The sequence below is a fragment of the Pseudopipra pipra genome, chromosome 1 (genome assembly GCF_036250125.1).
Source record: "Pseudopipra pipra isolate bDixPip1 chromosome 1, bDixPip1.hap1, whole genome shotgun sequence".
NCBI classification, from domain to species: Eukaryota; Metazoa; Chordata; class Aves; order Passeriformes; family Pipridae; genus Pseudopipra; species Pseudopipra pipra.
In genome coordinates, this window is record NC_087549.1 from 149,217,153 (window position 1) to 149,458,668 (window position 241,516).

At 42.4% G+C, this 241,516-nt stretch overlaps 3 protein-coding genes and 1 long non-coding RNA gene across 5 annotated transcripts; 3 read left to right on the forward strand and 1 right to left on the reverse strand.

The window, feature by feature from the left end:
* Positions 1 to 130,778: 130,778 nt before the first annotated feature.
* On the forward strand, positions 130,779 to 179,544 carry PRKAG2 (protein kinase AMP-activated non-catalytic subunit gamma 2). The gene is made up of 12 exons (XM_064638595.1): positions 130,779 to 130,854; positions 150,007 to 150,116; positions 163,210 to 163,291; positions 164,813 to 164,871; positions 166,961 to 167,006; positions 167,763 to 167,817; positions 169,251 to 169,377; positions 170,085 to 170,250; positions 170,581 to 170,618; positions 173,406 to 173,552; positions 175,561 to 175,654; positions 178,422 to 179,544. Exons 1-12 carry the CDS (start codon positions 130,824 to 130,826, stop codon positions 178,451 to 178,453), a joined length of 987 nt encoding a protein of 328 aa, XP_064494665.1. The 5' UTR covers positions 130,779 to 130,823; the 3' UTR covers positions 178,454 to 179,544.
* Positions 179,545 to 180,872: 1,328 nt separating this feature from the next.
* Positions 180,873 to 186,274, reverse strand: LOC135404069 (uncharacterized). Its single transcript, XR_010425579.1, has 2 exons — positions 183,295 to 186,274; positions 180,873 to 181,269 (listed from the first exon to the last, which is right to left on the reverse strand). It is a non-coding gene; the product is annotated as an uncharacterized LOC135404069 (long non-coding RNA).
* A 122-nt stretch (positions 186,275 to 186,396) lies between these two features.
* On the forward strand, positions 186,397 to 225,179 carry RHEB (Ras homolog, mTORC1 binding). Of its 2 annotated transcripts, XM_064638712.1 has the most exons (8): positions 186,397 to 186,782; positions 204,895 to 204,966; positions 210,041 to 210,108; positions 213,230 to 213,312; positions 217,476 to 217,532; positions 217,633 to 217,680; positions 218,222 to 218,303; positions 224,137 to 225,179. In XM_064638712.1, the coding sequence occupies exons 1-8, from the start codon at positions 186,401 to 186,403 to the stop codon at positions 224,227 to 224,229; spliced, it is 885 nt and encodes a 294-aa protein (XP_064494782.1). In that variant the 5' UTR covers positions 186,397 to 186,400; the 3' UTR covers positions 224,230 to 225,179. The 2 variants fall into 2 exon arrangements, with proteins under 2 accessions (XP_064494782.1, XP_064494790.1); XM_064638720.1 differs by lacking the exon at positions 217,476 to 217,532.
* A 5,094-nt stretch (positions 225,180 to 230,273) lies between these two features.
* Positions 230,274 to 240,633, forward strand: CRYGN (crystallin gamma N). The gene is made up of 5 exons (XM_064638734.1): positions 230,274 to 231,254; positions 232,495 to 232,567; positions 232,925 to 233,173; positions 234,947 to 235,092; positions 240,427 to 240,633. The coding sequence occupies exons 1-5, from the start codon at positions 231,157 to 231,159 to the stop codon at positions 240,560 to 240,562; spliced, it is 702 nt and encodes a 233-aa protein (XP_064494804.1). The 5' UTR covers positions 230,274 to 231,156; the 3' UTR covers positions 240,563 to 240,633.
* Positions 240,634 to 241,516: the final 883 nt, after the last annotated feature.

Genomic DNA, 241,516 nt, shown 5'->3' on the forward strand with positions numbered 1-241,516 from the left:
TTATGAATATGCTTCTGCCTGATGTTAAAACATCTGGCTTTAGCTTCTAGCTGTGCTAAGATTATTTTCAATTTCATATCCTGTGTTTCAATGTCACAAAACAAACAGAGCAATGAGCTGACTTTGTATCTTGACCTTTAGGCTGTTTTTATTTCTGGTGGGGTTGTTTTTTTTTTTTGGTTTACAAGACTAAGTAATTTAAAGTCCGGTCACCTGGGGTATTGTGCTAAGAGATTAACACATATTGACTTGAGTCCTACTGTCTCAGACAGTTGTAACTAGGACTTTCTTCTTCCTAGTCTCTGTCTGCTTCCCTGCATACGGCCATGGTGCAGAAGGCCTCCAAGTCATGTCATGTCAAATAATGCATGGTCTTCAGAGCTCACTGGGGGAGAGAAAAGTCTGGGAACAATGTGAACAGGCACAGCCAGGCACTTCCACTAATTGTTGTTGTGGACGATGGAACACAAAAGCAGAAGGAGGGAGGGGGGAATGGAAATGTGTCTTGGTGTGGAAACGACTGTGTAAAAACAAATATGCCTGGGCTTGCTTATTGGGAACGTACACGTTACACAGGAGAACTCCCACAACAGGAATCCTCTGCTCTAGTCTGCCCCTGCCAGATAATTTTATAAGGTTTCTTTTTTTATTTATTTACCTCTAGAGGCTTTCTTGGCTATTTGGGGTTGTGGACTTCAGCAAACTTGAATAGTAACAGGTAGTGGCAATTTACTGCTGAGCTAGCTTGAAATTTTCTGTTCATCTTCTGTTCTAGTTATCTAATATTGCCTTAATATTGGTCATGGGAAATTTAATGAATTCATTATTAATGTAACATGGTAGTTGCATTTCAAAATATCTCCTGCTGAAGTGGAGTTAAATATCTAAGTAACTCTCTTCCATACTGTGTACTCTAACCCAAAACAGACTGGAGTGCTTTGCAGATCAACCGTATAAAATAAATGAAATAGATATCTGAGGGGAGGTGTATTCATAATTAAAACCCAGAATTTCCTGTCAAGAACTGTTGTGCTGAAATATCTATACTGTATTTTCCTTGAACTCTGGGAAAAAATTAGGTAAAGATAGTGATGAAGGGATGATCATTTTGTAGGATTAACCTGAAAGTGGAACACTTATCCTGTAGGATAGGAACCATATGAAATTATGAGCAACTGAAAATGGAGTTAATAAAGTTAGTGAGATTCGTAAAATGAGTAGATTTATATTTCATTACACAGTGGAACTTTTGGTACACAGGGAAGCTACCAACCCATGCTGGGATACATCATCCTCTGGAGATGAAAATACTCTTTACGTCAAGGAAATAGAAAACAAAAGGGCACTTTCATGTTCTTCTGTGCCTGAAAGATCATCCTACATATGCTGACAAGTAGATACTTCTGCAGTGAAAAGCAACAACCACAGTTGGTAACCAGCACAATGCAACACAGTTGGTAAAAATCCAGATTTTTACTTTGTCCATTTCCTAAATGAATTGCAATTGCTTGACTGAACCGAGAACCATTATGGAGGCAAGAGGAAAGGGAATAGCCAGCAGAAACACCAATTTGTTGATTATATGATGGATCTGTCATTAGTAACTTGATTATACCAATGCAATTGCTTTTTCTCCAAGAGAGATACTTGTTCCTACCAAGGCTGATTGAAAAGCAGTCTAATTATGCCAGAGGATTTAAATGGAAAGAGGAAGATGGAAAACTACTTACCAGTAGAAATAAGATTGCTGATAGCATTACAGAAAAGTGAGAATGCAGAAGGATAGCATGGTTTATCTAAGGAGTTACACTGATCCCTTTTTACTTAAAAATATGTAAACTCAGTGCTGGGAAAGTCATCAGAAGGACAGCCCTAAAGACTGATCATGGGTCAGAGCGAAAATCAAATTCATCCTATAAAATTCATCACAACAGTCCATTGTGGCACTTCTATTTTGATCAGCAGCACTGGCCTCCCAGCAATTACCACTGACAATATTTGTCAGTGTGGTGTGGAAATCTGAGTTCCTGGCACTGGACTGGGAACTTCACGTCACAGTGATGTGAACATCTTTGCTGACTAAGGTTGGTTTTGAGCATGTTGCCAAAAGATCTCAATGTCTTTGTCTTCTCAGTCTTCCAGTTTTCACATCATATTTGCCTTTATTATGTGCTCCTATTTTTGTAATTCCATGATTTCCGAAAGCCACTGTAACTTCCACACAAATAATAATTCCCCCAGCCAAATACATGAGCTGCTATCTCTAGACACAGTTTCGAAAACCCATCACAGTCACAATATAGACAACAAAAATCAGGCTCACAGAGTTCCATGTTGTGTCTTTATGGAAAAGATTTTTAGTTTTGTTTACATCCTTGAGATGTGGGCAAATTTTAGGGAGGAATATCTTGTTTTTCAGAATTTTGGTGACTTCGGCTGCCTAATGGTGGGATACTTAATACTAATGGGTGCCACAAGATTCTTGTTTTATGGAGGATACCCACAATTAGCATTTTAGGGGATTTAAAGAATATTTATTTTTGCTTAAATGGCCTGTTCAGCACAGAGCATGGAGCAGCTGAACCTGGTGGAAGAAGATTTCCAGCTGAGTTGCTCACCCACTGAGTATGATTCTGGTGTTATTTGCCTTAGTGGGAACATTTTCCTTGTCATCACTGGAGCTGCTGTTGACAGTGGGGTTGGAGCTGGAGATGCTATTTCTGCATGGGATGGAAGTGTTAAGATCTGATTATGGTTGTCTGCACATTAGAGGGGTGGGAGAAGGAACCACCTAAAGCTTGTGAGTGTATAAAGTATAAATATGCAAATTGTGGTGCACTGGGAAGTACCCCATCAATGGGTACCAAAATTCCAGTATTGTTTTTTCAATTTTGCAATAATTCACTTTGACAAACAGCCAAGTTTCTTCTGGTTGTCCTGCTGAAGGCTTTCTCTCCTTGCAGACAAATTTTAGAGCACTGCTTACCACAAGTCTTTCCACATGTGACAGGACTGTGCAAAATGCCTGATATAAGAGAGCTGGGATGGCAATGGGAGAGTGAAACCAGGGTAATATCTGGCTAATGCCGTGATTCACCCTCTCTGCTGTTCTGATTGTGTTGTTGCTGTAATTCTGTAGCTTTCTTCCAGCTGCCTAAACAGGCAGGCAGATAAGAGGCTGAACTCAGTGCGAGCCAGAAAACCTAAAATATCTCTTTTAGTATTGGCCAGATACCCAGACCAGAATAAATACATTCAGCCTTTCTCTTTCACATCCCTCTTGTAGAAACAAAATACAAAAAGGCCAAAGAGAATTATGACAGACCATATTTTGTTTAAATAGAGGCCTGGTAACTATATGAGATGAAAAGAGAGTTATAAAGCTAAGTCCTTTATATGGATTTATAACAGTCATTTAAATAAAGGATGTCTTTGTGCTCAGGCTGGGGATTTGTAAATTCAAGCTGTTTTATGCATGTTTGCTTAATATATGAGGGGGTTTAATGTGTACTACATATACTTGGATAGATTTTTTTTTTGTTGGAATCATCATGGTGATTTAGTTAATGTTGTTTTCTTTTCTGAGCATCCTGTCAGAATCTATCACCATCTCATTAATAGAAAAAAAACTTCTTTTATCTGTTCTCCTTTGCACACAAGGCCACTTCCAAGGAAAGCTTGATTTTTCTGAGAACCTTCCCAAAGTTCCAAGAAAGGTTCATTTCCATCTGGTAATTAATTAAAAATAGGCCTTAAAAAGTTAATCCTTTCCTTTCTAGGATATTCTGTGACTCAGGCTTTTCAGCACTGCTGTCCATGAGTGTGACAGTGTGTCATTTTACTGAACTGCCCAGAGAAAGATATGTGACACCAGTGGAGGGACAAGACTTACCTCTGATAGCTGGAGCTGGAGTTCTTGGTCTGGCACATTGGTTGGGCTGCACAGGTTATTGCTTCAGGTTGAAAATTTAATTGTATGTTCTGGCAATAGGCTTAACATTTTCTTGCTCCTGACTTTTTATTGTTGGGAAATTACATCTAAAGCAATTGCGAGTGGTGCAATATATTTCTGCATTTCATGTGTAACTTCAAAGCAGAGCGAGTACAAACATTCATCTCGGTTAAGTCTTTTCCAAATACATGTATTCATTAAGCTGACTGTAGAAATTCAGTCAAACATGAACTCAGCTATCACTGGTAATTCATTAACAGATTAATCTAAAACTTTGTCCAAAGCTTTAGTGTTTCATTTCCTCACCAGTCCAAAAATACACAGTCGATTTGGTGGTTAAAGCCAAGTTTAGCCAGACTTTAAGCAATGGTATAACCTCCTAACCACAGGCTCGCTTTATCTTGGATCCAGCTGTGCTGCTCCTTCCACGTGTCAGGGCGGTGGAGGAAGAGGATATCCTTGAAGTGTGAAACATGGAAGTCTTGACCCTACCACCCTGATGGCTTTGTTCTTCATCTTGAAGGGGGCATGTAGCCCAAACTGAGCGCTCTGGCAGTGGATTACTTGGCTGGGCACAGTGTGTGGAGTAAACTCTGGAACTGGCAACTGATACAAACTTCAGCACCTGAAAAGCTCTGAAGTGCTTTAGAAGTTGTTTTGCTACATATGATTGACATATAGATAGATATGATGTATATCTGGGACAGAGATCACTGGTGCTTAGCAGTCCTAGGAAAATTTATGCAGGAATTCAAGGAAGTTACTTCATCCGGAATACATGATAAGGAGGACTTTGCCAAAAAATGCAAAGTGGGGAACAGAGTTTGGAGTAAAACTTCATTTTCTGAAGGAAACTGTTGTGAGATCCTGAATAGACACAAGTGGTTTACTTCTCTGTGCCTAGAGAAAAACATATTTTTGTTCATTCCATGTAAACTCAAGTGCCTGCCTGCACTGGCCCTGGTTTGGAGGGCTTCTTAGTGAACCCTGTAACATCAGTGCCCTAATTAATCTGGATCTGAAATGTAAAGTATCACCAATCGTTGTACTATCAATTCTTGGATACCTGCAAGATCCTGATATTGCCTAGGCTTATCTTGTTATCCATATGCTGTTCAGTTTATCCTCTGTAGATTACAGCTCTTATCAGATAGATGTACCTTCTAATACCAACCTTCTGTGCACTCAAGCTTTCACTTACACCTTAAACACTGGGAGACCTGCTTTATTTGAACTTGCCAAAGAAGTGGAGTCTTGGAGGATATCCAGGTTTTTATTGATGGGGTATTCAATCCAAGTATTTGTTTTAAAACTCTCCTCAAAAGAAAGCCTGGTGAGAGAGCCAACCTAACATAATAACCCTAATGCACTACTCTCTTCCATCTCTTTCCTTCTGCAAAGTTCTAAATGTTTAGGAAAAATAGATGAGTTAATGATACCCATGTTGCCCTGGGAGTATCATTATTTCTGATATAAAGCTTGGAAATTAAAACTATAAGAAGTAACTTGCCCAAATCTGTAGCAACCTGGAAAGTAGAGCTCAATGGCTCCCTAGTCTTATATATAAGCAAAAAAATTCATCTTGCTTAAAGCTAGACCATTCTAGGTAATTCAGCACTGGTAGATGTCTTGGCCCACTCTCCTCCTGATTCAGCACTGACTCTGCATGGAGCTTTCCATGTGAAAGTTCAGCTATGATGAGGCTTCCTTTGACCTCAGGAGTTCACCTGTGACAAGGTCTGTCCCCAGACTCCTGTGTCAACTAGATGTACTGCCCTCTGTTGTGGATCAAGTCAATTTGTGTCAGTTGAGGCAGAACCAGAGAGCACCATGAGTCTATAAAACATCCCTTCTCTGCCATTCAGTGTTGTTAAGGCTGATGGAAATAAGCCAGCGTTAAATAAGGGGTGGGAAAGTATAGCCCTGCCTTAAACTGAGTACAGCTGCACTTTTGTTGCTCGAGTTATTTGCGAGGGCAAGCAGTGTTTTTGGCATGCTCTTGGCTCCGTAAAAGCCCTGCTGAGGGAGCAACGGAAGTTACTCCCACTATTTTAAAAGGCAGGTCACCAGACTCCCAAAGTTACAGCAGCTGAAGCCTCTGGAGAGTCGTCTGTTCCCTGAGCCCTGGGGAGAGCTGAGGAAGAGCGTTTGCTGCGAGGGACGCCCTCACCGTGGGAACTGCCGTTTGAACCTGGAAAGATGGTGACAAATCAGTTCAGAATTCTCCCAGTGAGGGTCTCATTCTTCTAATTGTGGTGAAAGTAGTCTTCCACGTGGCTGAGACAGGTGAAAGTTGGAACCATGGTGGTGGCTGGTCAAATGCTTGTAATCCTAATGCTGTGTATTTCTATGTTGCCTTTCCCATCCATTTTGAGGAAGTTTTTTCTTCTTTTCTTTTCTCTGCCCTGTTTTCCTTGTAATTTCATTTTTAAAGCTCTTCCTTCCTCTTTTTGAGCTTCTCTTTTAAACCAATTAAAATGAAATCACTTTCAGATTCACAGAAACAATGTTTGCTTGCTTGTTTGTTTTACTGGGCTATTCAGTAGGTTATGGAGATAATTTCTGCTTGTTGACTAGATTGTATAGGTAGGAGCATCTTCATTCCCCTTTGGAGTCATTATACAGCTCTTCATCAAATCTTGGGGTATTTTAGACTCTTAAATAAGAAGATGATAATTTTCCGGAGTAGTATCCCATGTTTGTCACGTATATGGGTGTGCCTACACACACCTCCATATTTCCATGTGTATTATTTGCATATAATCCTTGCACCACATTTGATGTGAGGTTTTTGAGAAGGACCAGAACCATGGCATTAGGGAGCAAGGGCTTCTTATGACAAATTTGGTGTGTTTTGATGCAGATTTAACAAAAGAATATGGTTGTCATACTCTGAACATGGAAAAGGTCATGCTCTGACATGTGGCCACATGTTGTGTACCGGTCTCTTTACAAATTTAGAAAACAGTTCAGAATTAATCTTTCTAAATCATTCTGGATTTTTATGTTGACTCTCACATTCTCCATACAATGACTCCTATCCAGATGTCCACAGCTCTTACTGATCTTCCAGCCATTAGACATCTGGACTGTTTCTCCTCTGCAGATCTGTCAGCTTTTGGGTCCACAATAGGATCAGAACTTCTTAAGCCTAGAAAAAAATGCTAGAATTAATTATTATTTATTTCCATTCTTGCTCTAGAGAATGCATAAAGAGGGAAGGAGCCTTCTTTAACCTGCCATTCATTTCCGCTTCCTGCTCCTGTAGGAAAATCCTTTAGGTAGCCCCATCATATTTTTCCCACAATAAACTTCAGTAATCTGAAAAGTGGTGATGTTTATTGTTCTCATTAGAGTTCTGCTCCAGAATTCCACTTTCTTCCCTTCCTAATTTCCAACCCAAATTTATTCACAATAATTTTCCATTTTCTAATTGCACCCACAAAGTGTCCTTTCTCTCTTCTCCCTTGTTGATGTTTATGCACCTTATGTAACTGTGGAGAAGGATCACATTCACTATCAGCTGTCAACTGTGAAACGAAGCGAGCCAAGCTCCTTTAGTCACGTCCCTCAAGAGAGACTCTGTGTTCCTCTCATCTTCAAAACAGCCTTTTGGTGCACCTGTTCCCAGCTGAATTAACCTTTCCTGAGCAGATGACCAGAACTGTACACATTATTCCAGATGAGTTTTCACAGTGCTTATATATATCTACATAGTATTAAAACTTTTTATCTGCTCTGGAGGCTTCCTGACGCATGTTCTAATCACATGTGCTTTATCCATGGCAACAGGACCATGACAGCTCCTAGTTAACCTTTTGAGACAGGTACACTTCAGTTTGTCTCTAACCAGCTGTTGAATGCTCACAGTTTAGATAGAATTATAACCCCTTAAGTACATAATTTAGGGATTAAGAATTAAACTAAAATCATTAAATTAAATTGATAAAATTAACCTGATTTCTGTTCTTCCAGCGGTTTATGTTAAATTGTCCTTCCTGTGAGATATTTTGATGTTTCTGTTAGGGAGTGAGCCCAGTAGCTTGGTATCATGCCCAAGGTATCTGGCTTAGGTTAAACATTCTGAGATTGCTTACCCAGGTTTCAGGAAATCATTTCATGGAAAGATTGTTGCTACCTTTGCACTAGGGACTTGAAATTCCTTGTTGTCCTCCATCCTGTCCAGAATTCCAGCAAGAGAGCGCAAGAGGCTCCTCCTTCACCTCAGATCTCATAGCTGGCACTGGAGTGGTGTAATGTGGCAGAGAGAAACAGCATGAGGATGTACAGGAGGTAACAAGGGTTTGCTGGGTGCACACTAAGTCTTGGAAGAATTTATTAAGAAATTGAGATCTCTCCCACAGCTGTCTGGCTTAATCTCTAGGCCAGAGTTGGGCAGAGTCTCACAGAGATGGCACAAGACAGACCATGAGACCCTGCCAGATTTCACAGCCATGGCAGCAGTGAAGGATCTTTGTGAGTCAATATTATGGGGCTTTTTATATGGCAAAGAATTTATTTGTCTAACTATGCCTTTTTAATCTTAATTTTAGCTAAAACTTAGCCTGAAAAAAAATTTACATCTTAGGGGGAACATCTTTCAAAGATTGTTAAATTATAGCCCACCAAGACAGGAGTTGTTTGCTAAGTATTTGTGTAGAATTTGCTATAGACTGTGTAGCCCATAGACCTTTTGTTGCAGAACTATGAGTGAAAGTAGAATGCTTTCATGCAGGAAGACAAACTAATTATCTGACCAAATTGTTAAGACAGTATTAAAAGTTTAGTTAGGACTACGTCTGTCATCCTTGCAGCAGTAGTAGCTGTCTAGAGCTTTAAATTTACAGTAGTGATTAGAGCAAGTGGATGGGGTAGATGTTTGGTGGTTTGGCCTAAAACTACATGACCTTTGGAGCTAAACCTGCTTATTTTTGGTCTCCCTCTGTTTAGGGAAACCTGCTTTTCACACTTGCTTTATTGATGGGGTGTATAGGTCTTGAAAGAAACTGAGCTCATGTGAGGTAGCAGTTGCTCAGATTCTACTTCAAGGTCTTCTCCATCTGGCTTGAGAGGCTGATAATGCTTGAAATAATATTTAAACTTTTGTATACTTTTTCTTTCTGCTACATTTTATAAACTTTTCTTGTTCCCTGTTTCCCTAACTCCCCTCCTTATTTTTTTCTAATTTTATTTTTGCCATCTGTTTTCTCTGGTCTCTTTGAAGGATGTGACCCATCCTTTTCCAGTGGTGATATTCAAGGGAAATAAAAGGTTAATACAAGATCTGGGCAAATAATGATTTGTTTCCAGCAGTGCTACCAGCAGAATTGGCTTTCAGCTGCATTGTGTGCTGAAAACTGATGACTTACAATTGGCTAGAGCTGACAGTGGGGCTGGAGCAGCTGTGGTACAGCAGGACAGCAGAAATTTGCAGAAACAACTGGTTTGGTTAAAGCTGAAAAAGGATGTCGTTTTCCTCCCTTCTTGTGTAAGTAGATGCTCTGAAGGTTTTCTTGTGCTGGTAGAAACCTGCTGAGAAGCAGCAAGATTTCAAGAACAAAGGCTGTTTGCATGTATATAAACTTCTGCAGTGAAATGTTTAAATAATTTTATTTGGTAATGCTTATGCTCTGGTAAAGCTTGGGTTTTTTTCTTTTCCTATGGATTTAGTATTTGTGATAAATTTGCTGGATTAACAGCTATTGTAGTCCATTTGTCCAGGGAGGAGGTACTGCCCCTGGCCTGGCATTTCCTTTGGCTCAGTCTAGATCCCCTGGAGAGGATGCTGGTGTCCATTCTGGTGTCTGTCCACTCCCCCACCGCCCTGGGTTGATCTGAGAAGTTCTGCTTTGCTGAAAGCTGTGATAGTTTCTGTGTTTCAGACTCTGGACCATTTGAAATCCAATCAAGTACAAATTCATCTCGTGGCAGCGAAGCTGATTTATGAGAGCACTGTTGGGGAGGGCATTTGCTGTGCCAAGGGAGCTGTGTCTCTGGCTGGTGATTCTGGAGAGAAACCAGCTGCTGCTCTCGCCTGTTATTCCTACCAGCTCCTCTTTCTGCCCTGCTGCTATCAGGACCAATGCAGCTCTTCCAGAGAGATACAACCCTTCCTGTGGGAGCATACATTTTCCTCTGGGAAAATGCATTGGGTTTTTGTTGTGGTTTCCTTTTTTTAAGTATTACCTAGGAAAGTCTTTTCATCTCTGCTGGTGATGTTGCTGCTGCTTCCCCCCGGGCTGCAGCGCTCACCCTGAAGTGCGTCAGTGTGTTGCCATAAATGCTGAGCACTCCGTTGTTCCCTTAATCCCTGCTGACTCCATCGTTTCTGGGCATTATTGGAAAAGTGCTCACCTCGGTAGCAATTACACATGGTCCACTAGGCTCCATGTTCTCGCCTGCATCATCACATGGAGCGGTGTTGGAACTGGGTAGATCTTCCTCCAAAGAGAGAGGAAAACAACGGGGAAGGGAAGGTGTAAGTGCCTCTTCTTATCAGCAAAAAAAAAAAAAAAGAGGATTTGTTTTCGAAGACTAAGCTGCTAATGCTGAATGACATAAAGAAAGAGATAAGAGAGCTGCTAAGGCTTTGAGGAGGGTCGTGGGGACAAAGTATGCTCTGCAAGGAGGATACAAAAGAAGAAGCAAAGCAAAACCAGTACAGTTATGGAAAGAAAAAATTAGCCCCTCCGGGTGGGAGCTTAGCAGAGAAAATGGGCCACAGTCAGCAAGGTTATGATGTCTATGTCAAGGAAGTCAGGGCCAGTAAAGGCTGCTGAGGATCATCCTCCAAGTAACAGACTTAAGATCCATAAGCAACAGAAGAGAAATTGAAAAGGTAAGGGGCTTGATTTTTCTCACCTTCCTCCAAAATAATTTACTGTAGCTGCACTGCTTGGAAGAGTTGCAGCATCAGGGTGGGTTGTTCCCGTACCAACTCCCGTGGCTTCGATTGATTGGTAACAAATAAGCTTCCAAGGCCAAAGGTGAAAAATTCCACTGATGTGATTATATCCTGAAACAGAAAGAAGTCTATGAAATAGCAGAGAATGGTGTCCAAGACAGAGTGTCTCTCTCAAGGGAAGGTATCACAGGACTAATGGATGAGTTTGAGTATTTAGCTGGGAAGCTCAACTTACCTTCAGAACACATTAAAAGCAGGAAAATTTTTTTGCAGTTCGATGAAATCAGGTGAACAACCTGAAATAGAGGTGGCAGAAAATCTGACCTTTACTTTTCTTTAAGTAGCCATGGATTACCCATAGAAAAAAGCTGTGATGAGATACTTTAGTGTTCCTGACAAATCTGAGAACTCCACCAGGGTCAATCAGGATGTCCTGAGTTTTGTCCAGATCTTTGATGTAGTTATGGGTGGGACATGGTGAAAAGAACTGGTGGAAAAAGTAAGGGCAGCTGGCTTTAGGCTTTCTGGAGTTGGTGATGTCTGTTACTAACCCATTTTACCTCGTTTCTTAACTTTACCTAGTAATAGTGGAAATGGGGATCTGACACAGCCCAGCCATACAGAGCCTTGTGTGTTTTGGTATTTCCCCCAAAACGAGTTTATTTTAGTGGGCTGAAATTTTAACATTGGCATGATCTATCCTTACTTCTTGCCATGGATTTTTCTGTATTTACCATCTGAGCTTCTCGTGTGCTGGACAACACAAAGCAGGGCTGCTTCAAAACATAATAGTCGACTTGTTATTAGTAGCTTGTTTGTTTGTCCTCAGGCCTATTTATAAAAACAGCTCCAGGCAGAGAATTCGGCCAGTAGCCCAACCACTAAACAATTACAGATCTTTTCTCGGAGCAGTGTGTTCAGATCTATGCAATAATTCAACAGCCAACCATAGTCCCTGCTCGCATGTGTATGAAAGTAGCTATTTTTGTGTGTGGCCCCAGTTTTTTTCATTTTTAAAAAATAAAAACAGTCTCAAAAGGAATCCCTGTTAATGTTATGAAAATACAAAATTTAGCTTAGAGGTATCACTGCCAGTTCAGTAAAACCAGGCCCCAGTAAAGTATGCAGGACTTAAAAGGAAGTCAAAGTGGTCAAATAGATATGAATAAAAAACTATACATAGGCTGCAAACTCAGAGAAGGAATTCAAGGGACTGGTACTCACGAAGGACCAGGATTTCCAGCTTTTCCCCATGAGGTTGAAGCAAAAAAAAAAAAAAAGGGAAATCCCTCTGTAAGGGAGAAGATTTATTTTATCATCTTATTTTGAAAGCGCAGTGTAATATCTGGTTTTATTGGTGCTATGGTACTTCACAGATTTCAGTTCACAAGTGTGACAGATGGTTGATTGGGTGTGCATGGTTAGTGGTGCAATGCAGATTAGATGCACTTTTTAATTAGTGGATGTAGAAGTACAGGGAGCAAATGGTGGTCCCATGGTGGCCAAAATGGGATAGAAGTAGAAGGAGGCCTAAACATTTGGATCTGGCTCTTGGTTTTGTTCAGACAGCTGTAACAGCGTAGCAGGAGGATTTTGTGAGAATAGCCTGGTAAACAATAGTTAGTAAAGGAGTCTGGTCAGTCTCGTGAAAGGTGGGAATGTTCAGATGAGACTTTGGAGGGAAGCCTGTCCAATGGAGATTTCAGGCTTTGCACAAGGCTGGATCACTTCTCTGTATACAAAGTTCAGAAGTCACGAACCAGGACGTCTCTGCTCAGAGAATGTGGATTTGGTAACCAGATTGGTTGTATTTCAAGGGTTTGAAACATTCTTTCTGCACTTGAAATGCGTGTCTGTGTTTGCTAGAGGTGGCGCAAGGTTTTGGCAGTTTTATGTTTGATTATAATTGAAGCCTTAAGGGAGACCTAGAATTTGGGATTTAACCCCAAAATCGCTATGGAACTTGTTAGATGTTTAGATATTGGGTTTTTAAAAACTGCTATTTTATTATTATTTTACTTTATTCTTCCTTGGAGGGAAAATAAAGCAAATCTGTCTGGCTGCTGCCATGGAGAGGTGTGACAGGGACAATCTGTTCCTCAGATAACTCAGGCCTGGCTTATACAAATACACCCCTGAAACACCCAATCCCTCTATTGATGTATATAGATTGAGGCAAATTCTGAAGTAGCTTAGAAGCCAACTGCTGTGCATAGGGCAAGAGTTGGAAATGCAGAAGCCCTTTGTCTTCCTGTGTACACATGTTCCTGGACTGCAGCTCCAATTCATACAGCAAATTGGAGGGATAGAGAGCATGGATGGGGGAAGCTCAACAGCATCGTCTGCTGCCTCTCCCACACAGCAGCCTAGTAATGGGATTCAGAAAGATTGTATTTCAGGAAGCATCCTGTGTCCCTGTTCACTCCTCGTATTCATGAAAAAAGATTGAAGATGTCATGTTTTGGATGTCATGGCTCAAAATTGAAGTCATCCAGTACTGAAAAGTGTATATAAAGTGTCTTGAACTGGGAGGGGAGGGGGTTGGAAGGAATCCTGTGGCATTTGTAGAGGTTTTTCTCATATGATTCATTTTCTTTGTCACGTGCAAACTAGTATGCAATATTGGACTAAGGAACAGATTCAGACTTTAACAATAAAGAGTTAAGTTCTGCAAAATTAGTGACCTTTCTTCTTTTTTTCTTTTTTTCCTTCCAGGCCCCCCCCCCCCCCCCCCCCTTTTGCCTTGTCTTCTTTAGAGTTTAAAAATGGGGAGCAGCAGAAATGTAGCTCTTGGTCTCAGTTCCTTCTTTTTGCACAGAGCCCTTGTTGGACTGCCCTGATCTCCCTCCCTACAGATTATTCGGCCACTCTTCTTATTAAGGGTTAAGATCTGATGGTGTTGAAACCAACCTCTTGTTTACAATCATTGCAGAACTGTAGTATGGAAATTTCCATCTGCAGCAAGATTAAAAAAAAAAAAATCCCTGCTGATTTTGTGAACATTTGGATCCAAATAAAGAAATAGTGGCTGAATCAAGCATATTAATTCTGATTAGCACATACAGTGTGTTCAGCCAAAGAGGTCTAAGCTAATAGCCCCTCATCCTCCAAAGAAATTAGCTTGCTCTGTTCCTACAGCCAGCAGAAGTTTTTTCAAGTATCAGCATAGGGAACATAATCTCACTTGCAGAGGTACCTAAACTGTTCAACTCTGATAATCTTTGCATTGAGGTCCTCTAAAGTGCAGTGCTTCCTTCTTTAGGGAGATATGATTAAGGTAAAAAATCATTGACTTTGTAACTCTTGCCAGTGGTGGGTTAATTTTTCTTGTTATTTAGCTCTTTCACCTGTTTGGGCAAGGACAAGTACAAGGATGTTGATACTTCTGGAGAGTAGTGTTCGTAGTGCAAGATGCCTGTGATAGATTTAAGTTTATGCTTTGATTATTTTTGGAAGGAAAAAAAAAATCTGTGGATCCTACAGGCATTTTGGAGAAACCAGAAGTCCTTAACTTCTCTAAAAGCAACACCAGTGCTGTCTCTATTTCTCACACTGTATTCCACACATTTCCAGTATTACAAGGGGTGTAGTTTCACATAGAACTTGTGCTGGATTTTCCATATCATTTCTGAGCACACACAAAAAAGCACCCATCTCCCTGCAGCCACAGCTGCCTCTCCTGCTCCTTCCACAGCCCAGTGGGTCAGCAGTCTGGTAGTGTTTGCATTGGGCACAGGAGAGTTCACTGTTTACATTTAAAACTTGCATTGAAGACTCCGATATTTTCTGTTAATCCCAGAATTTAAATTATTGTTACTGTGTTAAATTCCTGACAGAAGCAGATTATAAAAAGCAAACTTCATGACAAAATGCACAGTTGTGGTTTGGGGAGGAGGTTCTTTCCCAAGTTGATGCTTTTCAGTTGTGGACATGTTAAGGTTTGTCACTGGGTCAGTCTGAGAAGGAGCATTTGATACGTTTGTGAAGCTGTGCTGCTGGTCCACGTGCTGCTGAGAGGCAGGAATCGAGTGATCCCTCTCTTGTGGGCTGTGCTCAGAGCTCACTTGAGCTCTCTTGGCCTCTGTCTAATGAGCTCAGTGATCAGGCCGTTTTAAGTGACTGTGTTTTTGCATGAGAGCAAAGCTGAGGGTGTTCCACTTCCTCCTATTTTGCTTCTAGGACAAGTTATAATTAATCTTCTCTTGCCTTTGTAAGCCCTAACCCAAAGCACTGCATAAGCAATAATAATCAAGGTTAATAATTCAGTGCTATAGTGATTTATATTTTCAGAGGCCTCTGTAAGCATTACTCAAGTTAACTGTTGCAACACTTCTGCTGTAAACGAGCTTTGGGCTCATTTTTTTTTAGCTGGAGAAACCTCTTGCTGCAGTGCAGAGCTCTGTTGAAAGACTGAGGGAAACAAGTGGTGGCATTGGGATGGATTCCAGCAATGCCTTTTGCCAGAATAAGGTGGGAAGCCTTGGGTTTACCTGGCAGGGGAGAATGTGTGATAATGCACAACCTCTCTGCTTGCTGGGAAGAGCAAACATCTCCCAGTAGCATCCGAGGGGGCTGTGCTGTGCATGTTTTTAACTGTGCCCTGACAGCTGCAGGTGATTTCCTGCCGGACAGCAGGAGGGTGGCTGCACATCTCTCTGTTGCTGTGTTGATTGTGTGTAGAGGAGTTGGCCTCGTGCTCACCAGCTTGCTGGTGCAGGGCACGCTGGAACAGTCGGGCGGGATTTGCCCCGGGGAAATGAGGAAACACTGTAAAAAATCAGGATCAGAATTCATTTTTAATCTGACTGCCTTTGGGCTGCCAGTCTCCACGTGAAACATCATCTGTGGTACAAGGAGCTCTTCAGTGACTGCTTTTAGGCTGGTTCTTGTTTTCAGTCATGGAGCTGTTCCCCTGGTAGTGTCCTTGTGGTAAAGGCAGGTGGACATTAAAAAGGAGAACGTGGATATGCAGACGAAATGCTCAGTATTTCACAGTCTTCCCACCTTAGCGCTGACGTGGGTCTCTGCCTAGGTCTGCCCTGGTCTCAGGGTGCTTTTCTCAAGGATGTTTTGCAAGCTCCTGTGTGTCAGGATACCACCCTTTTGCCATTATTGAAGATGGAGCAAGGTCTCTCCAGCTTCACCAGTGGTAGCAAAGGCATTGAAATGGGAGGAAGGCTTCTGTATTCCCTGATATGCCAAAATCCATGGCTCGAAAGAACAGAAAAACCCATTTCACAGTTGTTGGTTTTTTTTTCCAGACAGTTCCACTGTTTTTGTTTGCACCCACAGTCTTCTTAATTTGTAGAGAATGAAAAATCTACAGTGGAAGAGAGAATATCTTAAAAATGAGAAAAACCCGCACACAACTCTGGGGGAGATCACAAAAAGTTTTCCAAGCTTTATTGTTGCTGAGAGATGCACTTGTAAGATAAATTTGAGTCTGCACGTGTGGGTTTGCCTGGTAAAACTTGGGCACTTCATGTTAGAGGCAGAATTCTGGCAGTGGTCAAACCAGTGGGATTTTTGCCAGTGATTTTAGTCAGAGCCAGAATTTCACCCTAGATCTATAATCTTGTGTAATCTCTCTTTGAAGTCACATGAATTTTTAACCAATGTCTTATATAACACCAAAACCATTCACTATCCACCCAATATTGTCTTTTTCTGCATAACCAAAGCTGAATGTTCCAAATGTGTTTTCTAAAACTGGAGATGAGACAAAATTAAAAACAGGACATTTTTTCCCCCGTTTCAAAAAATATTGGGTGTTCATAGAATCACTTTGATGCTGTGGGTATAGTTTTCTTTTAAACCCCTGGTCTGACCTCATAGCTAACCATGTTTTAAGCTTGAGGTTTGGGATAAAGATTTATGTAGATCCCTTCCAACCTGAACTGATCTTATGATCCTATTTTGGACCTTAGAGAAATGCCTTTTGGACTTATCTGCTGGTTAAGAAGTTGATAGGCTGCTGAAAACACTGTTTGTCTCTTTAAAATGAATATACTTATCAACCATAGTTCCACTGAAGAATTTTTGAGTTTTGGTTCATATCTCTGCATATTTGGAGCCCCGCAGCCAGTGACTGGCTCTACTGAAACCTGAATTCCATTTCCAGCTTACATGGTCCCAGAATTTCACTCTACCATCACCACAACATCCGGAATTTTTAAGACTGACTGCAAATGTGTTTTGAGCCTGGACTAAAAGAGAGAAGGTGAGATGGAAATACATTCAATACAGTAATAAAATGCTTCCATGTCAGAGAAAGTTAGAGGAATATCAGACAAAATCACTAGTTTGAGGCCAGAACTCCTGTGTTGTTTTGAAAGGTGTAGTTTCTTTCAGAGCACTGTAGACTATGAATATTTGGAGTTTTTCAAGACAAGACTGGCTAAAGCCCTGTGCAACCCAGTTGAAGTTCACTGTTGACTCTGCTTTCAGCAGGAGGTGGATCTAAAGACTTGAAAATTCCTTCCCCTTTGAATTGTTTTATGATCTTGAATCACGCACAAATCTCCTTGCGTTAGTGGATCCTTGTCAAACACAGACTATAAATCATCAGGTGACAGTTCACAGATTGTCTTTCCAGTGCAGATTATTTTTAATTTCTGTACTCACGCAGGACTGAAAGCTGGATTTTTGCTTTGCACTTAAATTCCTCAGCAGATGTTCTACCTGTAATTAATGTATTTGAGGCTTCAGCATCAGTTACAGATCACCAGATCATCAGTGAAGGGATACAACAGGTCAAATACTTGGGGTTAATGGAGAAATTGATGTATAACATTCCTTGGCCTGTACAGAAGTCAAACTATGTGGGAAGAACAGCCTTTGAGGGATTTAGGAATCTGTTGTTGCTTGCATTAAGGTAAAATCCAGGTTCCTCTTGGTGCTAGGCCCTACACAGACATACAGTGAAAGAAAAATTTTGCCCTGAGGAGTTTATATTATCTGTAGTCAAAGCTGAGGAGGGGCTTCAACAGGAAAACACGCAGTAGAAATTACTTATTGAAAGTCAAAAAATATGTCAGTGACAGAGATGACTCGTATTTCAGTGTCCTGTTGAACTGATGACACAGTCTTTCAGGACTGAGGAAATGTAACCTACACCTGGGAAGATTTTATGCTCCCCAACAACAGCATCTTAATTCAGGAGTAAAATTGCTGTTGAGCTGTACAGGTTTAGATACACATCTTTTAATTTAGAAACAGTTAAGGAAAACTTTTTGGCTATATTAATCCATCTGTACTGTCAGTTTAATGAGTTACCTTTTTCAACCTTATAGTAGTACCTTGGTGGTTTGGGTTTTGTTAAAAATAAATGACTGTCAGTTCCTCTTTCTTTGTGGCTTCTTAATTTTTGTGATTTTTATCATAATACATTTTTAACCTTTAATTTCCTTTCAGTTCTTTTCTTAAAAGAAAAACGTCTGCCTTTACAGATCAGTCAGGTTTGAATGAGTTTGCAGGTATCTGACTCAGGCTAAATTTGCTGTAGAGCACATCTTTGTAAAACCATGAGTTTTCTTTGGTGAGGGTTAACTTTCCACTACTTTGAATTGAATGTTTCAGCCTGGGAATTGTTTCAAGTGGCAGATTAAGAGGTTTACAAAGAAGTTTGTCTAAAGTACTTAGGAATGCAGGATTTGCAATAGCAGGTGAATTAATTTGTCAGTTAAGTCTGGTAACTTGCCTCCAGCAATTGTCAGTCTCTACTGGTGAAAATCTGTTCTCTTTTTCTCAGCACCCCTTGTACAATTGGGCTGGTTACTTGTGTAATTCACTGTAGGATAACTGTGGGGGAAAACACGGATTGTGTTTTAAAAGAATAATTACACTGCAAACTTGACCCATATTTTAAAATGTTGAATTTGGTACAGAAAGTTTCAGTCTGTAAACTTGGTTTTTATGTGTCCTCCCCCCCCCAAAAAAAAAAAATGGACAGAAAGCATAACCCAGTTTTCTAATTTGTCTGAATTAACATGTGTTTTTCTATAGAGGTCAATGTAGTTCAGAGCAAAAGAATGCATTAAGGTCAGTTATGTATCCAAGGACCATTTTAAGACAATAATTGGTAAACAAGAGATGACCAGGATTAGAAATCAGTGGATTGAAATTTATTTGGTGGAGATAAGGCCCCATTTCTAAATGAGAAGGTGACCACGTGCTCAGTACCACTTTTGAGAATCCATCATTGGTAACCAGAGTGTTAAAATCTGCATGTGATATTTGGGAATTGGGGGCCAAAGGAAGCATGTTCTACTTTCATGTCTGCTAGCCCACTATCCTCTACCTGCCCAACCTGTCACTGGCCTTTCCTTATTGTCATCCTGAGGAATGTTTTCATCAGGCTGGGACAGAAGGATGGACATGTGTAACAGCATAATCTCTCTGCCTAGCTCCCTAATGCCACCTAAACAGGAAGGTTTGGGGATTTTTTCCCCCCTCCCTCTCTCACTTTGTGTTTTCAGAGAATGCAGGCTGTAATCAGTCATGTGGCTTTGCTTTTGCATCATGACTGTCAGCACCTGAAGGAAAATCTTAAATTGCCAAGCGCTGCTGTAAATTGGACAGGTTGCTGCATGGCTGGTTGGGCATTGTACTATGTCTGTCTTACTCCAGCTAAAAGCAAAAGGAATAAAGAACTGTGTTGAAATGAAAGCTTTACATTTTTGGCTGCTTTAAATTCTCCTTCTTCGATAGGACACTTTTAAAGACAGTGTTTACTGCTTTGATACTAATCAGGCCAATGTTTCTGTACCTTAAAACTCCAAAACTTGCTTAGTTATTAAATGATGTTTCATCTATTTCATATTTCACCCTTGCACTCTCAGCAACTATTTTTTATATAAATATTATCACAGCAAGCCCACTAAGGCAGAACAGGGCTTTTGTCAGTGTTACCCAGACAGCATTTGAAGAAAAATCCCTAAACATCCAAGGACAGTGGTGTAACTTGGTGTTACAGTACAGTGACAACCAGTTCACCTCTCCCAACTCCCTTCTTCTCATGGATTATGGAACTGGCTGGAGAAGGGTGTGTTGGCTGAGGACCATTAATGAGTCAGGAAGCTTTTTGCTCTTGTACCTGTGATTGAGTTTATGGGCACTCTTTGTGCTGTGTTCCCACTGTAAATGAAATGGAAAGTGCTCCTGGGTTTTGCAAGAATACTGAGATGTAGCTAAAGTGTTTGATGAACAGCTTGTGTGGGATTTTAGCCTGGTTGGAGCATTTTGCAATGTAAACATGGAATAAAAAAGTGATGTGATCAGAAAATCTACTTGACCTGTTTGTGAGTTGAACTTTGTACTTTTTCTGAAGCTCTCTTTCCTCCAGGTGATCCTTGGGTTTTGCTGAAGGGAAGGCGTAGTTTCTGCCAAAATAATGCCATGTTTCTGGTGCCAAAGAATAGGGGATTGTGCAGACAAGAGGACTTAAAGCAAAATGTTGACACCTACAGGACCTTGCCCATTCACCAGGGGAGCAGAGCACTGGCTGAACCCCTCTGTCCACCAATCTCAGCTGGAGTTCTGAGTGCACAGGGAAAATGGAGTTTATGTGGTTGCAGGAACAAGAATCTGTCAGTATCTACATGTGCTTCAGGGTTATTTTCTTTGTTACTTATGTTATTTTTTGAAAACTGAAGACTTTACATAGAGTCCTGTTTCATGGAATGTTATTCTGTGCCGTGAGTATCTTGAATACTGAATGAAAGTCAAGAAAATTATTACAAATGTTGTGCTTCTAAGAATATGTTGAAGACTACAGCATGTTAGAAAGCTACTGAGGCCACTTAAGACCAGGACTATTCAAATATACGTTTTTCTTTCCATTTGTCATATTGGGTGAAGGAAACCAGATCTATTGTTACAAAAATTATATTTCATTCCTGCTGTGCATCAGCAGATAGCTCAGAATTGTCTACTGTGGGATAAAACAATTGAAATTGAAACTACAGTGGATTCAGCATTTATGAAATCAAAGCTAAGGTCTTAAGCCCCACTGGTGTGACACCCTCTGGAAGCATTGGCTTCCCATTCTGGGTCTTAGGAGTCCAGCCTTGTGCACTGAAGCAGGACAGGTGTGGCTGGACTGGACTGAGGTCATGGATGGCTGATAGGTCACACAGAGCCAGCAGGATCAAGGAAAAGAGGGAATACCTGCTAAAGCAGGACATGGTGCCCCCACAGCCAACCCTCTCATCCTGGTCCTGCACGCAGCCAGAGGTGTGGGTTGAAGCTCTGCCTCTGCTGAATCCAGATGGGAGGAGGAGATAATGACCTTTCTCATCCAAGACCACCCTTTCCATGAAAATGGAGGGCATGGGATGTTACAGAACTGAGATCCAGCCTCCAAAGCTATCAGACCACCTCGAGCTAAGCTGTTTTTAATAGAAGCTCCTACCAGAAGGGTTTGCCAACTTCCAAAGCAGCAGGTTCTGCAGCATCCCTTGGTTGTCTCTTAAACTTTCTTGTCATACTGACAAGAAATTATCCTTAGTGTCCAACCTAAATCTTATTTCCTGCAAATAAATTGAATGATTTTTGTTCTTGGCTTAGTGACCATGGAGAGTATTTGACCACTGGTGTTTTTGTTTCTCGTCTTCTCCTTCCTAGCCTTGAACCCCCAGTTCTATCAACACATAGACCATATTTGATAATCTTCCTCTGGTTCTCTGAGCTGTTCCATTTTGGGGCACTGTGTTTTGAAGAAGCTCTGGACAAACAAGATCTAAAAGGGGACTCACAAAAGTCTTATGAAGTGGAAAAATTGTCTGACAGCTCTCCTAGTGTACCCGTTGTGACATTTGTCCTTTTTTTTCAGCAGTTTCATGACTCATCCACAAGTAGTTATCTCTTTTAGCAACCTGGATAAGAGCCAGATGTTCCCTCCTTCATATTTAGGTATTTTCTCCCTTCTTTCTCCAGCCCTTTATAGTGTTTCATGTCGTGGATGAGGATCATTTCTCAGTTGGCAAGATCATACTGGCTGCTCTTGCTGTCACTAAGAAAGCTCAGAAACCTCATGCAGTCTAAATAAAATTATTTCATAACTATTTTGATGTTTCTTCTCTAATCTGTTATCCTGGTAATAAATGAAGACACTGCCTACAAGCAGACCAACAGGAATACTGTGCAGGAGTCTTCCAACCTTAGTGGCAAGCCATCACTAGTTACTAGTTCCCCTTTAGAGGGATTTTTGAGAGAGAATCCTCTCACAGCGGTTTTAGTCTATACTTATTTCTCTAATTTGTTTATGAGAGTGCCCTGTGTGGCAATGTAAAAAGCTTTACAGAATTCAAGGCATCTCATATCTACTGTTCCTTCTTGACTCAGAGACTGTTTACTGCTTCAGATTATCATGGCTGGGCTTCGCGAACGAAGATTTGGGAAGGCTCTATCCACATTTGCTACAGGCGCGCTGGTGGCTTATGAGGCCAATCCGTGACAGACATATCCGATTGCAAAAGGCACAGCAGAAAGACTCCTTAGATGGTGTATTCTGCAATACACGGTTCTTTCTGCGTTGCCTTTTTTCCTCGAGGGTGATCCTGCGTGCTTTCTCAAAGGCATCAGCTGCGTTATAGATGGTGTGTCTCCAGGCCTCCCGATTTGAGGCCAGAGTAGACCAGTTATGGTGATCAATATGGCCAAGGTTGAGATGTTGTTTCAGGGAGTCCTTGTATCTTTTCTTCGGGGCTCCTCTCATGCGGCAGCCAGTGGCAAGTTCACCGTAAAGCAAGATCTTAGGGAGGCGGTGGTCCTTCATCCTGGAGACATGACCTGCCCAACGCAGCTGTGTTCTCATCAGCATGGCCTCAATACTTGTGATAGCTGCTTGCTCTAGAACAGATGTGTTGGTGATCAACGCTGCCTCCGTGCTTCAGATTATATTACATTAGATTTTGATTTATTCGTAACCTACCTCTGTAAGATATTTATCTTACTGTCTTATGGAACTAATACATTGGTCCCCCAAAAGAATCTTAAATTACAGAACAGGTTTGTGCCTCCTGCTCTGTAATTCCCTCATTTGGATAATCAAATATACCAATCAGAGAGAAGAAAACTTCAATGCAGTCTTATTTTTTTAAGATATATTTTAAAACATATTTTTGGATGCATTTGTTTACTGCCTGTATGAAAATTGAGAAAAATGAGTTAAAGATTTTCTCTGCAGACCTCGGTGGTCACACAGGTGACAGGATGGCTGTTATTTGAGTGGGCAGAAAGTGTTTCTTGTGCTGGTGAAGAGCATTGTTTCCTTTGGCAACAGGGACGTTGGAGAAGCCTCTATACACTTTTTTTTTTACTTTTTCTGTGCTTTAAAATGACTGAGCTTGGTATTATTTTATTATTTTGTATTATTATTGCCAATCTGAGACTGTTCAGTCATGTAACACACTGTACATCTCTAGAAATATTCCTAATTTGTGTCCGTTCTAACACCTCACAGCATCTGTGTGTAAACCATGTTTTCTTGACTAGCTTTATTTTTTAATTCTTAAGTAATACATATATGTCATTTGTAGGCTTTCATTAAGTCCAGGTAAAAAGAGCAAGGGTCTTGAAAAGACCCTGTTATTTGTGACCCAGAGGGTCTGGGATGTGGAAAGAAACCTAGAGAGAGACTGGTGAACAGTGGGGAGGAGAGCAGCCTTGTGCTGAGCAGGTGGACAAAGTGGGGTTTGTGGAACCAAAATGTCACAGTGGAGTCCTTCCCTGGGTTGATTCAAGCTATTTTTGGTTAAAAAAAACCAAGCACAATGCTTGTGTGTGAGATATGAACTGCTGAGCTCTCCTGCCTCTGAAAGTGGTGTCCTGCTAATGAATAAGAAAGATGCCATTTCCCAGAACCTCCTAGTGAGTTTTTGCCACGTTGAACAAAGAAATAAGGAGCATGTTTACATCTGCATCCCTCTGGGCAGTTCTTAGGCTTCCTTACAGTTTTGTTTGAAGCCCTTAATTCTGTAACAGTCCCTAATCCTTTACCTTCCCAATTATCCAGGCGTGACCATTTTCACTCACAGAGGCAGTCCTGTTAGTGAGGCTGAACACAGAATATTTGCATTTCTCAAAAAAAAAAAAAGATGCCACAGAAAGAAGAATTCCAGTACAAATAAACTTCCCTGGGAAAGCAGCATCAGCGTAGGCAGCAAAGAAGTTGTTGAAGTGGAACAGCGCGGCAAACCCGGCGTTGATTGGGTTTAAGGCTGTAATCGCTCTCCCTTGCACATGAGTCTCATATCTGTTGTTAACTTTAATGAGACCTGTGTGCCAAGCCTGCAAGGAGAATTGGTCCTTAATTCTTCTCGCTGCCAAGCTGTTTCATCAGGAAGTATTCCCGTCCCTTTCTGTTGAAATTTCGTTTGACAGCATGGACACGGGCACAGACCTTGGGGTGAGGAATTCTCCTCAGATCTGGTAGCTGTGGTGAGAAAAGGGCTGGGGTAGGTCCAAGGCATGTGCTGACTAGTGCCAGACTAAAGATCAAAAGCTTCTTACCTCCTGCTCACTCCTGCAGTGACTCTGGGTGAATGACTTTCTCTGTTTTTCTTCCTTAGTTTCTGAAAGGGAGAAGAATTTGTCCTTATCTCCTTGATAGAGCTATAGGGAGGATGAATTAGGACGTGTTTGTAGAACTCCAGGCATGAGAAGTTTTATTTGAGTGTTATTGTGAATGCTACTCCTTGTTAAACCCGTCAGCATTGCTCTGAACTTTGGCGTTTCACTTTGGCCCACAAATATTGTATGTGATTCCATAAAAGTGAGTACCAGGTGAGCAGCTTCACCACATTTTGCAGTGACTTAATGAGTAAATTTATTGTACTGATCTTACAGACCCAGAGTAATTGAAAAACAACCCATAAATCAGTCACAGCCTGGAAAATTCCAATTTGTGACCACTTTCTGTCTCCAACTGAATGACATTTTTAATTTGTTGCTCTTCATTTTCACGCAAATTTGCTCTGCTTGTTTCAAAGACTGCTTCAGCTTGTTGGCAGCTCAGGAATGGGAGCAGACCTGGTGCTCCTTGGCAGCAGGTGAATAATGCCTTGGCCTTTGAAGTGCTGTCCAGATTCACGTTTCCCTGGCAGCCAGCAGTTCAACCAGGCCTCTTTGCTGCAGAACCTTTCTGGGGGCAATTCCTAACTTATTTTCAAGCTTCTGAATAGCATTTTGGCTTAAGAATTTCTTTCTGCTCCCAGCACCCTGAGGGTTTGTCTGCCGGGCTGCCGTGGCTCCAGAATTTAGACCTTTTTGGCAGGAAGATGGCATTTTTTAGGAACTGCTCAAAATCCTTACAACCCTGTAGGACAAACAAAGAGAACCCAATTACCATTTTAAGGTGTTGTGGTAGTAGAGGAAGGTAGGATGTTTTTCCTGGAATTGTTTTTAGTTGCTGTAATTGATGTGTTTCTTTAGTTTTATGTAATACTTATTTTTGGTCAAAAATATTCACAGATATCAGCAGAGAAACATGACCTCTGGAGGTTGCTGTTGGCAATGTAATGCAGACTCTGGATTGATATTGGTATCAATATATGACATTTGTTAGCAAACAGCACTGAGGGTCATCAGTCACAGGGAGGTCTGCTGTGGGTTGTTTTGGTCTGGCTTGGCTCTTTTCACTAGCAAAGCTCAAGAGCCTTGTCATTTGGGATAACATTGAACTGTGTTCTCTAAACTAACCCTTCACTCTTTCAGCTGAGACTACAATTCCTGTGAGTTGAGCTGGTAAGAGCTCTTGGGCAAAAATATTTATTTGGTTTTTCACTAATTACAATGCTCTGAGATCTCCTAAGTGAAGCATACTGAGTTATATATGGACTGCCAATCATGTTTTCCAGGACTCATGCTGCATTCCTACTTGGAAAAATAAATTATAGATTGTCACTTCTTTTTGTAGCTCTTACAAGAAATGTCCTCAGTCAATAGCAAAAATCTCAATTGCTCAACCTCTGGCCGGTAATGATGCCTGTAAAGCTTTACGTGGGTGTCTGAAGTGTTTGTCTCAGCTTGGCTTGTTTTTGTGGATATGGAGGATAAGATTGGGATTTTGCCTTGTTTTTCTCATATATAACTTCACTGGGGTGTTGGGCTTAAACAACCATGAAGCAGCAAGGAAATTCTGAGAGCATTTCTGTAACAGCTACTGGCACCTACATATTGCAGATGATAAATGTGGTCATTTCAGAGTGGTTTTGCTCTGCTGGTTTACACTGGAATAAACAGGGGATGGGGATACGTTTTTGTGAGGACCAATTCAACTGGTTGTGTTAGTTTTTCATCAGGATACAGGATGAATCTCTAGAATGACTGGGAGATATCCTAGAGTTGCTGTAGCATTCACTGGACTCCCCAGCAAGACTCTGAAGGTTAATAATTTTCTCCCCTCACATTCCTCTAGAAGGTGTTTGAGCTTGAGGTTTTAGCAAAGGTGATGAGAAAGACGGAGATTTAACAGGGTAATCCGAACTTTCAGCCCCTGGAGGACTAAACACAAAATTTACTTCATAGGCTTGATCTACACTGAGACTGAGAAAAGGTGTAATCATGCTGGAGTGTGTGCATTTTAGGATGTGTTTGGGATGAATTGCATCCTATACGTGAAACTACAGTGTGAGCCTGAATGAGGGGGAACAGATATCTAATGAGTACTAAAGTTAAAGAGTGTGTTCTTTGTGTGTGTTAGTTGGCAGAACAAAATTATGAAAGGATGGAAACAAGAGGGAGCGAAAGAAATGACAGTGAGAAATGCAGGCAAATGTGTTACTACCAAAATCAGCCAGCTGAATTGATTGCAGTGTATCAATAGATTAGCTAAATAAAATGAAGTAACCCCTAAAGTTACAAGATATAGTAAACTGTAGTGCATCATAACCAGAGGAAGCCAGTTTATGTGCCCACTATTGGTTAAGGCAAGAATGCCATCACTGAGATCAAACTTCGTTTCATATTTGAAAAAACCTCTGTATGATGCTGCTTGGAGACATCTCCTTTTCCACTGGGGGGAAAATAAATGTGCTTGCTCATGGGGTAGTCAAGAAGATATGTTCCCAAAGTAACAAAAAAATCCCTTAAGTAACTGAGAAATACTGAAAAACAACAACAAAAAAAATCTGTAATATTCCTTTTAAGAGTCTGTAAGAGCCATGGGGGATTTGTAAGAAAATTGAAATATTGGGGGGGGGGGGGGGGGGGGGGAAGAGAGAGAAGAGAAATCAAAGCAAATTTATTCCTGATTTGTCTTGGGGTCCCACGCTTCTCACTGCTGTTGGCAGTTTTCATATCTCATCTTATTCCTTCAGTGAAAACAACAAGTCAAAATGTTTTGGTCTGAAGAAACAGCATCAGAGTATCAAAATGAGTTCAAATATATTAGATGTTAGGGCTGTTTTGGGATGATGCACGGGCATTATCCTAGGGATACTGTGGATTTTTTTTCCCTACCAAGGGCATCTGTACGTTCCCACTTAGGAGACCTGGGGTGGAGCTATGAACCTATTATTGAATTTTTGTACAGCTACAAAATCGGGCTTAAAAGGCAGAGGTTGCTGAGATGGCTTTGATTCAGCCTTTCTGCCTGTTTGATAGAAATGCTGATCCCCTGAGTGTGGAGAAAGTAATTTTGGTGCTCATTGTGTGAGCATGACATGTCTGATAGGTGAGGCAGTGCACAGGTACTGCTGTTTGGTGTGATGGGCTGCCTGTAGTGCCTCTGGGAAAGTCCACATAGCACATCCCTACTGAAAAAGATACAAAGGGGGAAAATTTCAGTTTCCATTCCCTTTCATGATTGGTCTCATAGGCTCTTGGTTGTTGTTTTTTTTCTGAAGTAGATGGGTAAGCGATAAATCATCTGCATCTTTTTTCTTTTTTTAGGCTCGCTGACATTTGATTTCCTTCCTCTTTCTCTTTGAAGGTCTGAACTCTTCTTTTGTAGTTGTTTGTTGAACTGTTGGCCCAAGCTCTGGTACAGTTTTCAAACCTTTGCAGCTCTGTGGTTACAGAACTTATTCTAAGATCTCAGGAACTGTGAACTCAGGCCAGAAAGTAAACAGCTATAACAGCAGTACAAAGAGCAGGGCTTTCTTTATTCTTTTGCACACACAGATTGGCCAAATATCCGCATCAGGTTTGGGGCCTGACTTGCTTGAGCTTATATTTGAGACTTGAAACAAAAACTGCTCATGATTAACATAGTGCAAAACATTTATGTGTTTCCAGTTGTTGTCTTCAGTAACCTTTTTACAGTGCTTTGAGCTTCCACTTTGGTCTTCACAAGTTAGACAAAGACTTTTCAGTGAGTCTGAATTCCTCAAGCAGAGAGAAACAGGAGGCAGAGAGATCAAGCTAGACTGGTCTTGCTCTCAGTGGTTCTCTCTTGGCTTTCTGAAACCATTTGTTTGAGCATATTTGTCTTTAGTGGTTGGGAAAACCAGCTCTGGGGTTGCTTTAGTTGGCAAAGGTACCTATCACTAGAGAATGTGCTGTGCATTGTGTATGTGTGGTGCTGGTTTATGGACCATTACAAATCAAAGAGGATTTGTATGAATTTCATTAGATGCTTCTGGCAATCCCAGTCCAAATTCATGTATAAGGCCTTTATATAAGCATATCCAAGTGTTGAAAGAATATTGGTAAGATTACAAAGTCAGAGCTTCAAAAGCTAGGAAAGTGTGAGTGCAAGTAGCTTGTCCAACTTAAATTCCTTTCTTTTCTACAGATCCATTAGGATGCCCATTTATAAGCCTGTAACATACCACTGGAGCTGTGCTAAGGTCTTCCTTCCCCTGCCAGGCCTTCAGCTTTCCTTATTGGCACATATTCTGACGTTGGGCTACCAGCTTCTGTCCTCTCTTTGGAAAGGATATGTTGACCACAAGAGTAACATATTTTCTGCCAGAGTGTTCTCCTGTGGGGTGTAGGCCATGTGTAGATGCTGTGGCAGGTGTCAGTACTGTGTCTTGGCCTGTGTTGTCTCTGATGGCAATAAGGACCTCTGTTCAGGCCACTGAATGCCACCCTTCATATCTATTTGCTGTCCTATGAATTTAAACACAAGGTCATATGTAGGCACTTGTGATGAGACATCTGAGCTTGGGTGTCTTAATCTTAGTTGACTCCTGCCCATAATGTCAGCTGACCTAGTCCTGTTGCTTCTTCAGGAGGAATTGATTCTGTTTAATATTTTGGAGATGGACAAGAAATGAACAGTCTCTTCTGCCCATTCCCAACAAAGCTTCTTCACTTCCCATCCTGCACCCTCAGCCACTCAGCTCTGTCTCTGCCTCATGGCTGCTTCTTAATGCCAGTTTGCATTCTGTGGATGTCTGAACTCAATTTCAGTCTCCTTGTCCAGCAAGTATTCAGTCCTCTACCTCTCAATCTCTTGCTCCTTTTGAGACATTTCCAGACACCACAGCTGCTTATTAGCTAGTCTGGCCACACTATCTCCCATATTCCCTCTCCTTTTCTTTCAAGGATGTCAGTTCTTCAGTCCCACTGCTGCCAAGGCTGCCAGTGTGTCAAAGTCCCTGTATAGCTGAATTGAGGTGCATTTTTTTAAGGAGAACAGAAATGTTTGCCTGATGCAGTCTGCCCTGCCAAATCAAAAGTCTTAGACCAAAATTAAGGAGAAGCTAGAAACCCCCCACTAAAATTCCCCAGAAAATAGTTTCTTATACTGAAATGACATGTTTTGTGCAATGTTTTTTAGGAGCAGCTTAAATATTTTGGCTGAAGTTCCTGTTTGGGGCAGACAGGGCTTTGGAAAATTTCTGTTCTTTCTCATTACAGTTTGGCAAGGCTTAAAGGCAACTTAAACCAGGTTGTTAAAATAGCAATTGCAAAATACTAGATTCAGATGCAACCCCTGTTTTGAGCATGTAGCCATAGCTGAAGCCATACATCAAGTTTATGACTTTACAACCAGTTTTGCAAAGTATTAAAGGCGCTGACTTGCTTTGCAGCTTTCTGTGTAACTGCAACAGAAACTGCCTCTTAGTGATTCTCATAAATTGAAGAAATTTAGCAGTGGGGTAAGACTGCTATGGACTGCTCTGTATTGTCCTGTTGCCTCATTTCCTCGATGAAAAAAAAAAAAAAAGACATGAAATTGGCCAGAGCTCACTTTAAGTTGCTAGATGTTTGCGGTTACATCTGGAGGAACAAGCTGATCTGGTGGTTGCTTAGAACAACAAAATTGTCTTAAAAAGATCTGTGTGCAGTGGCAATGGTTGCCATGAGCATGTTGTTGCGGGCGCGTGTGTGTTTGGGAGAGATGGAAACTTCAAGATACATCCCTGAAGTGCTGTGTTTGCTTTTTGTTCCACGTGAGTGGCTCCAGTTGCTTCTAAGAGGTACTTGTCTCTCAGCATTGGTACTGGCCATCTCCAGACGTTTCACTGATGGCACCCTCTACACAGGGACACACAATAGCCCACAGCACATGCCACAACTTCCAATGGCAGGGCTAAGACTCTATTAAAACCACAAGCCACCCCCATAATGTGCTACAGGAAAGGGGCTGGAGTAATTAAGAGTGCTACCATCTTTTTATTTTGAAATTTACTTTCTCAGCAGGAAGAATTTGTTAGATAATTTTCCGAGGTGGCCTTGGAAACAGGGCCATAAAAAGATGAAAATCAAACAAACAAAGGACTTTCACACTGGGACAGGAAGGAAGGAAGAAGAGGAAATCCTTTCTGTCCCCAGCACCTCCAGTTGTTTTAATCTCAAGTGTCTGAATCACCTCTTCTTCTCCCAGTGATCCAATAATCAGGATCCATGCAGGAATTTATGTTTGTCCTTTCTGTACATGAACCTCAAACTCTAGCACTAAGTTATATAAACCTCTTTATTTTTGTGAAACTGAAGTGAGAAATGAACTCAGAAAGGTTAACCATGTCATAAACTAGTGGATGTTGCTGGTTTCTGTTTTCTCTGGATGGCTCTGAATCACTTGTCTGGACAAGCCGTGGCTTGGAAGACCACAACTAAAATTATCACAGACAGATTAAGTAAAGTCAAGGACATTTTGGGGGATGCTGGCTGGACTGGCTTTCAGCTGGGATGTAATCTAGTGTCTGACATGATACCAGTCATTGTTGACTGAAGTAGATGTTGGACTTGGCCCTGGGGAAAGAAATTCCACCTTGGAAATGCACTGCTAATGTCTCTGTGGGGGTGGGAAATAATGACAGAGCTCAGTGTTCCTGTAGACGGCCATATAGCACCGTACTGCACTCCTGTCAGTGTTAGGAGTTATCCTGGATCACTCTTTGGACAGGATGCCTGTTAGGAATAAGTTTGTACAGAAGAAAGGGGAATGGTTATTATTCTTGCCTAAAAATAAGCACAGTATTGAGCTTCATCTTACATTTAAATATAATTCCAGTCAGTGGCCACTTCCTTCTGTGACCTTGAAATCTAGCATTTGAAATGGTGTTCTCCAGGCAGTTGTAGGGGTTTCATTATCTTCTTCCAGATCCTTTCTGCTTCCCTTCCTCCTGCCCTAGAGAAAACAAACCAAAATAGCTCCGTATCTACTGATGCTTGAGATGTTGCCAGTGAATTACACAAAAGTCTGACTTAAAAGCCTGGCTTCCAACAGCAATGAAAGACTACGTTGCAAAGTTCAAGTTAGAGATATTTCTCTTATTTCTTTCTCAGAAATAATGTCTGCTGATAAAATTTCAGTGGAAATCTGTACTGATGCTCCTAAGAGAGGTAATCAGACTCTTAACACCAAGGAATGAATTCTGTAGGGAAAACCTTGCGTAACAAAGCGTTAGCTGAGGTGGAAGCCAGTTTATTACACATGCCTGTGTGCTGTCAGAGTTTCAGCAGGAGGTCCCCAAGGGCCTCCTGCAACTTGTTAAACGGGCATATTTCAGGAAAATTAGAGTGGAAAGCTGGGGGACTGGTAAATCTGTTTTCAAAAGCTACTTTGCAATTGAGAGAGGCAGCAGTTCTGGAGAAACAAATATCTTGAGCTGTACGTGGATGGAAATGTTTATCCTGTTTCAGGACATTGTAACTGGTATATTATGCCACACTAGTAATGTTTTCATTTCAAGTGCTAGGAGGGGGTAACCCAGGAGTGTTTTGGAGCTGCAATTCCTCCTTTTTATTTCTTCCAAAATAGCCAACCACTTGTGCATTCTTAAAAAATTGCTGCCAATAATACATACAAATAGTAATTGGCATAACCTAAAGTAAATAAAATTCTCTTTTCAGAATGTATTACTGGACTGTAGGAGAAGATTGTCTTTGGCAGGAGCACTGCAGAGGTATCCAACAACAAGGACAAGGCTGAAAGACTTTCTGGAGTTGTTTGCATAGCCCTCAACCACTGGTGTTTGTTGATCAAGATCTAAAGCTGCTGCTTGTCATACTTACTGCTGGTGTTGTACCCAACTGTTCCCTCAGATTTCTTGATCCTTCCTTACTTAATGCCATAAAATTATCTTTATATCATAATCACACTAAATGATACTATGATACTTGTTACTGTAAGATGTTCTGTTAAAAGGTGGTGCATCTGAATAGTGTATAGTCTAAAGAAACAACTGAGAACAGCCAGCAAGGGAGAAATGAGAGAGATGAGGAAAAAGATCCTATCTACAGAAAAGTTATGAGAACAGCCATTAGAGATTTTTCCTTTTTATGATAAATACAAATAAAGAAGAGTTGTTTCTGGTTCTAAACTGATACTCCTGCATTTTGCAAAAATGGCTGCACAGCTTGGTGTGGAAAAGTGATTCTTCTTGGTAAACCAGTGGAAGTGTTATTAGATCTTCTATTAGGTCTATTAGGTCTCATTAAACCCAACAGAGTGAAGCACAGTTTTGCTCAGGACCATGAGGGGAGTCAACTCAGAGACTGGGACTGGGACCCACATCCACCACCAACTGCCTACTCCCACTGGAAAACATGTATAGGCTCATAAATGCTAGAAAGAGAAGGAAAAGAAGTTTTATCAAACATGTAAGAATGTGCTTTGAATTACTGAATGTTGCCAAGAAACAAGATTTGGTCTCCAACCTTCAGAACAGATGATCCTGCTGTTTATGGGCCGTGTTCCTCCTCGGGAGCTGCTCTGGTGCTGACAGCCCCAGGGAGGTGGTTGGGCACTTGCAGGGGGATTTCTGCAACCTCAACGAGCTTTTAGACATATGTTACAAGCACTGTAACACAGTGATTAAAACAGACAATATAAAAGTGGTATTTTGAAAGTATGGAAACGGTCTTTCCAGGAGGTTTTCAAGATGCAGTTGGACGGGGTGCTGGATAATCTCATCTGGGCTGCCCCTCCTGTGAAAGACTGGACTGGATCATGGTTTGAGGTCTTTTCCAGCTTAGGCTGTTCTATGACTTGGGGAAAGTTGGATCAAATTGGTTAGTCTTTTAAATTGTTATTACATGGTTAGTAGCAGTCTGCAGTATTTTTGCAGCACAATTCAGAAAATCCCCCCAAAACAGGTTTTGGGGCTTGCGGTGCTGCCCCCCCATTGAGACTGGGGCATTTGGGGCAGGTTTGGAAGCCCAGGTATCTGCAGAAGAGGCCTTCAGTATGAGGAATCAAACAGGTGATGTTTTGTGTGTAGGTTGTAGCTGTTGCTGCTATTTTGTTTGTGGATTTGGGTCAATATCATGTCAAATGTACAGAGTTAAAAAAAAAAAAAAAATTGATTTTTCTTCCAGTTTTAAGAAATGCTGAAAGTATGTTTAAAAATAATAAACAAACCTAGTCAAGATTTGATTGAGAGGAGAGACCTGTCAGCCTTTGGGGCTTGCCACTGGGAATAGGATATGGATACCCTGCCAGCCTCAACCACAAAGCCATCTTTCATCTCTTGAAATATGGGCGTGACAGGGAGTATGGGCCATGGGAGGTGGGAAAGACTTAAAAATATTCACCTGCAACAGTAGTTTTTATGTATGTATCTGTATTTATATATGTGTGTGTGTGTATATTTTCAGATAAGCATACGTATATTTATACACATTATTACTCCTATTAACCAGGATCAGAGTAGGAGTAAAATTAATTCAGTGACACTTCACACCCTTTTCTTTTTAGGGTGTAAAGGTTACAGCCTTTAAAAGATTTCCCCTTTTAAATTATTTCATGAACCTTTTAAGTGGAAAAAAACCTTTCTATATACATGCCTGAGTGATTGTTTTGTGTGCCATGCTGTCTCACCTTTTAAAAACCCAAAACAAACAAGCAAAAAATCAAACCAAAACCAGAACACTAAAGAAACAGACATAAGTGTTTCTTCTCACAGGATCATTTGTACTTGTATTCGATTTTTAAAGTTTTGTTTGTTGTTTATTTGTTGCATTCTTTAAAATCAAATCGCATTCACTTTTCTTTAGGCAAACTTTGTTTCTTAAAGTGCTGTTGCTTGTGGTCAGAGACTTTGAGAGCACACTTTTCTTTCCCGTGTGGGTAGATTATTTTAAATTATTATTGACATGGCAAAATTAGGAAGCAAAACTTGAATCTGAGTGTGCTTTTACCTGTTTGGTTTTTTTTCATTGTTTGTTTTACTTTTTGTAAATAAGTCCCTGTGGTGGTAATCAAACATTTAATCTTGAAATAACTGCCCTCTCACTGGGTGCATCCTATATCCAGAATTGCTATTTGGAAGCCTCTGCCTGTTAAATAAACATTGAATTTTTATCATAGGTTGCATCTATCCCAGAGCTCATTACCACAGAGCGTCCACTGTGCTGGTGGATGCCACAATAAAACACTGGAGCTTTGCCTCCAAGTATCCTGCATCCTTTTGAGGAGGGAACAGGGCTCTGGTAAGAGGATCCCTGAGCTCCAGCATCAGCGCAGGGGAGATGGTGCCTCGACCACCAGCCCTGCTCCACATGTGTGCTCTGACCTCAACCCATGCTGGGCAACCTTCCCCAAGAGCTGGGCAACCACAGGTGGTGTGGCAGCAGATGAAACAGGCTGGCTCTCGGTGAAATGGTCCATCTGTGTTTCAAACATCCCTGTGATCATCTGTAGTTACAGTCTGACTGCTCTTTCCGATAGGAACCAGCACAATACTGTGGATGTAACTATTCCCAGAGTGTTCATTTGAGTCTGCAAATGCAGTGTGGCTTCTACCTGTTCAGCCCCCCACCACTGCATGGCTCTAAATGAAATTGAGTGGATAAACTAATTTGTTTTTTTTTCATTAAGCTGGCAAATTCTTTATGGTGAATTTGTAACTCTTTGTCAGGTTTCTGCTCTCTAATATATGCATTTAAAAGTATTTCTTTTCTGGCAATGCTGACCTACTTTAAATGCTATAGCCTGCTGTTACCTCCATTATTTTTTTTCAGCAGCCAGTTGATACCAGCAGAAATCTTTGTACTTCAGCTTCTAAACTTTGATGACATTAAAAGAGTTCATTCCTGTAAGTAGGCAGCCACTTTATCCTCTTGCTCCAATTCAGAGTTAATGGTTACTATTTATTGCATACCTACAAAAGGTAAAACCTACATAGAGCAAAGTTGCTACGTGCACACAGAGCCTCAGAAAACCCAGAATCCCCGACATGGAGAACATCCCGTCCCTGGCCAGGCTGTGCAGAGATGTGAGGACGTGGATAATTTACCCGGGCCCTGCAGGCACGAGGACAACTCAGATGAAACAACTCCCCATCCAGCACGACAGTCCTAAGCTGAGGGACCTGAGTCAGGAGGTTCAAAGAAAACAAAACATGCTGTGAGCGTGCAAGAGCATCTTAATTTCTGGATAGTTGTGCTGTGATGTTATTGTAGCGGGATGTTTTCTTTTGGGTAAATAATTAGTGCTCTCCAGTGAGCTGGAGATGTGCTGTAGCATTTTATGCACTCAACCACAATCTCTAAGCCACTCTTAAAATATTATAAACAATTCAGGTGTGGCTGGGGGTTTTTTTGTGGAGCTGATTACCATCACCTTTTTCTCCTTGCTGCCTTATTTTTCTACCCCATTCCCCTGGCTTTTTTGGCACTGACTCTGCCCCCCCCCACTGCTGCCCCAGCCCTCAGGAGCAGTGCATGTTGCCAAGGGAGGGAGCACAAAGCAGCCCAAAGGGAGAGAGTTCAAGGAGGCACCAGCAGGGCTGAGGCACCTCCGTTCATCCATGTTGCCATTGCCGTGTCCTTGTGGAAGTGCTGGTCCTTTGAGGTCCCACTCAGGGACCAGTGAAGCTGAAAAGTCACGTTGCAGAGTTTACATTTTCATAGATCCCAATAAAGAGTCTTGGGTTTGCACACAGATATACAAGGATTTTATGCTGAAGCCTGTGGTGGAGTTCTTACTCATAACCCACCAGATCCTATTCCCTGTGGTATTCTCCCATCTCTAGATGCTGCAGTGACATCCTTTTGTTGTCCTGTGGGACTATTTCTGGCCCACGAAGGGTGTTTCTCATCCAAGCCCTTAAGGGTATGCTGGAAGGGGGGTAACACCCATCTTGTGTCTTTCAGGATTTTGAAAACTGAGTGCCTTTGGTAGAGAAGGAAAGTGATGAGGGCTCTGAGCTGGCCCACAGGGTATAATTCAGGTCATCCTGACTCACCAATCACTACCCTTGAGTTTTTCACAGTTCTGATTCAGAATCTCCCAAAGCATCACTGACACCAGTGTCTCAGCCCCTCTGGCAAGGCTGAGTGAGGGACCAGTGAGTCATCCCTGAATCTCTGACTTTAATTTTGCTCTCTAGTTTATTCATCCTCAGAGAGCAGGACACCCCTGAGGGGCTTCAGCCCCACTGCAGAGGATTACAGTCCAAAGTGTCAGTCCCTCCTAGCCCAACCCTTATAACACTCCCCGTTGCTCAGAAACCTCCACTGACCCCAGACACAGTACAGCTCTGCACTGGCACCTCTACAGCAACGTCTCCAGCCTCCTCCTCCCCACTGGGGTACAGGAAGGAGCCTCCATCTGCAGCTCCACACAGGGGCACCAGGTGGGAAAGGTGGTGGGGTCCATGTGAGGCAGGGCACAAGGCTGCTGTGCAGCCTCCAACACTGCCATTGTATGAGCACCTCATCATTTCAATATCAGTTGCATTTGGGTATATATGTAACTACAAAGGGAAAAAACCCTCTGCTTGAGTCCTGCTGAAGATCTAGATGAGAATGCAGCTATCCTGGGTTTGGTACCCAGGCTGGCTGAGGCATCCCTGGTGCAGTGTGATCCCTCTTCATTGCAGAGGCTGGCGGGGTGCTCCCTCCCCCGGGAGAGATGGGGGCTTGCTCACTGGGGTTTGACATTTCCCACATGGATGCTCTCCTTCTGGCTTGTCAACAGTGAGTCAGGAATCCCAGCCACTTGGCTCATTGCTTGGTAGATCATGCTGAAAAATTGCAAATTAAAAACTGTGACTGCTCGGGATTAAAAAAGGAATAAACTGTGGATTTTGTTGGTCATGGGATATTTTTCTCTGCTCCTCCCTCATTCCATTTTGTACTATCTCCATCACCCTGCTTTCCAGTTTTGCCTGATTTGGAGGGGTGGACTCCACAGTTCATCCCTACTTCTAATTCTTGGACCTTAATACTTTCTTTTTTTTTTTTCTACTCCCTTTTCCAACTCTTGCAGATCACAGCTGACCTTTGCCAAATATCAGCTCTTGAGAGGCTCCTTTGTGTGTCCTACTAAGAATGGTGTGTTTATGGTGCAGTTCAGGATTTTTTTTTCCTGTTTCATCTTTCCCTTGGGCTCTGCTGGTCCCCCAACTGCTGCTGTGGCTCTTCCTGCCCTCCAGGGAGTTTTTCTCTCATCTAAGCATTCCCTCAAGTGCCTTGGCTTCTTGGTTAGAGGCTACTGTGGTGCCCATCTGTATTGGTTGCTGCTCCTTGTGCTCAGTGAGAGGCAACCAGGAATATGATGATGGTGTTGGTTGTAAAAATATGAAAAATCCCTCTTAATTACACCCTGAACAAAAGCCCTAGCCTGCCACGCAGAGCTCTGGCTCACCATGTGCTTCAGTAATTCCTGTATGCCACAGTGTTCCTAAGTTGTATCTTCACAGACAGAAGCTCCATTGATTTCAAGGGACTCCTTGCCTGGTAAGAACAAGGAAACTGTAATGGAAGCAGGCCCTATGAACTCATCTAATTTATGTAATACTCACAAAACCCCCAGGTCTTTGTGGAAAATTATGGAAATAAATAATACCAACCAATAGCCAGGCATTTTCAGTCTCCTCTGGGAAATTGTTGCTGTACTGCCAGTTAGAAATTTATACTTTAGGCCAGTACTTGGACCAAAAAGATGAAATAGAGTTGGTGTTTTGGAACAGCTCAAGGAAATTGTGCAGGAATTATGTGCAACCAAATCTTAAGGTCTGGATCTGAATTTTTGAAAACCAGAAACATAAAACTCTTCAAATGGAAAAATAAGATAGAACTGGTACAGCAATGAGTGTTTCAGTTGGGCAACTAATTCTGTAGCTTTATGCTGGTGAAAGTGTGATAGTCGTGAATCTGCTTTCCTTGGAGTTTGGACTTTGGAGCATAAGTGAGTGTGTGATTCACTGTCAAAGGCACAAGCAGATTTTGGTGATTTTTTTTTCCCCTCCAGCATTACTGCCTGGTGAAGTGTGAGAATCATAGTCAGTCCAAATATGTGACTGATCAAGAAGTGCTCTAAAGAGAATTTTTTTAAAAGATATTTATTTATGAAATGAATAATGACTGCTGAGCTTGAAATGCAAGGACTTAAGAATTGGGAAAAAAAATCTGAAAACAGCTGAAAAATCTATTGTCATGGAAAGTTGATTATATAAAGCATTTTCTGGAAGCTTCTGAATAGTCCTTAATATATAAGGAAGCAAGGAAATGGCTGGAATTCTGGATCCCTATTCATACAGACTCCTAGAACTTGTCGATAAGGCAGGGTTGAAAGCACAATTAAACAACTTTATTTGGGTGCTTTCCCGTGTTGCACCATCTCGTGCACAATGATGTACACTAACCCACTGCTGCTCTTGGTCGCTGAGCCTTGGCATCTCCGACAGAGCATGTGCACTTGGAATCCCAGTTTGGAACAAAGTATTTATTCAGAAATCAGTTGGTTTTTCTCAGATCTTTACTAATTGCCTACACAGCCACATATGAGCCCAGGTATTCAATCTGGCAATATTTAATAAAGAATACATAAATATTTACACAAATGTCATTTGGACACCTCAGGCCTGTAGATTCAAGAACAACTTGGGCTTCTTTGGCAGGAGACATCAACATAAATGTGAGTAGTCATTAAATAATGGCAAGAAATGATAGCAATAAAACCTCCCTGCCTATTTTTCATCCTAGAAAGGTGAAAGAAAATGGCAAATTATTCAATGTTTTTCATGGTTGTCAGAAACTGGACAGTATCCAAAAATTAGTTCAGCAAATATTTATGAAATGGTATCTAAACCACTAACTGTTCTGCTTATCTGAGATGTAGTTGTGCAATCTGTTTCATACTCTTTATCCAAAGGTGGGGGAGGAAAAGGCATGTTTTTGAGGTAGAATTTGTGCCAAATCAGACTTTGAGACCAGAAAGAGTTTTGAAGATCAATTTTTTAAAAAACCCACCTCAATAGGTCTGGGTGATTTTTGAAATTGCCTACATCAAACTGAGCCCTCTGAGTAATTTGAAGCGACAATTTAGGGATATGGGACATTTTCCTGGCTGTTAATGCCCCTTTTTATTTGATCTGACCTCTGATCAGAATAATCCTTAAGAGTTAACTCTACAGAGAAGCAATTGACCTGAACAGTGCTTTGCAATCTGGTTTGGAGGAGAACCTTTTTTGTTCCAATACAAATCCAATCTTCCATTCTACCCTCTCTAGATCAGCCACAAATGCCTTCCTTTCTACTACAGCTCAACTAGGAGAGACCCAAATGTATTTTGCTTGCTCCAGCTGGTTGACTAGTTTCCCTGATAGCCCTGAAACAGAATTTAAGAGGAAGCTTGTTCATTTTCCTAAACTACTTGTATATTCTAAATGAATAAAATATTCATTTAGCTGTGAGCAAAAACCTTCTAAACACTAAATATTTTTTGTCATTTCTGTGTTTAAAAGGGCTGCCACTGAGCTTGTCTTAAAATGGTTCAAGAAATAGGTGCCATTTGTGAGTGAACAGAATCTACCATTTTCAGCTTTCTCGCTCCCAAGGGACTTGTCTTGTCAGAGGCACTTAGTGCTCCGAGGGAAGGGAGAGCAGCGGCTGTTTCCTGGGATGTGCTGCCTGCCTGGCACACCAGGGGTGTCAGATGGACCTCATCTCTCTTTCTGCTGAAGAAAATGCACTGCCCAGTGATATTTATTATTTGATGTAGACAGAATTAATGGCAGTGTTGGCTGCACCCAGTTTCAAAAGGGTCCAGCATCCTGCAGTAAATGGGATAAAGAGACAGAGAGTGATGTGTAAGCCAATGTTTTAGAAACTGGGATCCATTAATTAAAGTAAACCCTCCATCCTGAAGAGTGTTTCAATAGATCATCACAAATGGTATTCTGAGATGACCAATAAAGGGTTGGCAATGCTCCATGGCTCAGGATCTGGCCACCTGTTTCTCCAGAGAGTTGTCAGTTCATTACAGGAGTATTTTGATGCCTTCTGTTAAAGTTTTGGAAGGTGCAGAGATGACCTTCCCATCTTTTGCTGCCTTTTCCTTTGTTCTGTCAGAGGTGTCCTCATCTGTGACAGCCTTAGATAGCATCTTGGCCAAGGACGTGTCCCTGTGGTCTGGGGAGTGATTTCTTTGCCAATAAAGGACACTGTGAGGTTGGTTGGGGGAGTAATCAAAGCTGAATATGGTTATAAAGACGGATTTCTCTTCTTGATGAAGAAGAAAACCCAGATCCCTTCCATCCCTCAGCTCCTACTGGGAAAGTTTGCATTGCTCTGCCAGCACTTGCTCACGTGATGCCCTCTCAAAATGTCTATTATCTTTTTTTTTTGATGGTGATACTTTTGTTAGCTACACTTTGTGCTCAGACACTGTTATCTTCCCAGTGAGGTCTTTATAATAAATGAAAAAGTCAGTCAAGTCGTCCCCCTGTTCCTGCTGCAGATGGGAAAACTTAAGCCCAGAGAAATAGTGTGACTTTTGTACAGCTACAAAGTGGAGTTGTGGTTAAGAGGGGAACAGTGCTGTAATGGTGCAGCAGAGACTCCAGCTCTTGAAAATGCATCTGCTGCTCTGTGCTGCCTTCCCCCATGTATTTGATACTGATGCAGACGCAGCCTCAGTTATCTGAAACTTCCGCTGTTGAAAACAGGACCTTTTTCTCCCTTCAGATCACATCCAGAACGTCTGCGGTTATTTGAACCCTCCGATATCCCCTGTGTACCCTCAACATCTCACTAATGCACCCAAAACGGCGCTTAATTACCTGTCGGTGCCGCTGCCCCCGCCAGAGTTGATGTGGCAGGTTGCTGCAGTCGGGTAATCGAATCCTGCGATGCCTGAAGCATTTTTGGCACGGAGCCCGCAGCCAGGGAGAAACCCGCCGCCTGCCTTCTCCCGCCTTACCTACCGCTCCTGCCATCCCCTCGCAGAGCCGCGATGGGAGGCAGGAACACACCCAGCCCTGGTCCCCATCTGTTGCAGCACCGGCTCCAGTAGCAGAGCCCGAGATGTTTAAATGCGCCTGCCTTTAGGGAAAAGCTTTGAATGCAGTTCTTCGATGGACGTTTCCAGCCAGACTGCAGGATTTTTCAGAGCTGTAAGTCAGAACGGGGCTCGATTGTCTCTGGTTTTCTCTGGATTTGATTATTTTTATTATGATTTTCAAAATGTATTTATCGTGGAGGGGGAAATAGATTTTGCATTCATTTAGGTGGATGCCCGAGTACACTGCAGGACTCTGCCAAGAGGCAGGAATTCTTCAGGCTGTGTAAGAAATGCGTGGTACTTGGATATTTTGGTTTTTTTCATCATGTTTTGTCTCTTTTGCATGCATGGCTGGCACAGGGCTGTTGTCCTGTTTTTAGAGTATTTCATTACAATAGATACTCCAAGGCTGAACAAAATGTTCTTTTATCTACTTAAAGAATGCAGCTTGGGTTTGGGGTTGGGGTTTATTTCCCTTGCATAACTTTTCCTTAATGTTTTGGAAAGAGAAATTATCATTTGGGGGGGAGACGTTCATTTAATTTCAGCCTAAAACCATCTGGTCTCTGCATCCTGCAATGCCTGATTTCTCCTACTGCTCATCTCAGAGCAGCCTGAACTGCTGAGCAACTAATTGCTGTGACTAGTCACTTCAATCCCCAAATCACAGGGTTTGCTTATTGATTTTAATGTGATATTTGATATTTGATGATGTTTGCCAGGATAAAGCTGTGTATTACAGGCTTTGTGTGTCCCTCTTGCATTTTTCCCTCTTCACTGCCAGAATTAATGCTGAGCACATGCAATTTGCACCGCAGTTAATGGACCTGTGAGATAATGAACGTCCAAAAAGGATGAAGCTGGTTCTTTCCTGGGGATCGGAGCCTGAAGGGTTTAGAGATGCTCCGTTAGTGGGGTGATGGGAGGGGTTTGGTGAATAGCAACTGAAATTCAATCCAGCATAAGATGCAGGGGATTTTGCCAGCATCCTGTGTGTGTTTTGCTTGTTGGTCGCTGTGTTATAGGTGCGGTTACAGGCTGCAGGAGGGATGCGGGTTCTGCCTTTGGGGAAGAGATTTCACCCTCAGCTCCATCCCTCACATGGGCTGAAGAGTCGTGAGTTCGGGAGAGGCTGGAAGGCAGAGGCGGGGCTGACTTTGAGCAGCCCTGGGAGGTGTGAGAAAACTGAAGTTGCTGCAGTTGGGAGTCTGGGGGGCAGGATTATCTGTTGGAAGAGTGAATGATGGGCAGGAGGATGAAACGGATCCTGCTGACATGGGGCCAACCCTCATTTCAAAGGGGGGCAGTGGGAAACCCAGCAAAAGACTCTATTGCATTTCAATTTAATCCATTTTTATTACTGGGAGTGGAATACAAGTATATTTATTTTTTGAAAATGCCCTAGTTTGAAATAAACAAAAAGCCCCCAATCCCCCCCAAAATTCACCCCATCAATATGTACAAGGATGTTTGACACTCATTAACATGAAATTAAAAGAATTAAAAGCAAAATTGCTGCAAACCTTTAAAAGCAAAACACAGAGTTGATGGAAATCACCTGTAACTACTTTGCTTCAGGCAGCAAAGAGCCACTGGTTTTCCATCAGGAAGAGAAAATCCTCCTGTCATTTCAGCTTGTTTGGCCACCCAAGTAGGTCCAGTGACAAGCTGATTTTAAGAAACGTTTAATCATCTCAAATTTAAAATAAATGGTAGTTAGAAACTGTAAGAACTTGTTACCATGTTTGTATGCACGTTATACAATTATATATGTTGCCATACGCATTTTCCTATATGAAAGCATGTTTTATACGTGTGTAAAAAAACTGATGCCCTGTGAGTTTAGCTGTAGCACATCTCCACCTGGGAGGACATAGTCACCAGTGAAGTCTGTTTCTGTTTCTCACTGTAGGTGCCAGTGCCTCTGCTCTTAGAACTGATATATATTTTGACAAAGTTGTCCTTTTGCTCTGATGTAAGAGACATTTTTCTATTAGGTATTTAATGACTTCTAGTGCCTGATTGCAGTTCTAAGTCCAATTTCCATTCCTAATAGAGCTCAAAATAAATGTTAATAAAACTTGGATTTAAATGCATACTAATAGTTGTACAGATGTTCAATACATATAGATAGAAATTAACGTTCTTGATGAGAAAAAAAACCTTGTAATCTTTTAGGGCCGTATTACTTCCGTGAACTTAATTTTTGGTAGTAAGGAAAAAATAAAAAAATGTTCCTCTCAATCAAAATTTCCTGCTTGTGGATTTAATTCATCTCGAGGGGAAAAAAAAAATTGGATTGGTCATTTTTTTGCTTAATTCTGTTTCCAGCTTGGGTGCTCGTTATTTTTTTGGGAGGCTTTTGGTGATGCTCCTTGGCAAGGTGAGTGTCTGTGCCAAGCTGAGAGCTGTGGGCAGCGGCTCTCCCTGAGCCTTGGCTTGGTAATTCCAGTGTGAGCTTTATTTTTTGGTGACAAATGGGTTTGGACTGTCTGCCACAAGGCTTGAAGCAACAGCCAGTTATGAAATGGTCTCTCCTGCGCCAGGCTCGTACTCTGCCCATCTGTCACCGTGTCCGGGGTGTCCTGCTCACTTGGAAATGCTTCCCACACTCTCCAAGCAAGATCAAATGCTGCTCAACACATTTTGATGCCCAAACTGTCAGCCAAATCAAATGCAGATTTGCCTGTTTCAGCCCACCAGTGTCTGCTGGGCTTCAAAACCACTTCATAGGGCAGAAGTTACATTTGGCAACCTGTATATGTAGGTAACGAGGTTGAGTTTCCAGCTGGATTTCCCTGAGCCTGTGTTTGCTTGTCCTTTCTCCACATCATGTTCAGAAAGGCCCATTGTAACACGGTGCTTAAATGGGCTTGTGAAGATTAAGATGGCTAAAATCAGAAGACTCTCACTAAAGGAGTCAGAAATTAGTATGGCGCATTTGAAAGCTTTTTTTCCCCTGCACTGGATCTAAACTAGGAACAATTTCTGGGGGAAAAAAATAAATAGTAGATATTAATGAAAGCCATAGTCCTTGAAAGAAGCCTGAAGTTTACTTGGGGAAATATCTTCCTTAAAATTTTAGTATTGCCTGTACAGTAATTAGAAAAAACCTTGGTGTGTGTTATTTCTGTGCTTCCCTTTCCACATGAGGATTATTTCCAAACTGACCCACTGCAAAAACTTATTTTCAGTGATGGCTATTTCAAGTGAGAGTGAGTAATCCCTTTGTTATGTTCTTCTGTACGTCTCATTGTTCACAAGATTTTCCAGATGGGTAAATATTTTATCCATCTTTCATCAGAGGTGGTCACTGGTGTCTTCCAATACCTTTTTCCAAGCAGAATTATGGTGCTTTTTGGAGCACATCCCTTGAAACAGCCTTAACAAGAGTGACCAGGGCTCGGTGTGAGGAGGTCTGGAAGTGTGAGATACACTATCCCTTGGACATTTCCCTCAGATTATGCCAATTCTCTTCACAAATGCGTTTTCTCAGAGGTTGCAGAGCTGGCTTATTTTCTTAAAACTCAAATTCTAGTTGTTTCAGCTGGACACAGTGGTTCCTTCATTTCACTCCTGTCAAAGAGTTAACCCTGTTTTCTACACAGCAGCAAAGAAAATACCATTTTAGTAACCCTCGGGAACGCCAGCAGAGCTCAGGGCCTCGCTGTGCTCCCCACCGCACGGATACCTGTGCTGTGCCTAGACCGCAAAGCAACGACGTGAGCGAAGCTGGGCTGGGATTAGCCCGGCTGAGTCCTGCCAGCCGTACAACTCCGAGGGAGCGGAGCTGCGGGAGTATTTACTCAGCCTCCTGCGGGGATGCCGCAGCCTCCGCTCCGCCGGGTGTTGTCATGGCTACGCCGCTCCCGCCGCTCCCCGGAGCCGGGAGAACGTGAGCTGGTGTAAACCACGCTGGCAGCTGCAGTCTGCCCCGTAGTAAGAGGCGTTCCCTTGTTTGGACAGTTCGCTCTCCGAACGGGGGGGGGGGGGAGGGGGGGGAAGGAAAATGAGTTATTTTATTCCCACTTTATAGGCAGTAAAGAGGGAGAGGTAAGATGCGGGGTTCGTTTATCCTGTGTTGGATCCTCCGAAGTTTAAGGAAGTTGTTCAGCCTCTCCCATACCCTGGAAATGAGATTAGCTCAGCTGGTTAGAGGATGGTGCTCATAACACCAGGGTCTGGGGGTTTGATCCCCATGTGGGCCATTCACTTAAGAGTTGGTCTCAATGATCCCTGTGGGTCCCTTCCAACTCAGAATATTCTGTGAAATCTGTGAGATGGGACCAAATTGCCCACTGGAGATGCTGGTTTTTCCCTTCTCTCTGGACTGGACATGAATTGTGGGGTAGATGACTAGTGTTTCAGGTGGCTGAACTTAGGTGAACAATATGTTATCCTTAATGCCTTCCCAGAGCTAATCTCAAAAGCTGGAGCAGGCAATTAAAGTCTCATCACTTAAATCCACTCGTGAAGCTATTCTGGACTGGATATGCAGTTTGCAAAGTGCCTTGGACTCCCACAGGATGAACTATGTGTTGTGATTTATTAGTATTGCAAGGCACTGCTAACTGATAATCTAGTAATGGTTCCACATCTCTACATTTCTTAGCTCAAAGCCAAGGGTGGTATTTAAAGGATACGCAAGCTGGATTTGGGTAGAATACTGTACTATGAGTGTGATAAAGTTTTCTAGGTTATCTGTGAGAATTTGAGCTTTCTTCTGCCCTTCAGGGCTTTTTATGTTGCCAGCTTCAGCAAAATGCCTCTTTAAATAAGGAGTTCAGAGGGTGATGAATGAAGACATCCATTCTCTTAGGAAAAGAAAAAAAGTTGTCTAGCCTATGAAATAAAACATATTGTATATATTGGTCTCTTTTTACACATGTTTCTTAAAGTGTAAGAAAAACTACAGCAAATTGACTATCAACTGCATAGATGTGAAATTGTTCTCTTAGGCTGCAGAGAGATGCAGGAAAATGTGTCAGGAAAGCATCAAGAGGAGAATCTTTTCTCACTGTGGACTCCATGTGTTATCTCCTTTGACCTCCCATTCAGGTCTTCATCACACCAAGCACAGAGCCATCCTGTTCATCCTTTCCTTGCCTAATTTCCTGTTTGCTTCCACTTTTTTTTTTCCCCTTTCTTTTTTACTTGAGGGACTACTTGATCAGAGCAGGTCCCCCACTTGCCTGGCTTTCCATCTCTAAGCTTTCTTCTAATTGTTAAAATTATTCATGGTTATTAACTGACAAGAATGTAAAGAGGAGGCAACAGGCAGCTGTCTTCCTAAATGCAGTGAACTGGAAAAAATAGTTGTAGTTCAAGTATTTATGGCAGAGATTTTCTGCCTGGTGAGAATGTTACATTTTTTTCTTCATATACATGCAAGGGAGAACCCTGTGAGTTCTTCTCAGATAAGGCCATCAGCTGGGGTTTTTCAGCTCTGATTTTGTTTTGTTTTCCTCTTCCTTGAGGAAATGATTTTTGAAGATATTTGGCTTACAGAGCGTGGGGAAAACCATAAATAAATACAAACCACAGTGACTTTTAAAGTAGCTCAAGTGTAGAGAGGATTTAGTAAGCCTCAGCATGATCCTGGTTTTGAATCCCCTTCAGATTGCTCCTGTGCTGCAGCATCTCAAATGTTTTCATTACATTATGGCAAAATCATCTTTTGTTTCCTGTGGTTCTGCGTTTTGCTGTGGCTGAAGTTGTGTTTTATAGCAAACGAGAGCTTTTCCCTCCAAACACATTGGGATCCTGTGTCTCGTTTATGTAAGGCAATCTTATAAGTATTGGAAAGCAATTTGGTTGGCACCGAGTCTGTGCCATCTGAAGGGGAATATTTGCAGGCTCCTGCAGTCCTTGCCTTGGTTGTTTCTTAATTCCCTCATCACTCATCTGACCACATTTTCCAGGACTGAGGTAGGTTATCTTCTGCTTTTACCTTGTGTTTCTTAGCTTTGGGTGCTTCTGGAATGAAATGCCTCACCAGAGAAAGGTTGTCTTTGGCTGAGCACCTTGGGATAGCACTTCATGATGGATCGGGGTTGTGTCACAGGGAACATTAAGAATTTTGGTTTCCTCCCTGACTTGCTTTCTCTGCTGTTCCCTCACTTTCTCTCTCCTTTTTTTTTTTTTTTTTAAATGGCATTTTGTTATTTGCACGTTTCTGGGTTGTCCATCTGCTGTTGTAGTAAACATGCTGCCAGTCAGTGTGCTGTGTGGTTCATGGTGTGAAGGAGCTGACAAACCAGGCTGTGCAAGTGTGTGTGGGGTTCCTATTCTGGCTTTGTCAGAGAGCCTCTCATGATGGTCTGTGACTTACTGGTGAGGTGGACAGCATCATCACAGCATTTCCATACAGCCCTGAGCTCTCTGGACAATCGAAATAGGATGGGGTTCCAGGCAAAAGGGGTTGCATCCCACCCCAGGCTGCCTGTGCTCAGCTCATCTGCAAAGGCTGAATCACCAACAAGACATGGTGGTGGTTCCTGGCAGGAGAGCACAAGGCTTGAGAGAAAACTTCATTTTTTCTGTGAACAGCGTAGGAATGTGTTCTGGTGATTTAAGTCTGAGACTGAGAACAATGCAAAAAACAATCCGTGGTCTCTTGGCATTTTTTGTTGATGGATCTTGTCTACAGCCTCAGAAGGAAAAAAGGTGAATTTGCTGTAGACTGCTAGAGATTAATACCTGTCAGGATCAGTCAGGAAGTTCAGAATTGAAGAAAGGTGTGCTGGAGGCTGCTGGTATCCCACAATCAGGATAACTCAGGAAGAACAGCTCAGAAGACAGCTGTTTTCAAGGAAATATCAAGGACTTACTGATTTCAGGGCTCTCTTTATCCCCTTCCCCTTGAAATTCTTAGTTTTAGCAAGTTCTGAACAAGTGATGGCAATCCAAGCTGGGTGACCTGTGGGTGAGAACAAGGGAGAAGTGGCTTCAGTAGCTCTTTAGGACCTTGTCTGGTTTTTGTCACAGTTGAAAGAAATGTCTTTAAATTGCATTAACTCTGGTTTTCTTATGCAAAGTTTTCACATGTGAGGTGTTTATATAGGACACTGAATAATCACCTGATGGATGGGGATTTTCACACCTCAGTTAGATTTTGGGCAGCCATTGCTCCCTAACTTTTTAGATTAACACCTCTTTGGAACTGAATATTTCCCATTTTTTCCAGGTGCTTCATTTTGGGGTGATTTACCCTCTCTTATTTCAAATCTGATGCTGTATCTACCTTGACACCAAAGTGCACACAGCTGGTCCTGCACAGTCACCCAGTAAGTCCTGGCCTGTGCTGTCTCTGGCATCTTCATGCTGCAGACAAAATCATAGAGTCATTATGGTTGGAAATGACCTCTAAGGTCATTGAGTCCACCTTTAACCTGACATCTTCACCATTCCTCCTTGTCCTGTTTTTTGGGAGAAGATACCAACCCCCATCTACAACCTCCTTTCAGGTTGTAAGAGGGATAAGGTTCCCACCTGAGCCTCCTTTTTCCCAGGCTAAACACCCCCAGCTCCCTCAGCCAACTCTCATCAACCTTGTGCTCCAGACCCTTCACTGGCTTCATTGCCCTTCTCTGGACACTCTCCAGCACCTCAATGTCTTTCTTGCTATGGGGGGCCCAAAACTAAACACAGGATTCTCAGTATGGCCTCATCAGCCCAGTCTCCCTGTCTCATTTCTACCATCTCAAACTCTCCAGACCCACTCGATTGTTCTTTTATACTATAAATACCCTTAAAGTACTAGCAAACAAATAAACTGGAACAGCCTTGTGCAGTGCAAAGCTGGCTTGCTCAAATCTAACCAGCCTTGTACATCTGTTACTGCCCACTCCCATTGAGTCATACCGAGTCTTAGTCACCAGCATCCTCAGTCTCACAGTACGACTTATATCTCTTGTCTCCAAAACACATGCTGCAGTCTGCATGGCATGGGGGAGTGAGGAGAGCAAAGCAGTGAGCAGCCTACTCCTGAAGGAATAAAGCAGCGTAGCAAGCCTTATTATACTCTACTATGACTGGTACATCAAAACAAAAGGACAGAAATTCCTGTGTATGTCAGTTTTGAATCTTTTCTTGTGCAATAATTGAGTGATTTGTTATAAATCCCCCAAGGCTTAGAGATAGCATTGCTACCAAAGAAAAGGACAAATTTCTATTCAAGCAGAGCTACCAAGCTATGCCCTCTATTCCACAGAGATCAAACTTTGGATTCTGCTCACAGGCTATTAGCATATGTAGCATATTTGCTATTCAGAGTTTTACATAGGCTCGTAATAGGTACGAATCCAAGGCTGATCTAAAAAAAATCTGCTGGTGTGCAGAGTGCAATGAAGGAAACTGTTCACAGCCAATGTTAATAAAAATCCTGACCTTCTTCGTCCTTGGTAGGATAGTTGAAGTGCTCATAGCTCAGTAACATTAGCAGAGAAGGAGACTCAGAGAGCCCTGTTAAGGTGTGGTGCTGAGGAGTGCAGTTTTTAGCAATTTTTTTGTCAGCACTCAGCTTAATTTCTCTGTATGTTGTTTTCTTCATTTATTTTATTAAAGTAGCTGTCTCCCCTTATTGAAAAGCCGTCTTAGTAAAGTGTCACCTTCTGCTTGAGTTATGTTGTAAAAAGAAACTGTAATGTCTGGCAGGCATTTCACATCCTTAAATTTGGTGCAATCCTAGCACATATATAGAACTGAGTGAAGCAGAAAAATAACATCTCAGAGGTGACACCATCAGGAGTCAGGACTGCATGATGCTACCCACGCTGGGACTCTGAAATTGCTTATAGCTGAGGTACCCAGCCTTTCACCAGAGATGGGCTCTGGGGCTACCAGGAGGCTCTTCTGACCTGAGTCACCACGGAAACATGGTGCAAGAGTTGACAATATTCACAGGGACCCACCGCCATGGGCACAGATTTCACATCACCCTGTTGTTCATGGTCATGCCTTGTGTTTGAATGGACATTTCCAAAGGATGGCAGCAGGGAGCTGGTTGTGAAATACTCTTTTGATACCCAGCCACTGTTGAGCAGGGCCACAGGAAGGTCCTACTTCCACCCAAAATACATTGGAAATCGGTCTCTGTCCTGGCAGTCACAGTGTGCCCCAGAGTACCTTGCTGGCCCCTTGGCTTCAGATGTTGTGTAGAAAATTTATCAGCCTGGCTGCCAAAGTAGCGTTGTAGCAAAACAATAGTAAAACAGGAATCTTGTTTATCCTGTGTTTTTTACTGAATTCAAGGCTTTAGTGGTCTGTTATTTAAGTCTGCAACCTCTGCAACAGAATTGCTGGAAGCTCTTTTCTGACACCAAGGTCTCCAACTGCAGCAGCCTCCAGACCAGAGTGTCTGGGCAAGCCTTTTTGGCAGGAATTCTCCCTGTAAGAATTCCAGGGAATTCTCCCTGTAAGTAAGGAAAGGAACAGTGAAACTGACTGGAAAAGGTGAAAAATGGCTTGGCTACCAGATCTTGTTCCTGTTGCTATTTGGCTATGCTGTGCCAGCCAGTGTATTTACTTTCTGCATCCTCAGATGTGGTTTTCCTTCCTATTTTCCAAAACAGTTCTGAGAAAAGCTTCTTTGTTTTCCCAGGGTATCAAAGAACAAGAATTTTATTTTCCCTTCTTTTCACACCATCCCAACTATTCTGATACAAGGGATGTCAAAGGAAAAAGATCTGGATTTAAGAAGGATCACCCTCTAGATGTACAGGTGACCCATGCTAGAATCACCCTAGAGTTAGTCTCACCTTTGGTGGAGAAATTAGTGTGGAGGATCTGCAACCTTTCAGATATCTGCTGTTCCTCCAGAGGAAATAGGGAAAGAAGTGGTAGAGAAGGTGAGTGCAAATGCAGACAGAATAATCCTGACTTGCACTGGGAAATCACCTGTTGAATAGGTGTTGTGGGTGATTTCCTTCTCCAGGAGGGAGCCTGACTGGCTGCAGGAGCACTGAGCCCTGGTTCTGCTGTGTCACAGCTCTGCTGTCCTCCAGAAAAATCTTTGCTATCCCTGGGGCCATATTCTTCAGCAAATATAACAGGAGCTGCCATGACAACCTCTTGTAAATAAAAGTGGATTGAAAACAAAATAAATCTGCAGCGGCTTTGTGGCTGTAAAGTGAATCTAAACTGCTCGAGAGGTCATTTTTTGTAGCTGGAGTGGCAGGAGTGGTGTCTGGCTGTCAGGTGGTGCCGAGCGATGAAAGGGCTGACTGGGGAGCACAAGCGTGGCAGGAAAGCTGACAAAACTTTGCAAAACAGACTTTTCATACTGTTAATTTCTGGTTAACAGCACCAAGAGCTGCCTTTGCTCCTTACGAGGGTGATCACAGACTGTGGTCTCTGCAGAAGTTGTCTATCCAAGGATACAGTGCAGGAGTGATGGACACAGGGCGCGATGCCGTTTGTTCTTCAGCCGGGGCTCTGCAGTCTGAAGGATTCTTCCTCATACCAGGACACCACTGGTCGCCTTTGCTGAAAGTTTTAAAGGTCTCTCCAGAACCATGTGGTTGTCCAGGGTGCTTGTTCCAAGTGCAGCACAGCAGAGCTGGAGAGCAAGACAGCTGTCTAAGAACAGTTTCAATTCCCGGTTTAGGGCAGAGGGAGCCTTCAGTGTGTATCTACTGGCGTAAGATCAGAGCAGCCAGATCTGTGACAAGGGCAAGGGCTGCACCACTGGCCTGTCAAGAGTTCTGTGGTGTTTTGCAACACTTTTGGAGCAGTTTCTATTTTTATTTTTTTTACGAGTTACTGTATCATCAACTGCATCATCACGTGCTTCTGGATGACGAGGAACGTACGAAACATTGATATCTGTCTATATTCTGCAGAGATATGTGTAAAGGGAGAATAAGCACCTAATATTTCCTTGCTTCACCAACAGCTTGGAATTGAGACAGCACTATTTAAAGCCTGGCACTTGATATATGTATTTTTTCCTTCTGTAAATGGATACCTTCACATATAGAATCCCGTGAAGAACTGAAAGATGAAAAAATTGTTAGGTAGTAGCTACAATTACAGACTTTATCACAGGACTAAAAGTACAACTATTGTCCAATTTGAAACATTCTGCAGCCCTGTATTAACAAAGAAAGATCTCATGCTTCCCAGAAAGCTCTGGCTCCAGTTATTTCTGCTTACAAATAAGGATCTGTTCTGGATGTGGGGACAGATGAAGTTAGCATACCTCCATGATACCTGAGAGTTACAAATTAGAATAGAGTCATCAGATGGGTTTCATGATACTTTTAGACTTTAGAATGTATATATATATATATATGTATGTGTGATTTTATACTTGGAATTGTGACTGAGAACTGAAATTTAGCTCCTAGAAAAATAGTTGTACCTACCTACCCCCTGCTGGGTTTAAAGGTTTCTGCTCAAAAAAAGAACTTATGGTTTCGTTCCTCTCAGTTCCAGATTTTCTGAACAGCTTTTTTGACCCTGATTACAAGATATATGTCCCCTTAAACCCAGTTTCTTCCATCCAGTCTCCAGCCTTCCCAAACAGCCAGTTTTCTCCCTGGAAGCTACACTAAATAGTAATATAGGGATGCTAATACATGGAGCTCCAAGGAGGTTATTTGCTTGATTTATTCCATGGAAAATGACTTAGCATACATCAGATTCCAGCTTCTGCACTACCGAAGATGGGTAGAGGAAAATGTTGGTAAATCCTTTGGCTAAATTAAAGTAAACACAAGGGGATGTGTTTTTGTGTAACTTTCCATTAGGCTCTTTAACTTCTTCACAGAGATTCTTCACTTAAGTCCTTCAGTAACTTAAGAAGTAATAATAATAATAATAATAATAATGATAAGCTGTTTATTGACAGTGTTTATAAATGCTATTTATGGCTGGATAGTTTTTATATGGAGTAAGTAATTTTAATCCTAAATAATTATGAGAATAAGCAAATTAATACAGAAGTTTTTCTGTAAGGTCCTGTAGTGCCTGGTTCAGCCTCAGTCAAATTTTGATAAGAGTGAAAATCTAAACCAAAAAAATTGCCTCTTCTTTTGGTTTTGAGGTGTTTCCCTATGTTTTTAGTTGCAAGCAAAGGTGATGTGAAATACAGATGTCAAAGCATGGTGATGAGGGTGATCTTATGTAGTTGAGCTGTTGCAGATAGTCCCTATTGAATGTGCATGGATAAAGCTGGGAACAGATGAATTTGTCATGAATACTTTGGTTTGGGGCCTAATGATTTCGGGCCAGCTTGGCCAAGCCTGGCTGCTGCTTTTTTTTTTCCTTTTCGACTTGGCATGAATTACTCCCATGTGTTTCAGTTCCAGTAATTCCATATTTTGTTCCTTATTTTTGTTGTTCAATTATGTAACCAGAATATTTTCGAACACTTGTAAGGATTATGCCTAAATTATACACATTTTTGAGAATATTTTGGATTTAGTATGATTACACAATGGGATGTGATTAGACCTGGGGCTACTCTGAGTTCTGAAGACAAGCAAGCCCTGAAGACTTCCTGGACGGTGCTAATTTTTAATTAAGCTCTATTTGATCACAAATTAGGTTTATGTGAAATTGCTATTTATTTATGTTTTGAACAGATGTGGTGGTAAAGAAGCACTGAATCATTACATGGAAAGGGTGATGCCTCCCATGTGGGAGGTTCTGTGTTGGGAAGGTATTCCTGACATTTAGAAGATGATTTAGGACCCAAGACTCAGTTCTTCAGCACACAGCATTAGGCAACCTCATACTTTTGGTCACAGAATTGCTCATTATCTACTTTTATGATCAAACAGATGCTAAACTTGACACTAACATAATTTCCTTATGCATGTAGAAAGGAGCTCTAAAAACCCTGTGGCTGGAACATGAAGCAGCATAAACAGAACAGACGGCAGGAGGTGGAATATAATTGCAGTTTGTTTTTGTTAGTTAAAGATGAGCATGTGTGCTTTTCTTATGGCTTTATTGTCTTTAGTCCTGCAGAATTGGCTGCTCCTCTCTCACTTGTGCAAGTAAATTGGTTATTTCCTCCCCAAGCACCGTGGCACAGTTTTCTCCCTCTTTGTTATATATGTCACGTATTTCTCGGAACATCAGTGTATTCTCATTCAGGTTGTGTTTGTTGCTATAAATACTCTTTTAAGATCATACATCCCACTAAAGACAAGGCAGACATTTGCTGAGCAAGTGGCTGTATTTAAACTGCAATTTCCTAACAATTTTTCTGTGGCATTTGGGTACCTCCCCTTGAAAGTTTTAACGCAGGACTTTTTCCTTCAGCTGCAGGTGGTTTTTGATGATGATGTAGTGCCAGCACTGCTAAGGGCTCCCTGTTCACTTGTAACTCACATCTGCCATTGGTTTCAGGCATGGAGAGCAATCAGGGTCCGTGTTATTGCTTGCCAGCAATTGCTGTGGGTAAAGCAGTGGGCACTTTGGAAATAGATCCCTGGGCTACGGTCATGGGACGCTCTGATGGAAGGAAGAAGACATGAATAAAGGACATCAGTTTTTCTTCTCTGTCCTTGCAGGATCTCAGCTCATTTGCCATGCCATTCTTGGACGGTGATGTGGAGAGCGCAGACAAAAATGCTTCTCGCAAGGTAGGATATACCCAAAGCTTCACCTTCGCTGTAGTGGTTGAATCCCTTGGTGGTAAACTCAATTTATTAGGCTTAAAAAGTCCTGGAATGTTCATCTTCCCTGCCATACCATCAACCTGTTGTGAGTGATGCACTAAATCAAATATAGTGACTTTTGCAGGCCTTACCATGGCAGTGCTTCTGCAGTATGAGAACTGTTGGTGGTATTGTAAATACTGCAGATGTTGTGTGTAACACTGTTGTAAACTAATGAAGTGATGTTGAATAACTGTATTCTCAGGAATATAGTTAGCTAACAAAGTTTATGGTGTTGCTACAGAAATACAGTGCCCAAATAAGTATCTGTGGCAGGTTTTCCTGGAATTGCCTCCTGGTGGTTACTCTCTGTCTACCGAGGCTTTAAGTGCTCAGTGTCCTTGATCTATCTGTCCTTGGCATTGGCAAAATGAGCTGCCTTAATTTGCTGAAGCTGTAGTGGTAGAGTCTCCCCGTAAACAAGGTGGAAAGTTTTCTCCTCGATGTGGGATTAACTCAAGGTTATCCATCCGCAGGCATCGATTTGTTTCTCTGATGGCCTGTTATTAAATTAAGCCAATACAGTCACGGAGTTTGCTTTCTTTAAAAATGATCAGGGGAGCATATTCAATGGATGACATTAGGGATGGTTATACAGTGCCTACACAATCTCCAAAGCAATAAAAAACTGTGGGTGGGATCTGTCATCTCCAGGTCGCAGCCTCCTCATTTTCACAAAGCGTTGAAGTGCAAGCTGGTCTGCTAAATGTGAGCCTCCTACCACCCTGGCAAAGAGGGATACACCTCCAAATAGTACACAACCCCAAAAGCTGATCTTTAGCTACACAGCAGGCCAGTTGGACTTGTCACGGTATTTACAAGGCTATGGACCTCCATAGGGACTAAACCTGCTGCAGGCTTATTTGTCAAAGAGTCTGCAGTTATAATTCAAGGCAGGAGAAGCAATAAATACCTCCTCAGTGAAGCTGATCTGCATCTAGAACAATAATAACTGAGCTCTGTTGACTCGAGTTTCTATTCCTTTGCACCTCTCAGCAAAGGACAGATGTTCAAAACATTTCTGCAATCCATCAGTAATTGAATGTGTTTACAACGCTGGCCTTGTTCTTTTCTGTTTAAGACTGACATTGGAGTCGCTGATGCAGGGGGACTCTCATAGATGCCAGGGAAAATAAAATATACAGTGTTACCAAAAGGTGCGGGTTTCAAGGGTTTGAATAAAATGAACAATGTGACGTTTTTGGAAGGGGAAGTCATGCTGGAAGAAAGCAGGGGTTTCTAGCTGAAAGTTGATTTTTTCCATTTATCACCTCCTTTTCACAAAGAAAGGTGAGAAAGCTGCATGAAGCTCAGTCATGAGGAAAAAATGTGCCAAAGCTAATCATGCTTATGTGCAGTATTACATGGTATTGTTTAATGACTTCCACTCTACCATTTCTGAATCCCATGTTTTTCTTCTCACTGGCCTTAGGAGTTTACTTTGATGATTGCTTGTCTTGGGAGAACTGGAAGAATGTTTCAGTAGTTGCCTCTTTTTGTAGCTTCAGTAAATGCTGGTTTGTTTTTTTTCCCCCTACTTGGGTCAAGTTCTGCTTATGGAACTGCAGTTAACTTTGGAATGATCATGCAATTGGGGCTTAACATCTGAAATTGCATTTTTAACTGACCTCTTCAATGGAGTGTGTAAGACCCAAGAGTTTTTTCTAACGCTGTTCTTGGAGCTCTGTTGAACACGTGCAACAAAGTGGTGAGAAACAGTCTGGCAGTGCCCAGATTTTGATAAGAGGTCATCTAATAAAATCCATTGCCACACATCTCATCCTGTATATTGTTTTCCTCAATGTGAAGTATGGGATCTTTGCTGCTAGTGAATGATGAGTAGCATCAGACTGCAGTATTTATTTAATTCTAAATACAAGCTTGCCAGTACCTACTGCTGATACATAAAAAAATCCCCAAGTTACTGTTCCCTTTCAAGTGAGAGGGTTTTTCTTAGTTCAAGTTTGAAATCACAGTATGGTGTGTAACTTTTGTCTATTAAAAGTCAGTATTTCATCAGTAGTGTGGCTTTTCCATTCACTTGTCATGCTGGAGACAGGCAATTCATCAGGGATTTCTCTCTTCCTGCACTTAACTCTTCTGTTAAGTTAGTGTTGATCTATAGCCTGGGCTATAGATCAAGGTAGACAAGAGCAGTTCCCAGCCCATCTTTCCGATCTGCCATTAATTTAATCCTCCTGTTCTTTGTGAAAGGCTTTTAGAAACTGAATTAACATTTTTCACAGAGATCCTCAGCACTTCACCGTGCAAGTGTCCCTCAATCATTATCCTGTGACAACAATCCTCATTACACAGCTAGGAAATTCAACTCTAGAATTATTTGTTCAGGTTCATGTAGGAATTTTTTGGCAGTGCTGGCAATGTGACACACACATTTTCTGAAGTTTATCCTTAATCACTTCTCATTAATATGTCTACTGTTATAAATGATGTGTTCTTCTTTCCTTTATGGCTAATGGCAGGAAGAGGATAGGGATAGTTTTCACCCTTCTCTGTTGAAGATGGAGAATATAATACTGTGAAGAATCTTGTGTAAAAGTTTTTGGCATGGTGTGATGGAGAAAGGTGCCTGTGGCAGGTATTTTGACTTTTGTTATGGGAAGAGGGGAAGTTTAGAGACCTAGAAAATCACGAGTGATGGGGAGCATCATTCAGAAATAATTCTGGTACAGTATGGCAACTCAGCAGTCAGGGATGAGTGCCTCTCTGTACCTAAATTGTTCCATCAATTTTAGAGGTCTTAACACCTTGAATGCTTAAAGATCTTTCATCCAAAATGTAGGTTAAAGGACAAGGTGTGGAAATTATAGGAAAATGAGAGCCATTACTTTCAGCTTAATGCTCAGGGTTGTGAATGATTATAGAAAGAAGAAAATGACAGAAGAAGAAACTTGTCCACAGGGGAGCCAGCTAGCAAATTATAGATGGAGGAGGGAGGAGGAGGAAGAAAAGAAGTTTGAAGAATAATATTGATCCATTCCTTTATGGAAAAGACAGAATTGTCATAAAAATATAAACAAAAGCTTGGAAAAGAAGTGTGCATTAAAAATTCTTTTCTCTATGTGGGGAAAAAGCTGATGAGATGTTTATCTTAGATGACAGAGGTGTCATTAATAACTTAAATGTCCAAAATATTAAAGCAAGATATTTTAAAATTAAATCTAAGTAACTCTAATAAAACACTCTTGAATGAGTTGACAGAGTTTTCCTCTGCCTAGTGTTGATTTTGAATAAATCTTGGAGCAGAGATGAAGTTCCAAAAGACAACCAAAAAAGCAATTACTGTGTTAATATTTGTGATGTTTGCAATTAGGATAATGTGCAGGTTTGTCAAACATTAGTCCTGGGCAAAACACTGAAATAGCTCTTGTTGGATAGTTAATGATGCTGTTATAATAGACTCATTTGGACTGGAATTAATTGTGAATGGTTCTTATTGAACAAATCTGAGGGTTTAAATGGATTATAAATTCGTTTGAGAAATGTCATAGTGTTGGTGTCATGTATATAGAAAAGTAGCACAAGTCATTTTGATTTAAGAAATGGGAATGATACTGAATAAACATGGAGCCTATTAAATGAAAAACCTGGCTGCTAAAATAAATGGAGACTCACCAGTGGAAAATTTTGTTTCTAGGCAGACAAAACATTCTGTTGCTATACTATATCATACTTTATCAGTGACTTGAAAGATAGACAGACTCATTACTGATAAAATTTGTAGTTCATACAAAAAATGAGAGGGGGGAGACAGTGGTAAATTTGAGCAAGAAAGTCTCTGATGCAGAATTACCTGAATCCCTTAAAACACATTTTGCAAACTAACAGCCCACCTCAATTTGGCCAACTTGGGATCAGTTACACTCAGGCACAAATAATGCAGATTTTTGGGGAGTCTTTTATAAAGCCTTGGTTATATTTTGAAAAATAGCTGTAGGTGGTCAGCTATACACGAACTCAGGATGTGACTTGATGGTTAAAGGATTAATTTGGGTTCTGGACATATGATCAGATCAGACTTTGTCGGAGAAGTGACTCCAATATTGAAGGACTCCAAGTAATGTTTTCTCCTGCTGCTTGTCCCTGGACTGGTTTTGTTTGTCCAGCGACTCATGGGAACGGCACAGGCAACCCCTGAAACAGGGAGGAGAAGAAAAAAAAAGCCATTTTCAGCCTCCCTTTCACTGGATAATGAATCTCCTTTTGATTTATTTTTTTCACAGTATTTAATTGTCCGTTTCTTTATGAGCAGCAAGGATAGGGAGCGTGTCCTGGGTAGTACCACAGCCTTGGCAGAGGGCACCTGCAGTGGGATCAGGGAACCTCAGGGCAAGGGCATGTAGGACAACCACTGCACTGTCATGTGTGTGGCTCCTCCCCATCCACTGCTTTAAAATAAAGGCAGGTAGGGGTTAGGAAGTGGACAGGGAGCCAGCACTGCTTTCACCTTTCCTGACTCCTGCTTCTGCCTTTGAGCAGCCCTGCTCACTGCTGGAAGCCTTCCCCTGACCGTGTGTACAGCAATGCAGAGCTCCCAGAGCCTGCCAGTGCAGCCAGCCAGCCTCATCCCATTGTATTGTAATTTGGGAAAGTGTCACTGTACTTTAGTTTTGGGAAGTGACATCTCTGACCCTGTAAAATACGATGTCATCTCAATTGTTACTGCTCATGCAGAACCAAGGGAACTGGTGGTGCTGAATGTGACCACATGGTGCCTGGGAGAGTAAGTCCTTCATTACCTTTCAGCCTAATGAAGTCAGCTCTTGTGCCTCTGAGAGCTCTTTTATTCCAGCAGAATGAGAGAATCATCCAATTAACTTTATCAAAGGGCTTTTTTATTGAGATTCAGTGGAAGGGCAGGAAACAAGTGTAGACATCTATGTGGCGTATCGTCTCTAATTTTGTTTACTGTCCCTGTCAAGCATGGTGGGAGGTAATTCCTTTTCTGTTACCTGTCTTTCAAAAAAAATTTTAAGTGAGGAGGCAAAATAAAGGTCGAATAACTCACTGTTGTAAAAGCAAACAAAACTCAAATGCTCCATAAATGTCCTCACTGCTCGGATTTGGAGAAGAAAGGAATGGAGCTCAGGAGCATTTAATAACTTTCACTTAAGTTCAGAAGGATTTTTAAAAGCTGTTTAGCTTGAGCCCATTTGTATTCCAGACAGATTATTTTTTTCAGCCTATTCTGAAGAATGAAACTAAATTCACCAAAAACTGAAAAAGAGCCAGAGATTTTTCAGGGAGAGCATCCTCTGGGAAAGGCTGTGTGCCCAAACAAGGACCTGTTGCTGGAGCACCCTGGCAGGGCAGCAGAGGAGATGGCTGGGAAGAGGTGCTGTGGCAGGGTCATGGGTTTCCCTGCCTCTGACACAACCTCTGCCTATCCGTGGTCAGGGTCTTCTCAGCAGAGCTAGTTCATTTTTCTGGGCACGTTGCTTTGGCAGGATACTTCTCTTCCCTGCAGTTAAGTGGTCTTTAAATTTTAGATCGGGGCCAGAAATGTCTTCTTAGAGAGGACTTCATTTGGCAAAAAAGGGGGGGATCAGATTTTCAATGGCAAGCATGGGAAAGAAAATAACAATGTTGTGAAAATTTCTGCCTGTGGCAGGACTGAGATGGGTGGTGTGAGGATGACGAGAGACTAGTTTGTGGTGAAGTATGAATAGTTTGGCATCTTGGCCCATTGCATTGGGGATTATCATATGGTAGTGATTAAATGCAGTACATCTCAATTTTCTTGTAAAGTAGGATGAAGAATTGCAAGTCAGGTAAGAAAACAGATGAAAGAAAAGATTGCAGGCTGGTATTGAAAAGATGACTGTTGGGTGGAGAGACAGAACTGATGGAGTTACCTGGGTCTTTGCTAGTAAGGCCGAGACAGAAATTAGAAGCATTTTAATCAAATTTGTTGGATGCAAAGAGAGGTGGTTTTTTCATCATAGGGAATGACTTCATACAGGAAGACCTGAATGACCTTCAGGGTTGATAATTCTTCACAGCATGAGGTTATGTTAACTAGGGCAGTAAGTAAAAGAGGTCAGGGAGTGTTCTCTTGGCCTGAAAACCAAGGGCTTGGGCACAGTTAAACTCTTGCACCCACTAGAGCAGGGTGGCCACATGCAGCCTGGGACTGTCCCTGGCTTGTGCTCTCTCTGAGTGGCACCTGAGGAGTGCTTACAGCATAGAGTAAATCCCAATCAGATGGTGGGTGAGCAGGGAAGCCACATGGACCACTGCTCAATGGTTCAAGCCTCTGTCCAGCTGTTTCATTCACTGCCATGGGGTAGTCTGGCACTGGTAGTTATTTGTATTGGGAATTTGTCATCCTGGAGTTTGTCTGTTGAAAACAGAGGTGGGAGTCTGTTGGTCCATCATCACAGCATGACTCTGAGCCACTAATGTGGGTAGCTAGGAGAAAGGAAGAAGAGATTAGGAAGAGGGAAAGATTCCATCATCCAGGTGAAATGACAGGGGCAGCTTTCAGTGTTATTTCTTGCAGTGAAATCTTCCAGAGCTGCTCGATGTGGCACAAGTGCCACACTATCACTTCACGTTTTGTTCAAAAAATTGAATGCTATGTCTGCCAGATGCCAAGCACTGTAAGACATTTATTTTCAACAATGGACACTTTTGAATGTGTTTTAGAAACCTGCCTATGATCATTTAGTGTGTACAACAGAGCAAAGTCTCTCCCTGGTCCCCAGCTGTGGATCCTTTTGTGCTCCAAAGCGTGAAAACTGGTAGCATCTTAGAGCGTTTTAGGAGATATTTACTCAGTGCTGTGTAAGGTAACTGGTTTAGCCTTGGAGAGCACATCTGATGTAGCTGCTCAGTTGCTTCATCTCCCCAGGGAGCACAGTGCTGTAGGCTGAGGGTAGGGCTACATTGGCACTACTGACAGGCTGCTGATTAAGCCCCATTCCAGCTGCACTGTTCTCTGCAGACATAAGATCAGGAGCTGACATTTCTCTCCAACATAAGTTTTAAGGTTTAAGGGGTTTAAGCTGGGCATGGAGCTCCAAGATCCCATATATGCTTTGCACAAAGCCAGGTAATGTTTTGTTGCTGGTTGGTTGTTTTGTTGTTTTTTTTTTTTTTTAGTTAGGTGAATAGTAGTAGTACTTAGAGGAATTTTTCAATTTGTTTGATTGGACCTTATTTGTTTATTGATTTGTGTTGTACTTGCATTATGGGTTTGGAGTCCTTATCTCCAACAGACCAATCTGTTCAGGATCAAATGAGTCATTTTGCCATGTGGATTTATATTGGTTTTTAAGTGTGTTTCATATTTCTGCCCAGTGTCACTTTACTGCTTCTCCTGGACCAACAGAAAGTGATTCACAATGTGAGAAACCAGGGGTGTAATACTTTTATTTTGCTGCTACAGCTTGGCTGGGGGCATAGTTATCTTTCCAAAGCACTTGTGGGAGTTTTCTGCCCACTTGCTTGTCATAGCTTCAGGAAACAAGTCCAAAAAGCATGAAGAACAGGCTGACAATCCATCTAGCTGCGTAACGTGCCTCTGGCATCACTGCCATTTGTCACACCCGGTCTGTATGGGATGGTGGGGTCTGTTCTACAGCAGAGATTCTTCTGCATTCCCAGCTGAAGCACGAAAATGAACATTGCCTTGTGACTTTCTGAAACACTGTGATAACTGTTGTTGCTGCTGATTTCACTCACGGAAGCGCCTTTTAAAGCTCTCAATAGTCTTTTAAAACTCACAATCCATTAGCCACAAATGATATTCCGAGAAAGCAATCCTGCTGTAATTCCCAGAGCAAAATCACAGGTATTTATCCACTTTGATGGTGGGTGTAACCTGCGTGTAATTAACATGTGCAGCAGCTGGGGAAGAATTCAATGTGGTAATTTCCTTTTATTTAGTAGCATGCACATGTGTATTCAGCAACGTGCCCCTGGTGCTCTGACAATTAGTTAATTCATCTGCTTGGCACAATGGAGAGAAGGCAACTGGTTGTGATTGCGGTAAATAAATAAAAGCATCCCACTGCTTCAGCTCGGAATTGGAGAACAATTTGCTTTTGTGTCTGACTTGTGCATACAAGGCAATACTGACGTTTTTGACAAATTGTTGCTTGACGTTTTACATCTCTAGAATTGCTGTAGTGTGTAAGGACACCACGTTCTTTTTAAAGTGTCTCCTATCAGTGTGTCATTTTAACCAAACAAGCATGCAAAAAAGATAACATGAAATATTAAGGGTAGAACCAGAATGTCGTCCTCCTCTTGGCTTCACAAACGTCATGGCTTGTCACTTTAGGAAAAATTACAACGAATTTACCATCCTGGAAACAGTCCTAAACTACAGCAGCAGCAGTGGTAGATTTGTTTTATGATTAAAATAAGCTTGAAAATGTTCTTACTCCCCACTTCCAGGCAGTAGGTTTGGCAGCAGACCTGTTTAAATTGCAGTGCAAGAGGAGGTGCCATCGAGCTACTTGGTTGTTTCCTGGACTGTGTAGTTGTGAAGAGAACAAAGTATAAGTAGTCTCAGATGATTTACAGATTATATTTTAGTAAAGTTAATGAGCTTTTATGAAAAAGCTATCACTTTGGGACTATTTTACCCATGACAAAAGTGCAGTTTGTTTATTAATTTCCTATAGTGTGGTTCTTATTGCAGGTCTCAGTTGAGGGACTCTGCCCTGTTATTCTTGATAAATACGCACCAGGAGACGGTCTGTGTGCTGGAGGACTTAGAGTAGGAGTAGAGGAGATACAGTCCTCATGGTAGAAGGGATGTGTGATGTGAAATGAATTTTCAAGATTGCACATAGAATTCGTGACAGAGCTTGGAGGCAATCTTGAGGCTCAGGACACTGCATGAGTATGAAACACTACTTTTTTTTCTCTTATGGAAACTGTCCAGAGCCTGTTGTTGCTTTTGGTGCCTATTGCTTCAGTTAAAATTGATTTTTTTCCAAAAGTTTCCCCTTAAGGGCAACTGCTCCCCTAATTCATCTGCAATGGACAGGTTTATTTTTCAGATATTTTTGTCCACACTGTCAAAATAAGTGTGAAGGTATAAAAAGTTGTTCTGTCTCTTGTTGGACATCTCTGTGCTGTGCAGAAGAGCACAGAGCAGAATTTATCATCCAACCAGGGCTGTGCTGACACATCTCTGTGCCCCTCCTAGTGACCCACACTTTTTGTGTCCATCTCCCAGACCAAGTGCCACTTGCCCTTTAGGTTAGAAACCTTCCCAAAAGGGAGTTCACACTCTCTATGGGACCTTCTGCAGTTCCCATGCAGCAGGACCCCCTCCAGCTCTGTCCCATCCGAAGTGGAAAGAGGAGCTGGTCCAAAATGCACAGGCAGGAGACAGAAAGGACTCCAAGAAGTGGGATCCTGGGTTAGGGAGGGAGCAGCTTTTTGGCCATTGTGCTGCTCATAACATATTTCTACAAGTGTTTTGGAGCTGTGGCTAAATGTTATTTTGGAAAGGGAGTTAATTGCATGTGTTTTAAACTTGGCTGACTATTTTTAGCTGTATTCATACACACAAGCCCTTCACTGATCCAGAGGAGGGCACACATGCCTATGAGGCTTTCTCTCATCTAAGCCATCCTAATAAAAGATGCTGTTTTTCCCTACAATGACTCCCATGGCAACAACACTCATACCTAACTAGACTTATACACATCAGGAGGCATCTTCACGTGTAGAAGTTGCTGTGTGCTCCATCCCTCCTGGTTCGTGTTGAGTAATTGGGAAGAGAGGAGCAGGAGTGCAAAGAGCTTGAAGCTCAATGGCACACGGTGCCTCTGGGTACATCCACCATGTCCTTCACTTACACATTCCCTGGAGACCTGAAACCCATGTCTGCCTTTTGCCTAGAACAGAGCCCTTCATTCATGAGAAATGCCCCCAGCTAAAATAGCAGCCTTATACCCACAGAAGTACTTTGTGCATCCAGAAGGAAATAAACTCTGCATATAGCCCAGGCACAGGCAAATCCCACAGGGGTTGTGGTTCAGCTTCTGTTAATTGTGTGTGGGGAGAATTTAATCTTTGCTCCTTTTTTTTGTTGTTTATTTTTCTGAATTCTGTTTTCCCCCTCACTGGGCGAGCCTGCACAGTGCAGGGCTGTGTTGTACACAGGAGCTGGAAAGTCAGCACAGGTCCCAAAAGGGATACAGCTGTTAGAAAGGTCATATCCCAGCTCAGGTAATTAACAGGACAGGAACGTCATCACTCTAAAATGGTTGCTCTATTTTTGGGATTGGAGTTGCAGTCCCACAGTTGTGGCTGTGGCAGACGTCACAGGGACCTGTCAGGCATCTGGGGACTTGTGTGCTGTGCTGAGTCACATCATGTGCTGGAGGTTTAAGTACTGTACTGTAGGTGGGTGCTTAAACTCGTGAGGAAGACTTTGGGGCACCGTGTTCCCTTAACTGCAGTCATTCATTGCCTTAAATAAATTCATTGCCAGTCATCTTTCGGTTGCCCAAGGAAGGAAGAGGGATGTGTGGCAAATAAAAACAGTGAAGAAAGTCCTACATTATATGTGTGATGATAATAAAATGTTTGCATACACGTTGAAGTTTTTCTGTGAGACTCAGGGTGTCTTTAAGAGCACGGGGCAACAAGAGGTGCCACGCACACACCCCTGCATGTTGTGGAGGCAGGCACTGGGCAGGGTGAGATCTGGCTAATCCACCACCCCAGCAAACAGGAGTTGGCTCTGTTGAGACAAGTTCAGAGACCCTGATGGCCTGAGCTGAACTGAATTAATGTTGATTTTTCTTTTTTTTCTTCCTTTTTCTCTCCTCCTCAGGTGGAAGAAAATTACTCTGCCGGCAGCCCTTCAAAAGGCCTTTTCTCAAAAGGGCTCCAGAACCGACCTTCCAGCCCCGTTTCTGCCCCTGTGAGATCCAAACATAGCCCTGGCTCACCCAAAACAGTGTTCCCCTTCCCCTACCAGGAGTCTCCCCCACGCTCTCCACGCCGAATGAGCTTCAGTGGGATCTTCAGGTCCTCCTCCAAAGAGTCCTCCCCCAGTTCTAACCCGTCTACCTCTCCTGGGGGCATCAAGTTTTTCTCCAGATCAAGAAAAAGTAAGAAATTGCTCATGTTATTTCAGGAAGATACCTCTGGGCTTGGCCCATTCTTTACCTGCGGTAGTGAAGTAAGTGCAGATGAGGCATGTGCTAATTGTTCGTTATCGCTTTCACTGACCATGTGTTGTGGGTTTCTGACGTGCTGGCCATTAGGTGTGACCTCTGCAGGGCCAGGGACACCTCATGGACACCCACACAGGGCTGAGGACGGAAATCACCCTTCTAAGCTTTGCTTAGAAATGCTGTGTCCCCGTTAGTGGGAGTTTTCTGGGTGGCTTCACTGAGGCTGGTTGGACTTCAGTGCTGAGACATTCCTGGGGTGTGTGGTGGAGGTGGGCACTGAAATGACATCCCTCAGGAGTGGAGGGAGACTTGCTTCTGTAGATCCTATAGAGAATTTCAGCTGGTTTTTTTTTTTAACTGACATTTCTTTGTCCTACCTATTGTGGGAAGGGAAAGGGACCTTTACTGGATGAAAGTAAATGATCCGTGTTTCCAATCAAATGACCATTAAGGGGGTGTTTGAGCTCCTCTTCCAGAATGTGAAAGGCATTGGAAACCTCCGTGGTTCAGAGCACTTACCTGCTTTATATTGGGCACAAATTTTACATCTTTGGCATCCTATGAACTAATAACACACCATCAGAACTCAGAAATGAGCAGGATTGAGAACATACTTTGATTTTAAAACTTTTTTACTGGATAAAGTTTCCCAGTGCTGGTCGACAGACCAAACCTGGTCTGCCCAAGGGATTAGTAGCTGTGGGAAGGGAGCAGGGTTACAGGGGAAACAGAGGAATAATGTCTTGCCACAGAGGGTGCTGGATTGTCAGACCACAGTAAGTCTGTGAAGAGAAGAAATAATGATAAATTGTTGGCAAATCTTTCTGACAATGTAGGTACAGAATTGGATATGCATATACCTGTGTTGGGCTGTATGTTTCCTGCAAAGAGTTGATAGCTTTCAGTGACTTTCAAATAGCAGAGGGACCCCCTGTTTTTTTTAATCAGGTTTTTTTTAAAAAACATGGGATTTAATCAGAAAAAGGAATTTCGTAGTGATTTTTGTGTAATAAGAACACAGCAAAACAAACACATATAGGATTTTTCTTCATGTTTATCAGAAGTTCTGCTGCACCTTAATTGAAATGGCATCTTTTCCAGTCCTTGCCTCTACCTAAAATACTTTCAGGAGATTGAAAGTAAGAGTCAGTCTTCCTGAAGGACTCAGAGTAGGCTCCAAGCATCATTTCTCTTCAAGGACATTTGTTCTTCCCTTCTTGAAGTTTAAGTATGCTTTGTATGCTCCCCTCTTGTTCAGACCTCACCATAACTGAAATCCATCTAAACTGTTTTTGCCAGTCCACTTAGGTTTAAATATCACATTTAAATATTGGCAATATAATGCTGATGGAGAACACAGAGAAGGGCTCACTGCTGCACAGACAGCAGCAATACAGACTGCAGAGCAAAGCCATCCTGCGACTTTGCAATCAAGTTGCCCGAGCAGCCAGCACTATTTAAGTCCTAGATAGGTACAACAGAATATTAAATAAAGGAATCTCTCAGGAGTCAGCAAAACCCTTTTGATAAGGTCACATCACTGCTGCAGGAGCAGGCTTGGAGTGGGGCCATGCTATATTTGAGCTAACAGAAAATACTCATGACCCTGCTGCTCCAGAGAGGGTTGCAGGAATTGCACTGGGCTCGGGTGTTCACGGTCTTTTCTTCCTAAGGCAGGAGGGACAACCTCTTGGAAAGAGAGTGATGATTACAATGATTACAATTGATGTTTAAACTGATAACTCTTCTCTTTCTGCAGATTTTTGCAAAACAAAATGTTTCTTGCCATGTGCTTTCACATCATTTAGCTCTCTTATGGAAAGACGAATGCAGATACACACCCTTTACTACCAGAGGAAAGTAGATTTTATTCAGAATGTGCTAAACAGGGGTTCGTAGTGAATTATACTCTTAGAGTTTATTACATTTAATTAACTTTTATCGAATTTTATTTAACAAAAACTTCTCAGGTCTTCAGGAAAAGTATGGGTTAGCGTTTCTGCTGTGTTATGTAGTTTCTCATAGGCAGTACTTCTGCATTCTGCTACTTCACAAATAAAAAGTAACCCTATGCACTACAGAACGGTAAATTAATTGGTTACCTGCCACTCAAAACAAAGTCTCTGTGGCTTGAACAGCATTTCCTGAGAGACAAGACTTCTCAGACACTCCTCAGACCAGATACCTCAGACCTTTGCAAAGATGCTGTGCTGAAGAGCTCTGAGAAGAGCTAAACCAGCATGTGGCTTCACGTTTCTGAAGGTGCTTAAATGCTTCATTGCTCAAAATTGTCACAGCCTATGTGATTAAAATGCCATATTCTCGAGCAGCTTGGGATAGCTGTTTTAAAAGTGGATGGGACTAGGGTTGCTTTATCATTTCTGAAAGCGTGAGTGTACTGATATCGGCTGGACTTGACGTGCTTGCCTGCCTTCACAGCCCTCCTGGTGCTGGGTCAATAGTATTAAAATTAAAAATAACTATGTACTGGACTGCACTAGGAGGAGGATCACCAGCAGGTCAAGGGAAGTCATCCTCCCCCTCTGCTCAGCACCAGTGAGACACATCAGCAGTGCTGGGTCCAGTTCAGGACTTCCCTGTACAAGAGAGACAGGGACATGATGGTCCAGCAAAGGGTCACTGTGTTGCATGTGGTGTAGGGGGGAGAAGAATTAAGAGGAGGTGAAGACCTTTTTGCTGTCTTCACTTACCTAGTGGGGTTATGGAGAAGACAGTGCCAGGCATTTCAGGGGTAGCCAGAGAAAGTGCAGGAGTCAGCAAGGGAAACCCCAGGCACATGTAAGAAAGATGTTCTTGGAGGAGGTGGTATGGCAGCCAGGGTCCAGAGGGGCTGTGAAATTGCTGCCCTTGCAGATTTTACGAAGTCAACTGGACAAGATTCTGAGCACCCCAATTTAAAGTTGCTTTGAGCAGGGATCAGACCAGAGACCTGCTGACATTCCCCCCCCCAGCCGTGGATCTCCTGGGAAACTCTGCACTGGAACCTTCCCTTTGGGTTTATAGCAGATCTGTATTTTATCCAGGCAATCTGCAATTAAACAAAAAAGCACTAGATGAAAATTCACAGGGACTTGAGGTTTCTTTTTGTCCCCCAGTTTACCTGAATTGAGTCTGTGCTGCACTCCTTTCCCTGTCATCGTGGAGCAGTATGTGGGGGAAAGTAGATGCAGTCTTTGTTTTAAATAACATACCCTGTCTTCCCTCCACTTCCTCCTCCTACGCATTGTTCAAAACACAGACTAACCTATTACTCCACATATTCCTTGTTTTCCTTGGAAGCAGCTTCTTCCTAGCTTGTTTTCATTTTAAAGACTATGTGTGGTATTCACAGAGCTTTCTTTCCCATGTAGTTGCTCTTTTCCCAGCTAAGTTGTTTTTCCTTTTGAATATATGCAGTTTAGGAAGGGTTAGGGTAGGACAATATTAAAACAGAAAGTGATTTGCAGACACGAAACTTAAAATATTTTCCACTTCAGACTGGGAGTTCAAAGCTTTTTCTAATCTTCAGTATTGTATCACTGGTTTTGGCAGTAGCCAAAAGCTGAGCTTTGTGCCTTTTTGCTTTGGTTACCCCAGTTCAGCATCCGGTCATAACCTTACAGCTCTGATCTGACAAAAGATTTGCCTTGAAAGGAAAAATACCTTCCCACAACGTGTGCTTGGCTGCCAGACACTTCAGGTATTTTGTAAGTACAGCTTTGAAACAGTAAACTGATGGCTGGGGCTTCACATCCAGCATCCCTCCTTTGTAAAGGCAACAAATTCACCTCAGGCCCCTCTGAAGGAGGCTCTGCAGGGACCTTTTTGGGTGTGTGTGCTTGGTCAGTGATGCAGCCCCTTCATTTTGGGAAGTTCCCTGCAGAAAAATCCAAGACATCTCTTAGCATGCTGGGTTTCTGTGCAAGTGCTCTGAAGTTTAATTCTTGGCTTTTTGATTTCTTTTTTTTTTTGTCTGAGAATTTCTTTGCAACAGCACTTGTTAGACCGACAGTTGAAAACTGAGTGAGGATTGGAGATGAATTAAGCTTGGCTTTGAGGTGGTGCAGAGGACTTGATAATGCTGTTCCCCCACACTGTGACTCTTGGTAGGTTCAGTTCCCCCCAGCACTGCCCACCTTATACCTCCCAGAGCCTTCTGCAAGCAGAGACTTGGCTCTGTGAGAGGTACAGCTCAGTGCCTGGGGTTTACCCATCAGTGTGGGCACGTGAGCAGCCATGGAACATTAAAAGAATTACAGTTTAATTGGATATGAAAAAGAATTAGTAAATTAGTGTGACCTGTAGCTAGCAGGAGGCTTCTACAGACCTGACACTGATTTCACAGGTGTTTTACGAGGCACAACGGGAACAAAGGGTGAGTGAAGATGTGCAAGCTGAAGTCCTTGAGAAGTGATTTCAAACTTGGCATTGTGGAACTGCTTCCCAGTTTGTCTTAGATCAGCTCAAAACTGCATGAACTACTCTCATGAAGCAGAACTTGGGATCTCCTGAGGCGTTATTGGGTCTTGGCTGTGCTGGGAGTGCATTTCCCTGGTGTGTCAGTTTGCACGAGCAGGTAGAATGCCAAGAGAAAGAAGTGACACATCTCAGCAAAGCAAACTGAGGTGATCCAAAGTAAACATGGAAGGATGACCTGCACTGGGAAGAAACACACTTCAGATTACAATTTTCTTGCATGAGCTCTCCCTCACAGCCAATACATGTACAAATGAATGAGAGCAACTTTATTGTGCTGAGTGGAAATTAGGGGGCTACCCCTGAAGATAGGGGTACCCTGAATATTTTATTAGAAGTAGATGGTTTTATGATATTTAAGTAATTAAAATGTATCTTTTTCCATGGGTCTGAATGCCCCATTTGAAGGACATCAGGTCATTTTCCAGTCCTGCTTCCCCTTCCGAAACCATCAGTTCAGGTAACAGCAATGCTCATGTCACATTAATGGTGCTGTCAGTTTTACCAGCAAAGGAAATCAATTGAAAGGTTTCCATTGACCTAAAGCTTTGAGTGCATGTGGTGCATGGGATGAAAAGATAAATTTAGCTCAGAATTAAATGTTGTTTACAGAACTTTGAATTGAAAATTAACACAGCTTTCAAACACCTTGCTGATTATCAGATTTAAATCACAGTGAATTTGCACTGCATTTGAGGAAGGAAATGTTTTTCACTCTGAAGTTTTAATGTTCTGCTTTCTCTTAGTAATTTTTCTCCTTCTGGCATTCAATACTGTTAACTGTGGTGCCTAAAATAATCCATAAGGAGGACTCCTGGTGTTCCCGTAATAAAGATCCACATTGTATTCTTTTCAGAAGACTGTGAGATGCAATGCAGAATAGTTGTCATGTATTTTATTCACTCTAATGATTTATTTTCTTTTAGAACATCTTGGTTACACGATGCCCCGTGTGAGAAAAGCCTATGACTGTACTAATTTTTACCCATAGATGGAGCAAGTAGCTCTCATTTGCAGTAACCCGGGGAAGAAATGGGGAAAACCCTGCAGCCTGTTTGTTGCCACATTCTGCTCTGCTCCCTTGAAGAAGGTCTTTGGGTTGTGGCTGATCTGTGCCAAGACTTTTTTTCAATCTTTCAACTGAAATCCATTTCTCCCCCAGGATTTTACTCCATATTCGTGACGTTTAGGTACCATCTTGCAGTGAGGTGGAGTTTAGTCCAAGACAGGCTGTTGCGGAGCGCCGGCAGCTGGGCACAGACATTCCATGCACCATTGACTCCAGTTATTTCCCACCATTACTCCTTAGGAATATCTTCCTGCAACACGGTGCTGTGCAGTGGGATGTCCTTCCTCTTGTCAGCTGCTGGAACCTGTATTTGGATCTTTCTTTGCTAAATCAGGACATTTATCCCATAGTCTTGGAGCCTTCCAGCCTTCAATTCACAGTCCCCCTGCCTTCTGTAGCTGATGGGCACCAGGTGGGATGCCAGGGGGAAAAGGCATGAGGCAGCTTTGATTCCTGGCTGTGACTACCCTTGCCATGCAGGATGAGGGGAGCAATTTAGGAAAGGACAGGGCTGCTCAGTCCAGGTTCACCTTGGGAGGGTGGCATAGACTCTTCCATCATCATCCCATAAAACATAGAAAAAAAAAAAAAGCTGTTTTTCTTGATTTATTTTCCAGCACTTATGTGCAAGAACATCTAATCATCATTTTTCAAGCTTGCTTTGCCCTCAGAGGGGCCAACACTGTTCATTTTGGTCTCATCTATGCTAGAAAAATGACTTTTTGCAGACAACGTGTGTCAGCGCTGCTGCAGCTCAGCGGGTCTGCACACATGGCCAAAGACATTCAGCACCATTTCTCCTGCCAGTTACTGACATCTGCTGTCAGCAGCAGATGATTTTTCTGGTTAAAACGTGCCTATGGTGATTGTTCTTATTTATTTGGAGATATCTTTCACTGTGCTTCCCTTTTCACTTCAGTTTCCCGTGGTCAGTGTTGTCTGCATAGCAGGAGTACATCCAGTATCCTTTTATATTCTTCACCACTCTGTCTAGGGAAGAAGGATTTTTCAAACTGTCTTCAAATTCCTAATTATTTAGATGCCATCATAAAAAAAAAAAAAGGAAGTTTTTCAGTCTCTAACTTTCATCTGTAGGGTATGGGACAGACCTGTAAGCAGGTGTAATATCAACAATGTGTTATTGTCACTGATTTAATTCCTGTACTCCTGATTCTCTGTAGTCCAGCAAAGTCTTTCCATGCTGCTCTCTCTTTGACCAAAGTAATGTTTCCTTTGTCAAAGGAAAGGAGAACAGAGATGCCACTTTTTTAAAATTAATTGGTTTAGGATTTTCTGGCTCAGTGAGTTAATTGATTTGGGGTTTATTGTGAGAAAAATTATAAACACATCAGCTAGAGGAGGCTAGAAGTCATATTCTTCATTTTAAAAACATGCAAGGTCTTCTACTCATGTTAGTAAACAGAGCATTGCTGGAAAAGTCTGAGTGTCAGGAACTAGCTGATTTATGACAATCCTAAAACCAACAGTGGTAGCTGCCAAATGACAAACCTAAAGCCAGCAGAGAGCTTACAAAGTTCCCTGTGCCTGGCATCTCGGGGATGGATCAACAGACCTGCCCAGCAGGGATGGCTGGTTCTAGATGGGGCACTAAGTGTTTAATGAAATCCAAATTTTCCTATTTTAGCTTTAAAACAAAACAAACAAACAAAAAGTGTTGTGGGTTGTTTGGTTTGGTTTTGTTGTTGCTTTGGATTTTTTTCCATATAGACTTTCTGCTATGCCCTTTTCTGTTGCAGTTCACCCTGTATTTGAAGGCTCTTCTGTATCTTAAAAAAAATATCTCAGATTATGAAAAAGATTAATCAGTGTGTACTTGATACGTGAAACAAGTAGTCAGAGTCTCTGATGATCAGCCATCCAAACACCTCAATTTCTTAGTTAAATTATTTTGAACCTTGCCTTGAGGTTCCTGTAAGCACACTTTATTGGCAGGCAGCTGTGGTGGGTTTCTTTGTAGTTTGCTTCTTGCAGCATCTCCTGCTGTTTACGGCTCTCGGAGCCCAAAATGGGTGAGCAGCTTTGGGAGCCCCGTGTGACACGGGACTGCAGTGACAAGTGTGTGGGAGTAGCTTCTCCAGACAGAGCCACACTGTGTGAGCCCAAACTGCATCTCCCTGGGAGCTCCTATACCATTGTGAAGCATAGGTGCCCTCCTGTGGGCATCCCACTGCTTCTCCTTGTGCGATGGAGAGGTTGGGATTGCCTTGCCTGCCTGGAGATGCTTTGGCTTAGGTTTTGAGCAGGATGCTGAGAATCTTTGATTATGCTTGCTGTTGGGGTGGTTTTTTTCTGCTTTTAAGCCTGTTCAAACAGTGGGGGCTGAAAGCATCCCTCCCTCCAACCTGTGTAACAGCTGCAATTTCAACAGTTGTTCAAGAAACCAACTTCTCATCCCAGAAGTGTTTGTCAGTGCCCTCAAGTCAGGATATGGCCCTCAATATCGATAGACACTTCATTGTGTTGATAAATGCAGGGACCCTAAGGCAATTAATTTTTGACTGGGGAAGGCGTGTGAAGGTAAACCATTAATCAAATATTCTCCAACAAACGCTGTTATTTGGGAATCCTGAGCATTTCATTTCAGGGTTGCTATGAATGTATCTGCTTCATCGCCTGCCTGAGCTGGGCAGAAGGTTTGATGTCAGATTTGTTTGCTTAACCTCAGTATAAGGTTTCCATAGCTCTTCATGTTCACAGTCTTTCCATGAAGCTGTTTAATGGTGAGAGAGCTGCGCTTGGCAACCTGAGCCGTGGCCCCAACAGGATGATGCTGTTTGCAGTTCAGCGATTGCTCCAGTTCCTCTTGCACACTGACGTGCCCCGATAGCACTGAGCAGCCAAAACTGGCTCTAATCCAGGCAAAATAAAAGTCCACCTCTAAACTCTACAAAGGCAAAGACTTTCTGGAGAGAAGGTAAAAGAATTGCACATGAGGAAGTGGTTAATACTGGAATGAGATACGCTACAGGTGGCAAATAGTGCCCCATATTATTTATTCTGTGTTTATCATCTGTATTAAGTGCTGCCTCCTTTGTGTTTGCTAGACAGGGAGTGAATTTGGCCAAGTGAGATGCACCTTGTAGGATCTCTGGAAGACAAGAAGCAGCTGATACATGTAGCCAGGTAATAGAAATGGGCTTTTGGCAAAGGGGTCCTCAGCGAGGCAGCACCAGCCTAAACTTGTTCGGGAGAGCAAACCTCAAAAACGAACTGAGACGAATGTTTAGATGGGTGGTTAACTGGATTTTTTGTCTTTTAGAAGAAAGTGTTGCTTCTTTCAGCTAAGCTAATTAAACTGTGGCTTCTACCTCCCTGAAGATCAAATTCTGTTGTGTTATGTGTATTTAAGCACATCATATTTACAACATCTGACTTTCTCAAAGTGACACAGGGGAAAATTTGGCCTTTGGGCTCTGAGCACAGTGGAACAATTACCAGACTTGGGTGCCTGAAGTTAATAGTACAAATCCTTGCTGAGCCACCTAAGCCAGTTGACTTAAGGGGGAAAAAAAAGAAAAAAAAGCCTTATTAACAAAAAACCAAACAACAACAACAACCAAAACCAAACCAAACCAAAAAAAAAGGAAAAAGATAAGGAAAATGGAAATATTATTGGATGGATATATTTTTTCAACAATATTTGCTCGTCACCCCCATTAAGGCAAAGAACAATAAGTGGTAGTTTCCTATGTGGGGATCTAAGTTTTACAGGTTTTACAGAGTTGGGTTTTGTCATTTAAAACTGGAGGAAAAGTCTTATTTCCCATGCAATCAAAAAAAGACTGGCATGTCTTATTTCTGCATGTTTTACAGAACATCTCCTTGTAACAATAGTAGCACATATCCATGCAGTCAGACATATCCTGAAAGACAAGGCATTGCTGAATTTTGGGGGGTGGTGGCGTGGAGTTTCTGTGCAAAGGAGATGTCATCAGGGGAGCTTCTGCCCTGTGAGGATGTTTTGCTGCAGAGTTTAGGGGTGATGAAAAGAGGTGAAATCTCAAATATTATTTTAAGGAAGTGAGCCCCACTGAACACTCAGGGATGGTGGCTACCTTGGGATTGTCCCCAGCCTGGTGCTGGAGGAGCACTTGGCCATTTGAGAGGGTGAAGTCTGGGGTTAGGCTCCTCGTTATGTGTGGCTGTGGCAGGGGCTGGAGGAGCTAAACAGTTTAGAGAATAGGGGAATTGAAACCCTTTGGAAGCTGGCCTTGGATCACTTTCTTGGTGTGGGTTTTGTTATTAAAGATATGTCCCTGCCATTACAGCATTGAAGGCAGTCAAGCTGCTGCTGAGGGCTGGACAGGAGTCACACTGACCCATCATTTTGGGATGAGCTTTGAGGCAGAGTGTGTGGAGCTCTGTTTGGAGTAGCTGGAAATCACAGTGGCTATCACAGGAAGCTCCTATGGCCCCTCCATTTGGAAAGCTGAGACATGGAGAGAATGAACATTGTCAGTAGAGGAGCTTACAAAGCAGACAGCTGTGCTGCATGATGGGAAACTTAAATCCACTGTATGCAACTGCTTCCCTGGGGAGTGCAGCTCCAAACCCAGGAAGCAGGAATGCCAGCAGATCCTCAACCTACACCAATGGTGCCAAGCCTTTGGCCATAGTTTGGCTCTAGTTTAGCCAAGAGAGCCAAGAGAGGATCCAGCTTCCCTGAGCTGGGCTGGAGGTCTCACCTGTGCTTGGAAAAGAAAACTGGAGAGCAGGATTCTCAGGATTCAGAGCATCATTTTCACTCCATTATTGCATTTTGGATTTAAGAAAAGATGTGCAGCTGGGAGGAGGTTTTTCTTGTGCACTTCTGTGTGTTCAGTGGGAGCATCCTGGCACTGCCTCTACTGACTTTTACGTCTTCAACCCATTCAAGTGCTTTTTTTATGGTTCCAGTGACACAAGGCTTGGGGAAGGCAACAGCAAAAGGCACCACCACAAAATGAGCCTGTTGAGTCATCTGCACTTTTTTTCCCCTCTGCCTATCACTTTGTCCATTCCAGTTTTAAACCTGAAGAGCCATATTTTTAAGGGCTTGTTTCTGCTTCAAGGTTTCCATCTCATTTTTGTCAATGTCAGGTTTTTCCATGTAAATTTTTTGCCAGTGGTTAAATTGCAGGATTTTGAGTGCTATGACAGGAAGGTGTCTTCTCCTCCTCACAGAGCTGTTGAAGCTGGCACAGTACCCAAAAATCTCATGCTTGCTACTGCTGTAATGAGAGGAAAAACAGGATTACACTGTGTAGATGAACCTCACATGTTCACTGCTTTGTGGTTGGCATTAGTTGGAAAAAGTTAGGAGATTGTGGTACATGTTTTTATTGCATTCAAGCTTTGTTTACTCTTTTGAGGTGATGCATTTGTGATGTTTAGTGTTACAATGCATGATTTTTTTTGGAGGAGCCACTGGAATGGGAAGGGGAGTATGTCCTTTGCTTCAGAGTGGCTAAACCGAGTCGTTCCCCGGTGCAGAAGGGCTCTGTGGGAATGGGCCACTGATGTTTGGGATGGATTGTTGAGGGAGAAGGTTGGCTGCTTGTGTATGCAAAGCCTGTGACATTATTAAATAAATAAAACAAATGACACTGAAGAGAGTATCTGAACAACACATCATTTCCTTTGGAAAAGAACCCTGCAGGGTGCTGGAATCTGGTACTGCGGAGCACCAGGATAACTGTGGAACCATATCAGGGACCAGACTGGAAAAATTATCTGTGGTGGATGTTTTTTGCTTCTCTGTCATCTAGCTTCCAGGAAGAGGAATTTAGTGCTGTATTTTGTATATGCACTTTGGTCCTGTTTCTGTTTCTGCCTGAAGCTCTCTCTCAAGTCCTTCCAAATTCTTTACCATAAAAGATAATAATACACTACAGCGCTTCACTAAATGGTATCCAGAACTGTTTCTTCAAACACCAAGGCACAAGTCAGACTGGGAGCAGGACAGCAATAAAGGGAAAGGCTGGGGAAAATTCACTTTCCTTTGGATTTTTGCCATGAGACAAAACCTGGAATCCATCCACTGTAACAAAAAATTAGCAGGTACTAAATAATTCTCTTTTTTCCCAAGACTCCATGGATACCCACCAGTAAAGATTCACTGTAAGCACTCCATGAAAAGCAATGTTAAATCTTGCTGCCTTCTGCTGTGGAGGTCACGGAGAGGCAGCTGAGGGAATGTCTGCAGTGGCAAAAGAAAAGCATGAAATACCGTCACTGGGAAAAAAGGAGCCAAGTCTTAATCACATAAACAGATTCTCATACAGTTTCCCCGTGCTACTTTATAAAGTGTTTATATAACTGAAAAGATTAACCTTGGGGGGAAAAAAAGGCTAGAAAAAAAATATTTTCACGGCTTTATTATGGTTTGGGAATTAGTTTGCATTTTACAAAGCCTGAAAGTGGGGGAGGAGAGGGAAGGAGTGATCTGAATAAGGGGAGATATTTCCACGGCTCTCAGAATATTAAAGAAAAACTAAAATCCTAAGGAGTTACTCCTGTCAAATGCAGACACGCAGGCAAATCCTAAGCTAGAGCAGGACTCGGTATCCAAGCAACGTCAACATTTTTTGTTAAGCTACTGCCAGCGCCGCTGACAGCTTTTGCCACTTTATGGTCACATTAAAAAAAAAAAATGCCTGGCATCACTGAAATTCTTAGACATTAGTTTCTCATCCATCCAATAGATGCGAGGCTCAGCAGCACACGGCACATGCACATCTTGCAAAAATTCCGAGGGGGAGAATCCTTTGACGAGCTCATGGCTAGGAAAGTGTGTGTGTGTGGTTCCCTGTTTCTCTCTAAACCTGGCACTTTGTTTGCCCCAGCATTCTTATCCTCTCCATTGGACACAGATACTTACTGTGCACTAGGGAAGGGATCGCGTTCAATTAAGCCGTTTATGAGCAACTCCTGCCGCTGCACTAAAGGCTGTGCAGGATTAGAGGAGCCCTTTGCTGTGCTAAGAAAGCCTCCAGCTCTTCTTTAGTCCTAGTTGTTTTTGCATGGTGCAAAAGCCAAGGAGGTAAATGAGGTTAGGATCCTCATTAACATGCTGATAATGGCAATATATGAAGGGAAGAAGCCCTTGTTTTCGCAGTCTTAAAGGGGTCAGGTGGGACCATTCGGCACGGAATACAGCCCGGTGGGCTCAGTGCTGCAGGGTAGGTAAAGAAAGGACACTGCTTTGCTGTGCCCTTACAGAAGTGCCAGTGGTTTTGTGCTGGAACTGTTAGTACAGCAAAGCCAAAATTCTCCTTGGAGTTGAGTAGTTAAAACTGTGTTGAAGAGCCAGCCTCACTCATTCTTCATCACAGATCAGCTCAGGGAGCACCGAGTGCTCTCCAGACAGAGCTGCATGTTTTGTGCTCTTGGAGCAAAAAACCAAACCATCTTTCACCTTGGGAAGTGTCTTGTGATGGCAACCAAGAAGAGGTTGTTGAGATACACAGAGCTTCCCAATCATGAAGGTCAAGTAACACAAAAACCCAGTAAAACTTGTTGCTAACATGAGGATGTTTAGCTCGCTGCTGGCTAAGTCACTAGGCACGTTAGGAGGAGATGCACAGGGAGCTGCTAAGCTGCAGAAAGTCCTTTGTGCTCTGCTGGTGCCCCATACACTCCCTCCCATGCCAGATTTGTACACGCTGTGATGTGGCAGATTTGTGTAGGCAGGGAGGGTAATGACTGGGGCAGGAGCATGACCCTGCTTCCAGAGCTTTGTGCATGACCCCGAGTGGATCTTCTCTGTGTTTTGGTGAAGTTTCATTAACTACTGCAGTTTTAAGAGTGTGAATTTTGTAGCAGGTGACTGAAGGGTGCAGGAGGAATTTGAAGGACTGATTTAGGCTGGTGGTGCTGAGGACTCACTCAAAAACCAGCAGGGCCTCCCTTGTTGGTGCTGTGCTTGGCACAGGAGCTCATGTCACATCTTCTAAAACGCAGGAGCTTTTGCACAGCAGCAAAACCCATTGGGAAATTAATTTAGAGACATCTTGAGAAGCTCAGTTTTGCAGGCAATGAGCATGGACTTTGCTACTGAGGCCAGTGGAAGTTTGGTCTTTTGGGCTGAAGGTTGATGCTCTCCACCATGTGCTTGCATTATCCCACTCTGAGCAGTGCCTGAAGACATGGGAATTTTGCTGTTTGCCTTTGAACACACAGACTTGTAATGGGTATAGGCAGTAAATGAACAGGAAGGAAAGCCAGAAACCTGTGGTCACCATAAAAATCTATTTTATCTGCTGTGGGTCTCTATTTTCTTTAAGATTTTTAATTAAATTTCGCATTAATAGGAGTAGAAAAAGGATTAGTCTAAGCATGAGACTCTTGCAGTGCAGTAACACACAGCATCTGAAGACAGATTTTCATCTGAAGCTCTCACAGAGATGAGGTGAGTTATCCTTGGTCATGCAGTTGCCCAGAAGCAGAGCTTAGAATAAAACCAAAGCCTATTAATGCCATATTTAGCCCCATGTTCCAGTGTTCCTTCCTCCCCTCCTCTGCACTGTCGGTATTTTATTATGACTGGGAACAACCTACCTGGTTTACAGAAATATGTAGCTTGGAGCAATAACTTCTGTTGTGTCTATTAGCACAGAGATTTTCATATTTTTTGCTCCAGTGACGCATTTGCAAATAAGATGAACGTCAGATTTGCCAGGCTTTATTGCCAGCTGCCAAGGTGATGATGGAAGGGGTTTTTTTTTTCCCCACAAATATGTAATAGTAGCAAAAACATTCAGCCTTTAACACAAATAGGTTTTTACAGGCTGTTTTAGGCAACCCTGACTCCAAGAGTCAGAATTACATCAGACAGCATTATGGAAAGCTCATGGGCCTGTGTTAGAAACGTGCCCCTGAGAACAGAGACACCTGAGTGAGGGACTAAGGATGCAGGAGGCTTTGGGGACAGATGAAGAAATTCAAGAGTTTATGCTGCTGGATATATCCAGAGTGCTGTAACCATAACTCTGAGTTTATGTTTTGTTTCTTGATGTGGAATTTAAACTGATCAATGACATTAGAGCTACTTGTTAGAGGGCTTTCTACTTTAAGCACTGCTGATCTCGACAAGGTTTGGGGGATCTGATGGCTCTGTACAACAAGTTCTGTTCCTCTGTGGTACTATTTTAGATAATTTTAAAATATTTTTACAGGGTACAAATAGTAGTGGGATTGACCCAACATATTACTAAGCTAAATCACCACTAAAAGAGATTTCATGATTCCAGAAGTATCTCCTCACCTTGAGGCTTGATGGGTTTTGAGAGAGCAAACAGGCTGCAAATTGAGTGTTGGCCTGAGAACTGAGCTGGGATTTGCCTGGGCACTGGTAACTGCCCTCTGATTCACAAGGACATTTTAAAACATAAGTGACCAGGGAAGTGTTGTGCAAGGAGTTACTGTGGTGTTTCCTCTTCCTCACTCTGGCTTTCAGGCAGTTCCCCCAGGGACACAGCTGACAGCCTTTTCAGTCTGTTCCTTTATCATTAGCTGTCGTGGAAAGTTTTCAGACTATTTTTTCTTCTGCCAGGTATTGTGTGTGCAGACTTGCAGGGTTGGCTTTTCCAGGAATAGTCTCTTACTGCCTTGTAGCTCCCAGGTTTCCAGCCCTTCTGTCATCTTGAGGCATGAAGGCTCAAAGCTTTCTCTAGTTCTTGTGAGCGTTGGTCCCAGCCAACCCACTGAGATTTTTCACACAATCCTAAATATAACAACTCTGAACTTTACAGTGCTTGATGTTTTTAGGTGCACAGTGAATGAACAGGGAATGTTTTACCACCCAAGCTGTCCTACCCTCTCCTTTGATTCACTGCCATCATAGGCTTGTGGCTCCCACAGTTGTAGCAGCTTCCCAGCTGGATCCCATGGATGTATCAGATGGTTTTTTTCCAAGTTACCTATCTGCCAGTTACATGAATTGATAGAATCATCAAGAAATGGGAAATACTTGGGCTTTGATAGTTTCTAGCTCATTGTAGACAGCAAAGCAATCCCAGCTTTCCCTTACACTCCACTGTCTCTGTCCCTTTTGTACTCTGGCAGATTGCTAAAGTCCCTCTGTTACCATCTCAGAAAGCTGCAGGGTCTATCTACAGGGTCTGTCTTTGTCCCTCTGCTTTCATCTCTCTTAAAAAAGTCAGTAAAGTTTCTCTTGCTATCAAAATTGCTGCCTTTGAGCTGGGTGCAAAAAAATCTAAAAAACGTAAGTCAAACAAACAAAACAAAACAGAAAACCAAAACCAAACCACCACCACCAACAAACCAAAACAAAACCAAACTGGAAAAAGAAACCAGAAATATTTTCTCTTCCAGACCTCATGAATGTGACAAATGTGTTTTCTCCTCTGTGCTCCTATGTCTTCTGGCAAATCTGGGACCCTAATTCTAGTAAACTTTGTGGAGCTGGGGCGTATGAGACATCCACCTCATGAACACAGTGGTTTAACACAATGTGAACAGTATATCATTTTCTTGCAAAGGAAGAAGCAGAGTCATTGGGTCCAACAAACCTCATCTTGTTCTGTTCCTTGCCAGACTTATTCCAGCCTGCTGGGTGGGGATTTTTGGAGAGTCACTTCTTCCTGTGCAGAGAAGCTACAAACCATGGTACTTATCTCCCTTCTGCTGAAGATGAAGGGGTTCTACATGAGATTTAGCTGTTGGTGTCCCCAGAATGTCTATCTTGGGAAGGTAACAGAGCTGGTCTGCCAGTTGTTCAGTTATTATGACATTGAAGTGTGCAAAGTGCTTGGGTTTGTTTCTGTCCTTACAACTAACAATGCTTCCAAACACTAATTCGTAGGAAAAGTAAGGGTAGAAAATTAAGACATCTTGGGGTTTTTTCTAGGTTTGGGATGGTTTGGGTTTTGTTTTTTTGGTTTATTTTGGGTTTTGTGCAGGTTGAGGTTTGTTTTAATCCCTTGTATTTTTTCTTAATGACCTGAAGAAGGTCTACTATTCTTGCTAGGGGTATCTTGAACAAGCAGATGGAGGGAGCTGCTGCAGTGCAAAGAGGCTGTGCAGGGGGTTGCATTTCAGTGCAGTTCCTCTGCATGCAGTGAATTCCATCCTTTCTATGATAATCCTCTTGCTGGAGCAATTCCACTTCTATTAACAGTGTTGGGTGATCCTTTAGGAATTTTCCCTCTTGGCATTACTCCTGTGTTTAGTTCATCAGATGGCATCAGGTCCTGTGCAATGCCCTTGGCCACTGATGTGAGCAAACCAGCTGCATAATATATATAAACTCCTTCCTGTGAATACCCCAGCTAGTCCTTGGGATTTTGTGAGCTCTGAGCTTGAGTTCAATGAGCAGTTCAGCTCACTTGTGCTACAAGACCCTGCTTTCACTGCCAACAAAGCAATGTTTGCAATAGTTCATGGAAAATACCCATTCCACGTAAACACCTATAAGTGACCTCAGTGGAGGTTTCAGGCTCTCCTGCAGCCTCACAGCATCTGAGAGCAGGAGAGGCACATGTATGCAAAATCATTTGCCCTGGAGGTTAGGAGATCAAGGGGAGTGTTTCTTTCCTCTGGTAGTTGCTGCTCTCTTGCAGCAACTCAGTGAGGTCCGTTTTTAATCAGCGAAAAATGGGAGAGTCATCAGTGAAGCTGCTGGAGACAGGAGTGAGAAAGGCTTCTCAAGCATTAGCTAAGCATTTAGCTTTTCAAGGTGTGGTTCAATTTTCTCTTCAGTCAGCATTTCTGTGCTGTTTCACATGTCTAATAGGATGCTGCTGACCACTGAGTCTGATTTTGGGGGTATAATATTTATATAGCATATATGTCTTTACTACATCCACTGGGGCAAAGGAATGAGTCATTGTGGGATGACCAAACCTGACATTGCACTGTAATCATTTTTTATTGTAAGAGAACTCCTAAGATTATTTTCAACCAAAAATAGCAGATAATAGTAATACCAAGCCAGGAGAAGAGTCTCTTTGTTGTCTTATTTTGTGCATCAGCAAATTTCTTGGCTTTGATGTCAGATTATTCATCTGCTTCTTTCAGGGAGCAGAGGGATACAGAACTGTGCAGTTGTGGTGCTCTGATTTTTAGTGTCTTGTGTTTCATGGATATTCACTATGGGATATTTGTATGAATGTCACTCTTTAGATACTGTCCTGTCCTAATGTGTCACTTTTTTGGAGTAATTCCTGTCTTTATTCATTTGCTGTCATTCACTTTGCAACCCATTCAGTGCTGGTTGAAAGATTTTTTCTTTAATTTAAACTGAAGGAGATATTTTGTTCAGCCTGACAATGCCCATTTTAGCTTTAACATCATTTAATCTGTTCCAATTCTGCATGAGAAGTGAAGAAGCAGGAAAGAAAGAATAACAAGAAGAGAACAAAAAAGAGATTTGTGATGTTCCAGTGAATTCTATCTGCTTCTCAGGGTTTTATGGATCAATATAGTTGAAAGTTTCAATAGAGGCAAGAAGAAAGAGAAGCAAGAAGAGATGAGAAAAGCACAAGTGGAAAATGCTTCTAAGGAGCTTTATTGCCTCTGCTGTTTTGGGGGTTTTTTTGCAGGAGTTACTGCTGAGATGTTTTTCTTTAGCTGAGAACTTATTAAATTTTAGGAGTGGTATTGTCACACCAGACATCCTGTACTTGCTGGATCAAATACTGTTTTGCTGTTTTGAGCACAGCCAGATTGTGGTGCATGTAAGAACAGCTCCATTTTTCACATTATGATCTGAAATCACTGAAGAAGTGAGTGCTGGAAACACATGCACCAAGTTTATTAGTAGGATGTGGGGAAATGATAAAATTACCATTTGGATGGGATCACGGTCATCAGTCCCAGCTTATTGATCTTCTGGGATGGATGCTCTGAGCCTGAAATAGTGTTTTTCTTGTTAGAAATCACCAATGTGCCAACACCACCATCGCCATTACTCCTGTTCCTGCTGGTTTTTGTCATGAGCTCTGGAAAGGTAGGATAGAAAAACATCACGAAGACGCCAGGATGTAATTTATAAGTAATTTACCAAGAGTTCTGGGGAATATAGTGTGCACCTTTGGGGACCGCTAAAAAGAAGTAAAATTAAACTTCTAGATATTTCAAAACCAATTTAGGGCCAGCCTGACAGCTTCAGAGATTGAAATCTTTCTTAATGCACAGTGAAAGCAGCATGAAGTAGTATTTTAAAAAAAAGGGGGGGATAAAGACAAAACACTCGTTACAGTGAAACACTTGGTTATGATTATGGAAAGTAATTGAGCCCAGCTTGGAATCATAAACTTGCAATTCTTTTATGGGGTGTGATCTGGGCTTGGACCAGATGGAGAAAGTGGTAGATTGTGTTTCCCTTTGAAAACATGGGCTGTATGCTCTGTTCAACCAGCCTACAAATGGTGTTTGGGCTAAACAGGCTTTTTGTTATTGTGCATTGCACCACCTGGACTCTTGAGTGGCTTTATTTAGAGCAAAGATCTCCTTTACGTATTTATTTGCATGTTATTTTGAAATATTTTCCACATTTTCTATTTATATGAAATACGGTTGCTGTTAAAACCAGTCTGGTGTTGTAAGACATGTAAACATGTACCAACACCACTGACAGCAATAGAAAGTGTTTAATTTTGCCATCATCAGTCTGTAGAGTTTAAAAAAGAAAACTAGAAAAAATGCAGTTTAGGGAAAACCTGAAGGAAAACGAGGTAGACACGTGTGATTCATGTAGAAACTCAATCCACGCATAATCCACGCTTTACCTTTCTAAGGGGGAATCTGAACTTTATTTCTTTGAGCAATGGCAAAAACAGTGGGTATTTTGAACAAGAAAATTCTCAGCAACAGAGAAAGGGAAATACTTGGTTTTGCTGATTTGCAGTCGGAAGCCAGTTCAAGCATTAATTGTCACTAAGGGGATACATATTGCTTTTAGCCTTCCTGTTTTGAGCTAAATAAGCTTCTAAATTTCAAGGAGGAAAGTATTGTTTTTTTTATTTTCATACCAGGAAAAATCCTGGCAGGACTAACTGGGCCCCCTTGCCTGCCCTGCACTCTGCTGCTGCATTTGTGTATGAGGTTAAAGCTCCTGTGAAAAAGGCAACTGAGGAAATGGTTTGAAATATCAGTATTTAAAGTATTTTCACCATGGCAGCTCTGTGAGATGGATGAATCAGTTTATGTTTCAAAGCTCTGATATCTGGGTCAGGCACCCCATGGTGGCTGCACTTGGTTGGTGTGATGGCAGCTTCCATATTTCCTCTCTGGTGGCCAAACCTGAACACTCAGCCTCCAGTTCTGCCTCACAGAACAAATCTTCACGCCCCATCCAGAGAAAGGAAGGTTTCTGTTATGTTTGTTGCCTGAAGAGTCGTGATAAATCACTGCAGGGAGGTGCTTTTATCCTGAGAGATGGAGAACTTAAAATCAAGAAGCATCAAGAAGAGGGAGCCCAGTCATGGGTGGGACTTTTTTGGGTTGGATTGGAGATATCTCCTGCTATGAGACTCCTCTCTTTATAAGGTCCTGTGAATTAGCGAAAAATAGAGTAGAAGGAAATTTATCTTTTCTAATTTGTCTGCACTAGCCTCCCTTTAAAAAAAAAAGCAAGTGGTTTAAGGGGATGGAGAGCTGGGAGGACATTGCTGGGTGGGCTGGGTACAGAGGTGGCTGTTGGGATGAAGGAAAGAATTGATATAAGGGAGATTTCCAAGAAGTGTTGGGGGTTTGGTTTTTTTGTTTGTTTGTTTTTTAGCTCCAAAGTATTTTTTAGGCTCTTTTTTGAACTCAGTGTTAGGTCATCAAAGTAAAACTGCCAGGGAAGCAGATGACTTGGAGCAGGAGGGTGGTGAGGTTGGAGGCAGGGTGGCTGGATGTCAGTGTAGGTGCTGCCCTGAGGCCATGAGGGGCTCAGGTCTGGTGAGCTCAGCAGACACAGCAGGACTAGGGAACTCTCACACACCTACACGAGTGTTTCTTTGCTCTTTCCCCAAAATAATTTTATTAAGCTGCCCAGTGCCTGGTACCTCTCAGAGTGAGCTCATGTATGGTTTTTGGAAGGGGACAGTGTTATCTCTATGCAGCTCAAATAATGTAATATACAATAACTAATTCGGGAGACTTTAATGTAGCTTGACAAGAGTCCATTTCATGGTTTGTGTTTTCAATCTCCAGAACATAGATGGCCCCAAAGGAACTCTTTGAAGCTCAGCTTTTTATTATTAGTTTTATAAGATCCTTGCACTGGAATCATTAAGAAGATGTAGTACCTGGTATAAATGTGTTAGTATCTGTTAGACCATTAGCTATGGGAGACAAATTGATTGTACTCAAAGCACTTAGTGCTTTTTTAACAAATTACTATGAAAGTCAGTTGTTACACAGTGTTGTTTCATTTTCTAGTAGCTCTGTGTTGAAACATTAGGGTCTTGCTGCTTCCCTTAATAAGGGGAAATGAGCCCTCCTGGTGCAATGGCCCTGCTTGAAAAGGTCAGCAGCAACTATTTATCCTTGGCCTCTATCAGAAAGGGGGCTGTTTCCATGCTGGAGCAACACCAAATCTTATCTCATTAAAAAAGGATTTAAATTTTTTGCTTTCTGATGATATTAAGTCATTCTCAGCAGTCCTTTGGCCAATGAAGAAAGAGGAATGCTTTTCTAAAGAGGGGAAACTTAAGGTCCAGATTGCATTGGTGTTGTAGGCAGCACTTCTCATGTCTTGTGCCAAATAAAGACTGGAAAGGGAACTGGATAACTGTTGTCAAGTATGCCAAGGGTGACGCTGGATCGGAAAGGAACGATCTGTTCTCCATGTGCCCAGTGATCTTATTCAGTACCAGTAGGTTTAATTGCATCAAGGAGGATTCAGGTTTGCTTCTGGTTCTCGAATGGGAAGGACTGAGAAGGTCAGTGCTCTCAGGGAAGTAGTTTGAGAGCTGGTTCATGAAATGGAGAGTTTGTCCCACTACAGCCGCTGTCTCAGCCGTGGTGCCATCATCATGGCACGGTGAAGGGAAGGGACAGTGGAGATGAAGTTTGCAGAGGTAGAGTGATGGTCACACAAAGCCAGATGGGCTATGAAGAGTTGACACTTCCTACAGCTGCATTAAACTTAATATTTAAGTAAAACCAACACTTCCCTCTGCCAATCCTTCAACATTTCTTGTTGCTCCACCTGCTTCTCCTCTGTGCTGGGAGAACAGTGAGCCTTGAGGGAGGGGCTGGAGAAGGGGCTTTCTAAACACACTGTGCTGGCAGGTGATTTTATGCAAAAGATTGTAACTTGGTGAAAAGCATTGGAATCTTCACTTGCAGAGCTGAAACAGGGCCACAAAGGAGGGAACAAGAGAAAGGAGGAGGACAAGTCAGGAGAGGAAAGTCTGGGAACAGCCACAAATTCATTTTTGTGTTACCTCACTTGGAAGTGAGAGCCTTGAATGAAAGATTAAGTGTCTTGGTAATAATTTAATTATTTTGGTTGCTAGATGAAAGAACAGTGGTGTCCTCTGTTCTGTCTTCTTCCACAGTCTCCATAGGGTAGACCTGGGGAAGCCTCTGGTGGCTGAGGGTGCCAGAGGAACCTACTGTCATCTCTGCACCTATTCTTGGGGTCCCTGAAGTCCTGGGACATCCGAGATGCATCTTTCTGAAAGACCAGAGCTTGTAAGGATCTGTTGATAAAGGCCTTTTCTACAGAATTCATGGCTGGTTTTTCTTTTCCTTTCTAATGATATTAAGTCCCAGAAGCAATCATGGGCAAAAATAAAAAGGTGTGCTTCTTTGTAGAGGAAAAAAGTGATATATCCTTTAATTCCTCCTAGGAATTAAAAAGATAAGACTCTCATTAGTCTTATAGGGTTTGATTTTTGAAAAAGTTGAGCTGATGTTGTCCAGAGGAAGGGCTGATGCTCTCTGACTTTAAATAAAGCTTTTGATTTAACAGAGCATTTACTGTAATCTTAGGAAGGTTGGCTCTGATAGTTTGACCATGCCTTGGATCATGCTTGCACCCCTTTCCAGCTGCTCAAGATCCAGCCTGTGCTGATGAACACTTTCCTAAAATAAGCTTCTCTACAAGTACAGTCTCAGAGCCAAACATCAGACAGCCTGACTGACTGGGATGAGCAACAGCCCCGTGAATGTTTGTCTCATGGCAAAGAGCACGAGGTGGGTTTCAGTTGTGTTACAAACAGCTGTACAGGTGCCTTTTGCTTCACAGACAGCAAATTTGAATGGAGCAATCTGTGCAGAGCATGTAGGTATGTGTAGCACTGGGAGGGCACATCACTAGAGAAAGTCCAGCCCATTGCTCCGGCCACAGCTTCCAGGAAGTATCAGACTTCTTTTTATGAATTGGCTGAACCTCTTTCCCCATTAATCCATTAGTCATTAGCTGTGGAGGGCCAGGCGTTCCTGAGCTCATGGACAGGCAGCTGGACTCTCCTGTTGCTTCATAGACCCGACACACATGGATCAAAATAGTTGGGTGATGTCACGTCACGGTGCCAGCGCGCCCAGGACACTCACTGCCAGGAATTGTCTGTCCAGGGGTGGTTTCCTTTTACAGGCTGTTTAAAGAGTCATCATGCTGAGCTGCACATGACAGTTCCCTTCAAGAGGGCTTGTGGCTCCTTTGCACCGTTAGTATTTTTTAAATGAGGGAGCTTATCAGGCGACTCCTGACCTTTTCCACATGAGCTGATCCACGGGGAAATGTTGCTTTGGTCTCCGAGGCTTCTGACGGCTGATGTATTTATAAGAGCTCCTTGACTGCAAGCTGGGCAGACTTTGAACTTCTCCCCATGTCCACACATACTTGCAGGCGAGTTACTGTACGCTGGAATTAAGACTGGAATTGCCTGGCGTGCGAGGGCCGGCAGCCGCCTGCAGAGTGGCTCTCCAGGAAGACCAGGCATCTTGGAGCTGAGCTGCTGGTGAGCTGGACTTTTCTTGCAGCCCAGCAGTCTCTCTGGAGCTGTGTTTTCTCACACCTAGGCTTTTGGCGTGAGCAACACCTTGCCTTGCCCCTCGTGCTGCTTTTTTTCTTCAGCCCCGGGCATGACCAACAGCTGCTGCCCCGCGAGTGCATGTGGCAGCTCATGAAGCGATTTGGGAGCTTTAGATGGAGCAAGAAAAGAAAGGAACGAAGCAAACTCTTGGAGAGGTGCCACTCCGACCCTCATGGCCTGTCTGGTAAGGACCCTCTGCATTACAGATCCGGAAAGGAGGGACTTGAGTCTTTGGGAAAAGGCAGCGAGTGGGGGATAGTGAATAATTGAGTGACAACTTCCCGGTTTCATCGACTGAATCGTGCCGTTGTTGCACGGAGGTTGTTTTGGTGTTGGTTTGCACCAGGGGTGAAAATCTGAGCTGACACCTGTAACACATATCAGCTATAACCTTTAGGAAAAGAGTGATGCCACAGGAAGCTTTACAGTAAATACTACGGAATACATTCAGAAGGGGCTGTTGACTGATATTACTGTAATTGAACAATAATAACTAAATTCTAAGTTAGGGCTAACACTGTCTATTGAAAGGTGAATTGTAAGTGGAGAAAAATTGCTTATCAGTCTGATAAGTAATGCATTTGAAAACACACTTTTCTATCAGTATAATTGTGTTTGAGTTGCAATTAGGGACCATTCTCCGTTAATCAAAAGCTTTTCCTGATCACTGAGCATTAACCCCAGTACAGGTGCTGAGCTGTGAGTGTCAGAGAGTGTCTGTGTGTCACATAGGGATCGGCTGTTTGGGAGAAAAGGGATTTTCCAACAGGATCTGGCTGTTTTACTTAAAAATAATGGAGAAATACAAGGTTTAATGCATTTCCTGTATGGACTAATGACACCTGTTTTACAACTGTGTGGTTCCTCAAAGTCCATGAGTGTTGCTGGGCAATTCTGTCCTGTGACTAAGAGGTTAAAACTGATGTTACACTGAATCAGCTGGATAAGGCTCAGGTTAGAGAGGCTGACACCTACAAAGTGTAGGCAAGACTCTTTTACTCTCTATTAGTCAGGAGTCACTGTGTTAAATCCAGCAGGATGATGAAGGTATGAGTAGTGTTGAACCAGATGGATTGGTGTGGAGACATACATGCAGATTTAGTGATGGGGAGTTACAACTGATGGATGGGTGGCTGCCCAGGGAGGTTGTTTTTCTATTATTTCTGCAATTTATTTAGTGATTGGTTGTGTCCTTCTTGCAAATACTTCTCCTTTTGTTCCTGTTGTGTGCAGTTCAGTGCTTTTAACTCTAAGGCACTGTGCCTACTCTGCATTTCCCCAAGCTCACCTGAGGGTTTCTGTGGGAGTGGTTGGAAGGTCAAAGTGATGTGAATGGGATGTGACCCAGTTCTTTGGAGTTTCACGGGATCAGTGAGATGCACAAAGACAGATCACAGAGTTGGTGCAACAAGAGGGGGAATATTTAGCTGAAAGATCATCCAGATGTAAAATGTGTTCCCAGATTTCTAATTAAAACCCCTAAATTCTCACCTAGGCAGAAACACGTGTGAGTTGTTGATTGAGGGATTAATGGCACTTTGAGCCACTAATTCACTCTCTCCTTCTGGTTGCAACAATGAGATGGGAATAGTCAACTTCTACGAAAGGATTCACTGCTGGAGGCACCAAAATAGTAATTGCAAGCCTGCTTCCTTGTAGTCTAACTCTAAACTCTGACCTATCTGCCTCCACGGGGAAAATAATTTGTCCTGCACCAAGAGTACTGGCTATATAAACAGTAATGTTTGTGACAGATTTATATAAAAAGGTTTAGTGCCAGAAATGCCAAAAAATGTGTTCCTTCTTTTCCTCATTCCCTTTAATCCGTCTCTGTAGCCTGCTCCAGTGGTACACAGCAAACATCATGCAGTTTTCTGCAGATTTTACTCTATAGACTTTGCAGATGCCGTTCTTGTAAGAGTGTGACTGGGTCAGCTCCCTGCATTGCACTTTCATCATGAACAGAGAACTGCCAAGTCACAAGAGTGGGAAAAAACAAGCAGGATGTGTCTGGGTTACTGCCTTCCTCAGATGCTCTGCTGCGGGGATTGCCTCTGCCATCCCAGTGGAGCCTGGATTCCTTTCAGGAAACAGGTTTAACACGCTTGCAAATACCTTCCCCCTGCCACCAATGGCTTTAATTAACTGCAGGGAGATGGCAAAACAAAATCTTTGCATTATTCTCTGGGTTTAATCTGTATCTTGTAGCTACTAGGCCTCAATAAACAATTTCTGAGCAGCTTTTGAGGGAACCAGCTGGCGCTCATCAGGTTTTATGATCAACATCAGTGTGTGCAGGACTGTCGGTAGCAGCCAGGCTTGGTGGCTTTTCAGGGTCAGTCACACTCCAGTGCATCCCATTTGGTTGTCACCTACCCTCAGGGATGAGAAATGAGTGACAGCAATCCAGCATGGGCTTTCCCACCTTGCCCCTCCCAGCATGGCCGTGCTGCTGCTGCATCCTCCTTTCTGAATGAGCTTGGACTGTGTTCAGAAGAGGGGTGGAAAAGGAAATGAGGAAAATATCCCCTGATGCCCCAAAAAGGGGTAATCTGGCACCTGGACCAGTTGAATCTGATTTTTATTGGCCATTTATTTAAATGTTTTAAGGAAGGATCCTCCAGTCATTGTAAATAGGATTGGTCCAGTGCAGTTTCTCATCTTCCCAGGGATAGATGCCATCAGGGTTAATACTTAATGCTTAATTTACCAAGTAGTACATTCTTCAGTGCACCAATTGAACTAAACCCCATCCCTCCTCTGTGCCAATGCAGAGGTTTGCATCCTGGTAGGGAAGAGGAGGGTAGCATTGCCGAGGATGAGCATCTCTGTAATTCCCTGCTTTTGGAGCCCTTTTATGCCAAGTGAGCAGCAAGAGGAGACCTGAATATGGCCAAACAGAAGCAGAGAGTACACAGAGGGGGAAAGGAGGAAAACATGAATGAGCACCAGGAGCCAATGGAGAGCAGAGGGAGCTGAAGGCAGAAATCCCACAGCTTTGCTCCGGGAGAGGAGCAGCCAACAGGGAGACCTCAAAGCTTGAGCTATCCACCAAACAGCAGGGAAGCTGATTTATGCACTGTGATTTTGGCAGGGCTCAGGATGGGGATTACTGAAATTTCTCCAACCTCTAGATCACCACTGCATGGTTTCCTCCTTCCTATTGCAGTTGCTGCCCACCTGTGTAGGGTTCTGGCAGCTTCTCCACCTGCCAGCTCCCGCTGCAGCCCGGTGTTGTAAATGGATAGGCTCTGTGGCATTTCTGAAGGGGAAAAACTGTTGACCCCAGCGAGGCTAATTGCTCTGCCCTTTAAAGGACACCATCTATTCCATGAAGGATTGAATGACATATGCAAAAGGTGTAATGTGAAAAGTGATTTTTCCCTACTCGAGCCGTGAGTGCCCAGCAAAGGAACCGCTCTACAACACATGTGGCTGCTGTGACCCCAGGGCTGTCTTGTGCTCCTCAATCTGCTCACTTTAGAGGCTTTTAGCTACGTGGGAATGCCCAGGAGCTTCTCCTTACCCGTTCTGCTTCTCCTGGGATTTGTTACGGTGATTTTAATCAGCAGGTGTCAAAGCTGAGCCGTGACAAGTCAAGTCCAAGAGGCTTCAACCAAACCTCAGTGCTGCCCCTCACCCCCTGGCCTGTCCCATCTCAGTAACACTCTTGAGGATAATTTCCCTGTCAGCTGTTATAATTAGGTGCAAATTAGGTCCAAATTAGGGTTAGGATTAGGGTTAGGATTAACCCTGTTAAGTGTCAGACTCCAATAAATACACATGCAAATGTGCTTCAGCCCTGCCACGTACAGGAATCAGGCAGCCGTGGTGCAAAGGGCAGAGGCTTGTTCCTGTTCTGTAACTGCCTCAGGGCACACGTTTGGTCTCATGTCTCTGCTAACTGCCATGGAATGGAGGGCTCCTGAGACTCTGGAGTGGATCTGGGAGGAGCTTTAGGGTATCTTAAACACTCCTCCCAAGGGGAAATGAGTTCCTCTGTCAGTCAAAAACTCAAGGGGCTCCTTCCATAGTTTGCCGTGGTGCTTTCCAGACCCCTGGAGCTGGGTATGAGTGTGAATTATCTGTCAAGCAGAGAAATTATGCTCTTCCTTCCCAACAACGGGTACGTGATGACTGCATCCGTGATCACCACAGGGAGGTGAAGTGCCATAGGATGTGACCAGCTCACGCAGCAGTCCATGAGGAAGGGCTTATACCAAACCAAAGAGCAGGTGCTTCACAGCCTCTCCAAGTGCAAATGGAAACCCAGGGAGTAATTCAGCCTGGCACACATCACCATTTATTGGCACAAGCTGGGCTGCAAATAGTTGCACTGAGAACAGGGGCAGAAAAGGTGGGGGAAGAAAATGATGTAAACATGAAGCACAGAAAACGTGATGGAGAAGTGATTACAGAAGAAGACAGGACTTGATCTCCTGCTCCTCCAGCTTGGGGAGCTGCAGCTCATCCAGCACTTCACCCCAAGGTGGGTGATGCTGCTTGTGGGAGGACCAGAGATGAGATATTTATTTATCTCATTCTGGTGGGATGTTTCTGTTATGAGACAGTGGGGGAGAAATTACAGCGAAAAAACTTCTGGAGATATAAATGGGAGTGAAGGAATTTCTGCATGTTCCAGTGCTGCCGTAAACCAACTGAAAGAACAAAATCCTGTTGCTCCAGTAAAGCAGCTTAAAACCACCATCATCAGAGACTGGGCATGAGAAACTGAGACCGCTTTGGTTTGTTAATGATTTTCTCCACCGGTTTTCATGCTCTGTTGAGCTGACAGTGATTTTAGAAAATGTGCAGCCCTGGCTGATCAGTACTGATTAATCTTGTACTACAGGGAGCACCGAGACCTGGAAGCTGTGAAGTTTCTGCGATTGGTTACCAGGAAGGAGAAAAGCTCTGATGAGCCTCATTAAATGTTTGAGACTTTTTATTTTGCCATTTTCTGCTTCCACGTAGTCACTGTCCTGGTGCTTTGTGTCACATCCCAGCTTTGTGCGCAGCTTTGTGCGCAGCTTTGAAGTGTTCTGAAGAGGGGGAAAAGGACTGTGGCCACAAAGCAGTAGAATCAGCTAGGTGATTTCAAGCAGGTTCCTGTAAATTTAGGTAGTAATGAACCCCTCAAAACCTCCATTGATTTGGTGGAAGCTGAAATGCAGGTCTGTTGAGCAGAGTGCTTTGCCGTGGACTCTTCCCTTGCTGGTGCAGAGCCCAGCAGAATCCTTCCTCTGCAGCCCTTTGCAGGCTTAAGGAAGATGTAGACTCTGCCCTCATGATGAGTTGTTCAAGAACGCAAATGCTCTGAGTAATTTATTTTCAAAGAAGTTATTTTTTTCTGAAGGGCAGGTTAGACACGTAAAAATACAGTATGTTCCCGAGGCACAGATTTCCATACTGGTGCTGCAAATGAATCTGCCCACTGACAGTTCTGCTCCAGGCAGCTCTGTGTGTCTCGTCACAAAGTTTGGTCAAAAATATCTACATTTCTATAAATGAACTGAATTACTCAGCGTTGACGTGCTCTTGTCAACAATGTGGTGGGTGATAGCAGCAGGGCCAGCCTCCCTTTTGGCAGGCTATTTTACAAACTGTACAGGTTTTGGGCAGGGAGAGCTCCCATCTGGGAGGAGTCCATGTGGTTCTGGTCCTTGTTGCTGCTTGTGGGTGCAGGTATTTGTCCTCCAGGCACAGCAGCAGCAGAGAGGCTTCATTTTTTTACTGTCTCAAGGGCACTTGTCTGTGATTCTGCAACCATTCAAACAGTGTTATTTGAAAAGCATGATGAATGCTATTCCTGAAAGACAGAAATTAAAAGCAATTCTTGGGACTGAAGGCAAAGCTGTGAAATGCAATAGGGAGAGGTCCATTAAGGTGAAAAAGGAGAAACTGAGACAGAAGGAAGCTGGGCACTGACTGTGAGTGAAACCAGGTGTAGACACTGCCTGTTTGTGAAAGTAGATGATATTTATGTATTTATCAGAATTTCCTTTTTCCGTCCTCCACTTCTGTTCCCTTCAGGTAACTTCCAATATATATATATAAGGCTGGAACACTATCTTGTTACTTGTGGTATAAATAACTCTCTGATTCATTTTTGAGGCCAAAATAAAATAATGCAGATCAGACTTTCATAAAGGACATCTCAGTTTAACAAACACAGCCTGGAGTGCCTTCATGATGGATGCTGAAGAGTCACAGCCTACATACTAAAAATCATTGGAATTACTGATTTCCATGCATCCTCTCTCACCCTTATTGCACCAGTTGTGAGTAGTATAGAGATAAATTTTTTCCCCTGCTTTCCATATGCTTTCCAAGGGCTCTCACTTCAAAAGAATATCTGTATGAGAAGCTGTTATCCTAGACTGACTTTCTACTTGATTTGAATGTGCTAAGGTAGACCACAATTTATTTATACTCCCAGACATCTATATTACAAATCCTGTTGCCAGACCTTAAAAGCAAATTTCAAGCCCAGATCTCTTTTCACAGCCTAAAATTGCACTTGACAGTAGCATTGAGGTAGGTGGGTACTTTTGTTTAATTAGAAATCAAGGTTTTGGACTATTGACTCCTTGCTCAAAGTTTCAGTGAATTGCCCAAGAGTGCAGTTTCAAAGACGTTGTTCAGGCAGTTTGTTTGTCAGGTTTAGTGGATCAGCAAATCCCAGGAATTACCAAGATTCAGCTGTTTTCTGCTTTCACCTCTATTCTTGTCCAACCTAACAGCAGTTCAAGGACTTAAAAGTGCTTGGAGTGGTGAGATTTAACGCCTTGAAATTGTTTCAGCTGTTTGATTTGTCACTACAGAGTCAAACTGACACGTGAAGGTTTCAGTCTCGAGAGATGAAGGACTGCTCTGTGAGATATCATTGTGCAGCTGGCAGGCTTAGCTCAGAGGCTGGAATTCTCCATGCTGGAAAGGTCAGGCAGCCTTACTTGGTTTAAGGACAGCCCCCAGCCCTGCATCGCACACTTGCACCAAAGAGTTCCCATCCTGTCCTTTTTCCGCTCCTCCTTTGATAAAGTTGGGGCAATTTAGCTGGAGGAGGAATGACAGGATTAGCTGGCATTATTAATAGCATCCTGTTGTTTCTTCAGAGTTTTTTCCAGGCATCAGAAAACAGCTGCTTTCCAGTGCTGTGTTCTCTGTGGGGCAACAAGGACCCTTTTAACACGCTCGGAGCCACAGTCACCGGATTGTTTAACAGATCCTGCCCATCTGGCCCCGTGGTTTTATTTCAGTCAGTGCAAGAATGACAATAGGGAACACGGGATTCCTGTGACAGTCCTGCCTTTCCTGGAGGGCAGTGCTCCTGGAGAGGAAGAGATGATTTGTGACATCTCCGCTGCTTATATAGAGTATAATTAGAGATAATAAACTAGAACAGGGCAATAAATCAATTTAAGAAATACAGATGAGGCAGAAATGAGATGGCAAGTCAAACCAAGACATGACACGGGTGAAAAGTTTGCAACAAAATCTTCTTGCTGCTGCAGTGACAACAGAGGTTGGGTGCGTGTTCAGAGGTGAGGATTGCACCAATCTCCTTGAGAGAAGGCCTGAGTTGAAAGGACGAGAAGCTGGAATAACGTTGGCATTTCCCAAGGGACATACCTGAATGTAGGGATGGTCAACATCCAGGGATCAGTATGGGACTGATAGTGTTCATTATGGAGCTGGGTGATGAGGTGAGCCTGTGTAGCAGTACACACTGGGTGCTGATGACTGAATCCCGAGGGTTGTGGTGGATATGATCTGGAAAATGATCCAGAAATGTGCTGTCATTATCAGTAGGTGAACCACATACTGTGCTGCATCAGGAAGAATAGAGCAATCCAGTCAAGGGAGCTATTATCCCCCTCCCATCCGGTGCTGGTAGTGCTGCACCTGGAACAAGGTGTCAAATTTCTAGTTCCCCCAAAGAGAAAAATGCTGGGAAACTGGATAGGATTTCCCTGGAGGACTATCAAAACGTTTTGGGACCTAGAGCAGATGTTTTGGGATCTGTGAGGAGAGGCTGAGGAAACTGGGCTTTTTTTGTCCAGTGGGGAGAAGACTGATGTGCAGTTTAATAGCAGCTTGCAACTACCTGCAGGGCAATTTCAAAGGCAATAGAGCCAAACCCTTCTTAGTAGTGGCAGGTGGTAAAAGAAGGAGTAAAAGGCAAGAGTTTGTGGCTGAGGAGGATCAGACTTAGCAAAAACTCCCTCAAGAGGGAGGTGTGGCATTGGCATAGGTAACCTAGAGAGGCTGTGGCCTCTCTGTTCTTAGAGATTTTCAAAACTTAGCTGGTGAAAGCCATGGCTGACCTGGTCTTGGCTGATATCAGATCTGTTTTGAGTGGGACATAGAAGAGGCCCTCAGACATCCTTTCCAACCAACATTTCAGTGATGCTCAGTTGTTCAATTGCCAGGAAAGCTGAAGTTGCAAATACCTTGACTGCGCATCTTTCCCCACCCAATTCTCAATGCAGGCACAAAATTGTTCTTGTTCTGATGAAGATTCAAGAATAGACTTAACTTGTTGGGTCGAGGCAGCTGGGGGTGCTTGTACAGCTGGTTTGTATCAGCGGAACAGCAGAAGGAGACACTGTGAAGTCCAGGACCAACACCAATGTATTTGTTGGGCCAACAAAGGCAGCAGGATGTGTGTTTCCTACAGCAGGCACCCAGGCTACCTTCTGACTATTCAACAGATATTAAGCAACACCTTCAGGGTCCTGGGCAGTTATTAATACCCTCCCAAGCCGAGCAGTGTCTGGGCACCCCCAGCTGCTGCCCCACTTCGGGGACTGTTTGTTTCCCAGCCCCAGGAATTGCAGTGGGACACAGTTTGTATCAGCTATCTGTCACTATAGCAACTCCTCACTTAACCAGTCCCTGCACTAAAAATAGATCACCTTGATCTCAAGGAAAGAAAACCAAAGGAAATCAAAAGGGGCAGTGGTAGTGAGAGCTGTAGAGTCAGCTGTTGCCTGAAGTCTGGAGCATTTGAAACCTCTTATGAATAATCTATCACATAAAACAAATATTTCAGGGGAATCTGTTTATCCAGAAACCCCTCTGTGTCACTGGGTTCGAAGCTTTAGGAAAGGACATGCCTTGCTTTTTATCAGAGGGCTGTGCTTGCAGTTATCACCCAGCACAGGGGATGCTGAAACCCCTGTGGGATGTTGCTTAACTGGTTTAGACATGTAAGGGATCTTATCTCCCCAGTAAGCAGATCTGCAGCTCTGTCATTAGACCTGATAGCCTCCTGAGCTCCTGTGTATAAGTATCAAAATCCTTCCTCATTTATGAAATTGTTACTGGTGTCTGCAGAAGTCTGTGAGGGACCCAAACCTGAAAAAAATTGAATGCTTTTATCGAAGTCACCACCACCTCACGCTGAAGTTAATGGGGGCTGAGTGTTTTGGCACCTCGTAGGGCCCTCTGTAAGGGAAGTGCAAATGAAACTTGATCTTATTTTTCCTCCAAACCCAGCTAGTGCTTGCATCTGAAGAGAACAGAATATATCCTTGTGAAGATAGGGCAGTAGGTGTGAAGGCAAAATAGCAACAAGATGGAAAGCTTGTTAAAGAGCTACAGAAATACCTTTGATGGGAAAAGAACTGAATTTGCGTGAAGACAGCTCATATGTCACAGGCAGCGCGTGTGACGCTGAGGAAAGGGTTAATTTAGCTTCTGGAGACAACTGGAATTAGCATCATGTATCCAGAATTATCAGTCAGCAAGAGTTTCTTCCTGATAAAGGGCCAGATTATTTTAATGACCTTTTTGGGCTGACAGTTTGCAGATGTAGCTGATATTGAAATGTGTAGTTACTTAACTGCCCCTGTCCTTTATATTCTGATTCTTGTTTTTATTTAGTATTATGAATTGTATTTTTTACACTTAGCTAATCTTGCAAGAACTAAGATAAGCAGCTTTCAATAGTGACATGCACCAGCTCAGGAGAATACCTATGCAGCAAGGGAGGGTGAGAGATAGCTCCAATCCCCAATTCCCTCCATCCTTTTCAAGTTTACAGCATATTATTGCAAGGCTAAAATGTAGAATTAGTTCTTATTACATTTTTTGACCTCACTTGAGATCACTGCCTTTACACTATCTGGAGATCTGACCCATATTCCTCACCTCTTCACTGGGTGCTCTTTTTAATCAGCTTTGGAGCTGTGAAGGAACTGCACTGCAAAGTTATTAGAAATCTTAAGCACGTTCCCAAACAGCGGGCCTGGAGGTGTGAAAACAAAAATGTGGGTTTTGCAAAAAGAGGAAGATAATTCACCGAAAAGCTCCTGTGATACAAAGCCCATGAGCCTACCCCAGGCATGGCTCCAGCCCTCTCTCACTGCATTTTGGGGAGCAAAAGCTTCACCAGCATGCACATTTAGATGAATGTCTCTAACACACAGTCATTAATGAGGAGGAGATGAGAGCAAATGACCTTTGGTCACTGTATGTGTTCATTCAAAGACTTGTGCAGTCTTACTCAGCCAAGTCTTCTGGAGATTCCTGTTGCCATTACTGCAGGTGATAGCAGTAAAGACACCAAAAGGCACAAATCCCCCCGAACTGCAGAAGTTCTTGCCAGCAAATGCCCTGTTCAGTGCTTTTACTCCCAGCTCCAGCCTGGCAGCAAATTTGGCACAGTTACAAAATTTGCTGTAGGAAAGAGTAGAGCTGCTGATGCTGGTATTCTCCTTATATGATATTTTCCTGACAGTAAACTGTTTTTTACCTCCCTTAGCTGGCAAGATGACTACAAGTGCTTCTTCTGCCTCCTAAGAGGCTGCTTCTTCCAAAGGGCTACAGTAAAACTCCTCTCCTTACCACAGAGCAGGTGACAACTTTCTGTTGCTGTCAGATTTGGTTTTATTTTCTTCCTTTCTAAAAGAATACCAGAGTTTTCCTTTCTATCAGCCAGTTCCTTCTTTAAAACTTTATGGAGATCCTTCCTGGCAGCAGTAACAGGAAAACTAGAGCCCATGTGGAGTCTATTTGAACTTAAAACTGAAGGTTGTAAAACAAGTTTCTTATTGTAAATCATCACAATTTTTTTCCCAAAATAAGCACCAGATAAAGACCACAAAGCACAGCAGCAAGAAATCCCTACAAGAAATCCCAGCAGCGTAAACTAACCTTGAGGAGTAGGAAGCTAGTACAGAAAAATACTCAAGACTGACAAAAGTAATTCTAACTAACGAGACTTGTAGAGAAATTATGATGTTATGGGATTGAGCTGCCAGCTGAAATGAAAGCCTGAAAAACAATGAGTGAGCAACACTCCTTAATATTTAATTACAGAACTCTCTGGGAGATCAAGAGATGCTGCTGCTCTGTTGGAGGGAGCTGGTGAGTGGTCAGGACCTGGAATGATACTCCTGGTGCTTGCTCTCAGCTGAAAATTAGATCTGTGAGGCTACATACATGAAGGGGAAAGTCAGCCTAGACTAGGAAAGAATTAGACTGAAGAAATCATACTAGTGGAGGTTTTTCCCTCTGTGTAGGGAGTCTCACTGCAGCTAATCAGATGCCAAGGCAGGTTTGTGGCGCTGCCTGGTCCCGGGGTGAGCACATAGACATGAGTGTGCCTTTGCTGCAGTCCTGCCGTGAAAAACAGCACTGCAGAAGCCAACTTTAAATTAGCTAATAGCCAATTTAAAGGAGAGCAGTAGCTTCCTAACTGCTCCATAATGGAGCTTGTAATTCACCTTGCTTCCCAGGCAAGTCTTGCAGCCGTGCTGACACTGCTATCCAAGTGCTGTGTTTGAAGGTGACTTGGATACATCCTCTCTGCATTGCAGGCAGGATGGTCCCAGCTTGCTTTTTGATCCCCAGCTTCTTTCCTAATAGTAATCAGGAATCCACCAGGTTTGATCCTGTCACTGCTGTTGCAACATCACGTAACTATAAGCAGGCCACGTAGTTTTGGACTTGACTCCTTATGCTTCTGGAAACAGCAGCCTGAGCCCCCCTGTTCTAGATTCCAAGATAAACACAAATAGGAAGATTTGACCTCAAAAGGCATTAAATACTCAGCAAGAGTTGGTGCTTCTGAAAATCAAATATAATGCCTGATTATTTTTTTTTCACCCCTTCTTTTAAGGCCTTGTCACAGACCCTTCACTAATTGGACTTCAGCACCAGCACATATGAACACATTTAGGTGGCTGAGATGCTTTGGCTGATAACATGCCAAACTTGTCAGCAATTAACAGCAACTCCTTCTCATTGTGTTATTTGCTCAGTTGCAGGTCATGGAGTATCTTTAGAAGATGGGCACTATTATTATAATTTTACAAATGGTAAAGTTTAAGCTGTAAAAAATCAGATGTTTTATTGTAACCATTATGTGGATGGCACGAGAAAAAAGGCACCTTCTGCTTAGGTGTGAGGTTACATTGCTGTTTTTACTGCTTTGTAGCTCATTTTCAGTCAGAGCACAAGAAGGAGTCAGTCATACAGCACAAGGACCAGGTCAGGCCAATTATCCATCCAGTTCAGTCTCTTTCTCTGCCAATTGCCACTAACACAAGCGGTGTAAGAACAGGACAGGAGCATAAGGAACACTTCCCATTGTACTCTCCCAGCCTCCAGCACTACGTGGCTCATATCCTAAGCTAAAGCTGATGTTTGGAAGACTTTGAGTAGTTTTCCTTCCAGGAACATGTCCAAATAAATGCATTTCAAAATCAAACTTCTAACACCTTACCACAGCACCTGTTCTGCTGTTTAAAATGATGTATCAGAAGTATTTATTTGTGTTTGTTTTGAGTCTCCCACTTGCTGATTTCATCTGTTCCTGCCTTCCCTGTTGGCCATCTCCATGCCATGTCTATTTTACAGGCTTCTGTCATATTCTTTCCTTGCAGTCATGTTTTCCTAAACTGAAGAGTTCCTGTGTACCTTCAATCAACCTTATCAGCCTTTTCTGCATCTTTTCTAGTTTTATTGAGTCCTCTTTGAGGCTGATCAGTAGAAACCCAAGGTCATCTATTGCAACTCAGTCTGTACCTCTGTGTTGTGAAGCTGCCTTTGAGCACAGCCCATAAGTGACCAGTTGGACAGGAGAAAGCCACCACTGATGCCACGCTGGGGCCTGACCAGTAAAGCTTGACCCAAAAGAAGATATTTTTGTTCTGCAGCCCGTCCATGTACCTGTGTAGATTATCCACTGTTAGTCAGTCCCTTCTGGTCTTCAACCAGAAGACATCCCTTGGCCCCCCAAGTCGCTGCCTACCCAAAAGGAAGTGAGCTTGGCCCTTGTGGTGTAGTTTTCTCCATGCTGATTACAAGGAATGGGTACCTTGGCAAGGTGGGACACGTATGTAAGTGGAAAAGCATTTCTTGGCTCACTGATAGGATTAGGAAGGTAGCTTTGTAAGAACTGTAATAAGGCTAGCCAAGAATAGTTCACTGTCTAGGAGATGGGGAAATGATAAACCTGAAAAGTATTATTATGTGATTTATCTATCTGGGAGATTTAACTCAATAGCTGGAATTTTTTTTTGCAAAGAAAGGGCAGAGATCAGACTATGAAGACAAATTCAGCTGTGCACACTACTGTGCCTCTAGAAAAATAATTCACTGAAAAGTGGAGTTGTATATTTATTATTTCCTTGGCTTGTGTCTGACTATCTAATCAGTCTTTGTACATGTCAGCAGCACATCCATAATAAGAAGGTGCTGTGTGGATTGTGTGAACTGGAATTAGAGATGTGATAATCAGCAAAACTGTTGGAGGCAATGTAAAGGCTGCCTGGCATTTGCATTCCTCTGGCTGTGGAGAAAACCCTTATAAGTGCAAATGAATTTTGTTTTTTTTTTTTTCCTTCCTGGTATGTTATAACCAAATTGGTCTTGGAGCAGCACTTCCCCAACAGCATACCAGTCCACGCTGGAGTGCCTCCATGCCTGGTTAGACCTGCTCCAGTCTGGTGGTGACAGCTGTGCTGCATTCAGCTTTTATGGGAGGTGATGTGGCAGACAGAGGCATAGAGATGTATATATGCCATGGAAAAAATTGCTGGTGTGTATGTAGGCCCACGTTTTTTAAGATTAAGAGACCACAATTAGTATCAGAAAATCTATTTTCCCATCTGTACAATTGATCCATCACATCAAGATGTTGTGAAAGTAACTAAGAATTACAAAGGGAGCCTCACTTTGTGAACCTTGTAGTGCCTCAGTGTCTCAAATTGTTGTCCATTCCTTAGCAAGCAATCTGCCAGTCTACCTGGTTATTCTTCTGTCCAGCTTCCAGGTTTTCTGTCTAAATCTGCTCTTTTCTTCCCATATTCTGATTTGCATCACTGTCACAAGGTACGAGGAGAGACTGAAAACAAAAGGCTGATGTTGCAGAGGGAAGGTGTGAAGTGCTGAGCAGGTAAGAGCAAGGTTAGAAGTGATGAGTAGGACAAGTTCAGCTAAGTCTGATCCCAAATTTAATAGCAGCTCTGTATGGCTACCACACCTTTCCTGGCTGCAGGAGGAGAAAGGCATGGGTAAGTCACTGGTGTGTTGCTGTTCAGTCCCCGTGTTCAGCCCCTGCCCATACCCAGTGTCCCTGCTTGTGGAAAGGAAATGAGGCAGAAATAGGTGAGACTTGAAATGTAGAGCTTGTTCACATCAAAGGTTTTTGTGTTAAGAGCTGTTCTGACACCTACACCCGAGGGCAGACATCACTTAGCAAACAATTCTTTAATATATATACTTTTAAACCATTCATGGAAAATATTTATCTATATTTATAAAATAAAGAATTTGACACTGCTCTATACATAAGGACTGTAGCAAATGTGGATAGAGCCTTCCCAAATCTTCGTTCACGAAGCCTAGCCATGATACATAAGGAGCATTCTCCTCCCAAAAGCTGTTAGTCAGCCAAACAGAGGTGGCAGAATTTTTGCATGTTTTAATGGTTTGGATAACTAAAAGATAGATGAAGTGCCAGCACCTGCAGTGGGGCAGACTTCTGTCCTTTGTTGGGTTACATGACCCAACACAATCACCCTCCAGCCACGGAGAGCTCGATATTCAAGTTCCCAGGGCTACAACTTGGGAGAGGGAGACAGAAATAAACCACTGTATGTAGGTGTAAAGGCTTAATGGGACAGATGTGTATCCCTTTTTCAGTTTCTAAAATTCAGCCTCGTTATCCCAGTCCAAACCTCCTCACTGCTCAGTCCATGCTAATGCTGGGCTTAGTGGCAGGTGTCTGAGCTCATCCCAGCTCAACTGGCATCTTGAAGAACAGGAAATACGGAAGGAACTTCAAGTCTGCAATTTAGGAAACAGTTTGAAGAGCTCAGAGCTAAGACGCAGGAACACACTGTTCACTGATGGATTGGAAACAGGAACTCACATGGAATTCTTGGATTTATTCCATTATCTAGTGTTAAAACGAACATTTGAGGACAAGAAGATGCAGCAGGCGAAGCTGATTATGTTCTTTGCAATAATATTCTTCATCAAAGTCGCTGAGGAAATGCCTTGCTGTTAAACAGAAATACAAGATGACAAATGTAGCAATACTCTTGAAAAGTAGCAAATCTCGGCTCTGTGTTGCTCACTCAGGCATTGTGAAGGATGTAAGAACAAAAGAGCTGAGCTGTATTCAAATGCAATCTTTTGCAGGGAAGTGAAATGATGATGCAGATTGATTCCCTCCTTGCCCTCAGTCTCCCAGAGCTCCTTTGAACCTTGAGAAAAGACTTGGCAAAAGAAATCTGACTGATGCGTTTTTAAAACCCCTTAGAAGAGGCTGTTCAGGAAAATGAGTCGCTACAAAAAGAGGAATTACTGTAGCGGGTCAAAATCAGAGTCGTGTGGCTCAAGTTTCACCCCAGCCGACTCCTACTCACACGCAGGAGGTTCTCACTTTGATTGAGGGATGCTCTGAAAGCTGAGCTGCTTTGCTCACTGGGGAGTGGGTTGCTGCTGACACTCAAACTGGAGCTGGGAGGGGGCAGATAAATCACAGAGGAGCTGCTGTTGCTGTTGCTGCTGCTGCTGCTGCTCAAGTCAGTAGGTCTTTGGTTTGTTTTGGGTTTTTTTTTGCTCTCATTCACAGGGAAGAAATCAAATACAGTAAACTCTGGCTAACAGTGGCAGACAGCTCCTACAGGAGAGGGCAAGGAGCACAAACAGTGCATTTTCAATAGGGCAAGAGGGTACCAAGGTGATGTCTTGAGGGACTGTAGCAGAATGGTGTCAATAAAAGGAGAGGCTGACAAAGACTAGTTGGATATACACATAATATTACAGAAGATTATGAGCCTGAGCCAGAGACATAAAGGAATTCAGTCAGGATGGATTCAGTATCAAAACTAGAACTGAAATTTTAAAGTTGCTATTTCAAATTGCACTTTTCTTCTAAGACAAAGGGGACATTTCTGTTGGCTGGCTCACCTTCAGCAGTGTAGTTTGTGAGGAAAGATGCTCCTATTTAAGTTAACATTCCTGATCTCCCGTTTTTCTTGTGTGTGTTTGCATCATATCACTCATTTAGCCCTGCTTGTTGCTTGAGAAGATTTTGAGAGTAGACCAGACAAACTACATGTTCTACTTGGGTTACAAAGCAGGTAACCCAGGGCCTGATTTGCTCAAGATGCCTTCAGCTGTATCAGTGCCTGTTTTCTGTGTGCGTATCCAAAGAGAGTGTTTTCTGCTCAGTTATCTTTATTCATGTAACTATCCTTAGGTGTCCCATCAGTATGTGTTTCACATAGGCAGGTGCATTTGCAGAGGTCTTTTGTTCATTTTTCCAATAGAAATAGTTTTATGAAGGGTAGAGGGACAAACACTGAGTTTGTGTTGAGCAGTGATTTAGTTACTAGTGGTAATATAATGTTCTTTTTTTAAAAAAATTTACCAACTATTTACAAAATACTACCAATAATTTACATAATTATTAAATATGTTTTAGCTTTACACATTTGCGGAAAGGACATTATTTAAAATAATGACCAACTATAGCATTAAGTGGAGAATGTCTTAGCTGGTTCATTGAATTTGTTCAGATTTTTTTTACCTCCCAATAATATTAAATGGGTCCAGCTTAGTAAAACACCTGACATTCTGACCCATTTGGTCCTATTAATCATGGTAGGAATAATGATGTTCTTGCAGTTGGTCTGGTCCCAGGTTCTCAGCACCTTGAATGAACATGGGAACATATGCAGAAGAGTAACATATATGTCTAGCTGTCCTCCTCTTACCTTCATCCAGGCCATTCAGAGCAGAGATTTTTTTATCATTTTGAAAAGACTGAAATATCTGGATGTTTGAGATGCTCACCTGAGGGTTTAGCCATGTGTGGTGCTCTTGCCTGTGTGGGTCTCTCCAAAAATCTGTTACTGGAAAGGGGTCCTTATTAGTGCCAACACCTTATCCACAGTCCTTGCCCCATTCTGAGGAGCAGAGTGGGAAGGATTGGAGAGCCAAATATCTTCCCCACATGCAGTCTCTGTGAGGGATCTGAAACCTCAGAGACGTTCCTGGGGAAACTCCATCCCCTACACAGCTTCTGATGTCTCATAACACCTTCCTCAAGCTGCCAATGTGAGGACATGGGGAAGAGGACCTGGCAGCCCCCCTTCCTGTGGCCAGGCAGGATTTCAACCAGTTTTCCTTGTTGCCATTAAAACTTCATCAATAGCAGCTCTGAAAATTGCATTATTTTTCACTCGTCTGCCTCAGGAAGAGATTTTGAGCACCAGAGTGGAAGAATCATGCAGTTAGGCTCTGGGAGAATGATAAAACGAGAAAATAATGAGGGCTCCCTTGAAATGAGAGCAAATCAGTAACTCCAAGAGGAGTTCACACCTTTTTCATCCCAATGAAGGTTACTGCTGCTCTCGCAAGAGGATGAAAAACTTTAGCAGAAGGCCCATCCACCCCATGACACTTCATTGCTGTGGCCCATCTTCGACAGATGGATGCAGGGGGTTTATGTGTCATTCACAATTAAAGGAACAACTTGGAGTCTAAGCACTGTGGTTCTGTAATGGTTTCACATCTTCCACATAATTTAAAAGCTCCTTCTCTTCCTGAGTCTGCACAAGCAAAGTGGAAAAACAGCAGGATTATACTTGGGAAATGGGAATAAGGTCCAGAATAAGCAAAGTGAGAAAGTCTGTTTCTGTACATTAACTTTTGGTTGCGTCAAAAGAGAGAGAGGTGAGTAAGAGAAAGCAGAGAAATTCAAACAGAATGGGATTTTTTTGGGGGTAGTGTCCCTTTAAATGGGAGACTATATATTGTTTTTTTAGGAAAGCCAAATGGATACATGAAATAATCCTTAATTTCACAATGATGACAGATATGACTAAGCATACAGAGAGGAAACTAACTTTTTTTTAATGCATTTTGTTGGCTCACTCGGAGGAAATCTGATGGACAGTGTGAGTGTGTCTGCCTCTAACACTCTGTGATGACACACAGGCACCTTGCAGGTGTGCTGAGTAGGCTGTAATTTAGTTAAATCAGGTAACCCTGTGGCAGGGAGCTCTCTGCATAAATACCCCAAGGTGCTGGCAGGCTTGGTGACTGTGTGGTTGCATTTTCATGTCTCTTGGTTGTGGTGCAGACATGCTCTTTATTGCAGTCAGCATGTTGTTTGCCCAGATTTTTTTTTATTGTGAATTTTAAAAGGATGCTCAAGAAGCTATTCTGCTGAGTTTCAGGTGACTGGGTTTGCCATGTCAGATCAGGATGTTAATGCATATACAGCTCAGACAAAAGAGAGGGGAAATTAAGGCTTTAGATTGTGTTGATCAGAGCTTGCTGAGTGATCTTGGGTAAATCAGATAAAAATTTTCCCGTTCAGGTGCTGGCAGTTAATTTCCTAAAGCCCTGTGGAAATGCCAGAACAGTCTTCAGTGGTAGAGTGGAATCTCTAAAGCCAGTGAGAGCCCAGTTTCTTAGCTAAGGCCCTGGGGCAATTATATAAATTATTTCTATGGATTTGGGTGTCAGATCAAGTTTACAGTTCTTATCTTAACCTCTCTGTTTGCCTGGCTGGCAAAACTGTGAAAGAGTGAGTTCCCTGCTGCAAGGCTACGTTTGGTAAGAGTGCTAAATGTGGAGGGAGAGCCTCATTTAGCAACAGTATCACTATATTCACCATTATCACCAATATTGCCTAATTTAATTTACCTGAATTATCATCATCAGATGCATGTTAATATAGGATAGAGATTTGAAGATTTATTGATCTGAGACAAATATGAAATGATGGTTGATGCATTGTAAGGCTTTTGGAAAAGGAACTGGTATTTGCTCTCTCTTTGCTGCATCCCCAGTGAGTTTTGAATCACCCTGCAGTTCTGGGAATGAATCTGCAACTGCAGTGTCCTCTGCTGTAGGAATTTCGTTAGGGAGAGGCAGCTGTGCTGGAGCTCATGGACCTTATTTTACCAGTGCAGTCAGTGAGGGAGAGTCAGGACACACAGCCAGGAATCCAAAAATTGAAGTGCTGATGCTTCCAGAAAGGAGGTGTCGGTAGCACAGGTAGTAATGCAATGTGTCACCAAACAACAACAGCAACAAACAGGAACAGGTTTTCTTCCCCAGAGTACAGATTTCTGAAAGTTTTCTGAAAAGGAGGTGGAAATATCAGACCCACAGAACCCAGATAGAAAGGAGCAGAAACTGCGAAAGTTGTTTGTTGTTTTTTTTTTTTTTTTGCTTTCTAGTTCCCTATATCTAATGATTTAATGGGCTGTGGAAGGTGCGTGGGTGAGTTCTCGGCATCTAATCCACCTATAAAAATCTGAACTGGTCCTGTCAGTGCTCAGTAGCTGACATAGAGTCTCCTTCTATTCAGCCTTTCATCTCCTGATAGAGGAGGTTTGCGGGTGGTTGGTTTCCTGTCCTGCCCTCTTTGGCACATGCTGAGCATGACTCTTCCAAAAGCAGAATCAACGTGAATCAAGCTCATGTGATGCTTGAACCTGAAATACTTGAGTTACGGATCACAAACTTGTAGGGTTTTGAAACTTATGGTCTAATTTTAGATATAAAATATATGTGATCAGGCTTTCCTGTTGCCATATGGTTTTAACCCAAATAATATGCCATGTTAGGCACAGAATTTTAGGTCTGTATAGGGAATGGTAACACACATGAGCCTAAAGCAGTGTGGGATGTGGCTGCACACAAGTTACTGGTGACAGAGCAGGGACGCCCCATCTAATGATGTCACCCGTTGTGCTTTTCAGTGAGTTATTGTGTGTCCATGTGTTTTTAATGCTGTAAATAAATGTAGGGTTTCATGCTATTAAAAATCACAGCAGAATTTCTGGGCTTGGCTTTTCAGCACTGTAAAAGCTCCCTCATCTGAGTAACTCACAGGGGGACTATTCATAGCAATGACTGCTTCTACCAGCTCTAAGGATTGCTGTTTTATTTTGCATAAACCTTGCCATACAGACAGGACAGGGAGCATCTGTCCTGCTAACATTATGGAATTCAACTTTTTATAGGGGATTATATTGAAATATAGGCATGGGGGTTGATGAGTAAGAGGTGGCAATGAGCAGAGGGGCTTCAGGGCAGAAATGTATGGCTATTTCTTACTCCAGGATCACATTTGCCAGTGATTGCTGTTATAATTCTCTTCTCAGAAGATGTAACAGGAGCTAAATTTAATTCCCTGTTTACAAAGCATCAAACTACTGTTGCCTCTACATATCCACAGTTCAAAATCGTCAGAGTTAGTTTAATATTTTTTTTCTATCCTTGTTAAATAGACAGGGTCTGGCAGGCTGGGTTTCAGGATTTTCTATGACTGGATGTTGAATTCTTGGTACTGTTTGGAGTATTGGAGCCTGGCAGTTGTCTGTGGCTGTCTGACAAACACTTGCTTGTCTTCAACTGTTCCCACAGGTAGCTTTGCTTGATTTCCATGAGGGTTTTTTTGGCAGCCACTTAGATCTAAGAATACATTATCAGTCTCAGTCCAGATCCCCATAACTTTTAAACCAGGCTGCACCCAGGCTATCTGGAGAGAGCAAAGGGGAGAATCTCCTCTGTGGGCTGGTGAGCAACAGAGATGATACAGGGCCATGGCAAGTGGTTGTCTTTATCCTTTTGTGAGAGCATCCTTAGCCCATCAGCATGAACCAAGCATAGCCATAAAGTTGATGAAAGGAAAAATGATTTGCCATGGCAATAACTCTTTCCCAGAATTCTCTATCCCAGAAGCATGAACACAAGGACCTTGATAGGGAAGGGGAAGGTTTGAATGCACCTCTCTGCCCTCAGCCAAGTTTTGGCTTGTTTAGTCAATCTCTGCCCCATCTTTGCTGCTGAGGAGGGCAGTGATGTCTCTTGCAGAGCCTCTCTGTGTCCTGCCCTTCCCAAACTGCATTTGCCTGCTTTTATGAAGACCTTTCACCTCTGTGTCTGGCAGGTTTGGCCACGTGCAAAGTCCTCAGCACAGAGCAAGAAATGTAAAAATTGGACGTTTAACCTCGGGTTGCTTCACCCAGGCATGTTCTGAGCCCAGGTGCCTCTTTGCCGTGGAATGGCATAATATTTATCCCACTGCAGCAAGGCTGCCAAGCCACGTGACTTGGCAGTGGGACATGCACGCAAATTATTCTTTGACATATTTGGAGAGGCGCACCCACCAGGCATCATGTTTGCCCACATTTGAAAGAGTCTTGATTTAAACAAGAGGGATTACAACACTCAGTGCTCAGTTTCAGGCTGCAGGAGTGATTTCAATTAATTAAATGGCATCGGGACAAGTTTGGGAGGTGTGTAAGTGTGTAAAGTGGGATATAAAGGGATCGTGGAAAAGCATCTCAGTGCAGTTGGGAAATGAGTGAGGTGCCTTCACAGCCCCTTTCTGGTGAGCATTTGGTGCTCAGGGTTTAGAGCAGTGCTCTTATATGTAGTGGCAATCAATTAGACAAATACTGCATGAATTTAAAAGCATTTCCACTGTTTGTAGGCTTCCTCTTGTTGACTTCTTATGGAGCTGAATTCCATCATCCTTCCACTAACACATAGAATACCCTTTGTACTGGCTGGTGGGACTGTGATTGTGTCTTTTTATTCTCCACATTTTTTTTTTTTAATATCATAGACATTAAATCTGCCTTTCTTTTTCAGTTTCTTTAGTACACCTTACGGGACATCAGAAAAAATGCTTTTCTTCTTTTTCTTGGACATGGCTGCATACTAAAGTCCCCAAAATTTGCTTCTCTAGTATAGTTTTACTCATGGGAAGTCTCAAAGATGTCCAGCCTGGGTTTTTACATGTAATGGTTGCAAATCTGGGCTCTGAAAACCCAAGTTATGATTTATTTTTTTTTAATTTGCTTATATCCATGTGTGCACCTGTTCAGATAACAGGTACAGGCAGCTGGAAGTTGGCCTGTAAGTCTGGTAACAAATCAAGTCTCACAGCCAAATCAAAATGCTGTCCCTTGTCATAACTGAGGTAACAACACACACTGCTATAGAAACCTGATGCATGAATGGAAAAGACCAGCTGTACTTGAGAAGGGGGGGAAAAACCCAACTCTGAATACAATAGTTTAAGTTATTCTGAATTTTAAAATACTGGGGAGTAAAAGTGGCAAAGATTGTGCAAGTCAGATATGAACAACTTTCTTTGTAAGTTACTCTGGGCAGGAACTGGCCAGAGTAGGTAAGTCAAATAAGTTGATAACTTGCTTAGTGTCAAGGTAAAGTTCACTGGCCCTCTCTCTATTGATTTTTATTGGGATTTAGATCAAGACCTTTAACTTGTGAGTGAAATGAGAGAAGGAATCAATCACAAACCGTTTCCCCTCTCCTGAAGTACAGCTTCACTAATTAACGACAGTGATTAAACGTATCAGCTTATTTGCCGCTTGTTCAACCAGTTTTGAAGATGTGGAGCACACATTTCAGTGTTGCTTAGATGATGTAATAGTTCATTTTGCATTTCCCCAATATTTTTTGTATAAAACTCAAGAAGCTTCTTAGATATTCACAGTGTGACATAGCAAGTCATAAATCATCACTGTGTGAAGATTTATTAAGAAATGTCACCAAGATTCACTGAAGGGGAAGCAGAATCAGAGGCAAATAAGCTTGAGGAGCTGGGATGCTCTTTAATTTCCTTCATTTTTTATCCTACACCATTATTTCAACTAAAAATTTGCAAGTACTTGTGATCTGTGATTTTTGTGATCATAACTCACAGATGATTACTGAGTTATGATCATATTATGTACAATGTAAGTCTGATTCTCGCTTCATAAGTAGGTATAAATCAGGAGTAAGTTGAGATATTTCTTTTTCATATATGTATATAAATGATAGAAGAAATCAAAAGCAATTTATGAAACAGAATTACCAAGTCTAAATTTATTGCAGCTTATTGAATCCATAGTCTCTAATGACCCTGGGTTATGGAATTATGTTGCTTTAGAAAAGCTCTAATTTTATGTCTTTAAAAAAAAAAAGGAAACAAAAATAATTTTTTTTTTCCTCATTGGAATTTACAGCCCCTTTGGGTGGAGAGAAATACTGGAAAAGACTTAGTATCTCAAAAGAAGAAAATGCAGATAACAATCCTGACATTTATAGGTTTAAATACCATGGCACTTATGAGGGTTTAGCTGGTGATTTTTTTTTGTGGCATTTGAAACCAGTCTTAGTGATGAATACAATGTGCACACACAAATGTGTTCATCACAGTAGGACCATATGCATTAAAATAGCTGTATAGTCCCAAAGGAATTTTGTTTGTTTAATCCTGGGACGTGTCAATGGAAAACCAAGCAACCAAAGCAGAAGTTGGCTTCGTTGTCAGAGCTGCATGGTACAGGCACAGCTTCGGGCACAGAACTTTGCAAATACTGGCTCTTGGTCCTGGTTGTGCAATGCTCAAGCAAAGGAGCTGAGCTGCCTGTGATGCCAATAAATGAATGAGTTAAAGTTGGATCAGCTTGTGGAACATCTACGTCTAATCCAGTGCTTTGGTAGCTCTGCTGTGGCCATATCAAGGCCACTTGTAACAACAGAGCTACTGAAATGCTGGCTTATATTTACGTTGGAGAGGGGAACGGTGTGTTGGTGTTGCTATACCATGCTCAGAGTGTGAGATGCAGTGTTTGTGCCAGCGGGTCTGGAATACCCTGAGCAAAACAAGGTGTTTGGGAGCATGTTCAGCTTGGCCACACTGTGGTGCTACGGCCAGCAGGAGTCACAGTTCTCAGAAATGGCAGTCTTCCCTTGTGCATATAAAAAATAGATACACACAGCCTAAGAACCCAAGCCCAGATTAGTTACATTGACTTACTAATGTATAAATGACCCCTTGTAAATCCCAGAGGGATTTTTTTTTTTTTTTTTTTTTTTTAAGAAATGCTGAGCAAGGGCAGCAAATCAGTTTGGAGATCGCAGGAAAAAGAACACCCTCAACTTGAGCAGAATGGCTGGGGAGATTTTTAGGCCTGCTCACAGGAGGGGAGGTGGACCATCCTCAGTCAGCAAGGGTAATGTCCATATCAGAGGCAAGGCATGAAGATGCTCTAGGAGTAGGACTGGGACAGGGGGAAATGAAAATAGCATATGTGCTTTGTTATTGAAATGTGTATGTTTTATGGATGTTAATGTAAGCAAGAAAGTTCCATGGCGTTTCAATAAAATCCACCTATTTCTGTCAGCAGCACAGAGCTGTACACTGCAGGTCTGCATTTGTGTGGGAGAACTGGGAAGCTCAGGTGCCACCTGGAGTAAGGAGAGATCAAATGAGAATCTGTTTCATTATCCAGCTGGGATGAAATATATGGAAGATGGAAAGCAGATCAGATCTGAAAGCTCCCTAAGGCAAGACAGCTTGACTTTAGGAAAACCCAACCAACCAAACAAAGCCACGATTATCCACGTTACAGACCAGAGGCATCCCATGTGTTGCCATCATGATAAGCATGTGCTTTTCCCATGAATTTCTGTGACACGTTCTGTTTTACTTGTTATCTGCAAGTTGGCCTCTCACGGAGCCAAATATTTGAGCAGGAGTCATCTCCATGGTGTTAGAGGGATCTGATTAGCAACCCAAGTGCAAACAGGGGCAGCTGAGTCAATGGCAGAGCTGACCCCAGCAGCCTGCCAGGAAGGGGCAGCTTCACATTCCAGCTCAGCACGGTGGGAACTTGGCCAGCCCTGGCTGCCCAGGAAAAGTCATGAATTAATGCATGTCTCTGCTGAGGAATGGGGATGGCATTGCTGGGGCCTCTCGGAAGGGAAGGGAATGGACTAGTTTGTGCTCCTGCTTCCCATTCAAAGAGCAACTTCTAACCTCTGGGAGCACATAAATGCTGGTTTTGTAAACTGAGATGTGTAGGTTGTTATTTTGGTCTACATCTCGTTGTGGATAATGCTCTACATATTTGATGTAAATGGTACAATGGGTCTGACTCCAAGAGAACTGTGTAGCTCAAGGGATAAATCGCATCTCTGTTCTCAGGGGAGTGAGAAATGCTGCTCTGGTTAAGTCTCATGCAAGCTAATTTCTGCAGAGCCCGATGTATTCTCCTGCTGATGTCTTGCCTTTGTTGGGTTTTGTTTCACATGATTAATTAACCACACTGCTACTTCCAAGCACCTGAGACCCCTTTGAAGCTGCAGTTTGATCAACTGATATGCAGTTTGCCACAGGTATAAACAACCTTACTGCATTAAACTGACACTTTCAGTAGTTTCTACAGCCAGAAAAGTTATCTCGGAAGAGCTTCTCCCTGCTGAATCATGACTCCATGTTCTAGCAAAGTCTTCACCACCAAATGTTGGCTTTGGTCTTTAAAAGTGCCTGTTGTCCTAAGCCAACGTATTATTGCTTTTAAGAGATAAAACATGCATTGCCACGTGTTTAAAGCAGTTGTGTTGGCAAATAACTTTCTCTCCAGAAAGCAAGAAAACTGCAGCCTGGGAGGGATCTATGCAGTGGTTCATAATCTGCTGTAGAAGAGCTTTATCATGAGCCCCCCAGCTTTGATTTCAGTCTCCTTAGACATCATGGTAGCTCCACTGAATTGAATATAAGCTCACAGGAGAATTATTTAATATGGTTGGAAAAATCCGTACTGAGATTTACTGGGACTTCAAGAATAAATGAACCAATAAATTCACTTGGACCTGAACATTACAGAAATAGAAAGCTTCTACTACTTCACACAACTTTTTAATTAAAACTCACATTTTATTAATATTCTGTTTGCCCATTTCACCTTCTTCCTACTAGTCATATCTTTGGTATTTTCCTCCCATTTTAGTATTTAAAATATGCAAGAAGCATCTTAATATCCTTTTTCTACTGGTTGATTTGCCTTTTTTTTTTTTTAAAGCTACTTATTTGTTTTAAAATAAAAAATGTCCAATCACAACCACCTGAAACACTGGTTTCCTCACATATTTGTATTCTGGTTGCAGTGTTCAGATTCGTTCAGTCAATCTTCCAATGCAGAGAAATTGTATTGCATAAAGATGATTTTTTTTTCTCCCCTAAGGAAGTGTGTGTCTGTGTCAGCTTGTGGCTTTTTCTGCAGCCACAGAGATAATTTAATCAACTATCCATGGATTCACTCAGCGGAGAATTTATTTTAATGACATAAAGTCCTACAATTCCTGTTCCTCCTAGTCCTGGATCAAAAGGAGGAAGGCGAGGTGGAAAGGATGAATAGCCAGAATGCTGAGTCCAATCAATTCCCAGCTGCTTTGACAGCTCTCACAGGGCTATAAGTAGCTAAGGCAATTAAAACTAGACCATCTCTGGGGCTTTTTTAAGATACACATTGGTACCGAAATCATGACCCCAGCATCCTGAAGACAAAGTTAGTGGCTTAAACCTAGCATACTTTTATCACCCTAAATCCTGCACTGTGCATGGTATAGAAAGGCTAAACCTCAGGATCTGGCCTCGTGTGTCTATATAAATAGATATCTTTTGGTTAAGTAACGTGACATAAGAGGGTGCTCGAGGGACAGCCTCGTTTTACCCATTGAACTGATTTCTCATGGCACAGTTTGTTTCTGAATTTTAGACTCGATAATTTAATAAGCATCCTGTTATTTTGCTAGAAGATCTACAAGATCAGAACTTCTCATAGGAGTAAACTCCATTAGTGATTAGAAACTGGATACCCACTCTCTGATTTAATGGAAAGCTGCAGTTTAATATAAGATCACTGACAGTTACCAGTTACCAGCTGGTAAGAAACTGCGCAATTTTGGAACACAAAAATTATTTACCATCTAGGCTGTTTCTTCACAATAGGGAAGTGATTATAGACCAAAGACCAAAGTCTTTCCATGAGAATGGAAGAGAGATGCACAGCTTTGAACCTGTTTGGTTGCACCTTTCCTGCTTCTGGATTGGACTAGAGGGAAGATACAGCTAAGAATAACCAAAAAATGCTTATGAAAGGGAACTCTTAGCATTCCTCAGCATCTGCATCTCTCTTAACCCAGTTTTGCCTGTATTTTATTTTTGGATACAGTCTTTAATGGCCAACACAGCTTTAAAGAATGTAAAAAGCTGGTTGGAAATTTTCTGCACAAAGCAGTCATATTCCTTTCTCACTTACAACATTCCCAATCCCTGAAATAAACTTGTGAAGTTGGGAGAAATAAAGGGGACATTGTGAAACAAGATTCACTCCTGTTTATCTTCTTTCTCTCAACTTTCATATTTTATAGTGTCACTACCTGCTTGTGCATGAGAGGAGCAATACAGCTCTTTAAAAATACAGCCTGTGACTGGGTTTTTTTTCTTTAAGATTACAATCAAGCAAGTTTGGCCATTTGAAAGTCAGCTGCATGGGCTGCTGACTCAGAAGAGGACTAGATACCATCTTGGCAGCAGCTTGGAAAAATGTTTCCATTGTGCTGGTGAAATGAATGCAAAATATTTACTCTTTGAGCTTGTTCACAACAGCAGCTCAGTTCTCAACTGGAACCGAGGGTGGGGCCATGTGGAAGACATTTGTAGGAAGACAATAATGATTTGTACAGGGCCCAAGGTGCACATAATCTTATTGTATGATTAACAAAGGACAAGGCTCCTACCATATGGGGCTTAGAAGCTGAAGTGTAAACCGGTGAATTAATCAACAGAGAATAAAAGAGAAAAGGTAACAGAGGCAGAAGGGCAGAAAAAGAAGGGGAGGGAACAGAATTCGAGAGGGGATTGATTAATTTAGTCTTTTTGCATGTTTAGTCTTTCAGTAAACTGCCAGTGGTAAGGTTAGTATGTTGGGCTTTTGACATTTTGATCTATCCTATTTTTTCACTTAAAACTGCACAAGCCGGGGCATCTGTGGTATGTAGAAAATCTTCTTCCTTCTGTACCTCTGAACAGAAAGTTACTAATTACTGGTTTGTGGTATATGAGCACATATGATTCAAGCAAAAAAGTAAACATGCTTCTTGCCCTGAGGACCTTATTGTCCAAGAGCCTGATCTAGCAAAACAGGCCAGGCAAATTCTAAAACCGTAAGAAAGCATTGGCTTAAACAGGATTGTTCCTAAACACGACTTCCAGTGTATGCTTACAGAAGAGATTTTAAGTGTAGCCATAACACAGTGAGCAATGACAGAAGGCATTGAGGAAAGGTAACCTGAAGGTTACAGCCCCGGGTTTGGCTGAGTTTGCTGTGTATTAATGTTGCTGAATCTCAGGTGCTGTTTTGGTTTTGGCTGATGTCGATGCGGTGGTGGCCCTGATCCAGGAAAACACTTAAATGTGTGGTTAATTTTAAGTATATTGGTAGCCCTGCTGGAGTCAACAGTACTAGAGCACTTAAAGCTGTGTGCATGTCAAGTCACTTTGCCGGATCAGAGGCTTTGTACAAGTTTTATGGTCTATTAAAACACTTAAAAATGACAACCTCAAGTACTGAAGATGAGAAAGGAAGCTGATGGACAGAGGATGGAAAAAACAGTTGGGGAATACATTAAAGGTTCAGAAGAGAATGAGGGAAAGAGCTTGGGAATGAGAGGAGAGGGAGAGAGAGAGGGGGAGGGAGAGGAGAACTGGTGACAATGGAAAATAGCTCCTGACAGTGGCAGGGAGAGCAGCAGCTGCAAGATTGCTATCTCCCTGCTGTTGTGTGTTTGGCATTTCAAGCTCTGGGTGTTGGGATTTTTGGGTGTTTCCAGTATTTACTGGGAAACATTTATGGTGTGTTCTACCTCAGGATCCAGCTCCTTACATAAACTGGAACAGCTACAGATGAAGACATGGCTTATGAAAGAAGACAAGAGACCCCTTTCTTCCCCCTTTCCCTTAAGCCTGCTGGAAATGACTGCACAAAAGTACATCCCAACAGACATCTTGCACACAGGGAAGACCCTGCCAAAGCTGATTTCTTAGGGAGCACTGTGAGGAATACAGAATCACAGAATCATTTAGGTTGGAAAAGACCTCTAAGATCATTGAGTCCAACCTTTGACCAATCTCCACGGTGTCAACTGGACCATGGCACTAAGTGCAACATCCACTTGTTCCTTGAAAACCTTCAAGGATGGTGACTCCACCACCTCCCTGGGCAGTCCATTCCAATGTTTAACAACCCTTTCCATGAAGAAATTTCTTCTGATGTCCAACCTAAACCTCCACTGTTGCAGCTTGAGGCTGTGTCCTCTTCTCCTGTTGCTGGTTGCTTGGGAGAAGATGCTGAGCCCCATCTTGCTACAACCTCCTTTCAGGCAGTTGTGGAAAGCAGTACAGTCATCCCTGAACCTCCTTTTCTCCAGGCTAAACACACCCCAGCTCCCTCAGCTGCTCCTTACAGGACTTACTCTCTAGACCCTTCACCAGTTCCATTGCCCTTCTCTGAACTTGCTCCAGCACCTCGATGTCTTTCTTGTCATGAGACACAGAACTGGACACAGGACTTGAGGTGTGGCCTCACCAGTGCCAGTTAGAGAGGGACAACCACTTCCCTGGTCCTGCTGGCCACACTGTTTTTGATACAAAATAGTTGCCACAGAAAGTGCACAACCTTCTTTCCTGCAGTTTGCCTTAAGAGTCATTCAGAGTCAGTTCCAGTGTCATTAAGGAAAACAAGAGTTTAAAAAGGAGAAAAATAGTGCCAGTAGCTAGACATGGCTTGGAGATGAGAGAGAGCTGGCTGCAACCATCTACCCTATCAGAGATCACTTGTGCAATTCTAAGGCACTTGGTCTCTCAGTGCCTCAGTTTCCCATTTATTAAAAAAATGAGGCTACACTAAGTCAGAAATGTTACAGAGATAAACACATTAAAAAGTTCTACATAACTCAGATATTTTTTGAACAGGAGTTGCAAGTGGCTTAAGATAAGTTAACCATAGACAGAGTGTATTGTATTTAAAGTTTATAGCAACAAGCTTTTACACTACAGACTGTAACTGTGGACAGGAAGCCCTCATGTTTTCAGAGCACATCAAGATGTGCACAAAAGGTCACTGAAATAGGCTGCTCTTCTGAGGCCCAGGGAAGCATGACAAGGAATAATTTCAGCTCTTTGCAGACATTTAACTACAGACTCAATCTGCATCTAAGCTTATGTGCTTGTGAACCCAGTATTTGCCATCTCCACACTGTAAGCATCCACTGCCTATGGATACACTTCTGTATCTGCATCTCCACAAGCTCTGCAGGAACACGAGCGTGGTGGCGGCTTGCTGGAGGTGTAGCCCTGGTCCTTAGTGTGGAAATAATTTCAAATTTTTTCAATTCCACTTCCTGGAATACAGGGAAAGGCCTTACCACTATTTGCATGTCTCTTTGTGGTACTGTTTGTAGCCATGAAACATTGAGCTCAGGTGCTTGATACACTTCTTGCTTAGCACGGCCCTTGGTTCAGTCCTTCCAGGTGGTGTCAAACCACAGAACCAGCACAGAGCACAATCTGATTCCACTGGTAGTGTACCTGAAATGATGGAAGGATGCAGTTAAGGGGCTGTCAAAATGGAAAGCATGCATGACAGAAGGAAGATACCCATTGAGTGTTGCTGTCATTGCAGCTTTCTTTCGTGCACAGCAACAAAAAAGAAGCAGCACACAAAAATTAGGGCTGGAGTGATCAGCAGTAGATCTGGAATGAATTCAAGAAGAGGGTTAGATTCCTCAAGCTGTGCACATTCAGTGCATTTTTAGTTGAAAATTAATTTATTTGGAGGTTACAGGTCAACCATAGCCTCTGTGTTGAAGGAAGTTTATTAATATATTGGTTTGTTTGTGCACAGTAGTAGCTAGTCTGAGATAACAGACTTCACAAGCTTTAGTGGGGCCACTGATAGCACTCACCCTTAGAGTTTGTCAGCTGTGGGGTGGGCTTGAAAGCTAATGCTTAACCCCAAGGGCTACGAGGAAGTCCTTCCTGGTGTTCAAAGTCCTCCTAGAACTGCACTAAAAAATGCATCATTATTTGCCTGCCTGTTTGAGAGAGCTTCCAAAGGCTCCTTCTGGAGCCCTACTGAGATCCTCAGTCGTGATGAGCCCTGCAGAAAGTGGCCACCTGTAGCAGCTGCTCATTTTCTGTTCAGCTGCAGTTACCTGCATTTGTGGCACAGCAGCTTGTGCCACAGAGGGAGTTATTTATTCAGCCCAGGTCTATGCAAATTCCTTGAAGTTTTATTAAAATTGTGGGTGACTCAGCTCTGAGCTGAAGGTTTTCTCTATTTCTCAGGAAGCCGCCTTTGTAACTCTGACCAGCATCACTCTGCCCACATCCAGGTTTGATAGATCTGCTTCCAGACTCTCAAAACTGCTGATGCTCACGAAAATGACAGGCTGAGAGAGAGCTGGAGAGGGACTTTTCACGAGGGCATGGAGTGATAGCACAAGGGGAAATAGCCTTAAGCTGAAGAACGGAAGGTTAAGGATAGATTTTAGGAAGAAAGTCTTTACTATAAGGGTGAGGCATTGGACTTGAGGTTGTGGACTCTCCATCCCTGGAAGTGTTCAAGGCCAGGTTGGATAGGGCTCTGAGCAACCTGGTCTAGTAGAAAGTGTCCCTATCAAGTGTCCCCCTGGCAAGGGGGTTGGAACTAGATGATCTTTAAGGTTCCTTCCAACCCAACCATTCTGTGCTTCTAAAATTACATTTGAACACTAGGCTATGAATAGGTTATTAGAATTTCATATAGTTTAGTCAAGCTTCAAATGTGGTATCAATTAACTTCAGGCTTTGTTAGGGGGAAAACTGTTTCATTTTAAGTTTGAAAAATATCATCAAAAGCTGGTGTAATAAGTGTTTGCACAGTGAAGTCACTATCCATGACTGAGCTTTGAAATATAACACTAAGATGAAGGAAGCAAAATGGTGGGTAGTAAGTGTGTTTATTTAAATCAGATTTGGCTCTGAGTATTTTTTTTTCATTTGTTATTCTCAGTGGCCTCAGTTCTGCAGATTACTCATCAGTACTCTGGCCTCAATCCAGCTAAAGTACTTAAGTAAGTGCATAACTTTAACTAACACAAATAATCCTGTATTCAGTGCCAGCAAATGAAGACCCACATAAATGTGGGCTCATGCTTTCTTCTTTTCCATTCACTTTAAATAAGTGGATGCTTACCTGTTTTTTACCAATAGGATTATCTTAATCTGTTCTTTGTTTTTGTTTTGTTTTTTTTTGAAATGTACATTTCCTACAACAAAATACCTACTGTAATCATGCTTATTACCTGACTGCTGCAGCTCTCTCCAGCAGTAATTCCCCCTTGCCCTTAACTGTGACCTTCAGTGTGATAAAGGGTTGGTCCTATTTCAAACAGCCTAAGGAGCACTCAAGTCTACGTGTGAAAACAGCTAAACTATATCTTTTTGAACATATACAATAACAAATATTTAAGACAAGAACACTTAAAAGCTCTGGAATAGATTAAAACTAAGTGGCATCCCTGTGTTTGCAATGGAGGTTACAAGTGATTGTAACTTGACTTTTTTGAACTTTGTGTTCAAAAGGACAGAATTTAAGTTGTTGTGCTGTTTGATTAATAATGTGTCACACTGATAATTTTGATTTGGACTCCACCTATACTCTATATGAGTAATCTGAGGAAGGAATGTGGGCCACAAAGGCTTGTCTGGAGAATGCCTCTGACATTCTTGACTCAAAACTCCACCTTATCTGAGCAGCAGTGATACAAGATCAGACACACAGCTACAGATTAGAGTTATGTAAACAAATCCTACCCCTTCTACACTCCTGCCTTGACTTCTCTCTAAGAATTTAGCTTGGGATCTGGACTACTCCTTCATCTTTTGCTGTCCTTAAGTTTATTTTTCAGAAATCTCTTCTCTCACTGGTACCATTTTTTTCCCTCAAAGTGAGGAGCTGCAGGAAACTGTTTGTGTATAAAATGGGTTCTTTGTTTCTGGTGTCATATTAAAGGAAGTTTTGTAAATCTATCCCGTGTCTGAATTAAGTCAGGAACAAAACTCACTGGGATTAAACTGCAAGTTCATTTCCATACAGAAATATTTAGGAAGGGCTTGCCACTAAAAATGTGAAATCACTCTGCACATTCAGTGCATGTTATCTTCAGGGTAAGCAGATTTCAACACTCAGTATTGCAGTGAGGATTTAGTAGAAATGCAAGTTGTCCATTTCATCATCTTTCCCAGTGCTGAATGCAGTCCTATATTTCTTTTTTTTTTTTTTAGGATTTGGCTAAATTTTCTTGTTGTTCCATTTACATTATCCATTTAACCTACTACAGATCCCCAACTGTGACTGCTTATCACTAATAATTTTCTCTGTACAATAATTAATATTATAGCTGCTGCTATATGGGAAGATACCTGCAATAGGAGACTGGCTACTAGTTGTAAAATATAAAAGCAATATACAGTTGTTCTGTATTCCATGCTAAAAGACTCCTGCTCAGGACCACTGGGCGAGTCATATCCTGATGATGTTGGGATGAAGTTAAAAAAATCCTTTCAAGGCAGAGTTCTTACATGATGGCAAACTCTGAGCTGTTTTGCAATGAAATCAAACCATTAGAGCTTCTACAGCCCCAGCATACAGTTTTAGAAATAAGTTTAGAATAGACACAGTTGTTCCCTCACTTTCATACCTGCTGCAGGACAGTTGTGTCCCTAATTCACTGAGGGCCTCACAGATTAGGGACAGAGCACCCAGCTGACATTGGGGAGCACACAGTGCCAATACAGAGTGTGTTGTCAGTGCCTGGTGTTGTTACGGGAGTTGGTTACTGTGTTCTAAACAAATTGCAATGTCTGAGCTGTAACCACCTTCATTTACACTTGCTACTCACTGACATGATTGGAGCATTTAATATTTCAAAAGCCTTTTAAGACTAAAGTAATTTTTATTGCATTCCTTCCGGGTACAGGAAGAAAAAACTTCAGCCAAAAAAAAATAAAAATAAAAAAAATCCAGCATTTTGTATGAGGCATCCCCTTCCTTACTGGTTGGTTTGGTGCTGGAACAGAGGTTCCTTAGAATAGATGGTAGAAACTACAACTCCTGCTCAGTTGCTCTGATCACTCTGAGCTTTTGGAGGTAAGGAGCACTCTGTATCAGACCAGGCCTGGAGCTCTACACTGGGCCTGACCATGTTCTCGAAGCACCCAGCACACTCAGGGACTGCCCCCCCATGCAGCCTTTTCACCTCGCAGGTGGCATTTTTAAATCCCGAAGGGATCCAAGATGGGATTCTGACCTCAGCCTCCCTCGTTCCAGTTTTCTCAGCTGTTGTAAACCACTGGTATCAGTTACCACACTCTAGCAAAAAACAAATAGGAGTTTCATTTACAGATTAAGCAGCAGATGAAACCTTTTTTTTTTTTTGCTGATAACTTGTCTTTATCTACTTCACAAACCAGACTAGATTAAGCCAAAATTAAGCGGGAGGTGTTTTAAATTAATTTTGCACAAACAAATTGCAACAGGATAAACATATCTATGACATACATTTGGAAAAATTATAAGTTGTTCTTTGACAGCTCATCAGGAGAAGAGTTGTGAACTACTTCAGTTGTATATAACTGTAATTGTAGTAAGGAGCACTAGCAAATGGTGGGAAAATTACCATTTGTAGTTTACTCTTGCATTCAAAATGGCTTTGCCCTGATTTGCATTTAGATGGGAATTCCTTCTGTTGCTCTTCAATCCATTAGGTTTTATAAGGTAAGTAGCTTTTTTTTTTTCCCCTCTGAAGTACTGGGAAGGGCATTCAGTTTTACTGCCGAGCCATGAGCTGTGCAGGTGGCACCTCAGCATATCCATATTAAGCCATCAGGAAAGAAAAAGCCTTGAATTTACCTGGAAATGCCTATTTCTAAATAAAGCACAGGTAACATTTTTGTCGCAATGCTTGAATAAGTCTGTTCCACACAGACTTGTGACTTGCAGCAGCATTTCTTTTTTTAGATTGTTCTTTCTATTCCTACCCAGTCACCAAAGAGTAATATGTAATCTTTATTATTACTCAAACAATATTTGCTTTAGAATTTTTCTAACACAGAATTAAGGCTACTTGTTTGTGGGGAGGGAGGAAAAGCAAATTTACATTTGTATTAGGCTGTTGGTAAACTGGCTTTTGTACAAAAGATACATATAAAGAATTCTCATTGAATTATCATACTAAGACTAAATATATTTTTCTAAAGATTGGACAAAAATAGAAACAAAAGAAAATAAGTCTGGAAGGGACATTAAAAATTCATTTGCCCCCATGGCACAATCAACTATATGGAAATAATAACCAACAATTTTTTTTGTTTAACCTGTTGCTATAAACCTCCTGTGATGGAGATTTTACAGTTTTTTCAGTAAAATGTGCTGGTGCTTCACTGTTGGTACAGTCAGAAAGTTCTCCCAAAGTCCAACCTAAGAATTCCTTGCTAAAGGTTAAGTAGATAACTTCTCATCCCATAACCAGTGGACCCAGAAGATAATCACTTTCTTTCTTGCAAAAACACATTATACTTGGAGACTGTTACGGTATTTTTCTTCAGTCTTCTGTTCCATGATTTTTTTTTCTTCCTTTCTAGATGAAGAAACTGCAAAGTTTTCAAGATCTTCTTTACAGGTTTTCTAGACTCAGAGATCATTGTTGTTCCTCTTTTTGGACTCTCTTGGTTCATTCTTGAGTTTAATGCCTAAAATTGAATGCAGGATCCCAGCTGGCATCTAACCAGAGAATATGTAGAACAGATTCTCCACGTCTTACCTATAACACATTTGTAGACAGTGTGATTTTTTTTTTTATTTTCAAGAAACTGACACTGCAGTCTGACTTTCAGTTTTACTCTCAGGTCTTTTTCTTGCATGACTGCTGCAAGTCCCGTTTTATTTTTGCATTTGATTATTGTGTAACATGTTCTATTTACCCGTATCAAAGTGCATCCTGTTTTTCAAAGCACTGCAGCAATTCCCAAGATTATTTGAAGTTCTAAGGCTGTCCCTATAAAAGCAGCTTCTCTTGCCACTGAGTCATTTTGAGTCATTTGAAAATGTGGTCGGGTTATTCATTACTTCTTTATCGAGTCATCAGTGGAAACACTGAACGATATTGGACAGAACACAGAACTTCTGTGGAACTCTCTCTTAAACTCTTCCAGTCAGATAAAGAAGCCTCACTACCTTCCTGGTGAATATTGCTGTGACCTTTAGCAGTCGTTCCTGGCTTGCTCGTGTGCCTGTCATGCAAGAAAGTGCCAAAAGTCCATTAATTTGCACTGCATCTGCTCACCACGGGACTTCCAGCCTCTTACTAAGGAGACTGAGAGTGGCTTGGCATTGGTTATACATGTTGGATGTTAGAGATGATCCTTCTTTCCTCTGTCTGCTTGAAATGGGTGTGGTTGCTCTCTTGCACATCTTGGAATCAAACTTGCACCAAGGGGTGTAAAGTCTCTTGGCTTGCTGCCCCCACCTTCCCACACAGTGAACCTGAGCAGGTGGAGGCGCAGTGCTCTGGTCAGTCCAGAATCATTTTATCCAATCTAAAATGGGCCGTGTGAAGGATGTCCCAGAAATATTTGTTTCTCCACTGGCTGCAGAAGCAGCAGCCCAGGGTAACTTGTTCAACATGAAAAGCTGCAGAGTAGCTCTGAGTCAAAGTGTTTTGATACAGGTGATGTGATGGCTGCCAGGGATAGATCTCTACCCTAGTGGGTGCATTCCTGCTAACTCTGGGAGGCAAGATGGCAGGAAACTACATAAAAACAATCTTCTGCTGATGTTAGTTGCTGTTCACATCCCTGAACTGTTCCTATCATTTAAATTTATCATGCTCTTATGAAAACAATGGGATTCCTTCTATAGGACATAGGACTAAAAGGACTCCTAGATTATCAGAAAAAGGAAACATAGATTATCAGATAGGTTTTAACATATTCATTATAAGTGAATATATAATTTACAGGACTGATTTTACTTCTACAGAGTATTAGTCACTCCTCACTCCCTTTGCACTAGGAAGATAAAGAAAACAGCCAGAGACAAAGTAAGGAGTTACCTATTAAAATTTATGTTCTAGCCTCTAGAAGTCCTAAAACTCCTTTTGTTTACATCCACCTTTTATGACTTTTGCTATTGTATCAACTGTGAGTTGTTTTACTTTGGCTCTACAAAGGTTGCTGCCACTGCTATATTAAGGTTGTGTTGGTCCATGGTTTTTGGCACAAATAATGCCCTTATAAAAACATAGAAAAGTAGAAATGTATTCAGGCAGCTTTTGTTTTGCACGTATCTCTCTTCTAAACTTTTCTCTATAGACTTTATTTTGCCTGGCAGTATTTAGCATGCAAAGTATGTTCTGTCCTGTTGCAGTGGGTATCTCAAACAGTTGAAACTGGTTACCTGATAGCAAACTTTTAAAGCATAATTTGGTCAAATCCCTTGGTTATAGCTAAAAGAAACCTCCTGTGGCAGTAGAACAAACAGTCACCAAAAAAACCCATGTATTGAAATGTTACAATATATAATATCATCCTGGTGGAAATTATAAGTCCTTTGAAAGACAGATTTTTTTCCATATCTTTATCCAGTAATCCTTCTGTAAAATGACAGGCAGAGTTTGCAAAGAGGTAATACTGTTAAATATCTTCCAATTTGTCTAATCCTGTTCACAATGGACAGGATGGTGTTTTTACTGTGATTTAAGCTGACTTAAGAGTGGGTTGTTTCCAGAAGGTGTGGTCCCACTGTCACTCCTGCCCTGGGCACTCCATGTCCCAGTGCTGATACAACTGCACAGTGACCTGGATCAGGAACTGATCTGGATAAAACCCAATCTTTTCTTATTAGTCCCTTTGGTTTTCAGCTGCATCAGTTTCCTGTTCTGACTCACTGTGTTGCCTACAAGCCAAAAGGAGCCAGAATGCAAAGCGAGGAGCAAAAGGAATGCCATGATCAGCAGCTTGCTCCAAAATTGGTTTAAACAAACTGTGAGACTGCAGGCAGATTGAAGGATGGGGTTTCAGCTTTTAGTTCTCCATTTCCTTTGGGTTTGGTTTTTTTTTTTTTGAGCAGTGTGGATGGTACAACATAGCTATAGAGTTTCCATTACAAATCTCTGTTATATATTAAACTACTGCCTTTTTATTATTTTGAGTATCTCATAGTACTCTTGGTCTGGGTGCAGACTCTGCCACTTTAAAATCCTGATCTTGCAGTGGGCTCTGAGGTTCACAGTGCAGTGCAGCATGAAGTGGGCTTATCTGACTTCTTACAAACATCTGGTGTTCTGTAGCAGGTGAAATGCAATGCACACCTTTCAAGACTCAGTGTCACTTCCAGCTACAAACAACCTAGGAGTTGTATTTCCTCATGGCTAGTGCTTACTAGATAATTATGGGGAGTAAATAAAAACAAAGAAACAAAATCATGGCAGCTATTTGCAGTCCATCATGTCACCTTTTCTTCTCTTCCTTTGATGAGGAAAAGATGTTCAAAAATCTTATCACTATCAAGATAAACGATAAGGAAGATAAATTATTTAGAGCTTTTAAAGCTAGCTCCCAGAGACAATTAAAAGCTTCCAAAGCATTTTAAATAGTAGGTTGAAAATATAATAAGTTAATATGAGCTGTTTTGGTATCTTGTGTGACTCGTCAGGTAGAGCATTTAATAAAGTCTTAGAGGTCTTTTAAAAATACACCTAGGAAGGAAATATTGCAGGATTTTCTTTTCAAAGGATCTTTACAGTAAAGAACTAGATGTTGTTAACTTTCCCATATATCCCAAAAAGTTTCTCTACAAATAGGTGGTTTGGGAAAACAAAGCTGTCACCAGCACTTAGTTTCCTTGCTTGAAACTTCACTGGACTTGAGAAATGAGACAGATTTCTGTTTTCCCATAATTTCTGGCTCTCTCCTCCCATCGTAGCTTTAATTCTAATTATCTTTCATACTTTCCTACATTATTTGCACATTACTGTGCTATCCTAGATCTTATCACCCTTCCCTCCTTGAAGGACTCGCTGAACTTTTGAAGTTTGAGCTTCCCCTTGGGACCAATAGATTTCATGTGTTCCCTAATGACTCCTTTGGCTCCTCTGGAGCACCATCCACGTGTGTCTGCCCACAGGATCTGTTGCCATTGCCAAAGAAATAATCTGTTTTCCCCTTCTGCAGCATCCGTGTCTGAACTGCACCGGTCCTGCTGAGCTCCCTAAGCTGTCAGCGGGGGTCTATTCATTAGAGTTAAGGAAGCCCAGCTAAAGCTTTACCACACCTCCCTGTCTAAATAAATGAAAATGGTCAACCTATTGCGAATATTTCCTTATTTCCATCGGTTCTGCCTGGCTTACAGGGTGCAGTAAATCCCGTCTTTGGTAGGCTGAAGCCTCCCGTGGTGTTAACTCCGTCCTACAGACACTGGTACCAGGGCGGCTTTGGGCGCCGCTTACACGGGAGACGCCGACATTCGGGATAATCTTGAATCGTAACTTAATCTGGAAATTTTTTAAAATGGAAACGAGCGCGCCTGTGCCCAGACCGGGTACCCCGGCATGGCGGGTACCTCAAGGGTAGGGGATACCTCGGGATAGGGGGTACAGCGAGATGACGGGTACGCCAGGATAGGGGCATACCCCGGGATAGGGGGCACCTGGGATGGCGGATACCCCGGGGTAAAGGGCACCCCGGGATAAAGGGCACCCCGGGATGGCGGCCCGGCGCACTGCGGGAGCTCCCGTCACACACGGGGGAAACCCCTTCCACACCCCCGTGTCCCCCCCGCGGGCAGTGGAACCGTCCGCTTCCCCGGCGCTGCCTCGCAGGTGAACGCGCGGGACCGTACCAACCGCGGCTGGCGGGGGGAGAGCAGGGCTTCCCCGGCTCCGCCTCCCCTCGCCCCTCTCTAGCCCAGGGCAGCCCGGCGAACAGCCGAGCCTGGAGAACGGGCAACGAGCGGCGGCCGCGTCGGCAGAGCTCTCAGGGCACTAAAGCTGCCCCTGCTACCCCTCCCTTTCCCGCGCGGAAGTGGTATCTCCCATCCCCTCCCGCCGCCGACCAACGGGCTCGACTGCAGCAAAACGGGACGTACCAATCGCTCCGCCGGGGGGAGGGGGGGGCGCGGCGCGGCGAGGCGTGGCGGGAAGCGCCGTCCTGCGAAACGGGAGCTCGGGGAGCCGCTCCCGCCGAGCGGGGAGGAGGCGGCGCCCGCAGGAGGCACGGCCCGGGCGGCCCGGGGGGAGCCACGCCGGGGGTTGATGGGCTGGGGGAGGGCGAGCCCCGGGTCCTCCCCCCTGGGTTCCTCCCCCCGCGCCGGGTGCGAGCGGCAGCGTGTGCGGAGGCCGAGGGGCAGCCGCCGCCGTCCCGCCTTCCCTCCCCTCCCCGCCCGGTGCCGCCGCGGGGCCGGTGAGTCCGCGCCTGGATGCTCATCCCCTTCTCCTCTCTTCCCTCCCGCAGGCGGCGGCAGCGGCTCCGGCTCCCTCGCAGCTCCCGGCCGCCTCCGAAGGGATGCTGGAGAAACTAGAGCTCGAAGATGAAGGTAAAAATCCAGGGAAGCGGGGGGCGGGGGCGGCGCGGGCGACGGGCCGGGGACACCCCCGCTGCCGGCGGGGTCTGGGCAGCGGGAAGGGAGCGGGGCATCCCCTCGGCGGGATCGGGGATGCGCCGTGCCCGGGCCGTGCCCTTCCCGGCCCCGCATCCACCCGATCCCGCTGCGGAGCTTTTGTCCCGGCTGTGCCCGCTGCCCTTCCCGGCGCCTGGATCCGCAGTTCCACCAGCCAGGGGTTCCCTGCTCCGGGGGGAACCAGCCTTCCTCCTCCTCCTCCCCTGGAAACACTCGTTCTCCTCGAATACGTCCGCGATACCAAATATAGGCTTTGGGAGCAGTGATGGAAAGCTCTTTCGGCTAAAGCTTCTTCTCCTTATGGCAGCGCGTACATCTGTTCGGAGCGGCAGCTGTAAACTCGATTTTCCTTATGTGGCCGCTCTCCCTGGTTGTTCTTCGCTGCAGCTCTGACAGAGCGTGCTCTGCTCCATAGGGAAACTCCTGCAAGTTCTTCCCCTCTTGCAAGCACTAAACCGTGCTGTGGATGTGGGTTTGTTTTTTTTTGTTGTTGTTTTGTGTTTTGTTTTTTTTTTTTCTTTTTTTTTTTTTTCCTCGAACTTGCACAAAGCAGTCGCTTTACCTCTGAAAGATCCGGGCTGAATGTCTTGAGCTTTCATTTTCAGAAAGGATTAGCTCGGGTGGATGCAAATGTGGACGAACGGCTAATCTCCGTGCTCAGCGTCGTGGAGTGGCTGAGACTTCATGGGATGTGTTTTTTTTTTTTTCGGTAGTTGGTAGCTGCTATTGTGAGATGTAGGACAAATATTTAAGGAAAACTTTGAAAATAGCAGGCTGAGTCATTCTGTGAGGAGAAATATCTAAAGCCGGTATGCTAATAAGGCAGCTTCTTGGTTACGAGCATGCTGCCTGCAGTTGTGGGACTGGTCTGGAAAAGTAACACCTTTTATATTAATCTTTCTGTGTGTGAGGAAAGGAAGCTCTTAACAATCGCATTCTTTGAGCTTTTTTTTTTTTTTTTTAGCAACCCAGACAGAGTTTGAATTGCAATGAAATGCTTGTGCCTTTGTGCAGCATGAACATGCTTAAGTATGAATATTTGGTGTAGTGGATCTGTTGCTAGCTTGTAGGTTTTTTTCCCTCACACTGTTTAACTTTTTAGTCAGTCATTCATGCTATGCTTATGGAGAGTTAGAAGGTTACCAATTTACATATTTATTTTTACATGAGGCTTGCTGTTGCAAGATACAAGTTCCTAAAACCTGCTGAATCACTAATAGTTAAGCCATTTTAGAAGTTACTTTAAACATCTTACAAATTTAGATATCTGAAAAGGATGTCTAGCCTAAAACAAAACAAAGTAACAAACCTTCAGTTTTTGAAACACCTTTGCACTTTTAACAGTGTAACATGGTATGATTTGGAGACGCTTGATTAGGCTGAAGATCTGTGTGTCTTCTAAAACCCTGCAGTAAAATAATACAAATTCTTCAGAAACTTTGATAGGTTTTGTTTTGTGGGTTTTTTTTTCTTGATTTTCAAGCTTCCATTTCACTTTGTCTCCCAATTCATTTATCTTTAAAGCTGAGGCTTTGTCTGTGGGTGCTCACGCTGGGTGGGTGAGAGAAGTTCAGGGACCTGTCAAAAGATAATGTATAATAGCAAACCTTTGGCCAGCTTAAAGTAGTATGTGCATTTTGAAAGGAAGCAGTCACCTTATTACCCTTTCAGACTTAATGGAAACCTAGTTTTAGGCCTAATTTTAAAGCCAAGTGGGAAGGAAGTAAAGTGCTGTGTTCAGAACTTAAAGTGTAAGTGAAATTGAGAGTGTTGAGAGTCAGACCAAAACTTACTGCTCAGAATTCCTTTGTCTGAAGAGACCCAGAGGAGTAGAATCACAGGAGACTGAGATGCAGGTGGAAATGCGGCAGCTTAGTTGCAGTACCTGTTTTATGACCTAAATTTTTGCACTGGTTGCTGTCGTTGTGTTTGTGCTAATATTGGGGGTGGGGGAGTAAAGTGACATCTGGTGGTGTTCACTTTGTTGTTGGATGGCAAGTGGTGAGCGCTCAGAAGTCAAGAAATCTTGGTAAGGTTTCATTAAGTAGCTGTAGCCAAACAGCAACTGATGATCTTTTGTCAAACTTAAAGTCTCTCTGCTGTGAGAGTTAAATGGGAAATTTGAAACTCATTTTGACTTTCCTGACTGCCTCTACTTTGGAGTATTTGCAAGCTTTCCAGTTCTGTATCCATCAACAGTTGCTAACTATCTTGTTTATCAAATTATGCTCCAGTTTTGTTGAAACAGGGAGCTTAATAAAAGGAGCTGAAAAATGAGGCTCAATGTGTGCACTGAATGCCATCCAGTGTGTGAAATGGATTTTTTTTTCACTCTCCTCAAAGGTTACTCAAATGAGAATCTGAAAGCACAGAAGGCATTCATTTAATTTGGATTCTAATTAAGAGAGTGGCGTTGAAAAAATGATACTAGAAAGATTTATGTTCTAAGTAGTACTGTAATGAAATATGCAGAGTTTGGCCTGGTGATGTGACTTCTAAATAAAATGGTGCTGTAAGCTGAAGGGCAGTTTTATTTTCCATTATATACAAAGAATACACATAAACTATTCTGTGTGTAATTAGCATGGACAGTGTTAGGTAGGGTGCTGTTGTTGCAGAAAGAAGTGCTGCTCATCTTTTTTGTTTAAAACATCTTTGCTTGATATATCTGCCTGGACTCTCTAGGATCAGCGTAACATATTGGTGAGTCACTAGTCTATCCAGGACTGGCTTAATGGTACTGCTGTGGTGATGTGTAGGGCTAAATCTTGGTGAGATGGTGTTAAACATCACCAGTGCACTGCAGCTGAAATAGGGCAGGCTTTAGGCTCATTTCTGCACATATGGAGTCCACAGAAGGACTGGGTAGGCCAGGAATATTTGTTTTCCTTAGGACTCCCTAAAGGACCTTTTTCCAAGCAGCAATCAGACCAGAAAAGTAAAAACTCACAAGTGTCCAGAGTCCCTTTTTATCTGAAGGATGCTCAGCTTAAAAATAAACAGAAAACTTAGAGTAAAATATTCTAAACTCGTCCTGCTCAGTGTTCCTTGGATGGGAATGACCTACCTGTGTTTCCTCAAAAAGTACGAAAGCTGCTTGTTGATGGGTGTGGAGTTTCTCATTGTAGCCTGAAATATGGTGCTGAGAGACCTCTCATGAACCTAATAAAAGATCAAAAACTGGTTATCTTTGTACATGTTGTGGGTTTCCTTGTCCAGCTTTGGTGTTTGTGCAGTCATGTTTCTATATTAAGGTTGTTCCTGCTTCTGATCAATGTCAGGAGTGGTTCTGGGTTTTCTTTAATGGCTGATATGTTGAGCTTGGAAAAGAACAAGGAGAAATTATTCTGAAGATCTAACATGAAAAAGGGCTTTAGTTAACAATTTATGCTTAGAAACTTTAATGGGTTAAGCTGGGGTTCATGAGTGGTTGTGTTCCATCAGCTACCTGTGCTGTGAGAGGAAAAACCAGATTAGAGTAGCAAATGAGTAGCAAACACATCCCTGTCAGTTGTATTGATTGCATTGGTGTAGTTTTAGCACGTTAATTTGGAAAATACTTTTGTTGCAGTGTTGTTTGTCATCCATGTTAAACTTTTCCTTTTGCTCACTATGGATAATAAATAGTATCTGCTGAAAGCAGAATTAACTGCTTTTCTGTAGCATCTGCCTATCTCTTTTTGGGGTGTTTTCTGCAGACAGAGTGAGGTTAATTGCAGGGCTGTGCTGTATCTGTATTCAATTCCTAGACTGGAAAAAGAGAGTTTGCAAAGTGTGTGCAGCAATTGTAGCATCAGCATCATGGGGTTGATGTGCTCACTCCTGAATGCTCTGCTTCTCTGGATTGTTGCACAAAGCAGCATTTAGACATTTGATAAACAGTTTGCATTAGAGTGGAATCCCTCCTAGTAATGCTCTGGCCTTCATCTCACTCTTCCTGTATCATCCATCTCTTCTGTTCCCTGCTCGTTTCTGGCTGTCTCCTGAAATAGACTTTCACCAGTAAAATTACTTTCAGTAATTGCATCTACTCTTAACTGATGTTGTGTCGGGGGGGGGGGGGGGTCATCCCTTCCCTGCCTTGCAGGACTTTTTTGCTATTTCTTATTAAAAGTAATTTCTTCTTGAGTTCTTCCTGTCCACCATCCTCCTGCTGTCTACTGAATATCTGAATCAAGGTATGAGAACAGATGTCTGTCACTTTTGGGCCAAAAATAGTTAAAAGAAGTTTGTAATAAAAGTGCATGTTAGAATGCAGGCTGGATTTAGTTTCATTCTTAAGACTGGGGGATCAAGTGCTGGGGTTAGGAGGCAGTAAAGTTAAGCCATTCTTTTACAGCTGTAATTCATTTCTAGTAAACATTCATTATGGGATTGTTAAAGCTGATGCTCTCTGGCACACAGAAATGGCATTTTGCCCACAAGATGTGCTTTGAGATACCAGGGGACATGGTGACAGTGATAGGGGATGTTCTACATGAACTTTTCCACAGCTGATTAGAATCCTGAGTGAACATGGCAACAAAACGTTACGGAGATGATAATGATAACTGGAATTAATAGATTTCATATGGCCTTAGAGTTCAAAATTGTTTTCTCTTCCATCTTTAGAGTTGCTTTGTGGTGTGATATGAGGCACATTAGCAGATTCTAATAAAATCTCATTTCTAGTGCTTTTTGTCCTGTCTCTCTGACCTGAAGAGATACTGAACACTTGGTTCTAAAGCTGTGGACAACCACTTATTCCACCAAATTTACGCAGCTTATATTTTTCCATCATTTTGCAACAAAGAACATCAACAGGACAATGGATTTTCCTGTGATGTGCTTTCCAGAGTTGTTAAAGAATATCATATCTGGATTATTCAGATGTGCAGCTTTATTAGTTTACGCAAGAAATCATGATCAAGTGCCCACTGTCCTAGGGAAGCTTGTCCTTTCTCTGCCAGGGTGCTATATAGTAACATCATAGGTGAGGGTTTTTTTCCTCTGGGAAACTTCCGTCTTCAAAATTTAAAGATGAAAATTATGTATTGAATGATAGTTAATTAAAAGGATAAAACTTTATTGAGCAGTGCAAGAGAAGCTATTGGAAGTTTTGTTGTCTTTGATGAAGACTGTTCCTACAATCACACACAAGTCTTTATCTTGTGCAAGTATTGCATGTGGATCATGTCAGCCCAGAGCTCAGTGTCTCCAAACAGTCCAAACTATTTTTCTATTCCTACATGACATACAACTGTCTTATTCTTAATATGATTTTTAGCCTTACAGTGAGGGAAGTCCTACTCTGTCTTGACTTGGAAATAACCACTTTAGCAGCAAAAAGTGTTTTTGAGTTTTCCTTAGCAAACAAAACTTTTTGAGCCTCACTAGTCTGGGAAGTGATGTTTTAGTAGAGCAAAAGATACACAGGACATGCTCCAAAACTCCTTGCTTCCTGTCATGGAGGATGCAAGAGGTTCTTGATGAAAATGCTTTCATAAAATTTTTATGTGGTCAAAACATGTATTTTCCCTAACTTGTTTTTGGAAACAGTGAAACCATTCTGGCTGAGACTTCCTAGAAAATGCTTACCATGGCAGGGGTTCCATGTAATGGCTTTGGCAAAGCTGCAAGGAACTGAAAACAGTTTTGCAAGAAGTGTTGGGGCTGATCGTGTCCAGGTAGTGTTGCATTTGCATGATTTGCAAACGTGATTTTTCTCAGTGAAAGGCATTGTTGGCCTGCAGCTATCCATGAGGAATATTGGGACAACCTGGTGTTCTCCTGCCCTCGAGTGACATTACTGCTTCAGGAGTGTGCATATATGTTGGTCACTGGTAGCCAAGTAGTAATTTAAGTCACCTTCACCAGCCACTCTTGCTAGTGCTGTCACTGCCATCTGCATCAGGTGAGGGACAATGTCACCTCTGCTGATAACTTCCCTGCAGAACTTCCACGCCCCAGAAGCTGTTTGGTTTGATAGTGGCCTGTCATGGTTGGTGAACAACTGCTTGATATGAGGTTAAAGGCTTTGGCCAACATCATCTCCATTTGCTGATTTAGAGGTATTGAGTTTACAGTGTCATGTGGGTGAGCAAAGATAGACCTGGAAGGTGTGACAATATCAGTGTTGCCTTGTGGGTGGTTACAAGATGCTGTTACTTGTCTGTGACTGCTTTGCTGAGCGGTCCAGGGTGGAGTAGGGTGACTACAGAGTCTTTTTCCTAAGAAACTTCCTAGGGGGTGGCCTCCAATGTTCTATCCAATGCCCTGCACATGTAGGCAGGATGGTATAGTTGAAGCAGTATAACTGTCCTGGTGGTTTGATACCCTCTGCTGTTAAATTTGGCTGTCGTGATCAGGTCAGCGTTCTTAGAAAGCGCAGTGCCTTGGGGCATGGCTGGGTGCTAAAGGGAGGTGACTTGGGTTACACTGTAAGGCCAGTGTGACAAGAATGACAGCACAATATTTGCATCAGTTGGCTCAATCTAACTGTTGCTAAACAATCCTAAGAAATGTTGCAGCTTATTAATCATCTGCAACAGATGTGACTGCCCTGTGAGATAGGCCTCTATGTGTAATGTGTTTTTGATAACTTGAGGGTGGACGACCACAGGATTTGGAGCCTGAAGTCATGTCACTGACATCAGCACAGCTTTTTTGTTAGGAGCTTGCTCTTTGGGTAGCACTTAAACTGTCTGCAGTTTACTTTATTGATTTGAATATTTTTGACTTTCAGAAGGTACAACTGTTCTAGCATTGGATGGGCTTAGGGGGGAAGTAGATTAAGTCTGAAACATCCTAAGAAATTTGGCATTTCCAACATAAGTAGAGGAGCTGATGGCATTGTTTTTCATAAGTTATTGCATCTTGAAGCAAAATGTTCCTCTCCATAGTGAGACTGTTTGCCTTCGGATGCATGTTGTGATGTGGCTTTTCCACAAGTAAAGAAGTCTGACAAAAGGAAAATCTGGCAGTTCAGGGGAAAATCCTTCTGTGGAAGAAGTGCACTAATGGCTGGGATTAACACAAAGCCAAAGCAGTTTAATACAAGCAAAGTTGTTGTGTTAGAGCAAAGTTGAACTTGACTTGTAGGCATCCAGCTTGGCACCCAGATGGAGCTCTGGAAAGCTTAAATAACCCTGTCCTTCTAAGAGGAAACCACATCTAAAAGGTTTTTGAATGTGATGTAGATACCTTCAAGGTAGCTGTCTATCTGAATACTGTTTGAATAAATCTAACTTGGTTCTAGGTTCTTTCCTCCTCTGCTGAATTTTATATGGATTTTGCTGTTTTATGTGAACCAGTTGGGTGAATTTGCCAATTTTGACTGTGACAGAAGTTAAATTTTGTCTGAAAGCAGTTTTCCTGTGCTGTAGACCCGTGATTGTATTTTTGATGTGATTTTGCTTTTGTCCTTTTTTTAGGGTGTTTTTTAAGGAGTTTGTTTGTGGATTTTTTGACAATATTATTTTGTTTTTCTCTGTGTATTGTGGTGGAGTATTTAGTTCTGACACTGGGCATTTTAAGAAACAGAATCAAAAAGGCTTTTTTTTCTACCATTCTCCTACACTGTGGTAGTCTTTTCTGCTGCTTGGTTTGAATTTCTACTGATGTAAAGACAGAGAGGAAGATGTCTGAGGTGCTGGAGAAGGGAGCAAACTGAGATGGACATGGAAAAAGGCCATTCATGAGGAATCCTTAAGGCTTTGCTCATTTATCTCAGTAAAAGGAAAGCTAAGAAGGGGTGTGATAACACTGTATGAATGAAAATTTCCTGTAAGGGATGGGAAGTGGGTAAACACTAAGGAGGAAAATTAACTGAAGGAATATCATTGGCACAAGAATAAATGGGTATAAACTCTTCCTATATAAGCTTTGTAGCAGTATTCTAACTTCCAGCATAGTTACTGCAGGAGTGAGTTGTAGGATAGACTTCACTGCTTTGAATCCCGTCAGGGTGGAGCGGGATCACTCGGTGAAAGGGCTTGTGTGGTTGCCTTTGATAGGAGTCTCTGAATGCCACAGTGCAAAAGGTGAATGCTTTGCTCTACACCAGTGGCTTGTATCTCTCCTGCCACAGTCTTGCTTGAATTCCCTGGTAATTTTGAGTCAGTTCGTTAAAACCCAAAAAACCCTCCAGCAGTACTCTGTGTGGACATCATATGAGTTCAGAGGAAAATCAGCTTTGGGTAGAGTTGCAGGTTATCTGTGATGCAGAGAACCTCTAAACTAGGTTCCAGAAAACTGTGTCCAAATATAGTGCATTGAATTTGTGTTGGATCCCACCTACTTAAGCCAGAAAGCTGTTAGTTCTTTTTCTGTGTAGCTTCAAGCTACGCCTGCTATTAGGTAAATCTTTTAAGTGGTGTATTGAAACAGAACAATTCATAGCCTATTAAAGTGTGCACACAGATTCATAGATTCTAATAAGAAATACCAATAATGGCTGTTTAGAAAGTGGGAAGGAGAAGAAATGTGCAAGAGGAGACTAGGGAGAAATGAAAATGTAAATACTGAATTATTAAAGGCTTCAAGTTAAGATGTTGGAAGTAGTCATTCAGGATTTGAGACCAACAATTTATTACACTTCACAAAACTGTTTCTCCAGCAAACATAGTCCAAAGTCCTTAAGACTTAAGCCTAAAAAATTATTTCTTACTTAAAGCATTATAAAAATAGTACTTTGAGTCTAGTTTTCAGTGGAAGATTGCCTAAAGATTAGATACTTGCCCTGTTCAGTAAGGGTATGGCTGTGGTTTATGAAGATGCTGTGTGCTCATTTTGAAAATGCTTGTCTTGTGATTAATGCTTTGGTTAAGCTTCATGTTTAGGTTTGATCTTAAACTAATTCCTGAAAGACTTAAATGACTGTTTCTTTTCTACACCGTGTGCAAACTGTGTATGTGGCAGGACTTGTTTTAAAGATACAGCAGAAGTTCAGATTGTTTACCACTCTTCCAGTAGAGGTTCTAAGGATTATTCTCTCAGTAATCACATCCCTTAAACTTCCCTTGAATTCAGCTCTGCACTGAGTGGTTACTGATGTTAATATTCAGAGGTTTAATATCATTTTAATTTCTTGGGTTCCATGGCTGCCTCTCACAATCCTGAAGAGCAGGCCCACATTCCAGACAGGCGGCATCTTGATTTAGATCCTTCTTTGGGATGCTTAGGGAAAAGTCATAGTGCCTGTTGTCAAGGGAAGATCTTGAATATGTTTTAGAAAATTCTTCGGGTCAACTGTTCTTTATTGTGGTGAAAATCTTAGAAACATTGTTAGGTTGCAGGCTGCAGTCGCTACCTTTATTCGCAAAACCACAGTGATGTAGCTTTTCTCAAAGTACAAATCTATGACTGAAGGTTGGTTTAATTGATAGGGAGCTGTTTTAAAAGTATTCAGTTGGACTTCTGATACTGTTTACCGGTTAGTTCCTAAACAAGGCAGCTCTTGCTTGTAAACAAATAAGTTACTCTGCCTGCCTGGACAAAAAACTTCTGAGTTACTATGATTAGCTCTGGAATGTGAAGTTTCTTAAGCTGCTCTTCACTTTATTTTTGTCTCAAATCTCGCAATAATCATTTGCTTATCCACACTGACAGTGGAGAGATACAGTAAAATAGAAGTGTTAACTCCTCAGTCCATTTACTTACTAATGCCAGTGATGAGAAACAAAATGCACTGCGGGATTTTGAAGTGTGCTATGAATATAGGGAAGGTTACAACACGATCTGGAACTTTCATTGTTTCAAGCAGCTGCTTTTATCAGTTTTCTCTTGCAAGTCTTACCTACTAGTGAAGTTTGAAGAAATGTGGATATTTAATCCTCAAAACCAGAAGAATGAATCTTTTGAAGTATTGTCAGGAACTAATAACCTTTTTTGTTCTTCACTAAAGCAGGATGTGCTTTTGTAGACAGTTTAGGACCTTTAAGGAAGGAGATCGTACAATGTCCTAAGGTTGCTTTGTTCTGTCTAACCAGCTTCTGGAATGTGTTAATAGCTCTCTAACAGCTGTGGTGGTTTGTTTGCCTATTATTTTGTTTAAGCAAACTACCTTTTCTTCTCTACTTCTGCTATAGCAAATCAAGTTAATAATGGGGTACTTCTTTCTCAGTAGTGGCAATATTTAGTCACTCCCATAATTTGCACTCTTCCAACTGGGTGTTTCTTTCAGATTTTGGTACTTCCTGAGAAATTGCAATAACTCCAAACCACTTATAAATTTAGTTTGAAGATACTGCAAAGTTTAAAGTCCTGCAACCATTTCTAACTCTTGCTGCAGAGTCTTTGAAGCAGAGTTCTGAAGATCACTAAGGACAATGTTGAATAAAATGAAGCCCCTAAGACTCTCTTGCAATGTGAACTATCAAACTACCTGTAAAACACTTCCAGAGTGACCTGTGGAAACAGTAAAGTCCTGCAGTGTGAACTTGCCTGCCCTTCTGCACTGCCTGATTTGCATAAGATAGACCTTGCAAATGTTCCAACTTGGAGAAGACTTTGAACTGGGGTTCATGTCTTTTTAAAAACACACAGTTGTCATCCAGTCTTGCAAACCCACTGAAAAAAAAGACATATTAGTTTTGCTGCAGCTGGGATTGCTTGCTAGGCAGTTTCTGTGTGGTGATTCTACTCTGTCTTTTCCACATGTGGTAGTATCCATGCTTGCTTTAGAATCAGTGACTCAGGCAGTGTGATTTTTTTTATTTTTATTTTTACTTTGTGTCTGCCATCTTTTTTTCATCCAGTTGATCATTTTATTCTGTGTAAAAACTAATTAGACTGAACTGTGCTTGAAACAGCCTTGGATTTCTTCTTTGCTTTTGATGAGCTGCCTTTGTAGGTTCTTACAAATACACTGGTTTTAATAACTGGCTTCAATACACACCTGAGAATTCTGGCTGGTTTTGAATTTGTTTGGCTTCCCTGTAAACTGGTACTATATCTTCTCCTTCATGAACCTGCAGTGTTCAGGAATGGTGGCTTTTAACGGAAGTCACTCCTGTTTACACACACAATAACCTGCTGTCTCTGCATGAAGCAACTCCTTGTGACAGGGGGAGAAAACATCTCAATTACCCTAATGATCTAAAGTGACTGAACAGTTGCACAGACTCTAGAATTCAAAAGAACATAGAAAAATATGTGCAAAACAAAAGTGTAGATGCATGCAATTCTGAATATTATGTTGGAAGGTGTCCTAAGGAATTATGATTATAATTCTTTAAATGTTTAAAGATGTATTGTGGTTTCTTTTAGCTTGTTATGAGAAGGATTAACCTTTTTTGGAAGACTTGAGCAACAAGATGGTGTACTTTTACTTCTCTGTTCACAGTTATTTATCTGTTAATGTACCTATTCTCCCCTCTTATTTTTTGTGCCTCTAGACTCTGTTCCTGCTTGTAGGATGAGGTGCAGTGAGCAAGGCAGAGCTCACTTACTCTGATGTTGGCCCTGTGTGCTCACACTTTTTTTTTAAGGCCCTTTTCTTTGGCCACATCATGTATTCATGCTGCAATATGTAATTGTATTAATCCTGTATCACTGAAGAAGCTTCTGATACTCATCTCTAGATACACTTCCTATCACTTATTTGTATCAGAGTTTCTTACATCCATAAACTTGCTGTGATCTTTCTTTATCTGCCAGCTCATGCATTCCTTTAGATCGGGGTGGGAAATGTTCAATGTGCAACATCCATATCGTGTAGCCTGTGGCTGCATGAATAATGCTGCTGTGTAACTTTAATGTGTGGTCTGCCAGGATGTTTTAAAGCTCTTTGCAGCTTCACAGAAAGAAAAATAAAGTCGTATCTCTGTCACTGCATCTTCTCTTCCTGTTCCTTGCATTTGAAATCCTTCCAGACAGTGATAGAGTAGTCAACTCCTATCACTGTCATCATATTATTTCTCATATATTGGACTGTTTTTCCTGCATAAGATTTGAATTAGTCCATTGCTAGTCTTGGTTTCCATCTCTGCAGCAAAGTTTTGTCGAGCACATTTTAAAACTGTTGGGGTTGTCCTGTGCAGCACCAGGCATTGGACTTTGATCCTTGTGGGTCCCTTCTAACTCAGGATATTCCAGGGTTCTGTGATTTTATCTCCTGCCACTTGGAGCAGGAATCCTTGTAACCATCTCTTCCTGCTTTTTCTGTCTTTTTTTTTTTTTTTACCACTCAGTCTTACCCTGTGACTGATTACATGGATGGTTGTTTTGATGGTGTTTTGTTTTTTGTTTTTTTTTTCTCTGAGAAAAGTTTCCTCATGAATAAACAGAAATCAAATGGTACAGTATAACATCACTTCTTTTTTTTCTGTGCTTGCCCTTCTTAAATTATGTTAGTATTCCTCTCCTACCAAGTCTGACATTGATTCAGCTTCTGCTGTCTGGTTTCTTGTCCACTGTTTTCAGTGTTCTTGGCTCTTTAGCAGACAGCTCAGCAGACTGAACAGTCATGCCCTATTACTGCATTATTCTGGGACAAAATTGCAGTCTCTTGTTCTCTCCCAGTCCCTCAGTTCCCATGCTTTTCACAGGATATACCATGTACATTTTAATTCGTGTATCATTCAAACCTACCCAAAAACCTACCAAATTAGATATTTGTCTTATGGGAGGTAGGCTGAAGTAAAGCTGTTGCTCGTGATCACAATAACATGCTGTAAACAGCAAGTACTGGATTCCTCTCGGAATCTGTTCCTGTCTGTCCTTTGCTGATGAATCCCTGATGAAGTCCTACCTGAACATTTGATTCCAAGAACATTGTTCTTGAAACCCTACTTCATTCAGATGACTCTATTTCCCTTAAAAGTCGTGTTTCAGGACCTGTTGGTGAGGAATAGTTGGTGGTTCTTGCTCAGTGGTGTCACTGTTGCTCTGGGAGAGGATTAACTGTATCCACTGGGGATGTTTTTTTCAGACCTGTTAGAAGTGATGTGTTAATGACTTGCAGAAGAAGTCCTAACATCTCCTGCATTGTGAAAGCTGTAGGAGAGGTTATCCAGGATATTAAGGAACTCCTTCAGTAAGTTCAGACTGGGAGTGATCAGAAACTTTATAGCCAGTTTTGGTGGCAGCTTTCAGATAAAATGACAGGCAGAAGAACAATTTACGAGGTTAATGGCGTCTTCTACCTTTTGCATTCTCTGCCAAAAGTTATCTATAACAGGAGAGAGAGAGGGTAACTTGTGCTGGCTTATTGAAGTGATTGCTCACCCTTTGGCATAGCTGAACTGGGATAATGGCTGGCTGCCACACCAGGGATGCTGTCCTTGGTCTGTGTAGCTTTTAGTGTAAGGAAGGGGCAGGAATAATCTGCTTGCCACATGGCTGGATATGGGAGCTGAACAGCCCTAAAACTGACAGTATGAGGAAGCTGATAATTTGTGACAAATTCAGCTTTTCCAGCCAACTTGTGGAACAGTTCTGTATAAATTCAGAAGCAGTGGGAGGGAGGGAGTGGATTGACCCAGCCAGTGCAAAGGGGTCAGTGGCTGCTGCTTGTGCTGCTGTGGAGCCACATCTTTAGACTTGGCCTTCGAAAAGGTGACGCTATTCTGTGTTTGCTGACAAAGGAATGTTGGCTTGGGATGGGAAAAAATTATTTTTTAATTTGCAGCTTAAGCCAGATGTGCATGAACAACTCTCTGATTTCTGTTTTCACTGTGATATGTCCTTGCCTAAGTTGCTTTTATTTCTATGTTAAGAAAATACTTAATTATTTTGCTTAAGTGATGTAAGAGAGAATAGTGTAGAGGTGTATATATAACACCTTTTAGTATAGTCTACCAGTATAATTATACCAATAAACTTCACTAAATGTATTGCTGTTGGATCAGTTCTATAATAAAAAATCTTTGGTCTCTAATATTTTAATTCTCTGGCACCTGAAATATAATATCCAACATATTACATGACTTTTAAAATAGAAATGTGGCTTGGAGTAACCTGAAATGCAGATATGTATATGTGCAGTAACAGAAAATAAAATTGTTTTTTCCAGTAGCTAGTTTATTTACTACAAGTGAGAATATCACAAAAATACATGTCTACTCCCTCATTTCCTTTTATCCACCACCAGACCTGGCCCAGGGGAGATGCTTATGTTAATAGTAGTCAAGGTGAAGAGGGGTGCTGGGTGCTGAGAGTGCTTAGCTCAGCTCCTGCTGCTGTAAGGAAACTCTAAGCTTTTAAAGTTGCACAATTTCCATTGAAAATCAGGGTGAGTGGTGGAATTACTGTGTATATATGTGGTTTCTGTCCTCCTCCAGGTTGTTCAGCAGGCTGGGCACTTACCTGACTGTATTTTTACATACTGTTATCCACTGGTTTTTGTCCCTGCTTTTTCAAGGGCTTTTAAAACTCAGCAGTTAATTTTATAGTACACTTAGGAAAGTCAGTTGTTTAGGTTGATATAAAGGGCCTGTGTTCTTCAAATGATTGAGGATTACTAGAGGTCCCAGCTCTCAATCTAACCATGAGAGCAGGGGTGCTATGGAGAGCTGCAGCAGCTTGATTGTGATCTGCAGTGGAATTAACACTTTAAAGCTGATGAAAACGGTCTCTGTGGAACCCCGTGTCTTCCTTTCAAACACTCCTGGAACCAAAGACTAAACTTGAAATGTGACTGGATAGCAGGAGCATAATATAGCTATAATATAAAATATAATAGGAAAGGTCATGATTTGGTGTTGTCGAAATCAGGAAGCATGTGTGGCCCAGGATCTTGTTGTTGGGCCAGCTCAGTAAGAAAGAATACAGCACAGAAAGGCAGCCTGTGGTTTGCAGTAGACATATCTGAGGAACTTTCTATAGGTTTTTATGTTGCAGTATTTGGAAGCTTTTCCATAAGTGTTGGCCATATGGTATTATGTTCCTCTTTTCCATCTGCAGGCACTTCTTTTTTTTTTTTTTTTTTTCCCTCTTCTTTTTTCTTCTTTTGAAGGCCTTGAGATTCTAAAGGGGAAAGCTACAATGGAAAAGCACCCTGCATGGTGGCAAAGGTATGAGTGGAACTGAAGGCATCTATTCAGTAGATCTCTGAGGAAATGGCTTCAGTAATGCTGCAGAAGCTTCCCTGCCATTTATGAGTATTCAGATGGTAGTTCTACCGTAGAGCTCTCTAAATAGACAATTATACTTTGTACTGAGTCCTACTGCAATCTGAGTCAGTATTGCTGAATAATTCATCTGTTAAAAAAAAAAAAAGAGCTGTGATGCTTTTGCAAATAATATTTACTGGCTGAAACGAAAAATTAAAGCATGTCTTTTAATGAAGTGTGGGAGAAAGGAAGAGAGTAAAAATCATTTGATCTTTAGTGAATAAGATTGGGGAGCAGAAATACAAATAGGTTGATATTCTGATCTTTAGAGGAACTCTAGCAGTAGGAACAAATAAAATGCTTATGTAGAGAATTTATTCTGTTAAAGCCTGTATGACAAGGTGCTCAACTTCAAGTGTTAAAAGTCTTGTAACCTTTCTGGTGACTTCTGTTTGTGCTCTGTTAAAATTGCAGAGAACAGCACTGGGGATTTGGATATTTTTGTCTTCACTTGTGACTTGGGGATAGGGAGAATGTCCACTTGCAAAATAACTTTCAGATGAATCCTCAAGAAATAACCTTTCATGAGCGAGCACCCCCATGGAAATACACATTCAACTGCTTATCAGTGGATTCTTCTCCTCCTCCCTGATCCTGCTGTAGATTGAGATGCCTCCTGCTGGGGATCTGCTCTGTGAGCCAGCTGACCTCCAGATCACGAGCTGTGGAAAGCTGAGGTTGGGCTGGAGGCAGTTCTGTGTTTGTATCTCCTGCGTGTTGGACAACTGATCTTGTCTGCAGATCAGAGGTGACATGCAGAGACTGAGGGAGGTTTTAAGTCGAGCTAAAAGGCATCTGTCCTTGTCCATCCAAAGGGAGTGCTGCTTTGCAGGTACTGGATGAGTCTGCAGAAGCTTAATAGTAGCCAGGAAGGATGAGCATTTATCAGAAAAATAACTGAGGCTGGAACTATAAAATAAACAGGTGATAAAGTAGAAACATCCTCATGGAGATGTGGGTGCTCAGATTTGGTTATTTATATTTGCAGGACAGTGGTGGCTGGATACAACCAAAAGCAGTAAGTTTGTCCTCTGGAAGGGGAGAGAAACTGTACAGAAGATTGTGCCCCTATTGTGATTATGCCCTTATTATCCAGTTGTGCAGTGCAGGAGAGATGGGTGTGAGTGCATCCCTGGGATGTGCTGAGCCTTCTGTTTGGGAGGCCTTTTCTCTACTGAGCAGCTGTTGTTGTACATGATGCACACACAGCACCTGTACAAAGAATTAGGCTGCAGCAGCTGTTTAGTAATCCCAGGTATCTGAAGGTGCTGGAAGGTCTTAAATATCCTTTCCAAGAGACACTTGATGGACTTGTGAAAGACTTGACAGTTAAATCAGTGCTGCTTATCTTTTGCATGTTTAGTTAGTAACTAATAAAGCGGTGCATTATACTTATTTATAGTATAAGGATCTTCTGTAGAAATAAACCTCAGTTCCAGCTGGACAATTGGATCCTTGTTCAGATCCTGCTAGAGTTAGCAGTGCTCACAGATGGTTATCTCTTATGCTTCTGAATTTTTTAATTTTAACTTTCCAGCTACAGTTAAAGGGAGACAGTTGCTTTGTGGTATCTCCTCGGAGTTGGAAGACAGCGTAGGGTGAGATAGCACTTCACTAATCCGTGAATGCGGAGTGGATGAGGATTGTTGAGGTCCAGCTGAAGTTGTGTTTGGAGAGTGGGAATGTTTGGTAAGTGAGAGGAGGGTTTTTTAGGCCCACCTTCACTGTGCTGGTCAATATGGAGTTCCCGACTGTGGCTGCCATTAACATCATTTATTTAAATTATTAAATTATTCTGCCCTTGTTATTGTGATACATTACATTTTCAAAATTAAAGGTAAGTTGGCAGGACTCTACTGAGCCATAATATACTCTGCTAAGAGGGTAATTTTTTTTCAACTCAAAATAATTGGCTGTTTTGTAGTTTATAGAATCATTGAATCTTTTGGGTTGGGAAGGACCTCTAATTTGAGTCCAACTGTTATCCCATCATGTTCACCATTCAGTGTCCCTAAGTGCCACATCCACACATCTTTTTGAACACTTCCAGGGATGGTTATTTCACTATTTTGATGGAATAGTAGGTGGTGTCTACTATTTGAGGTATTCCCATGCTTGTTTCTACCTGTAGTATCTTAATTGTATACAAAGTTGAGATTAAAGTATATAAGGACTCTGACACTGCACAGAGGGACTGCACTTATGGTGGTAGAAGCAACCATAACTTTATAAAGTCCAGACTTCTTGGTCTGTTATTTAAATGTTCTTATAATATTGTTTCTATTGATTAATATCTCATCCCCTCCCTGCTTATAGTTCGGGTATTTAAAAACAACCAAGCAAAACAACAAAAACACAAACAAACAAAACCCCTTCTAACAACTCTATTGCAGGATCATTAAATTAATTTCATGGAGACAGTAGCTGTTTATGGTATTGCAGAACTTAGAGGATGATAGATGTTAGTATATTATCAAGTTAGATAAAGATTTCTCTGTCCCAAACTACTTTTTTTACCTCTCCCATACATGCCATGGATGAGTCAGTGCCAGTTCCCCTTTGGGATCATCTCATAAAGGTGGCTTCCTACAGCTTTGTCCAAGTCTGTCTGCCTGGTCCTTTCCCTATCAATCTCCTCACATGGTTTCCCAATCTCCTCTCAGTTTTTCCGAGTTCCTGCTATTTCCACTTCTGATCTCAAGTTCTGTAGGAATACAGTGTCCAACTGGGAAAAAGCGGAAGAAAAAAAGAAAATAATTTGCTGGATTTGTCTTTTGTATTCCTATATAACTTCTATTTCATGTTGCTTGTTTCAGCAGGGAAAAGGGGTTTATTTATATCTTTACATATTTATTTAAAGAGTAATGAGAGTTGGAGATGAAGGACTTCCATAGTATATAGAAGAGGCTGCCTGAATCCTGGAGCAGCCACTTGCAGGGGAGATCCAGCTTTGCTTCCATAAACTTGGACTAAAAAGTGTGTGCTGAACCACTCTGGAAATGATAAATAATTTATAGAGCTGGATGACTGGTTTTGAGTAAATCTAGCAAATTAGAATTTTGAGGTTTTATCTCTCTAATTTGAATTTCTTCAATGCTCAGTAGGTATTTCAAGGGTTTTTTTGTTTATTTTCTTTTTCATCCACTCTTCAAAAATTTAACATATGACTAAGTTTCTGTTCATTATTACAGGGTCTAAAGGGTACACCTCTGATGGAGGGGTTAACCTTGACCATGTTCTAGGTACCTGCTGTAAAGAATGGAGGGTCAAACTGCTTTAAAAAAGTTCACGTACCTGAGCAGATCAGGGGATTGTATCATGTGCATCTGAACTCTGACAAATGCAAATGTGAGGTAATATGGACTGGATTGCATGTCCTTGCTGCAGAAATGTCCCCCTAAAACCACTCCAGCCACATGGATCCTGTTTTTATGAGCAAAGTGTTGGATTCATGATGCTGTACATGAAGTAGTGTGAAGAGAATGGAACTGATAATAGAACTTACCTGCTGCCTCTTGAGAAAATACAAAATTACTGTGTGAAAACTGGACCAGGCAGAGACAAGATTCAAGAAATATTAGTTTAAGGAGCTTAAGCTGATCAAGCCCAACACTACTTAAGTTTCAAACTGTCTTCCTTTTGTACATAACAAGAGTTCAGATGCATATTCCAGTGGTTTGCTGTTGGAAAAAAAAAATTATAACTCTTCAGTACGGAAGTCCTTCCTCATCAAAGAAGAACAATGCATTTTGGTTTTGTTCCATTTAATCTGAAAGGAAAGATGAGTCTGAAATGCAAAGTGCAAACCTGTGACTGTCTGCCCGTATCTGAAAGTGTGAATTTGAGTTTTGCTTTAGGGTTGTTCTGCAGTGGTGTCCAGTTGATTTGGCATGTTTGTTACTACTTCTTTTTGTTGTTTTTATTTATTTTTTTTTTAAGTTACTTAAATAAAACAACAAAATGTTTTTACTTGCAGCACTTGAAGAATCGGAAAGTGACATTTATGTGCGATTCATGAGGTCACACAAGTGTTATGACATTGTTCCAACAAGCTCTAAGCTCGTTGTTTTCGACACTACGCTACAAGTGAGTATCCTCCTTTCAGTCTGCCTTTGCTTGCAGTTCTTTTTTTTTTTTTAGATGTTTCCTGAGTGTTAAATGAAATTTGATCTCCTGCAGAGAAAGTCTCCCATAGTGCTGTGCTTTGACTGTACAAAACCATATTGTTTCAACTGTATCTTTCATGTTATGCTAGAGGAGGAGTCAGGGAGGTCTTCCTAGCAGAACAGAAAGGATGTAAATTGCTTTGCAGTTGGAATCTTTCTTAAAAAAAATGTCAGATGAGCCCAAACTTATATTGGCTTCTTCATGGCCATCAGAATTTACATAAGGACGTTTGATGTAAGATCCCTGTGCAACAGCTGAAGTGTACCCAGGTGTTATGAGCCTGTTCCTGCTATATTAATAAAGACTATTTAGGAGTAAAATGGATAGCTTAATTATGCAAATTACTACATTCTCCAGAAAATTTTTGTTTTCAGTTTCTCATTTTGCATTTAATCAGTAAATCATCTGCTAGACTCTTGGCTCTGTCTGAAGAGTTTGTTTGCCAAAAGAAGGAATTAGCTGCCTGCTATAGAAACAGCCTAATCTGTTCTGCAGTGTGGTAAAAAGCTGTGGCTTGCTTTGTTTCTTGGATTTTGCAATGGGTATTTTTTGGCTTTTTGGTTTTTTTTAATGTGTTTTTCCTTCTAAAGATGCTCCAATTCTGACTTAACTAAGCCCATTAAGTAATTTTGGTCTGGAATGTACTGCTCAGACTTCAGCTTTCCGCAGTCAGAAGAAACAATGTAACAGATACTCAGTCCCAAAAAATTCGCAGATCCATCCTGAGTATCAGATAATCATATATAATGCTGAAGTGAGTGCTAAAAGGTGGAAAACCTACATTGATTTTTTCACTGCCTTAGAGGGGAAAAAGTTCTGCAGTGTTTCCCTTCTTCTACCTGAAAGAGAAAATGACTGTCAGCTCTGGAGTAAAGAACTCAGACCTCTGACCTGAAAGGTCAAATTTAGGATAGTAGGGTTCACTGTCACTCTTTCAGCCCTTCTCAAAGACTGTTGGCTTCCTTTTGATTCCAAGGGATATTTTTTCTCTCACTATGAGATAATATGTTGGGAGTTGGTATCTGCATTCTCAGCTGTCCGTGGTCACCTGAGTCAAAGGCTTGAGCTTGATCACCACTGAAATTTGAAAGATGGATGTTCTTTATTCAATTAACCAATTAATCTTGAGGCTGTTGGGGCAGGTCACCCATTCCTTTTGGATTCTTCAGACCCTTTGATGAATTACATCATGCCAGATACCAGTTTTCACTGCTGGAGCTGTGCTAATACTATTAACATAAAAAAGGAGGAGTTTCACCTCCAGTTGGTGAGGTAACACTTGGGGAAACCATAAAGGAAAAGAGGTAACTTAATGGTAATGGAAGAACTCTCACCAACATTTGACCAATGTCTTATTTGTCATCCCTAATGATGGTCTTGGATTACGACTGGAGGAGAACAAGGCATGCCTTGGTCTGACCCTGGAGTCATATTCTCATGCTTCTCCAGCTATTTGAAAGCAGTGGTGGTAGAAGGGAAGTCTGGAGTCATTCATTCAGAGTCTAGTATTCAATAAATGTGGATTAAATCTTGAGTTGGTATTACTGGTGAGGAGCTTTATTTTTTGTCCTTTAAACTGCATGTTTTGAACTTGGCACCATTACATTGATTCCCAGTTGCATTAGTTTTAATTTATAAAGTCATAATATTGTAAAGCATTAATGCCCTTCCTGCATGGGCATTGTCTTCCAACTTAGCAGGTTTTGCTAAGAAAAAATTAAACAGATTGATCTGAATGCTTGCCTGGGCTACACTGCTGGGAGGTCTTTTACATACTTCTCTTCAATATTTCCCTTTAGTTCTTTACCTGGCACCATGTGCCACCACCATTGTCTTCACAACACATTATATTGATTCAACTTGAGCAGTGTGGCTGGTGCACAAACGTGTCTGGAATATAAAAGGAGAATAGCTTTTTTTTTTCCTAAGCCAGTTGAATAAGTGGAGAATTAATTTAATAAGGGTAGTCAGATAAAAACTTCTAAACTGTTCTTTGTGTTTTAATTTTTAATGTATAAAATTATGTACTTTCCAGTACTTCAGGACTTTGTATCTGTTCTTATTTTGAAAACATAGTACACAGCTTTGAAACATTCAGTGTCCCATGAATCCTCTCAAATGGATATTTTTCTTTCCTGGATCTGTTTCACCCCTACCCACATCAGTGTTTCTCCTAATTTAAAAACAAATAAACAAAAAACACCCACCAAAAAAAGGCGTGGTCCCTAGAAAAAGTTCTGCAGGGATTTGAATTCAGGTTTTTAATAGTGCTAGAGCTAAAGCAGACTTTATATAAGGGCTCACCTTCTGCCTCCCTTTGTATAAGCTATAAACAATCAATGGAGGAAGAAAAAAAAATGGATCTGGGTTGTGTTCTCGTGGCATCCTGTGAAAGACTCTGGATTTTGGATTTTTATTTGGCTGCAGTATCCCATCTCCCTCTACTGGTCAGCAATCACAGCACACATCCCATGTTTCTACCCTGGAAAATTATTCATGAGATGCTGTGGAAAGTATTCCAGACCTGTTGTTAGCTATGGGAAAACTGGAGATGTTCACTTTATATAGCGTGGCCCAGGTCATACTGCTGAAGCAACATTGATTCATAAAAGTAAATGTTTAGGCTCGATGTCTATGGGGGAATCAGTGTAAAGATTCATAAGGAATCTTTTGTTAACCCTGACTGAGAGTGGAGATGGTCAGGTGCATTGGAAATAGAAAGAAGGCTTTAAATAGCAGAAATAGTGGCTAATGAAGAGCAGGAATGAGCTGACAGTGTGTTCAGACCTGTTTATTTGTCAGTCAGAAGGCATGGGGGCCTCAATTCCAGCAGCTACCAAGCCTCTGGCAGCTCCCAGTGCTGGCACAGTGCTCTGGTCCCGTGTGTGCAGAGCAGCCCTGTGCACAGGCTGTGAAAGCCGTGGTGTGGCTCTTGCACTTGTGTTGGGTATCAGCTCAGCTGGTGTGGGAGAGCTGTGCTCCAGCTGGACAGTGTGCCCCTTGGCACAAGCATCTGCACTAAATAAATACAGTGTACTGAGCCCTGCTCTGTTCACCTGCCTGAGGCCAATTAACACAGCTCAGTTTGCCTTCTCGTAGTTTCACTTATAGTTCCCCCAAAACAGAGTATCTGCCTCTAGTCTGCCTGAGGTCCCTACCCTGTGCTGAATCCTGGGAAGTGGCAGAAAGTGCTCTTGATTTAAACTGACAGTGGACTGTTCTTTCACCCTTTCAGTTTATTCATTTATATTTGCTCCTCATAAATATTTATAGAATCATATCGTACTTCGCTTCAGTGCTGTGGCTTTTCCCTGCCTGTGACCCACAACTGCTCCTTGTTTGTGACAAGCTTCAGCCTTTGGCTTTTCCCAGAGAAGATGCTATCTTTGCTTGACACACATTAAAGAAACTTTATAAAGTCTGATCTGACCAGGAAGGGAGTCAAGAGACAATTAGAGGTTGTGAGCTATCCTGTGAAGTTTGGAAATTTTACTCTATGGATGGTGGGGAAACTGGGCAAGTTGCAACAGTGTGCAGCTCAGTGGTTAAACCTTCTCATCTTTTATACGTCTCCCAGGATGAAAATAGTAGGAAAACAAACTCCTCACAGCCCCTTGGAGGGCTTGGGGGATTGTACCCTGAAGGGTTTCTCTGAATGAGCGTTCACTTATCGTTCATCATTATAATTATTCAACAAATGGATCTGAGGTATCTTTGTAATAGGCTTCAGGAAATAACTGAGCTAAGTGCAGATTTACTGGTGACCAACTTGTGTCTTCAGCACAGCATTTGAGCACTGTACAAGTGTTGCTGCATTTAGTGTGGCAGTGATCTGGGGATAGAAGGTGACATACATCCAGGTCTGCCTTTACTTTCTGTTTGTTGGGTTTAACCTGCATCAGGTACATACAGTGACACAGCAACCTGATATTACCCTTTGATATTCATGCTTTGAAGGAAAATAATTCCTGTATTAAATTCAAAGGTCAACAAAATACAGCACTTTGTTTACCATCTATCAGGCAGATTACTTTTGTCTAACATCACCTACTAATGTGATTTCACTTTTTTCCTTGCTGCTGCATAAATTTGTTTTCTCTAAAGACCAGTGCATTTCCCCCCCACATCCTGAACTCTGTTTGAATTTTTTAAGGAAATACCTCTTACCTAGCTTATAGCAATCTCTAAAGCTTAACTCTAAAAGCTTTCTTAAGACCAGATTTCTGTCTGACCTCCAAAGAAATGTATTAATTTGTTGTGGCTTTGCCCAGGCTACATAAAGATGAGAAGGATTAGCTTGTTTTCTAATGCAGAGCAATTAACCCTTCAAGAGGAAGGTAAAAGGTAAATGTAATACAGAGGCTTCCCTGCTTCATATCAAGCAGCAATCTGCAGTTCCAGGAATGATCTGATAGTGAATGTAGTGGCTGTGTCTTGTCAAGTTTGCATAAGCTCTCTTAGGGTGAAAAGCTCAGTCTAACCTTTGATGAAATGATATTCTTACTTGTTAAAAGTCAATTTATGTAGCTTTTACTCACCATGACCTTGCAGCTGTTTATGAAGTATTTGTCCAAGACTTCTTCATAAAATAATAAAAATCAAACTGTAATCAGAATAAGCTTTCAGAATACTAAAGACTCTTTCCTTTTATATCCTGAAGAAATCTTGGACAATTGCGTGACTTGAGGGTTAGATTATTTAACCCTTCTGTTTAATGAAATTACCTAAGTTGCTAATGGACCAGGTGTTGTTATCACCTCTGTAGGATTTTGTCAGTAGCTGTCACGCTAGTAAGAGCTCAAATACTGTTCTACCACAAAACTAAAAAAAAAAAAAAATATTTGGAACAATGCTCTGGAAACTTCTTTAGGGGTTTAACAAGCTGAAAGTAAATATACCTTGTAATTTCTGCAAAGGATTCAATGGATTCCACATTAGAAGAGCGGAAGAGGATTTGTGCTTCTCTCCCATGTGCTGACTCTATTCAGGAAACGGATTTATTATTCTGGTTCTTTCCAGTCCATTCTTGACTGGGGTGTTGCCTCTCTCCAAGGTTGAGATAAATCAGGTTGAGAAATTTCCAGGAGTAATGCTCTAGAATCATTTGCTTCCAGAGACACATAGCAGACTCCAGGTCTGCTGTCACAACAGAGTTCTCACAGCTTTACAAAAGGATTGACTGTCTGTTCCTTAATTGGCTTTGAGGTTTTTCCCTGATGAAGCTGCTACTGTCTGCATTTCTGAGAGTGTGAATACCCCTCCTTGCTTACCCATCCCACAGAACTGTAAGAGAATCATCTAATTTAGCTTCTAACCAGCATGTGGGCTGAGGCAATTGAGCAGCCACATGAAAGTTCCCTTCATTGAGATCAGGCTGGGATCAGCACCATAATATGGTGAGATTGCTGTGTTTTTTTTTTCAGAGCTGCTCCTGTTGCTAGTACACAACAAGCACAGGAGTTTAATTCCTGCAGCTCTCAAAACCAAAAGGAAGCATTCATTCCTGTATCTTGGAGGAAGACAATATGTGTCAATTAAGGAGGAATTTCTACACAAGGTTTAGGGAAGGTGTTTGTGCTTGGCTGAGTGAAAGTCATTTATCATTCTTCCTGCCTTCCCTGCCCTATCACCACTTTTTTGGTAAGATCTTCATCTGTGAAAGAATTTCTGTCCACTTCCCCATGCAACTGGTCCCACTAGCTCTGCCCATCAGACTTACCTGATGTCACCTCATAGCCCATAGTGGTGTGAAATCTAACAGCAGAAAGCTACAGGGTGGACATATTGACATAGAGCATCAGTTCAGGTCTTGGTTTGGTGTCTTCAGCTGGATTGGGACCTTTTCACACGCACAGGGAGGAGTTCTGCTTGTGGACATGGCACCTGCTCTCTGGGGAGAAATCTAGAACATGTGCCTGCATACTTTAACTTGAGGACAAGACACTACTTGTTATTTCTGGGATTTTCCTTGGGTCTGAAGGGCATTACACCATCAGATCTTAAATTTTAATAAGCTATGGCCATTAGAAGTGCATCATCTACCAGGAGTGTTCCCTTTTGCCATCACATGTGAAAGAGAAATGGATTTTGATCTGGTTTCATGTAAGCTTTCCAAAATTCAGCCTGAGCTAGAGGAGCTGCTTGTGAATGTTTACTGCTTGGGGTTTTTCAGATGCTAAAGCAAACGTGTAGCCTCTTAGTTAATAAAAGGTTTGTCCAATTTTTCTCTAATCTACTTGAGGGTGTGATAAGGAAAAGGAAGAAATTCTTCTCTTCAAGACCTGCTCAGCCCTCCCTCAAGGCAAAAGTCTTTAGTAAGTCCTTAAGTAGCCTTTTTTTTTTAACAGCATAGCCCTTTGAGGAGGAAATGCTTCTACCAAATTCATAGACCAAGGAAGAAAATAATTGGAAAATTAATTTGAATGCCATCATGATGAGATGGTTGGTTGTAGTCTCCATACTGGTTAAGTCTCTCCAGATGAGTCAGTTTGTAAAAACACTGAACTATATATATGCACTATAAAAGAGGTTTTTAAGTAGTTAAAATAGCTCCTCTACAGGACTGTAGGTCTCTGTAATTTAAAAAGATGTCTGGATTGGGCATTACAATTGTATTTGAAGAAAAAAAAAAGAAAAAGAAATTGCAAGTTAATGTTTAATATGCTTCTCAATGTTGCCAGCCATTTTTTGGGAAACATAAAGGACAAAGCAATTAATAATCCTCTAAAAAGAAGAGAGCAATTCATGCGAGAACATGAACTGTTTCCTGACACTAGGTATCATCCCTAGATTACAAGTTAGAAGTGTTTCTCAGTTTCCTCCTCACCATTTGGAAAGCTGATGTGGAGATCCTCTGGAAAATCAGTCCACCTCCCTGAAATTTCTTTGCTTCAGGTCTTGCATTTGGGAAGAACCTTCTCAACTGAAGGCATTTAAATGTCATTGCCTTGGGGCGTGAAGCAAAAATGCATGATGTATTTACTGCTTTGGTATTATCAGGGTGATGGTTGTGGGATCTGGGGGGGGAATTGCAGGTGTCCTTAATTCCAACTTCACAGAAATAAGTCCTTTCATGGTGATGCTGACAGTGTGGGAGAACAGGGCTTTCCAAAGACTTTCAGTGGCAAAGTTGTATTTTCAACTTGGTATTGTGTTTTTTCTGTGTTCTCAAATACTGTATCACAGCCTCTGTTTGGGTGACAGTGGGTGGTTGGCCTTCTCCAGTGGTCTGTATTGCATCACATGGGATCCAAAAACTCCCAGGATAAGCTGAGACTGAATAAGAGGGGGGGAAGGAAAGACCATGTGAGCACCTCCAGTCATTGTTGAAGAGTATTTTTCAGTGAAGAAAAGATTACAATTTGCTGCACCTCAGAGTGGGCTTGCACCCTCTTTGACACCGTGTTAATGTGACTCAGGTAGTTGGTTACCTTGTTTTACCTCTTTGCTGGCTGCATTGTCAAACAAGTACATAAACCCAAGGATTATGGGGTGTGCCTTTCAGCCTGATACAGAAGAAGCACTGCCTAAAATCCTGGTGATGTGAGGGAATAGCAGGGAAACGTGTTATAAACCTGTCTTATGCAGCTGGACCATCAGGTTTACCTCTCCCTCATATGCAGTAGTTTTTTATTTTTCCTCTCTTGGAGATCTGCCAAGATTTGGGCAGTCAAGAGAACTTGCCACACTACTTAAAGAAATACAGTCCTGTTTATGTTGGGCTAGAAAGGGTTGCCTCATTCCTCATTTTTTCACATCAAAAGCATTTGGGAGTCAGTTGGCTCATAAACACATTTAGACTGAGGGAGTGAAGTGTGGGTTGCCCAGTTTTTTCGCGGTACAGAAGTTGCAGCAGAGGCCTGATGGTTTTCCTGCTACAACAAGGACCAGTTGTACTGCTCTTTGTCTTCTTACTTGGTAAGAACTATTGAAACGAGAGTGTTTGGCCTCTGAGAGGAAAGTCTCAGGGTAACTCTTTCTTGCATCTTCGTACTCCAACAGTGAAAACAAAGACTGTATTCTAGAGTGATTTTGCCATATTTGCTCATATTGTGAAGATACTGTTCTCCTTTGAAAGTGGAAAACTTTCTCACCTTTACAAGGGGAAGCCCTTGAGAAGCCACTCCATGCCTTGCTTTTTGGTACTTAGAGCCTGTGAGTATATGGGTGTAGGAGTTTAACCTTTTCCTATACTTCTTCAGCTGTTCCTATCCAGTTTGCTAAGCTGGATGCCTCTTGGAAATTCCTTTCAACTACATATCAAACTCTGCACTTTGATGTGCTGGGAAGGATTGTTGTTTCTCAGTGACTGCCTGAAAGATTTGGGTTTGATACTCTGGTCCACATGTGTATTTTTGGAGGTGTGCATTGCCTCTAGTTTTCTAGTCCTTAAAAATAATCATGAAACAAGCCTGGGAATTTGTCGATTTATCCAGCGAAAATGACGATGAATGTTTTAAATCACCCTTGAGCATCCACCCATTAGGAATCAGATGATAAAAGCATCAGGGGTCATGTGGGTCTGATACTGCTTTTATGGGAGCTCTGTGCCAAAAAATAGAAGGGGCTTCTTCCTTCCTATTCTGATCTGATAAAACAGATATTTCCTGGGGTCATATATGGGGCTTTTCAGGCAAATGCCTGGTGTTGGCTTATACAGTGAAAGATGAGGCAAGAGACATGCACATTTATCATCCTGCCCTTTGTCAGCAGCCACACCACAGAAGTTCTGGCAGATCTTTTAACACTGTCCATGCTACTGGACAGTCATTTGCTGCATCCTCTTGCTTGGTGCTGCCATATCTGAAGATGTTCCATACTGTTTCCTGCTTCTGCTCCCTCCAGGCTCTTTCAAGTTAACTTTGTCTTGAGCCAGTGGTCAACTGTGTGTCTTTCAGCTCAGTAGGACTCTCTACTCAGCACCAACCCTTTAGCACCAGGAGCTGTTACAGCTCTTTTCTTCCGTCATCTTGTCAGGAACAAGAATCTTATTGCAAGGCAGATGAAAGCAGTTCTTAACAACAGCAGCAGTTCACCCTCCTGACCTTATGGGACAGTCCTGGAAGATAAATTTAAGCCACTGGTCACTTACATGTGGAGTTAAAGTTTTCATAACACAGTGTTAAGTAAAACAAAATGCCTATGTACATAGGCTGAATTTTTGTAAGTAAGCTCATCTTCAGTTTTACTTTCAGATGCTTCCCTCATTCAGAGGTGTTTACTGGAGAGAGCATTTCTGCAAGGGCTTGTAGGATTACTGGTCATAACGAGAAGTGTCCCTTTCAGTATTTCCTGTCAGTGAGGAAAAACTTATTCTATAGTCTGGTGAAATCTTCTACCACTGTTTCTGGTTTCACTGCCCAGTAATCAAGCTTGTTAAGGAGCTCACTAACCATAAGAGACAAGATTTTCCAAATATTCTACTACCTGAAAAACAGGACTTCCCATGTCTGGGTCTAACTCCTGCTTTCTTGGTAATGACTGCTATATTGGAGGAGGCTTTGTGCTCCTTAAGACTTGCAGTGGAAATGTTTGAATGGTGTACAGAATGACTTCCAGAAGTCATGTCTAACCTAAATTAGTCTGTTCTTTTATTCAGCACATTCACAGTCAGTTTAATGAGTTCTTGTGGTAAAAAGAGCTCGTTCCTGTTTTGCTCACTTGGGTGTAATAACACCTATTGTTGAGGTGATCTGTGATACATGTAAGATTTTGGTTGCTTTGTTCCTTAGCTGTAATGTGGCTCTTCTACCTAAGGGGCAAAATCTTGGAGAAAACAGTCACACAGGGTTGGGATTCTTCATCTAAATGTCTGGACATCTTAGTGAGGGGGGGAAATGACATCCGTGGGATGCAACTTAACCTCTGTTAAAGGCTGGTGAGTTGTGCCTCAGAAATTACTGTTTCCCCCAGCTGACTGTCAAGAGACATGGTGAATGTGCAAGGTCAGCATATATGACAGAACAACCCCTAAATTTGGGCAGATAAATCCCATTTTTAGTGGTTCATTGTGTGTATTAGGACCACTACATGGTTAATAAGAACAAAAATGCTTTGTTCAAAGAATGTTTGTACGTGGTGCTGAGCAGCAACAATCTATGGGCTCTGGCTGAGGAACAATGGTTTTGTGAAGGTCAGGCCAGCCCAACACTCCAGATCAGAGAAATGGCAACACTGGTGGGGTTGAGACTTAACTGCACTGTTGGAGGTCCAATGATGGGACATGGTAGAGATCTTCAAAGGCTAATAACTATATATCAACAGAATGGAAGGTTCTTGTGGGTATTTTCTGCATGAAACATCTAAATGTGCTGGACAGAAGCCCAGCTCCACACCCCAGTGCTTTGTCTGGCCACCAAGCAGTCCTTTGGGCAACTGAAATTAGTCAACCACAGAAACTAAAGGAAAGTGTGAGTGGATGAATGTGCGTTGGTGCTTGCAAGCAGTTTTAGTAAATAGTAAATAGGATTTACTGGGATTTTGCTTTGTAATTACCTTACTTAAATAAAAGACAAGTATTAACATTAAGAACTGATGGCATTTTTACTTTATTTAAAAGGTAACTGTGTAACACTTGCTACTATAAAACAGTAGGAATGTCACTTGAGCTGTGATCTAGGAGGACAGCCCAGGGGGATGAATTTAAATATTTCTTTACTAAATTTTGGTGATTTATTACATCAGATGTTTAACATCGTAATGTCTAAGCTAAACTCACTGTCTTTTAGGCAAGATTTAAGTCTGAGCTGTCTCAGTAGCTGTATCTGTTCAGCAGTTTTTCCAAAATATGCCTATTAAAGCTAGACAAGATGGCACCTAACTGAAGATACTTGAGATTCTTGGAGACAAATAACTTGCAGATAAATCAAGCAGGATCAGAAGTGATCCTTTGAAGAATCTTTTTCTTTTTTTCCCTTCTGAATTTGTCTACAAGCTCAGCATCTTGCATAGTATGTCTTTAGAGTTGTCTCTCTTGAAGTATCATTTCTGAATCTAAAATAATACCTCAACCTTACTGTCTTTCCCATCAGAACGTGGTGCTGGGTGGTGTTCTTTGCTGCTACTGTGTCTGGGAAAGAAGTAGCAGCAGGAATTTGGAGACTGCCTGGAGTCCTGTAGTTGGCTTTCCACATCTTTTCTGCCACGGGCATGCTTCTTTTCCAGGTTATCAATTAGAGTTTGTAAACTTGCTTGAGGAGTTGTGGTGCATGATTACTATCTGGAAGAAAGTTATTTTCCCCCCTGGCTTTAATGGATTAGCTGTTACCTTCTTGCTCTGATACAGCTTGAACATCTTGCTCTTGTGAAAGACTTGGGACATGAGCTGACAGTGGCAGTTACCTCGTGTGATGGCTGTTGTTGTGGAGAGACATCGGAGCTGAAGGCTCACAGTTTCAGGCAGTGTGAGTGCACTTTCCCCTTTTTTGATGAAGAGTGGTTAGAACTTACTTTGCCCCGAGGTGGAGTTAGTCTGTGTGAGCTCATTTCTGCCTCATATCTGCTCCCCAGAGAGCTCACTGCAGCGAGTTTTTGCTGCAGGAACTCTAAGTGTGATGCTGTTGTGTGGGAACACTTCATGTATCTGCCTGGAGGGTTCCTGTGTGGTTTCAGTCTCCCTCATGAGTTATTTTGCTCCCGTGGTGAATTTTGTCGTGTTTGTTTAGCCCAACTCCTCCTTGTGTCATCAAGGTGGCTGAACACCTCTGGGACCTTTCTGTTTAACCATTTTCTAGATGAATACTGTGGTGTGTATCTTAGTCTTACTTCTGGTCCTGTTTTTTTGTTGTTGTTGTTGTTTCCCCCTCCCATGGCTTCTTCAGTTTCAATGCAGTTTAGGGGTGGTGGTTGTTAAGGAGATCGTTATTCTTGTTCATTGTTGATATTGCAGAGGCATCTCTGAATTCAGGAGGCAGCTTTGAGAGCTGTCATCTGCTGATGTTTGGAGGGTAGATTTGCTTCTCATGGTCAGAGAGAGCAGTCAGGCTGTGTAGAGGTAGCAAGAAATATGGATTGTTACCTACGTTTTTTTTTGCCCCTACTTCTTTGGATGCTGATTCCATTGACTGCGAAGCCCCTTTATTCCTTAATCTGTTGTGGAGAGGAGCCCCTTGGCACATAATTTAAAGCAGACACTTAAGATACCACTGTGTAATCATGGTCTGTTAAGCAACTGCAATTGCTACTTCTGTGTTCTTTGGACTGAGGACCAATTCCATGGATATAGAAAAATAGATTGATTATGTCCTAGTTTTGTGCCAGGTTAAGACCTGGACAAGAACCATCAATTCTTCATTGTGTTTTCCCTAGGAAGACTATTTAGGGGTGTAGGCAGGACAGGAAGAATATTATGCTTGAACATATCACCAAGAGATCAGGAATTTGAGGTGCACTAAAGCCTGAGTTCTTCATGCTTCAGAGAACCAGTGTTGACAGGGAAGTTTTTCTTTTCAGAAGAGCACCACAACCTTGTAACTTCTGATTCAGAAATTAAGGAGAGTTAATTAATTAAGAAATGAAATTACTTGGTTGATTTCTTGAGCAGCAAAACAAGCCAGCTAATCCTTTTAACTTTCAGTCGTATTTAAAATAATCAGGCAATTCCTTTTAATTTGTAAAAACCAAGACTCTGAGAGCTGGAGGGGACATTGTTTCAGTCTCTTTTTTTTTTTTTTGACAACTTGCTGTAGTGAACATTGACTGGAGTGTAGCACAGTCTTCAGGTGTTAAACTAAAGCCACTCTCTATGGAGATATCGGAGACTTTCATCTCGAATGTTCCTGTAATAAAAGAAATATAAATCTGGTTTTGCTAAGCTTTTTTCTAGCTTTTTACCATTTTGAAAGTAAAAGGCTTAAGGCTTTTGTTTGCCCTGTGTGGTTTATGTTCTGTTTTGAATACCAGGTACCTGCTTATGCCGCCTTTTTTTTTCCTAGTGAAAGGGGAAACCCTTCTGCTGGTGTCTGGCAAAGACAAGGCAAAGATTTGTTTAGTTGTTCTTTGGTTTTTCTTGCAGGTAAAGAAAGCCTTTTTTGCCTTGGTGGCAAATGGTGTGAGAGCAGCTCCACTGTGGGAGAGTAAAAAACAGAGTTTTGTAGGTAAGTAGTTCTGACATTATTCAGAATTACTTGAATTTCCAAGGTGCTTTATTGTTGCTGAAGGTGTTCTGGGGCTGGCCATCATCCAACATCCTGGAGAGGCAATGGCAAAGAGGGTTTCTTTTTCCTCCTGAGGAGTGAAATATTGCCAGCTTTCATAGTGTTGCTGTGCTTTGAGAATCACGATGGTTCTTTTAGGTCCCAACCTTCTGAAATTTCATCTCTAATATGTGCACTTCACTGTGTATTTAAAAATAAAGGTGATGGTCACAAAAAGGAAATTAGAAAATTATAACTGTAAAGAGAATAATTTCATTTTGCAGTATCATGATATGGGTGCTGTCCAAGCCTATTCCTGTATGTGCTCAATAAGCTGCACTGAGGAATCTTTAAATACCAGAACTAATATTGAATGTTACAGGTATGTCCCATACTGGGAGAAAAGCATTAGATCCACGTATTGCTTTTCTTAAAAATCGTGTCAATAATTGCCACAACAATAGTCTGCCAAAACTAGATCTCTGTTGCAGTTAGAAAATGGGGTCACAGTGGCAATTACAAATAGTATTATATGTACTTGTGACCTGGAATGTAGGGTGAGGATTCTTGGAAGTGAATGGTAGATGCTTAATAAAGCATTTGTTAAAATATTTTAAATCCAAGTGAGGAGGGGCAGTAGTTTCCTGCAATACACCACAGGAGTGCTGTGTCTGCCATATTTAATTTCATTTCATATTCTATCTGTAACTAAGCTCTAGTGATTTAAAGCTGACCTTCAGATTAGTTTTTCCCTTCCCCATTTCTTAGTTTCTTCAGTTTAGATGTAAGAGTAGTAAACAGTGGAGCATCTTCTCAAATCTAGAAGTTGAAAGCTCAAAAAAGATAAATATTTTAAAGTAACTAAACTAATCATCAGTATTATATTACCTAGTTTGGTGTTGATGCTTGAAATACATATACTATGGGTGTACTATATTTCTTTTAAAAGTCACATTTCAATACAGACATTGAGGATTACCATGGAAATGACTGAACTTCTTTAATAGGTAATATTTAATAAAAATGGATTATACTGTTCCTTCATTTGAGTCTAAGACTCTGCTTGATTTGGCAAGTACATAATGAGAGTGTGTCTTCAAAAAGAAAATGGAAGGCAAGGATAGTTCTCCAGCCTTTAAAGATGTTCTAACCCCCCTCTTTTCTTTTTACTCTTTTGGAGATGGATGTTGTCTGAATTCAAGGGCGTTTTTTGAGTCAGATTGGAAGTGAGAAGCACATGGGTTATAATTTTGAATATTAATTCAGGCATGTGTTTTGATTCTGAAATAATGTGTCAGTGTGAAAGTGGACAGACATAGTTTTGGAATTCTACTGTTAAGTATTCCAATACAAATAGAATGTTACATGGATTTAATGTTTATTAAATTATATGTTGTGAGTATAAATAGAGAAAATAGCTGAAAGTTCTGTATGTTAAATGTCTATCTAAATACCTTTTTTTTTATGTATTACTTGTTACAGGAATGTTAACAATTACAGATTTCATTAACATACTACATAGATACTATAAGTCTCCAATGGTAAGTATGATGTTAAGCTATAATTTGGTCATTTGCCATACAGTACAGAGACTGAAATATCAAACTGAAAGATTTATGATGATTGTCATTATTATTTAAGTCTTTGAAAGTTTAGATATATTGGGGGAATGCTCACTGTGGTTTTGGGGTTTTTTTGAGAGAAAAGATGTCTGTGTGTGCAAGGTTACAGAATGATGTCTGGCTACCTGAGTTCAGCTCCCAGCTTTAGCCACGAGCATCCTGAGCTTGGGCAGGTAACATAACCTGTCTGCTTCAGTTACACTTGCATAAATATGAGGAATTCCCTTACTGAGTGCCACCTCTTATGATGTTTTATGTGGTGTTTGCCTTAATGAGCCTTCCCTTTGAATGCGAGGCTCCTCTTAGTGTTGCAACTAATGAATTGGGATTCATTAGGGATGAATTGGGATGAAGGACCTGGCTTAGCACACTTACTAGAAACTTGATGTGATATAAAAAGTGTGAGGGACAATACCTGATTAGTAATCACTGTATTTATTTGTGTTCAGGTTGTTTCAAAGCACATACCTCAAAAGTAACCAGAGCTCTTGAAAAATGGCAAATATCAACCAAATCCACTTGGGGAGGATATCTTGACATTACATGTAAAAGTTCATTATATGTAAAAATCAAGTGTATAGCTATGTGTGGTTCACATGTTGATAAAATCATCTTTGTCTCACAACTATGATGGAGCTATTCCAAAAGGAGTGTGTGGAGTTAAGCAGGATGCTGCTTGCAGAGGCTTGGATGCTTTAAAAAATTACTGTTCCTGGAGTGATGGTGTGGAATAAACAAGTTAAACTAGTTAAAATATATGCAAATATTTTAGTTATGTGGCTGAATTGCACAATCAGTTGGAGATCTGTTGGCTTCAATTAACTGTAATTTAAAATTCCCATTGGCAGTCAGTTGATGAAATTCTCTAGCTTGCATGTTCATACAAACATTTACATCCCTTTCTTGTTCCTGTCAAATCACAATTCCCCCCCTACCAATTAGAACATATGTACGATGTTTTACTAGCTAAAAAAATCAAGAACAGTTGGATGAAGCAGACATCTGATACATTTGCCTTCTCAAAGCTCATGTTAATTTTTAAAATTTATAGTGAAATTCTTGTCAGATGCCAATAGTGTGTTGCACTGTCCTTTTTTCTTGTTAAAAAATTCTTTTTTTCTCCCTGGGGATTTACAAAGGGTGGAGGAAGAAGCAAATAAAAAGTGGTAACTGGTAACTTCTTAAAAATGGTTTCTATATTGCAGTGACACTCAACCTCAACACTACGGATTTTCCCATGTAACTTTACCTAAGGTCTGACTGTTGTCACTCATTTATATTGTTTAACATTCTATTCCATGTATTCTGCTTAAAATGGCAGCAGGAAGGAGGAATAGCTGAGAAGAGACAATATTTGACTTAAGTGATTGATGCAGCCTTCCGTAAGAAAAATAAGTAAATTAACGTTCCATCAGGGAATGCTCCAGTCTTAATAGGTGAAATTATGCTGAAAATGTAATTATTTAAATATTTTAATAATTGTTGCTAAATGCATCACAACACATACAGTGTGAAGCACGTTGTTATTCATGTAATAGGTAATACCCTCAATTGATTGATGAGGAAGATCCAGGTAGTTCCTCCATAAAGAGGTGCTCTTGCTTGTTAGTAATTAAGTAAAATTAATCTGTTAGCATTAAGCAGTCAAGTGATCAGGGCAAGCTTTTTGCTGGTGTGGGTGTGTGAGGAATCACCAGAGGGTTTACTCTGGATAACTGTTTTAAGGTGAGATAAATTGCTGAGGGGATGCCTTTGAGTCCAAAAGAGACCTGGACTACAAACCTTGGCCGGCATAAGGTCTTTCTGTCCCCCAGAATGATAGGTCCTGGATGGTACTGTGCACTGAGCAGGGTTGCACCCTTTCTTCTTGTTATTGCCAGGAAATGTTGTTTTGGACTGTTCTTACTCTGTTCTATTATAAGCAGTGAAATAAAAGAAAATTGTTTGGATGTTTATAATGTTAATGTGGATTTAAAATTCAAGCTAAACTTCCCTCTCCTCATTGTAGGTTCAGATTTATGAATTGGAGGAGCACAAGATAGAAACCTGGAGGGGTGAGAATATTTACTACTTGATAATTTACTTGATAATTTACTATTTCCACTATTTCAGCATAGTGAATTTTCAATTAATCATAGACTTAGCTTGTCTCTCTCCACATACCCTTTAGTGAAAGCAGAAATAGTAAATGCTTCTGTTTTGGCTCCTGCTGCTTACTTTTCTATCTGAAATAGCACATGAACTGGTGATCTGGGCTGTATAATACTTTGTCCCTTGTTCTTGGTTAGCACCAACTTGCTCTTTAAGAAAGAAAAACAACCTGGAGTAAGGCAGCATGTGTGGGATATTGGAATGGGAATGTACCTGAGACAGGATAGGTGGAGTGAACTGATGGGTGAGCAGGAAGCTCTGCCTGAGGGAGCTGCAACTAGAAATTCATGCAATGTATGGGTGTGAACACAAGTGCTGAATGCAGGGAGGCAGCTTTATGTTAAAAAATAGACTGTCTGGCATGAAATAATTCATGGAGGTACCCTGTGCAGCAGAGCCTCACAGAACCAACCGAGGAAAGGATTATTTGCTGCAATTGCAGTGACCCCTGGTGGTGTTCAGCTTAGTGCTGCTTTTAAAATTTGTCTTTTTAATTTCAATATAGGGGCATGTGCATAAGTGGTAGAATAACTAAGATAACTGTGCATATTGCTGTTTGTCCTCCACTTAATTTTGTACGAATGAGTTCATAAAATGCTTTCATAAAATGGAATGGTTTTGTGTGAAGTGGTAACAGTCTATTAATTTTCTATCCCCAGAGCTTTATTTACAAGAGACATTTAAACCTTTAGTGAACATTTCCCCAGATGCAAGGTAGGATTTCACTGTTCAGTCTGCTTCACTTGAAATACATTAACTCCATCTCAGCACTGAATTTAAGCTTCTTTACATAATAAGAAACAATTTAGATTGTAAACTAGAGTACAGTAATGAAGGACTGTCTTTTAATATAATCAAGGAGATGTGAGAGCTTTTTTTATTGTGAGTGAGGACTTTTTTGATTATCCAAAGAAGTGAATTTTTAATTGAACTTTTGCCTTTTTTTGGCATAACTGTTCTGGTAAATGAACTAGACATGGGTCAAAATTAATTGCCCCAAAACATGCAAAAAAGGCAATATGATGACACTTAAGCTACCCTGTAAGTCCTATTTATTTCAGAAAAATCAAAAATTGTAGAGAGCCTTTCAGCTGTCTTGTTCTCAGCAATCACAGGAATTGAAGACTTAAAAGTACTTTTCAAGGCAAGTAACTTTCCTTAACTAAAGGAAAGACAATATCTTTGTGGTTTGTTCTGCTCTACTGCAAGGTTGTGTTTCTTAAAATATAAGTGACTTTCCTTTTCTTCTTGATGAAAGTTGAAAGAAATACTTTTTAAACTATCATTATGCCTTATTTACCAAATGTAACTTGAGAGAGAGCTTTGGTTGATCAGTTATGTCTTGAGTGCTACTTAATCCCTGAAGTGGAGGGTGAAGTTCTGGTTCTTGCTTTCAGTTTGTGGACTAGTCTACTGATTATCTCAGAGGTAATGATGTGCTATATCTTCAGCAGAATTACCATTAAGTCACAAATAAGTCATTCAGTTAAGTAGCAGAGGATGTAGTTTGAAAGGTAGCTGGTTGCAAAGAATATTGTTAAGACAGCAAAACAGTACAATTGTTTTCAGTCCAAGGTGCAGCAAGAGAAGTCTTGCAATGAAGAAGATGCAGTAAGACATTTATAAAAGATTGAGGTGCATTAATTACAAGACCTCTCTGTTTTTCACTGTTTGTCTCAAAAATACCCATTCTGAGTGCTGGGATACTGTGGGCACAAAACCAGTTTGCACATGTGAAGAAGTCTTTCCACTATACTTTATACCACAAAAAATCAATTTCCATCACATTTCCTTACTGGTTTTAGATGTCCATGAGCATGTTGTTATTAATGTTTTTTACCAGCTGCAAAAGTTAATTTGAAATCCCTTAACTTCTGTTTTCTGTAACATTATAGATAATGCAAATAATTACTCATCACATGGGCTTCATGGGGAGTTTGTAAACATATATTTATAATCTATAATATTTATACATTTGTAAGTATATATTTCCATTACATTTACATTTTTATATATTTACACATATGTTTATATTTTTATTAAAAATATATATTTATAAATATATAAAAATGTATATGTATATATCACTTGGCATTGCTCATTGTCAGCTAGAAATCATTAAAAAAATAAAATGTTTTTCTCCTCAGCCTTTTTGATGCTGTATATTCGTTGATCAAAAACAAAATCCACAGATTGCCAGTTATAGATCCAGTCAGTGGAAATGCACTTTATATACTTACCCATAAAAGAATCCTCAAGTTCCTCCAGCTTTTTGTAAGTATTTCGAGCTATGCTGTACTTAATTGATTCTCCCCCAGTAGACATCTAATATAATTAAGTAATTTAAGTCCTGGTGCAGAAACTTCTTGATAAACTTCTATATTCATTGTGTCCATGCATATCTTTTCTTGATAACAGAGAAATTAGAGAAATTAAAGATTGATGCAGGACCTGTACTTTATCTTTACTTTGTTTTAACCCTTTAATGAAACCTGAACACCAAGGACTTGTCTATTGGAGTAACTTGCTGTCCCTTCTGGAACGTCTTCTCAGCTTCAGAACCTTGTTTACATGAAAAAAAGATTTAACTGTCTCCCAGAGATGAGATTGACATTACTCCCTGTAGTAGTGTTAGTCACAGGAATGAACAAGAGGCCAAACACAGCGAGGAGAGTTCAGAACAAACATTCAGCTTAATCTTGTGCTGCCTCCTCTCTCCAATTTTAGTGGGAATGCCACAGCTTAGGATCTACAGCTCTTAGCGATGGGTTATTACCAGAAAAAATAAGCAAAAAACTTAGTTACATACTCTTAATTTAGAGCTGCTTTGAACAGAAACTCTGAGGTCAGAGCTTGTTTGAGCTTTACATTAATCTGGTAGCAGGTTCCTGCAGTGGTCTGTAACCATCACTTGGAGTCTGCAGATGGATGAGTGAACACAGACAACTACACTGTAAACACATTCCTTCTGACTTTCCTAGATGTCAGAGATGCCAAAGCCTGCCTTTATGAAGAAGAATCTGGATGAACTTGGGATAGGAACGTATCACAACATTGCCTTCATACATCCAGACACTCCTATCATTAAAGCCTTGAATATATTTGTAGACAGAAGGATATCGGCGTTACCTGTTGTGGATGAGTCAGGTGCGTGCTGGGGCTCCTGTGCACAAGTGTGGTAAAATAAATCGTGCTGAACCCTGGGCTGGTGTTGGGGTGGGGGGAGAAGACAAGAAAGAGTAAAAAAAAAGTAATCAAAAATGCATGGGGGAAGAATGGGAATATAAAGAAATACTTATGCAAGATGTAGGTTGGTAGTCTTGGAAGAACCTCATCATTTAGTAGATTGTTTGTTGCGGGTTTTTTTTTCAGTCTTTTTCTGTGTAATTATAACGTAACAAATGAAAGCAGGAAGGAAGAAAACTGATTTTGCATTTTAAGCACTTTGTTAACTTTTGGTTTTCTTTTTTTCTTTAGGAAAAGTTGTAGATATTTATTCCAAATTTGATGTAATAGTAAGTATATCTCTTAAATTCTATTAAATATTTTATATGCAGTAAGCAATTGCACGTGAATTTGTTAATATGACAGTTTTAGTTATTTTGTTCCTTAGGCTGTAATTAACAAACTGAATGAAACAGATTCAGTTCACTCTGCACAGCATTTTTTTAATTCCTACTTTTTATTTAAGTTATTCTTAGTAATACTATTTGCAGACAAGCATCGACTGTTCTGGATGTTACCCAAAATTAGATCTGGCTGTACTCTTACAAAAAGAGGGCGTAATCCAGAGAGGGGAATCAAAGCTGGTGAAAGGGCTGGAAGGAGTGTCCTACAAGGAATGGCTGAGGACTCCGAGTTTGTCTCGTGGGGATAAAAGGAGATGAGGGGCAACGACCTCATTGCTCTTGTGGCTTCCTGAGGAAGGAGGGTGGAGAGTGAGGTGGTCATCTCTTTTCCCTGATATCTGGTGACAGGACATGTGGGAATGGTTCAGAGCTGCACCAGGGGAGGTTTAGGTTGGCCATTAGGAAGCATTTCTTTACCAAGAGGGTGGTTGAACACTGGGAGAGGTTTGCTATGAGGTGGTCGATGCCCCAGTCCTGGCAATGTTAAGAAGGCCTTGGGACTTAATAATATGCTTCAGCTTTTGATCCTCCCTGAAGTGTCAGGCCATTGGACCAGAGGGTCGTTGTAGGTCCCTTACAACTGTTCTGTTCTTTTTGTGTTTGTTTCTATTTTTGAGCAAGGATTTTCTTTTTCCAGCTGCTGCCATTCCGCAGTCTGTTTTCAAAGAGAATGCAGATTTCTCTGTGCAGTTTGAGCACTTTGCACAGCTTGACTTTCTCAGTGAGCTAAAAGCTACTTGGCCCACTCCTTTGTGGGTTTCTGACTCCAGAACATTGCATCTGTATTCCTTCTGGTTTAGATCTAATCCAGGACTCTGTTTCTGGCTTTCCCTCAGTACTGCAGCAGCATAGTCAGATTCATGCCATGGTTTGCCAGCCTTGGAGAGCAAGAGCTCTTCTATTCTCATGGCTTTCGGAAACTTGAAAAATATGTTTATTTCTTTTTTACCCCTGTCCCCTCCCATCTGTTTGCACCTGCCTTGTAATTGCAGCATCTGACAGCTACATTATTTTTTAGGGATTTCAGTGCCCAGGTTGCCTATTCCACCAACCAGCTGAGCTAATGAAGAATCCAGATATCTGAAACGTTGCCTAGAATGCCTTCAGTAATATGGACAATAGTCCCAAATGGAAATGCTTTAAGCTTATAAATATCTCTGGCTGCAAACGGTGCTCTTAATACTGAAAACTTCGTGATGTCACTGCTCTTACCTGTCATTTCTTGGCATTTGTCTTTGTTCTTTGGGATTCTCTGCTGTGTAAGATCCTGTTCTGCCATAAAAGCTGGTCAGGGAATAGGCAGTAGCTGTAGAGAGGACAATCTGACATTTCAAAGACAATGAAATTTCACAGTTGGTGGGTTCAGCGGTTCAGTTTATTTTGTAACTGTGTTACACTTTGAGGCAGGACATGTTTCCCTTATTTCCCATTCTTTTTCAGAAAGACACCAAAAGTAAGAGGGTTCCCTATGTTTTTCACTTCTTTTCTCATTTTAAGTGATGAGGCAACAAAAATTAATAGGATTTTTAGATATGTTGGATCATATCTTTGGAAGAAATGTGTTTAGGGATCAGGAAAAAAAAACCCCATGCTACAAAACAGCTTTATATTACACTAGTTATTGTATGTAGGGTAACTTCAGTTTGCAGAGGCTTTTTAAGTTTTCCCAATGTCCTTCATTAGGACTTAGTTAAATGAGTTAACCAAAACTGCTTTTATCTTCATGGGCATCTCAAACCTGTCTTGTCATGCTCAGTGTAATTCAATCAAGAAATTTGACCAATCACAGTATATTCTAGCCAAAAATTAATTCAATTTTATTGCTTGGTCCAGTGTTTTCATTTTAAAGGTCTCTCTTTGTTCTTCCTCCAGTGCCTCAGTAGCAAAATCAGTAGGCCAGGGTGTGCCAACGGTAGCAAAATACCACTATGGTCTCACCTACACAGAAAGCTTTTGCAGGTCTGGACAGAGTTCTCTCACTGCAGGCATGGTCCTGTTCTTAAAATGAGAGTTGAGAATGTCAGCTTTCAGGTTCTTTTAACCTCTTACTTTTAGTGGTGGTGATGGGTTTTCGTTTATATTATTCTTATAGTACTTATTAAAATACACCCAGGCACACAAATTGTCATCGAGTGACAGTGCCAGCTGAGTCCAGGAGAGGGAGTTTGAGCCCGTAAATTAGAAAGGTGAAGAATTAATTTGCTCTCTTAGATCTCAGTCACTAAGATCTATGCCATGGGTGGTGTTCAGAGCAGTTGGTTTCTTCCCCTGTCGTGTGAAGAATAAGCAACAAAAACCTCCTGTATATTCTGTGTAGGCTAAAATCTAAAAAAATTCACCTTTACATTTTCTACTCATGGCAAAAGCAGGGTGAGTGACACCAAGCCAAAGACCAGATAGCACAGTAAGGAGGTTTTCATTGGCCTAATGGCTATCACCAAACAGTTTTATCAATTAATCCAGTCTGTCATACGTTGTTTACCATAATTGCATGCTTGACAGTTCCCAGAAACTGAAGCCAAAAAGCATCTGCTTTGTGTAATATATGACTTGGAAGAGACTCAATTTACTTTAGAAATGTGTATCTACTTGACGCCAAAATATTTACTTTACTGAGTACTTTATTACTAAGTGCTGAGGTGCCTGATGGGCCTTGGGTTTGTTTTTTTCCAGAATCTTGCTGCTGAAAAAACGTATAATAACCTAGATATCACGGTGACACAAGCCCTACAGCACCGCTCTCAGTATTTTGAAGGTGTTGTAAAGTGTAGTATGCTGGAAACACTGGAGACCATTGTGGATAGAATAGTGAAGGCTGAGGTGAGTCCCTTCACTAGAAGTTAAAAGTTGTATTACTAAACTAATAAATAGTAAAAATTTATCCTTTCTAAATTGTTATGATTACCGGTGAAAGTTGTTTGTTTTTTTTAATAACTGCATGTGATAGATGTCAGTTTGCTTTACAGACTTAGATGCCTATGGGGATGTGCAAAGTATTTTACAGTGTATCTGTAATAATATTCAGCTATTTGCATTTCTTTTTTTTACATTACCTGAACTGAATGCAAAGCGTTTTTGGAGGAAACAAGTTTCTTCCAACCCTGCCATAAGTTTTGCAGACAAATAATGTGTTAAACTCCAGTTTATAGCTTGGCTCTGGGAATTTGTTGGGTACAATTAGTTGATGCATATGGAATCCTGCACTGCTCTCATGGAAATGCTGGGAAACAGGTCCAGAAAATAAATGCTTGTAAGAAGTCTTCGGTAACTGCTCTTGTAAACTATTTATCTGTGCTATCCACTCTTTTGGTGCTGTTTATCTTTCTTGTTACTACTGGAAACTTTCTTATTCATGGAGGTGAATAAGTATATGGGTCTTCCTCCCCTGTATTACCAGTTTCAGTTGTCTCTGAGATGTCATCAGCAATATTTATATACTTTAAGTTCTTCAATTACAAGATTTGTTTATTTTTCCATCTTCAGGGCTGTAACCAGACATGTAATTGATATGAGGAAAACTTCCACTTTGTTACAGCCACTTAGAACGTCCATTAGGCCATTTTTACTTGTAGCTTTCTGCATTTGCTTGAGCTTCCTCCTGAAAGGGAATAATTTTAGCTTTGCTGATATACAGATTTCAATTTTGGATTATTTTATTACTATCTTAAGAAGCTTTACATGTTTGGGTTTGAAGAACAACTCCTACCCTCTGGTTCAGTCTAAACACAGTGAGATTACATGTAAAAATGAGTCAGTCAAAACTACAAGCTAATTTTAGCTGCCAGACAAGTGCTTGGTCTTACTGGAAATTAAAGAAATTAAACAATTACATTGTCCCTTTTTCTTGAATTCATTACACCAAGACAGGAATAAAATTATTAAATACATGCATATACAAAAATTAATAAACGCATCTACAATATCACCAACTTTGTTTATCAAAAAAGAAAACACAATAATATTTTCTCTCAGCTTAATAGTGAAGAGAGATAATTCACTTGGGTAACAGGAAACATGTAGTAGGCTCTCAACTTCAGACTTTTTTTAGGATCTCTTACTTAGGAGCTGGTTCAGCTGTGATGTTTAGGTTGTACAACGCCGTGCCCAGTTGCAGCAGGCTCTGGTGCCAGGACTGGAATTAGGGCACTCTCCTGGTTCTGCAGTGGCCTTTCACTGCTGTGGCCTGTTCTCAGGATAAGCCTCAGGATACAGGAGTATCCACCTACTTTCCCTACAGTTGGGACAGAAGTTTTGTCACAATCTGTTGAAAATAAATTCCTTTAAAACCAGTCTGGCTCTCAGTTTCAATTGTGTAGCCCTATGAGAAAAATTAAGTTTAAACCAACTCAGGCAACAAATTTTAGTGCTGTGCCTCTCTCTACTGAGAAAGACAGAAACTATTTTTCAGAAGGAAGCCTCATTTTATTACTGTATTTTATTTTTTGAGATCACAGGCTGAGTTGGGCAAAGCCTGTAAGCTGGGGAAAAGTGCTTGATGAGAGTGCCACTTTTTGAGAGCAGAAGTGTTTTCAAGACCTAGATCTTGACTTACCTGTCAGTTTATCTGATTTTGTTTCCATGTGATACAGCTGTGTGCTTTTTAAACATGCACTGTTTTCATTTATGTAGGGCAAGCATGTTTGTTTTGCCATGAAGGAAGGAATTGGTATTGCTAACATTTTGAACCATTTGGGGTTGGGTTTTTTTTCTACTTGTCTTGGTACTGCTTTACTTTAGGGGTTTTTTTTTGTTTGTTTGTTTTTTTCTTTGCTTTGGCTATTACTTTAAGTCAGGTACATGTATCTCAAGCTCTCTTCCCTGCTGGCAGGTTCATCGTCTGGTGGTAGTGAATGAAGCCGATAGCATTGTGGGTATCATCTCCCTTTCTGACATCCTACAGGCTTTGGTACTCACACCTGCAGGTATGGATCTATCTGCCCTCTGACCTTTGTCATAAGGCTTTGGTAGTGTGTACACCCCGCTGGCTTTAATTTATTTGACGAAGACATTGATCTTCAACTTCTGTAACTGTTGTGTCATAGTTCTTAAATACATTAATGATTTCTCTTCAGGGAAAAGCTGACAAAGTATTAACTGTCAGTCTCCTGCTCACTGAGGATGGCATGCAGAAGCTTTATGAATGTCCCTGTTGTTCATGTATCGTCTTTTTAGAGGAAAAAAAAAAAAAGGTCTTGATTAATGTTTTAGTAGGATGAAGTTGAAATATATTAGGAAGAAATTCTTTACTGTGAGTGTGGTGAGGCCCTGGCACAGGTTTCCCACAGCAGCTGTGGATGCTCTGTCCATGGAAGTGTTCGAGGCCAGGTTGGATGGGGCTCTGAGCAGCATGGTCTAGTGGAAGGTGTCTCTGCCCATGGCAGGGGGTTGGAACTGGATGATATTTAAGGCCCTTTCCAACCCAGACCATTCTGTGATTCCATGATTCCATGATACAGACAATATCTTCAACAGGGTGCCTTCCCCACCTTCCTGAGCTTCTGTACTCTGGCCAAGTGCTCCTTGTATGGATGCAGCCGTGTTTTCCATGAAGTCTGCAAAAACACCCCCTCAGAGCCCTTCAGTTGTTCAGCTGTGCTGGGTGGTTTGGTTGGCTCAACTTGGGGCAGAGATACAGGTTTATTTCTGCTACTTTTATCTTGGTTCGGGGGGGGGGGCTCATTTAGTTGGTTTTTGTTTGGGTTTGGTTTTAAATTTTGCCAGAGTTCCTAACCTGCTTTATGTTCTTAATTGTAACTTCACTTTGGCCACATAATGACTTCAGTGTCACAAGAACTAAAGCAAAGCCATCTTTTGGCTTTGTGAGGAAGACAAAAAATGTCTTGAGGATTACGATTTTGGTTCAAAAAAAAAAATCAGACTAAATAAATGGAGCTGTATGTGTCCTTCAAATAAGAAAGTCTGAATGTGAGCTTAACTGGGATCTCTTATCTGCCCTGGTAGATAACATAATTATGTTAAAGTGTTTTTTCTCTGTAGGTTTAAAAAAAAAAAGCTAATGTAGCTTGTTAAATAGTAAGATTTTTCCTCTTAAAAGAAGTAATTACTTACACTGCTGGAGGTATTATGTCAGTGCATTTGCTTTCTTTTAATAACCTCGGAGAGCAAGTAACCCAGCTCTCTGTGGAAGGTACTGCTGAGGATGAGAAATCAGCCCAAAGGTCTGGATCAAATGGAATCATGTCCTAGAGAGAGAATGGAGGGGTGTCTGTCTCTTCAAGAGGGAGATATAAAGACAGGCAGCTGGTGTCTCTCCAGGCAGAGAAGGGAGTTTCCTCCATGACTGGAGGGCAGAAGGATCCAAGGAGAGTTGAACTTAATTAGAGCAAAAATTAGGCAGAAAAGATGCATCTGGATATTGACAAACAAGGAGCTTTGTTATACTGGAATTACATGGACACCTACATTGCAACTCTGAACTGATGTAGAAGTGCTCTGTAGTTAATTGAAAAGGACAGTTCCTGCTCCCAGACTGTGGGCTATGCACTGCTGGTGTTAACAGGTGGCAGCACCACACTCTGAGATCTCTGAGCTGCTGTGACTCATTGATCCAACAGGAAACTGAGCCAGCAAAAAAAGCTGCAGTTTTGTCAGCTTGGCACCCTGAGCTGGCTCACAGAACAGTCTGGTATGGGGGTACTGCACAGGGGTTAGAACAACAGAGAGGGCAGGGTTATGCCATGGAAGAGAGGAGGTTAGGGAAGGCATTTTTTGGGAGGAGGTATAGGCATTAGATTGCATTTCCACAGGCAACTGCCCAATTTTAGACTGTGATGTGTCTCATGAAGAGGGGATGTCTGCAATGTAAATCTAGTTTTTAGAGTTTGGAGTGTGATTTAGCTCTTAAAGTGGATGTGTAAGCATACCTAATAAATCATGCCCTAAAAGTGTTAATTTCTCTTCAGAAACTGGAAAGGAAAATTTATTGGCTGGCAGGAATTTAGACCAGCCTATGTCAGGGAAAAAAAATTGCCAGTTGTGATGTGAATACTGGATGTATTTAATGAATCTTTCAGTGTTTGATTATACATTACAAGTAGCAACTCCAAGTTGCTGGCAAGAAATTCTTGCTCTCTAGTGTTGGATGCTGAAGCCAAGCTCACCATGGAGTTCAGTCATTGCCCAGCATGGTTTGAGTACCTGGGGAAGAGGTGAGGTGCTGTACATTCCTGCTGAACAGGTCTCCTGGATCCCTGCTGTCAGCAAAATCTGCCTCTGAGCCAGGAAAAATGGGCCCATCAACACAGTGTACTCAAACTGAATTGTTATACAGTTTATGCTCAAGCAGGGCTTCATTTTTTAGGGCTATTATGGTGATAAGCTTGGCTCTAAGCTGAGGGACAGGTTTGGGCTGTGGCTTTTTCTTTGGGGGGTTTTAAACTACTTTTTTTTGTGCTGGGGAGAGTCTTCAAATGCACTTGGAGTCACCTCCCAGAAGAGTTACTTGGACTTACCAATGAAGTCAGAAGCAATGACGGTCTCAAGGCCTTCGTGGCTCTGTTTCGTGTTGGCATTCAGCAATCCTGCAGGATATTCTTTATAAATGCTACATCCAGGCTTAAGATTTTGGTGACATGGGAAGTTCCAGCATTTGGGGTGAGCAGTGCTTTTCCATAAGCCCCATGCTACGAGCCAAAGGAAGTCACACCTGCTTTCCTCTTCTGTTCACAGGTGCCAAACAGAAGGAGAACGAGAGCGAATGACTGCTGTGAATGTACATGTTTGTAGGAGAACTTGAACAAAGTTTCTGGGTCAAGTTTGTCTCAAGAGCAGTGACTGCAATAGAACAGAGCAGGATGGTTGAGAATGTGTATTGGGACTTAGTGACGGATGATGAGTCTCTTCCCCCAGTGATGTCGCAAAAAAAAAAAAAGCAGCATGACAAAAGCTTATGTTAAAATGTAGGCTCGTATTTCAAAATGTCTTCAAAACATTTGCTGGAAGACTTCACATGATGTCCTTCATTAAAATGCACTGTATTCTGAAACTTTTTCATTTTGTATTTGACAGAAGTCACTGGTCAGCAATGGATATATGTGGCATAAGGCAAGTGTATGGCATATTCATATCATAGTGCCTTATGTCAAAATACAGCAATATGTCATCACTGTTGCCCATCACTGTCAAAGGAAGTGTTGTGCTAAACGAGACACTGTATTTGAATGTGAAAGTCTTTAAACCTAAAACCAAATCAGTTTCAGTTCTCATTAGATTTGTCATAAAAGCTGTAATTTGGGTATCGGTAGACTTCTTTAAAACTTCAATGACAGTTTTGTGTTCAATGTTGCATTCTGAACTGAAATGTAAAACAAGACTGATTTAAAAACAGCTTTATTTATTTTTACTTTCATGACAATTTTTTACACATCTTTGGTGGATAGCTAAAATTTCACCATATCCATTAATAAACTGTTGATTGTTATACAAACAAGTGGGAGATTTTTCTCATTATTTAAAACTTCAGAGTTGCAGAAGCTGTGGCCTGTTGATCAGTCCGTGTTACTTGAGCTGAGGATTTCAGAAGCATGGATTGAAAGTGATCTGTACTGTCATACACAGGCACCACGGAGGAAATGAGGTGCCAGAGGACAATATTTTCATCTGTATTAAAGTGTAAAATGATGTTTGTACAACAAAAACCCAAAACTTTTTATTGTATATGATCTGTACAGAAGCGGAGCAATGAGGAGAGCTGTGGGGTATTTGCTAATGTAAATGTACTGTAAAGTTTGAAGATGAGACTTTTATAACTGTAGATTCTTGTAGATGGAAGAAATTAAACCCTACAACATCAGTTTGGTTTTAGCAGTTCGTGCCAAGTTCTTTCACATGTGTAAATGTACGTGCATTTTGATTAGTGTAAACTATTAGAGGCACTCCTATTTTCCCTGGACTTTAAAGTTGGTTTATGCTAATGGAGTAATGCAGGCAGGACTTTTGTACTGTGTTTCCACCCTGAATACTGCAATGGAATAATGCAGTAAATGGATCCATTATTTTTCCATTTATAAACATTGAGGTAAAAGGTGAACTGTTTTCAGTTTGCTTATAAAATGTGAGGGTTTTAATAGTAATGAAAAACTCTTTCTTTAGAACAATTCCCCTTTCCTATAAGAACTTTAATTTTGAACTAAATGTGAAAAATTTCTTCTTGCAGGTACCTTTCATGTCTAAAAACACTCCTGTAGTACACAATGGAAACTGTTCACTTAGACTTTATCTCACTTTTTTTCTCTGTGAAAAACATTGTCAAGTCTCTTCCAACACCTTTTCTGACTGGGTAAATATTGACTCTGTTCCCTGCAATTCCTGATGGTACTGAATTGGAATAGCTGCTTTGGCCCAAGAGCAGCGACCTCGGGGTCTGGTGCTGTGGTTGCTGCCATCAGAGCTGACATCAGCACATCTCTGATTATCCTTGTGTGGGAGATGGAGTGATTGGTACTAAAAATAGTGGCTCTCATTCTTCCTAGGGTGTGTGGAGGGGATAATTTGTGGTAGATAACTGATTAAGGGTAAGTGGGCAGCAGGGCTCCCTGCAAATGCCACCCAAACCACGTAAAAAGCCAGGATACAGCCCCAGCACAGGCACTGTAGCATCCTCTGGGAGCTGGGATGGCAGGGAGTTGCCTAAATGGATCGCGAGATCTCTCTATCGCTTATTTGCATGAGCATATTCTTCAGCCCTGTATTCAAGGTATTTTTGAAGATAAGGGTTGAACAGCTGGTAGGTACTTGTTTTTATGTATTTTGTAGCACAAAGTCTTCTGGCCCTGTTCCACACAGGCAGCTTTGCATGCAGCAGTAAGCAGAAAGCCAGAATGAATTTGCAGTTTTCAGACAAACATGTACAGACTTCTTATTGTAACGTTATTACAAGTAGTGCTGTTGGCACCTTGTGGACACAGGACTAGCAAAATTACGGACATCAGCCTCCTCGGTGACACAAAACTGTGTTTGGAGAATTTCCCTCCTTACCTTCTGGGATTGGGAGCTGAACTCTGCATTTGTGAGGAGCAGAACCGCAGTGTGACCCCGCAAGCACGAACAAACAGCGGTGTTATCAAAAAGGCACTCGGCTTGTCCTGGCACAAGTGCTGGTGCTGATGCAGTAAACACAGCTAAAGAAAACGTGTCGTTTTTAATACAGATCAGTTTTCTACAGAACTAGAGAAATGCTTGTTCCAGCATAAGGGAGGGGCAGGAGTAAGTAAATGAGGGTAGAGAACGGAGGGGTGACTCAGCAGTGCTGCTGCATATTCCAGATTAAAGGGACAGCGCAACTAAAGCTTCGGTCCAGGACTCTTCACGTGGCTTGTGAGAGGCCCCAGCCATGGAAAAGAGTTAATAAAATGTCATTAAACTCCAGTTCTTGCACATTTTTCCCTCTGGACAGGCAGCAAGCAGTACCTATAGATCTGAGACCACTGCGACAGCTCCAGGTGCTCCCTTTCTTTCCACAGACAGGACCATGCTGCAGATGGAGGTGGCAGAACTGTCCCCCATGACTCCTGAAAGCCTGTTCAATAGGGCAGACGAAGAAATAGATTCTATTTTAATCAGCAGAACTGTAAAACACATCATCGATTCCTGTGCTTCCCTGTGCATTTCCTTGCCCAGCAAGAGCTGTTTGTGAAAGATAATTATTCTGAAGGGCTCCTTGGTCTGGGAAGGGTTTTTACCTACTCTGGATATTTTTAACTCTTTAGGTGTAAGAAAATGTTTCTTAGTAGACTTCAGCCCTCAGTATTTTTCAGTATCTAGAGATGCTCTGAAATAACTGAGGAAAAATGACCCTTTGTTGGCATTGATCACTTGACTGATGAAAACATTTTCCTGTTATACTTTTGTAATGCTTCAGTTAAAAGGTCCAAGATCAGACAATATTTGCTATTTACTGAACTGAACTCCAATCATTGTGTATCCGAGGCCTATTCATCTCCTTTTTCTAAGGAATACTGTTCTGCTGGGAACGTTTGGGTAACACAGAAAGAACCAGCCTCTCTTTGTGAGGCCTGAGCTCTTGTCCTCATGACAGACAGGAGGAATCTGACTGAAGTGGTTCCAAGACTGCACACTGAGAACACTCCTTGCCATTTTCAGAGGGACCATAGGGTAAGTTGGAGTTTTGGTCCAAGCAGCAGTGAAACCACGTGTGTTTAATCCTGTCTCACGGCAGGCTCTGTAACTGCTCACACTGAGCTCTCCAGTCAGCTTTAGAATAACCAGTTTACTTCCAAAGTATCTGTGAACTTTCACCCATATTGAACACTTATTAAGGGTAATTTCCAGAGGAAAATGCCATTCTGAATAATTTAATATTACCCTTGTACCCACATAATGTATTTATGCAAAAAGAATGTTCTGCAGACACTGCTCTTTGCTCTTCACTTCAGGTCTTAATTTAAATGTGGTTTTGAAAGTCACTTTCTTAGTACCCATTTGTTTTCTGGTGCTTGCAGTCAGACCTGTTCCTGCTGAAGTGAATGGGAAAAGGTGACCTGTACTCATACATCAAACTTATTCCTTCAGAAAGTATGGAACGTGTCCCTGCCAGCTGCACACCAGGACCTGTACGGCATCAGTGTCAGTAGCCCCTGTGAACTGAATTTGTTCCTTAATTTGCTTCTACTAACATTTTGCCAGTGTTTCCATCTGAATACTGGAAAGTATGGTGATGGAAAAGGCAGGAGGGGCAGGAACAAGTGTAAGGCTGGACTGAACCTCTGCAGGCCGCAAGGGCTGTGCTGTGCCTGTGGGAGCACGCCCAGCGCAAACACTGGACACACTTCAAAAAACCTCCTCGTGAAGGTCCTGGTTTGCTGAAGGACAGAGCAGGTAATTGTGCTGATAATTGCTGTTACAGGAATTGAAGGTACAAGTCAGAGCTGTTCTGCATTTGGGAGATGAGTAGCTGGGTGTTTGATTAGCATAAAAATACTTGACTGTTGAGTTTGCTACATGAAATTCATCGTGGTTTTTCCTCCATCATGGAACAGCAGACATAGGAAACAAAAGAAAGTCATGTTCCTTTTTTCCAGCCTCCCTCAACACCTTGTTCCTGCAGACGGTTCTTGCAGTTCTCCCTTGTGGTATCTCCTCTTTCAGACCTGTGGCCATACCTGCTGTGTTGCATTCACTGACCATATTGTTGGCTCATTTACAACAACATTAATGCCATTTATCATCTGAACTGATCCAAAGGCTATGTTTGATTTGAAGGAGTATCTGGTAAAGGCCTGGAGTGCAGGCAGTGCACAGCACACGTCACTTTGTCCCAAAGTTCTCTGAACTCCTTTGTAGTTCACACAACTTGCAAACACTACAGGCACGAAGAGGCTACAGCAGGACCAGGGAATGTACAGGCAAAAGACCTAATCCCTAATGGTCCTGATGCTATGGAATGCTGCACTGGGAAAACAGAGCCTGAACATCACACTTGGATTGTTATAGGGGGAGGGAATTTCAGCGAAGGGCCACTTAGTGTGTGAGGCTGCTCAGCCCTAAATATATAAACAGTAAGAGTTCAAATAATGCAAAATACCTGGATTAGACATTCTCAGCCACAGGTGCACTCTCCCTCTACACCAGAGCACTCCAGGAATTGTTTAAGCTTCACCTGGGCAGGAGAAATGCAACAACAGCCTTACTATGATCCAGATCCTCTCGTCTTTGCTTAAGCTGCTGCTTGAGTAGCTGTGTCCCAGAGTGCTCCCAAAGGCCATCAGCAGTGTCACCCAGTCCTAGAGCATGGAAAAACAAACCAGTTCCCTGAAAACTCTATATCTGCCTGTATTTGAGTGTCACAGTCAAGATAGAACAAAGCATTTGCGTGATTCTGATGGAGTAAGGATTGTTAGCCAGTTCCTTGCAAAGAAACAGTGGAAGAAAAGAAAGTTAAAAGGTTGTCTTCAAATTTAAAACAAACCCATGCCCAGAAAGGATGAGTTCTGTGTTCCTGCTGCAGCACAGGCTGACAAGCAAGGCGTTATCCTAAGGTGAGACAACTCCATTGCAATCTGAGGCAAGAAATAAAGCCAATAAAGGCAGGGGGAGTGGAAACCCTGCAGTAGTGAACTCCCCCAAATGAACACAGAGGGAGCAGGTGCAGGTTAACAGAAACAAGATGGATAAATAGACAAGGGTCCAAAAGGTGAATGGGATAAGAAAAAGAGAGTAAGGGGAGAGACCTCATCAAAAGAAGTGGGGTGTCATGGAAGGAGCAAAACCAGAAACTCTTACAAACAAAAAAAATACTGATGCTCACCAGCATGGAGGGGTATGAATGTATATTCTGAAAATGCAAATTATGTTTCACCAGAGTAAAAAGCACAGTGCCAAAATACTACAGGCAAGTAATAACTGTAAGGAGATGGAACTACTACAAACTTCACCTATTTTTCCAAATCCATGTATGTCATTGGAACGTAATTCTTATCTCAGTTCTCTCAGTCCTCTGGCTCAGTAAATAGCCCAAATTTTGGACTCACATTCCAGAGGGAGTGAGTGCAAAGATGATGGCACAGCTGCAGGGCTACACAAGGGATGGTCCTGCGGGATTATGGGTGCTGCAATTCTTGTCCTTTATAAACACTTCTGTCTTTTAAAACACACAAAGCAAAAAGGGATGTGGTGATGTACATCAGGCAGGGCTTTCCCTCTGCACCTCCTGGAGAGCTTTGAACAGTATCCCTGTTCACAAAAGCTGGATTTCCATAGGCTACTCTTTTTCTGCTGGCCCACCAAATCCCACCATATCATGGGATTGCAGCAATCCCTACGGTGGGATGCTCTAGGTCTGTGATGAAGTGGGAATCTACTGCAGAGAGGCTGGACATGGAGGAGCACACAGAGTTACATCCACCGCAGACATCACTGACAAAGTACATAAACCCCATGTTTTCTCATGAAATAACTAGCCTTCCATCATGTCCCTATTCACTGAAGGCTGTTATCCCTGCTGTCTCGCAGGTTACCAGCACTTATCCTGTAAAACCCCATAATCCAGGACATGAAGGGTATAATTACGCTATCCCAAAAAATGTAGGTATCTCCTAAAAGCCTGTCTGATCCTTCAGAAGCAAGTCACTTTTGTGTACAAATGGCTTTCTTTTGCTTTAGTTCCCTGCCCTCTCAGCAGGTTAGATGAGAACACTAGTACTGGGAATGGGTGGTTAGGATCAGGGAGAAGCCAATCCATCTCCCTGAACATCATCCAGCTGTTAGGCTGTTTTAGCTGTACCCTGGCATAGTTGCATGTTAAGTACCACTGTACCCCAAAAAGGAGAAGCTGCCCATAAAGAAAATTACTTCTAACTATTGTTCATTTTTCAAGAAAATGTGGAAAGGGTGCATATTTACCAAAAGTGTTCAAAATCAGAAGCAGAGGGAGGAAAAGACAACTTCACCGTTCACTGTGTCTTTCTCCCGTAAATTCTACATCCATTAAGTGCTATAGTCACCTCTTTTCAAAGTGAAAAACTCTCCGCTGCTTGGATCTCACAGTTAACCACTCCCAACCCCTCAAACACCTCCTCCCCCCTCCCTTATATGCCATTCCCAGCACTTTATCTATGCTGGGATTACATGGTTCCCCCAAAATTCTCTGCGTGCACAGGGAACGCTTTGTGGAGGCACCGCAATGGTTTTAAACAAACGCCAAATCCCGGGATGGGGAGCCACCCTTCCCGGGACGGGCGGCATCCTTGGAGCCCGCGGGGCTCCGGGAAACGAAGCGCACGGAGGAGCAGCGCCTGATCCCATTCCCGGGAGAGGAGCCCCCTAGGATGGGGACAGGGATGAGGATGGGGATAGGGACGGGGACAAAGATGGGGACGGTGTCGGCATGGGGACAGGCACGGGGATGAGGACGGGACTGGGATGGAGATGAGGACGGGGTCGGGGATGGGGACGGTAATGGGAACGGGGATGGGGACAGGGACAGAGTTGAGGATAGGGATGGGGACTGGATTGGGACGGGAATTGGAATGGGGCGGGGTCAGCGATGGGGACGGGGATAGGGACAGGGATAGGGACGGGACGGGGAAAAGGACAAGGATGGGAATGGGGACGGGGACAGGAATGGGAAAGGGGATGTGGACAGGGATAGGGAAGGGGACGGGTACGGGGATAGGGATGAGGACGGGAACTGGGACAGGGATAGGGATGGGGATGTGGTTGGGATGGGGACGGGATTGCGATAAGGACGGGGACAGGGATGGGGACGGGGCTACGATGAGGACAAGCAGAGAGGTAGGGATAGGGATGGGGACAGCGATAGGGATGGGGATAGGGACGGGAAGGGGAACGAGGACTGGGACAGGCACAGGGGTAGGGATGGAGATAGTAATGGGGACAGAGATGGGTACAGGCATGGGAACGGGGACAGGCACAGGGATGGGGATAAGGACGGACACAGGTTTGGGTTTGGGGCCGCTCCCGGGGCGGCGCGCGCAGGACGCACCAACCGCCTCGCGCCGCGCGCGCACGCGCGCGCAGGGCCCTCACGCGCTCCCCCCCTCTCCCCCCCCCCGCGTCCCCGCGCGCCCTTGGCCCGCCCGGCTCCGCCCCCTCCCTTCCCCCCTCCCCTCCCGCCCGTCCGTCACCGCGCCCCGGCCAATCCGCGCGCGCCGCCGCCGCCACAGCCACCAATGGGCGGGCGCGGAGGGGGCGCGCCCCGGGCGGTGCCGCCGCGCGCGGCCGTTCCCCGTGACGCGCAGGTGCGTGCGCGGGGCCGGGCGCGCGGCGGCGGCGCTGGTGGAAGGAGGTCACGTGGTGCGGGCGCCGCCGCTGCCAGCGCCGCGCGTCCGCCGCGCGCTCCGGCCGCTCCCGCCGCCACCGCCGCATGTCGCTGGCGCCGCGCCCCGGGACCCCGCAGCCCCTGCCCGCCGCCGACTGCGCCGCCGCCTGCCGCCTCCTCCTCCTCCTCCAGAGCCGCAGCCGCCGCCCTTGATGTGGTTCGGGGCCGGGCGGGGGAGAAGATGCCGCCGTCCAAGTCCCGCAAGATCGCGATCCTGGGCTACCGGAGCGTGGGTGAGCGCGGCGGGGCGGGGGTGTCGCGGCGGGTGCGGGGCCGCATCGCATCGCATCGCCCTCCTCCCCCGCGGCGGCGGCGGCGGCAGGTGCAGCGGAGGCAGCGGCGCTTCCCGCCGGGCCGAGCGCGCAGCCGCGGCCGGGAAGGGAGGGAGGGAAGGGAAGGAGGGAGGAGGGAGGGCCCCGCCATGGCGGCGCCGCAGAGCTGCGGGCCCGCGGCCGCCTGCCCTTAATAGGAAGTTTCGCTCCCCCCCCCCCCGCCCCTCGAAGGGAGCCTGGAAAACTGGGGTGGGTGGGGGTTCCTGCCCCGCCGGGTTAGGGATGCTGGGATGCGGCTCCGTGCGGCGCTCCCCGTGGAGCGAGTCCGGAGAGCCGGGAAGGATCTGGAGCGCGTGTGCTGTGCGGGGCGGCTGAGGGGGCTGGGTTTGTTTAGTCTGGAGGAAAGGAGGCTCAGGGGAGATCGTATCGCTCTCTACAACCCCCTGACAGGAGGGTGTATCCAGGTGAGGGTCGGGCGCTTCCTCCAGGCAAACACTGACAGGACGAGAGGACATGGCCTTAAGCTAAACCAGGGGAGGTTGAGGTTCGACACTAGGAGGAATTTCTTCACAGAAAGGTGATTAGGCATCAGAACGGGCTGCCCAGGGAGGCGGTGGAGTCGCCATCCCTGGAGGTGTTTCAGGACGGGTTGAACGTGGCACTGAGTGCCCTGGTCTGGTTGGCACGGTGCTCTTGGGTCACGGGTTGAGCTCGGTGATGTCAGGGGTCTTTCCCAACCTGAATGGTGATTCTGTGATTTTTGAAACGACGAGGGAAAACCAGGTCGTTCTGGTGCCGGTTTCTGGGCTGTTTTTTCCCCCCTTGGAGGTATTTGTCCCGCAGCAGCAGCACTGCGGGGCCGTGTCGGCCCGGGCTGTCCCACAGGGGCTGTCCCGCTCCTGCCTGGCGCTGCTGGCACAATCCAGCACGGGATGATCCACCGAGGAACACCCTGGAACCCTCCAGCATCAGCCTATAGTAGCTGATAGGGTTTTTTGTCCCATACGTGTAATCCTTTTGCCTCCTGCGTACGCTGTCTTTGATGGAGAACGGTTTCAGATGTTCCCCTCTGCTTTGAGAAACCTGAATGCTGAAACAAGCCCGTAGTACAGCCATCCAGCCTAATCAATCAAACTTAAAAGCCTAAGATCAATGTAGAAGACAATGTGCGGCTGGGAGAAAAAATGGGAGATGCTACAGATACTGTGCTGCTGTGAAAGGGGTTTTTACGTTTAGGTAGTGACTAACTCAGTTTTCTGTCTCGTGTTATGCACTTGGTAGAAAGAACCCTTATAAAAAGGCTTTTTAAAAAGATTTAAAACACCAGGCTAAATAAGTGGAGCTCTATCCTGGATTTTGTGCATAACTGCAGCCTGACTTTGAAACAGGTTGTTTAATGATGAGTTTGTCCAGTCCTTAAGCAGAACAGTGAGTAGTAGATCGATCCGTTTGCATAGTCTGTGTTACATCACTTGTTGTGGTCTGTTCACTGTAAGGTGTGTTATGCTTTCTCTTCTCTTTTTCTTTGAGCCCTGGTGGGAACAAGCAGTGGGCAGTGTAAGTGAGAAGGGAGAATACTTGAAATTCTGTCCTTTGGAAGTCTGTGGTGGCTGCCAGCGTGCACTGTTGAGCTTTAGTCCTTCATGTGTTGACATTGACAACCAGCAGTCAAAAAATCAGATGGTAGTAGGGTGTGTGATCAGTTGAGGAAACACAGAGGAAGAGTATCGTGTTTTCAGTCTGGCAGGTGATGTGAGCAATAGTACTCACATGGAAAAGATGGGCAAAAAGCTATTACAACTTACTGCTGAATATCTTCAAATAAAGTGTTCTGGCACTAGTACAGAATTAGGCTTGATGGGACAGGACCAGTTTTATTAAGACATCTATAAGTTGTATGAACATAGAAGGGGGGGGGGCGAAAAATCTGGTTTACTGGAATTTTCCTTCCATTGTCCTTGACAATTCTGTGTTACATCTTAGGTAGGAATTTCTTACTTTAAAATGGCGAAGTTACTCCTCTTAAATACGGGAGCATTACATTTCTAGGCAAATAGTTATGTAAAAGTTCAGGCAGTAGAAATGAGTCATTGGGGTTTTACTTCCATCTTGTAAAGCTGGTAGAAAAGCAAGTAAGTTAAACTGTGAGATTTAGGCTGAGTCCTCCACTTGCCCAATTATGCCTCCTAAAGTCTAGGAGGATGGGGACTTAGTTTGGCTTAGAGGAAGCTTTTTATTTGTATTTTGATGGCAGGAATATTACTTGAACCCTGGGTAAGAGAGAATCTAATGTTGTTTTAGGACAAATTTTTAGGTGGTAGGAAGGAAGAGCATTTCTTTTGGGGGAAATGCAACATTGTATAGAGCTAACGTTCATTAAGGTGGGGAATAATTCCAGAATCTGAAGTACTGGAAGGAACTGCTTTCTAAATTTCCTTTTATAATTACGGAGCTGCATTGTTTTGCTATTAACATTAATCTTGACCCTGAAGTGAGGGAGGCTAACCATGGCAAGCTGCAAAATGTTTGCAGTTTTGTAGGTTGGACCTCTGTGAAGTTGGGGTTCTTCCCTTGTAACTACGTTGTTTGAGATGGAGCTCTCAGAAAATGGTGAGGCTTTTTCCCTGTGCCTCTGTGTTACGTGTAGAAGTAGCTGGGTTTTGATGACATATTTCAGGCAGTGAGCTGTTCCTACAGTTGATGATTCAAGGATTCTGCGGCTCTCTCAGGTTACGAGTGTGTTCGGTGATGGACGGGCACATCCTCCATGGGGATGTGTGAAACGGGGCCTGACTCTTGTCCTGGATCTGTGCTAGGCCCTTGTTTCTTCCACTTACATTAAATTTTAATCTTGTCCCAGTGCTGTTGTCAGGTAAACTAGAGGCTGGGAGTGGTATTCTGGTATAATAGTTCTCGGAATAGAAAATTCGGGAGCCTGCTTGTTTGAATACACTCCCTCTATCTTTCAGCACCACCATCAAGCCTTTCATATGAGAAACTCGTATTCTTTGCTGATGGGAGAGATCACAGTGGAAGCCTTATGAATTCCCAGGCTGTCATACTTTCTGAGATGCAGGCAAGAGTATTTGCCAGGAGCTTCAGGACTTGTTTTTTGGTGAGGGAGACCGATGATCTGTGGATGTAACATACAGGTTGTGGCTTGATGCTAGACAAAATCACACAAGAATGTCTCCGTTGGGTTTTGCTCAGACTTAAAATGGTCTAAGAAAGTTTAATTCCATTATGTGAGTGTGCCTGTCTCAGCAAGGTTCTGAGTAGAAATCAGATGGATTTCATCCCAAAATCTGATAGTCTCACAGCAGAGGAACTTGACTTTGATATATCCCAGATATAATTGGAAATAATGGATTTTCATGGAACTAAAGCAAGCAAGACCAAGATTTTCCAGATCTTTTCAGAGTAACAATCACTCCAAAAAGCAGTGTAGAGTCGTTGAAAATGCTTTGTGCTCAGTTTCGGTCTTTTTCTGTTTATAGAACAAATATGCAAATTCAGACCACAAACGGCTGTATGAAAGAAGAGGTTTCTTAGATCATCTTGTAAAGTACTTTATTACTGGGGCTCTTTGTACTATACTGAACTGATGAATTTAAGATAACCAGGCGGTGTTGTTTGGATTAGCAGCTTCAGTCATAGCTCGCTATCTCAGCCTGATTTCCTTTTTGCTGTTCATACAGCTCGTGCTGCTGGTGTTACAGATGTACTCGTGGAATTGTAAACGTTTGAACTGGTGGTCTGACAATGCTCTCCCGGGCAGTTTACAGCTCTGAGGGGGAAACCCAGTTAATAATAGGGGACTTACCTATTTTCTTCCCCACCTAAATAAATCACCTTTTTTTGTGTGTAGGTGGAGAGCAGTCCATGCTGCAGGCAGATGTAGTCACGGGCCGTGACTGCGGCATGCAGGTATCAAAAAAAAACCACGATGGAACAAAATGATCTGTCAAGGTTAGATTTGAATGGAAGGGCTCCCAGGTAGTTGCATTAAGCTAAAAAATGCCTCTTCTCCCTCCTTGTCTGAAAGCAAGAAGGGCAGAAAAAGCAGCACCTTTAATATGGAGCTGTAAATAGTAAAAATAATTGTTGGGACAAAACATAGTTATTGGCATTGAAAACATGAGTTATTTGCATATCAGGAGGTTTGTAATGTAAAATGGAGTTGAGTCTCTTCTTTCGGTGCCTGAAAGATGGCATCTGTTCTCACAGCAGCGTTCCGCCCTGAGGAGGGAGGGATCCCTTTGGTATTGGAGGGGGGGAAGTGGTAATTTTAGCAGGCGATAAATTGCCCGTGTAAATGTCAACAGAGGGGGAACTGAGGATTTACCACCGTGGTGCTGTAATTTACACAATTGGTTTGCACGAGTGGTTGTGTCCACAGCATTGGCAGGCCTGAGATTTAACAGGAAAATTCAGGGCTCAGGAGCCAGCTGGTACCTGAGGATAGAATTTTGCCGAGTCCCTAATGAGTGCCAGGATGATTTCCGCAGCCCTTCCCTCGTTAGGGCCGCTTTGGCTCTGCCAGGGTGCGGCAATGCTGCAAGGAGGAAAGGTTGCAGCTCCCAGGGGACTGGGCTGAGGCTGGAAATGCCAGCTTTAATTGCATTTCGGTGCTAGTGGCTGCGATAGTGGCTACAGCAGGGAAAGTTGCTACAGAGCGTTTGATAGCAGTAGCTGGAAGCACTAGAGGCAGCATGTTCAGCTGTAATATCAAGCCACCGTAGGGTTATTTGAGGACACTGCTCCAGGATTAACTCTTAAGTTGCCTACTCTGATCTCTCAATGGCAACACTCGTATGTTTTGCTTGTATATTTGGGCGGTTTGGTATTTGATTACTCAGCTTGGGAGTTAACATCGACAGGGAAAACCAAATGAAATATAGATCCTGTAATTTATAAGCTATATAAAGTTGAAGCTCTTCCTTTAGAGCTACTACACTGCCTTAAGTGTAGGTTCTGGCTCAGCCAACCTCCTCTGCAGGCACACCGCTGCGGAAACTCAGCATGACCAGGCACTCGGGATTAGAAGAGCAGGCTAAAAAGTGATAAATGCCCATTATGATTAACTTCCTGTAGCTCTCCTGAAGGTGACATTCAAGGGCGTATTTTAAGAACCGCTCTACTTAATTGTGTATTCAGTCCAAAACCGAAACAGCTTCTCTGTGGGATGTTCATAATGCACTCGAGCTCTGCGAATCCTGCATGACTCAAAATTGGTTGGTGTCATGTCGATTTATCCCAGATCAGAAGCTGCAGACATGAAGCACGGTGCGTAAAACCACGAAGCAGCCCTTGTCAGCCGTGAATTTGTCTCCTTTAGGATCTGAGAGGTTCCCTTTTGTTTTCCAAAGGTCTGCATTTGAAGTGAACAGTGGATTTGTTGTGAATTTGATAATGTGAGAAATAAAAATGTGCTTCCTGAGTTTGGGGGATGGTTGTTGCTTAAAATTTCTCTCAGGACATTTGCATTCCAGTGTGGTTCTTGCACACTGATGGCAGATGCTCCGTTAATGAGGGTATATGGGATGGGAGGAAAAGGGAAGAATGTGGAGAAAATCCATGTTATATGTTACCTAGCAGACCTTTTAGCAAGATCTCAGGTTATTAAGTTTACCAAAGACATATGAATATGGACCATTACAGGTTGTATTTCCTTTTTGAGAAATATGAAGTACAGTGGATGCCGAATTGGGGGTTTTTTTTGGGGGAAAGTTGTTTGTATTGAACTTTTAACAGGAAAGTAAACTGAGGCAGTTTTTGAACAAAGTACTGAAACAGGCTTTCAGGTGTAGCTTTTCTCAGAAACATCCCAGCCACTTTCTTGTTTAATTGCCATGTAATTAAGGCAGATGCAAATGAACTGGGTAGTGTGGGGTATCCCCTGGCCCAAGTTGAGCTAATCCTGCAGTGGCTGGAAGTTGGACCTTCCTCTCCCTACCCAGGTGCACTGGCATGATGAAAGCCTGGCAACCAGCTCAGGGAATTTTCCTTGAAAGGTAAAGCAACCAGAAGGGAAATTTTTTGTATCCTTCAGCTGGTCAGCTCTGCAAGTGCAGCCCTGACAGAGGGAATGGGGCAGGAGCATGGGCTGTTTGGGGCAGGGTGGAGTAGGCTCTTTGTGGCCAAGCAGACTTTTCTTCTGTCAGACCTGTTATGAAATCACATCTGTAAATGTTTTCCTCTGCCAGCCCAGATAAGCTTTTTTGTAAACTTTCCACAACGGGCCTTCTGAACTGGAGTTGTTCTCCTGGTGGAAAAAGATGGCCTTGTGCAGGTGGTGAAACGTGCATGAGGGAGCTCTGAAGAAATCCAGATTTTCAAGGTCCTTGTTTAAATAACCTTCTGTAGTTAAATCTAATTGTTCCATGTGAAATCGAGGAAAAGTCAAATGTTTGACCTGGGGTAATTCTAAACCTTCTTCTAAAGGTCTTCTGAAAGTCTACAAATTCAGATGATGCCTCAAGTGATCTGATCTTGAATTATCTGGAAACACTTGGTAGTAAAGACGTTTCAATGGATCAAAGGCAGAGCTCCACACTACACTCATGGAATTATTTAGTTTGGAAAAGACCTCTGAGATCGAGTCCAGCTGTTAACCCACCACTGCCAAGCCCACCACTAAACCATGTCCCTCAGTGCCACATCTATTCAGCTTTTAAATACCTCCAGGGATGGTGACTCAACTGCTTCTCTGGGCAAGCTGTGCCAATGCTTGACAACCCTTTCCGTGAAGAAATTTTTCCTAATATCCAATCAAAACCTCCCCTGGCACAACTTGGGGCTGGTTTCTCTTTTGCCTGTTTTTTGGGAGAAGAGACTGACCCCCATCGTGCTGCAGCCTGTACAACGAAGTGCAAGGCATTCAGAGTCACTGATTGCCTTCCTGCTTGGAAAAGCAGAGGAAACAAATCTCAGGGCTCTTGTTGCTTTTCATTGTGGTTATCAGTGTTTGGTAGAATACCCTACAAATTATGTTTCCTCAAAATACCATTTGATTCCTCAACCTGGTTGACCCTCCTTTTGTTGTGTTTATCAACACTTGCAGCACAAAGATGACTCACAGCTACTTAATTGTTTAGATGCTCTGGTTCTTCCTCAGTTTGCCATGCTGGACACGTACATTTGAAGTATAAAGGATGTGGGATGAGACAATGGTGGAAAAGGTAGTGGTGAAAACAGATGATACAGGTTCTCAAAGTGCAGGTTTTGGATTATCAAGCACAATGTGCCAATCAAGATGAAGACAGGACAAGCAAAAAATAGCTTGAGACTTGGGGGCTCCTGCAAAAGGGAAGTTACATGGAATTTCTTATGGGACTTCTTACATGAATTAGAGAACTTGAAACTAGAACATGAGGAGGAAATGTATACCAGTTTGATTTGGATAAAATCATCAAGAGTTTGTGGATAATGGCCAAAGGTTATGAGGCATAAGACTAAGTGAATGATTTCTGAAGGGCTTTTAAGGAATGAAAGATCGTAATGTGTGACTAGTTCTGGTCCTTCTGTATTAAACAGATATCACCTGAAGAAATCACAATTTCCTGATAGATTATCCTTTAAACAGCAAATTTTTCATTCAACATGCTTTTTTAATATTGCACTGAAGTCTTAAAGATTGAGGGGGTGAGTATTTCTGGGATGGTTGTCAGTGTTCTTCGGTAATTTAGATTACAGGAACCAGAGGAGCATGCATATCAAATCTTAGCTGGTTACTTTTTGTATTTTGTGGAGTACTGAGTTAAATTAATTTTAATTTGAGGAAAAGAGAGAATATATAAGTGGTCTTCAGTGTGTGGGTGTGAACATGTTCAAGTGTAATACGAAATTAGGATATGAAAGTGTCTCTTGACAACATTGTCTCCGGAGTTAGTGGGATACATCTGTCTAGCTTCAACAGCTTGTCAGATTGTATTGCCAAAACTTCATTCAATATGTATGACCTCCTTTAAAGGTACTCGTGCTGTATGCAAAAGAGCTGGGATGCATAATATGTAGGAAAACTCTTATTAAATCTGTCCCACAAACTGTCAAAACAATCAAGCACTTGACATTAATGCAGTAAAGTGTATTTTGCTTTAAGGCTTGTTATTCCATCAATAACAAATTTTTGGTGTTTGAAATCTGTTTCAAAATTAGCATTTTTTTTTTAATTAGAACTGGAAGTTTCTACTTTGCAACGTGCATATAAACAAGCACCGTGTTTCTTAGTTTGCTAAAGTACCTTCTTCTGCACTGCTTTCTTGGAAATGGCTGTTTCTAATAGGTGCTTGCTTCATTTGGTGAATAAATGCTGGCTTAACTTTTTTTGTCATGTTTTGAGAAGAAAGTTGTCAAGATTCTTTATAAACCTTCTGTGGTTGCTAAACCGAAGTCTAAAAGTGGTTCAAATGTAAGGTAATTCAAGGTTTTCTGAACAGTAAGGCAGGGATGAATAAGTTGTCAGAATGCTTCAAAATCATGTTCTTTATACAGAGTGTATCAAGGAGTCTTAGGACACCTAAACCATTTCTCTGCTTGTCCTTCCTCAACTGCATGCTTTTATCCCCAAGTATGGGGGTAGGATAGAGGATGAGATAAAATGACACTTGCAGAACTGTTGGGTTGCAGACACCTCTACAGCAGGTAAATACAATGTACTGCTCTGTCTCCTGAAGGACGACCTGAAATTAAGTTGCCTGAAAATGTAGCTCACTCGTCCAAGCTGCATGGATGTGCTGGTGGGGTGCTGGGGAAGGAACAATCCAGCTTCTCTTGGCAAGTGCTTCCTCAGGTACTGGAGCTGAACTGGCTGGAAGACACTTGACTTGTGAAAGAGAGTCAAACTGGAAAAATGAGTTTAATGTCAGGTCACAAGTGTCATCCTCAGTTATACCCCTGGGCTGACTTCAGGTGCTTGGGGGAGGGTGGGAGTGAGATGGGGTGGTGATTTTTTTCAGTTTTCACAGAATGTCAGTTCTGTGTTTTTCCTGGTTTTGTTCTTCCCCGAAAAGGTGAGAGCTCTGTATTGTGATGTTTTTGTACTAGACAGTATAAAAAGTGAGAGTACTTTTAAGTAAAAAGTATGAATCTCGCCCAAAAATGCTTAATGTGAAGTACCTTGTGAGCCACCAGCTGGATACGTGCTGGTTAGGAAGGTAAGAAAGCCAGCTGGCTGTTGCAACAGGCAAGAACTTGATAGTATGACATAGCAAACAGGGGTTACCTATTATACCTTCTTTGCCCTACGGCTAAATCAACTCTATCGTGTCATATCTGACAGATCTTTGGCTTAAATTCCCTTTGCTTTTCCCAAGGTTGGGGGCTCTAATGATTCTTTTGCTATTCTGCATGGTGTTGTTCTTACCTCAGAGTCTTTTTTTTTTCTTCCCTGGTGTTTTACCCTTATCTGTCATGCTGTGATTTTGGTATATTATTACTTTGACCTTTCCATACTGTTAACAGATTGTCCTCTGTATTCAGCAGCTACTCTTGGGTCGATCAGGCAAGTGTGTAAATGCAGAAGTCTTGCAGCCAACGTTAGTGGGGAGGGGTTAATGACTAACTCCAGCTGGATAAAGGGCAAGGGTATGAGGATGGCATTTAAGAGATAGTGGCTTTACTCCACCCTGATTAATATAGGGGAGGGGCTTCACATGCTAAAACAGAAGTAAAATGGAAGATGCCTGTATAGTTAATTCAAAGATCTAGAGTTGAAACAGAAAGAGACAACAGTAGCAACAAAAGTTGATCTGAGCCTGGTGGTGGGGAGACAGTTTTTGTAGAGGAAGGAGCAGTTCAGGCACACTGGTTTTTGTGGTTATGTCTAGATCCACAGGAGCATTGGTCTAGCACAGAAGAAGTGGTCAAGGCTCAACTTATCAAGACTGCCTCAGTGTCTGTCAGTGCATTTGTTGACAGAGATGTGGTGGAGTTGACCATGTCCTGCTCCACGGGTGGAAGAGGGAGTCAGTGTGACTCTTTGTCGGTATCCCTAAGGACCACCTTCCCTGTTTTGTGCTGAGAGCTATTGGTGTTGTCAGGGTTGGTGCTGCAGTACCTGATGGTTCGTGCAGCTTTGGGGACTTCCAGCAGTGCAGGTCATGGCAAGTGGATAGTCTGTGTGCTGGTGTTGGATGCTGGGAGCCACGTGCTTTCCAGGAGCGTCAGTTTTTGGGTGCCACGTGCGTTGCTGGCATTTGTTGACTTTGTGTCACCAGTGATCATCCAAAGTCTGCTGAACCCTGTTATGCTGACTGACCCCCTCATAGTCACACATACTGCTGCAGGGTGGAGCTGCCTTCTGTGGTCAAGATCTTCTAGTGATTATTATGCAGTTTGATTCATGTATTTGTACAGTGTGTTGTAAAAGTAGCCTGCCCTTGTTGGAACAAATCTGTAGTGTGTTTCACCTTTTACTACAGGTTGGTGGAGAGCTCTGTGGATTTCTCTTCAGAGTAAGGCTGAAACTACTTGGCTACAGTTGCTGGATATATATCACATTATTTGCTTGGATGATGTTACCAAGAGAGGGAATATTACTATTAATGTCTTGTCAGGATTTTGTCAGGCACTTGCCTTCTGTCATCCTACAACAAGGAAGAGAGGAATACATTTCTTACTATTGTTCTTACAGTTCCAAAAAGATCCTGAGGCCCTGTGGTCATGTGCAGTTCAGTAGTACTGGTAAGATGGTCTATTCCTCACACATTTCAGCTGCTTTTGGTTACTCAGCGTTACAATATGCTCAGGATCACGTTCCTAAACTTCTGTTTTTAAATGATGCTATGAAAGTTTTACTGACATTTTCAGAAACTTAACCCTCTGCTTGGTGGTGGTTGTAAGCACGGAGTTATGGTGGCCACAGTGTTGGCAACAGGGCATCCTATGACTCCAGTCCTCATAAAGATCCTTCTCAGGGAATATTCTTAGGGAAGACCTGCAGTTCAGTGGAACAGCACTGATCCATTGAAAGAATGAGGTCTTTCATCTAGGTAAGGATTCTGTTTCTCTTACTGGTGTAAGATTTGCAGAGGGAAGAGTTTATCCTGTTTTCTAATGGAAATGGGAAGTTTAGCAGGCAGTGTCTGTGCTGGATGGAGAGCTCATTCTGGTGAATGCAACTGGAAAGATCTGCTTCTTGAAGAAGCACTTAAACCCTGCTAGTCCTGATACTTGTGTCTTGCAGAAAGGTAACTGAAGTTGTACATCCCAGCGATCTTTAGTGGCAAGAAAAAATTGACTGGAAGTTGGGTGTTTGTTGCCTTGTGTGGAAAGTAAAATCATGAAGGTTGAAAAGGGGAATGCATGGAATGCATTAAAGCAAGAGAGACACATTTTTATTTCCAATGACATAGCATTTAAAACTGATTTAATGATGAAACCATGACAGTTTCTAAAAATGTCTTTCAAAGACATTTCATGTTGTACATACCAGCTGATCCAAGGAAAGGTCAAGTTTATTCAAACACCTAATGAGCTGCTTGAAGTGTGTGTATAGGGAGGAAGGACTTGGCTTCTACCCAGAGGTACAAGTTGAATTTTGCCTCTTCGGAGGGGAAATCAGTACAAAGTTCAGGCTCTTTCCCTAGAAGTGTGTCATAAACTGAAATGGTAGGATCTGATCTTTAGCTTAATAAGCTTCCCTTTAGAAGCTGTTGAGGTTTAACCCAGTGAGCAGCTAAACACCACACAGCTATTCACTCACTCCCCCGAATGGGACGGGGGACAGAATCAGAGAAAAAGGTAAAATTCTTGAGTTTAGATAAAGACAGTTTAATAGGATAGAAAAGGAAAGGCGAATAATAATGATAAAAGAATATACAAGTGATGCACAATGCAGTTGCTCACCACCTGGCTACTGATGCCATTGAAATATTTTAGGCCTAGTCCTGTGGGGAGGGAGGTGGGAAGGTGCTGCAGGGATGCACAGTTTCTGTGGGAAGTCTGAAGAGAACACAGAGGGTGGTATTTATCTGAGAAGATATAGGTTGACTGTCTGGGGTATGAGTGTCTGAATTTCCTTTGTAGTTAGGAAACACCAGGATGCAGTTCCCCCGATCTATTTAAAACTTCTTGGATGCAGCCATGTATGTGTGTATTCCATGGCCAGGTGAGATGTGTGCCACAGAAGTTTTCTGGATATTTTTCTTTTTAAGCTTTGTAACATCTTTGACATGTGGAATTAAAATTGGTTTATCTCATTTAAAGGGAAATAGCAGGCAAAGTGGCCCCCTCTGTTTTTCTGCCAGCAAGGGTGACAAGCAGAGGTAACTGGACTATGTGCTAAAATAACTAAAACATTTCTTCTGACAATCCTTTGCTGAGGTTACTGACTTAAATGAAAGCAAAACTGAGCTGTTGCAGGAAAGCAATGGAATTTTTCCCCACATACTTACTTGGACGTCTAATATGTTGCAACAAAAGTGTAAGTCAACACTGAGAGATGAGCACTAGTGTAGGATGTAGTGAGCCTGCTGTTAAATATCAGAAAATAAAGCACATACTCTCTTCTTGCTTTCCTTACAGAAAGCATGATTTAGATAGCATCAGGATTCTTGGCTTGTGTTTTGAAGGCTCATTGCTGCCAACCCTAGCAAGGTCCTGCAAATATGTTTGTGAGTTTGACCAACTGCTTTGAAATCTGAAGAAAATAAAGGAAGCCATCTGGCTTTGTTTCTAAATGACTGCTCTCAGATTTCTTCTGGCTTGCAGAGGAATACCTTTGATAAACCTCAGGAAAATTGTGCAATGCAGAAGGAAGGGAAATTAGTATCTCCATGCAGGCTCGTGCTTTTGGTGTTACAGATCATCATGGGAAGCTCTTCTTTTATAGCAGAAATAGTTCTTGCTAGAAAACCATGCTGCAGACTGTCATATTTATTTCCTTATATTCTGATATAACAATAGATCAGGAGAAGGCAGGAAACAGTAGAGCAATAGGACAGAGTGCCATCGAAGTTGAAAAAGAGCTTGTGTTGAAATGTTGATCTGCTGTTTGGTTTGTTATGAAGGGCTCTTCTATGTTTGAGGTCCCTCATCAAGTTACCAAAAGATGTCTCATTTAGGTCCTCAGACTTTAACTCTTACAGGATTATAACCTTTAGTCTGTCCTCTGGAAAGCTGACAGCATGTTGGGAGAGGAGAGCCACCACTCTCTATTGCAAATCAAGCATTTGTATCATATGAGCAAGTGCAGGAATTGAGCTCTCTGTGTGCCAACAAGAGTTTTGTCTGTAAGCATCAGAAAATAATTTTTTAATCTTGGTATCATAATGTTGATATCACAAGGAAATTGCTACGAAAATAAAACTACAGCTCAGAGTAGTTGTTTTTGTATGTGATAATTCCTCATGATTAAAAGTCTAATAGTAGAATTAAGTTACATCTGAGTAAAACACAAACTGCTCATTGTATTGCTGTCTCCAGAGGTTTAGAAACAGAATTCTTCATTGACCCAGATGTATCATTTTTATAGTCATTAGAATAATTCACCAAACTACATAGCAATGATCAGCAAAATAGCAACTACAAAGCCATAATTAGCACCTGGGGGGAGGAAATCTTAATTAACCATAGAAAGTTGGTAACGATGCGGCCTGAGATGAATGATGAGCTAGTGATGGGTTCTGAGATCGTCTGCTATCTTGTGAGAAGATCTTTGTTGAAGAGGGATGCTGTAATTCTCTTTCCTACCCAGTTAACCTCCATCAGCTCCAAGACGTTGTTCAGTCCCCTTCTGTGCTCTGAGGATGAATAATCTGTTCTATGGGAATGCCGGTGTCTCCATTTTGTTTGTCTTGGTATTGTGCATTTGTTTGTCTCCATTTGTTTGTCTTGTGCATTAAAGAAGATAAAGATCCCAATGTTCAAGTTAAATCAAGTGTATTTTTCAGTATGAAAACTCCATCTCTGTGCAGTGTAGTGGGTTGAGTGTAGCTGTGTGTGAGATATTGCAGGTTGAGTACGCAGACAGACTTACCTCATCTGATGTGACGGACAACATTTCATTTTGTTGAATGCTTTTGTGACAAAACCTGAACCGGTTTGTTTTGTAGGTAAGACTGAATAGACCTAGAAGACTAACTAGGTAAGTCTAGTTACTAAGTTAGTCTAGAGGCTAACTCAGGCAAGGTGCTAGGCTTGTGGTAGGAGCGAATTAGATGCTGCCAGTTGTTACGTGTTTAATGATTATGCAAACTACATAAGCGAGCATTTTAGTAGAAAAAGATGAGTTAAAGAAACTATGCATCTACCACACCAACAGAGCAGAGAATTGCAGCTCTTCGGTAGCTGTTGTTCTTGACCCCCACAAACTGTTTACTGGTGGCTTGTGTGGAGGGTTTTGGGCATTGAGAAATTTTTCCTGTTGAGATAAACTGGGCTGTGCTGCTGGTGGCCGTCAGCGTGCGATGCCACGTCCGAGGGCAGCTGCACATCTGAGCTTGCACAATGCTGTGCTTGTGGAGCTGTTGTTTGACTTGCTCGCTGACTGGTTGCATCATTTTGGTCTCCTGGGTTTGGGGGGAAGTTGGCTGCCTATGAGAATTGAATCTGGGCTTTCCCTCTGCCTGTTGCAAGGAGAATGAGGATGTGGGATGGGGACAGCGGGCAGGTGGTGGTGCAGCAAAGTAGGGGCACGGCCTCTGTAGGGAGGCAGCTGTTTCTTAGCCCACCCATGCTCAGTTACTCATCTGCTTGGTAAATTGCCTGGTGTTGTAAAGCTTGAATTTTAAGGCTAGATTACATACTACAGCTCTTGTCCAAGTAGTAAAAAGATGAGTAAAACTCAATTTGGCAATTGTTTTGCCTTGACAGTTGCAATGGCATTTGAAACTGATGTGCTGTGATTGCACAGAGTGTTTATGGGACGTTTGGTTTCATGGTGCGAGTGGTCTGGTGTGAACAGAAACGCGACAGCTTTATTTTTTTGAACTGGCTTTCTGTCTGAAAACCTGCTCCTTTTCTGTTTTGACAGTGGAAAACTCTTTTCTTTTACCACTCTCACATAATACCGTAAACAGTGAATTGTGTATGCAAATACACTTTGGGTACTTCTGGACAACTTGAGCTTTCAGCCACCTGGGACTTGTATTCTAAACACTCGTAAAACACATTCCACACAGCCCTTCCCTTCTGTCCTCTACCTCCAGGGAGAGGGAGAGTCAGTAAACTTGGAGGATTTTGCTTGTAACTCCTCTGCCATGGAGCATCTGGTGCTTGGAGTTACCGTAGCAAGGCTCTGCACCCAGCTCCCAGCCTTGCTTCTGCTTCTGACACTTCTCATTTTGGTCTCAATGGATGTTTATTTTCCTAAAACTTGAGTACAGTGGATATGTTAAATGTACCAGTGTGGAGGATGCAAGAAGGAAAAGCTTAACAAACAAAAAAATGTGTGGCTGTGTTCCAAATGAGGGCACATTAGAGCTGAGCCTTTCTGAGGTGTGCACCCTTGAGTAATCAGGTAATCAAGCCTTTGCTGCTGGTGTCAGGCTCATCCTGTTAAGGCTGAAGTGTGCTAGCGGTGTCTGCACATGGAGTCAGAGGTGTCTTCCCAAATCCTCCTCCCTGCCGTGCTCCGAGGTGGAGTTAACACATTGGCAGATGTAGTTGTGTGCAGTTCCCTGGCCCCTGCCTCATGGACACAATGTTTGTGTTGCAATCCTCTCTGGAAACCTTGCCTGATCTTTCTGGGGAAAGAGCAAATAGGAGCTAAATTGTCAGCTTGATTTTCTGCCCCGTCCACGAGCATAGGTCAAAGGCCTGGAATAAAACCTGTAGGACAAAGTTCAAGCTGAGCTGTTGTTTACATGGTTCTGAGTGCAGCTTGGTCATGGGTGAGACATGGCAGTGGGGTGTTAATGACCCAGGGTTTGAATTTCTCATGTCCACTTTGGAAGCCTTGGTTTAGTGGGATACTGTTACATGCACTTATCCCAAGGGGGTAGTGCAGAATCCGAAACTGGAGAGCTTCCCTGTGGCTCCTGGAAGAAAGCAGGCATCCTCTTGTGATCAGGAGCACATCATTACTGAGAGGCTTGTTACCAAGCCAGGAGGAATTTAGAAGGAGAGTTGTTGGAACACTGGTTTTGTCTGTTTTTGTTTCCTCCTCTTTCACTGTTAGGAGGAAAGCAGTAATTAATACAGCTGGGTGTTAAATGCAGCGTTTTCTGTTGGCTCCCACTCCTTCCCGGGATTCAGTTCCCAGGCTTAGCACAAACAGACAGTAGCAATCAAGTCTTTCAGTTAGTTTAGGATCCTTCTGAAGAGGAAAAATGTTCAGTGATGATCTGTGCTACGCTTAGCTCTTCTTATCTTGGATGTTGTACAGCCTAATATAGAAATAGTTAAATTTGTTTTGAAACGGAGTGCCTAATGTGCTGGTATTGGCAAAGAATCTGGAAGCATGAACTCAGGGTAGCAACTTCATAAGCTGAAGAAGAAATAGTTTGAAAATTCACCAAGTGTTGTCCAAAATACACAGTTTCAGACAGTTCCTGGGATGCACAGTTTCAATCCCTAATCTGTCCTTATTAGGAAGATTTTGAATGAGGGGGGAGGGGGGATGTCCTTTGCTGGAGCAACAGTTTAAAGTGCAGTGTCCTCTGTCAACTCATACACAGTGAGCGTGACACCTTCAGTGGTGCTGTTAGATAAGATCAGAAAATGGTGTCTAAGAACATGATCTGAGAAAAAGCAACTCGTTCAAATCTTGGTGATAGTTGGTCTTTCTGGGATTTGTCTGGATTTTTTGTTTTTTAGCATTGTTTCTTGAATGAGCTGGCATGACACTTGAATACACATGCTCATGACACTGAGCATGGTAGAAAATGAAATAGAAAACTGTTTTTTAGTATCTCCTGAAGGAATGCTTAGGAAAGTACTTTTCTACAGCAAAGTTAAACATAGTGTGGTCTGAGCACTGCAAGTGGGCAGCCTTTATCCAAAGCAATTTATTCCTGAAAACAATTTTACTATTTAGTTCCACCACAACATTGGTTACTTAAGAAGTCATTGAGAGGCTTCCACTGAGTCGGATGGTCTTGAGTCAAAATTTTAACTTGAGGTCATATTTTGTTTGTGCTTCTTGCCGATGAAAAGAATATAAAGGAGCATGAAGAATATGCTCATGTCCAAAAGCAGCTAATGCACTTGGCAATCTTCTTAGGAGTGTATTTGTCCAGTAAACATAATGTAATAGGATCTAGTAGATTCCCAAATGTAGAGGATGTGCTGTAATGGAAATTGTAATGCTTGAAAAGTCTTCAGTTGCAGAACTTTAAAGGTCAATGCAGAACTTTATATGGTCAATATGTAATTTGCCTTTACCATCTTGTAAAATCTCTCAAGACTGAGTTTTCGTGGGTTTTTTTTTCAATTTGCTACTAAATTTGGTGTTTTGCATTACTCTAACTGAAATTTGGAACATAAAGTTGTCTGCTAAAGTATAGCAGTTAAATGGCTTCCAAAGGAAAAAAATCCAATTATGCCCCCTCAGTCACTACTTAAAATACAGCATCCGCTGGTCTGTTGTGGTGTGGCAGTAGGAGGATTAATAGGAGAATATGTTGGTCTCAAGAATTTTGAGATCATCCTTTTGTCATGGGAAATATGTCCAATCTTCAAGTCAAACCAAATTTGGCTAATTCTATCCAAGTTTTCTTTGCAGTGACTGAAACTGATCTTGAGTTTTATTTGCTTCTTGACAGAAAAACCTTCCAAGTATAGCAGTTTGTTAAATTTAGTTCTGTGAGGATTGTACACTGCTGCTTTTAGATTTGTTTTAAACTGGAGGAGTCGTTTAAATTATGCCCTGTTAAAACAAAAGCAGAACACATACCAAGTAGCTTTTGCTCTGCTTTTTAAATGTTCAGGAGACCCAGTTACTAGGAATAGGCATTTAATTTAAAACTAGGTCAGTTGTCATGTATAGATACTTTAAATGAAGCACACAAAGCTCATATTGGCTAGATTGCTATTAGATAGATAAAACATTAGTGTATCTACTAGTAAGTGTAAAGTGATAACAACCTGAAGACTTGTTTCAATCCATATTTCTCTTTTCCATTCTTTACAGGAAAATCTTCACTGACGATTCAGTTTGTGGAAGGACAGTTTGTTGATTCGTATGATCCAACCATAGAGAACAGTAAGTAAATAACTGACAAGCTGCTTTTCTGTACCTAAGTAACTTATGAGAAGTCCTTGGCGATATACACACTGCTTATGTGGGCATTTACGTATTAACATGAAAGCTCATTAATTAACTCTTAAGTCTTATTACTCTTTTAAACCAACGTTTACAGCATTGCAGCATGGAAATCACTGTGTACATGCTTCTCCAAACAGCTGAATTGTCTTTTAGCACTAAATGAAGGAAAACCTAATGAACCTGGCTACAATACATCTCCTTGTATTGTATTATGCTGTTGGACATCTGCTTCCCCTAATGTAGTCAGGGCACTTTAAATTACATATGTCACACCTGTATGAAAATGTGCCACTATATACGAGTATTCCAGAGTCTCACATTTCTTATTGGGTCAGTATATCCAGATGAACATAAAGTCATCAATACCAGTCAGAATTAAATGGCTATCTTAGAAAGTTGACATGCTGTGGCCATGATAACTTGATAAACTTTTTACTTACTCCTTTCCAGCTGTTTGATAACAAGGTTGGTACACTATCAGCTTGCTGCAAATACGGAGTATTTGACTTCTCAAGTGTCTTTTTTCTCTTAGCAGGTTTTTTTTTGTTGATATTAGTGCCTTTGTGAATAGCTAATGTAGTGGTTGGGTAAAGACATTAGTACTAAAAATGCTGCCAAGAGCAAAAAGTCACTTCAGAGGTGAGTTACCTGGTATTCATTACAATCCAGGCATCTCTTTCTGAGCTAGAGATGGTCATAAAGTACTTGAACAACTGCAGTGCTACTCTGAGTAACTTGATCATACTGGTTTACTTTAATTGTGTGGCAGATAAAACTGGTTTCATGATTGTAACCCTGGAGTTGCTTGTGTTTTAATGACTTCTGAAATGCAGTGGTTTTAGTGTTTTGAACTTCTGCAGTAGGATGCTAAGCCTATGTGATACTCTGTAAGTTTGAATGAAGCAATCAGCAGAACAGGGTTTCTTTTGAATTTATATGTGGTAATAATTATGAATCAGTGGCTATCAGGATATTTTCCTCGGGATTATTTTACTGCTTAGAACTAAAATTCAAATGCTACTTTTTGAGAAACTCTCAATTTGCTTTAGCAAGTCAGAGTAGATAATTTACCCCTTGGCCTGAATGATCTGAATGTTAGCTCTTACACAGATGTCATTCATTCTAAGGCTTTCCATCATCCCTTTTTACTTTGCTAGAATTATAAGTAAGGTATGATTTAAATTAAAACTACGCACTAAATACTGAGGATTAAGTTTCTGTATTTTAAATCTTAATGTCAGTTGGGACAGGTTATTTTTACTCTCCTATATAAATGCAAATTATTTAAAGTAATCTTTTTAAGTTTTATGCAGTTATATGGGAATGAACAAATTTGACATGGAGTCAAAAGTCCCTACAAAATGCTGAGTCTGTGTCATCTTGTAGCATTTTGACACCTTGGTACAAGCTTAGCTTGTTTCATCCTTTACCTGTTGTCTGTAACTGCTGTTAGAAACTCTGTAGTTGTGTGTCTCACACTGGTAGTGCTTCTTAACTATGAAAATACACCACAGATGAATTTTTCTCTTACTTAATCCTTGTAGTCTGAACTGCTTGCTTGATCTGAATTCTAATCATGGAGTATGTCATGGCCATGAAGACTTGTTGGGCGGGGGCATCCTGAAAAGGCTTAACTTTTCACTTGATTTCTTATTTATTTGGAAAACAAACAGCATTATTCATTTGGTGTAAGTCTTGTGATCTGTGGCTGTGGCTGGAGGAATTTGCTTTTTGAAAGGTAGAGAACTGAAGGGCCCTTCTTGCATCAGAACATATTACTGGGAAGTAAAGGTTGAAAACGTAGAAATTATGCCCTGAGGTCCAAAACAGTGGGAAATCTGTCCCATCTTTAGGCCCTAGAATGCCTGATAAAGACAGTATTTTAGAATTGCTTCTGCAAGGAAAGGAATAGAGAACACATTCTAATTTAACAAAAATTTTAAATTTATTGACGGTATCTTTTATAAGACAGAGATTTGCAACTAGTTTTGATGGGTGTAGTATAAACTAATTCTTTTGACTCATGTACTTAATATTTTTAAATTTTTTGTTTTATAAATCTTTGATCATTCCAGTCTTTTGACACTCCCAGCTGTATATTTCTGATTCTATCCAGGGTCATAAGACAGAAAGTACGTTATCAACTCTTGCACTTTTCCTAGCTTGTAATTTCAAATTTGGTGGACAATGCTGGCAAAAAGTGTTGAGAAGTCCAGGTTCCTATACTAGGGACAGTGTTGGAGAATGTTGTGTTTTTCCAGTGCTTTTTATAGGAGGTTATAAAACCTTTTCAGTTTCATCTAGTGGTTGGGTCTACACTTACGAAAAAAGTACACAGTGAAGGGTAGACTGACCTGTGTGATTTCTGTTTTGTCTCCAGAAAATTGTCCTTGTAATTTATTACAGTATTCTACCAGCATTGATGAAAGGGTAGTACTGCAGGTAGCTTAATCTTTATAATTTTTGTCTTCTAATAATAAAACTTGCACAAAATGCTGAGTGTAAAGCTAAATTGTATAGAAGGCAAGCTATAGTCAAGCTCTTACAGGAACAAGTTGTATAGGCCTTGAACAATAGGAATAAGACCTACTATTCTAGGAATTTCACAGTAGCTGTCATTTGAGTTGCATATGCAAATCATTTCATTCATGCTGGTGTACTTGATCTTAGGGTAACACTGATCACTGGAGTTCCGGGTTGTGAAGTGTGAGCATGTCCTGTTCCAAGATCCGTGTGAGCATGTCCTGTTCCAAGATCGTGTTCCAGTTGATGAGCAGCATTTTCCAGATGCAAAATGACTTAGGGGTGCAGAGGTTGGTCAGGCCTGCTGAATTCAGTCCTTGGCCTACCAGGAAGAGCCAGACTGTGCAGTGATTGTATTGTTGTTGTTTTTCTTGCTCATCAGCACAACGAAAGGCAACGTGTCCCAGGATAGTAGGTGACGGAATTGGAAATGGTTGATTCCTCTGGATCAACAGATCACAATAAATACACTTGTAGGTTTTTCGGATGATGAAATTCTTAACCAGGAATATTTTTGAAAAGCTTCAGCAAAGAAATGAAAGTCATTAATTGTGACTTCATCGAAGCAGATCTGTCTCCATGCAGTGGGCTGTGCTTAGTGCTGCAAGGCTCTGCACTAACAGTTCTGTGGTGACTCCTCCACTGTTTCCCTTCCCTTATCTGTGTCACACTCTCTTCCAGTACTGATGATGATGATGATGTCTTTGCTGAGTCTCTTCTAGGCTTCTAGAATAGTCTGAAAAAGCTGTCATCTATCCCTTTTTAAATATTAACTTCATGATGCTCTTGAAGCTACTTTGACTGCAGAGTGCTTTGATGTGTATGTGCAGTGTCAAGAGACTGGAGAGGGACTGTTGTTTCCATACACCTGTTAATGCAGTGTGTCTCCAGAGGAGTCTGTTTTCCCTCTGACTAAAAGCGGGGATATTGTATTATAGCAACGCTGCCTGTTAACATCTGTTCAAACAAACAGTTTGTCCCCATCACAATATTCATCCAAGGCAAAGAGCTGTTGTGGATCCTTGTTTTATAACCTAAAACTTTTGTGCAGCAATGACAACAGCATCCAGACAGTGACTTGAGAGCAGCACATGTGCTAAAGCAGCTTTGTTAGGGGATGGCCAGGGTAAGGCAGGAGCTTTGATTCTCCATTTCAAATGGCAGTTGCTGGTATTGTAATGGAAGTTGTGGGTGTGCTTTACACTGTTGATTTGGACACTCTGTGTTAGCTTGGCTTTGCTGTTTGAATTGCTCCATTTTTTTGAAAGGGTGCTTTGATTTATGAGGTGGGTTGAAACCCCCAGTTTCAGCTATTTCAGCCCACTTACTCAAGATAATGCTCAAATTGTGGAGACTTGACGGGACAATGACCTTTGGGGGAGGAGGAAAGTTGGACAACTTCAGCTTCTGGGAGACCCTGTTCAAACCCAGAAAGCGTAGGCAGGGGACTGCACAGTGGGGTTGGGAACATCCAACTGTGCAGCTCTGGGAAGCTGTGGACAGCTTAGCTAACACTACACTGACCCATTCCCTGACTGTTTCCCTGCTCGTCTTTGCAGTGACAGATGAGGGTTTTAGGACTGTTAGTATTTGGGAAAATGACCTCAACCAGAGGACAACACAAACTTTACTCAGTATACCAGAACTGTCCTGTAATGATGTCTGGAGTGCATCTTGAAGGCCAAAGCAGAGCTCCAAAGCTGGGTTTGTGTGTTCTGGTCAGTACATTATTATTCCTACAAGAGCTGTGGCACTGTTTGCTTTTGCAGTTGCATAACACAAACATTGAGTAAGATTCCTCAGCTCACAGCACGTTGGCATTTCATGAATCCGAGGAAGAGAAGCAGTTCTCATCACTTTTGGGACTGAGTGTGCTTCGTGACTGAGGACTAGATGGGCTGGAAACTACAGCAGATGTGAAAGCAGCATGGTGCACTTTTAGCTAATTGTCATTATTTAGATTTAGTATATTCATAAGTGTGGTTCTATGTGTTTTAGCCCCCAAAGATTATTTTATTTTTCTTAATCAAGATCACTTACTTCATGGGATTTACATTTAGGAAATTGATTGTGCTGAACTGCTTGGAAACTGAGGAAAATATCCTATAATAAGTTCAAACTTAGCTTTGATGCCAGTTATATTTAAGTGTCTTATGTTACCAGTAATTGCAGTTGCCTCAAAGTTTCTTAGAAATGCATGTAAACCCCTGTTTTATTCTTTCCTTCTAAGAAAGTAAAGGAGGAACAGCTGCATCCAATGTGGGATTCTCCTGAAATTTGAAATCTTAAAGTAAATTTCTGAGTTTTGTTATTTGCAACAGACAAGTTAAAAGTACAGCACCCGATGTAGCCTTTTATTGCTACTTTAAAGCCTGTAACTAAAGTTCTTTTTCTTAGTGACTTGACTGACAATGACACAGATGAGTGACTTCTGATCCCTTCCTTGTGTGTAATTCTGACATGTTTCTTTATTTCTTCTTTATTCTAGCTTTTACAAAACTGATCACAGTAAATGGCCAAGAATATCATCTTCAGTTGGTTGACACTGCTGGCCAAGTAAGTTATCTTTCCTTCTTTGAATCTCTCTTCAGAGTTAAGACAATAGGTATTCATACTTCTGTTGAGCTAAGTTTGTAGTGACCATGCATTCAGAGGTGAAAGTTAACTTAAAAATTATCCTGACTTCTTGTTTAGTCACTAAAGACTTTCTTTGTTAGGGTTTGTTTAAAGACTTTGGTTTGGGGTTTGTTAGTGATTTTTTGTTTTGTTTTTTCCCTGTCTATTGCATGTCTAAAAAAGGGAAGAGGGAACTGCCTTAACTCTGTCCCAAAAGTACATAAGTAGCTTGTTTGATATTTACAGAGTAAATTAGGAGTCTTGCTTTAGATGGAAAATGTCACTTCAGTTAACCATGGGGAAATTTTCCATGAATTTTCCTATTTGTGTGTGCTCCGGCTACACCACCATGACTTGTATCCATGACACAGTCATGGGCAGGAGGCAGAAATGCATGTGGGTGGTACTCACTGGGCTACCAATAAACTGCTGTAGTTTGTTTACATTTTAACGCGATGGTTCACGAGTGTGTCCGAGCTTCCCGTAATGACAGGGAGCACAGGAGGAGACAGGGAACACGTGTCCTGGAGTGTGCTTGGGAGCTTTGTGAGGTGCAGGTGTTCATTACATACAGATCTAGGTGTTCATTACATGGGGCTGCTTGGCTGAACTTGCACTGCACGTTCCGTGCACGGGAGCGCTGCCTCTTTTGAAACACTCTGTATTAGGGAAAAAACCATCAGGGATCATTAAAACCCTGTATTTTTATCCTTAACATTTTTTTGCTTATGTGTTCTTACCTTCTGTGATCTCATACGATGCCTTTGGGTTTTACCAAACTGTGAGTAGTGTTAAACAACGTTAGTGTTATAAAATCTGCTGCCAGTACTTAAGAACTGTAAAGCTGTGGGACATTTGCTCATAGCTGGGGGACTGTTCAGAAGGGCTGTAACCTTCTAGGTATGTTTGATTGCTTTCTTTGAAGAGCACCATGCTGTATTTATGTGGTGTCAGCTTGTGGTGCTCATCAGCAACACGTATGATCTCTGAGCTGTCTGAGCACAGTACTGGCCACACGTTCTGGGACAGGATTGTTTGATGGGGATTGTTCTGCAGAGGAGAGTGAGGGTGAGAGAGGGGCAGGCTGAGAAGTGTGAGCAGCAGAGGAAGCTCCATAGGTGTCATTTTGTGCCATTGTAAGTGCACTCGCCTTACAGCTCCGATTGTGTAGCTCAGTGATAAAAGAAAAAATTTCTCTTTGAGGGGGAAATTGCCTTCTGGGAAGGCACTGTAACTCACCAGTAACATACCTCTATTGCTGAGGATTGATTTAACCTTATACAGTATTTTAGAGCCAAAATAGCTTCTTTCCCAGCCTGTCGTTATTTTAAAATTTAATTCTTCGTGGAATGACTTGAACTTTGAGTTCTGGCTCACAGGGTTAGAGGGGAGAGATGATTTGGGGTTATGGAGGGTGTGGCTTGGACAGATTTCTTTTTTAAGTCAGTCTTGCTTAATGGTCCATAGGGAGTACTTATGTGTATACAGCACAGCAAGGATTATATTGTAGATTTGTTATGTACTTTTGAAAAAAAAGTACAAGAGTTGTAGCAACATTGTTATATCACTTGACAGATTTCTTAATTTGACCCACAAGTTCCAGGGAATTGGCAGGTTTTCTTCCTTCTCCTAACAAGCTAAAAATTAAGTCATGAATTAGAAATAGTTGAGGTTATGGCACTTATTTTTCTTGGTACTCTTCCTCTGTCGTGTGTCTCTTTACCTGTCGTGGTTATTTACTGAGCTCTGTGCAGTTCAGTTCAACAGGAGTCTTGGTACGGGGTCACAGAAGAGAAGTGTAAAAGGAAATCTTACCTAACACCAAATTCCAGTGGATTTACCAGGAATTCCTGAGGAATTCCGGGTAAAGTCAAGCAACAGAGCTGCACTTTCACCTGTTTTACACTGAGACCAGCTTGGATGCCTCCTCTATTGACTTTGGGATTACACATCCCACTGGAGTGGCAGTTTAGCATTTCACAGAAGATGGGGGAAGGCTGCCCTCTGTGTGTAGCAATAAAGGCAAATAAGGGCAGCTTTTGTTAAGTGTTATTCTTTCAAACTTTTTTTGGCTGGATCTGTGAAGTTGATTTATGAAGAGTTTTTCCTCTTCTGCCAGTTAGGGAAGTTTGATTCCTTTTGGCTGTCTGGATTTAAGCTGTGTGATTGCACTGTTCCATCTGTTCAGCCATGACAATATACAGAGAGGTTATTTGATCTTAAGCTAAAATTAACATTTTCAGAAGCACAGGTTTAACAATTTGAGAACTCATCCCTTAAGAAGTATGGCTGTTGTCAAAATGGAAATTTTTCCTGGGAATATGAGTTGGAACAACTTAGGTTTTTAACATTGGATTCCTAGTGTTTGTGTTGCATTACCTGCAATATATGAGTGTTTCATTTGCCTCTTTGGTCAGTTCCTTTTCTAGAGGGGTAGTAAATTCAGTGATGAAGTTTCTGGTGTTTTGTTTGGTTTTTTTAAACACTTGTCATATAATGTAAACTTAGAGTTGTCATATAGCATCTAATAACTGTATTTCTTGCATCTTTAGTTGATAAACATTAGTTAGTAAGCCACAATTAATCACTTCCTAACAGACCCCTTAGGTAATTTAGATGTGGTCAGTGTCACTTGAAATTACAAACTGCTAGATCCTGTTGTCAGCTGTTGAAATTAGGATTTTGAAATGTATCACTAGCAAGATAAGAGGCATAGTTACTAATTAGTGGTGGGACAGAGTAGATGTTTTGTACTAATAGAAACTGATAATTAAGCAGGATAAGAGGATTGGGAATAGCTTCAGCTCATCCATAGTCTTAGAGGGAATAAAACAGAAAAGCTGTAGATTAAATTGTACAGTATACAGACTGACTTTAGCTTTCTCTTAATTTGGTAAAGATTCCACATCTGACATTGTGTTGAAAAAAAATCTGAAAGTACTACCCATATAGTATGCACCTCGTGTCTTAGAAATATGACCAGCTTATCTGATGGTGATCTGATAGCATCAAGTTCTGAACTGTGGCAACCTTAATTTTAAATGCAATATTCCTTCTACAGGATGAATACTCCATATTTCCTCAGACGTACTCCATAGACATCAATGGCTACATTCTTGTTTATTCAGTCACGTCAATAAAAAGGTAATAAAATCTGTTGTGTTCTTCTGGTTTAGGTGTTTTCTGGGTTTAGCTCCTACCTCTGCTATGTTTTCTTTATCTGTGAATAATTCAGTTAATATCTCTTTCCCTTAGAAGTACAATAGAAATTAAAATGAAAGCTTTTTCAGAAATGTCCACTCAGATCCAAATGCCACAGGCACTTTGCAGACTAATATGCAAGGTGCCATGTAAGAAATGAGACAGTGCTGAACTAGATTATTTTGAGGTGTAAGTAAAAGTACAAAGAGTGATTTCAGGAATAACTACAGAGTTCATTGCTCTTGCATTAGATACAAAGGCAGATGTAAACCTGAACCTAAAGGGCACTGTACCTTCATGTGAAGTACCCAATCAGTTGCTAGATCAGTCTCTCAGCCTTGTAGCTTTTTACAGTACTGAGATTTCTTTGACTTCTTGTCTTGGATTGTTCCTATTAACCATCAGAAATTTTCTTATAAACAGCAATGTATGACTCTTGGACTGCAGACTCACTCTTGACATGCTGCAGCCAGAGGATCTGTTTTCTCCATGCTATTAGCTGTCCATTCTGACATGAGGGCACAGTCCATCGTAGCTGGAGTGATTTACTTGCAAGACTCATCTGGCCCTTTGTATTACTTTGTCATCTTCTGCTATTTTCTCCCTTCCTGTGGTCATCTTGCTTGTTTAAGTACTAGTTATTCTTGAGGAGATGTTAATTTTCTAATATTGTACAGTATCTTCTTTTGCAACAGCTGAATTAATCCTGTTTTCTTAATTTTTTTTTTAGTTAAATGAATAAGATCTTAGACTTTTCACTGTCATCAGGTGCAAGAGAAGTAGGTGCTTCTCTTATACTTGAAGAAAGTTGATCAGCTCTTTGTGAGTGCTGAAGCATTCCATGTCTTTTCCTCTAAATCAGACAAAACTGGTCATTTCAAGTGCTCTTTAGCAGACCATTGTAATACAACTTGCCTATTGGCTCTTCTGTACTTCTCAAAGAAAGGATATGGTCTGATTATGAACTTCTGTTGCTTCCAAGGTCTTTAATGTTGAACAGATTTCACAGTCCTTTGTTCTTGGTTTTCATCTTCAGTTCTGAAGTAGAGAAGGTCAAACACATGTGATCTGGAGGAAATGCAGTAGATGTTGGGCTTTTGTGTGTCTAGAGATACTAAACTACCTAGTTCCATTGGATCTGGGTTTTTTTAATAAGGGATTCAGTGTTGATGCTGAGTAACTTGTGTGAAATAGGAGTTAGTGTTCTCTGCCTTGAGAACACTCAGAAAGTGAGTACATCAGAAATGTTCACTGATAAGTGGCACTGTGAGGCCAATAGTGGCTTTGACTAAAATCACTTGGAGGATTCTGCAACTTGTGCTGTTCCTTGGTTGGCAGCTAAAGGACACGTTCTTAGCCACTCAGTTGTTGCCTCATGATGTCTGTGGTAGCATTCAATTGGCTAAAACAGAAACCAGGTTATGGTGAAAATATAAACAGGACAGAATAGTTTAAGACTGCAGGTAGAAACTCTTACCATCAGTATTTAGTCTTGATCAATTTATTCCAAGATTGTTTGGGTTTTGGATTTTTTTTCTTCCTTTAAATTTTCAAAGTACCAATGATCCCATCTTGTTCAATTCCTTGTGTTCTGTATCAAGACAGTGTTTAGGCAGTAGGGAAGATCTTCCACAATACTCTGATAGCATCAGTGACTTGCCCAGGCAGTCAGATCAGTCACCATCTGTCTTGACTTCTGTCCAAGTGTGTGTATTGATCTGAATATTGATCCAGCTGGGGTGAGAGCTTTGACAGCAAACTTAATAGAAATGCTCTTTTAAAATTACCATCTTCCCTGCCAGCCTCCAGTGGAAGTTTAAATAGGACTTGAATAAGAGCTAATGCCCTACATTTTTCATATTCCCAGGCTCTCAGCAGCAAGGTTACTGGGAGGCTTTTGCTCTAGTTCAGCTTAATTAAATTCCAATTTTGTATCTTGCTAAGTTCCATGATTTTGTGTAACACATTTATCTGCCAGCTAGTAATTTTTTTTTTTTTTTTTTTTTGCATTTCACACATTTTGCTGTTTCCTGTAGCCCATTTACTTGACAGAACTAGAAAGGACCTGTTATAGTCTCCAGATCTCTCACAGTTTCACAGCTTAATGTGATGATGTTCTTTTTGGATTGGTCAGCATCTGTCTTAGTGTGTCACTGCTCCTTCTGACCTTAATTATTTGAAAAGCTTTCTAGAGCACTAATTGGTCAAGCCAATTTAATTCCTGGCAGTTCTTGGCAACTTGTTTCTGTGTCAGAATTGTGTTTGAGTTTAAATAGCACTTCTCGTGTGACTTCCACCTCAGTCAGTTAACAAAGATCAGTTGTTTATTTCTAGTATTTTTGCTGGACAAGGAAGCTTGTGAACTTCTAGACAAACAGATAGATACCCAGAATTGGGAAATGGGGAGCCCAGGTTGGACAAGAACACCTGGCAGCACTGTGCACTGGGACCTCAGGTGGGGACTCACCAGGGCTGTGCTGTGATGTATTCCTGGCTGAGCTGGAAACAACACACCTAATAGGGGAGAGGAAACAGAGATTGTACTGTGCCAGGGATTCAGTTATCCTGTGGCTACTGTGCTAAGATCCTTCCTCTTTCTTCAGATGAGAAACAGTTTTGTGGTAAAAAAATCTGTAGCAGATTTTTTTGTAGCATTTTCATTCTTCTTTCAGTTTGCAGAGTCACCTAGTTCTGTGTGTAGCGTTGCCTCTCAACTCTGTCACAGCCAAGCTCCATTTAATTTTTTTTTAAAATAATTAGGAGTGTCCAAGACAAGTTCTCAAGACCAGAATTTCACTGATAGTTTTCAGCATAAACTCTTTGTGTCTTTGAAGTCCTTTCATTGATTTCACATTTTCCTGTAATCTGTAGTATCCAGCTTGAGTTACCAGTAGTAGGTTGTGCCAGACTGAGTCAGGCTTTTGTTTACAAAGAACTTATTTTCTTGATAGGATATACTGAAACTATTAGCTGAACATGGAGAAGCATTGTGTTCTACTTAGTCTCAAAAATTATTGCTGCAGTCAGACAAATTTACCTACTTGACAGAAAATCCATCTTAAATGTGGTAGCATTTATTGTTCCAGAAGTGAGAGGTTTTAATGCTTTGAGTAGTGTTTTTAGGCACCAGGTCTTCGATTGCTCTGAGATGGAAGTGTGTTTGAGTGCTGCTCTATTTTTAAGAGTTTCAACTCTAATTGAAATGCAGTGCAAGTCAAGACACTGCCTGTAGCTAACAACCTTGGAAACTGGAAATGTTTCAGTCCCTTTTTTTTTGTTGTGTGTCTCATCTGTGAGCCTGTGCCTCCCTTAAAACAAATCTGAGTTGTGCACTTCATGTACCAGCATTCATTCCATAATGTAACTAGAGGAGCACAACATCTGCTCTTCAGCCCTGTTTATAGCTTGTTCACAAAAGTACTAAATGCAGTGGATTTTGTTAGTGAGGTTTTTGCCTTGGTATTTCACAGTACTGCTTCTTTACTTCCTATATCCAATCTTCACCTACATGGTAGGGCAACAGACAACAGTATTTGAATAATCACTGTTTCAATGCCATCCTGCAGATCAGTTTACTCACTTTCCATAGAAAATTAAAATTTTAGGCTTATTTTGACTTTCACATAAGTAAAACTTTAAAATTATGTATGAACTAAGTGTTCTTAAAAAAAAATGTATTCTTTTGAGATGGAGCCTGCTTAACTAATTACTTTTTCTTTCCAATTGCTTTAATTTGACATACTCATCCAGGGTTGTTGGACTGTAGCAGTTGAATTTCTCACTGCAGATATAAACCAGATGAGAGGTGGGAGGGACTTGGGGTGATTCTGTGTTAGATGCATCAGTCCTGGGTAATGTTATTTATTTCTGCAAATGCCATAGCTGGGGAGGCTGTAAGGGTAGGCACAGGCTGGTCTCTGCTGCTGCTGGGACCAGTTTGCTGTTGTAACACAAGTGGGTGAGACTGGGGCATCTTTGTAGTTCTGCCATTGTACATAGAGTAAGTTTTAAACACAGCAACCTACATATGCGTGTAATTGCTTGTGTATTGGGTATTGAGGATAAACATCAGAGTGCATGTGTGACTTCATCCCTTTATTTTGCAGTTTTGAAGTGATAAAAGTTATCCATGGCAAGTTATTGGATATGGTGGGAAAAGTCCAGTAAGTAGTGACACTTTCATCTCATTTCATTGCAGGCATGTTGCTAGTGCTTTGTTCAGTATACTGTAACTGTTCTGAAGTTCTGAACTTTCTTTCACAGAATACCCATTATGCTGGTTGGAAATAAAAAAGACCTGCATATGGAACGGTATGTGAACTCCAGAATGTGGGAAATGCAAGGCAGCAGCCCACATTCCTGTGGCTGCAGCGCGCTGGCTTTGTTCTTGGCTTTCCATAACTAAAATCAAATTGTAGGTTAAAATAAGGTACTGGGCAAAGGAACTGTGTCCAGAATGTGAACTGTGAGCCATGAACTTCTGTTGTAATGTTGATTTTTGCTATAAGGTTCCAGGGACAGTCATTTAACACTCGGGGTTTGTTTGTGGTTTTTTCCCAAATAAGTAACAGAAGTGTGTTTGTCACAACTGTACAATACCAGATGATGCTACAGATCATGAAAATAAAGCAGTACTTTGGGACAACTGCTCTTCTGGGTCGTAGTGGAGTTTTATACCTGGCCCAGTAGTGCATTTGACAGCAGCCAAAAGCAAATGCTTTAGATCAGACTTCACAAGACATTCCTGTTACAATGCACTTAATGTACTTTGGTACTTGGAGGTATTTCTTGACATATCAGATTCCAATTTTTCTGCAAGCTATAAAGAACATACTTTTCTTTCTTTGGTCAGGGTGATCAGCTATGAAGAAGGGAAAGCTTTAGCAGAATCCTGGAATGCAGCTTTCTTGGAATCTTCTGCTAAAGAAAATCAGGTAATGGATTTAAGAGTCACTTCATTCAAACAGCAGTGTAATGGATGACTCATAGTTTCACTTAATAAAGGAAGCCAAAGTATTTGCATGTACTCTACAGATATTTTGTGTAGATGGAAACAGAATGGCTACCTGCATTCAGGTTTATGTGTTTTTTCCATGCAACTGTCAATGGGAGAAGGAAGTGAAGAACTGAAAGTTAAGCTTCTCTGAACATAGCAGAACACTTAGTGACAAAAAAAAACCCCAGATCCACGTGGTGGGTGGGACAGGGTCTGTTACCTTAAATAAGAGGTCACTGATTATACAGCAGTGAGTTGGTGTGAGGGGATGAACCTTGTGTCTTAAGGTGCTCAGTCTCTCTGTTGTGGGGAATAATCATTCTGTGTGTCCATGGGGTGGGGGCACACAGAAAAGTGTCAGAACACAGCAGAAGCTCAGCACCACTGTGACACAGCTGGAGTGAAGCTGCACAATCTGAAGCATTTTAACCCACACACATTTACACTTGCTGGTCTCCTATCACAGAAAGAAAGTGTTTAATTACATGGTAAATAACATCTTATTCTTGGCTGCTCTAAATAACTTTTTTTAAAATGCCTCCTAAATACGTTATGGTATCTGAATTTGTTCCTGTGGCTGGTAATAATATTTTGTCATTGATTTGACATATCTTAAGCTACAAGAGCCTCCTAGTTCAGATGTGAAGTGATGGATAACTGCTGCAGGCTGGGGAGGAGGTGTAGGTTTTTTCCCTTTTTTTTTTTTATTTTATTTTTTTCTTATAGGTCTCAAGAGCATCAAGGCTTTTGAGTTTTGAAAATATAGACACATGATAAGGTCTCACATTTAAGGTGGCATATCACATCCTTGTCCTCCTTGGTAACACGAGCACAATCAGAAGGGCAGTCATGTAGCTATGACAGGACCTGTTTCAGCAGCCTTTCTTTCTTTCCCTATCCCCAAAATCAAAACAAAAGCTTTTGTCTAGTGTTTATTGTCAACAATTCTACAAGTTGCTTGAGTAAAGTTGGATTTTCCCTGGAAGAAAATCTTGGATTGTTTTTTGTCACCAGATATGGAACACTTGGAGTTAGTTTACCAGTACTTCTGACTTGTATGAACCTTGTCAGAGCTGGGCATGATGAAAGCATGAAATTTCTCAATACCTTCCCTGTATGCTGGAGAGCTTCAAATGCATACCAAAGGAAATTAAATTGACAGTGTAAAGAATAAAACCATTAAAAACATCTGATCTTTTTTTTCCACTTCTTTATTTTTAAATGACTTAATACTTCTGGATTAAGCAAAGCTATTGCCAGTGCTCTTTTTCTTTTGGCATATGTTCACAGTGTGTAACAGCACAGCGATTCATATGCAGCAGAATATCTTACTGGTAACCTTTCTGGAGTTTTTATTGTTCTTGAACCAAGAATAAAAAAGGTTGGCTTTATTTATGCAAAGAAGCTTCAAGCTTTCTAGGATGCTTGGCATGTCTTGTGTGTTAACTTGCTGCACTGACAAAGCCCCATTGACTGCCATGTATTTGTAACTGTTCCTTAGTCTCAGACTGTCTGTATTAAGTTAAGCTGCCAGCTGGAATTTATATGGCAAAATTGGTAGCCTTCAGGGAAATCAGAATGGCAATTGCATGTCTGATACCCAAAATCCAGGACAGGCCTGTACAAATCCCACCAAAAAAAAAATAAAATCAGAAGTTGTGTGTATTCTTGCTGGCAAAGGTCTTCCTTTCAGCAGGATCCTCCAGAACAGCAATTGCAGGTCACTGTAAGTTTTGTCCCTCTGGATTTAGCAGCAGGTTGTCAGAGGCAGGTGCTCAAACACAGTTCCTCCTTCATGCCTCTTACCTAATACACTTGGAAAATTTGTCCAACTTGAAGTTTGGGAGATCATATGTCACTTCTGAGATGGGTGCTCACAGCATGTGACCATCCTTCAGCCTCCCTGACATATTTCCTTCGGAGGGTCGGGATGTACGAAAGAAAGTGGGAAGGAGCCCAAAACTGGCACAGCTGCCTTAGTCTGTCTTGCAGACCTCCACCTCTGAAGGGGTGGAAGATTGAGCGTTGAGAGCCAAGTGTGGAGTCTGGATCTGTGATGTGCTGGGGGAACAGGCGACGTCAGGCATTGTAACATCCCTCCCTGTGGGTTGGACCAGGAGCACTTCTGAACTCAAGCGGGTTTTTTCCTCCAAATCTTATTTTGACAGAGTAAAACCAGCTCATCTATAGACCTCTCTCAAGACAGAGTATCTTCTCTTACTCTGAAACTGTCTCTGGTTTGGGGGGGAAAAGGGTTTTTTTTGACCTTGATAACAACCTATGCTGTCATTTTCCTGGTACTGAGTGTTCACCTTGCATAAGTCAACATTACTGGAAAAAGAAATCTGTTGGTATTTTTGCTTTGAAGTTTATCCAGGTAATCACCTGTACTGGCTTTGTACAGCAAGTGTAGCTTAACTATTGATATTAATTCTATACTCCTTCCAACAGTGCTTTAGCTTCTGTTTGCTTAATGGAACACCAGTTTGATGCTTAAAGGGATGAACTGGACTGGATTGGGAATTTAGAACTTCAGCAGAGAAGTTCAAAGCTTCCTGAGTGGGGGAACATCTGTTAATTCCCTCAGAAACTGAGCCATCTCTGTGTGGTGGATGTGGAGCAGAGGAATGACAGTGTCTGGTGTGTTGGTCTGAGATTGGCTGGGTATGTGATGTTCTTCCCAGCTGTGAGGAGAGAAGGTCTTTCTGCCACAGGGGTTAGACCACACTCCGTCAGCTGCGTGGTTTGTCCTTTGCAAAAAACTGCTGAAACCAGAGGTGTTCCCTATAATAGGATCTGATGGCAAAGGCTCATTTCTCCCTCTTCTACCTTCCCGCTTTGCCCTCCTGCCCCCTCCTCCCCCCAGAAAAATCCTTTTTGGAGCATCTACGAGAGTCCAAGGAGCTTGGCCTAGCAATGTTGGGCAATTAAAATAGCTCTGTAGATTAACTTAAGCAAACTATACCTATTCTGCCAGGAGTTAGCAAAAGATAACACATTCCAGAAATGACGTGACTTGGAGTAGATGGAAAGTGAGACAGGCAAAGATCAAAGCTGTGGTGATGATAAATGGCAGTGGCTGGCCACAGTCCTCAAGGTCAGATACATCTCCTCCAGACATGGGTGACCTGGTAGGACTTTGGGAGGAGCCTGCATATCACCAGCACATCAGTCATCAGGGGAAGTCCCTGGGCTTTGGGAAGGCAATTCTGAGACTTCATGGAAAAGACCTCTGAGATGACTGCTGGGCTATTATTGTAATGTCTTCTCAAGCTGCTTCATTATTACCAGACATGCTGAACTGCTCGGGATAACTTCAGGAACTTCAGGCCTTTCTTGTGGAATTCCCTACTTAGTTTAACCTAGGCCATGGTAGGGTGCTTCATCTTAATCCCAGTACAATAAAGTGGCTGTATTTCAAACAGTTACTAGAATCCAAATTGGTCTTAAACCTAGTTGAAGGTGGGAGCCAACTTTTACTGGAAGAATTTAGGGAGTAACAAGTAACCAAGTTATGTTCATCCAGCAAGGAAGTAGCAAAAAAATGTACTTTTTACCAAAATGGAGGTCTCTTAAAAACCAGTTACTTGGTTGTTGCTTATTTTTCGAGGGCAACTTCATCTTTGAGCTCAGAAGATGCAGTGCTTGGTAAATGCTTCAGAGTAGTTTGGGATCCCGGGGTCTGACATGTTTGGACTGTGTTTGGACTGGCAAAGGATAGAGGAAAAACTCTCTCTTCCTTTGCCTAAGTATTGTTCAAATTCCTTTGCCCAGTTCTGTGCCAGGATAAACCAGTAGTATGAGCAGTTGAGAGTTTCCTCTTTGAAATAATAAAACAGTTGCCAAAGGATGACTCCAGCAGCTGTGGGCTGGATTTGGGTGCTTGCACCTTCCTGCTGGCTCCTGGCAGCACATTCCTGACTCCCTGCTCGTGCAGAGAATTCCACATCCCGAGCTGTCTGTCCTGCTCCCACCGAGGGGCACATCTGCAGCAGCAGCTGAGTCTCTGGTGTCTCCTGCATGGTGCTGAGCTCCCTGGGCAGCAGGTGTTGCCTAGGCTGACATGGATTTTGTTTCCTCAGGGAGAGAAAGGTAGAAGGAAGGCAGATGGCTTTCTGTGGGCTAGGTGTGACCCACATTCTGTAATTGGAACATATGGAGGCAGATGCATATAAAGTCTGGCTGTGTTCTTTATTCCTTGTCACAAAACACAGCTTCCTGTGTTGTTTAAGGGCTCGGTCTAAAATTCATCAGCAGATTTGAGCTGGATTACAAATTCCGAAGCGTTAACTGTGGGACAGCGACTAAACCTTCCCAGTGAATATGTATTTTCTGTGAAATGAATTAACAAACCCCGTGAACTCCTACATCCTACTGCTTCAAACAGCACGTCTTTGACAGGGAATGTGCAGCTTCTTGGTTGACGGAGTAAGTTGTGGAGGTTTTTTAATGGGTGCTGTGAAACGTGGGCATGAAGAACTTGTGCACTGAAATGAAACCATTCAAAATTTTGCCTCCAAGGAAACAGTGGTGCAGTATATTTGTAAATCAGTGCATCACCAACTTTTGATTAAGGGAAACTCTTCATTAGTGGAACCAGTTTGATAGCAACTGCAGTGCACGGTTCTTCTAGAGTCTAATTTGCCCAGGAAATGTTGTATCATTACTGAACTAATGAGCCACTTCTGTCAGGTCCTGTTGGGATTGCAGGAAGCTGCATTATATGGAGGAATACTCTATTTCCAGCTGGTGAAGTATTTTAAATAGTTCCAGAGATCGTACTGTGCACAAACAGTATAAATATGGGAAACTTTAACATTCAGTCTAATCTTGTTAAGTTTGTTGTGGGGATTCAGTCAATGGGATTAATTTGGAAGGGATCCAGTTGAGAATTATGTCTTGTGGAGGTGGAAAAACATGTGTTAAATCAGAATACATAGTCATAAATCACCGGGTGCTCTTCAGCCTGCTGATTAAAACCACAAAACTCCCTTTTTATCCTCTTTCATACTGCGACTGCTTTTATATAATGAATATATTTTCCTATGCTTGGAATTCCTGAAATGGGTGACTGGAGGTTTGATCAAATAGCACATCTGAGATGATCATGAGAACGTTTCCAAGTCGAAGATTCAAACGCTGAAGCACTAATTGTACAGTGCAGGCTGCTTAAAATATAAACTCCCTTTCTCTCAGAAGGGCTTAATCAAAGGATATTGCTTAATATTTGTGTTTTCCCCTCATGTTCCTGCACCGTGTCTAATACTGATCTTACCTATAGGGAAGATGAGAAAATCAAGAATATTAAAAATAACCCTCATTCTGGGTTGTGCAAAGTCAGTGTTGAGAGCTGAAAAATCTGCTGCCTTCTGTAATTACTCAGTATCTTAAAGATTACTGAGAGGAAATGAGTTGGTTTATTCTCCGGAGCAGCACAGCATCAAGATCTTCCGTGCTCTCAGTCATTCAGTGCAAGCTCACTATGCAAAATAAAGTGAATTACAGTTATTAGCTCTGTTGTGAGTCTGGCTCACTGTGTACCTGCCCTCCCTGCTGTGACAGAAACCAGTTGAGGATTGCTGTGGAACAGGGGTTTACACTTTCCTTTGGAATGGAAATTACCGTATTTTCCCTCTTCACTTTCGGACCGAGCATTGGATGTGCATTTATCTGCTGATGTAGCCAGTAAAGCTGCTAACATATTTTTAATTATTTTTTCAGTAAGTAGGCAGTTTCTTCTTCCCTCCTAATGGTGCCCTCTCTCTTTGCAGACTGCCGTTGATGTTTTTAAGAGGATAATTTTGGAGGCAGAAAAAATCGATGGGGCAGCTTCACAAGGGAAGTCTTCATGCTCAGTAATGTAATTCCACTGCAGAACCTGAAAACACTGGGAATACATTCTACCTGAAGAAGCAAAACTGCCCATTATCTTTAAAGATAAACTATGCTTCTTTTTTTTTTTTTTTTAATTTTTTTTTTCTTCTGTTAACCTGAAAGATAAACAGTTGGTTTGGAGCCTTTCCCTTCAGATTATGTTAAACTCTGACTCCTGTGCAAATGGCTTCACTTCCATTTTCAAATTTTAAGCAATCATATTTTCAATTTATATATTGTATTTCTTAATATTATGACCAAGAATTTTACTGGCATTAATTTTTCAGTGTAGTTTGTTGGTTAGAATAATCATCAAAATGATGCATATTGTTACACTACTATTAACTAGGCTTGGATATCAGTGTTTCTTTGTGTTAAATGTATACTTGTAAATAAAATAGCTGCAAACCTTAAATGTTCTGTTTATAATTTTTCATTGATTACTCCATATCAACTTTTTTTTTTTTTTTAATTTTATTTTATTTTTTTTCTTTGTGAAAAATGTTCACCTGCTGACCTTAAGAGGAGGCGTGAGAGAGATCCTTGGAGCCAATGGATTGTTTGACTATTGCTTGGGAAGTTGTTTGCGAGTGATCCCAAACATTTTTTTGCTACTGGAACTCCAGGCTGGCCAAGGAGCTCAGCTTTGCTTTGTGCCCGTTCACGGGAAGGAGAGACGAGTGACAGCTTTTTTTTGTTTTGGAAGGGGTTTCAGTCAGACAAACCTGCTCTGTGTTTTTCCTCTGTACCTGTTGAGTGGAGGGTGCGCGGGTGTCCCGAGGAAGGGGCCGGCGGACCCCGTGCTGTGGACTGTTCACCTGGACTTGTAACTGGGAACGCTGTCAGGATGGAGTGAATTTATCCAGGTCACAAGCGTAGACTTGTTAAGAGAACAAAAAAAATGTCATTTAAAATAAATTGCACGTCCTGAACAAACCGATGTGGGCTGTTTGTCGTGCGTTTCTCTGCTTCTGCATCTGCGTGGCACTGGTGGAGGTGAGCGGTCTCCTGGCACCTGGCACAGCCCTGTGCAGCTTTCCCTGACCAGCTCCTTGGCTTTTGGACTAGAGGCTTGAACAAGCCTTGATCTCTCAAGTCTGGAAACAAAGTACTTCAACTATATATTTAAAAAATGTGCGGTTGAGCTACTTGGTATTGAAAAGCAAAACAAACCCCAAAACAGTAAAAACAAACAAGGCTGGTCTGGGGAACAGCTAATTAAATGAAGTGTTTCTCGTGCATTTTTGTGTCCATCTGAAAACTTAATTTCTGGCAGGAGAAAAATGGAGGGGAAACTTGCAATGTTTTTGCAAGCAGAGTTAGCTGTTGCATTCTGGTCTGTCCTAAGAGATGCAAGTTCAGCATCTTGTTTCTTTATTTTCTTTGTGCAGTTGTTCCCTCATATTAAATGGAAAATGGTCTAAACCTCTCACTTAGCAGTGTATGCAGTAAAACTTGGTATTTTCTTTGGTTATCATGAGATTAACTGGCTTCCTGTTGGAAAAAAAAAAAGTTGCTCTTTTTGTCTCCATTTAGGATATTTCCCAAAGTTTCTGAAAACTGCTGTTACATGCATTTTCATACCCTGTGCCAGGTGCAGGTTCAGTAGCTGGATGGTTGTCATACATGATGGATTGCTGGAGTTCAACAACGTCAGAGTGCTCATTCAGGGAAACCAGTACGTGCCTTGATTTTGGATCCAGACTGGGCTGGGGCCGTTTTCTTCACAAGAATCTGCAGCACTGGAAGAAGGGTCGTTTGGCTGACGGTAAAGCCACTGTGGAGGCAGGAACGATGTGTGGAGCACAGAGCAGTGTGTGTCTGTGGGGTGTTACCCTTCACTGCCTGATCACTGTGGGGTGATGGATGACTTGTTGCATGACCAGAGCCTGTGGCGTCGCATCACGGACGCAATGTCATGTGGTCTGGATCACAGGGTGGAAGTTCTGGAATGACACAAACCTCAGTGACCACATTTACTCAATTTTTTTGTAAAACACTGGCTGCATGGGTACTGGCAATCAGTTTAAAGCCCGAAATAGCTGCTGCACTGGGGCATGAGGTGTGCCAGCTGCTAAGACTTTAAGGCAGATGGATGAGGACATATGCAGCTTGATAGTCCTGGGATAATCGGGGTCCTGCCTTCCAGGGTGAGGCTTTTCAGAAGGGCTTAAAGGCAAATGCAGGTTCTCTGGCTGATTTGCAGTGGGAGCTTCCAAGACTTGGAAGGGACTTTTTACAAGGGCATGTAGTGATGTGACAAGGGGGGAATGGCTTCAAACTGAGAGTAGGTTTAGAATAACTGTTAGAAGAAATTCTTTACTGTGGGGGCAGTGAGATACTGGCACAGGTTGCCCAGAGAAGTTGTGGATGCCTCATCCCTGTAAAGTGTTCAAAGCCAGGCTGGATGAAGCTCTTGAGCAACCTGGTCTAGAGGAAGGTGTCCCCTGCCCATGGCAGGGAGGTTGGAACTGGATGACCTTTTGGGTTCCTTCCAACCCAAACAGTTCATGTACTTGGCACTGAGAGGGAAGTATTTCCATTGCATTTTCCATAATAGCTGAAGAATTGAATTCATCCACATACGTTGTTCCCTTCCTCCTGTTGCTGGTTCATCCAGTAAAAAATGTGAATTATTCCACTTGTCCAAGCCTTTCTCTGCTAATAAGATCTAAAGACCAGCCATGTGCAATAGCCTTGCAGTTTTGCTGAAATGTGTCGTGAAGTGTGGTCAGTGAACTTACTCACCCTTTGCTGTACAGAGATTTCATCTGGCTTCTTCGGATGGCACCTTCCAGCAGCTGGAGTCTGATAGAGGCTGGGGCAGCCTCCTGCTTCCTTACACTGAGCTGCCACGAGTTGGGTTCTTCACTGTGAGAGCCCTGAGGTGGGGTGGTGGGAAGTCTTGGAAGCCCTGTTGAGTACAGAAACAAGAAATTGCTATCCAGCAAACTGCTGCTTGCCTGGAGTTGATGAATTTATGCAGCCCTGCCTGGCAGCTGCCCTGATCCTTTGGAGGCTTCTGGAGGATTGTGATAAATGGTGCACAGATGAAAAGGTAAGTCACAGAGGAAATAAGTTCTCTGGTCCAGGCTAGAAAAAAAATTTATATACACTGAACAGGGCACAGTCTTATTCTTAAGGGATGATCACTGGCAAAGGTGAAAGTGCAAAGATCCTTTTGCTGTTGAGGAAACAAGCAAAATTTTTTTGCTGTGGGAGTGACCAAGCACTGTCCACTAGTCTCCCACCTTGGAGATACTCAAAAGTTGCCTGGATATGGTCCTGAAGAAACAGCTCTAGGTGTCCCTGCTTGGGCAGGAGGTTGGACCAGGTCACCTCCAGAGATCCCTGCTGACCTCAACCACTCTCTGATTATGTGAAGATTTACTCTAAGTCAAGTTAAATTCTCATTGACTTGTGTGATTTAAAATGTGCTGGTCTGGAAATGACTCGTGCCTTGTTTGTGCTCCTGTCCAACTCCTTGCTTTGCTGTGTGAATAATCCTGGGTGCCCAAGCCTGAGCTGCCCATCTCCCAGCCTGCTGTGCATGGAATGCTGAGGACAAGGGAAGCAGTGGGGCAGGTGAGCTCGGCAAGGGGAGGATGGACTGCACACACAAGGTGGACACATGAGCTTTCTTTTTCCTGTTGTTTCTGTGCATAGTGAATTTTGTCACTGCCTGATTAACTCCACGATGGGGAAGGCTGGGGGGGCAGTTCTGCTGTGGGTCTGTGGAATCTTCTGCACAGTGCTGCTTCCAGCTTCTGTAAAGGGTTGGTGAGAGCACACTGGAGAAGAAAAGAACTGGAAGAGTGTTTTTACTGCTCCCACATGTCTGCAGTAGCTGTACTGCAGTATGTGGACCAGGGCAGAGCAGGATGGGCTGAAATCAGACTCTGCTGAGCAAGTTCTCAGCACAGGAGGCAGCAGTGAAGGCTTCAGCCTTTCTCTATTCTGATTTCTTTGAATGGAGAAGTTTCTGTGTCCAGACTTGCACCCTGGCAGTGATCAAGGACAGCTTTTGTAGTCGCCCATGTCTCTGGCACAAGTGGGCATATAACACCCAGCTGGGTGTACCCCAACCTGCAGCACGTTCCTTCAAAGTGCAAGGTGGGCAGCAGCCCGAAACGAGAAGGGCAGCCTTTGGCACAGTGCACATTTTTGTGTTTTCACCTTTTTCAAAAAGAAATGTATAGTCCTACACCTTTGTTGCTGAAGAGTTGGTGCTGCTGCAGATGTCACAGGCTGCTGTGCCAGCGCGGTGCAGGTGGTGATGACGTGCCCGGGCTTGCTGGGCTTACCCTGCTAATTAGCACTGCTGAGCCAGAGCCTCTCCAGAAGGAGAAATCAACAGGTTCTGATTAGTCCTTATGTAATCAGGACTGCTCATCTTCAGAGCATTTCGCTAATACTGACTCATCTTCACAGCCTCAGCTGATAAGGTCAAAATTGCTCCTCTTAGACACCTGGGGAAGGGGGGGCAAGAACCTTTGCGCAGATCGTTCAACTCGTTACTGACATGTGGAAATGTGGCTGAGCTAGACTGGGTGATGGGTGTTCTCAGTATTCAGCTTTTCCTTAGGTGTCCTGTTTCCCTACTGGAACTTTTCCTTAAAATACAATGAAAACTGAAAGGATTTCACCCCCCAAACCCCGGCTTTCTGATGCTTTCCAAAATGAAGTCCAAGTCTCACCTTAGTCAGATGCTGGGTTGTGCAATGAGCTGCAGTAACACTGATCCCTAAACACTCTAAGGCTCTAAAAGCTTTTTAGATTTTTTTCAATATCCATTTCTTTAATTGGCTAAACCTGATCCCCAAGGTGAGAAGTCATTTTCCTAGTGGGAACCTGGCCAGATCTGAACCATCATTCTGTGACAGGGTTTCCTCAGACTGGGGAGGTTTTCTGCAGTCTGGACTCCACATGGGTGACACGAGGTGTTGCGTGGCATGGGGTGGGTGGTGGGTCAGGGTGTGGGATGGCCACTCTTGGCAGAGATATTGCAGAGACTGTGTCTTAGTGCATCCACTATTAAGACAACATACTGAACACAAAACCATTGCCTGGCAGCTGATTCCCATTTCTAGCAACAGGTGATTGTATTCTGCCAGTGAGGGGGTGGGTTGAATGTTTTGCAGGATGTTCTGTAGTCAGTGTAAGCAGCCTCCCCAGCAGGTCTGGGAGGCAGCACATGGTGTACTCAGGCACTGGGAATGGGTTAATCACCAGCAGAAATCAGTACTTTGCCAACTGGTCTGAGGTGGGCTTCACTGAGCAAAGTGGATTTCACACAGACACTCTCCCTTGAGTCATAAGGATGGTTTCTCACTGTGAGCTCTGTTGCTGCTCTGAAGAGGCCCACGAGATGTGCTCATTATTCCCAGCAGCAAGCCAAAAAATTTTCTGTGGGAAGGAGCAAGACCCATGGTTGCTCCATATCTAATAAGCTCTAAGTATCTTGTACTGAGGTAGGTGAAGAATCCATGAGCATTTTTAGGCAAGATGGCATTTTGAAAGCCTTGAGATAAGGATTTTCTGCACTGAGTCTTACACTGCTTTGCAAATACTACAGGCTCCTCCAGAAGCTGAAGGATGGCCCTTCCAGAGGATGTGGAGCAACTCCTTGGCTGCTGCTCCCTTAATTGTTATTTGTGGGGGGCTGTACCTGCCACAGTGGGTACTTCTGAGCAGAATGCTAATCCTGCTAAGCCTCTGACAAGGAATATTCCTGTTCACATTAGTGAGGTCACTCCCAAAGATTTACCTCCAGGAGTCACACCCTTTCAACCCCCTGGCTCTGGCCTGGAGCAAATTGTCTGCCCCAGCATCATATGCCTGAAAGGCTGCCAGTGGCCAAAGGCTCCTCAGGCTGCTCTTTCCTCTCTTTCCTTGGCAGCCTTTCCATCTTTGGCGTGGAATTAAGGGGGTTTGTCCAAGAACTACCATTTGCCATTCTTCCATATTCTTTTTTTTCCCATTATTTTCCTTTTTTTTGTAGAGATGGGTCCTTTGTTATTTCATATCTTTAACATGGTTTCTCAAAGAAATGAGAATAAAGTTGTCTCATCCTCTTTCCATCTCTCCTAAAATAGCTTTTGAGCCTGTTGGACAACTTCTAACAAATCCGACAGCTGGGCACGAGTCTCAGATTCAACAAGCTCCTGCACATGTAATTAAATCTCACACCTTAGGAGAAACAGGAAAATCCCATCATGAGACAGAGCCAGAGGAAACCAGGCTTTTGTGGTTCCATAAAAAACTCCTCCTGAGGTAATATTTGCTTTCCTGGGTACTTTAGGGCAAGTTTGCCATGGATCTCCTTCTGATGGCCCATGCAAAGAGCACTGGGCTGTTATGACCCCAGTGGATGCAGAGCTGGATCCCAGTGCCAACGACGGTGCCACCTCGTCCCCCTCATGTTCCCCACCATGGCTGAGAAGAGGGACACGTCTCCTTCCCTCCCAGGGCACTGAGTGCAAGGCCACAGGGAAGGGCTGGTTTTGGGGAACACCACTCGTGCCCTCCAGCCCTGGCTGCCGCTCTTCCAAGTGAGACTTTCCGCACACTGTTGCTTTTCTCTGCATCATCTGGTGATTAATTTAACACCTTAAAATTAGCACCGGCACTTCAGTGAGGGTTTGGGGTTTTTTTTAATTAGATGAGGCTTTTTTCATTCTTTCCTGCAGCCCCTCAGAACACATAAATGCAAACCGTGTTTCTGCGATGCTGGGGCAGGTTCACCTGCGTCAGCTGAAGAACGTGTTTCTTCTCCCAGCGCAATGTGCCACCTCCCTCTTTCCTCCTCCAGCGCATCCCAGTCAACTGACATCCTCCAGCTCAGCCTACGTGTGCGCGCACACGCGCTTATTAACTTCTACATCTTAATTGAAAGGGCGGCGTGCGTTTAAGCCCTAATGATGACATCCTTTCTTCAGGAACGGTCTTTAATCTTGAAGCAAAGCGGTGAACCAAGGCAGCAGAGCAGGGTTGCCAGGCGAGGCTCCTGGCACACGTGAGCACTTGGACCTGCCAGGAAATGAGGGTTTAGGGTTTGCATTTGAAGCGCATGCCTGATGGTCCAGGATAAGGGGGGAGACGGTGAGGGCCCAGTGGGTGAGGAAGAGGAGGATTGGATAAGCAGGAGCTATATGTGAAGTCTATTAAGAGCTATTAAGTAGCATAAAAGACAAGTCTTTTAAGACCTGGTACATCTCTGAATGCTGGTCCATGGGCAACCCCAAGGCACTTGCCTTCACCTCTTTGTAGCCTGGCTTGTTAATATAAAATGATGAGGTTTATGGGCTGGGAGTTTCCTTTGCTTATTAATTTGTCCTGAGAATAAGACAATTAAAATCTCTGGATGTTCTTATAACACAGACAAGGACTTTATGGTCCCATATAGCTGCAATATAAGCCACTTTGTTACAGTAACTTTATGGTCAAAAAGTCCCTCTAATCCTGATTTACAGCTGTGAGTCAGGGCTTCAGTGCTGGAAGATCAAAACATTCCTAAAAATGATGTTTCTGAATAACATCAGTGGGTTTGTGAGCCCAACATTTGTGCTTTAGAGGAAATCAGGTCCTTGGCTTTCAGAGATGCCATTTAAAGATGTTTGAATGAGAAACTATTGGTTTGATGGATGGAGTGCAGTGTGCATTGGTGAGGAGTCTTCCAAGGATGCCCGCTCTTGGCTGCCATGCTGTAATAGGTGGGAAGAAGCTGGAAAAAAGCAGCAGCCTGATAGTAAAAGGCAGCAAACCTAACACAGAGGAATTATACACCATTCTTAGAGAGATGCTGCCGTTTCCTTACTTATTTATCTGCTCTAAGAAAAAGTAAAAAAAGGGAGGGAAAAAACCAACCAATCAAAAAAAAAAAAAAAAAAAAAGAAGTCCTCCAAAAAGGAGCGGTAAATGTGCACTGCTAATCGACCAAAGCCCTGCCAAGCAAATCTTTTGTCAGATCATCTGCCCAAAATCAAAACCCTGGACTCAGCAGGCCCCGTCACCGGCGGTTCTGCCTACGAAGCAGGAAAGCGCAAAGCCCCCGGTTCCCGCGGCTTTGTTAAAAAGCCCTCACGACACCAGCCCTGGCCCGGCCCCCCCCCGCCGGCCCCTATATAGTGGGGTGTCCAATGTCCTGTCCATCCCGCTTTTGGTCTGGCTCCCGCTCTTGGTCTTGGATAACAGCCAGCAGAAAATGTCCCAATACTCAGGAAAAGTAAGTAACGACCCAACCGCTTCCCTTTCAGCCTGGGGCCCGAGAGCCCGAGCACCCTCCGGGTTGGAGCCCCTGATGAGGATAATGGACCTGGCACACGCGACGTGAGTGATGGTACCGGGAGCAAATTCGGGAGCAGGGATGGGGAGGGGTGCGGCAGAAGGAGCTGCGTTTCGGGAGCCAAGTTTCCTGTTTAAACATTCCTGCTGGAAATATGTGCGACAGAGCACGAGGGCGGCGAGAAGCGTCGTAAACGCGGGATGCGCTGCGTTCCCAGAAAAACAAATGCGGTTCTTAGGAAAAAATGCCCGTGATGTCGTGCTCCTTGTGCCGGAAAGCAGCTAAAATAACCCAAACCACCCTGAAATGATGCAGCTGCAAGAGATTCCCATCTGCTCGGAATGGGGGTCCGGCCGTGCCACTGCTCCTCACCACGGGCCCGTTCTCCTCCCTCCCCCCAGATCACTTTCTACGAAGGCAAATGCTTCACGGGCAGGAAGCTGGATGTCTGCGGCAGCTGCAACAGCTTCCAGGAGCAAGGTTTCCTCAACCGGGTCAACTCCATCTGCGTCCAGAGCGGAGCTTGGGTCTGCTTCGACCACCCCGACTTCCGAGGGCAGCAGTACATCCTGGAGCATGGAGAGTATCCCGATTTCTATCGCTGGAATGGACGCAGCGACCACCTGGGCTCCTGCCGGCCCGTCGGGATGGTGAGTTGGAAGCTGCTGGCGGCGTTTGGCTCTCCCAGCCGGAGCACCGTTGGGTTTTATTTCTCCTGGTCACGGGAGCCCCGTGAATAAGCGTCATGAAAACCTGTGTTCTTTAGAAATAATGTGTCCCGTCGGGAAAGAAATGGTTTCCTGGGGAAGGTTTGTCCCGTCTTGGAGCGCTCTGCAAAGGCCACAAAGCCAAGACACGGTTGCCCCTGTCCCCAGACAGGAGGAAAGTCCTTCTTCCTCCCACAGTGAAGCGCAGTGCCTTTAATGGGATGAGATATTCCCCTGGTTTTCCAGATGAGATGGCAAGGTCCTGCTAGTACCAAGTGCTTTCCCTTTTTAATGCAAGCTGCTATGAAATATGCGCCAGGGAATCCAGTAGGAGATTCATTGCCCAAGGCAAGTTTGAGCTGTGGCAGACTGGGCTCCCCACGGATGTGGAGGGGGAGTGGGCAGCCTGAGGGCTTTCTCTCTGAACTGGACCTATAGGGCAGCTGGGCTGATCCTAGCAAATTCTAGCTGAATTCTCTGCTGTTGCAAACCCCACCCCAGTAATCCTAAAGTAAACCATTATTTTCCCCTCCCATAATGAAGCTTTTAAAAGCACAGTCGAGAGGAAAGCTTAATTGGGAAAATTAAAAGGTGACAAAGAAAAATGAATCTGAGTTGGGTCTTTCCATTGACTGTCCTTTCACTGAAGACCCCCAGGGCAATGATGAGCCTTCTTGGAGCTGGTGAGGTTTCTCACTGGCCCCGAAGCTGCTTTTCACACAACAGTGGGTCTGTTTCAGCTCCCAAAGCACCTCCATGGTCCGTATATAGAGGGGTGCTCTGCCCCAGGCCCCGGACCCTGGCCAGCACAAGGATGTGCTCCTCCTTCCCGGGCCCAAGGTTTTCCCTGTAAGATGCCAGCAAGTGCTTTGAGGCATTTCTGCAGCACAGATTCCCGGAGGAATGTTTGCTCAGGCACAGTATCCACTTGGCTGCTGCCGGTGGCTGCCTGCTGTGGAGTTTGGCATCGCAGCCCGGCCTTCTTGTGCGCTGACATTGTTTATTTGAAAAATGCATTTAGGTATTCTTTGAATTTGGCTTAAAAATATCTTTTCAGCTCGGTCTGTCCCACATAGCTCTGCCGCAGGCTGCAGAGATCTCCACGGAGTAATTTGTGTTGTGTCACCGTCAAGGGCTCATGCAGCAACGACGATGCTGGGAAAGTTTCCTTTTCTTCTCCATCTTTTCATTTTCCTAAAAGAAAGGCACAACATCTCCCATCAGGAACAGCAGCTACACATGGAACTGGAGGCAACACGAATTAGTTTAGGGGAATAGTCCAGCATCTTTGTACCCTCTGGATACGTACCTTTCTTTGCTGTGTGGGCGCACAGAGAGTCGGGTCTGCAGCTGATGCTGTATTTGGGATGAAGGGTTTGTGGGATGGGGGGGTGGATCTGCGTATGGAAGAGGGGCTACATGTGCCTGAGCATATGCACCCCATGAGCGATGTGTTTGTATGTGTCCACAGCAGCTGCAGGAAGGTGCAGAGGGGTGCAGGGGAGAGGGATTTTTGGCAGCTTCCCTGGTTGGTGTGCTGGGAGGCAGCACGAGTTTGTGCGTGCTTTGTGCATGCTGGCACCAGTGGTCTTGGACTGCTCTTCACATTCCCCTTCCAAAGCACCCTTCCATCTTCATCTTTGTCTTATAAAAGCCGGAGAAATAAATCGCTGCTTTTTTTTGTGTTACTGTTGACTCGAATCCCTTTGTCCCCAGCACGGCGAGCATTACAGGATTGAGATATTCGAGGGGAGCCACTTTAGGGGTCCCAGCCTGGAGCTGACAGAAGATTGCTCCTTCCTGCAGGGACAAGGCTGGGACAAGACCTGCATCAATGCCCTCAAAGTGTACGGCGACGGCGCGTAAGTAATTGCTCGTGTCCTGGCCCGCAGCCCTGCCGTGCTCCCTGCCCCACACACCCTGTGCCCAGCACTCCAGGGAGTGAGGGGGATTGGAGAAAGCCTAAAAGTGGGCATTAAGGTGAATTTTGGTGCCCGACCACTGAGAGCTGCTTCAAAGAGTGGCAGCTAAACACAAGCTACAAGCATTTCAAGACATCTTTTTACAGTGTATGGAACAAGATATTTAAGAGCAGCTTGATCCTTTTTCCTTTTCCTTTCCTTCCTCTCTCCCTTTTCCCCTTCCTCCCTCATGCCTTCCTAACATTTTTGATCATGTTTCCAAATACGACTTTGAAAGCTGCGCAGAGGCTTTTGGGGAGGGTGGATGCATGGCTCGGTTGGTGCATCAAGGCTTTTGTCTTGCAAGTGGCTTCAACACTAGAAACCTGGGTGGCAGAAGTGAGGCTTAAAATTAAATCCTGCTTCTGAAAGACAGAGGCAACTGTAGTGGTGATGCCCAGACACCCCGTGGGGGTCTTGGTCACCCTTGGTGCCTCATGAACTCACTTTGCAGATGAGTTACTGATGCTCAGCCTCATCCTCCTGCCTCTACAGATGCCCCTAAAAGCCTCAGAAGTATGTAAGATTTGCCTTATCCTTGTTGTTTTGGTGGAAATTTGTGTTTTCTCTATGGTGTTTGTCTTTTTAAATGTCTTTTTTCTCTTGTTGTCCAATGGGTTGTCTGTCTCCCTTTTCCTCTATCTCACAATTGCGTTTTTACTGCAAGTGTGCTGGGAGCTGGGGAATGCCACAACATCCTCCCAGAGCCGGGCAGAGGGTGGCTGGAGGGAAGCACGGGGCAAAGGGAAGCCTCTGCAGAGGAAGGAACACGGATACATTGTTCTTCACCTGTCCTGGACTGGATATTGTGCAGCTCACCAGCCTCCAGCCTGGAATGCTGGACTCTTTCTGTTCATTTTTCCTTCAGAATAGTTCTTGCCATCCGATCTTGTGACACCCTGACAGCGAGTGTCCTGCAGGCCCCTTTTTCTGATTAAACCAAGACCTCTGCTCTTTCAAAAATCCAGGCTTATGATTAGGCAGTGGCAGTTCATTAAAACTAAGGAGCAGAGCTACCCACTTCCAATGGGAAGAAATGACTGGAGCCCACTGGGGACCCTGTTAGAGCTGAGCATTTGAGTACCAACACTGTAAAGCCAAGAGGGAGCCCGTGAGTACTCTGGCAAGAGCTTTAGGGCCAATTTACTGCTCAGGTCCTTGTGGCAGAGCCTGGAGCTTGAGAAATTGGGAAGCCTGCCCAGAAACTTTCAAGCACTTAAATTTTTCAGATTGATTTTTCCCTTCCCCTACAAAATATATCGGGAGCACAAAGCTTGCTCTCCCTCGCGTGGGATCCTGGGCTGTTTGTGTTAACATGTTACATGACTTCTCAAGGTCCTTGAGTAGTGACAAAAAATTGAAAAAAAAAAAACAAGCACTGAAAGGAGCGTGGTGAGGAAACTCGCTGAGGTTTGTAGTATTACATTCAAATCCCAGGAAGACAGTTGTTGGAAATGCTTGGAAATGTCTGTAAAGTCAATTAAAAGGTAGGACAGTGCAGAGGGACCTGCTGTCCCCAGGCTGCAGGAGGGATGGATAAGATACCACAGTAGAGAGGTGAGACCAGGGAGGAGAAAGGGACCCCACAGCACCACTTTTCTCCTTTGGATGGACCAAATAAGCCCAGGTGACTCCAGAGGTGCTGCAGGTGTAGGTGATGCTGGGCACAGCCTGGCAAAGCTCTCCCAGGACCCATCCTCTGCCATTTGTGGAGCAGAGGACAGGGGGTCAGTGGAGACGAAGGGAGTTTCAGCCACGGCCTCCATCCGTGATTTTCACCCTCAATTCCCACAACAAGACATCTGTTGGATAGAGAAATATTTGCTTCCTTTTCAAAATCCATGGCTGGTGTCACGTGCTGATAAAAAGTTGCTGCCTGCGCTTGTGGAGGCGGGCGTGCCTGAGGGAAGTGATGATGGATCATCTGGAAACATGGGAATGGAGACAAACGTCTGCCTTTGGCATGGTGCATGGTGGGGCCGAGGGTGTCCAGCACCTTCCCTGCTGACCTTCTGGGGCTGGCAACTGTTACCCCACACAGCCAGAAAGGGTGATGATAAAGCTGTTAAAACCATGCTGGAAATGAGATTGCTATTTTGGAGCAGTTTCGAGGTGTTGCCGCCTCCTCGGAAGCTGTTGCAGGTTGAGTGGAGAGTGGCTTTGCCCTTCCCACGGGCAGAGCCAGCTCCAGTATCACATATGGTATCATCTGATTTTAGATGAAGACGTGCTCATCTCGTCCTCCTTTGTGCCTCAGCCACTCCACAGAGGACTGCTTAGAAACAACAGCTTAAAAAAGCTAAATTTGTTTTGCGGCCCAGGAGAGAATACTCCAAAAAGGGCTTTTCTACACCACAGTGACACAACTTGCAGGAAGCAGACCAACCGTTTATTCTGCTGAAGCATTTAGGAGTGTTTGGTGGTTGTTCTGCAGGTTGTGAAATGTCAACCAGAACAGGTACCCAAATGCTGCTGCCCAATGAACATCACATATTTCTCGGCAGAGGCGATACCTGCCTGTGGCACTGCTTGAATCCTACATGGAGAACAAGGACTTCCAGCCCCACTGAAAGCCTCCTGGTTGGTTCAGGTTGATGCTGCAGCATTCCCCTCCTCATTTTTCAGTGTGAGCAGCCACTTTTGGCTTATAGGGTTTGAGCTGGTTCCATGCATGTTTTATTCCCATGTCCTCTGGGTTTATGTGCTAATGAAACACAGCACCAAGATGTTTAAGGGCTGTGTGCTATGTGCCTGCATCAGCTCTCCCATGCTGGGCTTGAGAACAGGATCATCCTTTTTTTTGTTTCTTTTCTGGGCTCCTGACTGACTTGATTTCCTCTCTTGCTGACGGTCTCAGAGAACGTAAATTTTTGGCAATAAAGGAATAGCTAAGTAAGCCATACAATCTTTCACTCATCACCTTGCACTGCCAATACACTTCATCCCCATCTTTTTGCTATTCCTTTTATTCCTCTTTTTTTTTTTTTTTCAGCCTTTCCCTAACCAAAGGGACAAACCAGTGGGTTCTTGTCATCACACCAGGTCACTCAGTGTGCTTCCATCTACCCCAAGGCCTGTCCCATTCCCTCAATGTGATTGTGCAGACACATCAACCATGTGTCTGGAGAGAAACACGTAAATCTTGGGCATGACAGTGCCTATGAGGGGTTGCTTTTCCCCCTGCTCTATTCCTCAGGGTCCACGTGCTGTTGAAAGTTGTCCTAGAGCAGAGAAAAGCTGGAAGAACCACCATGTCCTGGTGGGCCAGCAGTGCCCCGTGGACATCCCTGTTCTACCACCTTGCAGTACCTCCAATAGCATTAGCAGTGATTGAAACGTGCAGAAAACAGGATTGGGAGCTCTTGCCAGGAGTGCATGAGGGAGGGACAGTGAGCTGATGGCCACAGAGGTCCAAATCATCTGAAGATATGGAGAAGTGCGTGTAAGATGAAGGTACGGGGGAGAAAACAAAGAAAGCCATGTGTGCCTTAGGAACAATGCTGGGGTGTATCTAGAGGAGGAGGATAATTTTATGAATTGTTCTTAATTAAGCTGAGGAGCTGAGGACACTCTCTGCCAGTGCACATCAGAATATGTGATGGGGGTACATGGCTTCAGGGCAACCTCAAACTGCTGCAAACTCCCGTGAGCACCAGGCAGCCTTCTCCACGTGCTGCAAAGTGAACTTCAGTCTGAGGATGGCTTTGTAATTCCAGTTCAGATACAAACTGGCTGCAAAAAGTGCTGAAGAATGCTTCCTTGTTTGTGGGAAGCCTGTTGCAGCGATGGTGCAGGCACAGGCCGGGGCAGGAGAAGGGCACCAGGCAGGTCATAGTGGTGCACAGGCAGCTGGGAAAAGGGACCAGCACAGTCCCACCTCGTGTCCTCTCAGAAACACAAGACAAATCCAAATATGTCAGGGAATCTGTAAGATGGCTTGATTAAATACCCTAAACTTTTCTTTTTTTTTCTTTTTTTCTTTTTTTTTTTTTTTTTTTTTTTTTTTTGTTTTTAAATAATGCCCATGGGTGGCTGGTTTTATAACCAACTTTTTCCCTCAAGCCTTCAGCTTTTTTGCTCTGGCTCAGACTGATCTGAGTTCTCCAGCTGTTGTCTGACCCTGGAGGCCCAGCAATCTTTGACCCATCCAGTACTTGGAGGATTTCTCCCTGGAAATCCCACATACAGGAGGTCCCAGCCACAATGTCCCCGCTGAGTTCCTGGCAAGACAGACCACAGAAACCAAATGACTTGGAGGATTGCACTTCTGCTCTGCTGTCATTGCTGAGCCAATAGATGGGACAAGCAGCACAGATCTTTATAAAATCCTTAAAAACATTGGTAAGAGAGGAAAGAGGCAGAGATGAGCAGCTCAGCAATGACACAGTGGAAACATGACTGTAAAACTGTCAGAGCAATGGCAAAACTTGGTTTAAACAGCTTGGGAGATTTCAATAGAGGACAGAGGTGACGCTTGTGGCCACTTTAATATCATGACAAATGCGACTAAAGGGGGGTGAAGGGAGAGAAAAACAGCAAAATTATCCCTCTTGGCCACTAGAATTGCTCCTGACTTGAAGACCTTCAAACAGTGAAAGACATGCCATGAGCCATCCCCACAGGGAATGATGTAGCCAAGCCAGGTGAAGAAGTCAGGCAAGCCAAAGTCACCAAGGTTATTGAGTGTTTCATCTATTTGACTGCATTCCAAGGTAAAGTTGTGGTTAACTCTGGATGCAGAGATGAAGTGAAGATAACCAAGCCAAGTCCTGCTCTCTGTTGGAAAGCATCAAAGAGGCCATTAAGAATTACTAACAAAGAGAGAAATTACTAAATATGGTTCCCATCATAGCTAATGAGTCAGTTCAAAGAGGCAGAACATCCATCAAGGGTTGCACATTTCTCCTTACTGTCCAAAAGAGGGTTATCCAGGGGCTGAGGGGACTCATGTCCTTCTTTAGCACTATCAAAGGCTATTAAATTGTTTCTGTTGCACATGGTGAAGCTCAAAGAGATCCATTCCTAGAGTAATGTGAAGAGGGGAGCATCTGCTCCCAGGCTTCATCACTGGTGTAACCCAGTACAAGGTCCAGTCTGGCTGGGGATGGTTGCCAGGCTACACTAAGGGAAACCCTTGTAGTTTGTGGTGCTGCAGTGCCTAAATGCAGCCACTCCACATGGGCACTTGGCATGACCACAGTGTTGGGACCCAAGTGACCCTCCCTCTCTGCTCAGGTGGGTGCTGTACGAGGAGCCCAACTACCGAGGCCGCATGTACGTGGTGGAGCGCGGCGAGTTCAGCAACTTCAACGCGTGGCAGGCGCGCAGTGCCAGCGTCCAGTCCATCAGAAGGGTCGTCAACTACTTCTAGCTGAGCTTCCACCCCACCAGCATCGCCCTCCTCCCCTCTCACTGGCCTGTGGAATAAATTGTTAAACACCAGCTTTTGGTTCTAAGTGCCTTTTTTGTTTGCCCGTAATGAACATGACTTCAAGAGAGAATAGACTTGCAACCTTTCTAACCTTGATTTACACACTATGGATTTGCTTTTTTTTTTACTCTGCAGTGAATAAAAGGACTTGGGAGTGGTATGGGGAGGACTTGGGAGTGGTGGGCCAGAACTGGTGGTGACAAGCAGATCCGGGATCTTGTCTCCCTCTGCAGTTTTGTGGTCTGACACATATTCCTTCTGCCCTGACCACCACGTGATGGACCCAGCTGACTCCTGGTGCCTGGAGGGGGTCACGTTGGTGCACACAAGTGTTGGGAGCGCGGGCGCGCAGCCGTCGGAGGCCATGTGAGGACACGTGAGGATCATGGCAGGATCCAAGAGACTCCTGGGGTCTGTCTGAGCGTGACATGCTGGTCTCGATGCAAAGGTGACAGAAATCATTCATCCTGAGTTACTTTGACCTTAGATCAGCACACATTAAAAAATATATTAAAAAAACCCCAACCCTGAAGGCACAAAACCTGAGCAACCTTTTTTGCTCCCTGATTCATAAGCCTTTCACATGATAATGACATTTTGAGCTATCAGCAGCAAAGAAAAGCAGCACTGCTGCTTATTGCACAACCCTCTTCCCATCTTTCTGCCCCTTCAGTGCTCCTGGTTCATCCCGGTTGTTTTGGTGGCCCTGAACCCCATTCAATGGTTGGCAACGGGTGGGAACTGCTCTGCCCCTTCAGCTATGGACCGTCCAAGCCTGGTTGCTTCCCCTTGCAGTGCAGCCCCCAGAAGGGCAGTATCCTCCTTTCTGTAAAATCATAAGCTGCGTTCAGCCTTAGCTAAGAGTTTTTCTGGCTATTTCAGAAAGGGGTAATT

What these genes read in the sequence shown, in the direction of transcription:
- RHEB (XM_064638712.1), top strand. Translation starts at nt 186,401, where the DNA reads ATGGGCGGGCGCGGAGGGGGCGCGCCCCGGGCGGTGCCGCCGCGCGCG. An exon ending in AAAGACCTGCATATGGAACG is followed by an intron (nt 217,681 to 218,221) that starts GTATGTGAACTC and finishes TTCTTTGGTCAG; the next exon opens with GGTGATCAGCTATGAAGAAG. An exon ending in CTTCTGCTAAAGAAAATCAG is followed by an intron (nt 218,304 to 224,136) that starts GTAATGGATTTA and finishes CTCTCTTTGCAG; the next exon opens with ACTGCCGTTGATGTTTTTAA.
- PRKAG2 (XM_064638595.1), top strand. Translation starts at nt 130,824, where the DNA reads ATGCTGGAGAAACTAGAGCTCGAAGATGAAG. An exon ending in TAAAAAACAGAGTTTTGTAG is followed by an intron (nt 163,292 to 164,812) that starts GTAAGTAGTTCT and finishes TACTTGTTACAG; the next exon opens with GAATGTTAACAATTACAGAT. An exon ending in AACATTTCCCCAGATGCAAG is followed by an intron (nt 167,818 to 169,250) that starts GTAGGATTTCAC and finishes TTTTCTCCTCAG; the next exon opens with CCTTTTTGATGCTGTATATT.
- CRYGN (XM_064638734.1), top strand. Translation starts at nt 231,157, where the DNA reads ATGATGACATCCTTTCTTCAGGAACGGTCTTTAATCTTGAAGCAAAGC. An exon ending in AGGCGAGGCTCCTGGCACAC is followed by an intron (nt 231,255 to 232,494) that starts GTGAGCACTTGG and finishes CTTCCCTTTCAG; the next exon opens with CCTGGGGCCCGAGAGCCCGA. An exon ending in AAAGTGTACGGCGACGGCGC is followed by an intron (nt 235,093 to 240,426) that starts GTAAGTAATTGC and finishes CTCTCTGCTCAG; the next exon opens with GTGGGTGCTGTACGAGGAGC.